We start from the raw sequence: 264,372 nt of genomic DNA, 5'->3' as shown, positions 1-264,372 counted from the left end.
CTTAATTTCAAGTCAGAAATATTTTCCCAAACTTATCCTGGCCTGAAGGAACTGTGACACTGCTGACCACTGATACTTACCAAGCAATCATCTCTTTGAGGTTTGGTCTCCCACTTGAGTCAGAGAGAGAATGTATGGGGCAAGTTTATTTTCACTGCACATATTTTTCAGTGTAGATCTTGTTCATAATTTTAATTGGGGATTGATTGGTGTGAGTCAGTCGCATGAAACTGAAAAACTTGCCGGACACAGTGGCTCATGCCTATAATCCCAGCACTTTGGGAGGCCAAGGCAGGCAGATCACCTGAGGTCCAGAGTTCGAGATCACCCTGGCCAAAATGGTGAAACTCCATCTCTACTAAAAATACAAAAATTAGCCAGGTGTGGTGGCGGGTGCCTGTAATCCCAGCTACTTGAGAGGCTGAGGCAGGGGAAGCTTGAACCCGAGAGGCGGAGTTTGCAGTGAGCTGACATCACGCCACTGTACTCCAACCTGGGCAACAAGAGTGAGACTCTGTCTCAAAAAAAAGAAACTGAAAAACTCAGATAAGATCAAGTTTGTCCCTGTAAATTGAGGATAGGATCTAATGTATCTTGGATAATTGTGCGACCTCCACCTCTCGAAACCCTTTCTGGGTGGCCATCTGGCTTTTTTGGACATGGTCCCCCAAATACATTTGTTAAGTTACAACTATTTCTTAACAAATATTTATAGGGGCCTATGGGGACTGGGAATAATAAAAAGAGTCCAATAGGTTGGGCAACCCCATCTCTACATCTCTACAAAAAATTAAAAAATTAGCTGGGTATGGTGGTGCCCACCTATAGTCCCAGTTACTTGGGAAGGAATTTTTAAAATTTTATTTAAAAAAAGGAAAGAAAAAAGGACCCATGATGATTAAAAGATTAGAAGCTACCAGTTTAGCTGATATGTCTTCTTCAGACTTTAGAGATTTTGTCATTTGGATTGAACGCAGTTCCCACTAAAATTTATTTCGCCACTATCTCAAGTTGAAATATCACATCATGACAATTGTTTGAAAGTTTGGGCTCCCCTTCTCCCGCCTCCTCCTCAGCTCTGAGTATTTCCACTCCCATCTACTCATGGCAGTATCTGACCACTGCCCAGTCTCAGACCCGAAAGGGATCAGGAAAAGGCCAGTGTGTGGAGTGAGGCTGACTTCGAGAACGCGAGCTAGCACAAGGCCACTGAGCACTTCCCTCCCTAGGGCTCACTCTTCCTCAGAACTGCTAGTGTTTTACAGATCCTCTCTCAGAACAAAAAAGGAAGTCAGAGGTGGAGCAGGGAGTGGTTTCAACTACCGGTTTTACTGGAAAAGGATTCCTGTCCCAGACCTCAAGAGCAGGTTCTTCGATCTTGGGCAAGAAAGAATTAAGGACAGGGCACAGAGTACAGTACAGTTAAAACAGTTCATTAGAAACTACTCTATTACAGAGTAGGACATCCTCAGAGAGCAAGAGGAGGAATGCCCCTACCTTAAATGTAATGCTTGCTTATATAGGATATTAAGGTTAAGAATAGTTTACTTTATTATAAAGGCTTACAATCAAGTTGTGACAGGCTACTAGTACTGTTATTCTCTGGTGTAACTATTGATTTCAGCAAGCATTTATGAGTGTAGTATTACCTTTAAAGTGAAACCCATTTTTATTTTTATTTATTTATTTGCTTACACCTTCACCACCGCAAGAAACCCTCCCATCCATCACCCCCTCCCCCCAGCCTTTTTTTTTAAGACGGGATTTCACTCTTGTCACCCAGGCTGGAGTGCTGTGGCGTGATCTAGGCTCACTGCAGCCTCCACCTCCTGGACTCAATCCTCTTCGATCCTCCTGGATTCTCCCACCTCAGTCTCCACACCCAGCTAATTTTTATTTTTATTTTTATATAGAGACAGGGTTTCACCGTGTTGCCTGTCATGCATGTCCGTTTGAAGAGACCACCAACAAGCTTTGCGTGAGCAATAAAGTTTTTTAATCACCTGGGTGTAGGTGGGCTGAGTTTGAAAAGAGTCAGCAAAGGGAGATAGGGGTGGGGCTGTTTCACCGGATTTGGGTGGGTAGTGGAAAATTACAGTCAAAGGGGGTTGTTCTCTAGCGGGCAGGGGCAGGGGTCACAAGGTGCTCAGTGGGGGAGCTTCTGAGCCAGGAGAAGGACTTTCACAAAGTAATGTCATCAGTTAAGGCAGTAATCGGCCATTTTCACTTCTTTTGTGATTCTTCAGTTGCTTCAGGCCATCTGGATACTTGTACGTGCCGACTTGGGCTCAGAGGCCTGACATTGCCCATGGCTGGTCTGGAACTCCTGAGATCAAGCAATCTACCTGCCTTGGCCTCCCGAAGTGCCAGGATTACGGGTGTGAGCCACCATGCCATCCAAGAAACCCATTTTTAAAGTAAGAATGCCTTTTTCCATTGACTCATTTCCTCAACCATAAACATCTTGTGATTAACAGTGCCCAGTTTCCTGGGAAAGTAACCCAGCAGGTTTGGCTTCATCTGGCCTTTATTCAAGATGAGTCACTCTGATTACGACACCTGGAACACTGGTGCAAAAACCCGAAACAAAACAAAACTGCCTGAACTTACTCATGACCCCCTTCCTTACAAAGTCAGCAGACTTCCTTTTTGTAATTTCCTTCCCCTTCAAGTTTCCTTTCCTTTCCCCTTCTTTCTTTTTTTTTTCCATTCCTTTTTCCTTTCCTTTCTCCTTTCCTCTTTCCTATCCTTTCCCTTTCCATTCCTTTTTTCTTTTCTTCTTTTCTTTTCTTTCCTTTCTCCCTTCCCTTCCTTCCTCTCCCCTCCCTTCCCCTCCCCTCCCCCTCCCCACTTCTCCCCTTTACCTCCTTTACCCTCCCTTTCCCTTTCCTCCCCTCCTCTTCCTTCCTCTCCCCTGCTCTCCCCTCCCTTCCCTTCCCTTCCTTTATCTTTTCCCTTCCTTTTCCTTTCCTTTCTCTTCCTTTCCATTACTGAAATTTTTAAACATGCACTTAAGCAGAGAGAAGAGTATGATTAATCCCAAGTACCCATTACATGCAACTTCAACAGTAATCAACATTTTGCCCATCTTGTTTCATCTCTTCTCCTTATTTTGTTATTTTTATGTATTTATTTATTGCTGGAGTATTTTAAAGTTAATTAGCAGTTTATTTTTAATGGAGTCTCTGTCTCCCCATGGTACAACTTGAGGCTGGGCAGAGGAAACCGAGCTTGATGAGTCCAGCACCTCCCCCTGCCTCCCTGGCTTTCCATTGCTGCCTCATGGTTGGAATCAGGTGCAAAAGCTATTCCACAACCTGATATTTATTCTTCTCATAAATGTTGTTGACTACCTTCATTGTTCCAGACACTTTGCTTGTCACTGAGGACAAGAAGAGAGATGGCATAGAAAGCTCCCAGCTCAGTGTGACAGAAGGTAAGTAAAAGGGCAATCCTGATAGTTTGGCCTGATTATTTCTACAGGTGGAAGAGTTTTATTTACCATATAGGCCTTCTTAAGTTTGCTTTGTAAATCTAGAGCCATATACTATTCACAAGGCCACAGAATGAACTTCTTTCTAGAAGTTTTCTTAAGAAATCTCAGACTGACTTTTAAAAGCCTCTATTATTTGCTATTGTGAGTTTAGAAAAACCAAGCTCAAGAATCTCTTTCCACTAGATTTTACTCACAGTACTGATACATTTTGATGAATTTCTTTCTTCTCAAGGTTCTCACATTTTCTGAAAGTTTCTTACCTGCCAAGAAGGTAAGGAACCAAGAACTAGGAATTGAACTTCCTGACCTTCTGCAAGGCTAGGACTCTGTAACCAGATCCCAGGTGGGTTTTCCTGAGAGGATTTTGTAGGCATTGGCTCATCAAAGCTGATTAAATGAGCACCATTCTCAAAAATGACATTCTGACCCACACCCTGGTTGTGTAACTGGTTTTCTGTTATATCCTGGTAAAAAAGAAAAGATTCTTGCTGAACCTATTCAGATAACTATACTGTTATAAAAAGTAAGAAGGGTGGTAAGAGTTTCTGAATTCTTATTTGGAGTAAGTTCAGTAAGAATCAGATATCATTTAAAAATATTTATATTTGATAAATATTTTAATTTACAAAAGCTGCTAACGTATGAATTAGAGAGATTTTTAAGAAGAAAAAAAACCTTCTTTATATATTCTGAATAGAACATTAAAACAACATCAACATGAAGGCAGAACTTTAAAACAATGTTCCAAACAAATAACTACAACGTCTCTTTATCAGTTCATTCAGTTTTATGTAATTAATTCTTATTCTGTTGAAACTTGAGTTAGCTGTCATTAGGCAGTTTTTGTTTTTTGTTTTTTGTTTTTTTTAACTAAAATGAGTTTTGGAAATCTGGAGTCAGTCCACAGGTTTGATCTAAAAAAAATTTTTTTTTTGAGATGGAGACTAGCTTTGTCACCTAGGCTCGAGTGCAGTGGTGCGATCTCTATTCTCTGCAACCTCCACCTCCCCAGTTCAAGTGATTCTCCTGCCTCAGCCTCCCAGGTAGCTGGGATTACAGGCCCCCTGCCACCACGCCCAGCTAATTTTTTTGTATTTTTAGTATAGACGGGGTTTTGCCATGTTGGCCAGACTGGTCTCAAACTCCTGATCTCGGGTGAACCACCCGCCTCTCCCTCCCAGAGTGTTGGGATTACAGTAGGCATGAGTCACTGCACCCAGCCTGATCTAAACATTGTCTAAGTGATGTTACCTCAAAAGCCTATGTCCAAGTGTATGCTTTAAAGTATCAGTAGTTTGAAATAACTGGTACAATTGTTTTTCATGAGGCTTTGAGACTGTCCTTCTTTATTGAAGACACAAATTCTGGCCTGTAATTTATAGCAGAGCCTTTAGGCAAAATTAGAGTAAAGTAAAAACTATCTGTAGGTGACAGAGCATTAAAATGACTGTGGTTAGTTTATTACCAATAATTTTCAAATGTGAAAGGTTATGCAGGCTCAAAATAAGAATAATGCAACTTACAAAGAAATTTGGTTATTTCTTCAACATATGCAACCAGATAATAAAGTCATTTCCAATAATTTTTAGATGAAATATCTCTAAAGATAATGATTAAGCCTATTTCAAAGAAGGCAGTGAATATTACTTACACTGATAAAAATGTTTGAACATTTCTCTTTTTTTTTGAGACATTCTGTTGCCCAGGCCAGAGTGCAGCAGCATGGTATCAGTTCACCGCAGCCTCAACACGCTGGGCTCAGGTGATCTTCCCACCTCAGCCTCCAAAGTAGCTGGGACTACAGGCACGCACCACCGCACCCCGCTAGTTTTTGTATTTTTAGTAGAAACAGGGCCTTTCCATGTTGCCTGGGCTGGTCTCAAACTCCTGTGCTCAAGTGATGCACCTGCCTCAGCCTCCCAAAGTGCTGGGATTACAGGCGTGAGCCACTGCGCCCGGCCTGAGCATGATTTTTATCGAGGATGCCACCCAGAATATCTGAGAGCTGGCATCTTTTCTAGCAGAGGTATAGGCTGTAAAAAAACAAAGAACTTCTTGGCAGGAGTGATTCATAGGTTAGATGTGATTTTGGGAAGCTCCTTTTGTAGACTGTTGGTTCTGGAAGTTTCTGTTGCACCAGAGTGGTTGTGGTCTAACGGTTCATATTTTATTAGCAAAATTCTTCCAAGATTGCAGAAGCTACCCAAATCACTCAGTTAGAAAGAACAAGACATAATGTGGTAACGCCCCCAGAGGGTAATCCATGGACGGAACCCGTGGCTATGCAGGGCCTGAACAGGTAGAAAGCTAGATCAGAGGAACTACAATGATTAGAGAGAGGGAACAAGGATCATAAGAATAAAGTAGCAGGCAGAGTTAAGAAGGGTTGGGTTCTACAGATTGTGAGCAGGTCTGTGTAGTTCATTTTACAAATGTGAATTGTGATTCTTAATAATAACTAAAAATACCTATCTTATATATTCAAGATTGTTTTTGGAATCACTGGTAACCAATTGTTCTCTAGGTCCATGGAAATGATTTCAACTAGAACACATTATCAGAGTCTAGGTAGATGCTGAAAAAGAAAAAACTATGGGTGGAAGTCAGCAGATCAGGGCCTCATTCCTGTTCTGCCACCCGCTACCTATGTGGCCTCAGGCGAGTCACTTAACAGTTTTATTGTAAAACTAAAGAAGTAATTTGAGACTGTCTTACTTGGTGGGGAAGTTGTGAGGATCACACGAGGTTACTTATGTGAAAATGAACTAAAATGTAGAGCCGTCTGTTTAGGTCCCCAGAAAGCCCAAACAGCATTTTTGTATGAATGACAAGAAAGGCTCTTCCTCCTGGTGAAGTCAACTCAGTGCTAGTTTGTACGGTCTGTTTATAGAGTATAGGTTAGGTTTTCATTTGTTTACCCCCTTTGCTGGCTACCCTTAAGCAAAGTATAATCTTCAGAAACGTTTCTGTAAGAAGAATTATACTACATAATATCATAAGAAAGCCTGTACTAGGAAGATGTTAAATAGGCTAGGTCCCTTTGTGTTTGGTGGGTAGACTGACGCTGTGATCTGCACACAATCGAGCACTCTGGGATCCTGATGGAAGACCGTGTTTAGATACTGGGTCATCTCAAATAACATGGCGGTTTCTGAAAAAGTGGCCCTCCCCCACCACAGACTTTGTTTATCTGGTGGGCATGTGAATGAGAAAAATCCGTAGGAAAAAAGATAATGGCTTCTTTGGGACCCACAACAGAGACTAATTCCTTATTAGAAAAGCATTGCTCAGTATTCTTTCCCTTCTGCTGTTCCCATGTCTCACATCCCAAGAGAGACCTCATACCTGCAAAGCCTCCATCCCACAGCTGAGCTGGATTCTTACATCCAGTCAACTGGAGCAGCAGCAATTGAAGAATTAAGGAAAAACTCATGCGTACACAGTGTAGCAAGACCCTAACCATTACTGATTCTTCCAAACCACTGGTTCTCAACCACGTCACCAGATCCAACCTTTCATAGCAAACATGTTGTTTCCCTTTTACTGTCCTGAAGTGTAATTCATAGATAACATAACACATTTACACACATAAACCCAGGCAATCTATTCTGTCTGAGCACTCAAAATATTGCTCTAACAAATATCTTCTTTCACTCCTGCATTATGTTTTTCCTCTCTACTGTGTCTTTACTATCAACAAACAAGCTATTATTTCCCCCATCTTAAAAACAAACAAAACAAAGTTAAAAAAAAAAATCTTCTCTTGACACTGTCATCCAGTCTCATGACTTCAGATACATAACCATATGCTGATATGTCTCAAATTTATATTTCCAGACTAGACTCTTCTGAACTCCGGATTGCTATATCTACTATGTCCAACTACCACTTGACATCTCAACTTGCAGTTTTCTTTTTTCTTTCTTGTTTTTTTTCCTGTTTTTTTTTTTTTTTTTTTTTTTTTTGGAGATGGAATGGAGTTTTGTTTTTCTTGCCCAGGATGGAGTGCAATGGTGCAGTCTCGACTCACTGCAACCTCCATCTCCCAGGTTCAAGTGATTCTCCTGTCTAAGTCTCCAAGTAGCTGGGATTACAGGTGCCCTCCACCAAGCCTGGCTAATTTTTGTATTTTTAATAGAGATGGGGTTTCACCATGTTGGCCAGGCTGTTCTTGAACTCCTGACCTCAGGTGATCTGCCTGCCTCGGCCTCCCAAAGTGTTGGGATTATAAGCCTGAGCCACCGTGCCCGGCCAACTTGTAGTTTCAATAGACATGTTGAACTTAACATCAACATGGGGTTGAGTTGGGTGGAGGAAGATTGCAAAGATACACATCAAAATGTAAATAACAGTAGGATGAGGGTCTTGTGTGTGTATTTGTGTGTTTCTATATACTATTATGTAAAACTTCTATAATGAGCATTAACACTTTGAAAAACTTTATTTTGAAATAATTATAGATTCACAGAAAGTTGCAAAGATAGTATAGAGAGTTCCCATGTACCCATCATCAGTTTTCCCCAGTGGTTTTATCTCACTTAAAGAGTACAATATCAAAACCAGGAAATAAACATCAGTGTGACGTGTGTGTGTCTGTGTGTGTGTGTGTAGTTACAAGTCATTTTATTATCTGTTTATTCCTGTAACCACCACTGCAATCAAGATACAGAACTATTCCATCACCACAAAGATCTCCCTGGTGATACCTCTTTGTAGTCACACATATATCCCTATCCCAATGATCCCTGCCCCAGGAAACTATGAATCTGTTCTCCATGTTATGTAAATGGAATCATACAGTACATGGCTACTTGATGATACATTTTTTTCACTTAGTATAATGCCCTTGAGATGCATCTAATTTATTGTGTGTATCAATAGTTCATTCCTTTTTACTGCTGAGTCGTACTCCATGGTACATGTACCATGGTTTGCTTAACATGTCACCCACTGAAGAACATTTGGATGGTTTTCAGGTTTTGAATATTATGAATAAAACTGCTATTTTATTTCTGTACAGGTTTTTATGTGAAAATATGTTTTCATTTCTCTGGGTTAAATGCCAAGGAGTGCAATTGCTGGGTTGTATGGTAAGCACATACGGTTAGAAGGAGTAAGTTACAGTGTTCACTAGCACAGCAGGATAACCATAGTTATCAAAAATTTATTGTATATTTCAAAATGGTTAGAAGATTTGGAATGTTCTCAACATAAAGACATGATAAATGCTTGAGGTAATGGATATCCCAATTACTCTGATTTAATCATTGAACATTGTATGAATGTATCAAAACCCCACAAATATGTACAACTATTATGTATCAACAAAAAAAGGAATCTGACAAACTATTTTACAGAGTGGCCATAACACTTTATATTTTCACTGTTAATGTATGCATGTATCCAGTTTCTCTGCATCCTTGCCAGCAATTGGTATTTTCGCTGTTTATTCTTTCAGCCATTCTGATAGATACGCAGTGGTATCTTGTCACTCCAGATCTCTGAAGTTCTCTCTGCAATTCTGTCCTCTCTGGTACTGTGCTCTGTGAACTCCAGTTGCCTTGGCTTCTTTGGTCCCCCAATTTTATCTCCTCAGCTCAGGAAGACTGGCGGACTCTGCCTGGGTCTCCCTGTCTGTGCCACAGCCTGAAAACTCTTTCTAGGAAATAAACTGGGAGAATTGTAGGGTTCAGTTTTAACATCAATCTTTTCTACTGCTATCTCTTTACACCTATCTATCTGTCTACCTATCATTTATCCACCATCTACTTATTTATCTGTCATAAATTTTTCTTAACTACAAGTCAGGGGTTTTAGTATCAGAACTGCTATTAGTTATCTGTAGCATTTGGGATATTAACTTACTTGAGCCACTTCTTTATTTGTGAAATGAGGGTCATCCTATATCAGCCTTCTCATAATTCCTTCTATAAGATTCCAGGATACTGGTTGACTCTTCTAGAAGATCCAGTGAGCAGTGTTGGTAGCCACGGTCCTTAGCATGTGCTATTTCTAAACAGAAAATGATATTGATTGGGTGGGTAATGAGCATGTGTTGGTAATCACTATGTAAGAGCAATAACAACAACAACTACTACATTTAGCCTTTTACATGCAGTGTCTTATATAATATTTACAACAGCCCTGTGAAGTAAGTGCTACTATTATCCAAATTTGTTCATTTTTTATTTAAACTGTTTTTAGTATTATAAACCATTTTATGTCCAAGAACGATTCAAATTTAGAAGATGAGAAAACTGTAGCCTAGAAAAAGAAAAAAAAAAAAGAAAATAAAAACCTGTCCGGTCTAAAGGTTATACTTATACAGACTTAGATTCTTTCTTTATATTTAATTAAAGGTTAATTTCAAATGATCTCTAGCAGTAACAAAACACTTTAGTTATAAAGAAGCAGGTGATGCGTGGTTGCTGAATACATTACCCCTGCTGACCTTAAACTGCTACTGGGCTCAGTGAAGAATTCTTAATTTTCTTTTCACATTGCAAATAGACCTCACCAGAATAAATGGGCAAAATAGACACCAAAGAGGGATAGCACAAGCAAATGTGAGGGTGAAATGCAGTAAGTGCCTTGAGAAAGGAAGTGCTCAATACTGGTAGTTGGTGTTAGTGTTCTTATTGTGAATTATAAACACCAGCACTGCAAAAAGTCAGCCCAGGAGACTTTGTAACTCACAGAGGTGGCTCCTAGACCACCATTTGAAAACTTCTGCCTGAAGGACTAAGGAAAACATCTTCTTTTATTTTTATTTTTTATTTTTGTATACCACAGTTTAGGAAAACATCTTAAAAGATCGTGTTTATGTCTACAGAGGTTTTTTAATAGTGCTTTAACAGTCTCCAGGGTGATTTTATTTTTTTTTTATTTATTTGTTGTTTTTTTAAAAGGACAGCCAATAAGTCTTCCAACAGTTTATTAGACAGAATGTAGACATTTAAAAAAATCCCCACTGTCATGAACATAAACTGAGGTTTTCAGCCCTGGTATAAGCTGAATCAAAAAAAGAAATAAAAAATCCAATAGTGTATTAAACATTTTTCACTCATTTGCCATACTTGACAGTGCAAATACAAATCTGGTCTAAATGTACAGACTCTTAAGCAACAATGTACAGCTTTCTTCATCCTCCACGCTAAAAGATGTAAAAGCTTAAGGGTCAAACAATACCAAATGTATAGGCTTCAAAAACCATCTAAGTTAGGGCATTCTCTAGTTTTAGCTAAGATACACACTTACATAGAATGATGTGAAGTAAATTTTTTGAAAAATAAATTTTAGTGGAACAATCCTGAAGGGTAACACCAGAGGAATAGCAGGTTACCAGTAAGGTGTCAGCCAATTTGTTCCAGCCACTTTTGAATCCATGTTCTATAATCTAAAATTTAGTTCTCTTTCCCTAAGCTGAGAGCTTCCTATCATGTCAGTATCTATGTTATGAAGAAAAGGAGACTTAGGTGAGATGTATGTATTTATCACAACAGCTGCATCAATTGCCTAGGACCTCAACAGCTTCATGAAAGTCTGGGAAATGTTCATGCATAAGGTTATTGCCTTAGCTGACTTAAAATTGCCCCATACAATGGTACATATCAACCCTTAGTGAAGCCTTTTAAAAAACAAACAGGTTGAAAAATGGGTTAAAGTAGGCAAATACAACATCTGCCTTTAGAGCTATCAACTCAGGAATTCTCTCAATTATGAAATCTTGCAAAGAAGTTATTTTCTTTCTCAAAATCCAAGTGATGACAATATTCCTTACTCCAGATCTGGCATTTTTTCATCATCACTGTCTTGTGAATCATCATCTGCTCCATCTACTTCTGGTAAATCCACATCCTCTTCACCACCCATGTTGTTCATCATTTCAGAGAAACGATCAAAATTAGACATGTCTTCATCTGAATCATCTTCCCAGTCTTCCCGATTATTGAAGTCGACACTAAGCCAATTAAGCTTTGCCCTTTATTTTGTTAACCTTGGCCATGACTGGCCAGATTCTCCTTTTTGTAAACAACATAAAATTGATCTGTCCGTTCTTTCATGCTTGGAATCATTTGGATCAATACAGTGAAAAAGATCAATTCCATTTAAATGCTTAAAATTATCACTTCCTCCGAGACACCTGAATGTAAGTTTGGATTTTTCAAAATTTACATTAACATCCTTACTGTCTTCAACACAAAATTCAATGAAGACATAGTCCCTTCGATCGTACCACTTTGCAGAAGCAGGCTGCACTGTGAACGGGGCAGGGAGACGGACGCACGGGTGGGCGGGCCTCTCTGGCGGCGGCTGCTGCTAGGGAGTCCACTTCTCTCCAGCGGCGACTCCGCGTTTTCTCCCCGGTCGCGGCCTCTTCTCGCTTCCCTCAGGCAACGGCGGCAGCGGCGGGCTCGACCTCGGTCCCCAGAATGCACTGCGCGGAAAGAGCGGCTCCTCCGGTCGGGGAGAAGAGGAAAGTGTCTCCAGGGTGATTTTAAAAATATTATCTCATAATGTCAATTTTTGCTAAAGAAGTGAACCTTGAGGATCAACATTGTAACCCTCCTGGTTTTATTCACCCAGACTATAGGGATTGATAAGGATAGTGCTGCTTTGGATAGTCTCCTATCTAGGGCTAAATGATCAGATTTGCAAAATCTGGTTATTTTTATGGGAATGTGATTATTGGCTGGGGGAATGGAAAGAGGGAGTAGAGAGTGAACAACTGGAATAAAGGTATAGGTAAAGATATGTGAAAACTCATGATTGACTCAAATACTCTAAATCTTGTCATAATACACTTGTAAAGTGTGAAAAGCAAAATAATTATGTTGGAGAGATGGCCAAATAAAGGCCAAAGATCTTGACACTGCAGAAATTATAGGAGAGAATTAAAGGAAGTACATGTGTACATGTAGCAAATACAAGAAAAGACTAAACTTGAAATTCATGCACAAGGTCAGGCTGCATAAACCACAGGATAGTGGGTGTAACTCAGGAGCAGAACAATTGATCCATGAAACAAAACTGTCTGCAATTTCCCAGGCTGGAGACATTTCCTGTCTTGGATGTCTGGATCTGTCTCAGTGCCCAGATAGCCTCACTTCAAAGTGTTTATGGGAACAGAAACAATTGGCTGAGTGTGTTTGCTCAGTGCTAGGTGGAGGAAGTGAAAGAGGGGGTGGGTTTAGGAAGTAAGTATGTGTTTAAGAGCACATGGACCACCAGAAGATAACTACTTTTCTTCAGACTAGCAGCCAGGGCACTGCTCACCAAGAAGGAAACCCTGGGAGGGAAGAACTTGGGGAACGAGAGGACACAAGAATCTCTGCAGCTTCTTAGGTATGTAGGTAAGTCACAGAGGTGTTGGGTGCCTCAAGAAACAACATGGAGCTGCTCTCTTTTTAAAAATAAATACTTTTTAAAAAATATTTTCAACTTTACAGAAAAATTGCAATAATAATTCAGGGAACTCATGAATATTCTTTATCCAGATACATTATTTTTTTAAACTTCCCTTATTTATTTATTTATTTATTTATTTATTTATTTATTTATAGATAGATTCTCACTCCAGTTGCCCAGGCTGGGGTGTAGCAGTTGGATCGTGGCTCACTGCAGCCTCAACTTCCTGGACTCAAACCATCCTCCCACCTCAGCCTGCCGGGTACCTGGGACGACAGACACACACCACCATGCCAGGCTAATTTTTTTGTATTTTTTGTAGAGACAGGGTTTCACCATGTTGCCCAGGCTGGTCTCAAACTCCAGGACTCCAGTGATCTGCCTGCCTCAGTCTCCCAAAGTACTGGAATTGCAGGCGTGAGCCACTGTGCCCAGGCTCCCCTATTTATTTTTTATCATTTTCTTTCTCTCTCTGTAAACACACACATGTATACACATCCATATATCTATATTCTGAAGCATTTGAGAGTATATTGCATACGTTGTGCTCTTTTCCTCCTTAATATTTCAGTGTGCATCTGCTAAGAAGAAGGATCTTTTCTTAAATAATCAAGGTACAGTTTTACATTCAGTATATCAAACACATATATACAGTGGTTCTCCCTACCCAGCTTCAGTTACCCATGGTCAACTATGGTCTGAAAATATTAAATGGCAAATTCTAGAAATAAACAATTCATAATTTAAAGTTGCATGCTGTTCTGAGTAATGTGATGAAATCTCTCACTGTCTCACTGCATCCTACCTGGGATGTGAATCATCCCTTTGTCCAGTGTATCCATGTTGTAGACACCACCCACCCATTAGCGACTTAGTATCCGTTATCAGATGCACCACCAAGGTATCTCAGTGCTTGTGTTCACGTAACCCTTATCTTACCTAATAATAGCCCCAAAGTGCAAGAATGATGATGCTGGCAATTCAGATATTCAAAAAGAACCCGTAAACTGCTCCCTTTAAGTGAAAAGGTGAAAGTTTCTCAACTTAATAAGGAAAGGGGGGGAAGCATATGCTGCAATTGGTAAAATCTACAGTAAGAAAGAATTTTTATCTGCAAAATTTGAACAGTACATTGTTATAATTGTTCTATTTTATTAGTTGTTGTTAATACACATTGTCTAATTTATAAATTAAACTTATGTAGATATCTATGTATAGGAAGAAAACAGGGCATATAGGGCTTTAGACATTCACTGGGGTCATGGAACATATTCCCTGTGGATGAGGGGGACTGCCATAATACTCTTATCTACTACAGAGATTATAATTTTATCAATTGCCTCAATAATGTTCTTCATAGCAATTTTTTTTTTTTTTTTTTTTTTTCTGGCAGGGAATGTCTCTCTTTGTTAAGGGGATGAGACTGGCCTAGCAGGACAAAGATGCATGCTCAGCTCTCCTTAGGTTTTTTTTTTTTTTTTTTTTTAGACAGAATCTCATTCTGTCACACAGGCTGTAGTGCAGTGGCACCATCTTGGCCTTCTACTGGGTTCAAGCAATTCTCGTGCCTCAGCCTCCCGAGTGGCTGGGACTACAGGTGTGTGGCACCATGCCGGCTAATTTTTGTATTTTTAGTAGAGATGGGGTTTCACCATGTCGGCCAGGCTGGTCTTGAACTCCTAACCTCAGGTGATCCACCTGCCTCGGCCTCCCAAAGTGCTGGGATTACAGGTATGAGCCACCAAGCCTGGCCTCCTTAGGATCTTTATGAGTAAGGGAACCCGCAGCAGGTCAATTGTTTGATTTTCTTTGGTTTCATTCTTATTCCATTTCTTCCCTGAGAGTACAAAGTTAATCAGCAAGACTACCCAGGTGTTAAGAGATCTTTAATAGTAGAAGGAATCTGACTTGACAAGATACAGCTTCAGCAGGGGCCTGAGATGTAAAATTGGACATCTTCCCTCCAGCCTCGGCTTAGGAGTAAGAATGGTCTGTGGTACTTTTTCTATTCCTTTTTATCTTTTGTGGAGAAGGTGGGTAGCAAGAAGAGTAATAGATACTTGAATGAGCAAAAGCAAATTTGGGATAAAAATAAAGAGCTGGTATTCTGTGGTAAATCTAGTCCTAGGTTGAGAACAAGGCTTTCTACAAGAATTTCCCTAAAGGAGAGTGTGACACTGTACATACTTGTCTTCTCAATCATTCTCTGGTTATTTGGAACGAATTTCTGTTTAAGAATCAATTGATGTCAGGAGCATGGTGGCTCACACTTCTAATCCCAGCACTTTGGCCAAAGTGGGATGATTAATTGACCCCAGGAGTTCGAGACCAACCTGGGCAACATAGCAAGACTCGTTCAAAAAAAAAAAAAAAAAAAAAGAGCTGGGCATGGTAGTGTGTGCCTGTGATCCCAGCTACTTGGGAGGCTGAAGCAGGAGGATCACTTGACCCTGGGAGATTGAGGCTTCAGTGAGCTATGATGGTGCCACTGTACTCCAGTCTGGGTGACAGAGCAAGACTCTGTCTCAAAAAGGAAAAAAAAAAAAAAAAAAAGAATTGGTTGATGTCAACTTTCCTCACTGATTTACCATATGTAAATTACCCCAGAACTGCTTCCCCTGGTCATCTTCCTAGTCTTCAAGAGAAGGAACATGAGGAAACTTCCACATTTTATTACACAGCAACAGGGAATGTGGTGGGGAGGAACAAGAGAAATGGGAAAGGAAAGAGAAATCACTGCCTTGAAGAGGGTAATGTGGAGAAGGGAGAGGAGACCCCAAATACAATGCTGTAGGGCTTAGGGAGACTACAGTCTCTACTGGAGCCAATTTTGATCTCAAAGTCACGTTCTTCCATTTCCCGCTTCCTCTCCAGGCAAAATGAAGCTGAATCTGGTGCAGATCTTTTTCATGTTGCTGATGCTGATGCTGGGCCTGGGGATGGGCCTGGGGCTGGGGCTTCAAATGGCTGCAGCAGTCTTGGAGGAGAGTGATCAACCGCTCAATGAATTTTGGTCCAGTGACTCACAGGACGAAACTGAGGCCACTGAGGAGGGAGAGGGCACCCAAACCACAGAAACGCTGGTACTTGGCAACAAAGAAGTGGTGCAACCTGGCTGGCCGGAAGATCCCATCCTCAATGAAGATGAGGTTGGAGGAAACAAGATGCTCAGAGCCTCAGCTCTCTTTCAGAGCAACAAAGACTATCTTAGGCTTGACCAGACAGATAGAGAATGCAATGAAATGATGGCACACAAGATGAAGGAGCCCAATCAGAGTTGCATAGCCCAGTATGCATTCATCCACGAGGATCTAAAGACAGTCAAAGCTGTCTGTAACAGTCCTGTCATTGCCTGTGAGCTCAAGGGGGGAAAATGTCACAAAAGCTCCCGACCTTTTGATTTGACATTGTGCGAGCTGTCCAAACCAGACCAGGTCACTCCTAACTGCAATTACCTAACTTCTGTTATAAAAAAGCACATTATTATAACCTGTAATGACGTGAAACTCCAGTTACCCACTGGATAATGAAGCAACTCATCATCTTTTTACTCTTCACCTTCTCCTGTTCCTCTTCCTTTTTTACTTCTTCTTTCGCATGTAGTTCTCCTGGTCTTAGGTATTATGCAGATGTAATTCTTCCTTGCCTTGTGGGTCACCCAACTTGCATTTTGTTCCTAGGATTACAGATGGTGGAATAAGGTGATGATGCCTCGTTTCTCTCAGCTCTCCGTCTCTCCTTTCCCTTACCCTGGAAAGGAGTAAGTGAAGAGCTGCTGTAGTCCCTACTGTAGTCCTGGCCATCGATTTGTCTCCTTTTCTAAGTTTGTCTCTGGATGTGGACTGGAAGAGTTTAGTGTATCCTTTACCCATGTTCTTCCCTGCTACCCACCCTGAGCCTCTACAACAATCACATAACACTCTTGGGTTTTGCACAATTGCACTTCTGTGTTGTGGATGCAGTTAAAGTGATTCTATCCGTGACGGCTTCTGGAGGACCATGTGGATCAGGCTTCCTTTTCTGAGCTGGCAAAAATTTAGGGACTAGGTTTGGGGGTCTGCTGGGGAGGTGGTGTGCTGCTGTAGACCAAGATAGAACATGGGCTGGAGCAAGGATAGAACTCTTTTTTCTTGACCCTTCACTGCCCTTTTCTCTTTCTTCCCATCTTTTACTACCAGCCTCCTTGCTTTGCTTCTTGTTTTTATCTCTTACCTTTGCTTTTGTCCTTTGCTTCTTTTCTTCGTTTATTTTTCCTGTTTTTCTTTTTTTCTTTCTTTTTTTTTTTTTTTTGAGACAAAGTTTCACTCTTGTTGCCCAGGCTGGAGTGCAATGGCTCGATCTCGGCTCACCACAACCTCAGCCTCCCGGGTTCAAGCGATTCTCCTGCCTCAGCCTCTCGAGTAGCCGGGATTACAGGCATGCGCCACCACGCTCAGCTAATTTTGTATTTTTAGTAGAGACGGGGTTTCTCCATTTTGGCCAGGCTGGTCTCGAACTCCTGACCTCAGGTGATCCACCCACCTCGGCATCCCAAAGTGCTGGGATTACAGGTGTGAGCCACTGCGCCCAGCCTCTCCCTTTCCTCTTCTTTTTCTTTTTGGGCCTTCCCTTCTCTTTATCTGGGTCCTTTTAGAGATTCAGTCAGCTGATACTGATCACTTATGCTATGTTGGTCCTATAGTCAGTCATGTAAGCAGATGTTAGTCCTATAGTCAGAGTCTGGCACAGGGAGTTGGAAGAGGGTGGGTCAAGAGAGTGAGAAAAAAGAGAGAGGAAAAGAGAGAAAGAGAAAGTGAGAGTGAGCAATCTTTTGAATTATGTCCAGAAGCAGAATAGTGCTTATATTAGGTGCCCAGTAGATGTGGAATGAATGGGATAAGAGACAGGCTTTTTCTCATTTAGCATTATTTCCGCTTTCTTGCTCTAAAGAACAAGAAAGTTGGTGAAAGAATAATTTCTGCAGAGAAGGTATCACACTTAATCAAGGAGAAGAGAAGCTGTGTGGCTGGATACGTAGAAGATGCAAGTGGCCTCTCCTCAGCCTATTTCCTCTAAATTCAAATGAGAAATAGTGTAGTTAGTCATGCTTAGGGAGGCGAGGAATCTGAGAACATAGCTGTAAGGATTCACTGTGTGACTGGATTTTGAGATTTCCTTCCCTTAGAGTTTTTCTGTGCTTCACATTCCTAGACTATTATAGACTAAGTCAGGGACATACATAAATGGGAGACTGAAGGGAAGAACAGTTTGCTTTACTCTGACCTGGCTTGCATTTTCCTATTCTTTCTTTCTTTATTCTCCAGTTTACTTTATTCTTCCTGTTTTCACAGACAGGCAACCACTCTAGTAACCTCCTAGACTTCCCTGATTCAATATATCCCTTATACCTGTGACTCACTTCCAGCAATAACCTCTTAGGAACAGTGTTGTCTCCCAAGTAATTCTTTTTTTTTTTTTTTTTTTTTTTTTTTTTGAGACGGAGTCTCACTACTCTGTCACCCAGGCTGGAGTGCAGTGGCCGGATCTCAGCTCACTGCAAGCTCCGCCTCCCGGGTTCACGCCATTCTCCTGCCTCAGCCTCCCGAGTAGCTGGGACTACAGGCGCCTGCCACCTCGCCCGGCTAAGTTTTTGTATTTTTAGTAGAGACGGGGTTTCACTGTGTTACCCAGGATGGTCTCGATCTCCTGACCTCGTGATCCGCCCGTCTCGGCCTCCCAAAGTGCTGGGATTACAGGCTTGAGCCACCGCGCCCGGCCTAGTAATTCTAATAATAGTGGACAGGAAGTATGTGTCCATCTGTGGGCTACCCTGATGTTTTAGAGGTGGTGATGAAGTGGTGAAAGGTGATGACTCAGCCAAGGCAGATTCCTGAGGGCGAATCCCTGTCTGGGGAAAGAGACAAAAGGTTATCTAAGGCAAGGGAGAAGAAAATGAGAAATGGGATGGGAAGAGGGGAAAGAAGAATAGGCGTCAGAGAAAATCGGCCATGTTAGTGATCTGTCTGGTAGGTGAACCAAGGATTTAGGAATGAAATGTGAAAGGTCTCCATTGTATGGAGTGAATTATCAAGAGAATGGAATTAGCCAGGGATTAAAGCCTATATTCTGTAGTATTCTGATGTGGCTCCATCCTCTTCAGGTTCCCTCCAGCTTCTCTCCCTAAGGGTTCCGGCGCTGTTTGATGAGTATGCTCATCTCCTCCAGGTCTTCACTTTGGGCAAATCTCAGTGGTCATGTGTTTTTTTGTTTTGTTTTGTTTTCATTTTTCTGTTTAATCTGACCATGTAGACTATCTCAGGAAAGCATTTACAAAATACAGGCCTCTAGTGGCTCAAGCAGGAAAATATAGCTTCCATGGCTGATAATAGGGTGACAAGGCATTGTGGGACCTCACCTCCCAGGGACAGAAAATCAACTCACTGTAGCTCAAATTCTGCCTCATTCACAAGACTTTTGCCAAGTCTTCTAATTCCAATGTCGCTTCCTCTCTATACTTCCAGGATCTATGTTGAGCCCATATGACAGATCCCCAGTCCCTTATCTACAGTACCCAAATCTCTAAAGCTCTGAAAATGGAAAGTTTTTTTTTCAAAGTGGCCCCAAAACTCATTTAGATATGACACCTGACTAGACTGACAATGTGAGGCTATTTATCTTCTTTATTTATGCTATGTGACCATTACATATTTCACTGTGGTAATATCACTGTGTTTTGTTGTGAGTAGGCCCTTCTAAGAGTGTGTTAGTCATATATGATATAAACATACACACTTTAACATACAATGGTGCTTTTTAAAATCTGAAAATGTTGGCCAAAATGCATTGGCCCCAAAAGTTTCAAGTAAGAAATTGTGGGATCTATATATAACTGTTTAATTAGCCCTTAATTAATTTGAGTATACCATATATGATCCTAGTTAGGCCACTAGCATCTTTGTGGAAGGATCTGTATTATAAGTTTCTTCTATATTCTTCTTTGACACATTTATTAATCAATGACTGTCTACTTATTGGCCAAGGGATATCTCCTCTGCTGTTTGGAAGACACTCAAATATTGTCTTCAGAACACTCTGTACAAGTTTTTGGTCAGGTGTGGTGGCTTATGCCTGTAATCCTAACACTTTGGGAGGCTGAGGTGGGAAGAACACTTGAGCCCAGGAGTTCAGGACCAGCCTGGGCAACACAGGGAGACCTCATCTCTACAAAAAATATAAAAATTAGTCAGGCGTGGTGGCACATGCCTGTGATCCCAGCTATTTGGGAGGCTGAGGTGGGAAGATTGCATGAGCCCCAGAGATAAAGGATGCACTGAGCTATGATTGCACCACCGCACTCCAGCCTGGGTGACAGATTGAGACCCTGTCTCAAAAAAAAATGTGTTTTAAGTTGTTCTGAACTTTGCTGCTTATTAACATTGCTGGCCAGGCGTGGTGGCTCACGCCTGTAATCCCAACACTTCGGGAGGCCGAGGCAGGTGGATCACCTGAGGTCAGGAGTTCAAGACCAGCCAGGCCAACATGGCAAAATCCCATCTCTACTAAAAATACAAAAATTAGCCCGGCATGGTGGCGCAAGCCTGTAGTCCCAGCTACTCGGGAAGCTGAGACAGGAGAATCATTTGAACCTGGGAGGTGGAGGTTGCGGTGAGCCAAGATTGCGCCATTGCACTCCAGCCTGGGCGACAGAGCAAGACTCTGTCTCAAAACAAGCAAACAAACAAACAACAACAAAACATTACCTTGGGGAGTTTAAATTTTTTTTAATTAAAAACAATTCCAGGGCCCTCTTCTAGCAATATTGGTTATTTAATTAGTCTGAGTTGGAGTCTAGACATCAGGTGGGGTCCAGGCATCTTGGAGCCTACCAGTTTTTCTGTGAATTAATGTTTCAAAACTGTTAACAAAGATGTTGAATTGCTCAGGTTATTAACTAATCTGATGTGGTGTGCTGTAGGAGAAAAGAACCAATTCTTGGGATAGATGTGAGAATATCTCAGCTTTGCCCCTCGAAAAAAAAAACCAGTTGTGACTCTGGGAATTGCCCTCAGCTCTCAGAATCTGAGGTTTCTTATCAGTAAAGTTAGATAATGATCATACCTACTTTATAGGGTTGTTGTGAGGATTAGACGAGATTGAACAGCCCACGGTAGGGTTCAGTGAATGGCAGCTGCATTTGGTGGTGATGTTGCAGGGCTCACTGCCCATGGTATTTTGACGGAGTCCTTCTGGAAGCAGCACTATAACACGAAGGGCAAGACCGTCAGCACAGGTTTGAGTTTCAGGTTGTTGGCAGTATGCAGATATGTGGGATCTTATTAAATCTCATTCCTTGGATGGCCACAAAATTTATATTCTAGGGCCAGTAGAGTCCTTAGACTTGAGCAAGCAGGGCCACTGCCCTCAGGGCTCCCCTATACTTTGGAGTGCCTTCCACATAGGAAGTTCCCCCGCTACAGTATCTGGGACTGGCTGAGGTTCCCCTGCTACAGTATCTGGCACTGGCTGAGGCCAGCAGCCATGTGGTTAGGGTGCTCTGAGCTTAGCCTGGATCAGTGTGGGCCCGGGTCCCATTTCTCCCCTTTGGAGCACTGTCTCCCCACTGCCATGTGTGATCAACTGGGTGCCACAAAAGAGTTCTGAGATTTGGTCAGGCATGGTGGCTTATGTCTGTAATCCCAACACTTTGGGAGGCTGAGGTGGGTGGATCACCTGAGGTCAGGAGTTCGAGACTGTGCTGGCTAACGTGGTGAAACCACGTCTGTACTAAAAATACAAAAAAAAAAAAAAAAAAAAATGCTGGACGTGGTGGCAGATGCCTGTAATCCTAGCTACTTGGGAGGCTGAGGCAGGAGAATTGCTTGGACCTGGAAGGCAGAGGTTACAGTGAGCAGAGATCTCACCACTCCTCTCTAGCCTGGGTGATGGAATGAGGAGGCTCTGTCTCAAAAAAAAAAAAAAAAAAAAAAAAAAAAAAAAAAAAAAAAAAAAGGAGTTCTTAGACTTGCACCTAAGAGGGTCCTTCTGGGGCCCTAAGGCCAGGGCCTGGTTCCAGGAGGGGGGCCTGGTAAATGGATTTCTCCTTCTGGCTGGTGTGGTATTTTTTTGTGTGTGAGATCACCAGAGTGGACCATCAGAAAGGTGCTGACACTTGATTTTGGATGATTCAAATATATCCTGGACACAGGATGCATCCAGGACTCTGGGCCACCGGTGACCATTTACGACTGATCTTAAGGCTTGAGCTGCATGTGTGGAGGCTTTTGCTGTTTTGCTGGCTTTTGCTAATTCTGGTCTATAGCACCCAGGGGTAGTAGCAGTACATGTTTCTTACCCTGTGAACTCCCCACTGCTGGCACCCAAACAGTTACTTCATTCCTTTTGTAAGATACATACCATGTGGAGGTGTGGAGTGACTACTCCTGTCTTCTGTAAGGATTTTGAGACTCTTGCTCCTCAGTGCCAATGAGGAATTTCTTCTTCTTCTTTTTTTTTTTTTTTTTTTTTGAGAGGGAGTCTCACTCTGTCGCCCGGGCTGGAGTGCAGTGGCACCATCTCGGCTCATTGCAACCTCTGCCTCCCAGGTTCAAGCAATTCTCTGGCCTTGGCCTCCCAAATAGCTGGGATTACAGGCGCATGCCTGGCATGTACAGCTGGACATGACACCATGCCGGCTAAGTTTTGTATTTTTAGTAGAGACGGGGTTTCACCATGTCTATATGTGGATACATACAGGCCGGTTTTGAACTCCTGGCCTCAAGTGATCCACCCACCTTGGCCTCCCAAAATGCTGGGATTACAGGCATGAGCCACCGCTCCCAGCCCCAGTGGGGCATTTCCTATCAATGTTCTCTCTTGCCTCCAACTGGTAGGTGATAACATGCTCTCTTGGGTTGGTCTTAATCTGTGCAAGATGAAGGATAATCACTCCTTGCATGAACGGGATGCTTTTTTCACTCTGCCAACAGGTCCCTTGCTGGTGGCGATGTGTGGAAGGTAGGAATGTGATTAGTTGTGAAAGAGGTCATGTTCTAGGAATGCAGTAATTATGGCTTAAAGAGTTCAAGAGAAAATATGATTAGAAGATATGTTTTATGTTTATACTACAAAATTCCAAATGGCAAATTCTACATTGCCTGAAAATTAATCATCATTCTCATTTTCTTGCATATTCTGGATAAGACTTGCATTTGTGATCATCATCAACAATGTAAAGTAATAAAGTAACCTTTGAGAGAGTCATTGGGAGTTGGTATTTAGGCCATACAGTGGATAATTCCCTGTCATGGGTAACACTATAACCGGCATTAAATGGCACTAGGAAACTACAGAGGCAAGAAGATACAAATTGTTTCAATTTAAATAGGTTTTGAAGAGCTGTAGCAGTGCTATACACTTTTTTCTTGTGGTTGGAGACATGAAATTATTCAAGAATGGTACTTTTCACAATAAAGAGCATGAAGAAATGATTCCTAGATTTAACAGGAAGAGATGATATCTGGACACCCCAAAGAATCTCCATATACACTGATTGGACAATATAGAAATATATATAGTATCTCTTCTTTTCTCATTATTCTAAAACTTCATTGACAAATCATGATACTTCACTTGGGCTCATAAATTTTGTAATATATTTAAACATGAAACTGTTATATAGATAGGGCCCTCTTCCTCACCCTTCCGCCAAAAAAAATTTAGCCCAGGGCCACACACAGTAGAGGCAACTCTGGTTGTGGCTGTATCCAAGGTAATGTCTCATGTGTTATGTCCTTATTAGGCCCTCGACAAGAACTCACCTCCTTGCCTCCCTCAAGTGCTCAGTCTACCAGGCAGGGTAGACTCAGTTGGTTCTTTTCAAGCCTTCTCCTTCCCATGAAATGAAGTTGCGTTATCCAGCAGAGATTCATTGCTGGTGGGGTCAAAAGGAACTCCAGGGCACAGAGTTGCCGTCATTTTCAGCAATGCTTTGATTTAGCGTGGAATTTGTTGATGTTCCTGCCTGCATTCCCTGTATCCTACCCGTAGACCTGCCTTTCTCTCCTCTTCACATTTTTGCACTGGGCTGCACTTCGTTTTCAGAAAGTGGTTCACATCCCGGAGATGTCACTTCCAGGAGCAGCTGGGCTGATTCTTTATAAGAATTATGATTCAGAAACCAGGTAAAGTTTGGATTTAGGGGAAAGGTAAGGGGAAGAGGAAAATGGTGGTATTAAGGCTAAGCAACAGGGGCAATGAGGGAAATGTGAGTCTCATGTTGAGACGTATAGTCCATTTACCTATGGAAATAGGATTTCAGGAAGTACTAGGATATCCCAGTGTTTCAAAATGTCAGCTCGCCAGCACTAGCATGAGGTTAGTGTTTGGAATTATATCCTTCTAAACTGATTGCATAATCCTATACACAAGGATATAAAATTATTAACTTCAAATAATGGGGTCTTCAGCACATTTATAAGGTGACAAGAAGAAAAGAAAAAAGCAAAATAAGCCTTATTCTATGAATGCTTTTGCATGCGTTTGGCACTGTGCTACCTACTTACTGAGTACACAGTCATTAAAACAAAACAAAACAAAAGAAACAGGCTTTGCAACATATCCACAAATGAGATCCAGAGGGGAAAATTGTGATAGGAAGAAGGAAGGTGATGTGATTAGAGCCAGCCCTGGGAACTGCGCTGGAAAGCTGGTCTAGCTAAGGACCAAACATACAGCAAGCAACCGTATTAGAAGACTGGGGTTAAAATGATATATTTGTAAGGTTGAGAACAGTTGATACATACAGATCTCCCTTACCAGGGAGGTGCAGCCATCCCGCAGCTGCTGACTGTTCCCTGTCAAAAATTCACAGGTGCATTCTTCTCCAGAGCATAGCCTCCAGCCTATGGGGGTCTCCTTGTTGACAATGCCTAAAAGGTTATGTCCTTCCCAGGAGTAGCCCACAGCCAATGACCGGCTGATACGGATGTGTAAGAACTTAGACCTCTTACCTCAATCTTATGGCATCTGCATGTTTTAGAGCTCCCCATGGGGTCAGGCTTGCGACGAACCTTTAGCTAAAATCACTTCTTTGTTTAGCTTTTTACGTACAGGTTTCTCCTAAGAGCACTCCTTCAATAAATCACTAACTCAAGAACATGCTCTAAGGAAGGAATAGGGAATTCATTTTTCTTGAAGCCCTTCAAGAGCTGAAGGTCAAGGGCCCAGGTTGGAGATCAGTTTCAGGCAGGTGGGCAGGGTAGACTCTAGAATGTCAGGGTAGCATAATGGTTAAGCACATGGAATCTGGAACTTCAACTGAAAGTTCCAGAACTTTCATTGAAATTGTACTTCTAACATTTACTAGCTTATCTTAGGTAAGTAACTTCGATTGAAGATTCCAGAACTACATTAAAATTGTAGTTCTAACATTTACTAGCTTATCTCAGGTAACTTCTCTGGTTATACCCAGTAGAACTAACACAATGCCTTGTGCATTGTAGGTGTTCAATGTGTGTATAGCTAGTTGAACTCACAATTTTTTTTTTTTTTTTTTTTACGTAGCCTATTCTCATACATTGACTAATATGCCTTTTTTTTTTTTTTTGATAGAGTCTCGCTGTGTTGCCCAGGCTGGAGTGCAGTGGCACAATCTCAGTTCATTGCAACCTCTGCCTCCCTGGTTCAAGCGATTCTCATGCCTCAGCCTTCCGAGTAGCTGGGATTATAGGCACCTGCCAACACGCCAGGCTAATTTTTGCATTTTCAGTAGAGACGGGCTTTCACCATGTTAGCCAAACTGTTCTCGAACTCCTGACCTCAGGTGATCTGCCTGCCTCGGCCTCCCAAAGTGCTGGGAATTACAGTGCCACTGTGCCCGGCCATGACTTGCTCTTCCCTGGTCCAAATATTCTGGTCCCTGAATCAGTGATGTTTTCATTACACTATGTTTCCAACTTTCCTTTTTCTAAATCTAAATTTAAAAAATGTTTTAGCCTGGGCATGGTAACTCATGCCTATAATCCCAGCATTTTGGAAGGCCAAGGCAGGAGGATCACCTGAAGTCAGGAGTTCAAGACCAGCCTGGCCAACATGGTGAAACCCTGTCTCTACTAAAAATACAAAATAATTAACCATGCGTGGTGGCACATGCCTGTAATCCCAGCTACTTGGGAGGCTGAGGCAGGAGAATCGCTTGAACCCCCGAGGCGCAGGCTGCAGTGAGCCAAGATTGCACCACTGCATTCCAGCCTGGGCGACAAGAGCGAAACTCAGTCTCAAGAAAAAAAAAAAAATCTTTTAGAGATGGGGGGCTTTCTATATTGCCTAGGCTGGCCTTAAACTCCTGGCCTCAAGCGATCCTATTGTCTTGGCCTCCCAAAGTGCTAGGATTACAAGAGTGAGCCACTGCACCTGACCTTTCTTGATCTGTGGTTAGTTGGCCATCTGTCATCAACATCTGAGACTACAGAAGCTCTTGATGAGAGCTTCATGTTTTTTAGCTATTATGGTGGCCTTAAAATGTGTCCACACCGTCACTAATGCTCTTCCCTTCAAAAGGTGAGCTTAATCTCTCTCTCCTTCAGTGTGACTGAACTCAGTGAGAGAATCTGCTAGAAATGAATTCACTTCCAATAAACAGAATGTGATCAAAGTGATGGCATGCCTCTTCTGAAATAGGTCCAAAAAAGGATTTGGCTTTCTCCTTGCTCTTGAGCTCACATCACTTGCTCTGGGGGTAAGCTAGGTGCCACATCATGAGAACACTCAAGCAGCACAATGGAGAGACCCATGTGGGAATTGAGGTCTTCTGCCAACACCAGGAAGGAATTAAGACCTCCTCCCAAAGGTCATGTGGGTGAGCCATCTTGCAAGCAGCTCCTCTAACCCCAGTCAAACCTTCAGATGACTGCAGCCCTAGCTGACATTTTTACTGCAAGCTTATGGGAGACCCTGAACCAGAACCCATCAGTTAACCTTCTTCTAAACTCTTGACCTTTAGAAACTGCAACATGATACATATTTGTTGCTTTAACTGCTAAGTTTTAGAGTAATTTGTTTCACAGCAATAGATAATATAGTTATGAAATGCAAGATTTTCTGGTCTGGAATGGCTAATTGTAGTGTTTTTTCCATCTCTCCACTTACATCATTTTTTCTTTATCTAGTAACTAAAGAATTATTTTACTTCCTCTCCCCTTCCCCATCCCCAGGCTAATAATTGACCTACTAACTTAGTTAAAAACCATAGAATGTTTATCATTTTAGGACATTTATAAGCTTATGAAATATATTTGCTTATCCAGTTATCTCCAGAAATATTAAAGATTACTGCTTATTCTGATTATTTTAAGTTCCTCACATAGAAAAAAGACACTATTTAACGTTGTCATGGGTTAGGGTACTAGGCTGGTAAGAATATATGCTGATACATACGCTTCCTAGAGGGCAATTTGATAATATGCAGCAAAAGTGCTTAATATATATTTTTTAAATCTTTGACCCCAGGATTTTACTTTTCATAATTTATCCTAAGGAATCAATTTGGCAAATGCATAAAGTTGTATGAATAAGAATGTTCATCATAGCATGATTTGTAATGGTAAAAGTAAAAAAAATTCTAAGTGTCCAACATCAGGGATTATTTAAATAAATAGTAGTTTAACAATGAAATAGTATTAAATCCCTAAAGGGATAATAAAGGCCTAAATTTGTTGACATGAAAGAATGTAGATGAATTCAGTGAAAAAAATTTATGGTGTATTTATTACGGCTTCATTTTGTGAAAATACATGCCTACCTTTGTAAATAAAGTTCTATATATATTTTTTCTAATGTATATTTAACTTTCTTATACATGCATATATATATGCATGTAAAAAATCCTGGAAGCATAGATGTCAAAAAAATGTGGTTAACTTTCAGTGATGAGATTTAGAGCAATTTTAATTAATTCATTATTTTCAAATTTATTTGTATTTTCTAATGTTTTTCCTAGTGATTTAATGAATAAAAAGAGCAATACAATTCATTGTAAAAAATTAGGAAAATACAGACGAAAAAGGACAAAGTTATTGTCAAATGTAGTCACACTATTTAAGATTAATCACCCTTAATATTTAGGTGCATACTTTTAGTTTTCTATGTGCAGATATACATACAAACATGTATATGTTAAAAAAATTGGAATCAAATATTATTTACAGGGTTGCCTTATCATTTTGAACTGTAATTTTAAATGTTTGAAATAACATCAATCTCACAGAAAAACTGCAAGTACAACACAAGTAACTCTTGTTTATTCCAGAACCGTTTGAGAATAAGTTACTGAAGGCGCCTCCACTCCTGAATACTTTGGTGTGCCTTTCTTGTAACAAGGATATTCTCATATATAACTATCAAAATCAGGACATTACTGTTAACATTTACATTATGCTACCATCTAACTCAGACTCTACTCAAATTTTACTATTTGTCTCAATAATGTTCTTTAGAGCAAAAAGATCCAATCAGAATCATGTGTTTCATTTAGTAGTCATGTCTCTTTATTTTTGTTGGGTATCATACAGTTCCGTAGGCTTTCTTAGATTCATGACTTTGACTCTTTTGAAGATTCCAGTCCAGTTATTTTGTAGAATGTCTCTCAATGTGGGTTTGTCCTGATTAGATTTAGATTCTCCATCTTTGGCAGAGGTGTCACAAAAATGGTGCATGTTCTTCCCACTGCATCCTCTAAGTTTCAATTCAACTTCAATTTAAGCCATTATTGATTATGTTTACTTTGTTCACCTGATTAAAATGAAATCTGCCAGCCTTCTCTACTGAAGTTATTATTTTTCTCTTTGGGTATTTTGTAGTGGATGCATTTTGAAACTATGTAAGTATTTCAGCTGGGCCCGGTGGTTCAGGTCTGTAATCCCAGCACTTTGGGAGGCTGGGGGGTTGGGAGAGGGTGCAGATCACCTGAGATCAGGAGTTCGAGACCAGCCTGGCCAACATGGCAAAACCTCCTCTCTACTAAAATTATAAATATTAGCTGGGCATGATGGTAGGCACCCGTAGTTGCAGCTACTCAGGATGCTGAGGCAGGAGAATCACTTGAACTTGGGAGGCGGAGGTTACTGTGAGTCGAGATTGCCTCACTGCACTCCAAACTGGGTGACAGAGCAAGACTCCATCTCAAAAAGAAGAAGAAGGAGGAGGAGGCAGTAGGAAGGAGGGAGAAGGAGAAGGAGAAGAAGAGGAAGAAGGAGGAGGAGGAGGAGGAGGAAAAGAAAACTATGTAGGTATTTAAATCCTTATTGTATTTTAAAAGTATTCATTTATTTATATAAGTATGGATTCATGGTTTCTATTTTATTCACTGAGTTATAATTTGTCCCAGATTAGCCAGTGGAAGCTGTTTTATAGGGCTTCTGTGTGTTTTTGATGTATCCCTATCCTCCTCCTCCTCCTCCTCCTCCTCCTCCTCCTCCTCCTCTTCTCCTTCTCCTCCTTCTTCTTCCTCCTTTTCTTCTTCTTCCTTCTCTCTTCTTCTTCTTCTCTTTGCTCTGTTGTCCAGGCTGGAGTACAGGGGTGTGATCATGGCTCACTGCTTTCAAACTCCTGGGCTCAAGCAGTGCTCCCACCTCACCCTCTTGAGTAGCTGAGACTACAGGTGCGCATGACCATGCCCAGCTAATGTTTTCTTTCTTTTCTTTTCTTTCTTTCTTTTTTCTTTCTTTTCTTTTCTTTTTCTGTAGAGACAATGTCTCACTATGTTGCACAGGCTGGTCTCTAAACTCGGCCTCCCAAAGTTCTGAAATTACAGGCATGAGCCACCATGCCCAACCTCCCCATCATTATTTAGGTAGTTCTTTGCTTTTAGAAACTACAAGATGGCCCAAGCTCATTTTATACTTTCCTTCTCCTGGAACCAGTCATTTTTCTAAGGTGAGCTGGTTGTGTTTAGTGACGAACAGTATTTTGAAACCTGGATCTGGGTGCTAGGTAGTGCTCATTGCTGATGGGGTGAGAGAGCTCTAAGGCTGTCTCAGTGGACATAGTTGGGAATATGGCAAATAGCCAATCACACACACACTCACACTCACATGTATTTGCATGTATTTTCTCTTTTTTCTTTTCTTTTCTTTCTTTCTTTCTTTTTTCTTATGAACCTTTTTTATTTCTCTTATTTTTGAGAAAATCTGATCCTTCTGAACCTTGAATAAAGATTTCAAATCTATATGCAGCTACGCATAGGCATTATTGTTTTGCGTATGGAAAAATGAGGGTTCAAGTCATAGAAATATATGATGGCAGAGCAGTGAGGAAATCCTGCGCTATTTTCTAACATGATAGAATAGGGTTTCAGACCTCTTGAATTCAGCAGGGATGTAATTTACAAGTAATTACTCCCTTGAAAATCAGAGTAACCACACTTGTAGTGAAATTCATTCCTGATGGTGCTTGCTGCATTCCATTCTGGTGCTGGAAGCTGGACTGGAGACCGACCATGTTCCTTCAAGGATCCTCAGCAATGTACAAGGGAAGCTCCTTTCTGAGGGAACTGTGCTTGCATGTAGACCTTCACAGTAGTGCAACATAACTTCTCAGAGATCAACATGCCACCATTCAGTGAACCTGGGAATTTCAAGAGGAGGCCAAGTGTCAGCACAGCGGCTACTGAAGGGCAATGCCTGCTTCTTAGGAAAGGCAGTAACTCACTAGAAGCAGGCCCTTCAGATCCACAGGTGGACTGAAATGAGGATTATTACTCAGCCAGAAAGGACTGGTTGAGTGATTGGAAGGTCCGATGGGTCATCATCCTCTTGTTTAATAGCAACATATGGTATTTCCTGTCCCTGGGAGTGTGGCAGAGCAGAGCACCCAAAGTACAAGTGGTGACCTGGCCACTGATGTGCAGTTTCCCATAGATCTCATTAAATCTGGCCACAAGGGCAGGCACATCCTTCACTTTTCCTTCACTTTGGCCAGCACTTCCTCTGAGAATTCATGTCTTTTAACAAATTTTAATAAATTTCCTTCTGCAGCATTTTTTAGTATCTCTATCAGGGTTTCCAACATTATTTGACTGGATATAGATTATAATAGTTAAATTAGTGCAGGCTATGCTTTCTGGATTCATGATTTGAGAAAAAAATGGACATAGCTTTTGCCACCTGGTTCTGATTCAGAGTTCACACCACAAAGAAATGGGATGCTTTCCTGGAGAGAACCTGTCCTTTGAGTAGGGCTTCTTCTCTTAATGTAGAACAGATTTTGAAAGACTCAGGGCTATTCAGTTTGTAGCAAACTGCAAAAGTAAGAACATAGGTATCTTTGGTGAATTTCACACTTTGATTTTTCATCTCTATCAATACTTCCAAAGCACTTTTATATCTGCCTTTGACAACTAACATATCCATCAAAATATTGAATGATGTGGACTCTGAGAAGGAACCTCATAAATGCTGGTCTTTCATGAGCTCCTCAAGATCCAACCCATAACACAGACTCATGACAAATGGTCCAAACTTATACTCCTCCAAAGTGATATTTCCGTTCTCTGCATGGTACCTGTAAATGACATTTTTAGCCAGCTTCACATGGTCCTGGGACCCACACAAATGAAGTAAGGTTATCGACTCCTCCTTCAAGATGAGCTTGTCAATTTTTCTTCCAAATTTCTAAAATAGGTTTCTTTAGTGCCACGAAGATTACACGCAACAGCCACCTTCTTATGCTGAAATTCTTTTAATTTCACAATACTATCTGTAAGTAGGTATCTGTTAGCAGCCACAGGCAGAGCTGGAACCTCCCACCCCAGGATACACTGAAATCTGCGGTACCTGCAGAAGAGCTCGATTCAAGGGCCTAAGTGCAGCAGCCATACTCACATGTATTTTCTTTTTGTAACTATATTGAAAACCATACATTTATATCAATATCTCAATTCAAATCCAACCCCACAACCTCATATTAGGTTTTCTCTTTCCATATTTGTATCTTAATTTTCTCATTTATAACTTTTTGATTTGTACATTTCTTCTCCCATATTCTTTAATATAGTTGCTTATTCCATCCATCTTCAGTATGTAACCAATCTCACCTTGCTGCTGTCGTTCCCCCTCCCATGTGGATGCCCTTTACCCACTCCGGCTCTGACACTCTGTGCCAGGGCTGCCCCTCTACATGGGTGTCCGCCATTTGGGCCTGGATATCTCACACTAGGCAACCCCTCTGAGTGGATGTCTCCTTTACTTGCTCAGGCTGTGACTCTGCCAGCTGGGTTCCTCTCTCAGCCCCCTCAGACATCCCCCACCATGGACACATCTTCATCTTTCTTGGGTTCTGACTTCTTATTCCCATGCCAGACGGCCCCTCCTCATCAATGTCTATGACCTTGCTCTACCCCACCTGGTGGCTTTAGGACTAAATTGTTTAGAAAGGGAAGGGAGGGAAAGAGGACTTATATCTTTTGAAAATTCTGTTATATAATAGAATTTTCCACATTGTTGAGTAGTCATTAAAAAGTTTTACTAGATATATTTTATTCTATTAATGTAATGTGATAATTATTTAAGTATTCCCTCTTTTGAACATTAAGGTGATTTCCAACCAAAAGTAATTTGGGCCACGTGCTATGGCTCATGCCTGTAATCCCAACACTTTGGGAGGCTGAGGCGGGTGGATCACAAGGTCAGGAGTTCGAGACCAGCGCAGCCAACATGGTGACACCCCATCTCTACTAAAAATACAAAAATTAGCCGGGCGTGGTGGTGACTGCCTGTAATCCCAGCTACTTGGAGGCTGAGGCGGGAGAATTGCTTGAACCCAGGAGGCAGAGGTTGCAGTGAGCTGAGATCGCGCCCCTGCACTCCAGCTTGGGGGACAGAGCAAGACTCTGTCTTAAATAAATAAATAAATAAATAAATAAATTGCAGGCTGTTTTCCCTCACACAAATTCCCTCTAGTGGAATTTGTTTCCCCCCACCACTGTTTGACTCCATTCCAAGTCCTAAGGAGGCACTATTACCTCTTGCCTCAGTATCTCTAGGGAAGGTGTCCTCTACTCACTAATTCATCAAAGGTCTGTTGACTTTACAACATATTAAGGTTTAGCTGAACTCCACCTCCCTCCCCTCTTCTACTCCTAATATAGCTATATTTCAGTTCTCTTGTTTACTTTGCTAACTTAATACTATACTAATCATTTTAATATCTTTTTCAGGTAGGCACTGTGTATTTTGAGTTCCTACTTTGTAAAATAAGAATATTAGCATCCTTATCTTTTCCTTCACTCTCTTTTCCTCTACTCTCTTTTCCTCTGTGTCCCACCTTCAGTTAACTATACTTTACTTTTACATTGACTTGACTGTTAATATTAATATTTAATTCTGTAACCAAAATTAAGACTTAAGTTTATTGACTATAAAAGTTGAAAATTGATACAAAATATTTATATTCTTTTATTATTTATTTAATTTTGAGACAGGGTTTCACTCTGTCATCCAGGCTGGAGCATAGTAGTGAGATCTCAACTCACTGCAACCTCCACCTCCCCAGCTCCAGTGATCCTCCCACCTCATCCTCCCAAGTAGCTGGGACTATAGGCATGTGCCACCACTCCAGGCTATTTTTTGTGTTTTTTTGTGGAGACATGGTTTTGCCATGTTGCCCACACTGGTCAAACTCCTGCGCTCAAGCGATCCTCCCCGCTCAGCCTCCCAAAGTGCTGGGATTACAGATGTGAGCCACTGTGCCCAGCCTATGTTATTTTATGTTTAGTTTTTAATTTTTGTGTGTACACATTTAGTTTTATTGTAACAAAGCAACTTGTACACTTTTAACATTTAAAACTGAGCATCATCTTTTCTTTCCAGTGAAACAAAAAGAAAATTTAAAAATAAACAGGAACAAAATTACAATCAAGAATGTCAATTCCAAATAAGATCCTACAGGTTCTGCTGATACTCCCATTGAGGGGTAGGGCTTAGGTCATCATGAGAAGAGAATTTTAAAAGTGTCATCTTAAACTGCAAGGACATCTGTCAAACATCACAAACAGCCCAAAGGAGAAGCCATGCTGTCAAAATGCCCACTTAACCCGGCCAAACATGTCAAAACCACCCTTTGCTGACCTTCTAAAACCCCATTTTTTAAAAGCTTTTTTTTTTTTCTTTTTTTAAACGAAAGAAAGTAGACAGATACGTGTTGGTAAATGCTAACTGTCCACATTCACATAGAGACACAGTGTACTCTCTGAGCCCAATATATTCAGAAAGTAGGAAAGAAGCTAGACTTCTGTGCACTGCCATGCAGGGCCCTCGCACCCTCCAGCTTCCAGCAGAGCAAAAGGAGCAGGTTTTTCTTTTTTCCCACAGAGCTCAGTGGTGTTGATTCTATACAGTTTTTGCTCACACAGGAAGGGATAAAAGTGAATTTAGAATAGAAAGGGGATAGAGGCTCTTCTCCCATTGTATTCTGCTCAAGGTATTTCCCCCCAAAATGTTGAAAACCATGTAGTAGAGAAAAGGGACCACAAGAACAGGGTTACTGAGCACAAGAAGCGGGGTGGGGCAGGGGGAAGACTGCAACTTGCTCCCAGGAACTGGAGAAAATTTCTTTAAAAGGAAGGTTGGAAGCCATCAGTGTTCTATTAGTCATCTTCTCCATCCTCCTCTCCTTCTTCTTCATCACCATCCTCATCTTCTTCACTTTCATCCTCATCTTCTTCTTCAATATCTTCTAATTCTTCCTCCTCCTCCTCCTCGTCGTCGTCTTCTTCTCCTTCTCCATCATCCATATTGGGAACCAAGTAGTACTATAATGGGTTTGGCCAAATATCATCTTTGATGACCTCTCCTAACTCATCAGCACCTTCATCAGAATGGTCAGTAAACCAGGTAGAGAAGCTCTCTGGTGCCTCATGCTGCCTCTTCCTGCTGACTTTATTCTGCATCTGACTTCAATATTTCGTCAAACTTTTTCCAAATTTCCATTTGATTTCAGTGGACTTTGCAGATGGATCACCACTCTCATTCAGATGAAATTCTTTGGAGAGAACTTTGTTTTCAAAGTAAGGATTTTCATCAAAATAAAAATCTGTTCTGTAATCTAATTTAATATTTTCAAATTCTGTCATTTCAACTCTGATCAAATAATGCAGTGCCTCTTTGCCCTCCTCCCCAAGCAGTGCAGACACTTGGAGATGATTGACAAATGTTGTTGCCCCAAAATTTGGGATCTTGACAATCAATTTTGACCTCTTCTGAAAAAATGCTTGGAGGCATTTTTATTATTTCTGTTCTACTTTCAAAATCTCCTCACTGGCTTGTTCATTAAGTCTACTTCTTTTTGTACTTCATCAACATGTTCAATTGCTTCTTGCTGTTCTTTTTCTCCCTTCTCTGGCAAGCCTACAGAGACTGATGTCTCCTCCAGTCTCAGAGCAGGAGGTAGTCTTGATTCCTTCTTTTAAGGTGGGAGTGGAGACTGGCATTTGGGGGCCATGCTGCTAGGGAAGTCTAAGAACCAGACCACAAGTCTCCTCACTTGTCAGGAAGCATGCAGAAAACTGTCTACATCATTCGAAATATCCAAACAATGTTTTCTGGAAGTCCAATAACACCATACAGCTTAAAATAACATTATGTGTTTCCCTTTTTTTTTTTTTTTTTTTTTTGAGACGGAGTCTCGCTTTGTTGCCAGGCTGGAGTGCAGTGGCACAATCTCTGCTTCACCGCAATCTCTGCTTCCCAAGTTCAAGCGATTCTCCTGCCTCAGCCTCCCGAGTAGCTGGGACTACAGGCGCCCACCACCATGCCCGGCTAATTTTTGTGTTTTTAGTAGAGGCAGGGTGTCACCATGTTGGCCAGGATGGGCTTAATCTCTTGACCTCATGATTCCCCCTGCCTCAGCCTCCCAAAGTGCTGGGATTACAGGCAGGAGCCACTGCACTCGGCCTATTGTTACCTTTTTAATTTTCTTACACTGTAAGAAAATTGTGCAAGCTGTATATCCTCAAACTCATCTATCTTCTCAATAAAGTTGTGTTTCCCATTAGGTACTTGCGTTTTTCCTAGAGATTTTTGTCCTTCAGCCTCTGCCTCAATAAGTCTGCTCTGCAGCTATAATCCTGTAATCAGTGTTACCCAGATCCCATGTTTTCCTTTTCTTTGGTCTACTCTTCTCTGTTTATTCCTAATTTTTTTGGAGCATATCCCCAAGTACATTCATAAGAAAGTGTGCTTGGGAGGTACATTTTGTGTGTTCTTCCATATCTGAAAATGTATTTATTCTATTCTCTGATTTGATTGATAATTTGCCTAAGTATGGAATTATAGAGTTACAATTCCTCTGCAGAATTGTGAAACCGCATTGCTTTAGAGTCATCTGTCATCCAGTTCTATTGTTGAGAAGCCTGATGCCATTTTGAATCTTTGTAAATGATGTTTTCATTCTCCTAGAAAGCTTACAGAATCTTTTTATGTCTGTGTTCTCAATTTTCACAGTGACGTGCTTAGGTATGAGTCATTGTATCCTGCACTGGGGATGGGAGTGGGGTTAATTTGGAAACTCAAATTTTCGGGTATGGGAAATTTACTTCTGTTTCCCTCTCTCCTCTTTTCCTGGAACTCTATTAGTCAAATATCGAATCTCTTGGATTGCTCTACTATATTATCTTTTCTTCTGTTTTTCTCATTTGGAAGTCATTTCTTTGACTTTATCTTTTGAACCTAATACTAATTCTTCCAGTCCTGACATTTTATATATTTTCGAGTATTTGTTCTTTTTTGGTTTCCTTTTACAAGTTTTCATTTGTTTGTTTTGAAAACAATAGTTCCCCAAATAACTTAGAATACTAGAGGTTATTAATAACTAGAGGTTATTAATGCTTTTATCCTCTATTCTCTACTTTGTGATGTTTCTTTCACTTTGTGTTTTTAAATTACAATCTTCAAATAATTATGGAGACAGTTGAGTATGTGCGGAGAATGGACCTTGCAAACAAATAAAACCAATTTTGTAGACTTTGACCAATAAATTTCTCTTTAAGGTAAAGATAACTCAATGTTGTTAAAATTATATACACACATACAATTCTAAGCACATGGTAGGGGCTGAATTTATGGTAGGTCCAGTATTTTCTCTTTTATGAATCAATTTCTCAAAAATATTAAAACTGGCCAGTGCAGTGACTCACACCTGTAATCCCAGCACTTTGGGAGGTGAAGGTGGGCGGATCACCTGAGCCCAGGAGTTTGAGACCAACCTGGGTAACAGGAAGATTCTGTCTCTACAAGAAAAAAAGAAAGAGAAGAAAGAAAGGAAGAAAGGAAGGAAGAAAGAAAGGAAGAAAGAAAGAAAGAAAGAAAGGAAGAAAGAAAGAAAGGAAGAAAGAAAGAAAGAGAGAGATAGAAAGAAGAAAGAAAGAAAGAGAAAGAAAGAAAGACAGAAAGAAAGACAGGAAAAGAGAAAGAAAGAAAGAGTAAGAAGAAAGAGAAAGAAAGAGGGAAAGAGAGAGAAAGAGAAAGAAAGAAAGAAGAGAGAGAAAGAAGGAAAGAAAGAACGAAAGAAAGAAAGAAAGAAAGAAAGAAAGAAAGAAAGAAAGAAAGAAAGAAAGAAAGAAAGAAAGAAAGAAAGGAAGGAAGGAAGGAAGGAAGGAAGGAAGGAAGGAAGGAAGGAAAGAAGGAAGGAAGGAAGGAGAAAGAAAGAAATGAGCTGGCGTGGTAGTTCATGCCTGTGGTACCAGCTACTTGGGAGGCTGACGTGGGAGGATCACTTGAGCTCAGGAAGTTGAGACTGCAGTGAACTATGATTGTGCCACTGCACTCCAGCCTGAATGGCAGAGCGAGACCCTTGTCTTAAATGATGATGATGTTAAAACCTCCAGTATCTACAGTGTGTGTGAGATGTGCCACCAGATGGCGCCATAATTGAAATTGTAACATGGAAGAACTCCAACTCCTTTAATATTTCTGCAGATTTCTGGTGAGGCTTTTGTCCTTGTGATCTGCTCTGCTTTTGGGATACTCTTTTTGCATGTGAGGTCCCATGTTGACCCCATTCCTGAAACCCAGCTCCTTTCTTAACTCTCTTATTTATACCTGCCCCATTCTGCTACACACACCCCAACTTAGGTAAAGTCTTCAGTAGATTTGGAAGTTAAAGAGTAAATGAGGGTTTATATTTTTGTGTTGAGAAAACTTTTTATTTTAACCAGATTCATTGCCACAGTTCTGGAGGCTGGGAAGTTCAATATCAAGGTGCCGGCAGATTTGGTGTCTGTTGAATGCTCACTCTCTGCTTCAAAGATGGTGCTATCCAGCTGTATCCTCACATGGCGAAGAGGCAAACAATTTCCTTGAAGATTCTTTTCTAAGGGCACTGATGCACTCATGAGGGAAAGCCCTAATGATCTGCTTATCTCCTAAAGGCCCCACCTCTTAATGTTAAATTGGGTATTAGATTCCGACATATAAATTTTGGGGCAACACCAACATTCAGACCTCAGCACTACTAAACAATGGCTATAAAGTATTCAATAGATGATAATTATTACTATAATGAGATTCTTTGACTCCATTTTAGCCCTAAGATCTTTGAATTCTTGACGAGGAAGAGATATAAAATAAAAGAAGTAGAAAGCCTGGTGACTGACTTCTCAATTTTCATTCTCTGCTTATTGATCTAAACCAATCATGACAATCCCTCACAATAGTCAGTAATTGGTTTAGGGATAAGAATTCGTAAGCCAATTTGGGGCAATGAAATGTAGAAAACGCTTAAAAAGAACTTTTACCAAAAAAAGTTCCCTTCTAACTAAGGGCTAGGACTATGAAAAACCCATTTGTATGTAGCTAGATACAAAGACTCACGTTGTCTTGGTTACAGCTAACAGTCATTTCATGACTATTAAGGAAATTCACTTATTACTTAGTCTTCCTCTTTGGATGGATTTCTGAGGGTTTTCTACGTAAATAATTATGTGTCATCTGTAAAATAATTATTTTCTAAATTATATGGTTTTTTTTTTAAAAAAAATGCTATAATGAACTGGCTAGATCTATAATGCAATGTTGAATAGAGGTGATAAAAGTGAATGTGTTTACCTTGACTTCAATCTTAAAAGAGCATTAGTTGAGGTTTTTTGTAGATGTCCTTTATCAGATTGAGAAAATACCCTGTCATTCCCTGTTTGATAATTGTTTGTAGAATAAACCAGTGTTCATTTTGACAAATGGGGTTTTTTTTTTCAATTTTTAAAAATTGTAGTCAAATACACATAACATTTACCATCTTAACAATTTTTTTTTCTTTTTTCTTTTTTTTTTTTGAGATGGTGTTTCGCTCTTGTTGCCCAGGCTGGAGTGCAATGGCACGATCTTGGCTCACTGCAATCTCCACCTCCAGGGTTCAAGCAATTCTTCTGCCTCAGCCTCCTGCGTAGCTGGGATTACAGGAGCCCTCCACCACGACTGGCTAATTTTTTTGTATTTTTAGTAGAGATGGGGTTTCACCATGTTGGCCAGACTGGTCTCGAACTCCTGATCTCAGGAGATCTGCCTGCCTTGGTCTCCCAAAGTGCTGGGATTACAGGTGTGAGCCACCACACCCAGCCGGTATTAGATACATTTATAGTGTGTAACTATCACCACCATCTATTCCATAACTCTTTTCATCTTAAGAAACTAAAACTGTATACTCATTAAATAGTAACTCCCCATTTCCCCCTTTTCCCAGCTCTTGGCAACCACTATTCTACTTTCTTTAACAAAGGACTTTTTCTGTATCATTTGAAGTGGTCATATGGTTTTTCACTTTTATTCCATTAATAAAGTGGATTATATTGATTCATTTTTATATGTTAAATCAACTTGCATTCTTGAACGAATTCTCTTTTTTCTTTTAAAAGGCAGGGTCTCACTCTATTGCCCAGGCTGGAATGCAGTGGCATGATCATAGCTCACTGTAACCTCAAACTCCTGGGCTCAAGCAATCCTCCTATCTCAGCCTCCCAAGTAGCTAGGACTATAAGTGTGCACAACTAGGCCTGGCTAATTTTTTTAAAAATTTTTTTGTAGAAATGGGGCCTTCCAATGTGGCCTATAGGCTGATCTCAGACTCCCAAGCTCAAGTGATCCTCCCGCATAGGCTCCCCAAAGTTTTGGAATTACAGGCATGAGCCACCTGTCTGGCCCCTTGGGTGAACTATATTTGGTTATGCTGTATTATCCCAATAATATATTGCTAGATTTTATTTGCCAATATTTTATTAAGGAGTTTTGCCTCTGTGTTCATGAGGGTTGCATATAATTTCCTTTTTTAAAAATGTGTTTGTCAGGTTTTGGCATCGGGTTATCCTGGCTTTGTAAAATGAGTTGGGAAGCATTCCCATTTCTATTTTATGAAAGATTTTGTATTGAGTTGGTTTTATTTATCTCCTAAATGTTTGAAAAAATTCACCAGTAGTGCTATCTGGATCTAACTTTTTCTTGTTGGTAAGCTTTAAATTATGAATTTGTGTAGTAGATATATACCTATTCAGATTTTCTGTTTCTGCCTGTGTCTATTTTAGTAATTGATATCTTTTACAACATTTGTGTATTTCTTATTTCTTACAATTATTGAAGAAGTTGTGCAAATGTTGTCCCTTGAAAAATAATATGCCTTCCCCTCCATACTTTTTTCCCTCTGGCTGTTTTAAAGATTTATCTTTTTGGTTTTTATTAGTTTTCCTACGATGTTGTTAAATGTGGTTTTCTTTCTGTGTGGTTTTTAGCCTTTTTTGAAACTATGGCTTCATGTATTTCTACAGTTTAGAAATATTTCAGCCAATTTTTTCAGCCAACTTTTCATAGACTACTTCTTTCCTATTCACTCTCCTCTTTTCTCTGAGACCTCGATTATGTTGGATATGTTATCATAAGTATGTTGGATATCATATGTATGTTGGATATGCCCCATATGTCTCTCACATTTTTTTCTCAGCATTTTTCATGCTTTAAAAAAAAATTACTGGTTGTTTTATTCTAATCAATTTTCCAGATCTCTCTCTCTTTTTTAAAGTTGTGTCTATCTGTTTTTAAACCCATGCACTGGGCTTTTTATTTCAGTTGTACTTTTTAGTTCTGGCATTCCATCTGTTTCTTTGGCATTGTTTCTTATTGCCTGCCAAAATTCTCAATCTTGTTACATTAGCTATTTTGTTACTGCATAACAAATTACCACAAACTTATTGGCTTAAAACAACACATATTTATTATCCCACGGTTCTGTGGGTCTGAATTTTGGGTGCAGCTCAACTGGGTTCTCTGCCCAGTATCTAACAGCTGAGTTGCATTCTTATCTGGAGGCTGTGGGGAAGAATTTGCTTCCACGCTCATGCAGGTTGTTGGCAAAATCCAGTCTTTTTGGTTATAAGGCTGAGGTCCTTGTCTTTTAGTTGGCTGTTGGCCAGGGGTCACTCTCAGTAACCTGAGGCCATCAGCTGTTCCCTGCCATGTTGTCCCCTCCATCTTTAAAGCCAGCAATGGAGAATCTCCTTACATCAAATCCCTCCCACACTTCAAATTATTTTTTTTTTTCCAGCAGCCAGTCCACCTAATTAGGTCAGGCTCACCAAAGATAATATCCCTTTCTTAAATTCAACTGTTCCATAAACCATAACATAATCACAAAATAACTATCCCATCATATTCACAAGTCTTGCTGCACTCAAGGGGAGGAGATGATGTGGGCACATATAACAGGAGTGGGCATTTTGTAGGTCATCGTGTAGGAGCAGGACTAGACTACCACACTGGTCTTTCATGTATTTCAACATAGTCATTTAAAAATTCTTGTCTAATAATTTTTTTCTGGATTATGTGGACATCATTTGCTTTCACTGTCTCTTGTTCTTGGCTTTCATTATGACTTATCTTCTTATATCTTTGATTATTTTTCATTGTATGTTGAGTGTGGCATATATAAAATTATGAAGATATTTGAGGACCTGAAAGATGTTATTTTCTTCCATGAAGTTTCTACCGCTGTCCCTGCCCCACCACCACTACCACCCACTGTTGCCCAGGCTGGAGTGCAGTGGCACGATCTCAGCTCACTACAACCTCCACCTCGTGGGTTCAAGTGATTCTCCCCCTGAGTAGCTGGGATTACAGGCACGTGCTACCATGCCCAGCTAATTTTTGTATTTTTTGTAGAGACAGGGTTTCACCATGTGGCCAGGCTGGTCTCGAACTACTGACCTCAGGCGACCACCCACCTTGGCCTCCCAAAGTACTGGGATTACAGGTGTGTGCCACCGCTCCCGGCCTCTCCGTGATATTTTTCTTTTGAAGCTTGGACCATTAGCAATCCTAATTGAGTTTATTCATCAGAATTTTACATGCCACAGGGCTGGGATTTATTCTCTGTGATGGTAGGTCTTTTTCTGGCTCCTTCTTACTCCTAAGATATAGCTGTCAGCATTCTAATTAAAAGCCTGGGACACTATCAGATGTCTCCTCATTCTTGTCTTAAACTTTAATTTTTGTTTCCTCAGCCCTATGGTTCTTATCAAAGCTCTTGTCAGCTTCTCATTTGCCACTTTTGAAATTGACATTGACTTGAAGTGGGGGAAAGCGACCCCAAATACCAGGCTCAGCCTCCCTGCTCCTGAATGCTGGTTACTCAGTTCATCATTACACTGGTGCCCTCTCATGCCTTCAGAAAGATTCAAAAGTATTTGTGTTCAGCTCTTCATTATTGTAGCAAGAAGTTGGTATGAAACAACCTATTCCACCATGCCAGAAGCTGCAATAGGAGAATTTCAAACTAGCGGTGACCTATTGGGCTATACTTTAAAAATCAATAGTGTTGGATTTTTACCTCACATCACACACTAAAAAATATATCATATGAATTAAATATTCAAAACATAAAGAATTTAGAAAACGTTATAAAAGTACATGCAGAAAAGGTTGGAAAATGTATTTGTAATGTTAAGGGATATTGCAAACCATTGTTCATAATTTATTATATAAACTTTAAGACTTCTAAGGTGACAAAAATATTACAAATTTGTAAAAGAAACACCTGAATAAGATAAATATTTGCAGCATCTACTAGAAGAAGAATTAATTTTTGTTGTATAAGTGCTCCTAAAGTCAATAAATATATAAAGACATGCAAAAGATATGAATAGGAAAATCACAAAAGGAAATAAATTGCTAGTAAACATATGAGATGTTTAATCTCATTAATAACCAGACCAATATAATTTTATATCTACTAGAAAGGAATATGATATATCTGATAATGTTAGAAGGATTTAGAGATTCTGTTAGACTATGTTTTGATACAGGTTTTTGGAAAAAGATTGTCAATATACATCAAGTTTTAAAATGCAGATTTGCTGATTCCAGAACAACTTTTTTTTTTTTTTTTTTGGTGAGATGGAGTCTTGTTCTGTTGCCCAGGCTGGAGCGCAATGGCACGATCTGGGCTCACTGCAGCCTCCGCCTCCCGCGTTCAAGCAATTCTCCTGACTCAGCCTCCTGAGTAGCTGGGATTACAGGCACGCACCACCAAGCCCGGCTAATTTCTGTATTTTTAGTAGAGACGGGGTTTCACCATCTTGGTCAGATTGGTTTCAAACTCCTGACCTCGTGATCTGCCCACCTCGGCCTCCCAAAGTTCTGGGATTACAGGCATGAGCCACTGCGCCCGGCCAATTCCAGAACAATTTTAAACATATTGAAACTGAAGTATAACACAGTTATAGAAAAGTACACAGAACATACATGTACATTTTGGTGACTCTCACTAATCAAATACTCACGTAACCCGTGAAGTTTGTTTCTAGGGCTCTATCCTTAGGAAATATTTCCAAAGGCAAACAAACAGGCTTATAAAAAGCTGTTACCTTCAGCATATTTAAGTACTGTTTGAATGTTTTTAAATTCCAATTTTATTTAAATTTAATTTCAAAGACTTTTTTTTTTTTTTTTTTTTTTTTTTTTTTTTTGAGATGGAGTCTCGTTCTGTGGCCCAGGCTGGAGTGCAGTGGCGCGATCTGGGCTCACTGCAACCTCTGCCCCACTGGTTCATGTGATTCTCCTGCCTCAGCCTCCCGAGTAGCTGGGACCACAGGTGCATGCCAGCACACCCTGCTGATTTTTTGTATTTTTAGTAGAGACGGGATTTCACCATGTTAGCCAGGATGGTCTCCATCTCATGACTTCATGATCCGCCCACGTGATCTGCCCGCCTGGGCCTCCCAAGGTGCTGGGATTACAGGCGTGAGCCACCGCACCCAGACTTCAAAGACTTCCATTTGATCCCAGGTCTGTTCTGAATAATGAAGGGAAAGATATAGTCTATTCTTGTTAGAACTTTATTCATTTATTTATGTATTTTTAACTTATTTTAGGTTCAGGCTACATGCGCAGATTTGTTATATAGGTAAACTTATGTCATGGGGGGCTGTTGTAATAGATTATTTTGTCATCCAAGTACTAAGCCTAGTACCCAGTGGTTATTTTTTTTCTGCTCCTCTCCCTTCTCCTACCCTCCACCCTCAAGTAGGCCCCAGTGTCTGTTGTTCCCTTCTTTGTGTTCATGAGTTCTCGTCACTTAGTTCCCACTTATAAGTGAGAACATGCAATATTTGGCTTTCTGTTCCCGTGTTAATTTGCTAAGGATAATGGCCTCCAGCTCCATCCATGTACCCACAAAAGACATGATCTCATTCTTTTTTTATGACAGCTTAGTATTCCATGGTGTATATGTACCACATTTTCTTTATCCAATCTGTTATTGATGGGCATTTAGGTTGATTCCATGTCTTTGCTATTGTAAATGGTGCTACAATGAACATTTCATGTGCGTGTGTGTGTGTGTGTGTAGATGGAATCTTTGCTCTATCGCCTGGGCTGGAATGCAGTGGTATGACATCTCGGCTTGCTGCAATGTCCGCCTCCCGGGTTCAAGTCATTCTCCCACCTCATCCTCCCAAGTAGCTGGGACTACAGGTGTGTGCCACCATGCCCAGCTAATCTTTGTAATTTTAGTGGAGATGGGGTTTGACCATGTTGGCCCAGCTAGCCTTGAACTCCAGACCTAAAGTGATCTGCCCGCCTTGACCTTCCAAAGTGCTGGGATTACAGGCATGAACCACCGCACCCAGCTGCATGTGTTTTTATGGTAGAATGATTTATTCATCTGGGTAAATACTCAGCGGGATTGCTGGGTTGAATGGTAGTTCTGTTTTTAGCTCTTTGAGGAATTACCACGCTGCTTTTCACAGTGGTTGAACTAATTTACACTTCCATCAACAGTGTGTAAGTGTTCTCCTTTTCTCTGCAATCTACTCAGCATCTGTTATTTTTTGACCTTTTAATAGCTATTTGAAACTGTATAGTGTATTAACTATAGCCATCCTACCATCATATAGAACACTAGAGCTTATTCCTCTTCTCTAGCTGTAATTTTCTTGAGATATAAAAGTCCAAGGGAAGCAGCAGGGACCTCTCACCTGAAACAGAGGCGATGGGTGATGCCGGAAGCAGCAGCTCCTGTGTGAACAGGCTCAAGATATCCTCTGACAGGACAGTTATGGATATGACCGCTGGACAAGGAGCGCAGCAGGAAGAACTCAAAGGGCCTGTAAGGATGCATGAAGGTAGCAACCCCAGGAAATTCATAAGTTACCGAAGGACGTTAAAGGAAAAGTACATTCCTATCTGGGGATATGGACGTTTGAAGTCTTTAAGTGTTTTTTAAATGAAGGTGTAGCCTTATTTTATACTTACAAGCTGTTGAAGCCTGGACATGTTACTTTCATAATTTGTGTTCTTACTGTGAGAATGAGGTCAATGTGTAATGGACTGCACATATTGGAATGTTCCAAATCTCTTACATAATTTTTCTAAACTATGATTTTATTTATTTATTTATTTTTATTATGCTTTAAGTTCTAGGGTACATGTGCACAAAGTGCAAGTTTGTTACATATGTATACATGTGAAATGTTGGTGTGCTGCACCCATTAACTCGTCATTTACATTAGGCATATCTCCTAATGCTATCCCTCCCCTCTCCCCCCACCCCACGACAGGCCCCAGTGTGTGATGTTCCCCTTCCTGTGTCCAAGTGTTCTCATAGTTCAATTCCCACTTATGAGTGAGAAATGTGGTGTTTGGTTTTTTGTCCTTGCAATAGTTTGCTGAGAATGATGGTTTCCAGCTTCATCCACGTCCCTACAAAGGACATGAACTCATCCTTTTTTATGGCTGCATAGTATTCCATGGTGTATATGTGCCACATTTTCTTAATCCAGTCTGTCACTGATGGACATTTGGGTTGGTTCCAAGTCTTTGCTATTGTGAATAGTGCCACAATAAATATACATGTGCATGTGTGTTTATGGCAGCATGATTTGTAGTCCTTTGGGTATATACCCAGTAATGGGATTACTGTGTCAAATAGTATTTCTAGTTCTAGATCCTTCAGGAATCGCCACACTGTCTTCCACAATGGTTGAACTAGTTTACAGTCCCATCAACAGTGTAAAAGTGTTCCTGTTTCTCCACATCCTCTCCAGTACCTGTTGTTGCCTGACTTTTTAATGATTGCCATTCTAACTGGTGTGAGATGGTATCTCATTGTGGTTTTGATTTGCATTTCTCTGATGGCCAGTGATGATGAGCATTTTTTCATGTGTTTGTTGGCTGCATATATGTCTACTTTTGAGAAGTGTCTGTTCGTATCCAGTGAGATGAACCCGGTACCTCAGTTGGAAATGCAGAAATCACCGTCTTCTGCGTTGCTCACGCTGGGAGCTCTCCTCTTACATAATTTTTTTAACTGATCAACTCTATCCTTTGATCATGCCCAAGCTGTGCCCCAGGGGTTCCCTTGAGTCTGTCAGTAAGTTCTACAGCCATCATTGTATCCTTCTTGGCCCTCAGCCAAAAACAGAAGGCCCAGGGCTGGCTCCAGGGCTCGGATCATGGGGATTTTTCTCTAAACTAAGCACTGAGCAGCGATTGAGGACATGCTGATGTTATCAGGCTATTGCAGAACAGAAGATGCAAAAGAGAAGCGCTGGTGTGAGTTTTCTGGAGCACTCAAAACAGTTTGTTCGGAAAGCCTATTCAGAAGTTTATTTTGGTTTTAGCAATTGGAATTCAACTTGGTTACAATTTAAAAACATAAGACACATAGTTTTTCCTTAGGCTTTTAAATTAATTTGCAAATTTTATTGTTCAATTCACAAATTCGGTAGATATTTGACTGCATTTTGTGTATCTCACAAAGCTTTCTTGTGACCTGTGTTGATAAATCATGATGGATACTGAGGACACCAAGCACTAGGAATCTAGGTTTGGGTCTTAGCTTGGGGCTTAGAGAGGCAGAAGGCTGATTAAAGGGCCTCACTTATGCTTGCAAGAGTTTCAGGACTAAGAAGAATCATCTGAGGCTAATGAAGCATAAATTATTTCTGCAGTCCTCCTGGCTCATAAATAAGTCATAAATAAGGAAATCCCAAACTGTAATTCTCAACTTAAGAGTTGTTCCTTTAGGCCAGCCACGGTGGCTCACGCCTGTAATCCAGCACTTTGGGAGATCAAGGCGGGTGGATCACGGGGTCAGGAGATCGAGACCATCCTGGCTAACATGGTGAAACCCCGTCTGTACTAAAAATACAAAAAACTAGCCGGGCGAGGTGGCGGGCGCCTGTAGTCCCAGCTACTAGGGAGGCTGAGGTAGGAGAATGGCATGAACCTGGGAGGCAGAGCTTGCAGTGAGCCAAGATGGCGCCACCACACTCTAGCCTGGGCGACAGAGTGAGGCTCCATCTCAAAAAAAAAAAAAAGTTCTTTCTTTAATGCATAAAATTTAATTTTGTTGTTGTTGTTCTCCTCCCATGCCAGAATATTTGAGGTAAAGAATGCGGATTGGACAATAACTAGAAGAGGTTCACAATTTCTGTAATGTAGCCTCAACTGTTATGCCTCTGTTTTTATGATTATCTCATTACATGTAGTGATAGAAATTCACGTCAGGCCTCAACTTGGATAACCAAATCTTCTCAGGCCTCACCAGTCTGGAGTTACTGATGGGACCACTTTAATAGTAACCTATATCTCACGAGTTTATTACCATCTCTCCAATTCCTGTATGTATTAATTAGAATTGGTTTGGCAATGACAGAAACTTCACGTAGCAGTGGCTTAACAAAAAAGTGTTTATTTCTCTCATTTCTCTTTATTTTATTTTTTAGAGATGGAATCTCAGTCTGTCACCCGGGCTGAAGTGCAGTAGTATGAGATCATAGCTCACTTCAGCCTTGAACTCCTGGGCACAAGGGATCCTCCTGCCTCAACCTCCTGGACAGCTGGGACTACAAGTGTGTGCCACCACACTTGGCTAATTTAAAAAATGTTTTGTAGAGATGAGGTCTCATGCCCAGGCTAGTCTCAAACTCCAGGCCTCAATTCATTCATTACATGAGTGAGCCACCATGGCCAGCCTTTACACTTTGTTTTCTAAAGTCCAGGGATAGTCAATTTAGGTCTGTTATGGTGTTCCATGGTGTCAGACAGTCAGGCTCTATCTTGTTGCTCTGCTAAATTCAGCATGTGGCTTCCCCATCAGGGTCCAAGATAGCTACTCTAGCTTCAGACATGTCCATTCCAAGGAAAAAGAAAAGAAAAAGCAAATATGGCATTCTCCTTCCCTTCAAGGACACTTCTCAGAGCTTTCACTCAACTTTTCCCCTTCAAGGATATGTCCCAGACTCTCTTTTTATTTTGGATGGCTATGTGCTCAGGTGAAATTGGAGGTTTCTGTTACAACCCACAGAGGAAGAAAAGAGTTGCAGACGCTTAGAGACAGTGGGTAATGTCTACTCCATCCCTTACAGGTCTCCGTAAAGTCTCACCTGTCTCATCTCTGCCATATCTAGGATTCTCCAGGGGAGCCCTCAAAATGCTCCCAGACAAGTAGGTCAGGTGTATCAGATGGTGTCTTTGATTCTCTTTTTCTTCTGCTTCAGTCTTGATGGTGCCCTTTAGTAACAAAGATACCTGTGGGAGCCTGATCGACATCATGGCTCCATGAAAACAATAGCATCTGCGCCAAGATGTACTTTCATCCAACAGTGCTGAAACTGTTTAGATGAAGATCTTAGAATTGGGTGGGTTTGGGGGATGGGAGTCAAGTGGATACACTATGCCTTTATCACTCAGTGCTGCCTTTTATCCCCTGAGCACCAAAATAGTATTGTTTGTTTCTCTGTTCTCAGCATCTCTCATAAAAATAACTCCACCACATTCTACTTAAAGCTCCTCTTTCCATAGTATTCAACATTGGTCAAAAAGACAAGGTGCATGTTGTTAGTGTGTATGTGGTGTGTGGGGTGAGGAGGTGGATGGATGTGAAACACCATTCTTGCTTCTCTGCCCCACTATTCATCTTTCTTTTCTTTTCTTTTCTTTTTTTTTTTTTTTTTTTTGAGACGGAGTCTTGCTCTGTTGCCCAAGCTGGAGTACAGTGGCGCGATCTCCACTCACTGCAAGTTCTGCCTCCTGGGTTCATGCCATTCTCCTGCCTCAGCCTCCCGAGTAGCTGGGACTACAGGCGCCCACCACCGCGCCCGGCTAATTTTTGTATTTTTAGTAGAGACGGGGTTTCACCATGTTAACCAGGATGGTCTGGATCTCCTGACCTCGTGATCTGCCCGTCTCAGCCTCCCAAAGTGCTGGGATTACAGGCGTGAGCCACCATGCCCGGCCATCATCTTTCTTTTCTATCATGCAGAATCCTTCCTCTTCATCAATTCTTTTCATGTAACTGGAACCCTTCCAAACACTGCCTTATCAGTTAACTACGCATACCTGAATCTGTTTGAACTCTGGTTTTAGGAACAACTTAACCTTGAGCCAAGTACCCACATTTTACTTTGTGTGCCCAATGCTGGCAAAGCGACTGGCATGCATAGATACAAAATACATACTTGTTGAATAAATGAATGAACATGTGGTTAAGTAGTGCCAGAGATGGTGTCGTTGAGTTTAACTATGTCTTACTGATTTTCTACCTACTAAATATGTTCATTTATGATACAGCAGTGCTGAAGTCTCCGACTGTAATAGTGGATTCATCTATTTCTCCTTGCAGGGCTATCATTTTTTACCTTACACATTTTGATGCTCTGTAATTACAATGATGACTTCTTGGAGAATTCTGATGTCTTTAACATGTAACAACCCTCTTCATACCTGATAACTTTCCTTGCTTTGAAGTCTGCTTATCTAAAATGTATATGGCCATTCTCAAATTCTTTTTTAAAAATTAATTATTTTAAATTGACAAAAATTATACATATTTATCACATACAATATGATGTTTTAGAATATGTATGCATTGTGGAGTGGCTAAACTGAGATAATTAACCTATGGTTTTTGTGATAAGAAATACAAAATCCACTCTTTTAGCGATCTTCAAGAATAAAATACATTGTTGTTATTATGATTATCATTATTATTTTTGAGACAGAGTCTCACTCTGTCACCCAGGCTGGAGTGCAGTGGCATGATCTCGGCTCACTGCAACCTCTGCCTCCTGGATTCAAGCAATTTTCCCTGCCTCAGCCTCCCGAGTAGCTGGGATTACAGGCGCCCGCCACCATGCCTGGCTAATTTTGGTATTATTTAGTAGAGATGGGGTTTCGTCATGTTGGCCAGGCTGGTCTTGAACTCCTGACCTTAGGAGATCTGCCCACCTCGGCCTCCCAAAGTGCTGGGATTACAGGCATGAGCCACCACACGCGACCAATAAATTGTTATAAACTATAGTCACCATGTTACACAATAGATCTCTTAAACTAATTGTTCCTGTCTAACTAAAATTTTGTACCCTGTGACCAACATCTCCTTCATCTCCTTACCTTCCCAGCCTCTGGTGACCATTTTCTACTCTGTACTTTTTTTTTAAGTAGCTTTAGGGGTACAAGTGGTTTTGGTTACAGGAACAAATTGTATAGTGATGAAGTCTAGAATTTTAGTGCACCCATCACGTAAGTAGTGCACATTGTATCCCAAAAGGTAGTTTTGCGTCCCTCATCCTCCCCATTCCTCACCCTCCCCACTCTCCCCTCCTCTGAGTCTGCAGTGTCCATTAAGCCACTCTGTATACCTTTGTGTACCCATAGCGTAGTTCCCATTTTCAAGTGAAAACAGGCGGTATCTGGTTTTTGATTCTTGAGTTACTTCACTTGAAATAATGGCCTCCAGTTCCATCCACGTTGCTGCAGAAGACATTCGTCTGTTCTTTCTTATGGCTGAGTAGTGTCCTATGGTATATGTACTGTACATATCGCATTTTCTTTATCCACGCATCGGGTGATGGGCACTTAGGCTGATTCTATATATTTGCAATTGTGAATTGTGCTGTGATAAACATACATGCGCAGATGCCTTTTTGATATAGTGACTTCTTTTCCTTTGGGTCACCCAGTAGCGAGATTTCTGAATCAAATGGTAGATCTACTATTAGTTATTGAGAAACCTCCATACTATTTTCCGTGGAGGTTGCACTAATTTACATTCCCACCAGCTGTGTATGAGCATTCCTGTGTACGAGCATATCCATGCCAACGTCTGTTGTTTTTTGATTTTTTGATAATGTCCAGTCTAGATGAGGTAAGGTAGTATCTTATTGTTGTGTTAACTTGCATTTGCCTAATGATTAGTGACATCAGGCTTTTTTTAATATGTTTGTTGTCCATTTGTATATCTTCTTTACAGAAATGTCTATTCATGTCCTTTGCCCACTTTTTATTAAGAGTTTTTTTCTTGCTGATTTGTTTGAGTTCCTTGTAGATTCTGGATATAACTCCTTTATTAGATGTATTATTTGCAAATATTTTCTCCCATTCTGTAGGTTTGTTTGTTTACTCTGTTAAATTTGTCTGTTTACTCTGATGATTATTTCTTTTGCTATGCAGAAGGTTTTTAGTTGTAATTAGGTCCCACTTATTTATTTTTATTTTGGTTGCATTTGCTTTTGGGGTCTTAGTCATGAATTCTTTTACTAAGGCAATCTCTAGAAGAGTTTTTCCTAGATTATCTCCTTGAATTTTTGTGATTTCAGGTCTTAGATTTGTCTTCGATCCATCTTGAGTTGATTTTTATATAAGGTAAGAGATAAGGATCCAGTTTCATTCTTTTACACGTAGCTCTCCAGTTTTCCCAGCACCATTTATTGAATAGGGTGTCCTTTCCCTTATTTATGTTTTTGTTTGCTTTGTCAAAGATCAGTTGTTTGTAAGCATTTGGCTTTATTTCTGTGTTCTCTAGTGTGTTTCATTAGTTTGTGTATCTACTTTTATAACAGTACCATGTTGTTTTGTAGTATAATTTGAAGTCAGGTCATGTGATTACTCCAGATTTGTTCTTTTCGTTTAGGATTGCTTTTCGCTTAAGAGCCTGAATAGGAGAGCTCTTTTTTTTTTTTTGTTTTTTGTTCCATGTTAATTTTAAAATTGTTTTTCTAATTCTGTGAAAAATTATGTTGATATTTTGATAGGAATTACATTGAATCTATAGATTGCTTTGGGCAGTATGGTCATTTTACAATATTGATTCGTCCAATCCATGAGCATGGGATGTATTTCCATTTGTTTGTGATATCTACAATTTCTTTCAGCAGTGTTTTGTAGTTCTTGTACATCCTTGGTTAAGTATATCCCTAGGCATTTTATTTTTTGTAGCTATTGTAAAAGGGATTGAATTCTTGATTTGATTCTCATCTTGGTCATTGTTGGTATAACAGTGCAACTAATTTGTGTGTATTGATTTTGTTGCCTGAGAGGTTACTGAATTCATTCATTGGATTGAGAAGTCTTTTGGAGGAGTCTTTAGGGTTTTCTAGGTATAAGATCATATCAAGGTATAAGATCATATTATTGGAAATAGAGATAGTTCAATCTCCTCTTTTCCAAGTTGAATTTCCTTTATCTTTCTCTTGTCTCACTGCTCTAGCTAAGACTTCCAGTACTATGTTGAGTAGAAATGGTGAAAGTGAGCATCCTTGTCTTGTTCCAGTTCTTAGGTGAAATGCTTTCAGCTTTTCCTTGTTCAGTATGATGTTGGCTGTCATTTATGGCTTTTATTATTTTGAGGTGTGTTCCCTCTATGCCTAGTTTGTTGAAGTCTACTCTGTACTTCCATGAGTTCAACCTTTTAGATTTCTAGGCTCCTGGGCTCAAGGATCCTCCTACCTCAGCCTTCTGAGTAGCAGGGACTTTAGGGACACATTGTCATGTCCAGCTTGGATATTTACTTTATTCTGAGTTAAAACTCACAGCAGTGTAGACTTCATGAATGTTTATTCTATTCTGAGTTTACATGCAACACTGTTTTAAAAATGTGTTTATTTACACTTAATCCCCAATGTGATGGTATTTTAAAATTTATTCTGGTGCTAAAATTGTTCCAGCTTTGGTCATTAAGTGCTCCTTCAGGCCCTTATCCTTTTTAGAATATTTCTGTATTTTCTAGAATTACAGGATAGTATAGGCTCATCTCACATTTTCCTTCCCTAGTCCTGAGATTAGTTTCTGTCAGGAAAAAATCTGGCCAGGCACAGAGGTTCATGCCTGTAATCCCAGCATTTTGAGAGGGATTACAAGGAGGGCAGATCACTTGAGCCCAGGAGTTTGAGACTAGCTTGGGCAACATGGTGAGACCCTCACCTCTAAAGAAACAGAAAAAAAATCTGATTTCTCAATTAAGTTGGTAGAAAAACTTAGGATAGCTAGGCCATGCAGTTTACTGTTACTTGCAAGTAAAAGAATTTGACAAGGACAAGCAAAAGAACGCTTTGCCCCATTTCCAGCCAAAACCAGAGGGATGACAATAATGCAATAATGAGAATAGAAGGAGAATATGAGAGCAAAACCATTAGGCATACATCTCTCAATTTCTTCTGGTGAGGCTTAGTCTTGGAGAATGAAAAGTTTCATTATGTAAACTGGAGATGACATTGAGGAAAAAGTCCTTAGGTTACACCCTCATCAGAATAAATAATGAGGCACATCACAGACCATCAGAGGGGATGCTCAGGCTTCTTGAAATGCTTTCAGGCTCCATGTAGCCTAGATGATAAGTGGAGAGGCAGATAACTTCTCCAAGATAACCCTGCACAATGACGGCTGAATTGGACTTCCAGATGCAGTCATGTCACCTATAGGGTGAACCAGACTGCCATAAAGACTCTCATTCCTTGGTATTTTTGTTGTTGTTGTTGTTGTTGTTGTTGTGTTTTGAGATGGAGTCTCACTTTTAATGCCTGAGCTGGAGTGCAGTGGCATGATCTTAGCTCACTGTAACCTCTGCCTCCTGAGTTCAAGTGATTCTCCTGCCTCAGCCTCCTGAGTAGGTGGGAATACAGGCGCCCACTACCATGCCCAGCTCATTTCTATATTTTTAATAGAGACAGGATTTCACCATGTTGACCAGGCTGGTCTCGAACCCCTGACCTCAGAAGATCCACCAGCCACAGCCTCCCAAAGTGCTGGGATTACAGGTGTAGGCCACCGCAGCCAGCCTCCTTGGTTATTTGTAATAGTTTGTTTAATTTCAACCAGAGCAAGGAGAGCTAGCTAGATGTAGAATGTTAATAGCTATTGTCATTCATCTGTGATAGCCTGATGTATACATCTTTAGTATAGGAAAGTTCTTTTTTGGATATAATATGTTTTAGTATTAGACTTCTGGCATGATGCTAACCAATGATCCAAAGCTCTGGCTGAACCTTTAATTGTCTGTGACACATTAAAAAAATACAGACGGCTAGGTCTTACCCACACATAGTGAATTAAATCTCCAGGAGTGGGCCTGAGCTTTGGCATTTTTGTTAAAAGTTTTACAGGAGACTCTGGTTAATGAGGCGAAGTTGAGAACCAGTGAACCAAGCCTTTGCAGTCAGGTTTCAGCAGTCACTCTCGGCAGAAATTGTTGGCAATGGATTCTGTACTTCTGTTGCAGTTGACTGGGATAAGACCTTGCAAAAGTAGCCAAGAAATTATGTCTCACTAGCAGCCTTACATAGAGCTGCACAGACTAGGAGGCAGTAGAGTAGTGAGTGTGTTCCCAGAATTCCTGCAGAGGTCTAGAGTGGGTCTAGGCAGATGCTTAAAGCTGAATAACAAACAATAAGAAAAAAAATTTCAGCCAGGCATGGTGGCTCACGCCTGTAATCCCAACACTTTGGGAGGCCAAGGTGGGTGGGTCACCTGAGGTCAGGAGTTTGAGACCAGCCTGACGAACGTGGTGAAACCCCATCTCCATTAAATTCAAAAAATTAGCCAGGCGTGGTGGCACATGCCCGTAATCCCAACTACTTGGAAGGCTGAGGCAAGAGAATCACTTGAACCCAGGAAGTGGAGGTTGCAGTAAATCAAGATTACGTCACTATAGTCCAGCCTGGGCAACAAGAGTGAAACTTCGTGTAAAAAAACAAAAAAAAAAGAAAATTAATTTTATTAGGTAAGATGAAATGTTTGACAGACTGGTAATTGTTTCCCAGGATACATATTCTTCCTTCTAGAACCAGACTAATTTCCCAAACTCCTTACCTTAAACATGTCCATGTCACTATGCTCTGGCCAGGTTGATGTGAGTTGAAAAAATGTGAGCAAATTCTTAGCTATGTCTTCTTTAGAGAAATCTGGTTTCCCTCTACTTTACTTTTTCTTATTCCCATGCACTGAAAGGCAGATAGATCTGTGGTGAGCTGGCTTCAACCAACCAGACCGAGATACACCTCAGTACTGGGAAATGGTAGAATCACGACCTTGATAAACCCCAGTTCCTCAATGATCACATGGAGAAAAGCCAGCTTCCCACCATGACAGATTGCCTTTCCCTGGATTGTTATGTAAGGGAGAAATAAACTTCATTTTTTTTTTGTTTTTTTTTTAAGACAGAATTGCCCAGGCTGGAGCGCAGTGGCACGATCTTGGCTCACTTACAACCTCTGCCTCCCAGTTTCAAGTGATTCTCCTGCCTCAGCCTTCCAACTAGCTGGGACTACACGCACACACCACCATGCCCAGCTAATTTTTGTATTTTTAGTAGAGACGGGGTTTCACCATGTTGGCCAGGCTGGTCTTGAACTCCTGACCCCAGGTGATCCACCCGCTTTGGCCTCCCAAAGTACTGGGATTACAGGCGTGAGCCACTGGGCTCTGCTGATAAATAAACTTCTATTTGTTTGAACTACTGTGTTTCGGAATGATTGTTGCATTAAATTTTTCTACATTTTAATTACTACAAGCTACAGGACCAGTAGTCTCAGATCTTCACTTACTTGTTGAACTTCTTTCACTAGAAGCTTCTCCAAATGCTGGGCTCAAAATTTCAACAAATGATTCACTAATAAGCTTTCAATGTCCATTTTTCTAAAGTTGCAACCTATATCTTAAGTTGGAATAGATTATGGCAACTATTAAGTTTTCAGTGCCCCACCAAAAATTAACAAGTGAGCATGTGTGCTATTGGAACACAGGCCTGGGACTTTCTTTCTCCCTCTGCCCTCCCCCGTGAACTCCACATTCTCCGTTCAGAAAGGGGCAGGAGGTTTGAAAGCGCAGACATTGGGTAACACTCACTATTGCCTTAGTTCCCAGGTACTAGCAGTGCCCCTTTACTGACCTTACTCTTCTTCCTGTCATAAACATCTCTTTAGAGGTCTTTTCATGTCCAACCCTTGGTCATCTTCCATCCTGTTTCTCAAGCAGGGTAAAATCCCTCATTTTCTTACTCTCATTTTCTCTTGAAATTCTTCCTTTTCATATTCTTAATGTTCCCTCCTCCTTAGAAGCCCACTTTCTATTTTGACGTTTGCTGCACAGGTTGCTAGACCAATATGGAAAATCCAAAAATGTGCTGCTCTTCCCTTTGTTGATCTCTAACCTGAACAATGAACACAGTGCATGCTGTGGAATATGCATAAAAAATTAGTTCATCAAAATGTTTATACAATTGAAAATTCTATATTATATGTAATGTATTCATTCATTTTAAAAGACTTATTGAATATTAAGTGGCAGGCACTAGGCATTGAGGATAGAAAAGAATGAGAGAATGCCAAAATATTATGCATTTCAATATGGAAATACTCGGGCATTATTACACTAGGGTATATATTGAAGTGATAAGTTGCTTATACCCACTTGTAATGAACATATTTTAAAAACAGAAGGAAGAAAATCTTTGACAGTGGAACAACGTCAAATATTTGATTTTTTGAATTAAGTAAGGCAGCACATTTGTATATATACCCATCACTGCAAATGTTCTTGTTCACTTGAAGTTATAATCTAGTGGTTGGAAAACATCTAAGTATCATCATTCTATCTTATGGGACATGCCCCTGAATTTAAAATCTCACTTGTTTAAACACTAATTTACCTTCAGTTTGATAGGACTCGAGGCACGCTCCAGAGGCTCCAGCTTGCTGCAGGTATCTCCTTTGATCTTTTAAGAAGAACTTGATATTGATGACTAGCTCTTGTAACCTTTCAACTATGGAAACTTAGGTGGAATATTTCTTCTTGTACTCAAAGCAAATGATGCAAGAAATGCATCAAATGTGATGAGGAGGGGATGGGCCATTGCTTCCTTGTGTCCAAAAATATGACAGTTCACAGATGTCATGATCTTATGTCAGAGACATGTGAGAAAGATCCATCTTAGAGAGAGAAAGAAAAGAAAGATTTGGATAAAATACGTGATTTCATTTTTTATCTTTACTTGCTGTGAGACCGGAAAAACAGGAAACAATGGACAGAGAATATGACCCCGTTACTTGTGACACAAGAGGTAATGATGAAAACTCAAAGGGTGTATAAAAAACTTCAAACATTTTATATCATAAAGAAGATACAGTGTGAGGTATTGTGACTGCTACATATATATATACACACACATATATATACACATATATATACACACATATATATATGAATAAAAGTTATTGGCTCTGAATTTATCAGGAATATGAATTCAAATTTGTACCAAAATATTACAGGGCAATTGAATAGGATTCAATTTAGTGTCATCGATTTTCAAGGAGCAGCACAGGGATAGTTACTAGCTTTGGTTTTATTCTTTTCCTAATGTCATCTAAGAATATTGTGCTAGAATAGAAAGGTGTGAATGGTTAAATTAGGTGTCAGCTTGATTGTGTTGAAGGATGCCTAGATGGCTGGAGAAGCATTGTTTCTGGGGATGGCTGTGGAGGTGTTTCCAGAGGAGATTGGCAGGTGAGGCAGTTTCCAGAGGAGACTGGCAGATAAGACTGAGAGAGGAAGACCTGCCCTCAATGTGGGCAGGCACCATCCAATTGGCTGCTTGCTCCCCACAACCTCCCCACCCTGTGGCAGCTCTGAGGCCTTCAGCCTCAGACAAGCTTCTCTAACAGCCTGGCTTGCTACCAGCTTCTATGATTCTCTAGCTTGCATATAGCCCGTCAGCCTATTGTGGGACTTCGCTTTTAATCATGTGAGCCCATTCTCCCTAATAAATTCCCTTGCATATATCTATCCTATTGATTCTGTTCCTCTGAAGAATCCTGTCAACTAAAGAAAAAAAAACCCAACTTTTAAATAATTAACGTTAGTTTTATTCAGAAGTCTTACTGAGGTCTGCAGGCTGGGAGGCCTATAGCTCAGCATCAGCTCTTTAGAGGGGTTCTATCAGACGGCTCCAGTGCAGTATTTTAGTTCACAATTTATAGGAGGTAAAGATTCAATATATGCAAAATCACATCAAAGTTGCTCAGAAGTTACATTAAAGCAGAATCACATCAAGATTTGGATGTAAGAGTACAGCTGGTTATAGATTACAGAAGTATAATCACTAACCTGGTCAGACCTTATTTTGTGAGTAAGAAAACACAAGGACTGGTGTCATTTTCATTGAAATGCCTAAGTGAATAAGGTACCATCCAACTTTTAGAAATCTCATGACACCTTCTGAAATCCAACCTTTTGTACATGAGCTGAAGAAATTCTGCACATGGGCTAGCCTGGCTATGTTCTACAGACCATAGGAATATAGTGAGTTAGGTAAACAGATATGGAGCATGGGGACCGTGTGCTCTATTCTGAAGTATCTTCAAACATTCTTCTCAAAGAGCTGCAGGTTGTCATAGAGTGAGGGTCTTTGTGAAATTACGCTGGCATGCGGAAATGAGCAAACACGGCATTTATACTTTCTCTCGCAACTTCCACTAACACAAGGGGATAGGAACGACTGTGCTGTCCGTTCATTGGACTGGACTTTTCTCCTATTTATTTATTCAATAACAGCATGTACATTAGAAATGTTCAAAGAGAATACCAGTTGGGTTTATTTTGGTTAGGAAACAAAATGCTGTGTTGATAGTTTCTCTTACTCTTGGGAATGCTTTGCCTACATTCTTTCACTGAGTAAGTATAATTTAAAATTAATATTGCATCACCACTTCATATCCATTGAAATTGCTATTATATATACATAAAAGAAGTATTGAGGGTTTCGAGAAACTGGAACCGTAGTGCACTGCTGATTGGAATGTAAAATGGTTCAGTCACTGTGGAAAACAGTATAGTAGTTTCTCTAAAAAAAAAAAAAAAAAGAAGAATTACCATATGATCCAGCAATTCCACTTACGCATACATACATCAAAAAAAAAAAAAAAAAAAAAAAAAGAAACCAAGGACTCAAACAGATATTTGTATGTCAATGTTCATAGCAGCAACATTTACAGTAGCCAAATGGTGAAAACAACTTAAGCATTCTCAGTGGATGAATGGATTAAAAAAATGTGTTATATACATACAAGGGAATATTATTGAGCCTTTAAAAAGAAAAAAATTACGACACATGAGTAAAACCTGGAGACATCAGGCCAAGTGAAATAAGCAAGTCATAAAAAGACAAATGCTGTATGAGTCTACTTATATGAGGTATCCAGAGCAGTCAAATTCATAGAGACAGAAAGGAGAATGGTGGTTGCCAGAAACTGGTGGAAAGGTTGAAAGGGGAATTATTATTTAAATGAGCAGAGAGTTTTAGTTTTGCAAGATGAAAAAAGTTCTGGAGATGGATCATGGTGATGGTTGCACAACAATGTGAATATACCTAATGCTATTGAGCTGCACACTTAACATGATTAAAGTGGTCAGTTTATGTCAGTTATATTTTACTACAATTAAAATAATTAATGGGGTATCATCTCAAGGAATGCTAGCATAAGTAATAAATTGTTATGTGAGTCCAAGTCGTGTACGATGTTCATTTTAATAATGAAGTTCGATATTATTGAGGATAGAGTGTTAATATATGTTAGAAAATAACTATTTGAAATATTACAATCAGTGAAGCTGAAATTACGGTTTGGACTTATCATAGGGAATCTGGTGGATACGGGCCAGGGTCTTGGTTTCTTGTGCAATATTAGACTACAGGGGAAATCTGTGCAAATGAGCCTTATTCTATTTCTACGATTCTAATTCTAAAAGGCATTTGGATCAGATTTTCTATTCTGGAGAAAGAAAAGTTCATCGTGATTGTATTCATGTCTTAGTTATTGTACTATACCATACACTTTCTTTTTTTTTTTTTTTTTTTTTGAGACAGAATCTCTCTCTGTCGCCCAGACTGGAGTGCAGTGGCACAATCTTGGCTTACTGCAACCTCTGCCTCCTGGGTTCAAGTGATTCTCTTGTCTCAGCCTCCTGAATAGCTGGGATTACAGGCATGGGCCACCACACCTGGCTAATTTTTGTATTTTTAGTAGAGACAGGGTTTCGCCATTTTGGCCAGGCTGGTCTTGAACTCCTGACCTCAGGTGATCTGCCCGCCTCAGCCTCCCAAAGTGCTGGGATTACAGGCATGAGCCACTGTGCCTGGCTGTATTCTTATAAATATATTTTATGTTGTATAACCTCCAAGATCAATGAGATGAGCATGACCCAGAGAGATGGTCTGTAGAACACAGCCAGGCTAGCCCATGTGCAGAATTTCTTCAGCTCATGTACAAAAGGTTGAGTTTTAGAAGCTGTCATGGAGATTTCTAAAAGTTGGATGGTACTTTATTCACTCAGACATTTCAGTGAAAAGCCATGTGCCTCCAAATGAAGACTGGTGCTGTATCAGTCATGATTCTCCAGAGAAAAAGAACCAATAGAGCATATATCGATACACGGAAAGAGATTTATCATGTGGAATTGGCCCATACAATTATTGAGGCTGAGAAACCCCACAATTTGACATCTGCAAGCTGGGAAGCTGGCGATGGAGTTCCAGTCCAAACCCAAAGGTTCGAGAATCTGGAGAACCAATGTCATAAGTTCTAGTCTGAATATAAAGGCCCAAAAACCAGAAGCACTGATGTCCAAGAGCAGGAGAAAGTGGATGTCTCAGTTCAAGCAGAGAGAGTCCATTTGCCCTTGCTCTGCCTTTTTGTTCCATTTAGGCCCTTAACAGATAGGACGATGCCCACCTGCATGGGTGAGAGAGACCTTTATTCAGTCTATGGATTAAATGCTAACCTTTTCCAGAAACACTCTCACACTTAAACTCAGAAAAAAACGTTTATGTGAGCATCCCCTAACCCAATCAAGTTGACACATAAAATCAACCATCACAAGTGCCTAGAAGCTTGAATTCCTGTGTTCCTCCCATAGACACTAAAATGGGGTCTAGCAGTCCTTAGTTCTAGGCCCTTACTTACATCAACTTATTGATAAATTAGGAGCACAGCTCTGAGTGTAAAGACAGGGGTAAGGAATGGGAGGAGACTAACAGACTGGACTTGGGTAAAGCGTGCAAAGAGCAATGGACGCCTCCCTACCATCCCCCATCACTACTATTTATCCCTGTTTCAGAAAGTTTTAAGCAATAATAGTAACATGATGTTAAGAAGTTTGAAGAAGGCCAGGCGCGGTGGCTCATGCCTATAATCGCAGCACTTTGGGAGGCCGAGGTGGGCGTATCACCTGAACGTCGGAGTCAAGACCAGCCTGACTAACATGGAGAAACCCCATTTCTACTAAAAATACAAAGTTAAGCAGGCGTGGTGGCACATGCCTATAATCCCAGCTACTAGGGAGGCTGAGGCAGGAGAATCGCTTGAACCTGGGAGGCAGAGGTTGCAGTGAGCCAAGATAGCGCCATTGCACTCTAGCCTGGGCAACAAGAGCGAAACTCCATCTCAAAAAAAAACAGAAAAGAAAGAAAGAAAGTTGAAGAAAAGGAGATAATTTTCTCCTTTTCTTTCATCAGACTGATCCTCCAGCCGCTCTCTTGAGGTGATGTATTCTCAGAGGCAGCCACATCTACTAGAAAGTGAGGAAAATAATTGTAGATAATTGTGACTCTTTCTAAAAGTGAGAAACTGTTTGTAATTTTGTAAACACAAACATCTAAGCTAAATTAAAGTAAAGATGTGGGAATTCACACAAATAACACTGGACGACAGAAATGTCCTTTGGGGAGTTTGCCTTCCTAAATATAGAAAGGCTTTATCCTGAGCTGCCCACATCTGAATCTACGTATTGCCCTGTAAGAAAGAAAAAGACAAGTGAAAGCGCCACACACACAGCCCTAGGAAGATGTATTACATAAATGGCTGAAAGGGATTTGAGTTCTGTTGGTGCCAAATTGTGTTACAAGGAAGAAAATTCCAAACTGAGAAACCCCACATCACCATACCAGAGCCACTGCACTAGATTGAAGCACTTTTTATTCTTTCTGCTGAACTAGAGAGTCACATGGATGTGTCTTCGGAGCACATTTCAGGCAACCATTTCCTTTTCCTCTTGGTGCCAGTCATCCTTCCACTGCAGGCATCTGTATCCATAACACATTCAAGGCATGCTAACTTGTGGGACCTGCATGAGACCACATCTCAGAGCACTATCTGTGAACCGAGGCTATGGTGCTTTTGTGAGGTGTTGGGAAAGGAAGAAAGGAAGGTGGGTGATTAAAGTGAATGGAAACAAAATTACCATTCTCAACTTTGATCTATAAGGATCGGTATGGAGAGGATTATTCCTCCCACCCTAAGCTCTCAGAGAACACTCTGCTAGGGCGGTATGACAAAGACACCATCCTCATTGAGGAAACTTCTGTGTTTAGGTGGCTCCACGAGATCATTTATAGTATGAGGAATAAGTTTGTGTATTTCATTTTGCCATGCACAGGTGAGAAGGACATAGCCCCTCCTATAAAATGATTTATATCTACACCACGGTATTTCATATGCTTCTGTTAAATTACAATACACTCCTTCTACAAGACCCTTGCTCCTGTTGCATTTCCTAACTCCATTCTTACATGGCACAAATCTGTTGTAACAGATTTTTTCCAGCTCGTCATATTGCATAAGGAGGAAGTAATGTTCTGTCACACAACGCTGTTTGTGGTAAACATTTTTTCTCATGATTTCTTCATTACAGTAGTCCCTATCATATAATGGCATTCCAGGTTCAATAATGACACGTCTTTCGACGTTTTCTTTGGTAGGTGGTCTGGTGGGCCCTGTCCTATGAAATTCTTCCAAATACTCTTCAAATTCTTCCATATCATCATCTGGGGAATCAAAATCTGTATCCACCTCTTGAAACTGCACTGGCTGCAGCAGCTGCTGCAGCAATAGAAGCAGGAGCAGTGGGTGTGTGGTGATCGGAGTTCTCATCATTTTTCCAGTAGACACTAAAAGAGATAAGGAGATATGTTCTGTTGGGATAATGTGCTTGCTTCACATTTCCTGTGAGGGGCACATTTATGCCACATATTGCTTTTCTGGGCTCTAAGATTTTGGATCATTTTTAAATCGCCAACTCATAATCGATCTGAATACTTCTAAATTATTCACAGAAATGACCTTACTAGGCCTACAGTTCAGCCTAGAGCTGTGGTAAGAGAAGAAAAGGTGAAAGGAAGGAGAATAAGAATGGAAGAGAAATAAAAGTAAGGAGGAAGAAAAGGAAACAAGGAAGAAATGGAGCAAGAGAGAGATTAAAGGCCGGGCACGGTGGCTCACGCCTGTAAACCCAGCACTTTGGGAGGCCGAAACGGGCGGATCACGAGGTCAAGAGATTGAGACCATCCTGGCTAACATGGTGAAACCCCATCTCTACTAAAAATACAAAAAATTAGCCGGGCGAGGTGGTGGGCGCCTGTCGGTCCAGCTACTCTGGAGGCTGAGGCAGGAGAATGGCGTGAACCCGGGAGGTGGAGCTTGCAGTGAGCGGAGATCGTGCCACAGCACTCCAGCCTGGGCGGCAAAGCAAGACTCCGCCTCAAAAAAAAAAGAGAGATTAAGGAGAGAAGTAAGGAGAAAGGAAATCAAGACAGCAGTGATGAGAAAGGGAGGGAGGCAGAGAGGAGGCTCACATGCTTCCTCCGTCTGAAACAAATGCATCTTTTTCCGCTTCCAGGAGTTGAGAACTTGCTCTGAAAAGAGCCACCCTCCCCTTTCAAACATTCCACTTTGATAAGAAAAAAATTCCTTAACCGTGTCTTTCTTTCTCCCCTTGCTCTTTTCTGACCATAGATGCCCTTGGAAAAGGGATCAAGGAAGGTTCAATTTTGAGCAGCTGGGATAAATACATTCTTGAAGTCATCCTAAACTAAAAACAATGATACACAGTAATAGCTAGCATAATGAGGAGTTAAGTGCCAAGCACTAGACTAAGCACTTTAAGTATATTATCACCATCATCCAAACAACCCTATAATAAATATATTATTTTTAGTATTGTTGTTATAACAATGAATGTTGCAAAAAGAAGGTAAAGTTATTAATATCTCTCTGTGAAGGGAAGTTGCTTAAAATCTTACATTAGATCTGGCAGACTCCTGGTTCAAGCCTATTTTTGTCTAATTTCCACATATCTGTTCTTAGCTGGTATTCTATGGCCTCTATCAGTCTGGTTTCCCTTCCTAAGGCTAGACTGTATCTCCTTCTCCAGGCTGTCAAACACAGTGACTACTGAAATGGCCAATCTTAAAACTGAATTTGAGCCCCTAGAGTGCTTTGACAAATTGGTCCACACTCCATGAAGAACCAACTGTTTTATTGCAGAAGCAATCTCCTGAGTTTTCTTACCTTACCAAGCTCTTTGTAAAAGAAGTCCTACTTGGTGGCAACCTGAGTGATTCTCTAACAGTTGTTCCCTGGAGACCTTGATCTATCAGTGATGGAGATGGACAACCTCCTGTTCTAGGCTGGATACTGAGTTTGTTCATATGTGTGTAGAAAGGTTAGAGAATGATGGAATTAAAGAGAGGTGGATGTTGGGGGACACATCAGAAAGTGGAGACAATATGAAAGTTGAGCATAGGAGTGCAAAGAATGGAAAAGAAAAGAAAAACCTGCGTAAAATAGTGATGTGAGAATGGACACTCTGGGGTGGCCATGTGCCACACTGTCCCTCCCCTCCCTGCTTTTCCTCCCATCCCTGCTTTCACACTCTCATCAGTGTCCTCCAGGAAGTCTCTTCAGAAGAGTGATCCCATGGTGACAGGCCAGAGAGCTCAGAACACACTCTCACGAGAACGTGGAGCCTCTGCAACATCTTGATCTGGAGAGAACATGGACAGTACACGTGTGAGAAGCAGAATTCAGGCAGCTGTGGCCCTGCCCTTTCTACTGCCCTAGAACATGCATAGGGCCTGTCCAGAATACTGTCTTGTTTTTTAAATCTGCAACCTTCTTAATTCTTGGTTTATGAATTCAATTGTGGTTTCGTTCTTCTCAAAATCCTTTCTCATCTCAAAGTATGTGTACTTTTTTTTGTACTCCATTCTGTTACTCTTACAGATTTTTAGAAATCTTTCAACCATCTGCAATTTATTTTAATTTATAGTAAGAAGTTAGTGTGGTCTTTTTTCACATGGTTTATACGTAATCTCAGCATCAATTATATGGGAAAAAAGCTATTGTCTCATCTCTAATTTTAAAAGCTACTTTCTATATTTCATAATTCTGTTTCTGAACACCCTTTTTCTTTTGATATGCCATAATATGCTGTTTTACTTATTATAATTTTACTGGGTTTTTTTTTAAGAGTCACGGTCTCACAATGTTGGCTGGCTTGACTCAGAACTCCTGGGTTCAAGGAATCCTCCTACAGCCTACCAAGTAGCTTGGACTACCAGTGCACTCCACTGTACCTGTACTTGTTATCATTTTATGAAACATTTTGATATCTCATAAAGCAATCTACACTCATTCCTCTTCTTATTCAAATGTTCACTACGGAGACAAGCAGAAAGTAGATTATAGGGTGCCTGGGAGGTGGTAGAAATGAGGATTAACAGTAAATGAGAGAAAGAGAGACAGAGGAGAGAGACAGAGAGAGATAGACAGGGTGGCAGTGAGGGAGGGAGGGAGAACACAGAATAAATAGTGTTGAAACAAGATCACTCAGTGTTTCTGAAGTTTTTGCCTGGTAATCTCACACAGCAGAAACTCCTGGCCTACCTGGGGAATATAGGCGTCTTGGTTTTTCCTGGGTTCTCACTAATTGAAATTTCTGTGGATGAATCCAGAAATTTGCATTTTAAACAAATTTAAAGGTGATTCTTAGTTCACTAAAGTTGAAGGAGGAATTTCTTAATATGCATTAAAATGAACTTGTGAAAAAGAAAACATCAGAAAACAGTAGGGAAAATGTTTGGCCTTTTCAGCAAATGTTCTTGGAAGAAGAATGGGATGAGTCGCTTCCTCCTTTGGGCTATTGTGAATCATGTTGCTATGAACATGGGCACACAATTACCTGTTCAAGTCCCTGCTTTTCCTCCCTGTTTTTACACTTGCTTGGAAGGTTTATTGCAACTTAGATTTGCAGACTGAGAAAGGCCTTGGAAAGGTTGTCTATCTAGTTTCTCTTCCTAAAATGCAAGTTCTGAGCCCCAGATCAGAACTCTGTATTTAAACACACACATAAGAAGTTTACAGTAAAAAGAAAAGATTGGAATAAGTAATGGGCTTGTAGGTGGACCAATGTATTTCAGAAGGATTATTAAGTGGTATTTTAAATTTTTAAATTTAAGAGTAAAATGTAAATTTAAAACTGATTTAGATTAAATTAATTAAAAAAATTTTTTTGAACACCTTATATAATGAAGCATCAATAAATCACAATCATATAATAATTATATAGCCTTAATCACAAAAGGAAAAACTAAATTAAATCTTTTAAATTGACAATAATTGTAATAATTTACAAACTCAGTGCTGATGAAAGTGTGATGAGATGTTTCTGTCAGAAAGAAATTGTTATAATTTTTTGGAAAATTTGAGAAATACAATAAAAAGAATAGCTGATACTTTCCTCTAGCATTTCAATAGCTAGAATTCTAAGTTGCAATAATTTATATTGAAAGACAAACAGCAAATTTTACTTAAAAGGGAAAAAAACTGAAATTTTAAAATATAAATATCCAAGAAGGTAGGAAAGGGAAAGGTTAAAATGAGTCCGATGTGTTTATAGAAATCACAATAAACATTGCAACAATAATTATTATTATAAGAGCTAATATTTATTGGGACAGTCAGTATTTTATGTTCATAGAATTCCATATTCTTAGAATGGGCTATTTTTCAGAATTTACAAATTTATTAATCAATAAAATTTTAGATCACCTGAGAAACAAAAAGAATAGAAAAAAAGAAAAGAATTAAAAATTTTAGAGATATTAAATATTTTGTGATATAATATTATAGTAGTAGGACTCCCTGGTTGACAGTGAGAAAAATTCCAAACAAATTACCTTAAATGCAAGGGGCACTGTATTGACTCACAGAAGTTGGAAGTCCAAGAGGTAGGGCAGGAGACAGAAATCAAATTCTTGACTAGACTCTTGTTCCTACTCTCTCCCACTCTACTCTCCTTTGTACATTCACTTTATTCTCGCGTAGGGTCTCTCCATGTAATGAGAGACCCTACGCAGTCATTACATGGAGAGACACTGCCCCTTTGTGGCCTTATATTTAGAGTCACAGTAGGAAGTGCCATTTTCTCCCACCTTCACCCAACATGGAAAATAACTTTTCTGATTGGCCGTGCTTCTGCCACATGAATAAATCCAGGGATGTGGGGCACTCTGATTGGCTACCTGAAACACATGTCCTCTTTCAGAGGTAAAGGCAAAACTACACAATTAAAACCCAACAGAATTCCAATTGTTGACAGAAGGGCGGTTCCCTATTACACAAAAAAGGAATAGAGACCAAATCTGAAAGTAATAAATGTGCTTTGCTGTTTAGCTGGGGGAAAATCAAAACTCTCCATCTATAGCATGTTCCCAATTAACAGAAATATAGATTACATGGGAAAGAAAAGAAAAAAAAATAGAAAATAAGTTGTTATTTCTGAATGATATATTTCTGGTTAATTTTTTATTCTAATCTTTAAAATAGACAATTTTACAAATTCAAGAAAATAACAAAATGTCATTGAAGAAGTGAAGTTTTAAGATCTGGATTGGGCATGTTCTTAAATATGAAGTGCTATTTTTCCAGACTCCCACATGTTTATATCAGTAATCTCAATTTTCTTCAGCATCCAGAAAATCTATGCCTTAGTTTGAGTGGTTGAGAAAAGACAGATTATAAAACTTCAAAACTTAGAATTAGACTAACCTTTGTGAATAAATCCCAGGGTGTCTCTTAGTTAAATCCGGTAGAAAAAATATAAGTTTTAACAGCTTTAAATTTTCACAAACATTTTGAGGCAATATTTATGTCTCAAACCTTTACACCCATGATTGAACTGAGAATGGTACCTGTCATGCGCGTCCGTGTGAAGAGACCACCAAACAGGCTTTGTGTGAGCAATAAAGCTTTTCATCACCTGGGTGCAGGCAGGCTGAGTTGGAAAAGAGAGTCAGCGAAGGGAGATAAGGGTGGGGCCGTTTTATAGGATTTGGGTAGGTAAAGGAAAATTACAGTCAAAGGGAGGTTGTTCTCTGGCGGGCAGAAGTGGGGGTTACAAGGTGCTCAGTGGAGGAGATTTTTGAGCCAGATTGAGCCAGGAAAAGGACTTTCACAAGATAATATCATAGCTTAAGGCAAGGACCGGCCATTTTCACTTCTTTTGTGGTGGAATGTCATCAGTTAAGGCGGGGCAGGGCATTTGCACTTCTTTTGTGATTCTTCAGTTACCTCAGGCCATCTGGGCGTATAAGTGCAAGTCACAGGGGATGCGATGGCTCGGCTCTGGCTCAGAGGCCTGACATTATTCATAGTTTTTGAGTAAATAAAAGATGTTCTTATTTAAAAAAAAAAAAAAAAAAAGAGCACATTCACAAAGAAAATTACTGAAATACTTGATTACACACACATAAACTGAATCGCACACCATATACATGAGTGCATAGAAAATTTCACCATAAACAAAAAACAATATAAGAATCTCTAAAGACACCAAATATAAGATTCAAAGACCACAAATAGTTTAAAAATACTTTTCTAAACATGTGCAGTGTGAATGAGCTTCTCAAACTCAGGTGTAAATAAAATGTTAATTCCTTCTCTAAATCCAACATATCTGTACCGAAACCCCAACGATTGAAGGTGGCAGCAAAATGTAGCTCAGTTATTACTCTAGGTGTCTTCCACCTTTCTTACCGAATCAGAGAAACCCAGGAATCTGCAGTTGTCCTAGTACAAAAAGTTCAGTACCTTATATGTGAGTGCTGATTGGCATTATCAAAGTTTCTCTTTCTGTTATAAATGGCCTAAAGATTGAGCAGAGGTTTTCCTCTGTCTTTCAGGTATCTAAGAATGTAATGCTAATGCTATTAACTTCCACTTGAACCATCAAGGCCCAAAGATATGACAACTTCTTGTGTTGTAGAAACAAAGAAGTTCTCCCTTTCTTTTCCAGTCTTCTACAGCAATAAAAGCTAAATGCCAATCTATAACATATGACAAGGTAGAAAATGTCACTTTAAGAGGGCTGCATAATATAGTTCATATTATGCTCACTGCCAGTCTTTATTCAGATTGTATTCAATGTGAGCCAGTCACTCTAGTCTCTTCCTTCCTTCCTCTGGGTCTGAAAGGACACAAAGATAGATGTGTACCCGCCCCCCACCTGCTACACCCTTTTTCTGCTCTCTAATCTTTGCACATACCAGAGATTTCGTAAGTTCTGTGAGTACCTGGTTTTCTGCACGTACCAGAGATTTTGTTTTGCACATACCAGAGATTTTGTAAGTTCTGAGGCAAGGTCACAAGACGTGTTTAAGTAAGATAAACTCTTGCTGCCATAAACCTGCTCTCCCGCCTCAAAGTTTGAACCAAAATATCAGAAATGGTGGGAACCAATCATAGTTAGCCAAATCGCCTTGTTCAAACACTAGCCAATCATATATCTTACTTGTATAATAACTCTATGCCCACTTTTCTTAGACTATATAACACTGCTCGGAGCTCAGTGGGGGAGCTCTCCTGCCCGTCTCGTTTCGCGAGCGAGGGAGAGTTCCAGGTTCGAACCTGTAATAAAGATCCTTGCTGCTTAGCTTTGACTCTGGACTCTGGTGGTCTTCTTCGGGGAATACACGGTCTGGGCATAACAAATGGGGGCTCGTCCAGGACTTCCCCCAAGCCCACCAGACCCCCAAGTCAATGGATCTTAATCTGTAGGTAAGCCGGCTTTGTCACTGTCTCTGTCTTTATCTCTGTCTGTCCCCCTGAAATTTCGTGAAACCTGTAATCCGTAATCTGTATTCGTCTGTTCTGTAAGTGGCACGGTCTTGGCGGATGCGCTAAAAGACAGCACTCGGGACTGGTGGGAGACGTCCCCCAGTGCCCATCTGGGGGCCTCCATCCTTGGTTGCCCCGTCTGACTCAGGTCGGAAGTCCAACACGCGCTCGCGAAGGCTCATCGTTTCTCACTGTCTGTCCCGTTATTGTTAAGTGTTAAGTGTAAGTCCAAAACGAAACATAAAACCTTTTCTTCCCCTTCCAGGACCGGACCTGTCAGATACTCCCCTCTGCTTCACACTCATTTTCGTCCCTCCTTCTCTTTGTAGGAGCAGTCCAAAGATGGGCAACATCCAGAGCACGCCGCTCTCACTCCTTGTTACCAATTTTAAGGATGTGAAGGCTCGGGGGCGTAACTTAAGCGTAGAACTAAAGAAAGGAAAGCTAGTTACTTTCTGCCGTTCGGAGTGGCCCTCTTTCGGCGTAGGGTGGCCCTCTGAAGGAACTTTCTGTCTCTCTATTATTACTAAGGTAAAAACTAAGATTTTCCTGCCAGGGCAGTCAGGACATCCTGATCAAATTCCTTTATATTCTAGTGTGGCAAAATCTTGTGGAAGACCCACCGCCCTGGATAACTCCATTCATCCCTGAGCCTTGCAAGTTCCTAGTAATGCGACCTACAAGACAAAGGACTCCCTCTGCTCCCTCGGCCCCTGTGCTGCCAGACAGCCAGGACCCCCTAACGTTAGAACCCACACTTCCCCCCCACCATATCCGCACCTTATCCCACAGGATCCAGTCCCCCAGGGTGGTGCTTCCGTAGAGGGAAACCGAGAAGCGGAAGCAGCCGAGAGCGAAAGTAACCGGGGGGGGGCCGGCCGGCCGAATGCGAGGCCGCGTACTGCGGGACCAAGCTTCGTGACTCCCTGACTCCACCGTAGCCCTGCCTCTCAGAGAAATAGGATCGCTCGATGATACCGGGCTCTCCCGTCTCATGTATTGGCCTTTTTCCACTAGTGATTTATACAATTGGAAGTCCCAAAATGCTCGGTTCTCAGATAATCCCAAAGATCTAACCTCGTCGTTAGACAGTGTCATGTTTACTCACCAGCCGACCTGGGATGACTGTCAACAGCTCCTCCGAATCCTGTTCACAACGGAGGAGCGGGAAAGAATCCAAGTTGAGGCCAGAAAGCTGGTTCCAGGAGATGATGGCCAGCCAACTGCAAATCCTGACCTCATTAACGCGGCTTTTCCTTTGACCCCCCCCAGATAGGACTACAACACGGCAGAAGGTAGGGGACGACTGCTCATTTATCGCCAGACTCTAATGGCGGGTCTCCGGGCTGCAGCTCACAAGCCCACCAATTTGGCTAAAGTATATTCTGTGTTACAAGGTAAGACAGAAAGCCCCGCTGTGTATTTAGAGAGATTAATGGAAGCTTTCAAACAGTTTACCCCTATGGACCTGGAAGCACCGGAAAATCAGGCTGCGGTAGTAATGTCCTTTGTAAACCAGGCAGCACCAGATATTAAAAGAAAACTCCAGAAATTAGAAGGTTTAGAAGGAAAGCAGATACAGGACCTCCTTCAGATGGCCCAGCGAGTTTATAATAATAGGGATACTCCAGAAGAAAAACAGTTCAAGGCAACCAAAGAAATGACCAAAGTCTTAGTAGCAGCTTTCCCCCAGGCAGGAAATGGCCAAAACAGAGAGCAAAAAAAGCAAGGCTCTAGGCAAGGATTGAAAAAAGATCAGTGTGCTTATTGCAAGGAACGTGGTCACTGGATTAAAGACTGCCCAAAGAAACGGAGACCAGCTAACCCTACCTCTGTACTCGTTACCCAGGACTCTGACTAGGGAGGATGGGGTTTGGACCCCCTCCCCGAACCCAGGGTAACTTTGCAAGTGGAGGGGTCCCCAGTTCATTTCTTGGTCGATACTAGGGCGGAACGCTCAGTCCTAACCAAACCAATTGGAAAAATGTCTAAGAAAACATCCTGGGTGCACGGGGCCACAGGCATCAAAAAATACCCCTGGACAACCCAGAGGACTGTAGACTTAGGAACGGGAAAAATCTCCCATTCCTTCCTAGTCATCCCAGAGAGCCCCTGCCCTCTACTAGGGAGGGACTTGCTGACAAAAATGGGGGCCCAAATCCACTTTGAGCCAGAAGGGCCCAAGATAACTGATTCCCAAAACAGGCCAATATCTATCCTGACTGTCACCTTAGAAGATGAGTACAGACTCCATTAAGAGCAAAAGCCCCCCGATCAGGAAATTGACTCTTGGCTCCAGCGTTTCCCTGAAGCGTGGGCAGAAACTGGGGGCTTAGGGCTAGCTAAACATCGACCTGCCATATTTGTGGAAGTTAAGCCAGGGACGGACCCGGTTCGGGTTCGACAATATCCTATGCCCCTGGAGGCAAGAGAAGGAATTACGCCCCATATCCGCCGACTCCTAGACCAGGGAGTCCTACGGGCTTGCCACTCATCCTGGAATACTCCACTGCTACCTGTTCGTAAACCCAACAGTACAGACTACAGGCCAGTACAGGATTTAAGAGAAGTTAATAAAAGGGTCATGGACATACATCCCACTGTGCCCAATCCATACACCCTTCTGAGTGCCTTACATCCCAAAAAACAGTGGTATACCGTTCTTGATCTAAAAGATGCTTTCTTCAGCCTTCCTCTGGCACCCAAAAGTCAAGAACTCTTTGCATTTCAATGGACGGATCCTGAGAGGGGCATCAACGGTCACTAACATGGACCAGGATGCCACAAGGGTTCAAGAACTCGCCAACCCTGTTCGATGAAGCCCTTCATGAAGATCTGGGTGAGTACCGGCGGCAACACCCTGAAATAACTCTTTTGCAATATGTTGATGATCTCTTAATAGGGGCCAGGTCCCCGGAAACTTGTGTTCAAGGGACTGAGGACCTCTTGAAGACTCTGGGGGAGCTAGGCTACCGACACTCAGCAACAAAGGCTCAGATCTGCAAGTCGGAGGTAACTTATCTGGGGTACCTATTAAAAGGGGGGCAACGCTGGCTAACCAAAGCCCGAAAGGAAACAGTCCTACGTATCCCTAGACCCCAGTCAACACGGCAAGTGAGAGAATTCCTGGGGTCAGCAGGGTTCTGTAGGTTATGGATACCCAGATTTGCTGAGTTAGCCAAGCCCCTATACCAGGCAACAAAGGAACGGCAGCCCTTTAATTGGACGGAAGAGGCTGAGCTGGCCTTTCAACAGATCAAAACTGCCTTGTTGTCAGCCCCCCTGCATTAGGGCTCCCTGATGTCTCCAAGCCCTTCCACTTATACGTGGATGAAAGTAAAGGTGTTGCAAAAGCCGTGTTAACGCAGTACCTAGGCCCCTGGCAGAGGCCAGTTGCCTATTTGTCAAAGAAATTAGATTCAGTGGCTGCCGGCTGGCCACCCTGCCTCTGGATAATCGCAGCAACTGCCCTAATGGTCCGAGACGCTGATAAGCTTATCATGGGGCAAGAGTTGCGCGTTACCACCCCGCATGCCATTGAAGGTGTCCTCCGGCAGCCGCCGGACCAATGGATAAGTAACGCCCGGCTCACCCACTATCAAGGACTGCTGTTAAACCCCCTCAGAATAACTTTTCTGCCCCCAACCTCTTTAAAACCTGCTTCACTGCTGCCAAATCCAGACTTGGACGCCCCGTCCCATGAGTGCACTGAGATACTGGCTCAAGTGCATGGGGTGCGGGAGGACCTGCAAGATTGTCCGCTCCCCGACACAGAACTCATCTGGTTCACTGATGGCAGCAGCTACATCCACCAAGGCCAGCGGTATGCAGAAGCGGCTGTAACATCAGAGACTGAGGTAATCTGGGCAGAACCCTTGCCTCCAGGGACATCGGCCCAAAGAGCCGAACTGATAGCACTCACACAGGCCCTCACCCTAGGGGCAGAGAAAAAACTAACAGTATACACGGATAGCCGCTATGCTTTCACTACTGCACACATACATGGGGCCATCTACAGAGAGAGGGGACTATTAACAGCTGAAGGCAAAGAAATAAAAAACAAACAAGAGACCCTAGCTCTATTAACTGCTTTGTGGAAACCAAAGAAATTGGCTATCGTACATTGCCCTGGGCATCAGAAACCAACTACGCCAATTGCTTGAGGCAACTCCTTAGCCGACCAAACCGCAAGGAGCATAGCAAGAGCTCCCAGTCAGCTCCTCGCACTCCAGCTCCCTGATCCTGGCCCAAGAAATTTGCCATGTTTTCCCGACTATACCAAACAGGATCGTGAATGGATGGACATGCTTCCCCTAAAACAGGTTCAAAATGGGTGGTGGACTGATATAAATGACCAAACCATCCTACCAGAAAAATTAGGACGGCAGGTGTTGGAACATATCCAGCAGACAACCCACCTAGGTGCCCGGCGAATGATAGACTTAATCAGGCACGCCAAGTTCAGAATCAGGCATATTACTGAATTGGCCAGCGATGTCACAACAAATTGCAAAGCCTGCCAACTGAACAACGCTTGCCCCCAAACCCAGACCGCTGCAGGAAATAGGTATAGAGGAACTAAGCCTGGCGTCTATTGGGAAATAGACTTCACTGAAATAAAGCCTGGAAAATATGGGTATCAGGAAGAAATCCTCCCCAGGTATGGCTTTCCCATCCAGATAGGGTCAGACAATGGACCAGCCTTCGTTGCTAAGGTAAGTCAGGATTTGGCTTCCATTCTTGGGGCAAATTGGAAATTACATTGTGCTTATAGACCCCAAAGCTCAGGACAGGTAGAAAGGATGAATCGGACTCTAAAAGAGACTTTAACTAAATTGACCATGGAGACTGGTGCTAATTGGGTAGTACTTCTCCCCTACGCTCTGTTCCAGGCCCGAAATACCCCTTATAGACTGGGCCTCACACCATATGAAATCATGTATGGCAGACCCCCACCCCTGGTCCCCAGTCTAAAAGATGACTTACTCAAACCTGAAACTGAAAATGTCTCTGAGCTCTTGTTCTCCTTACAAGCCTTACAGAAAATTCACCAGGAAATTTGGCCCAGACTACGAGAACTATATGAAGCAGGACCTCCGCCGACACCCCATCCGTTCCAGCCAGGAGACTGGGTCCTAGTCAAGCGCCACCGGCAAGAAACTCTTCAACCCAGGTGGAAAGGACCACTGCAAGTACTCCTAACTACTCCCACCGCTCTCAAGGTAGAAGGCATCGCTTCGTGGATCCACTACACACACGTCAAGCCGGTGGACCCATCATCCGACCTTCTCGAGCCATCTGGAGCACCGGTTGCATGGACTATAGACAAAGCTAAGAACAATCCCTTAAAGCTAACCCTGCGCCGTCATCCCCATAGCCATAACCATGTTTAGCTCACCTATGCTTTTATGCCTTATGCATCTGACTCTCCTCACTGCTGCGCCGTCTAATCCCTATGTTTGGAGGTTCTGGCTCTATGAAAACAAAACTCATCCTGGGGAAACCCCCCAGGCGGGTAAACTGCTGGCTAGTGCAGATTGCCCCCCCTCAGGGTGTAATACTATAGTTTACCTCAATTTCACTAAGTTCCAGATTGCCCAACCAGCAATACCCATGATCTGTTTTGAATATGATCAGACTAAATCTAATTATAAAAATTATTGGTGGCACCAGAGTGCAGGTTGCCCATATAGCTACTGTAAGACGCACTCTGTCTGATACTGGAGAGAACAACAAGGGTGGTATTTTTACCAAACTGAGTCTCCCGTCACTTACACTTGGATAATTAGAGACCCATGGGACTCTCGGTGGACAACCCCGCAACATGGAGGAGTATATTACTCATCAACTAGTACCTGGCCCAGTAGCCACTTATATCTGTGGAGAAGTTTAGTCCAGATTCAACCCTTAATCCATACACAAATCCACAGGCAAGAAACCAAGCTATCACAAGACTTACAGCCCTTCTCCTGGCTAACCCTACTACAGGAAGGGCTAGCATTCGCCAACCTCACCGGTTGAGGTGACCTGTCCTCTTGCTTTATGTGTGCAACCCTAGGAAGACCACCATTAACCGCTGTTCCCCTATCCTCCCCTCCCACAAACTATACAGATTTTAATTCATCAACAGTCACAATACCCGATGTGGCCCTGTACCGTGACCCATACCAAGAGAAATATCCCTACTGTTATTCGGCATTTAGCAACAGCCTTTGCAACCAATCGGCTGCATACCCTAATAGTCCCATATATGCTCCCCCTGGTGTGTTCTTCTGGTGTAATATGACTCTGTTAAAGACTCTGTCCAAAAGCATCTCTGACGGACAGTTGTGTATCCCTGTTACCCTAGTTCCCCGACTGACACTGCTAACCCCGGCATAGTTCATAGGCTGGGCAGGGACCGCCCCAACTGAAACTGCGCGACATAGATGAGCAGTTTTTCTACCACTAATTGCCGGAATATCCTTAACCACCTCTGTCGTCGCAGCGGGGTTAGCAGGAGGGGCCCTACAACACTCCATGATAGAAAACGACAAGCTGTTACAACAATTCTCTGTTGCTATGGAAGACTCTGCCTATTCCCTAGCCTCCCTTCAGCGGCAGCTCACCTCCCTAGCACAGGTCACCCTTCAAAACCGCAGAGCCTTAGACTTACTCACGGCTAAAAAAGGAGGTACCTATATGTTCCTCAAAGAAGAATGCTGTTTCTATATAAATGAGTCAGGGTTAGTTGAGGAAAGAGTCCAACGCCTACACAAACTAAGCTTAGAGATGAAAAAGCAACAATTCACTACAGCCGCTAACAATTGGTGGAGCTTTTCAATGTTTTCCCTTCTGGCACCCCTTTTAGGCCCACTAATGTCTTTACTGCTTCTATTCACTATAGGCCCCTGTGTAGTAAATAAGGTTTTACAATTTGTCAGAGAAAGGTTTGATACCATCCAACTAATGGTCCTCCATAGCCATCACCAGCCTCTCCTGCACCCAGAAAGTGAGGCTACATTATAAGACTCTGGAAATCCAAGATTGGACATCCAGTTACTTATGAGAGGGGGAAATGAAAGGACACAAAGATAGATGTGTACCCGCCCCCCCCGCTACACCCTTTGTTCTGCTCTCTAATCTTTGCACATACCAGAGATTTTGTAAGTTCTGTGAGTACCTGTTTTTCTGCACGTACCAGAGATTTTGTTTTGCACATACCAGAGATTTTGTAAGTTCTGAGGCAAGGTCACAAGACGTGTTTAAGTAAGATAAACTCTTGCTGCCATAAACCTGCTCTCCCGCCTCAAAGGTTGAACCGAAATATCAGAAATGGCGGGAACCAATCATAGTTAGCCAAATCGCCTTGTTCAAACACTAGCCAATCATATATCTGATTTGTATAATAACTCTATGCCCACTTTTCTTAGACTATATAACACTGCTCGGAGCTCAGTGGGGGAGCTCTCCTGCCCGTCTCGTTTCACGAGCGAGTGAGAGTTCCAGGTTCGAACCTGTAATAAAGATCCTTGCTGCTTAGCTTTGACTCTGGACTCTGGTGGTCTTCTTCGGGGAATAAACGGTCTGGGCATAACAGGACCACCTGGGGTGAATTGAGGTGCTGACTGCAGTGACTGGCACATGAATCATGGTGTCTACTCAGTGCTCCAAACAGTGAGGATACCCCACTGAAGAGATTGGCTGGCATCATAGCACCACAGGGGGCACAATCTGTGGGAAGGCCCAAATTCCTAGCCAGGTTTTTCACAAAGCCCAGGAGCTCACTTGGAGCCTTCCTCTGGTCTGGAAACAACTAAAAGATCAGGATTAAGTTGCAGTGCTTGCTTATGTCTTTCTCAGACTGGGAGAAATGACTGGACAGTGATTTCTTTCTAGAGCAGTGTTTAAGTTCCAGTGTTCTCTGTAAATCTTCCCCTAACTAGAAAACAATGCCAGGGCAACAAGTTAGTTCTAGTGCACTGTTTTAATTCTGGTGCTCACTATAAGTCTCCCCCAGAACCAGAAGCAACAACAAGCCATATTTAAGTTTTGATACAAAGAAGTAAAGCCCTAAGACCACCAAAGAACAACTACATAAAGCTGTAAGACATAGCTATCTCCTCAAATGCACAGACACGAAAGTGAATCAATAATCAAGAACAAAAATCTTATGATCACGTTAATAGATGCAAAAAAACGCATTTGTTAAAATTCAACATCTTTTCATGATGAAAACTTACACAAACAGGGTGTAGAAGGAATATGTCTCAAAACAATAAAGGTTATATATGACAAACCCACAGCTCATATCATACTGATGGGAAAAAAACAGAAAGTCTTTCTTTTAATATCTGAAACAAGCCAGGGATGCCCACTTTTGTCACTTTTATTCAACATAGTACTGGAAGTCCTAGCCAGACAAATTAGGCAAGAAAAAGATACACAAATAAAGGGCATCCAAATTGGAAAGGAAAAAGTCAAGTTATCCTTGTTTGCAGGTGACATAATCTTATACCTAGAAAAACCTAAAGATTCCACCAAAAAGCTGTTAAAACTGATAAATGAATTCAGTAAGTTTGCAGGACACAAAATGAACATACAAAAATCAATAGCACTTTTATACATCAACAACAAACAATCTGAAAAAGGAAGCAATCACATTCACAATAGCTGCAAAATATTATAATATAATTGAAATAAGTTTAACCAAAGAAATCAAAGATCTCTAAAGTGAAAACTATAAATCATGGATTAAAAAAATGGAAAAGGACACCAAAAAATGCGAAGACATCCCTTTCCATGGATTGGAAGAATTAGTATTAATAACATGTCCATATTACCCAAAATGATCTACAGATACAATGCAAGGTCTATCAAAATACCAGTGACATTCTACATAGAAACAGAAAAGATAATATTAAGATAAGTGTGAAGCCACAAAGGATCCAGAATAATCAAAGTATTGCAGAGCAAAAAGAATAAACTCCCCTTTATACATAAACATCTATCCTATTCGTTCTGTCCCTCTAGGGAACTCTGACTAATACAAATTTTGGTACCGGGAGTGGTTCTAGTGGAAGAGAATATTAAGGATCGAATTCTTTTATTGGTTTTGGGGATTCTGGAGTTAGCTGCTTAATATGATTAGACCCCAAAATGCTAAGGACTGTACTTCTAGTAGTATGGAAAACACTGATAGTCCTTGGCATTAACTGTTTAGAGACTTATGCAACATAAATGCACTTGACACTCCTGATTCACCACTCAGGAGAGGCAAGGAGTTTAGTGACTCTATACATAATACCTTTGATTATATATGGAGAGCCAAGGAACTTAATGAAGCTGTTAGTTGTTCCTAAGTTCAGTGAACAAAGTGATGAAAGATAATCATGAACTCAGGGATTCTGTCTCCTAGTTTCAGAAGCAGGTACTGAGCCTCAAATCTGCTAAGATTGCTTTGAGTGAGAGTCTTATCTCCTGTACAAAAAGAGCTGAAATAGTGGAAAAACAGACACAGATTTTTATCATGCAAGTGCTTGACCTGCCACAAAAGGGGCACACACAGCCTTGCCAGGTATCTACTGTTAAAGTGAGGGCATTGACTGGAATGGGACCCTGCAACTTGGAATGGGAATGTGTGGGAGGACCCTGATGAAGCTGGGGACACTGAGTTTGTAAACTCTCATGAAACTTTTTTGCCAGAAGAAACAGCTTTCCCATCCCTAGTAGTGGTAACATCCCCTCCCCAACCCATGCTGCCATCAGCCTTTCCACTTTTGTCTGAGGAGATAAACCCTGTGCTGTCTGAGACAATGGTGATGGCCCCCCATGAGGCAGTTGCCAGACTAAATAATGTTGATTCACCTCAGGAGCCACCTTTAACACTCCTGTCTGCTTCTAGACCTATAACTAGACTAAAGTACCAGAGGGCCCCTAGAGGTGATGTTGAGAGTGTGACCCATGAGGAGGTATGCTATACTTGAAAAGAACTGCTTGAGTTCTCTTATTTGTATAAACAGCAACCTGGAGGGAATGGGAATGGATATTAAGGGTATGGGATAATGGTGGAAAGAAACATAGAGCTGGATCAGGCTGAATTTATTGATTTGAGCCCACTAAGTAGGGACTGTGCATTTAACATTGCAGCTCAGGGTGTTAAAAAGAGTTCTAATAGTTTATTTGCTTGGTTAGCTGAAATACAGATTAAAAGATGGCCCACTGCGAGCAAACTGGAAATGCATGATCTCCCTTGGTTTAACATAGAGGAAGGAATCCAAAGGCTTAGGGAGATTGGGATGGTGGAGTGGATTCATCACTTTAGACCTACTCATCCCAGCTGGGAGGGTCCAGGAGATATACCCTTGATCAATGCCTTGCAAAATAGATTTGTAAGGGCAGCACCTGCGTCTTTGAAGAACCCTGTACTTGCTCTTCTCTGTATGTCAGGTCTAACAGTGGGAACCACAGTCACTCAACTACAAAATGTAAATACAGTGGGAATAATTGGATCCTGAGGTGGCAGAAGCCAAGTGGCATCACTCAACCATCAAAGGCAGGGTGGGTGTAGCTATCATAAAGGACAGCAGAGGCAAAGCAACAATAAGAATAGTCTGACTCATGTAGAGCTCTGGCATTGGCTAATTAATCACAGTGTTCCTAGAAATGAAATTGATAGGAATTTGATTCCTACTTAATTTATATAAGGAGAAAACTTCTAGGTCGAATGGACAAAAGACTAATTTGAATTATAAAAACAGAGAGTCACGGCCCCTAAATCAATTTCCAGACATGAGCTAGTTTACAGACCCAGAACTTCTTGAATGAAAGGGAGGCTGGGTCCTTTTGAGGGAGGATTTCACTACATTACTGACAATTTATGCAGTGAATCTTTCTCCCATCCTTCCCCAAGAAGACCTCCAGCCTTCTACCAGGGTAACTGTACATTGGGAAAGTGCAATGAGCAGGCATTTTGGGGACTACTGGACACGGGGTCTGAACTGATGTTTATTCCAGGAGAACCAAAACATCATTGTGGTCCTCCAGTTAAAGTAGGGGCTTATGGAGGTCAGATAAATAATGGAGTTTCAACTCAGGTCTGACTTACAGTGGGTCCCCAGACTCACCCTATAGTCATTTCCTTAGTGCCAACATGCATAACTGGCATACACATACTTAGCAGCTGGGAGAACCCCCACATTGGCTCCCTGACTGGTAGGGCGAGGACTATTATGGAGGAAAAGGCCAAATGGAAGCCATTAGACATACCTCTACCTAGAAAAACAGTAAATCAGCAATAATATTGTATCCCTGGAAGGAGGGCAGAGATTAGTGCCACCTTCAAGGAATGGAAAGATGCAGGGATGAGGATTCCCACCACATTCGCATTCAGCTCTCTCATTTGGCCTGTGCAGAGGACAGATGGATCTTGAAGAATGACAGTGGATTATTGTAAGCTTCACCAAGTGGTGACTCCAATTGCAGCTGCTGTACCGGATATGGTTTTCTTGCTTGAGCAAATTAACACATCTCCTGATACCTGGTATGCAGCCATTGACTTGGTAAATGCCTTTTTCTCCATTCCGGTCCATGAGGCCCAGCAGAAGCAATTTGCCTTCAGTTGGCAAGGCCAGAAATATACCTTTACTGTCCTACCTCAGGGGTATATCAACTCTCCAGCTCTGTGTCATAATCTTATTCAAAGAGACCTTGATCACTTTTCACTTCTGCAAGATATCACACTGCTGGTCCACTACATTGATGACATTATGCTGAATTGATCCAGTGAGCAAGAAGTAGCAAATGCACTGGACTTATTGGTGAGACATTTGCATGCCAGAGGATGGGAAATACATCTGACTAAAATTCAGGGAACTTCTACCTCAGTAAAATTTCTGGGGGTCCAGTGGTGTGGGGCCTGTCAAGACAGTCCTAAGGTGAAGGATAAGTTGCTGCATTTGGCCCCTCCTACAACTAAGAAAGAGGCACAATGCCTAGTGGGCCTATTTGGATTTTGGAGGCAGCACATTCTTTATTTGGGTGTGTTACTCCAGCCCATTTGTTGAGTGACCCAAAAGGCTGCCAGTTTTGAGTGGGGTCCAGAACAGGAGAAGGCTCTGAAACAGGTCCAGGCTGCTGTGCAAGCTGCTCTGCCACTTGGGCCATATGACCCAGCAGATCTAATGGTGCTTGAAGTGTCAGTGGTAGATAGGGATGCTGTTTGGAACCTTTGGCAGGTCCCCATATGTGAATCACAGTGGAGGACTCTAGGGTTTTTGGAGCAAGGCACTGTCATCTTCTGCAGGTAACTACTCTTCTTTTGAGAGACAGCTCTTGGCCTGTTACTGGGCTTTGGTGGAAACTGAAAGTTTGACTATGGGTCATCAAGTCACCATGAGACCTGAACTGCCTATCATGAACTAGGTGTTTTCTGATCCATCTAGCCATAAAGTAGGTCGTGCACAGCAGCATTCCATCATCAAATGGAAGTGGTATACATACGATCGGACTCAAGAAGGTCCTGAAGGCACAAGTAAGTTACATGAGAAAGTGGTTCGAATGCCCATGATCTCCATTCCTGCCACCCTGCCCTCTCTCTCCCAGCCTGCACCAATGGCTTCATGGGGGGGGTTCCCTGTGATCAGTTGACAGAGGAAGAGAAGACTAGGACCTAGTTCACAGATGGTTCTGCATGATATGCGGGCACCACCCGGAAGTGGACAACTGCAGCACTATAACCCCCTTCTAGGACATCCCTGAACGACAGTGGTGAAGGGCAATCTTCCCAGTGGGCAGAACTTAAAGGAGGGCACCTGGTTGTGCACTTTGCATGGAAGGAGAAATGGCCAGATATGTGATTATATACTGATTCATGAGCTGTAGCCAATGGTTTGGCTGGATGGTCAGGGACTTGGAAGAAGCATGATTGGAAAATTGGTGACAAATTTGGGGAAGAGGTATGTGGATGGACCTCTTTGAGTGATCAAAAGCTATAAGATATTTGCATCCCATGGGAGTGCTCACCAATGAGTGACCTCAGAAGAGGAGGATTTTCATAATCAAGTGAATAAGATGACCCTTCCTGTGGACACCACTCAGCCTCTTTCCCCAGCCACCCCTGTCATCGCCCAATGGCCCATGAACAAAGTGGCCATGGTGGCAGGGACGGAGGTTATGCATAGGCCCAGCAACATGGACTTCCACTCACCAAGGTTTACCTGGCTACAGTCACTGCTGAGTGTCCAATTTGCTAGCAGCAGAGGTCAACACTGAGCCCTCGATATGGCACCATTCCTCGGGGTGATCAGCCAGCTACCTCGTGGCAGGTTGATTATATTGTGTCCCGTCCCGCGGGATCATCAATGTAGACTCTAGAAGAGGGAGTCGGAACTCGGGGGGACAAGAGACACGAGAAATGGAGACAAGACAGTATCCTGATCAAGTCTCCTTTATTGGTGGCAGCGTAATGCCTTATATAGACCAGCAGGGGCGGACGTTGGGTCAGGGCGATGACGGTGGCCCTGCGGTGGGCGTGGCCAGGTAGGTTTCGGTTTCTTCGGTCGGACATCATGTTGCGCCTGCGCCGTCGGTTGGTAATTTTCCTGGGCACGGAATGGCGCCTGCGCTGTAAGTTGATCATCTTCCCGGGCACGGGAAGATGGGTGGTGAAGAACCCAGAAGAGCGCCATTTTGTAGTGGCGTATGAGATATCAGTACAGGGAAAAAGTAAATCTAGGGAGGAGGCATAGAGTAGAAACTTATAGAGCTCAGGCATCAGTTGTCAATTATTATCGCTATGGCCAGGCCACGTGGCTCCAGACAGGTCCCCCTTTTTTATTATTTCATGATGAGAGGTAGCCCCTCGGGAACTGCGTCTGTCTTAGGTTGGGTCAACTCATCCCCACTTTTTAAGCCCATCATGGGATTAGGCAGCAGCAGGGGCGGCCCTCCTGTCTTAGGCTCGATTGAGGGTGGTGTCCTCTTACCCGTCATTGACTGTCCAGTTCAGCTCACAGGGGAGGTGGTCTTATAAGGACAGATAAGACTCACCATGTTCAGACATCTCAAGGCGATGATAATGGACCTGTATAGGCTTGGCCTGGAAGGCCTCGATTTGTTGTCTGATGAATGCCATAAGCTTATTAAAGATTATAGGTCCAAGAGTGAGAAAGAGTAGAAGGGTAAGTAAAGGGCCCAAAAAAGGTAGGAGATAAGGGAGACGTCCGTGGAGTCCAGTCCAAAGTGGATTGGCGGCCAGGTCTTTTCTGCGTTTTTCTAGCTCTTCTTGTAAGGTCTTTATTTTATCTCTGATGATCCCGGATTTGTTGGCGTAGAAACAGCACCTTTCCTGTAAGGCCAAGCAGATGCCTCCCTGTTCTGCAGTTAGTAGGTCTAAGCCCCTTCTATTTTGTAACACTACTTCTGCCAATGAGTCTACTTGATCTTGTAGATTTTGTATGGTACTTGACAGGGTTTGTACATCTGAAATTAATTGGTTGGATAATTTGGTATATTGAGTTAACGAGACTCCTAAACCTGTGGATCCTGTTGCTAATGCAGTAGTAATTCCTAATCCAGCTAACAAGGGAATAAATTGTATGGCCCGTTTTGGCCTGTAAACAATATGATCGATAGCAGGGATAGGGACAGATTGATCTCCAGGGATGATATCTATATTGGGAAGAAGAGAGGCTAAAACACAAAGCCCTGTCCAATTTGTGGGTAGATAAGTATAGGCCATGTTGTTTCCACAGAGGAAAACCAGGCCATTTATAGCACACAAGGGGCTGGTGACATTGATTACAGAGGTACAGTTGTTGAATACAACGTAGCCTAGATCGATTTCTTCAGTGCTATTGTAAGAGGGTGAAAAGAGGCAAGAGGAATTAGAAAACTTCATTGGTTGAACTAAGAGGGGAGAAATAATTGGACAAGAGTTATTGACCAAGGACTCACCAGAGTAATTGACATAGGATAAGGAAAAATTAGGTATAGCGAGATGAGTAGGGGGACTCATTTTTAAACAAAGCCAACAATCTTGGGCAAGGCTTGTATTGGACATTTGGAGTAAGTTGTAAGTGGCATTAAGGATATTAAAAGTTTGAGCAGCGATCATAAGGTTATCTCTAACCTTAGGCAGGGCCAAAGGGTGATATTGAATTTCAGGGTATAGGGCTTTATGAATTTCTTCTAGTTTTTTCTGAACAGTTTTAATTCTTGTGGTGTCTAATGGACCTCCCCCATCAGAGATGTGGATCGGGGCTGTAGTGCTCCAGCAAACAGGCTGTCCTTTTTGGCTGTTACAAGGAGATTGTACAAGTTTATTGGTGGATCCTAATACTTGTACGTCACTGGTACCTCCAGTTTGTGTTTTTAATAATGTAGCCGTATCGTATGTTTTATTGCCTGATTTGCATGGTTAATATGAGGTGTAGCAAGAACTGTGTACAGAGGACTGGAAAGAACTGCAGGGGCATTCTTGGAGCGGCCCGCTAGGGGAGGTATCTCTTGGGGTTGACTTACATTTCCATTGTTGGTTTGGCATTAAATAAGCTGTCTTGCCTGAGCAGGTCACTTGGGAGATCCTGTCTGACGGAGGTTCAGATACTTGTCCCCCGCTGCAGTCACAAGCCTGGCCGTGTTGCTTTTGTATTAGTTCTATTGCTCTACGAGGGTCATCAAAACCTGCATAGACTGTCACTATGTTATATAAAAAGATTATTTTCCAAAGGAATCTCATGTTGGGCTTCATTTTCTGAAAAACAAAAGGGAAGAAACTTCTCAGGGAGTATTGTTTTCCCTGGACTGACAATGGTTATAGTTTATTTGTCTTACCAATCTTTCGGGCAGCCATCTGGCTGCATCATTTTTTTGTGAGAAAATACACACTGAGCCCCTTCCCCAAATTAAAACTGGGTCAGGGCCATGCCATGAATTATCGAGTGGATCTTTCCATTTAACCATTGCGAACTGTTTTTGAGATTTAGGATGCCAGAAACGGTCGGCAGCAGATTTTCCGTGACTGTCCAAATTTAAAAAATTAAGGATAAAGAGGGCATGATTAAGTATGTTTCTGGGGGTACCCTTCATGGGGTACCAGCTCCCCCCTTTCATTTTTTCAATAGTAGTTTTTAATGACAGATGGGCCCTTTCAACTATTCCTTGTCCTTGGGGATTGTAGGGAATGCCTGTGATATGTTTAATTTTTTTTTTTTTTTTTTTTTTTGAGACGGAGTCTCGCTCTGTCGCCCAGGCTGGAGTGCAGTGGCGCGATCTCAGCTCACTGCAAGCTCCGCCTCCCGGGTTCACGCCATTCTCCTGCCTCAGCCTCCCGAGTAGCTAGGACTACAGGCACCCACAACCGCGACCGGCTAATTTTTTGTATTTTTAGTAGAGACGGGGTTTCATCGTGGTCTCGATCTCCTGACCTTGTGATCCGCCCGCCTCGGCCTCCCAAAGTGCTGGGATTACAGGCGTGAGCCACCGCGCCCGGCCGATATGTTTAATTTGTAGGGTGTTGCAGAATTGTAGGAAAGTTTTGGCTATGTAACCAGGGCCGTTGTCTGTCTTAATTTGTTTGGGTATACCTAAGATGGAAAAACAATGTAATAAGTGAGCTATGACATGTTTGGTGGTTTCTCCTGTCTGGAGAGTCACAATAATGAACCCACTATAGGTGTCTATGCATACAGGAATATATTTTAGTTGGCCAAATTCTGAGTGATGTGTAACGTCCATTTGCCAGATTTCGTTGGGGATGAGTCCTCGAGGGTTAACTCCTAGATGAGGAACGGGTAAATAAGTTATGCAGTTGGCACATTGTTTAACTATTTGTCGGGCTTGTTCTCTAGTAATTTTAAACATAGTCTTAAGGTCTGGGCGTTTAAATGATGTAGGGCATGTGCTTTTTGTGCTTGTTGTAAATTGTCTGTAGTGACTGTGGCTATGGTTTTTGTTGCCATGTCAGCTGTTGAATTACCTTGTACTAAAGGTCCCGGTAATCCTGAATGTGCTCTAATATGTCCAAGGAAAAAAGGAGTAGTCCTTTTTTGAATAAGTTGTTGACATTGTAGAAATAGGTTAGCTGTGTCTGAAATATGTTTAATTTGCGGCACGGTCTCTAAGAGGGGTATTGAATGAGCCAGGTAGGCGCTGTCTGTGTAAATATTAAGTGGCTGACAAGGGAAAGCTGATAATGCTGCAATTATAGCTTGTAATTCGACTAACTGAGCTGATGTGTAAGTGGTTTGGAATTTGACAATTGTATTATTGTAGGTGTAAGCAGCGAGTCCTGTGGAAGATCCATCAGTGAAAATTAGTAATGCGTCATTGAGAGGTTCCTTACTGGTAATATGAGGAAATACAAACGCATGAAGTTTGCAAAATTGAATGAGTTTGTTAGGTGGGTAATGGTTGTCAATTGTGCCAGTGTAAGAAGCGCAAGCAATTGGCCAGGCTTCTGTATTTTGTAACAGCCAATGGATGTGTGATTGAGTGTAGGGCTGTATAATGGTAGAGGGTTCTATTCCAAAGTATTTTCTACTGTTTTCTCTTCCCAAGATAATTAGATCAGCTATGGCATCATAATAAGGCAACAAAACCTTTTTGGGGGAGGAGGGCAGGTGTACCCACATAATGGGATTGTTTTGCCAGAATAAACCAGTAGGGGTTATTGCTGTGTTAAAAATGATGAATATTAATGGCTGAGAATAATCAATACTGGTTACAAATTGTGTTGTAATGGCATCTTCTACCCGTTGGAGTGCCATTAATGCTTCTTTTGAAATGGACCTGGGGGATTTCGGATTAGAGTCTCCTTTTAATATATCGAAAAGAGGTTTTAACTCTCCTGTGGTAAGTTTTAAGCATGGTCGAAGCCAATTTATGTCTCCCAGTAATTTTTGGAAATCATTTAAAGTTTTTAGATGGTCACGGCGTATAACGGCCTTTTGATTAATGATTTTGGGTCCATTAATTTGAAAACCAAGATAGGTATATGGATTTTGTAGTTGTATTTTTTCTGGGGCTATTTGCAGTCCAGCTGTTGTCAACTCTTGTTTGAGTTGGGCAAAGCACTGTAAGACTTGTTCACCAATTTGTCCTGCTATTAAAATATCATCCATATAATGTATAATATACATTTGTGTCCATATTTTTCTGACTGGTTCTATAGCAGCGGCTACATATTTTTGACATAAGGTAGGACTGTTGGCCATACCCTGAGGTAAGACTTTCCATTGGTAACGTTTCATTGGCTGCTTAAAATTTGTAGATGGAAGACTAAAGGCAAACCTTTTCTGATCAGCAGGATGAAGGGGGATTGTAAAGAAGCAATCTTTAAGGTCAATAATGATTTTAAAATATTTTTGAGGAATCGCAACTGGTGAGGGCAGTCCCAGTTGTAAGGCACCCATAAGGACCATAGTCATATTTACTGCTCTTAAATCTTGTAAGAGTCTCCATTTGCCAGACTTTTTCTTAATGACAAAGATAGGTGTATTCCAAGGGGAATTACTTTCTGTAATATGTCCTGCTAGCAGTTGTTGCTGCACTACCTGTTGGGCAGCACTTAGCTTATCATTAATTAAAGGCCACTGATCAACCCAAACGGGCTCATCTGACTTCCAAGTAATAGGGTCAGCGCACTTTTGGGGTGCAGGTATGTCAGTGGCCTGAGCTAAAAATTTCCAAACCCCTTTTTATCAAGTTGTCCTGAGACAGGTATAGGCTGTCGAATACCATCTTCTTTTTTCCCAAGACCTTTACCAGGGGTGTATCCCTGAGTTAGCATTTGTGCAGTAACTATATCATTTGGGCTGCACATTATAATTTTCATTTGGGAAAGCAGGTCTTGTCCCCAGAGATTAACAGGTAAGTGAGGGATGATAAATGGCTTAATGAGGCCTGAATTGTTTTCTTTATCTGTCCATGTTAGGTATTTAGAGCTTTGTTTAGGATTACTGCTTTGTCCAATTCCTCTTAAGTGAGTTAAAGTCTCTGTGGTAGGCCAATGAGAGGGCCAATCTTCTTGTTTAATGATGGTTACATCGGCCCCTGTGTCTATTAGCCCTGTAAATGCCTTACCATCTAACCATAAGGTTAGAGAGGGTTTTTGATTTGTAATTGGTTGCACCCAATATATATCTGACGACCCAAAACCTTTTGTATTCCTGTTAGAGTGTGGGCTATTATTATCTGTTTTAACTAAGGGTAACAAAATTAACTGTGCTATTCTAACCCCTTGAGGGACAGTAATAATGTTGTTAATAGCTCTGGCCATAATTTTAATTTCTCCTTTATAATCATTATCGATAACTCCAGGGAGGACTTGTAAACCCTTCATGGTGACACTACTTCTTCCTAAAAGTAGTCCAAAAGTGTCAGGTGGTAAAGGCCCATATATTCCTGTATTTAAGGTTTGTGGTCCCATCTCAGGTGTTAATACTGTGTGGGAGGTGGAACTGAGGTCCAGTCCTGCACTTCCTGGGGTTGCTCTACTAAGTTTTGAAATGGATTGTTGCTGCTGGCTGGAACAAAGCTGACCGCCCCATATGCTTGTTTGGGGGCCTGGGGCTGGCCCCTCATCCCGTTTCCCTGTTGAGGTGATAAAGGGTTTCCCTGACTATCAGTTTTAGACTTACATTCATTAGCCCAATGCTTTCCTCTCTTACACCTTGGGCAAAGGCCTGGAACTTTTGCTTCGGGGTTTTTGTTTTGGTTTTCGTGGCAATCTTTGCAAAGTGTCCTTTCTTACCGCATTTAAAGCACCCCCCTTTATCTTTGCCTTTGTTATTGAGGAAGCCTTTTACTGTTTGACCGCTAAAGGTGGCGGCCATTGCTAGACCCTGTTGGTATGAGGGCCCAATATCTGAACAAAGGCGAATATATCCTGTTAAATCTGTTTTCTTTCGATAAGGTCTGATTGCCGCTTGACAGGCAGGGTTGGCATTCTCATATGCCAACAGTTTAACATAATCTACACCTGTTTCTGCATTTCCAAAAATTCTACCTGCTGTGGTCATGAGTCTATGTACAAAATCTGAGAACGGCTCATCTGGTCCTTGTTTGACTGCCATGAGTGAGGCCCCTGGGTCTCCTTTAACAGGGAGTTTTCTCCAGGCTTTTGTAGCAGCTGCCTGGGTTTGTGAAAACAAGCCAGGATCATATTGCATTTGGGCCTCAGTGTCTGCATAGTTACCTGAACCAGTTAACATATCAAAATCCCAGCTGTTTCCTGCCTGTTGGTTTCTTTTAGCTGTGTCCCTACAATTTTCAAAAAACTCTGACTTCCAAATTAAATGATCTCCCCCGGAGAGAACTGCCCTAACTAAGGTATTCCAATCTGTAGGGGTGAGCCAGTTATCGGCTACAGATTCCACTATTGCGAGAGTATATGGAGCAGTAGCCCCATATTGAGAAGCAGCAGTTTTTAACTCTTTTATGATAGTGAAATCAAACCCAGTATGATGTCTCCAAGCTTGTCCTTGCCCATCTGTGGTTTCAGTAACTGGGAAGATGTCTTTGGGGGAGGAGTCTTCGCTATGTCAGCTAGCAACTAACCCCCCTCTTGGGACATGCTGTCCGGGCCGCTGAGGTGGGCGCAGGGAACCCCCCATAACATCCGGGTTAGGTACCTTTTCATTTCCTGTTTTTAATTTTTGGAGCCTAATTATCAATGATTGATGCAACTCCTCAAGTTTAATTTGTTCTTCTAGTTGAGCAATTTTTTTGTTTTAATTCTTCTTTGGGATCTACTACTGCCATAACAGTGGGCTCAGAAGCCCCATTACGTGTCCCATTATATGGGGGCGGGCGTGAAGTAAAGGGATGCCAGTCGAGGTTATGATATTTAGCCGCCTCTTCCTCTAAGTCATCCCAATTTATGTCTGATTGATTAGGCTTATTAGTTTCTTCCTCTTTTTGAGGTGTTTGTAAAACCGGATATTTTTTCTGTTTGTTTTTGTGTAACATTTCTTTATCTGTTACAGAAGAAGATTTGACTCCCTCATCGTCGCTCTCAAGGGAAATGAGATCCTCCTCCGTATCTTGCGGAGGCTTTGTGAGGTCAGAGCGGGAACCAACCTTTAGAATGTGTTCTGTTTGGGCGACTGCGGCCATGACTTGTGGATCAACCTCCTTTTTATCTATCAAATCTTTAATGAGATTCCAATAAGAGAAGGCGGTCACAGGAATTTTTTCTGGCCCAAAAGTATTATAATAATCTTGAAAACAATCTCCTACTCTACGCCATCTTTTAATATCAATAGTTCCTTCCTGTGGGAACCAAGGGCAGGTGTCTTTTACAAAGTCAAAAAATTTAAACAAATCATTACCTTTAACCTTTACTCCTCGTGTCTTTAAAGCCTCTTTTAATTGTCCTACATAGATTTGATGTTGACTTAATTCTTGTCCCATTTCGGGCGCGTTACTTACCTTCGACCTTGACGCGGCAGGTTCCTGCGGTGATCGGAGGAGTTTAGTTTCACCTTGACGGTCGACCGTTCTTTCGCGTCCTCTTCCTCACGGAATCCCTCGTTTCCGGGCCCCACGTTGAGGTGCCACGTGTCCCATCCCGCGGGATCATCAATGTAGACTCTAGAAGAGGGAGTGGGAACTCGGGGGGACAAGAGACACGAGAAATGGAGACAAGACAGTATCCTGATCAAGTCTTGTTTATTGCTGGCAGCATAATGCCTTATATAGACCAGCAGGGGCGGAGGTTGGGCCAGGGCGATGACGGTGGCCCTACGGTGGGCGTGGCCACGTAGGTTTCGGTTTCTTCGGTCGGAGGTCATGTTGCACCTGCGCCGTCGGTTGGTAATTTTCCCAGGCGCGGAATGGCGCCTGCGCTGTAAGTTGATCATCTTCCCGGGCGCGGGAAGATGGGTGGTGAAGAAGCCAGAAGTATGCCATTTTGTAGTGGCGTATGAGATATCAGTACAGGGAAGAAAGTAAATCTAGGGAGGAGGCATAGAGTAGAAACTTATAGAGCTCAGGCATCAGTTGTCAATTATTATTGCTATGGCCGGGCCACGTGGCTCCAGACAATATTGAACCTCTTTCATCATGGAAAGGGCAAAGGTTTGTCCTCACTGGGATAGACAATTACTCCCTATATGGATTTGCCTATCCTGCATGCAATGCTTCTGCCAAGACTGCCATCTGTGGACTCCAAGAATGCCTTATTCACTGTCATGGCATTCCACACAGCATTGCCTCTGACCAAGGCAATCACTTCATGGCTAAAACAGTGTGGCAGTGGGCTTATTCTCATGGATTTCACTGGTCTTACCATGTTCCCCATATCCTGAAGCATCTTGATTGATAGAATGGTGGAATGGCCTTTTGAAGTCACAATTACAATGCCAACTAGGTGACAATACTTTGGAGGGCTGGGGCAAAGTTCTCCAGAAGGCCATGTATGCTTTGAATCAGCTTCCAAAATACGGTACTGTTTCTCCCATAGCCAGGATTCACGGGTCCAGGAATCAATGGGTGGAAGTGGAAGTGGCACCATTCACCATCAACCGTAGTGATTCACTACCAAAATATTTGCTTCCTATTCCCACAACATTACATTCCGTTGGCCTAGACGTCTTAGTTCCAGAGGGAGGAACACTGTCACCAGGAGACACACAATGATTCCATTAAAGTGGAAGTTAAGATTGACACCTGGGCTTTGGGCACCTCCTACCTTTAAGCCTAAGAAGGCTAAGAAGGGAGTTATAGTGTTGACTGGGGTGATTGACTCTGGCTATCGAGATGAAATCGGTCTACTACTCCACAACAGAGGTAAGGAAAGAGTATACATGGAATACAGGAGATTCATTAGGAAGTCTCTTAGTATTACCATGCCCTGTGATTAAGGTCAATGAAAAATCACAACAGCACAATTCAGGCAGGACTACAAATGGCCCAGACCCCTCAGGAATGAAGGTTTGGGTCACTCCACCAGGAAAAAAAACTGCGACCTGCTGAGGTGCTTGCTGAAGGCAAAGGGAATAGAGAATGGGTAGTAGAAGGTCATCAATACCAGCCAGGACCATGCGACCAGATGCAGAAATGAGGACTATAACTGTCATGAGTATTTCCTCCTTCTTTTGTTAAATGCATGTTTGTGCATGTATACACTATTACTAGGAAAATATCTTCATTTTATTTCCTTTTCCGTTATCATGTGACATAAGATTGATTGACTTCATATCAGCATGTAAGTATTGTTAACTTTATGTAATAGTATTTAGATTGGGGATTGGTGCGTTTCCGGTTGTACGAAGGATAGTTGTATTATGTCAGGCGTAATTATAACCTTATTATTGTCTTTATTTGAAGATTATGTGTGTTCTGAGATGTGTATGGGTTCAAGTTGACAAGGGGTGGACTTGTGACGGTTAATACTGAGTGCCAACTTGATTGGATTGAAGGATGCAAAGTATTGATCCTGGGTGTTGTCAAAGGAAAATGACTTTTGAGTCAGTGGGCTGTAGGGGGGCAGACTCACCCTTAATCTGGTGGTCACAATCTAATCAGCAGACAGAAAAATGTGAAAAGGTGAGACTGGCCTAGGCTCCCAGCCTACATCTTTCTCCCGTGCTGGATGCTTCCTGCCCTCGGGCATCAGACTCCAGGCTCTTCAGTTTTGAGATTCAGACTGGCTTTCCTTGCTGCTCAAGCTTGCAGACAGCCTATTGTGGGATCTTGTGATCATGTTAGTTAATACTTAATAAACCGTTAATTGTCTGTGACACATTAAAAAAATACAGGGCCGGGCGCGGTGGCTCACGCCTGTAATCCCTGCACTTTGAGAGGCCGAGGCGGGCGGATCACGAGGTCAGGAGATCGAGACCATCCTGGCTAACACGGTGAAACCCCGTCTCTACTAAAATACAAAAAATTAGCCGGGCGCGGTGGCGGGCGCCTGTAGTCCCAGCTACTCGGGAGGCTGAGGCAGGAGAATGGCGTAAACCCGGGAGGCGAAGCTTGCAGTGAGCCGAGATGGTGCCACTGCACTCCAGCCTGGGCGACAGAGTGAAGACTCCGCCTCAAAAAAATAAATAAATAAAAATAAAAATAAAAATAAAAAAATACACATGGCTAGGTCTTACCCACACGTAGTGAATTAAATCTCCAGGAGTGGGCCTGAGCTTTGGCATTTTTGTTAAAAGTTTTACAGGAGACTCTGGTTAATGAGGCGAAGTTGAGAACCAGTGAACCTTTGCAGTCAGGTTTCAGCAGTCACTCTCGGCAGAAATTGTTGGCAATGGATTCTGTACTTCTGTTGCAGTTGACTGGGATAAGACCTTGCAAAAGTAGCCAAGACTGTATGTCTCACTAGCAGCCTTACATAGAGCTGCACAGACTAGGAGGCAGTAGAGTAGTGAGTGTGTTCCCAGAATTCCTGCAGAGGTCTAGAGTGGGTCTAGGCAGATGCTTAAAGCTGAATAACAAACAATAAGAAAAAAAATTTCAGCCAGGCATGGTGGCTCATGCCTGTAATCCCAGCACTTTGGGAGACCAAGGTGGGTGGGTCACCTGAGGTCAGGAGTTTCAGACCAGCCTGACGAACGTGGTGAAACCCCATCTCCATTAAATTCAAAAAATTAGCCAGGCGTGGTGGCACATGCCCGTAATCCCAACTACTTGGAAGGCTGAGGCAAGAGAATCACTTGAACCCAGGAAGTGGAGGTTGCAGTGAGCCAAGATTGTGTCACTATAGTCCAGCCTGGGCAACAAGAGTGAAACTTCGTGTAAAAAAAAAAAATACATTTTATTAGGTAAGATGAAATGTTTGACAGACTGGTAATTGTTTCCCAGGATACATATTCTTCCTTCTAGAACCAGACTGAATTTCCCAAACTCCCTACCTTAAACATGTCCATGTCACTATGCTCTGGCCAGGTTGATGTGAGTTGAAAAAATGTGAGCAAATTCTTAGCTATGTCTTCTTTAGAGAAATCTGGTTTTCCTCTACTTTACTTTTTCTTATTCCCATGCACTGAAAGGCAGATAGATCTGTGGTGAGCTGGCTTCAACCAACCAGACCGAGATACACTTCAGAACTGGGAAATGGTAGAATCACGACCTTGATAAACCCCAGTTCCTCAATGATCACATGGAGAAAAGCCAGCTTCCCACCATGACAGATTGCCTTTCCCTGGATTGTTATGTAAGGGAGAAATAAACTTCTTTTTTTTTTTTTTTTTTTTTTTTTTTTTTTTTTGAGACAGAATTTCCCAGGCTGGAGCGCAGTGGCATGATCTTGGCTCACTTACAACCTCTGCCTCCTAGTTTCAAGTGATTCTCCTGCCTCAGCCTTCTGACTAGCTGGAACTACAGGCACACACCACCATGCCCAGCTAATTTTTGTATATTTAGTAGAGACGGGGTTTCACCATGTTGGCCAGGCTGGTCTTGAACTCCTGACCCCAGGTGATCCACGTGCCACGGCCTCCCAAAGTACTGAGATTACAGGCGTGAGCCACTGGGCCTGCTGATAAATAAACTCCTCTTTATTTGAACTACTGTGTTTTGGAATCATTGTTGCATTAATTTTTTCTACATCTTAATTACTACAAGCTACGGGACAAGTAGTCTCAGATCTTCACTTACTTGTTGAACTTCTTTCAATAGAAACTTCTCCAAATGCTGGGCTCAAAATTTCAACAAATGATTCACTAATAAGCTTTCGATGTCCATTTTTCTAAAGATGCAACCTATATCTTAAGTTGGAATAGATTACGGCAACTATTAAGTTTTCCGTGCCCCACCAAAAATTAACAAGTGGGCATGTGTGCTATTGGAACACAGGCCTAGGACTTTCTTTCTCCCTCTGCCCTCCCCTGTGACCTCCACATTCTCCGTTCAGAAAGGGGCAGGAGGTGTGAAAGCGCAGACATTGGGTAACACTCACTATTGCCTTAGTTCCCATGTACTAGCAGTGCCCCTTTACTGACCTTACTCTTCTTCCTGTCATAAACATCTCTTTAGAGGTCTTTTCATGTCCTACCCTTGGTCATCTTCCATCCTGTTTCTCAAGCAGGGTAAAATCCCTCATTTTCTCACTCTCATTTTCTCTTGAAATTCCTCCCTTTCATATTCTTAATGTTCCCTCCTCCTTAGAAGCCCACTTTCTATTTTGACGTTTGCTGCACAGGTTGCTAGACCAATATGGAAAATCCAAAAATGTGCTGCTCTTCCCTTTGTTGATCTCTAACCTGAACAATGAACACAATGCATGCTGTGGAATATGCGTAAAAAATTAGTTCATCAAAATGTTTATACAATTGAAAATTCTATATTATATGTAATGTATTCATTCATTTTAAAATACTTATTGAATATCAAGTGGCAGACACTAGGCATTGAGGATAGAAAAGAATGAGAGAATGCCAAAATATTATGCGTTTCAATATGGAAATACTCCGGCATTATTACACTAGGGTATATATTGAAGTGATGAGTCGCTGGTACCCACTTGTAATGAACATATTTTAAAAACAGAAGGAAGAAAATCTTTGACAGTGGAATAACATCAAATATTTGATTTTCTGAATTAAGTAAGGCAGCATGTTGTATATATACCCATCACTGCGAATATTCTTGTTCACTTGAAGTTATAATCTAGTGGTTGGAAAACATGTAAGTGTCATCATTCTATCTTATGGGAAATGCCCCTGAATTTAAAATCTCACTTGGTTAAAGACTAATTTACCTTCAGTTCGATAGGACTCGAGGCACGCTCCAGAGGCTCCAGCTTGCTGCAGGTATCTCCTTTGATCTTTTAAGAAGAACTTGATATTGATGACTAGCTCTTGTAACCTTTCAACTATGGAAACTTAGGTGGAATATTTCTTCTTGTACTCAATGCAAATGATGCAACGAATGCATCAAATGTGATGAGGAGGGGATGGGCCATTGCTTCCTTGTGTTTCCAAAAATATGACAGTTCACAGATGTCATGATCTTATGTCAGAGACATGTGAGAAAGATCCATCTTAGAGAGAGAAAGAAAAGAAAGATTTGCATAAAATACGTGATTTCATTTTTTATCCTTGTTTGTTGTGAGACCGGAAAAACAGGAAACAGTGGACAGAGAATATGACCCCCTTACTTGTGACACAAGAGGTAATGATGAAAACTCAAAGGGTGTATAAAAAAACTTCAAAAATTTTATATCATAAAGAAGATACAGCGTGAGGTATTGTGACTGCTACATATATATATACACACACATATATATACACATATATATATACACATATATATATATGAATAAAAGTTATTGGCTCTGAATTTATCAGGAATATGAATTCAACCTTGTACCAAAATATTACAGGGCAAATGAATAGGATTCAATTTAGTGTCATCGATTTTCAAGGAGCAGCACAGGGATAGTTCCTAGCTTTGGTTTTATTCTTTTCCTAATGTCATCTAAGAATATTGTGCTAGAATAGAAAGGTGTGAATGGTTAAATTAGGTGTCAGCTTGATTGTGTTGAAGGATGCCTAGATGGCTGGAGAAGCATTGTTTCTGGGGATGGCTGTGGAGGTGTTTCCAGAGGAGATTGGCAGGTGAGGCAGTTTCCAGAGGAGACTGGCAGATAAGACTGAGAGAGGAAGACCTGCCCTCAATGTGGGCAGGCACCATCCAATTGGCTGCTTGCTCCCCACAACCTCCCCACCCTGTGGCAGCTCTGAGACCTTCAGCCTCAGACAAGCTTCTCTAACAGCCTGGCTTGCTACCAGCTTCTATGATTCTCTAGCTTGCATATGGCCCGTCAGCCTATTGTGGGACTTCGCTTTTAATCATGTGAGCCCATTCTCCCTAATAAATGCCCTTGCATATATCTATCCTATTCATTCTCTTCCCCTGGAGAATCCTGTCAACTAAAGAAAAAAAAATCCAACTTTTAAATAATTAACGTTAGTTTTATTCAGAAGTCTTACTGAGGTCTGCAGGCTGGGAGGCCTATAGCTCAGCATCAGCTCTTTAGAGTTGCTCTATCAGAAGGCTCCAATGCAGTATTTTAGTTCACAATTTATAGGAGGTAAAGATTCAATATATGCAAAATCACATCAAAGTTGCTCAGAAGTTACATTAAAGCAGAATCACATCAAGATTTGGATGTAAGAGTACAGCTGGTTATAGATTACAGAAGTATAATCACTAACCTGGTCAGACCTTATTTTATGAGTAAGAAAACACAAGGACTGGTGTCATTTTCATTGAAATGCCTAAGTGAATAAGGTACCATCCAACTTTTAGAAATCTCCATGACACCTTCTGAAATCCAACCTTTTGTACATGAGCTGAAGAAATTCTGCACATGGGCTAGCCTGGCTATGTTCTACAGTCCATAGGAATATAGTGAGTTAGGTAAACAGATATGGAGCATGGGGACCGTGTGCTCTATTCTGAAGTATCTTCAAACATTCTTCTCAAAGAGCTGCAGGTTGTCATAGAGTGAGGGTCTTTGTGAAATTACGCTGGCATGCAGAAATGAGCAAACACGGCATTTATACTTTCTCTCGCAACTTCCACTAACACAAGGGGATAGGAACGACTGTGCTGTCCGTTCATTGGACTAGACTTTTCTCCTATTTATTTATTCAATAACAGCATGTACATTAGAAATGTTCAAAGAGAATACCAGTTGGGTTTATTTTGGTTAGGAAACAAAATGCTGTGTTGATAGTTTCTCTTACTCTTGGGAATGCTTTGCCTACATTCTTTCACTGAGTAAGTATAATTTAAAATTAATATTGCATCACCACTTCATATCCATTGAAATTCCTATTATATATATATAAAAGAAGTATTGAGGGTTTCAAGAAACTGGAACCGTAGGGCACTGCTGATTGGAATGTAAAATGGTTCAGTCACTGTGGAAAACAGTATAGTAGTTTCTTAAAAAAAAAAAATAGAATTACCATATGATCCAGCAATTCCACTTACGCATACATACACCAAAAAAAAAAAGAAAGCAAGGACTCAAACAGATATTTGTATGTTGTCAATGTTCATAGCAGCAACATTTACAGTAGCCAAATGGTGAAAACAACTTAAGCATTCTCAGTGGATGAATGGATAAAAAAATGTGTTATATACATACAAGGGAATATTATTGAGCCTTTAAAAAGAAGAAAATTACGACACATGAGTAAAACCTGGAGACATCAGGCCAAGTGAAATAAGCAAGTCATAAAAAGACAAATGCTGTATGAGTTTACTTATATGAGGTATCCCCGGAGCAGTCAAATTCATAGAGACAGAAAGGAGAATGGTGGTTGCCAGAACCTGGTGGAAAGGTTGAAAGGGGAATTATTATTTAAATGAGCAGAGAGTTTTAGTTTTGCAAGATGAAAAAAGTTCTGGAGATGGATCATGGTGATGGTTGCACAACAATGTGAATATACCTAATGCTATTGAGCTGCACACTTAACATGATTAAAGTGGCCAGTTTATGTCAGGTATATTTTACTACAATTGAAATAATTAATGGGGTATCATCTCAAGGAATGCTAGCATAAATAATAAATTGTCATGTGAGTCAAACTCATGTACGATGTTCAATTTAATAATGAAGTTTGATATTATTGAGGATACAGTGTTAATATATGTTGGACAATAACTATTTGAAATATTACAATCAGTGAAGCTGAAATTACGGTTTGGACTTATCATAGGGAATCTGGTGGATACGGGCCAGGATCTTGGTTTATTGTGCAATATTAGACTACAGGGGAAATCTGTGCAAATGAGCCTTATTCTATTTCTACGATTCTAATTCTAAAATGCATTTGGATCAGATTTTCTATTCTGGAGAAAGAAAAGTTCATCCTGATTGTTTTCATGTCTTAGTTATTGTACTATACCATATTCTTTCTTTCTTTCTTTCTTTTTTTTGGGGGGGGTGGACAGAGTCTCTCTCTGTCACCCAGACTGGAGTGCAGTGGCACAATCATGGCTTACTGCAACCTTTGCCTCCTGGGTTCAAGTGATTCTCCTGTCTCAGCCTCCTGAGTAGCTGGGATTACAGGCATGGGCCACCACGCCTGGCTACTTTTGTATTTTTAGTAGAGACAGGGTTTCGCCATTTTGGCCAGGCTGGTCTTGAACTCCTGACCTCAGGTGATCTGCCCGCCTCAGCCTCCCAAAGTGCTGGAATTACAGGCATGAGCCACTGTGCCTGGCTGTATTCTTATAAATATATTTTATGTTGTATAACCTCCAAGATCAATGAGATGAGCATGACCCAGAGAGACGGTCTGTAGAACACAGCCAGGCTAGCCCATGTGTAGAATTTCTTCAGCTCATGTACAAAAGGTTGAGTTTTAGAAGCTGTCATGGAGATTTCTAAAAGTTGGATGGTACCTTATTCACTCAGACATTTCAGTGAAAAGCCATGTGCCTCCAAATGAAGACTGGTGCTGTATCAGTCATGGTTCTCCAGAGAAAAAGAACCAATAGAGCATATGTCGATACATGGAAAGAGATTTATCATGTGGAATTGGCCCACACAATTATTGAGGCTGAGAAACCCCACAATTTGCCTACTGCAAGTTGGGAAGCTGGCGATGGAGTTCCAGTCCAAACCCAAAGGTTCGAGAATCTGGAGAACCAATGTCATAAGTTCTAGTCTGAATATAAAGGCCCAAAAACCAGAAGCACTGATGTCCAAGAGCAGGAGAAAGTGGATGTCTCAGTTCAAGCAGAGAGAGTCCATTTGCCCTTGCTCTGCCTTTTTGTTCCATTTAGGCCCTTAACAGATAGGACGATGCCCACCTGCATGGGTGAGAGAGACCTTTATTCAGTCTATGGATTAAATGCTAACCTTTTCCAGAAACACTCTCACACTTAAACTCAGAAAAAAACGTTTATGTGAGCATCCCCTAACCCAATCAAGTTGACACATAAAATCAACCATCACAAGTGCCTAGAAGCTTGAATTCCTGTGTTCCTCCCATAGACACTAAAATGGGGTCTAGCAGTCCTTAGTTCTAGGCCCTTACTTACATCAACTTATTGATAAATTAGGAGCTCAGCTCTGAGTGTAAAGACAGGGGTAAGGAATGGGAGGAGACTAACAGACTGGACTTGGGTAAAGCGTGCAAAGAGCAATGGACACCTCCCTACCATCCCCCATCACTACTATTTATCCCTGTTTCAGAAAGTTTTAAGCAATAATAGTAACATGATGTTAAGAAGTTTGAAGAAGGCCAGGCGCGGTGGCTCATGCCTATAATCCCAGCACTTTGGGAGGCCGAGGTGGGTGTATCACCTGAAGTCGGGAGTTCGAGACCAGCCTGACTAACATGGAGAAACCCCATTTCTACTAAAAATACAAAGTTAAGCAGGCGTGGTGGCACATGCCTGTAATCCCAGCTACTAGGGAGGCTGAGGCAGGAGAATCGCTTGAACCTGGGAGGCAGAGGTTGCAGTGAGCCAAGATAGCGCCATTGCACTCTAGCCTGGGCAACAAGAGCGAAACTCCATCTCAAAAAAAAAAAAAAAAAGAAAAGAAAGAAAGAAAGTTGAAGAAAAGGAGATAATTTTCTCCTTTTCTTTCATCAGACTGATCCTCCAGCGGCTCCCTTGAGGTGATGTATTCTCAGAGGCAGCCACATCTACTAGAAAGTGAGGAAAATAATTGTAGATAATTGTGACTCTTTCTAAAAGTGAGAAACTGTTTGTAATTTTGTAAACACAAATATCTAAGCTAAATTAAAGTAAAGATGTGGGAATTCACACAAATAACACTGGACGACAGAAATGTCCTTTGGGGAATTTGCCTTCCTAAATATAGAAAGGCTTTATCCTGAGCTGCCCACATCGGAATCTACGTATTGCCCTGTAAGAAAGAATAAGACAAGTGAAAGCGCCACACACACAGCCCTAGAAAGATGTATTACATAAATGGCTGAAAGGGATTTGAGTTCTGTTGGTGCCAAATTGTGTCACAAGGAAGAAAGTTCCAAACTGAGAAACCCCACATCACCATCCCAGAGCCACTGCACTAGATTGAAGCACTTTTTATTCTTTCTGCTGAACTAGAGAATCACATGGATGTGTCTTCGGAACACATTTCAGGCAACCATTTCCTTTTCCTCTTGGTGCCAGTCATCCTTCCACTGCAGGCATCTGTATCCATAACACATTCAAGGCATGCTAACTTATGGGACCTGCATGAGACCACATCTCAGAGCACTGTCTGTGAACCGAGGCTATGGTGCTTTTGTGAGGTGTTGGGAAAGGAAGAAAGGAAAGTGGGTGATTAAAGTGAATGGAAACAAAATTACCATTCTCAACTTTGATCTATAAGGATCGGTATGGAGAGGATTATTCCTCCCACCCTAAGCTCTCAGAGAACACTCTGCTAGGGCGGTATGACAAAGACACCATCCTCATTGAGGAAACTTCTGTGTTTAGGTGGCTCCACGAGATCATTTATAGTATGAGGAATAAGTTTGTGTATTTCATTTTGCCATGCACAGGTGATAAGGACATAGCCCCTCCTATAAAATGACTTATATTTACACCTTGGTATTTTAAATGCTTCTGTTAAATTACAATACACTCCTTCTACAAGACCCTTGCTCCTGTTGCATTTCCTAACTCCATTCTTACATGGCACAAATCTGTTGTAACAGATTTTTTCCAGCTCGTCATATTGCATAAGGAGAAAGTAATGTTCTGTCACACAACGCTGTTTGTGGTAAACATTTTTTCTCATGATTTCTTCATTACAGTAGTCCCTATGATATAATGGCATTCCAGGTTCAATAATGACACGTCTTTCGACTTTTTCTTTGGTAGGTGGTCTGGTGGGCCCTGTCCTACGAAATTCTTCCAAATACTCTCGAAATTCTTCCATTTTATCTTCTGGGGAATCAAAATCTGTATCCACCTCTTGAAACTGCACTGGCTGCAGCAGCTGCTGCAGCAATAGAAGCAGGAGCAGTGGGTGTGTGGTGATCAGAGTTCTCATCATTTTTCCTGTAGACACTAAAAGAGATAAGGAGATATGTTCTATTGTGATAATGTGCTTGCTTCACATTTCCTGTGAGGGGCACATTTATGCCACATATTGCTGTTCTGGGCTCTAAGATTTTGGATCATTTTTAAATCGCCAACTCATAATCGATCTGAATACTTCTAAATTGTTCACAGAAATGACCTTACTAGGCCTGCAGTTCAGCCTAGAGCTGTGGTAAGAGAAGAAAAGGTGAAGGAAGGAGAATGAGAAAGGGAGAGAGATAAAAGTAAGGAGGATGAAAAGGAAACAAGGAAGAAATGGAGCAAGAGAGAGATTAAAGGCCGGGCGCGGTGGCTCACGCCTGTAAACCCAGCACTTTGGGAGGCCGAAACGGGCGGATCAGGAGGTTAGGAGATTGAGACCATCCTGGCTAACATGATGAAACCCCGCCTCTACTAAAAATACAAAAAATTAGCCGGGCGAGGTGGCGGGCGCCTGTCGTTCCAGCTACTAGGGAGGCTGAGGCAGGAGAATGGTGTGAACCCGGGAGGCGGAGCTTGCAGTGAGCGGAGATCGTGCCACTGCACTCCAGCCTGGGCGACAAAGCAAGACTCCGCCTCAAAAAAAAAAGAGAGATTAAGGAGAGAAGGAAGGAGAAAGGAAATCAAGATAGCAGTGAGGAGAAAGGGAGGGAGGCAGAGAGGAGGCTCACATGCTTCTTCCGTCTGAAACAAATGCATCTTTTCCCTTTCTAGGAGTTGAGAACTTGCTCTGAAAAGAGCCACCCTCCCCTTTCAAACGTTCCACTTTGATAAGAAAAAAACTCCTTAACCGTGTCTTTCTTTCTCCTCTTGCTCTTTTCTGACCATAGATGCCCTTGGGAAAGGGATCAAGGAAGGTTCAATTTTGAGCAGCTGGGATAAAAATACATTCTTGAAGTCACCCTAAACTAAAAACAATGATACACAGTAATAGCTAGCATAATGAGGAGTTAAGTGCCAAGCACTAGACTAAGCACTTTAAGTATATTATCACCATCATCCAAACAACCCTATAATAAATATATTATTTTTAGTATTGTTGTTGTTATAACAATGAATGTTGCAAAAAGAAGGTAAAGTTATTAATATCTCTCTGTGAAGGGAAGTTGCTTAAAATCTTACATTAGATCTGGCAGACTCCTGGTTCAAGCCTATTTTTGTCTAATTTCCACACATCTGTTCTTAGCTGGTATTCTATGGCCTCTATCAGTCTGGTTTCCCTTCCTAAGGCTAGACTGTATCTCCTTCTCCAGGCTGTCAAACACAGTGACTACTGAAATGGCCAATCTTAAAACTGAATTTGAGCCCCTAGAGTGCTTTGACAAATTGGTCCACACTCCATGAAGAACCAACTGTTTTATTGCAGAAGCAATCTCCTGAGTTTTCTTACCTTACCAAGCTCTTTGTAAAAGAAGTCCTACTTGGTGGCAACCTGAGTGATTCTCTAACAGTCGCTCCCTGGAGACCTTGATCTATCAGTGATGGAGATGGACAACCTCCTGTTCTAGGCTCGATACTGAGTTTAGAAATATGTGTGTAGAAAGGTTAGAGAATGATGGAATTAAAGAAAGGTGGATGTTGGGGGACACATCATAAAGTGGAGACAATATGAAAGTTGAGCATAGGAGTGCAAAGAATGGAAAAGAAAAGAAAAAGCTGCGTAAAATAGTGATGTGAGAATGGGCACTCTGGGGTGGCCGTGTGCCACACTGTCCCTCCCCTCCCTGCTTTTCCTCCCATCCCTGCTTTCACACTCTCATCAGTGTCCTCCAGGAAGTCTCTTCAGAAGAGTGATCCCATGGTGACAGGCCAGAGAGCTCAGAACATATTCTCACGAGAACGTAGAGCCTCTGCAACATCTTGATCTGGAGAGAACATGGACAGTACACGTGTGAGAAGCAGAATTCAGGCAGCTGTGGCCCTGCCCTTTCTACTGCCCGAGAACATGCATAGGGCCTGTCCAGAATACTGTCTTGTTCTTTAAATCTGCAACCTTCTTCACTCTTGATTTATGAATTCAATTGTGGTTTCGTTCTTCTCAAAATCCTTTCTCATCTCAAAGTATGTGTATTTTTTTTTGTACTCCATTCTGTTACCCTTACAGATTCTTGGAAATCTTTCAACCACCTGGAATTTATTTTAATGCATAGTAAGAAGTTAGTGTGGTCTTTTTTCACATGATTCATACATAATCTCAGCATCAATTATTTGGGAAAAAAGCTATTGTCGCATCTCTAATTTTATTTATTTATTTATTTATTTGAGACGGACTCTGGCTCTGTCGCCCAGGCTGGAGTGCAGTGGCCGGATGTCAGCTCGCTGCAAGCTCCGCCTCCCAGGTTCACGCCATTCTCCTGCCTCAGCCTCCCGAGTAGCTGGGACTACAGGCGCCCGCCACCTCGCCCGGCTACTTTTTTGTATTTTTTTTGTAGAGACGGGGTTTCACCGTGTTAGCCAGGATGGTCTCGATCTCCTGACCTCGTGATCCGCCCGTCTCGGCCTCCCAAAGTGCTGGGATTACAGGCTTGAGCCACTGCGCCCGGCCTCATCTCTAATTTTAAAAGCTACTTTCTATATTTCGTAATTCTGTTTCTGAACACTTTTTTCTGTTTTGATGTGCCATAATATGCTGTTTTACTTATTATAATTTTGCTGGTTTTTTTTTTTAAGAGTCACAGTCTCACAATGTTGCCTGGGTTGACTCAGAACTCCTGGGTTCAAGGAATCCTCCCACAGCCTACCAAGTAGCTTGGACTACCGGTGCACTCCACTGTACCTGTACTTATTATCATTTTGTGAAACATTTTGATATCTCATAAAGCAATCTACACTCATTCCTCTTCTTATTCAAATGTTCACTATGGAGACAAACAGAAAGTAGATTATAGGGTGCCTGGGAGGTGGTAGAAATGAGGATTAACAGTAAATGAGAGAAAGAGAGACAGAGGAGAGAGACAGAGAGAGATAGACAGGGTGGCAGTGAGGGAGGGAGGGAGAACACAGAATAAATAGTGTTGAAACAAGATCACTCAGTGTTTCTGAAGTTTTTGCCTGGTAATCTCACACAGCAGAAACTCCTGGCCTACCTGGGGAATATAGGCGTCTTGGTTTTTCCTGGGTTCTCACTAATTGAAATTTCTGTGGATGAATCCAGAAATTTGCATTTTAAACAAATTTAAAGGTGATTCTTAGTTCACTAAAGTTGAAGGAAGAATTTCTTAATATGCATTAAAATGAACTTGTGAAAAAGAAAACATCAGAAAACAGTAGGGAAAATGTTTGGCCTTTTCAGCAAATGTTCTTGGAAGAAGAATGGGATGAGTCGCTTCCTCCTTTGGGCTGTTGTGAATCATGTTGCTATGAACATGGGCACACAAATACCTGTTCAAGTCCCTGCTTTTCCTCCCTGTTTTTACACTTGCTTGGAAGGTTTATTGCAACTTAGATTTGCAGACTGAGAAAGGCCTTGGAAAGGTTGTCTATCTAGTTTCTCTTCCTAAAATCTGAGCCCCAGATCAGAACTCTGTATTTAAACACACACATAAGAAGTTTACAGTAAAAAGAAAAGACTGGAATAAGTAATGGGCTTGTAGGTGGACCAATGTATTTCAGAAGGATTATTAAGTGGTATTTTAAATTTTTAAATTTAAAATTAAAATGTAAATTTAAAACTGATTTAAATTAAATTAATTTTTTAAAAAATTTTTGAACACTTTATATAATGAAGCATCAATAAATCATGATCATATAATAATTATATAGCCTTAATCACAAAAGGAAAAACTAAATTAAATCTTTTAAATTGACAATAAATATAATAACTTACAAACTCAGTGCTGATGAAAGTGTGATGAGATGTTTCTGTCAAAAAGAAATTGTTATAATTTTTTGGAAAATTTGAGAAATACAATAAAAAGAATAGCTGATACTTTCCTCTAGCATTTCAATAGCTAGAATTCTAAGTTGCAATAATTTATATTGAAAGACAAACAGCAAATTTTACTTAAAAGGGGAAAAAACTGAAATTTTAAAATACAAATACCCAAAAAGGTGGGAAAGGAAAAGGTTAAAATGAGTCTGATGTATTTATAGAAATGACAATAAACATTGCAACAATAATTATTATTATAAGAGCTAATATTTATTGAGGCACTCAGTATTTTATGTGCATAGAATTGTATATTCTTAGAATGGGCTATTTTCCAGAATTTACAAATTTATTAATCAATAAAATTTTAGATCATCTGAGAAACAAAGAGAATAGAAAAAAGAAAAAAATTAAAAATTTAGAGATATTAAATATTTTGTGATATAATATTATAGTAGTAGGACTCCCTGGTTGACAGTGAGAAAAATTCCAAACAAATTACCTTAAATGCAAGGGGCACTGTATTGACTCACAGAACTTGGAAGTCCAAGAGGTAGGACAGGAGACAGAAATCAAATTCTTGACTAGACTCTTGTTCCTACTCTCTCCCACTCTACTCTCCTTTGTACATTCACTTTATTCTCGCATAGGGTCTCTCCATGTAATGAGAGACCCTACGCAGTCATTACATGGAGAGACACTGCCCCTTTGTGGCCTTATATTTAGGGTCACAGTAGGAAGTGGCATTTTCTCCCACCTTCACCCAACATGGAAAATAACTTTTCTGATTGGCCGTGCTTCTGCCACATGAATAAATCCAGGGATGTGGGGCACTCTGATTGGCTACCTGAAACACATGTCCTCTTTCCGAAGTAAAGGCAAAACTACACAATTAAAACCCAACAGAATTCCAATTGTCGACAGAAGGGCTGTTCCCTATTACACAAAAAAGGAATAGAGACCGAATCTGAAAGTAATAAACGTGCTTTGCTGTTTAGCTGGGGGAAAATCAAAACTCTCCATCTATAGCATGTTCCCAATTAACAGAAATATAGATTACATGGGAAAGAAAAGAAAAAAAAATAGAAAATAAGTTGTTATTTCTGAATGATATATTTCTGGGTAATTTTTTATTCTAATCTTTAAAAGAGACAATTTTACAAATTCAAAAAAATAACAAAATGTCATTGAAGAAGTGAGGTTTTAAGAACTGGATTGGGCATGTTCTTAAATATTAAGTGCTATTTTTCCAGACTCCCACATGTTTATATCAGTAAACTCAATTTTCTTCAGCATCAGGAAAATCTATGCCTTAGTTTGAGTGGTTGAGAAAAGACAGATTATAAAACTTCAAAACTTAGAATTAGACTAACCTTTGTGAATAAATCCCAGGGTGTCTCTTAGTTAAATCCGGTAGAAAAAATATAAGTTTTAACAGCTTTAAATTTTCACAAACATTTTGAGGCAATATTTATGTCTCAAACCTTTACACCCATGATTGAACTGAGAATGGTACCTGTCATGCGCGTCCGTGTGAAGAGACCACCAAACAGGCTTTGTGTGAGCAATAAAGCTTTTCATCACCTGGGTGCAGGAAGGCTGAGTTGGAAAAGAGAGTCAGCGAAGGGAGATAAGGGTGGGGCCATTTTATAGGATTTGGGTAGGTAAAGGAAAATTAGTCAAAGGGGGGTTGTTCTCCGGCGGGCAGAAGTGGGGGTTACAAGGTGCTCAGTGGAGGAGATTTTTGAGCCAGATTGAGCCAGGAAAAGGACTTTCACAAGATAATATCATCGCTTAAGGCAAGGACCGGCCATTTTCACTTCTTTTGTGGTGGAATGTCATCAGTTAAGGCGGGGCAGGGCATTTGCACTTCTTTTGTGATTCCTCAGTTACCTCAGGCCATCTGGGCGTATAAGTGCAAGTCACAGGGGATGCGATGGCTCGGCTCTGGCTCGGAGGCCTGACATTATTCATAGTTTTTGAGTAAATAAAAGATGTTCTTATTTAAAAAAAAAAAAAAAAAAGAGCACATTCACAAAGAAAATTACTGAAATACTTGATTACACACACATAAACTGAATCGCATACCATATACATGAGTGCATAGAAAATTTCACCATAAACAAAAAACAATATAAGAATCTCTAAAGACACCAAATATAAGATTCAAAGACCACAAATAGTTTAAAAATACTTTCTAAACATGTGCAGTGTGAATGAGCTTCTCAAACTCAGGTGTAAATAAAATGTTAATTCCTTCTCTAAATCCAACATATCTGTACCGAAACCCCAACGATTGAAGGTGGCAGCAAAATGTAGCTCAGTTATTACTCTAGGTGTCTTCCACCTTTCTTACCGAATCAGAGAAACCCAGGAATCTGCAGTTGTCCTAGTACAAAAAGTTCAGTACCTTATATGTGAGTGCTGATTGGCATTATCAAAGTTTCTCTTTCTGTTATAAATGGCCTAAAGATTGAGCAGAGGTTTTCCTCTGTCTTTCAGGTATCTAAGAATGTAATGCTAATGCTATTAACTTCCACTTGAACCATCAAGGCCCAAAGATATGACAACTTCTTGTGTTGTAGAAACAAAGAAGTTCTCCCTTTCTTTTCCAGTCTTCTACAGCAATATCCTTCCTCTAGGTCCTTATGTCTGTGAAGAGAAACTAATAGGTTCCAGTCTGGTATAGCCTCAAGCAACACCTGAGGCTCCCTATACTTTTAGAGAACTAAAATACTTTAGACATGGCTTTGAAAAACAAGAGAGAGCAAGAAAGTTAGCAAAGTGGTAGAGTAGAAGATTCTCTGACATGACTCCCTACCAAAAAATATAACTAGAAAATACTCAAAGACAAAAATACCACCCTGAATCCCTGAATGCAACAGAACTTAGGGGAGAAGTGGCAAAATCCCCTTGGTCCACAGAATCAAAACAAGCCACCACCAGTAAGAGAAATAGCCATTTTAAACTGTGCCAACCCTTCCCAAGCGGCCAAGCCTTCCCCAACCCTTCCTCTTCCATGGAGCGTTTCTGTGGCCGGCCACTTCTCCCTGACAATCACACAGACAGGCCTGCATGACAGTCACACAGACAGGCCTGCATAGCACTCCACTTATATAGACAAATTTCCACAGAGCTACCTTAACATTGAGCAAATAGTTAAACCTAGGGAAATCGGTGCCCAGACATCAAGGAAATGAAACATATGGTCAGTAGGAGCCTTGCATGAGCTTCTCCCTAACCTGGAGCAAGTCAAAATAATAGGGACAGCCTTACATTCTTAGTGCCAGGACCCGTCTCGGGTCCTGAGATGAGTCAAGGTAACAGAAGCAGCTGTTTGAATAGTTTTATTGGAGAGTCTAGGGCAGCTCTCCAGACCAAGCTGTAAAGGAGATAAGATAGAAATAATCACTCTGGTACCACAGTAGACAGGACTTGAAGGCACTGGGGTGCTCACAGCTTAATCAGACTTATCAAGCTTTGTTTGTTTGTTTGTTTGTTTGTTTGCCTCTGACCTTCTAGTTGAAACAAAATTAGTTATCAATAGACTTAGACAAATGCTATACTGCATGTAGGCACATAACCCCAATCTATAGAAGAAAATTGCAACACTTTGAGTTGGTCTGATGGAATTATCTCCAGCCTTCTCCCTGTACCCTGTAACAGCAATAAATTCCCTTCTTTTCTAGTTTGTCTGCTTCTTTTTATTGGGCCACAAGAAAAAGCAGCTGAACCTGGCTTATATCCAGGAACGTTTCCTTACACACATGGTTGCTGAGGTGAGAGGAGAGAATTGGAGGTGAACATCCGATCCCACCACTAATCTGGGAGTTTTCATGGGAAGCCCCATTCTGGTCCCTTCCCACAGGAACTATTGGGAGTGCCAGGAGGACCGGACCACCTGGGGTGAATTGAGGTGCTGACTGCAGTGACTGGCGCATGAATCATGGTGTCTACTCAGTGCTCCAAACAGTGAGGATACCCCACTGAAGAGATTGGCTGGCATCATAGCACCACAGGGGGCACAATCTGTGGGAAGGCCCAAATTCCTAGCCAGGTTTTTCACAAAGCCCAAGTGCTCACATGGAACCTTTCTCTGGCCTGGAAACAACTAAAAGATCAGGATTAAGTTGCAGTGCTTGCTTATGTCTTTCTCAGACTGGGAAACAATGACTGGACAGTGATTTCTTTCTAAAGCAGTGTTTAAGTTCCAGTGTTCTCTGTAAATCTTCCCCCAACTAGAAAACAATGCCAGGGCAACAAGTTAGTTCTAGTGGAGTGTTTTAATTCTGGTGCTCTCTATAAGTCTCTCCCAGAACCAGAAGCAACAACAAGCCAGGTCTTTAAAAAGTGCTACATTTTTAGTTAATCTCTTCAGGATTGAAAGAGCCTGGAAGAAAAAGATCTAGTTATGTTAATAGAGATTCTTTACAAATGCAGATTTTCCCCCACGAAGGACACTTTGCAGGGCGATTTCAGAGAAACATGTAGTGATGGTTAATACTGAGGGTCAACATGATTGGATTGAAGGATGCAAAGCATTGATGTTGGGTGTGTCTGTGAGGATGTTGCCGAAGAAGATTAACATTTGAGTCAGTGGGCTGGGGAAGGCAGATTCACCCTTAATCTGGTGGGCACAATCTAATCAGCTGCCAGTGAATATAAAGCAGCCAGAAAAATGTGAAAATGTGAGACTGGCCTAGCCTCCCAGCCTACATCTTTCTCCTGTGCTGGATGCTTCCTGCCATTGAACATCAGACTCCAAGTTCTTTGGTTTTGAAACTCCAACTGGCTCTCCTTGCTGCTCAAGCTTGCAGACAGCCTATTGTGGGACCTTGCGATCATGCAAGTTAATACTTAATAAACTCCCCTTTATATATAAGCATCTATCCTATTCATTCTGTCCCTCTAGGGAACTCTGACTAATACAAATTTTGGTACCGGGAGTGATTCTAGTGGAAGAGAATATTAAGGATCGAATTCTTTTATTGGTTTTGGGGATTCTGGAGTTAGCTGGTTAATATGGTTAGACCCCATAATGCTAAGGACTGTACTTCTAATACTATGGAAAACACTGATAGGCCTTGGCATTAACTGTTTAGAGACTTATGCAAAATAAATGCACTTGACACTCCTGATTCACCACTCAGGAGAGGCAAGGAGTTTAGTGACTCTATACATAATACCTTTGATTATATGTGGAGAGCCAAGGAACTTAATGAAGCTGTTAGTTGTTCCTAAGTTCAGTGAACAAAGTGATGAAAGATAATCATGAACTCAGGGATTCGGTCTCCCAGCTTCAGAAGCAGGTACTGAGCCTCAAATCTGCTAAGATTGCTTTGAGCGAGAGTCTTCTCTCCCATAGAAAAGGAGCTGAAATTGTGGAAAAACAGACACAGATTTTTATCACACAAGTGATTGACCTGCCACAAAAGGGGCACACACAGCCTTGCCAGGTATCTACTGTTAAAGTGAGGGCATTGACTGGAATGGGACCCTGCAACTTGGAATGGGGATGTGTGGGAGGACCCTGATGAAGCTGGGGACATGGAGTTTGTAAACTGTGATGAAACTTTTCTGCCAGAATAAACAGCTTTCCCATCCCTAGTAGTTATAACATCCCCTCCCCAACCCATGCTGCCATCAGCCTTTCCACCTTTGTCTGAGGAGATAAACCCTGTGCTGTCTGAGACAACGGTGATGGCTCCCCATAAGGCAGTTGCCAGACTAAATAATGTTGATTCACCTCAGGAGCCACCCTTAACACTCCTGTCTGCTTCTAGACCTATAACTAGACTAAAGTACCAGAGGGCCCCTAGAGGTGATGTTGAGAGTGTGACCCATGAGGAGGTATGCTATACTTGAAAAGAACTGCTTGAGTTCTCTAATTTCTATAAACAGCAACCTGGAGGGAATGGGAATGGATATTAAGGGTATGGGATAACGGTGGAAAGAAACATAGAGCTGGATCAGGCTGAATTTATTGATTTGGGCCCACTAAGTAGGGACTATGCATTTAACATTGCAGCTCAGGGTGTTAAAAAGAGTTCTAATAGTTTATTTGCTTGGTTAGCTGAAATACAGATTAAAAGATGGCCCACTGCGAGCAAACTGGAAATGCATGATCTCCCTTGGTTTAACATAGAGGAAGGAATCCAAAGGCTTAGGGAGATTGGGATGGTGGAGTGGATTCATCACTTTAGACCTACTCATCCCAGCTGGGAGGGTCCAGGAGATATACCCTTGATCAATGCCTTGCAAAATAGATTTGTAAGGGCAGCACCTGCATCTTTGAAGAACCCTGTACTTGCTCTTCTTTGTATGTCAGGTCTAACAGTGGGAACCACAGTCACTCAACTACAAAATGTAAATACAGTGGGAATAATTGGATCCTGAGGTGGCAGAAGCCAAGTGGCATCACTCAACCATCAAAGGCAGGGTGGGTGTAGCTATCATAAAGGACAGCAGAGACAAAGCAGCAATAAGAATAGTCTGACTCATGTAGAGCTCTGGCATTGGCTAATTAATCACAGTGTTCCTAGAAATGAAATTGATAGGAATTTGATTCCTACTTAATTTATATAAGGAGAAAACTTCTAGGTCGAATGGACAAAAGACTAATTTGAATTATAAAAACAGAGAGTCACGGCCCCTAAATCAATTTCCAGACATGAGCTAGTTTACAGACCCAGAACTTCTTGAATGAAAGGGAGGCTGGGTCCTTTTGAGGGAGGATTTCACTACATTACTGACAATTTATGCAGTGAATCTTTCTCCCATCCTTCCCCAAGAAGACCTCCAGCCTTCTACCAGGGTAACTGTACATTGGGAAAGTGCAATGATCAGGCATTTTGGGGACTACTGGACACGGGGTCTGAGCTGATGTTGATTCCAGGAGACCCAAAACATCATTGTGGTCCTCCAGTTAAAGTAGGGGCTTATGGAGGTCAGATAAATAATGGAGTTTTAACTCAGGTCCCACTTACAGTGGGTCCCCAGACTCATCCTAGGGTCATTTCCTTAGTGCCAACACGCATAACTGTCATAGGCATACTTAGCAGCTGGGAGAACCCCCACATTGGCTCCCTGACTGGTAGGGCGAGGACTATTATGGTGGGAAAGGCCAAACGGAAGCCGTTAGAGATACCTCTACCTAGAAAAACAGTAAATCAACAATAATATTGTATCCCTGGAAGGAGGGCAGAGATTAGTGCCACCTTCAAGGAATGGAAAGATGCAGGGATGAGGATTCCCACCACATTCGCATTCAGCTCTCTCATTTGGCCTGTGCAGAAGACAGATGGATCTTGAAGAATGACAGTGGATTATTGTAAGCTTCACCAAGTGGTGACTCCAATTGCAGCTGCTGTACCAGATATGGTTTTCTTTCTTGAGCGAATTAGCACATCTCCTGATACCTGGTATGCAGTCATTGACTTGGTAAATGCCTTTTTCTCCATTCCTGTCCATGAGGCCACCAGAAGCAATTTGCCTTCAGTTGGCAAGGCCAGCAATATACCTTTACTGTCCTACCTCAGGGGTATATCAACTCTCTGTCTTTATGTCATAATCTTATTCAAAGAGACCTTGCTTGCTTTTCACTTCTGCAAGATATCACACTACTGGTCCACTACATTGATGACATTATGCTGAATGGATCCAGTGAGCAAGAAGTAGCAAATGCACTGGACTTATTGGTGAGACATTTGCATGCCAGAGGATGGGAAATACATCTGACTAAAATTCAGGGAACTTCTACCTCAGTAAAATTTCTAGGGGTCCAGTGGTGTGGGGCCTGTCAAGACAGTCCTAAGGTGAAGGATAAGTTGCTGCATTTGGCCCCTCCTACAACTAAGAAAGAGGCACAATGCCTAGTGGGCCGATTTGGATTTTGGAGGCAGCACATTTCTCATTTGGGTGTGTTACTCCAGCCCATTTATTGAGTGACCCAAAAGGCTGCCAGTTTCGAGTGGGGTCCAGAACAGGAGAAGGCTCTGAAACAGGTCCAGGCTGCTGTGCAAGCTGCTCTGCCATTGGGCCATATGACCCAGCAGATCTAATGGTGCTTGAAGTGTCAGTTGTAGATAGGGATGCTGTTTGGAACCTTTGGCAGGTCCCCATACATTAATCACAGTGGAGGACTCTAGGATTTTTGGAGCAAGGCCCTGTCATCTTCTGCAGGTAACTACTCTTCTTTTGAGAGACAGCTCTTGGCCCGTTACTGGGCTTTGGTGGAAACTGAAAGTTTGACTATGGGTCATCAAGTCACCATGCGACCTGAACTGCCTATCATGAACTAGGTGTTTTCTGACCCATCTAGCCACAAAGTGGGTCGTGCACAGCAGCATTCCATCATCAAATGGAAGTGGTATATATACGATCGGACTCAAGAAGATCCTGAAGGCACAAGTAAGTTACATGAGAAAGTGGTGCGAATGCCCATGATCTCCACTCCTGCCACCCTGCCTTCTCTCTCCCAGCCTGGCTTCATGGGGGGGTTCCCTGTGATCAGTTGACAGAGGAAGAGAAGACTAGGACCTAGTTCACAGATGGTTCTGCATGATATGCGGGCACCACCCGGAAGTGGACAACTGCAGCACTATAACCCCCTTCTAGGACATCCCTGAATGACAGTGGTGAAGGGCAATCTTCCCAGTGGGCAGAACTTAAAGGAGGGCACCTGGTTGTGCACTTGCATGGAAGGAGAAATGGCCAGATGTGTGATTATATACTGATTCATGGGCTGTAGCCAATGGTTTGGCTGGATGGTCAGGGACTTGGAAGAAGCATGATTGGAAAATTGGTGACAAATTTGGGGAAGAGGCATGTGGATGGACCTCTTTGAGTGATCAAAAGCTATAAAGATATTTGCATCCCATGGGAGTGCTCACCAATGAGTGACCTCAGAAGAGGAGGATGTTAATAATCAAGTGAATAAGATGACCCTTTCTGTGGACACCACTCAGCCTCTTTCCCCAGCCACCCCCGTCATCGCCCAATGGCCCATGAACAAAGTGGCCATGGTGGCAGGGATGGAGGTTATGCATAGGCTCAGCAACATAGACCTCCACTCACCAAGGTTTACCTGGCTACAGTCACTGCTGAGTGTCCAATTTGCTAGCAGCGGAGGTCAACACTGAGCCCTCGATATGGCACCATTCTTCAGGGTGATCAGCCAGCTACCTCGTGACAGGTTGATTATATTAAACCTCTTTCATCATGGAAAGGGCAAAGGTTTGTCCTCACTGGGATAGACAATTACTCCCTATATGGATTTGCCTATCCTGCATGCAATGCTGCTGCCAAGGCTGCCATCTGTGGACTCCAAGAATGCCTTATTCACTGTCATGGCATTCCACACAGCATTGCTTCTGACCAAGGCAATCACTTCATGGCTGAAACAGTGTCGCAGTGGGCTTATTCTCATGGATTTCACTGGTCTTACCATGTTCCCCATTATCCTGAAGCATCTTGATTGATAGAATGGTGGAATGGCCTTTTGAAGTCACAATTACAATGCCAACTAGGTGACAATACTTTGGAGGGCTGGGGCAAAGTTCTCCAGAAGGCCATGTATGCTTTGAATCAGCTTCCAAAATATGGTACTGTTTCTCCCATAGCCAGGATTCACGGGTCCAGGAATCAACAGGTGGAAGTGGAAGTGGCACCATTCACCATCAACCGTAGTGATTCACTAGCAAAATATTTGCTTCCTGTTCCCACAACATTACATTCCGTTGGCCTAGAGGTCTTAGTTCCAGAGGGAGGAACACTGTCACCAGGAGACACACAATGATTCCATTAAGCTGGAAGTGAAGATTGACACCTGGACACTTTGGGCTCCTCCTACCTTTAAGCCTAAGAAGGCTAAGAAGAGAGTTATAGTGTTGACTGGGGTGATGGACTCCGGCTATCAAGATGAAATCAGTCTACTATTCCACAACAGAGGTAAGGAAAGAGTATACATAGAATACAAGAGATTCATTAGGAAGTCTCTTAGTATTACCATGCCCTGTGATTAAGGTCAATGAAAAACCACAATAGCCCAATTCAGGCAGGACTACAAATGGCCCAGACCCCTCAGGAATGAAGGTTTGGGTCACTCCACCAGGAAAAAAAACCACGACCTGCTGAGGTGCTTGCTGAAGGCAAAGGGAATAGAGAATGGGTAGTAGAAGGTCATCAATACCAGCTACGACCATGTGACCAGCTGCAGAAACAAGGACTGTAACTGTCATGAGTATTTCCTCCTTCTTTTGTTAAATGTATGTTTGTGCATGTATACACTATTACTAGGAAAATATCTTCATTTTATTTCCTTTTCCGTTATCATGTGACATAAGATTGATTGACTTCATATCAGCATGTAAGTATTGTTAACTTTATGTAATAGTATTTAGATTGGGGATTGGTGCATTTCCGGTTGTACAAAGGATAGTTGTATTATGTCAGGCATAATTATAACATTGTTGTCTTTATTTGAAGATTATGTGTGTTCTGAGATGTGTATGGGTTCAAGTTGACAAGGGGTGGACTTGTGACGGTTAATACTGAGTGTCAACTTGATTGGATTGAAGGATGCAAAGTATTGATCCTGGGTGTGGTCAAAGGAAAATGACTTTTGAGTCAGTGGGCTGTAGGGGGGCAGATTCACCCTTAATCTGGTGGTCACAATCTAATCAGCAGACAGAAAAATGTGAAAAGGTGAGACTGGCCTAGGCTCCCAGCCTACATCTTTCTCCCGTGCTGGATGCTTCCTGCCCTCGGGCATCAGACTCCAAGCTCTTCAGTTTTGAGACTCAGACTGGCTTTCCTTGCTGCTCAAGCTTGCAGACTTGTGGGATCTTGTCTGCAAGATTGTGGGATCTTGTGATCATGTTAGTTAATACTTAATAAACTCCCCTTTATATACATACATCTATCCTATTATGTCCCTCTAGGGAATCTTGACTAATACATGTTTTGGGATAAAATATTTTTGTTTTCTTCCTTGTCTCATAATGTTATGCCAGAGTCAGACTGGAAAGTAAGCCACGATATATACAGTTAAATAAAGCCCATTTAATGAGAAATTATGGTTTGTAGGGCATGACTCCCCAGACCTCTTAAATAGGAATTTGGGTAAGATTAAAAAAAAAATCAGAGCTTAGTCCTCAAATGAGATATTACCTCTCCCTAGTTAACATGGCTATTATCAAAAAGAAAAATGTATAGCAGATTCTGGTGAGGATGTGGAGAAAGGGGGATGTTCATACACTGCTGGTGGGAATATAAATTAGTCTAGCCACTATCCAGAACAGTGTGGATGTGCCTCAAAAAACTAAAAATAAAACTAACATATGATCCAGCAATCCCACTGCTGGGTATATACCCAAAAGAAAGGAAATCAATATATCAAAGTGGTATCTGCACGCTTATGTTTATTGCAACAGTATTCACAATAGCCCAGTTACAGAGTTGACCTAAGTGCCCATCAACTGATTAACAAATAAATATAATGTAATATATATAAATGATGGAATATTATTCAGCCATAAAGAACCAATGAACTTCTGTCATTTGCAGCAACATGGATGGAACTAGAGGTCATTCTGTGATGTGAAATCAGTCAGTCACAGAAAGACAAATATTGCACATTTCATTCATATCCAGGAGCCCAAAAAATTGATCCCATGGAGGCAGAAAGTAGAATGACAGTTACCAGAGATTGGGAAAGGGTGGAAGAGGAAGGTAAGAAAGGCTAGTTAATAGGTAGAAAAATACAGTTAAGTAGAAGGAATAATTTCTAGCATTCAATAGCATAGTAGGGTGACTATAGTTACCAATAATTTATTGTACATTTCAAAATAGCTAGAAGAAAAGACTTGGAATGTTCCCAACACAAAAAAATGATAAATGTTTGAGGTAGTGGATATCCTAGTTACCCTAACTTGATATTACACTTTGTATGCATGTATCAAAGTATCCAGTGTATCTTATAAGTAGATACAATTATTATGTATTAATTAAAAAAGAAAGAAAGGAAAAAACTAGGAACATCTCCAGCCAAGACGGATAATACAGACCTGATTTACTTCCCCACCCAAAAGTATAAAAAACTAACAAAAAGCATTAAAACTTATTTTCAAGACACTGAACCTGAGGCAACAAAACACACTCATCATTGAGAGAGAGAACCAAACAAGGTGAGCCCTACGATCACTCAGCTTACTGTCTATAGAGATTTTAGGCAAAAGTGAAGGAAGAGTAAACTTAGAGTTTTCAGACTACCTCAGTTCAGGACATGCAACTGAGAGGCCAATGAAACTTGAACCTTTAGGATAGAATATGTGAAATGAGAAAGCTGCATCAAGACATAACCTTAGAGATCTGCACAGAGCTCCTGTGACGGTTAATACTGAGTGTCAACTTGACTGGATTGAAAGATGTAAATTATTGATCCTGGGTGTGTCTATGAGGGTGTTGGCAACGGAGATTAACATTTGAGTCAGTGGGCTGGGAAAGGCAGACCCACCCTTAATCTGGGTAGGCACCATCTAATCAGCTGCCAGCGGGGCTAAAATATAAAACAGGCAGAAAAAAAATGTGAAAAGGCTAGACTGGCCGAGCCTCCCAGCCTACATCTTTCTCCCATGCTGGATGCTTCCTGCCCTCAAACATCAGACTCCAGGTTTTCAATTTTGAGACTCAGACTGGCTCTTCTTGCTCCTCAGCTTGCAGATGGCCTATTGTGGAATCTAGTGTGATTGTGTGAGTTAATACTTAATAAACTCCCCTTTATATATCTATCTATACTATTAGTTCAGTCCCTCTAGAGAACCCTGACTAATACAGCTCCCCTCAGGCATTCAGCAGTGGACTATTGATCGCATGTGGAAGATAATCACCAGAGACTGGGGAAAGAACCATCTAAAAGGATCAGAGGGAATAGTGGCTATTCCTACCAGCCATACTAGAAAAAGTAAAATGTAATAGGGCATTAGGCAGAGTACTCAGGAAGGTCTCTCCTTAGTAGTGGTTGATAATTAGCTCCAGACTAAGTGCTTCTTCAGAGCTACCTAACAAATCATAAAATCAAGATCCAAAAAGATCCAAGTGGTTCCAAGTAGCTTAAACGTATCCTTAAACAACACTCAAGAAGATTTATAGGAATATACAAATATTCCTACAAGGTAAGCCAACAATGTAGAATTCAAAACATCTGAAATCCAATCAAAATTACCAAGCATATAAAAAAGCAGGAAAACACAAACCTTTATGAGGAGAACAATCAGTCAATGGAAACTGAACCAGAGCAATTACAAATTTCAGAATTAACAGAGAAACAGTTACCACATAGGCAAAAGAATGGGTTGAGTTCTACATAGGCAAAAGAATGGGTTGAGTTTTAGATGACTGAAAAAAAAAAATCAAACTTTTAGAGACAAAAACTACAATGTGTGGAATTAAAAAAAAAATACACTGGTTGTGATTAGTGGCAGATTAGAAATTGCGTGAGAAAAAATAGTATACAATAAATGCAAGTAGCCCTAGAGTCTCTAAAGGGGAGAACTGGGGAAATTAAAATTTTTTGAAGATATAATGGCCAAAAGCTTTCAAAACTTGATGAAAAGTATACATTCACAGATGCAAAAATCTCAGCAAGTCACAAGAACAAAACATGAAGGAAATACATCAAGGTATATCGTGCTCCAAGTGAGAGGGGGAGAAAACAGTGATAGGGAAAACCTTAGAACCGATCTTACAAATAAAAGACATATTATGGTCAGCGCCAGGCATGATGGTTCACACCTGTAATCCCAGTACTTTGGGAGGCCAAGGCAGGTGGATCACTTGAGGTCAGGAGTTTGAGACCAGCCTGGCCAACATGGTGAAACCTCATCTATACTAAAAATACAAAAATTAGCAGGGCATAGTGGAGCATGCCTGTAGTCCCAGCTACTCTGGAGGCTGAGGTGAACAAATGGCTTGAGCCCAGGAGGTGGAAATTGTAGTGAGCCAAGATAGTACCACTGCACTCCAGCCTGGGCAACAGAGCAAGACTCTGTCTCAAAAAAAAAAAAAAAAAAAGAAGAAGAAGAAGAAGAAGAAGAAGAAGAAAAAAAAGAAGAAAAAAAAAAAAAAGAAGAAGAAGAAGAAGAAGAAGAAGACATGTTATGATCAGAGAAACAAGGATAAACTTGACATTAGATTTTTCATCTGAAATAATATTAGAAAGAATACAATGCAAAAGCATCATTAAAGTTCTGAAAGTATGAAAAATGAAATTCCTGCAAATTCTATACTTTGCAAAAATATCTTTCAAAAACTCAGGCAAAATAAACACAAAACAAAGAATTTATCACCAGCAAATCCACACTGCAAGATGTATTTTAAAAAATTATACAGGCAGGAAGAAAATGGAAATCTGCATCTATACAAGGGAATAAAGAATGTTACAAATGGTAACTATGTGTGATTTTTCTCATTATTTAAATTTATTTAAAATATAATTGACTTAAAAATAGCAGTTATTGGCGAGGTGCAGTGGCTCACACCTGTAATCCCAGCACTTTGGGACACCGAGATGGGTGGATCACCTGAGGTCAAGAGTTTTAGACCAGCCTGGCCAACACAGTGAAATCCCATCTCTACTAAAAATACAAAAATTAGTGGGGCATGGTGGTGGGCGCCTGTAATCCCAGCTACTGGGGAGGCTGAGGCAGGAGAATCACTTGAACCTGAGAGGCAGAGGTTGCAGTGAGCTGAGATTGCACCTCTGCACTACAGTATGAGTGACAGAGCAAGACTCCATCTCAGAGGAAAAAAAAAAAGCAATTATTATATATGGTGTAATGTGGTTTACATCATATATAAAAGTAAAATACATGACAATATCAGCACAAAATTTGACAGGAGAGAAATAGAAATATATTATTGTAAGGTTCTTATGCTGTAGAAGTAGTATATCAGTTGGAGGCCAGGTACAGTGGCTCAGGCCTGTAATCCAGCACTTTGGGAGGCTGAGGCAGGTGGATCACCTGAGGTCAGGAGTTTGAGACCAGCCTGGTCAATAGCGTGAAACCCCATCTCTACTAAAAATACAAAAATTAGCCAGGCATGATGGCTGATGCCTATAATCCCAGCTACTCAGGATGCTGAGACAGGAGAATTGCTTGAACCCAGGAGGTGGAGGTTGCAGTGAGCCAAGATCATGCCATTGCACTCCAGCCTGAGCAACAAGAGCAAAACTCCATCTCTTAAAAAAATAAATAAAATAAATAGTAATATAGGTTGAAAGTAGGCTGTGGTAAGTTACAGATAAGACTCAACTATACACTATCTACAAGAAATGTACATTATATGAAGACACAAAGAAATTAACAGTAAAAGGATATGAAAACATACACCTTGGCCGGGCGCGGTGGCTCAAGCCTGTAATCCCAGCACTTTGGGAGGCCGAGACGGGCGGATCACGAGGTCAGGAGATCAAGACCATCCTGGCTAACACGGTGAAACCCCGTCTCTACTAAAAAATACAAAAAACTAGCTGGGCGAGGTGGCGGGCGCCTGTAGTCCCAGCTACTCGGGAGGCTGAGGCAGGAGAATGGCGTAAACTCGGGCGGCGGAGCTTGCAGTGAGCTGAAATCCGGCCACTGCACTCCAGCTTGGGCGACAGAGCAAGACTCCGTCTCAAAAAAAAAAAAAAAAAAAAAAAGAAAACATACACCTTGCTAATGCTGGTCAAAAGAAAACTGGAGTGGCTATATTAATATTAGACTATATGGATTTCAGAAGGAAGAATATTACCCGGGCTCAAGAGAGTCATTTTCAAATGATAATGGGATCCATTAATCAACAGGACAGAACAATTCTAAATGCTCAAGCCACTGAAAACATGGCTTCAAATTACATGAAGCAAACATGGAAAGAACTGAAAGGGGAAATGGACAAATCCATAATTGCGGCCTGAGGTTTCAATATCTATTGTCAATAACTGGTAAATCAGGAAGGCAGAAAATCAGCAAGAATATTGAAGACTTGAACAACATTATCAATCAACCTCCCCTAACTGACACTTAAAGAACACACAATGATAGCAGAGAACACATTCCTTTAAAGTGCACATGGAACATCCACCAGGATATACCACATTTTCTGCCAAAACATAGATCAAACAAAAAACCAAAAGGGAAGTTAGAACATATTTTGATCTGAATGAAAACAATAATAGCATAGCAAAACTTGTGGGATGCTGTTAAAGCAGCATTGACGAGAAAACTGGTATATTCTACACATCTATCTTAGATGCAAAGCATGTATCTGTGATAAAAGACTATTATCCAGAAAACTCAACAATAAAAATACAAATAATGCGATTTAAAAATAGGCAAAATATTTTAACAGACATTTCAAAAAAGAAGGTGTATGAATGGCAAACACATTTTAAAAGATGCTCAAAAATCATTAGTCTTTAGGGAAATGCAACTTAAAATCACAATGTGATACCAATAGACACCTATCAGAATGTCTAAAATTAAAATGACTAACTTTAATAAGTATTGGTAAGAATGTTGAGGAACTGAATTTCTCCTAGATTGCTGGTAGAATTGTAAATTACAAATCATTTACATGGTTTGCATGTGAATGAAGTCCCTCCCAGCAGGAGACTTTCCAGAGCTGGGCACAGTGGGGACACCACTCAGAAGGGGATCAGGATTAGAGAACTACCAGAGGGAAAGGGGAATCAGAGAGGGCGATTATGGGTCTAGATGATGTCGCTCAGCGAAACGGTTTAGGCCCCCATGTTCCACAAGCCCTGCATTAGTGTGTGGACTGCTCCCACAGGGGCTGAAACCAAGACATATTGAATATCGGCCTTTAAATGAAAGTCTTATAATTGGCCTGCCTCCAGAAATCTGTCCCACTTGTCACTTTATACAAACAGTGAGTGTGAATGCAAGACACACAGAAAAGAACACATAAAATTGAACAGTGCAAAGCCTAAAAGGAAAATAGAATACAAAAGTCATGGCAGTATGCAAAAGGGAGCTGTGTATTGAGGGCACAAGCTAGTCAAGAGAAGAGAGCATGGAAGTTGGATGAGGAAGGGATATAAAAGGGTAAAAGGGGAAAGGTGACATTAGCTATATGTAGTGGTGCATGCCTGTGGTCCCAGCTACTTGAAGGGCTGAGGTGGGAGGATCACCTGAGCATGGGGTGGAGCCTGCAATGAGCTGTGTTCACACCACTGCACTCCAGCCTGGGTGGCAAAGTGAGACCCTGTCTCAAAAAAATAAAAGAAAAGAAAAGAAACAAGAAGGTGAGAGGTATAAAGAAGGGGCAAGTGATCACACTTTGTGTGGGCAGGGTCAAGGCTTTATCTTCGCAACCCTGCCTCCCACCTCATATTCCTCCTCTAACAGGCATCTGTTTCCTGTACCCAGAAGAGATCGCCGAAGGGACATTTAATATGACAGGTCAGACAGCTCAGCCCACATTCTCATAGAGAACATGGGGTTCCTGGAACAGCCTGAGCTGGGGAGGACAAGGGGAACACATGCATAGCAGCAGAGCCTGGAAGCTCGGCCAGCTCTTGTGGCCATGCCCTTTGACCCTATGTGAGACAAACCTCAGGGCCTGTTCAAGCCTCTAATGAGGACGCCACCTCAAAGACCACCTCGGCCAGAGCTGACTGAGGCAAGTCTCTTACCTAAAGAGGTTTAAGAGGAGAGGGGAGTGTCAACAAGGAAGCAAAGTAGCCAAATGTGCAGAGGGCCTGGAAACTGGAATGGTGCTTAGCTCACATTGCTAAGCCCCATTAACTGTCCTGAAAGACAGCAAATGCATCTATTTGCTTTCCTGGGAGGACTGCATGAGAATGTCCCCTTCCTGTACCAGTGCCCCCACTACATTATATTTTTACTCTTATTTGTGTGGATTGGGTAGGTAAACTATCATAGCCCCTTATTTAATTTGTATTACATTTACATCTTTTTCTTATTAAACTGATGACCTCTTTATGTATTAAAGATATCAATCCTTTTGATATATCAAATTTTTTTCAATTATCTACTTAGCACAGTGTCCTTATCTAATCATAATTAAATTAATCATTTAATCCACAAAACAATCCTGTGAAGAGAATTTTTTTCAGGAAACATTCTACCTTTATCTTTCTGTATGGTTATAAGTAAGTTTGCTTTTTTCCATCAAATAAAGATGAGTGGCTAAAAGCGTGGCCTACAGAATCAGACTATCCTCGTTTGCTCCTGGGGGACCACCTATTACACAGGTGACCTTTGTACATTGCCTAAAGTCTTTGTGCTTCTGTTTCTTCATCACTAAAGGGGGAATAATAATAGTATTTGCCTCCTGGGCGTTGTTCTGAGAATAAAAAGTAAATAAACTAGCACCTAGCACATCATAAAAGCTCCATTGTTATTATTATTATTACCATTAAACATCTTTGTAATGATTGTTGTATATGATTTCGAATAAGGTTAGCATATTTTGAAACCTGAAGGATTAAGGATTTAAAACAGCCATCTTATCCCAAACCAGCCAGTCCTCTGGTTGCTGGAGTGAAAAGGAGGCATTTCATGTGTGTGACACCTCTTTTAACTTGTCACTGTTTTGGAAACATGAGGTCCTCTTACAGTGATCTTGCGTTTGCCCACAGATGTATCCTATAGTGAAGGACTTTCAGTATAAAAGGACTGCCTTGCTAGTTCTGGGAGACTGTGTAGGAGGTGGAAGCTCTTTGAGTTAAATTGAATTATTTTGCCTCAGTGTTGTCTTCAAAAGCTCTGAATATATAGCCAGTAACCTTTTTTCCTTCATCAGGACTAGAATGTCCTATGATTAAAAAGAAAACTTTTACTTCATCTAATCCAGTAGTGTTCAAACTTTGCAGCACATCAACAAACCTAATGCATTTAGAAAAGACCACATGCTATAGTCCTATCTTTGAATCCAAATTTCTGGGATTAGGGCCCAGGGAGTTGTATTTATAATAACTCCAGAAGCTATTGAATTTGTTAGAATAAGGCTAAACTCATGGAATGAAATATCAGAGTATAGTGGATAAAATATATATCAATATTTTAATCTCATATAACAGTCCCCAAATGAGCAATCCAGGCTAGCAAAATAACTGTGCTTAACAATTCTTCAGGGATGTGGCCTCCTTGCATGTTACTGTTCAGGCCATTTCTAGGACATTACCATTATCTGCATGATTAAAGTTGGGGCACACTTCTGTCCATTTTGGCCATCTAGCTGTTGAGAAGAAAAAAATCACCGAGGAGGCCAGTCCTGTGTTGTAACACCTGAACTCGGAAGCAGCATGAATTACTTCTGCTCACAGAGACTGGGAAGGTCAGTTTGGCTGGGCATCCTGTGCCTCACTGCATCCTTTTGCCTTGGGAGCAAGGTGGGTTGATTTGGATGGGCAACCTGAAAGCTTTGCCACGGTGATCCCGATGCACATCTAAGCCTAAGAATCCAGACCTAATCCAGTTTCCTCCTTGTGTAGATAAGAAAATTGAATCTCAATGAGTGGAAATGACTTTCTTGGAAGGCATGATGAACCCCGCCCATAGAACATATGAAGACTTACTGGTGATGTGGCAAAGGTCCTCCTTCCCTCAGTACCATCTTGGGTACTTGAGGCCAGGGTCTTGTTTCCTCATAATTGTTGCTTAAGAGATATTTAGTACACTTTATTTTGGGAAAACAGAGGGAATGGTTAGAGACAAGAAGGGTACTCCTTTTAGGCTAAACAACCGCTGTTGGTGTCTTTCACACACCTCTGTATCCTTCCATCCTCTGTCCATCCTCAGCTTCCTTCTCCTACCTGACTCTCCCTTGTATGACCCTTTTAAAATTGGGTCCGTCTCCTTTATCATCCCATCTCATGCTCTCTAATGTTTTCTTTCAGCTAAGGGATGTAACACTTATTCACTTCTCAGTTATTTTTCTTTTCTTTCTTTCTTTGTTTTTTTTTTTTTTTTTTTTTTTTTTTTTTTGAGACAGAGTCTCGCTCTGTCGCCCAGGCTGGAGTGCAGTGGCCGGATCTCAGCTCACTGCAAGCTCCGCCTCCCGGGTTCACACCATTCTCCTGCCTCAGCCTCCCAAGTAGCTGGGACTACAGGTGCCCGCCACCTCGCCCAGCTAGTTTTTTGTATTTTTTTTAGTAGAGACAGGGTTTCACCGTGTTAGCCAGGATGGTCTTGATCTCCTGACCTCGTGATCCGCCCGTCTCGGCCTCCCAAAGTGCTGGGATTACAGGCTTGAGCCACCGCACCCGGCCTTTTTTTTTTTTTTTTTTTTTTTTTTTGAGACAGTCTGGCTCTGTCTCCCAGGGTGGAGTGCAGTGGTGTGATCTTGGCTCACCATAACCTCTGCCTCATAGGTTCAGGTGATTCTCCCACCTCAGCCCCCTGAATAGCTGGGATTACAGGTGTGCACCACCACATCTGGCTAAGTTTTGTGATTTTTGTTTAGTTGAGACTGGGTTTCACCATGTTGGCCAGGCTGGCCTCAAACTCCTGGCCTCAAGTGATCCACCTGCCTTGACCTCCCAACGTGTTGGGATAGGTGTGAGCCACTGCATCCAGCCCACTTCTCAGTTACTTTTCTAAAATGTGCAAGGAACATTTGTTTGACTATATCTAGTCAGGTGGAGTTTGTGCAATTGAGTGGACTGAGATGACAGACTGAGAAAGGGAGAAGGAAGCACGTGGAGATAAGCTGTCATAGGAGTGAAGACAAGGATACACCAGCTCTGTAGACTCAGAACAGCAGAGATAGGACAGGTACTGGAGACAGGCTAGGTCAGATGAGAATGGAGTACTGGGGGCCTGGAAAGTCAGCCTGAGAAACAGGTGTGAAGCTACAAGAAAAAAAGGAGCTCTCTGCGGTTTGGGAGCAGAAAAGGGACATTATAAAAACTGAGTACTTTAAAATCTGAAAACTCATGCCCATCATACTCATGAAGGATCTGAGGATGTACAGGATGTCGAAAGTGTAACACGCTTCAAGGATGAGAGGTGCTGGCCCTCGGGAGCACCGACTCCCCATGCACTCCACATTCGGCCTTGCTCAGGCCTCATTGTATGATGACGGCACAGATCCTGGTACATCAGGGCACCAAAGGACTGGAACCCAGAGCTCCCGCTTCATTCAGAGAAGTGGAAGGGTTTGGTCTTAACTAAGCCTCTTTAAAGGATGCTCCTGGCCCAAAATGAGCCAGCTATTCTGGGTCTTTGTTTTCTCTTCTGGTGAGGGATGCTATGAGTACTCAGTTTGAAGTAGGCAGCATTTACTTTTTCTTACACATTACAGAAAACTCTCCCAGAGTTTAAATAGTTGGGCTCTGAGGCTGACATACCTCTCAGACAGAGTTGGAAATCTACTGTAGGAAAGAAGTTATTCAAATCTGAACTAAATTTGAACAAGAGGAGACTTCTTAGACTGCTCTACTGTGAATGGAGTCCACCCTTTTTTTTGATGAGTAGGTGGTAGTGTCAGACTTGCTATGTGGAGCTACCCCTGGGATGGAACTTAGTAAGCACATCTTCCTTTCTGGGTCCTGAGTCCTCCTCCTACAGAGAAGAGAACTTTGGGACCCAAGCATTTTGCTTTATTACTCTGTCCTTTGGCTGCCGAATGCAAACTGAGTCCTAATTATATACCTCCTTGGCCAAACCCACATTGATTAAACAACGGCTACACTGACAAGGGAAAGCCAGCTAAAAGGTACAAAAATGTTGCTGTAATGCTGCATATTGGGTGATTGTAAATGTTTTACAGTTCCAGTATATTGAGAATTCTGCACCAAATATAATAAAGTTTGGGGAAAATGACATATAGAGAATCATGTACAAGAAAGAAGTTACCAGGCCGGGCGCGGTGGCTCAAGCCTGTAATCCCAGCACTTTGGGAGGCCGAGGCGGGCGGATCACAAGGTCAGGAGATCGAGACCACAGTGAAACCCCGTCTCTACTAAAAAATACAAAAAAATTAGCCGGGCGCCGTGGCGGGCGCCTGTAGTCCCAGCTACTCAGGAGGCTGAGGCAGGAGAATGGCGGGAACCCAGGAGGCGGAGCTTGCAGTGAGCCGAGATCGCGCCACTGCACTCCAGCCTGGGCAACAGCGTGAGACTCCGTCTCAAAAAAAAAAAAAAAAAAAAAAAAAAAAGAAAGAAGTTACCATAACATGACATTCATTTACATACATTTATTTAAAATTAGAACATTAAGAAAGAGGGGTCTCAGGATGGAGGGAGGATTTAAGGAGAGGAATAGAAGCATATGGCCACACATCAGTGAAGAAGATAACTGCCCATACTTTATGCAGAATGAACCACGAACGCTTACAAACAAATAGCTTGTAGTGAACAAAATTAACTACAGTATCATAAGACATCAAGGTTGAAGACCAGTCCTGCCTGGTACTTGGCACAGACTTTCTATTCCCATCTTTCTTTCTGCCTCCTCTATTCTTCCATGGCTTGCCATTCCTCTCCCACAGTCCCAGGGTATCAAGACTTTGCTTGAATAAAGATTACAATCAGAATTTTCTTCTCTTTACTGCAACCTGTGAAATAGAGATGGGGGTGGAAGAGTGGAGATTGCATAGGGCTGGAGCTATTGACACTGAGAGCAACAGCTAAGCCAAAGGATCTTTCTCCTCTGGCATCTCCTAAAGGACAGGCAGACCCTTTGTTGTGTGCATACATCAGTTCACACATGTGTGAGCACATACCCTTTGAAGAGAGTAGTGATAATAATATATGTCACACTCATCACTATTTTTCTGAGTAGTATCATTGGCAGTACAATTAGTTTTTAATTGTCCATATTGGCTTTAGGCCTTCTTTCCTTAATTCTGCCTAGTTAGGTGGACTCTTGTTTCTTGGCTTTATAGCTGAACTAGGATGAAATTCAGTTTGTTTCAGACACCCCCCGACCCCACCACCCCCCTCACACACACATATACACACACACAGAGAAAGAGAGAGAGAGAGAGAGAGAGAAGAATCTGCACGCCAGTATCAGTTATAAATTTTAATTGAATTATCCACAATTCTGAATTTTTCACTCCTCCAGTTAGAATAAATAATCAAGAGTTTACTATAGTGCTAAAGAGTAGATATTAAGCAAAGAAACAAGAATGAACATGAAGAGGTCCTTCTTTAGTAAGACCCTAGTCTTAAAGCTCTGTGGGATTTACAACTTAGAGCCACAAACTAACCAGCTCATCAGAGAATGACCTGTCAATACTGTCAATATCTTCTCTAATGAGGTAACACTATGGTATTGGCACCTGGGCAATTGTTTGTCTGCAGTGAGCTGACACACTGTATTTTCCAGTTCTGGGCTCTCACGGCAGCTTATGCCAGGATTCTGTACAAACTTGCAGCTGGGGGCCTTGTGGACCCCGTGCATCACTTCTGTGGAGTCATGGATGAAGTTATTGCTCCACTTGCACGATCTGTTTGCTTCTGAAACTTTTCTCCAGACTATCATGTCATTGCAACACTCTTTGTCATTACCTGAACTGTTTCCCTTGGGGTCATTATAATGTAACCTTCTGAATGTCAGTAATGAGGAAGACATATCATCCTTGGACATGCTGAGGCTGGTATTTTTAACTAACAGGATCGAGTTCATTAATATCTCAATGGTCTGTATTCCTTGGCCACTTTTTGCCATGTCATATTGCATCTCTTCCTCTGTAAATTCTTCTTTAATTATCTTCATTGTGCTTTCTGATGCTTCTGCAAGAACCAGCCCCAGGCTGAGCAGCAGCAGAGGAAAGGTCTCCATCTCAGATGTAGTGTAATCTCTTCTGCAGTAAAGACAATAAATGAAAGATAAAATAAGAAGAAGATTAAAGAGGTAGTTCTTTCTTCCTCCTGACAGTTATTCCTGGGAGTAACCCCTACATGTAGGTTAAAATTTTTATATCTGTGAATGGAACTATGATATAATAGAAACACGATCAGCTGTGGAGTCTGAAAACTCATGTTCAAATCCCTGCTTTTCTGCTTATAATTTATTCTACCTTATTTAACCCCAGTTTCCCCATCTGAAAAAAAATGGTGAGAATTACGTAAAGTGATATGTTTAAAGATCTACAACGAAGTATTTGTTTCTTATCCATTTCCCTTGGTCTATCGTCTCATTGGTGGGGCGTATAATCTCCATGGTGGGTCACAATTCTCACTCAACTCATCCCTCACCATTACCGTATCTCCTATGGCCTCATATATATAGAACCTGGCACATGGTAGCCACTTGAAAATGAAATAAAACACACATCGCCATTTCCCTATCTCTCATTTCTTTTTCCACCCATTCTCAGTCATAAGAGTTCTGTCTTGACAAGTTCCTTCAGCAAGTGGATCCTGTAGAGGAAGATTCCACTTTGTTGCAGAGCTGGAAGTGAAATTATGTTTGTTTCCTGGGAGTTTCTGCTGTTGTGTCCAACTGAGGGAAGGAGGGGCAACAGAGGGGTAGACAGGATTGTATGAGATTAATGCAGGACACCATGTGGAATCAAGGAAGCTCAGGGAGAACTGAACAAAGTGTCCATTTGGCAGTCGGAATCTCAATGGCCTGGGCAGCACCATTGCTTCTTATTCTGTGAAATCTTTTCTGTCTATTTATACCAAAACCCAGCCATGCCTTTTTTGTTTTCTGAAACCCTACAGCACAGATTAAGTTGCACTTCATTTTATATGATCTTTTTCATTTTTCTAGTTAGTCAATTAATGTTAATCTTTTCTCCCTCTTGTTAGGCTAAAAATTCCTTGAGCCTGAAACACAGTTTCTGATTATTTATACTTTTATTCATACAGAATCAAATAATGAACTATAGATCAATAAAGAATCTGCACTCCAGGATCAGTTATAAATTTTAATGGAATTATCCACAGTTTTGGGTTCTTCACTCCTCCAGTTAGTATAAACAATCAAGAGTTTACCATAGTGCTAAAGAGTAGATGTTAAGGAAACAGGAAGAAGAGCAGAGCAGAAATTCTCAGTCTTTCTGAATCATGTAATTCAAGTGGGCAGCATTCATAGCTGCCTGGGTTTTATTCAGTGTGTGTAATTACTGCACACACACTAATTTCTCAACACTATTTGTTAACAACATAACATGACTTTACTAGTATATGAAATCCTTTACTTGAGGTCAGTCCTGGAAAATCCCGAAAGAATGGTTATTTAAGTTAATAATTCTTTCTCTCTCTTTAGAATGATTCTATTTTCCTCTTTTTTATCTTCCACCTCTATAGCCTCCATCCCTTCTACATTGATCTCCTACATTATTACCCTTACTTCCCTCCTAATCACCCCTTCTTGACCCTCCAATTTCTTCTATACACTACTTTTCTAAAAACATAACTTGCAATGACACTCAGAATTTTTGAAACATTCCTCTTTGCTCACAGTAGGAAGTCTGATCCCCTGAGCCCAGTAGCCAATGCTCTACTTGCTCTAATCTCAATCTGCCTATCAGGATTTATTTTCCATTATTTTGCTACACAAACCTGCCTTAGTCAATCAGTGTGACTCTCTTTTTTTTTTAATATCCCCTATGCCATCTTTCCCACTTAGCTTCTTTCTTGAATGGCTATACTTTTCTGTCTCTTGAAATCCTTCAAAGCCCAGTTCAGATCTCATTCTTTATTTTACACATTTCATCACCGCTTAAGTCTACTAAACCCATTTCCAACTTCTCTGAACTTCTAATCATTCCCTTCTTATACTACTCATTTGATGTTATTATGTATGAACTTTTAAAATATTATATTTGAATTTAAAATGTATGTGTGAGAAACTAGAGCAAAAACCTAGCACCAAGAATACATAAGCCTTAATTGGGTTAATGGATTATTGATAGATTATTAATAATTAAGTATATGCATCCAGGTGTGTGTGCCCAAGGATGACTTGACCAAAGACCTGATGCATTTTGAAGGGAGAAAGGATGAGGGATTTATAGGGAATTTATTTTGTTTCCTAAACTTCTATATCCTATGCCATTGACATCAGTAGTAAGGTGATAACAGGGAAACAGAAAGACCAGGAGGAGAAACAAAAAAACAGGAGGAAGAGCAGGGCAGAAATTTCCAGTCTTTCTGAGACATGTATTTCAAGTGGGCAGCATTCACAGCTGCCTAGGGTTTATCTGAAACTGCTAAGAGGTGCCCATTAAAAAAATATACCTGGCCAGGCACAGTCACCTATGCCTGTGGTCTCATTGCTTTGGGAGGTCAGTGCAAGAGGATCACTTGAGGCCAGAAGTTCAAGACTAGCCTAGGCAACATAGTGAGAATTCATCTCTACAACAACAACAACAACAAAAAGCCAGTTGTGGTGGCACATGCCTATAGTCCCAGCCACTAGGGAGGCTGAGGGGAGAGATTTCTTGAGCCCAAAAGTCTGAGACTGCAGTAAGCATTGATCATACCACTGCACTCCATCCTGGGCAACAGAGTGAGACTCTGATTCTATGTATCTGTATAATATATATATATATATGTATATACATATTTAGATACAGATGGATAAATATAGATACACACACACCCAAACTACAAATGTCTAAAATGTCATAATTCATTTGAATTTGGTGTTGATCCCTGTTGAATGAAATTACTCTGAGGATAGATCCTATTGGTTCATCTCAGTTATACTTTTATCTGCAAGATATTTTTAATTAGAAAAGAGGAAGTTTGGTGAGGAAGGGGAGAAAAAGCACTGAAAAGGAAGGAAAAGACAATGAAACCTAGGGAGAGGGATAGGAAAAGGACTCAGAATTCAGAAAATAGATGTAGGAACCTAAAGGATGCATTTCATCCACTTCAGAGTTTTGCCCAGAAAATGATGCTACCAAGACCCAACAAATCACATGCTAGGGACCACCTACCTGTTCCTGTTAAGTTTCTATTCAGATGCTGAGGACTCTGTTTACCTGGTGACACCCAAAATTATATGGAGACAACAATGACAACAGAATTACCACAGAGAACTAGAAAATAAAACTCAGCTGAAAAACAGCCACCTAAGATGGAAGAAGCCATGAGATGAGTAAGCGTTGCCTGCTCACAAGGTTGCAAACTGTCCTTCACTTACGATTATCCCCCACCTCCCCCTCCTAAATCTAATCAATCACATAGAACTTGATGGTTACAAGAGACAGAGCTAACAACTAGCATAAGTGCACCTTCTTCTTTGATATGACCTTGAACTAAGTCCAAATGAGCAATGAACAGCTGAAGTCTCTCAACTGAAAAGATCAGGACAGAGAGTGCTCTCCAAAGCCTGTGACCCACTCATGCCTGCTCTAGGTCACTGCATGAGTCTCTAGCTCTCACATACAGGATTGAAATGCCATAGCTCAGAATTAGTGGCAACATAATCTGGCCTTTATTTGCCAATCGCCCCTTATTTCTTACTACCTCACAATACAAATTCTCCCCTCCAACAATGGCTATAATATAGCCATTTTCTATACTACCTAAGAAATAGAATTATAGACTAATAGACTTGGAAAGAACTTGAAACGTTATCTAATTCAAGATCCTCGCTTTACAGACAGGGAAACTAATGAATAGAGAAGAAGAGGACTTCATGAAATCCCCAGAATTAGAAGCCTCTCTTTCTCTTCCTTCTCCTTCCAGCTGTAAGGATACTACGCCTATAGCTGAATGTGGGGAAACTAAGCAGTAAGTCCAACTGTAAGAACTGAAAAGAGAAAAGAGTTAGTAGTCTGGCTCAAAGTCCGCTCTGTTCCTTCTGGAGATGCAAAGAGGAGATCACTGAGCTCTGAGAGTCGCAATCCCTTCCTGGGAAATCCTTATCTGTGTCTCTCTAAAGTCTTTAAGGGAAATGGTTTCAGATCAGTCAGGCTCCTTTCTTTATTTGAAGCCAAAAAGGGAGCTGCTGAACAGAAACAGATGCTCCTTGAGTTGTATATGCTATCTTTAAAAAAACCCTAAGAGGTGACCTCTGTTGCTTCTACAGCTAGCAGTAGGGCTAGGATTAGGCTGAGGTTAATGAGACACTCACTCTAAGACCAAAATTTAAGAGGGTGCCAAAAAACTCAATAATCAAGATAAATAATATTTTAATGCACCAATTTTAGAAAATATTTAATTAATTAATTAACTTATTTATTTATTTTTGAGACAGAGTCTTGCTCTGTTGCCCAGGCTGGAGTGCAATGGCATGATTTCGGCTCACTGCAACCCCCACCTCCCAGGTTCAAGCGCTCCTCCTGTGTCAGCTTCCCAAGTAGCTGGGGTTACAGGCATGCACCACCACAACCGACCAACTTTTGTTGGAGACAAGGTTTCGCCATGTTGGCCAGGCTGGTCTCAAACCCTTGACCTCAAGTGATCCACCTGCCTCAGCCTCCCAAAGTGCTGGGATTACAGGTGTGAGCCAACGCACCTGGCCAGAAAATAAATTTAATGCAAAATAATCCCTGATGAACAAATGTTAAAATTGTAAATACCAGGATCTGACCCTGCACTACATGTTACTCATATAACTCATCTGACCCTAATCTTAGCCTTGTCAGATTGGATCTTCAAAATTTTGTGATAGATATTTTGAGCATCCAAGATTTTTGCATTAAGTTTGATTTTTTTTAAATACTGAAATCAAGGCTAGGCGCGGTGGCTCACACCTGTAATCCCAGCACTTTGAGAGGCCGAGGTGGGCGAATCACCTGAGTTCGGGAGCTTGAGACCAGCCTGACCAACATGGAGAAACCTCATCTCTACTAAAAATACAAAATCAGCCGGGCGCAGTGGCACACGCCTGTGATCCCAGCTACTTGGTAGGCTGAGGCAGGAGAATCGCTTGAACCCGGGAGGCGGAGGTTGCGGTGAGCCGAGATCACGCCATCGTACCCCTGCCTGGCAACAAGAAAAAGAAAAAGAAAATACTGAAATCGGCCGGGCGCATGGCTCAAGCCTGTAATCCCAGCACTTTGGGAGGCCGAGACGGGCGGATCACGAGGTCAGGAGATCGAGACCATCCTGGCTAACACGGTGAAACCCCGTCTCTATTAAGAAATACAAAAAACTAGCCGGGCGAGGTGGCGGGCGCCTGTAGTCCCAGCTACTTGGGAGGCTGAGGCCGGAGAATGGCGTGAACCCGGGAGGCGGAGCTTGCAGTGAGCTGAGATCCGGCCACTGCACTTCAGCCTGGGTGACAGAGCGAGACTCCGTCTCAAAAAAAAAAAAGAAAAAAAGAAAATACTGAAATCAAATATATTCATCTAGGTTACTAGGTTTTTGGTCTTTTGGTGCCCTCTTAAATTTTGCATCTAAAGTGAGTGGCTCATTCACTTTATTTTTTTTTTTTTTTTTTTTTTTTTTTTTTTTTTGAGACGGAGTCTCATGCTGTTGCCCAGGCTGGAGTGCAGTGGCGCGATCTCGGCTCACTGCAAGCTCCGCCTCCTGGGTTCACGCCATTCTCCTGCCTCAGCCTCCTGAGTAGCTAGGACTACAGGCGCCCGCCACCGCGCCCGGCTAATTTTTTGTATTTTTAGTAGAGACGGGGTTTCACTGTGGTCTCGATCTCCTGACCTTGTCATTCACTTTATCTTAATCTCAGTCTTGTCTCTCATCAAACGACCCAGAGATAAGGGACAAAAAATTGAAACACATGTAGAATTTATGGTTTAATTCAATAAAGATTCTTTTATTGAAGCAGAATAAAACAATCCCAACTAAGCAATACAGGAAGGATAAATTAATTACCAGTGGCTTCCCCTTCCACTCAAGGCATTGCCCCATGTCCACGGTTCAGGTCTGCCTCAGGTACAGCCAGCTCCAATGCCATTGAGAGAAGAGATCTCAGACTCGGGAGCTGATCTTGAGTTATTTAACATAGCCCAGGAAAGTATCTGGCCTCAAGTCATCACAAGTGACAAGAACAAACCCCTCTGTGGTGAAATAGTGGTACCTGCAGGCAGGGTATCTTGTGCCCTCAGTGAGCTGACAGACTGTCATTTTGAACTTTGTCTCACTCTGAAAGCACAAAATGGCCGAAAGGTTTTGGCAAGCTACCTTCTTGGGAGAAGTGCAAATACCATTGATTTTTCGAGGCCTCTCATGGATGAAGACGTGCTCCTTTTTACAAGTGTGGTCAGGTTCCCTGATGACTCTTTGTATGATCATGTGGTTGCAGTACCTTGCAGGAACGGGAACATCATTCTGAGGGTAGTCCACATGCAAGTGTTCTAAGGTTGACGTCACTACTTCATCGTTCACCTCATTTTCCCAGAACAGAAGCACCAAGAAAATTATCACCATTATTATCATCAGAGGTAAGAGTGACTTCACATCTTTGGCTTTAACTGCTGTTGAGTAAGGGAAGATAGAAAGTAGCAAAGGACAGTCAGATTCCTCCTGCTGCAACCCCTGGCTGCTCCCCCATCCTTGGAATATTTTATTTTCTTCTCTCCACTAATTAAAATCACACTGACCTTGCAAGATCCAGCTGGAGGCATAGTTCCCCAAGAAAGCCTTTTCTGACCATGTCAGCTCTCAGAGTTTGGTATTGAGCAGTTCTCTAAATTATTCCTGTTGTATTTGTTTTGTTTCTACACGTTCTTTGACAGCATCTTTGACCACATCTCCTAGTTCTCAAATCCTTCAAAGTGCTCAGCACAGAGCTGGACATATAGAAGGTGGTCAAGGTTATTCATATTGCTGAATAACCTTCTTTCCTGTAATTTCTCAACCTTAACTCCACCCAATTGCACATGATTTTAGTACCTTCTTCTCATCTATTCTTCCCAGTTCCTTCCAAGTCCCTCCCTCTGTCAGTCCTGCTTGGCTCTGTGCTAGCTCCTCTCACCTGTCACTTTTCTGGTCGTTCTCACAGGTAACATAGCCTTTTGATCGTGGATTTGAGAAAATCGCTTGTGTCTTGCTGTTCCCTGACAATAACTGATAGAGAGCCTGTTGAATGTGGGGAGGGCCAAAGTAGAAAAAGGGAGGGACCTGCGGAGGGTGTGCTTGGGCACCGCTGGGGAGGAAGAGAAGTTACCTTCAGCAAGAGAGTCAGGTAAGGCAGGTCCCGAATGTGTCCTCATTAAACACGTGAGGACTTTTCAGAACATTTCGTGAAGGCCAGTGTGTACCAGCCACAGTACTGCCTCCTTTCTAAATTTTCAATCAGTCCTTATGACAAATATATGAAATTTTTCATTTCATTGACAAATAAATGAGTTGCAGAAAGGTTAAGGTAGAGATAGGAAGTGGGAAGGAAAGCAAGAGTCCCATCCTGTCAGTGCCAAACACTTGAATTTCAGTTTTAGCAAGCTTCATTTCCACGTGGTGTCTAGCACAGGACAAAAACAATTCCCTGGCAATAACATTAATCTTGATAAATACCTGGGCTCTTGAGGAGTATGGAGATAGTTCCCAAACTGCTGAACAGTAGAATCAACGGGAGATTTAAAAAAATATTGGCTTCCACCTTGATACATTCTGCTTTAATTGATATTGTGTGTGATCTGGGTTGGGGACTCCTAAAGGATCCCCAAGTGATTCTAATATATAGCAAAACTTGGGAACCACTGAACCATGGTATACATGGGAAACCTACATGGGAGATTAGTGGATAAGGGTTTAGTAAAAAGATAGTGGTTCAAAGTATTGAGACCAGAGAATTCTTTTTGTTGCTATCATCTCCCAGTGAGCTGATATAGGAATGGGCAAATGGACTTAGTTTTACTACTTCATGCCCTGAAGTCATTTCTCTTTTGGAGAGACAGGTACAAAATCTCCTCCGTGCATATCTGTGTCTTTCTAATTGGCAGGAAGAAAATGATTGCTGAGTAAAAAATTATCTAGGAAAAACAGAATACTGGAGAAGCCTTCAAAAAATGCTTCTCTCTCTATACAAAAACGAAAGCCAAATTTCAAATTGTGACAATGAGCAACCAGGAGAATATATTTACTTTCCAAAAATGTCCATTCTGGGTGTCCTTTCAGAATTCGAACTATCCTGTTTTGGATACGTGTTACCCAATGTCACAAAGATATAAGTGCATGCTTAATTTTTGACACAATTTTCAGTTAACAAAATTTGATTTTGTACATCTTGCAGAAATAATTCCAATGTATACAGAGAAGTATATCTATGTACTGTAACGCGTTCATTATTTCCTGCCAGAACTTCCAAGTAGCTGAAGTACAGATACTTCACTAAGTGTACAGGCAGAGAAGCAATCCCTGTTACAAAGATTTTCCCCAAAGGAGACAACTAAACCTATCCCCAGAGTATTACACTGCAAAAGGAGTTGAGGCTGAGTCCAAATGTTAACTAGTGTGGCAGCCTGGAAGAAAATATTTGTAATGCCTAAAACCCCATAAGGATTAGCATCTACGTATAAGGAACTCCTTCCTGTCAGCCCTAAAAAGACAGAAAACCCCTGGGGGAGAAAAAATTGTCAGAGAAAAGCCAATTTCAGAAGATGAAGTCAAAATGGGTAAGAAGCAATGCTCCACTTCATTAGTAAGCAAAGAAATGAAAGCTAAAATAACAAAAGAAATAGTTTATAACCATCAGATTATCAAAAATGGTTATCAAGAATTAGAAAAACAGATAATATCAAGTGCTGGTAAAAACATTGCTGGGCATAAAAATTGGCGTGGCAATACTAGAAAGTAATCTGAAAATGTTTGGTAAAATTAAGGGTTTTTGACCTCAGACCTTTTAATCCCACTCCTGGGTGTAGACTCTAACAAAATATCACAGTATTGCTTCTATATCAAATTAACACTAATTGAGAATGGGCGCAGTAGCTAATGCCTGTAATCCCAGCACTTTGGGAGGCCGAGGCAGGCAGATCGATTGAGGCCAGGAGTTTGAGACCAGCCTGGGCAACATGGTGTGAACCCGGGAGGCGGAGCTCTATAAAAACACAAAAATTGGTGGTGTGCATGCCTGTAGTCCCAGCTACTTGGGAGGTTGAGGTGGGAGGATCACCTGAACCCAGGAGGTAGAGGCTGCAGTGAGCCAAGATTGTGCCACTGCACTCCAGTCTGGGTGACAGAGTGAGATTCTATCCCCCACCAAAAAAAAAAAAAAAAAAAAAGAAAGAAAGAAAGAAAGAAAAATTAAATCTAATTCTGAGTCTTTTGGCTTAGAATTAATTCTCACTGGGGAGAATTTCAACTCATGCCATTATAAAGTTCCCTCTTCCTCCCCAGATTTCCAAGGGAATCTGGACAGCGTATTGTTCTTATTCCTTCTTTTTTCTGTGGCACCTGTAGTGGCCAACGGCATTAACTAAGGGACAAACATTCTCATTCACTTCTCTGGTAAAAACACCTAGAATACAGAGTTCAGATCCAGAATCTTGACCCTTTGTTGTAGTAAGACGTGACTTTTTTCAAACACCTACTATATAAAGGATTTTTGTCACCTATTGTAAGGGTCTTTTATCATTCACGTATTATTTAACTCAACATATATTTATTAAACAGTATCTGTGCCAGGCACTCTTTGAGGCCCTTGGGACACACCAGTGAAAAGACAAATGTCCCTGTCCCCACTACTGGCTCTAATCAGTACCTCAGTATGAAAATGGGTAATGAAAATAGAAGAACTGCACATTTATTCTGCCGTTCCTTCAGGAACTACATTCCTGGGCAACCAAATCACTTCCATGTGCTGTGGAAAAGCTCTTCTTTAGAGAACAATGACAACGAATAAACATGTAAAGAATAATAAAATGAGAAAATCGCCATTTTATAATCATTAATGAAATTATTAAGCCAGGCAAAAAGCATTTGCTGAGTGGTAAAATTATTAAAAGAGAGCCTATATAAGGCTGGGCACAGTGGCTCACGCCTGTAATCCTAGCACTTTGGGAGGCTGAAGCAGGCGGCTCATGAGGTCAGGAGATCGAGACCATCCTGGCTAACGTGGTGAAACCCTGCCTCTATTAAAAATACAAAAAGTTAGCAGGGCGTGGTGGCGGGCGCCTGTAGTCCCAGCTACTTGGGAGGCTGAGGCAGGAGAATGGTGTGAACCCGGGAGGCGGAGCTTGCAGTGAGCTGAGATCACGCCACTGTACTCCAACCTGGGTGACAGAGCAAGACTCCATCTCAAAAACAAAACAAAAAACAAACAAACAAAACACACACACACACACACACACACACACACACACACAAAGAGAGGCTATGGGGAACTTTGCAATGGAAGATCTGGTTGCCACCACCCAAACAGAAGTAGAAGGTGAGTTATGATGTGCCACCTAATATGGTACCATAGCAAGTGCGCAGCACTGTTTACCCAGTAATATTGCCAAAGAATTGAGCAGATTAGTTTATTAAGCCTTAGATTTAACTTCCAGATTATAGGAAATTTAGGGAAAAGAGGCACAAGCTATATAATACTACAAGAAAGCAATAAGACAGGTCCAGATTATGTGACATTCTACCAGTTTCTTCACAAAGTCTATCACACAAAAACAAAGAGGGATAAACTGTTACAGATTAAAAGAATATTCAGATTTTGAATCTTACTTGAATGTGAATATGGACTGGGCATCAGATTATGTTAAGAACATAATTTTACTTTTATAAGATATAATAATTATAATTATGTAGAAAATGTCTTTATTTTTTGGAGATAATATTCAAAAGTTCTAAGAGTGAAATAACATGATATCAAGTATTTTCTTCCAAGAAATAAAGAGAAAAGAAAGGAAGGAAGAAAAAGGAAGGAGGAAAACAGGAAGAGAGAAAAAAAATCAGTGTGGCAAATTTTTCATAATTGTTGCTTTTAGGAGGAAAAGTGTAATAGGATCTATTATTCCATTCTTTCTACTTTTATGTATATTCGCAAATAAGTATTTTCTAAAAATTAAATTCCTGCTCTCATGGAATTTACATCTGGTGGAAGGAGATAGACAATGAAAAATAAACATGATCAATACTTTAGTGTTTTAGTGGATAATAAGTGTTGTGCACTTTTTTTTTTTTTTTTTTTGAGACAGAGTCTCACTCTGTTGCCCAGGCTGGAGTGTAGTAGCACAATCTCGGCTCACTGCAACCTCAGCCTCCCAGGCTCAAGCGATTCTCATGCCTCAGCCTCCTGAGTAGCCGGAATCACAGGTGTGCACAACTGTGCCTGGCTAATTTTTGTATTTTTGTAGAGATGGGGTTTAGCTATGTTGCCCAGGCTGGTCTGGAACTCTTGGATTCAAGCAAGTCACCCATCTTGGCCTCCAAAAGTGCTGGGATTTCAGGCGTGAGCCACTGCACCCAGCTGGTGTTGTGCAAATTTAAATAGGATGATCAGAGCAGTCCTAGCCGTTATAGGTTTTCCCTTTCTGCCTTTCTGACGAAGCGCTAATATTGTTTGAGAATCTACCAGTTCCCCATATAACCATGAGCTTCAAGGGAACCTGCTGGGGATCTGGGTGTGAATCTGCTGGGCCCTGAATCAATCAAGGTAATACCATTCATGTGGGGCCAGTGAGAAGGAAAGGATGCACAGCTGGAAGCTTTTGGGAAGAGTGCACAGGGTAAGGATAAGCTGCTGTAAGAAAGATATCATCAGGCCGGGCGCAGTGGCTCATGCCTGTAATCCCAGCATTTTGGGAGGCCGAGGCAGGTGGATCACTTGAGGTCAGGAGTTGGAGACCAGCCTGGCCAACAGGGTGAAACCCTGTCTCTACGAAAAATACAAAAAGTAGCCGGGCATGGTGGCGTGTGCCTGTAATCCCAGGTACTCCGGAGGCCAAGGCAGGAGAATAACTTGAACCCAGGAGGCAGAGGTTGCAGTGAGCCGGGATGGTGCCATTGCACTCCAGCCTGGGCAACAGAGTGAGGCTCCATCTCAAAAAAAACAAAAACAAAAACAAAACAAGAAAACAAAGCCATCATCAGTAATCCAGTGACTTAAAGAAGTTAGACAGTGATTTCTTCTTGGCTTAACAGTTCAAGGTGAGCACTTCAAATTCCATTCACACCATCTTTCAGAAACAGAATTATTCATATATACTTTTCTGAAAACATAAAACACTTTAGGAAAATATTAAGGACTAATTCAACTATATTATGGAGTGGAAACCTACCAGGTTATCTACTCAGACTTTTTTTTTTAATTTAGATTTTTATTTTTAATTGACGAATAATAATTATATGTATTTATGAGGTTCAGTGTGAAGTTTTGATATATATAGTACATTGTGGGATGATAATATCAAGCAAATCAACATATCCATTACTTTTTTAATAGTGCAGATCCTTTTTTAATAGTGAGAACATTTAAAACCTACTCTTTGAATACTTTTGAAATCTACAAAATGGCAGCATGGCCCAGGAGTGTGACTGGCAGTGAAGGAGCTGGGAAGACCTTGGATGCAGGAAGGTCATTTAAAGCAAAAGGTGCTCCCCTAACTCCACGATTTTTCTGGCCTTTTCCTACTTCTCTATCACCCAGAAGCTACCTTTGAGCACCTCTCTTAAGACTAAAAGGTTGAAAGTGCCTCTGAATTGGGACCCGATTTCTTTCCTTTTCTGTTTATTTTCACTAAGGAGCCCCCCGAACCGTTTTCATCTCCTACTCTGGTGATGAAAAGAGTCAGATGATATCCTGAGTTTCTAGCAGTGGAAGTAGGCCTTGCTCATGAGGAAATCTAGGCTGGTTCACACACACTCTTAGTCACCCACTGTAAGTTCACATATCGAGAAATATTTCTAAGAGCAATGCAAAGGCCGTGGGACTTTATCAGTCCCTCCAGGAACCCTTTCTTAAGCTAACCACCCACCTCTCTTCCTTGAGTATCTACAAGAAGCTTTTCTGTGTGGTTCCAGCACATAACTTCCTATGTGGTGCTACAGGAGGTTTATCTGGCCTTCTCCTTACATGGTGCGGCCTCTGGAGAGCAAGAGGAATGTGCTTGTTCTCTCTAGCACACTGCCTGGTGTTTCTGAAGAGATCAAAAAATGTTTGTGGAGTGGATGAATGGGTGAAAGATGTCAGATGTTCCCCCTCTTCTGCCAGTGAGTAGCGGTGTGATCATGGGAAAGTCATGTCACTGCTCAGGGTCTGCATTGCTTCAGCTCTAAAATGGGGGTAATAAAAAAGAATAAAGGAAGAATTTGACTATTTATAAGATCTCACTCTGCTTTTACAAACTAAAGTTCTGAGCTAAATTAAAATGAACTCAATGACCGTTCTCCTAAGATAACAATGCTCTGGGCCGGGCGCGGTGGCTCAAGCCTGTAATCCCAGCACTTTGGGAGGCCGAGACGGGCGGATCACGAGGTCAGGAGATCAAGACCATCCTGGCTAACACGGTGAAGCCCCGTCTCTACTAAAAAATACAAAAACCTAGCCGGACGAGGTGGCAGGCGCCTGTAGTCCCAGCTACTTGGGAGGCTGAGGCAGGAGAATGGCGTAAACCCGGGAGGCGGAGCTTGCAGTGAGCTGAGATCCGGCCACTGCACTCCAGCCTGGGCGACAGAGCGAGACTCCGCCTCAAAAAAAAAAACAACAAAAAAAAAAAAAAAACAATGCTCTGGCTACAAGTTTTATTTTCCCCTACCCTGAGGGAATATGAGGTGGTCTCTGCCTCCCAGCCTGGAGTGCAGGGGAGCAGTAGCAACCTGGAAGCTGGAACCTGAGTACCAGACCCTGAAGGGGGAGCTCTGACTCAGGAGTGTGGTGGAGCAGTTCTGTGAACTTGCCTAGGAATTGGCATTCGGTCGAAGGGACACCTTCCTAAATCGGGAACACTTACTACTGGGGAAAAAAGGCACGAGACACCCCTACTCTGGAGGGTTCATTGTCTACTTTTGGCAATTGCAGAGCTGTTTTCTTGACAAGGTGTGAAATGAAGGATTTGTGCGGTACCCTCATAAGCCCCTGGGCACTATTCCAAACCCCGTCCTACTACCTCACCTGTCCCCTTGTCCAGGTGAAGTAGACAGACTGGGGCCTGTACGTGTCCAGAACAAGCCGCTCCTGATCATGGGCAGGACATGTTCTGACGAAGCCATCAATCTCAGCCCTGCAGTGACAGCCCTGTACTATGCACATGGGAGGTCCTGTTCTCCCTTGCGGAAAAACAAGTCATTTTTTGCTTTATAACTTTCCTTGTGTCTCTGAAATGATTGCCACCAGGCAGTAGCCCAAGGAAGACCAGGCTAAGGGAAAGTTGCCTAAGCCTGTCTTTCTAACAGCTTCTGGGTAGGACCCTGCCTTCAGTTTTCCACTTCTGAGAATGCTTTGATCACAGCTTATCTGGCTTCTCCTGTGTGTTCCCAGGCTGAGCCCTCAACAGTTCCCTTTGAATTCTCCTTGAGGAAGGACCATTAGCCAGCCTTCCCGTATGGCACCTCCCGGACATTCATATCTTTCATAGCACTCCCAGGCTTGAAATAACATAATTGTCCCCTGACCCCAAATAATCACGAAGGCCCTAAAGAACCCAGATGTGGTAAAAACAGAAACTCCCACGGTGAAACCCCGCCTCTACTAAAAATATAAAAAAATTAGCGGGTGTGGTGCCGTGCACCTGTAGTCCCAGCTACTCAGGAGGCCGAGGCAGGAGAATCACTTGAACCCGGGAGGTGGAGGTTGTAGTGAGCCAAGATTGTGCTACTGCACTCCAGCCTGGGTGACAGAGTGAGACTCCGTCTCGAAGAAAAACAAAAAAAACCCAGAAACTCCCTTTTCATAACCACCTAACTAGAGCAGAATAAGCAGTGAGCCGAGAGTTGTGAAAGCTGGATTCCTGGCTTGACACGGGCCCTGCCACTAACTAGCTCTGTGACCCTGAGCTTCATTCCATGGGTCTCACTGGCCTCCTTTGAAAGTGACCAGGAGTTGGCAGAATTGGTGAGATGGAGGAGGTGAAAACAACGCAGTTTTAGAGGTGAAAAGCACCTGAGACTACACCGTTCTCTGAAGCAGGGCCCTATGCTTGTGTATTGGAAAGCTGAAACGTAGCTCCCAGGGGCTCAGCCACGTTTCCAGCAGCTTGTTCTGGACACGTACAAGCCCCAGTCTGTCTACTTCACCTGGACAAGGGGACAGCTGAGGTAGTAGCAGGGGGTTTGGAATAGTGCCCAGGGGCTTATGAGGGTGCCATACAAATCCTTCATTTCACACCTTGTCAACGCTACTGCACCACAGTAACCTTTTTTAAACACAAATCCAGTTACGTGATATCCACTTTCTCCATCTAAAATGTGTCAATGGCTTTTCATTAGTCTTAAGATAATGACCACAGTCCTCACCTCTGCCTACCAGGCCTTGAATAGATGGCCTCTCCTCAAACCACTCTCTCTCTATCTTCAGATTCCTGCCATGCACTCCTCTTTTTAGTTCCCTCAACTCTTTGGGCTTTCTTCCAACTCAAGGTTTTTGTTTGTTTGTTGTTGTTCTCGTTGTTTGTTGTTTTGAGATGGTGTCTTGCTTTATTGCCCAGGCTGGAGTGCAGTGGTGCAATCTCAGCTCACTGCAACCTCTGCCTCCTCAGATCAAGCGATCCTCCCGCCTCAGCCTCCCAAGTAGCTGGGATTTCAAGCGTGCACCACCATGCCTGGCTAATTTTTGTATTTTCAGTAGAGACAAGGTTTCACCATGTTGGCCAGGCTAGTCTCAAACTCCTGACCTCAAGTGATCCTCCTGCCTCGGCCTCCCAAAAGTGCTGGGATTACAGGCATGAGCCACCAGGCCCAGCCCAACTCAAGGTTTGTTTTTTTTTATTGTTGTTGTTGGTTCTACTAAAGTAACCGTCAAAAAGATGAATGAGCTTTATAAAGAAAAGCTCTCTGATATTATGAAGAGCAAAATATAGCTCTTTTTGGCTATGAAAATATATTATTTCATTTACTCAATATTTATTGAGCAAATAGTTGTTGAACATTTATTGTATTCCAGGCACTGTGCTTAGAACAGAGATTTCTACAGGAAAGCAGACAGATGTTGTCTCTGCCCTCATGAAACAGTCAGACAATTTTTTAAAGCTAAGAAATATAATAAATGTATTATGTTAATGATAAGGACCACAAGGGAAATTGCAAGGTTTTATGCAAGCAAAACAGACTACTTCACTTATTCTGGGTTTTCTAGGAAGGCTTGTCTAAGGAAATGAAGGATGCATAGGTTCACTAGGCAGAATGGGGAAGGTGAGTGGAGTAAGGAACACTCCATAGTGAGAGAACCAGACTATGTGGCCGCAGCATGAGCTGTGGTACCCGGTGGCAGAGGCGCTGCTTGGATGGGCCCCAGTGGAAACATGGGAGGCAATGAACGGGTCTCCTGCGAGTGTGAAGAAGGCACTGAAGCAATTGGAAGCTCACAGCACCAAGAAGGGATGCACCTTCGCCAGCAGAGTTGGATGGGCATTGCTGACTGTACTACATGAAGTATAGGCTCAGTCCCTGCGGGACACGGCACAGCTAAAGCACCTTCAGGCGTAAGTTGGGTTCCTGGGGGCCCAAATGCACAGCTTGGAGCAAAACCTGGGGGTAAAGGACCTCCAGGTGCAAGCAGGGCACTTAGAGGCTCAGATAAACAGCCTGGAGCAGGAGCGGGAAACAGCTGTTGGCATGACCTTGAGCCCGTCCTCCAGGCGGGACACTCCCCGCTTGGTCTGATCCTGAGGAGGAGGCTCCTCTGCTGCGGGCTTGTCCTGTGATCCATCAGAAGGTAGAACATGAGCAGCTGATGGGACCCGAGGGGAGAGCCCAGAGGCCCCCCCACAGTGGTGGAATACACCTCTTATAGTGCTTATACTCCCACTGAGTTGCAGGAGTTAGGTAAGCAATGCAGGGAGCACCCAGCGGAGCCCCTCCTTGCCTGTCTATCCCATTTTGGGGATGAGGGGGCTGACAGCATTTCTCGCTCTGCCTCCGAGATGGAGAAGCTGGCTTCTATCATAATCACCCCTCGCTTCATCAGTGGCTGCAGCTGTGCCGACAGTTGGCACAAGGGCAAGGTGAACGCATGTTAAACAAGTGGCTGATGGCCGCCATATGGACTGTTAGGAATGATGCCAGAGAGATACCGGAAATTGTGAGTAAATGGCCATCATATGCTGATTTGGTACAAGTATCCCTGGAGATGGGTATGCGGCAGGCAATGTTTGATCTGAATACCTAGAAGCTAGATGATGAACATTTTATCTCCCAGATGAGGGATCTTGTGCTGGGCTGGCAGCCTCCAAGTGCTTTTGGCTGTCTAGCTGCTGTTCTTACTCCATATGCGGGGTGCCACATAGAGGAAGTGACTACTGCTATGGCAGCCCTCGAGGAGGCAGAAGGCCATCAGCGGGACTGGGGAATCCGCGCTATAAAGAAGGGGAAGATGCCCCCTGCACAGGTAACCACCCCGCGAAATAAAAAGGGACCCCAGCGGGTGACCCGTATGCAGATGTGGCTGGATTTACTTGCAGCTGGGCTTGCTGGGAAGAAACTGACAGGAAACCCAATGGAATGCTGTTGGCTCTGTGGAGGCAATTGTCCCCCCAGCAGCAATTACGGATAATAGCCGAGGGGGCAAAATACTGTTGCTCAACCCAGCCCCTCCCGGACACGGCAGCTCAAGGACTATTTGCAGATGGGTGAAGAGACCGGGCCCTTCCTGTTTGATTAGGAACTGGCTGAAGTGCTTGGCTTGGTGGGGGGGCCGGACGACTGGCGGCCTCATGTGGAACTGGCAATCCACTAATCCCCCACCAATGTACAGCAGATCCTAGCACTGGTAGATACTGATGCAGACTGCAGTCTTGTTTATGGGAACACAGGTAAGTTTCGGGGAAAAGCTGCATTCATTGATGGTTATGGGGGCCAGTCAGTGAAAGTGAAACCTGTGTCTCTGCAGCTTGGCTTCCAGCCTGTACACTATATATGTTTCTCCTATACCTGAATATATTCTGGGGATGGACATTTTGCATGGTCTGGACTTACACACCATGGCCAGAGAATTCAGACTCCAGGTTCATGTAGTAAGGCTGGTACTGCGTAGGCTTATACACGTCACCAGCCCCAAGTTCTGCCACAACCCCAACAGGTTATCTCCGTTCATCAATACCATTTGTCAGAGGGGTATACAGAGATAACTGAGATGATTAAGAAGTTAGAGGAGGTGCAAATAGTGTGGGACATCCATACCCCCTACAGTTCCCTGGTATGTCCAGTTGGAAAGCCTGATGGGACTTGGAGGATGAGAGTGGATTACCAGGAGTGAATAAGGTGACACCCCCTCTGCATGCAGCTATTCCATGGATTTGAGGGACTACCTGACAATGGAACTGGGACAGTACCACTTTGTAGTGGACTTAGCTAATGGATTCTTCTCCATCGACATTGCTCCAGAGAGCCAGAAATAGTTGGTCTTCACATGGGAAGGGTGACAATGGACTTTCACTGTGCTGCCACAGGGCTGTGTGCATAGCCCCACCATTTGTCATGGTCTTGTTGCCATGGACTTAGATGCCTGGAAATGTCCAAAAGGGGTCTGTTTCATTACATTGATGATACCATGTTAACCTCTGATTCTCTTGCAGATTAAGAAGCAGCAGTGTCCCTCTTGCGGCAAGAGTTGGCAGCATGCGGTTGGTATGTCAACGAATCCAAGGTCCAAGGGCCTGGATTGTCTGCCAAATTCTTGGGAGTTGTTTGATCAGATAAGACAAACGCCATACCAGAGGCTGTCATTGATAAAATCCAGGCATGCCTCCGACCCACCACGGTGAGGCAACTGCAGACTGTTGTGGGCCTCTTGGGGTATTGGCAGGTATTCGTGCCCCATTTGACTCAAATGATAAAACTGTTGTACCAGTTAACAAAAAAGGGGGCTACCTGGGATTGGGATGATGAGACTGAAACAAGCTTTCCGGCTGCCAAGCAGGCCATTCAGCAAGCACCGGACTTGCAAGGAATTGATCAGGGGTGTCCATTTGAACTTGATGTACATGTAGCCACAGATGGTTTCGGCTGGGCCTACGGCAGTGCATGGAGCTCTTTAGAATGCCAATAGGTTTTTGGTCCCAGCTGTGGAAGGGAGCTGAGCTCCAGTATTCACTGATAGAGAAGCATTTAGCTGCTGTATATGCTGCTGTTCAGGCCTGTGAGAGCTTGACAGGAAGGGTTGCAGTCACTGTGCGGATGACTTACCCAATAGCAGGGTGGGTGCATTCATGGGTAACAACCCCCCAGACTGGGGCAGCACAGACATCCACATTAGCAAAGCGGGGTGCCTTAGAACAGCAGAGTATACTAAGTACAAGTCTATTAGCAGCAGAGTTACAAGAGGTTTTAGGGCCTGTAGTCCTAATGCAAGATAAGGCCATGGGACCTGAGGCACCCCAGACCTTGAGCCATCACCATTTAAAGGGCGCCCTCCCATTCCTGAAGGGGCACGGTATACAAATAGGTCCAGCCGGGGTGCTACTGCTGCCTGGACTGCTGTAGCAGTCCAGCCTAGCAGCGATACCATATGGTCTGATAATGGATGCAGACAAAGCAGCCAAAGGGCTGAACTTAGAGTGGTGTGGACGGTGATTACTAAGAAGGAGTCGCCTATAGTACTTTGCACCAATAGCTGAGCAGTCTGTCGAGGTTTAACTTTGTGGCTGACTACCTAGAAGTTACAGAATTGGCTTGTAGGCCATCGGCCCATTTGGGGCCAAACCACGTGGAACGACCTCTGGCAAACAGGTCATCAGAAAGATGTAACTATCTATCGTGTGTCAGGTCATGTGTCTTTGGCCACCTCCGGTAATGATGAGGCAGATGCCTTGGCCAGGGTCTGATGGTGAGAGTCAGCACCTACACAAGATGTAGCCTTGTGGCTACATAGGAAACTGGGACATGCAGGGAGTAAACGAATGCAACAGGTCAGTAGGCACTGGAGTCTGTCTTTGCCGTTGCAGGACACTTTGGAGTCCTGCTGGAAGTGCCCAGCGTGTGCTCAGGCATACCCCAAACAGAGGCACTGCCCAGTGTAACACAGCAACTAGGCCAGATGCCCTTAACCAGATGGGAAACAGATTCCAGTGGGCCACTGCCAAAATCACAGGGCTACACATATGCCTGTAGATACAGCCACTGGCTTGTTTTTTGCCTACCCTTGCAGGGCGGCTGACCAGCAACACACCATTTGAGCCCTGCAACACTTATGTGCCTTATTTGGCTGTCCCCTGGCTGTTGAAAGTGATAGAACACATTTCACTGGACAGCAGGGACAACAGTGGGCACAGCAGATGGACATACAATGGGGATTTCATGTTTCTTATAACCCACAAGCCGCTGGCATGATTGAGCAATATAACGGATTCCTGAAGAATGGGTTACAGTTGCATGTTGCTCCCCCATCTTTGCAGGGCTGGAGTTCCAGGTTGGACCAGCTACTTAGAAGGAATTGATCATGGGCGCCCATCTGAACCTGATGTACATGTGACTACAGATGGTTTCAGCTGGGGCCTATGGCAGCGCATGGAGCACTTTACGCCAATAGGTTTTTGGTCCCAGCTGCGGAAGGGAGCTGAGCTCCAGTATTCACTGATAGAGAAGCATGTAGCTGCTGTATATGTTGCTCTTCAGGCCTGTGAGAGCTTGACAGAATGGGCTGCGGTCGCTGTGCGAACGACTTACCCAATAGCAGCGTGGGTGCATTCATGGGTAACAACCCCCCAGACTAGGGCAGCACAGACATCCACACCCAGGTTGGACCGATTACTTGCAGGGAATTGATCAGGGGCCAGTGCAACACATTTGCCATCTGGTTAAGGGCATCTGCTCTACCATCACTTAAAATTTTGTGTTAAAATTTTGAACGAGCAACCACGAAAAGGTGGCCCAGCCCTGGTGGAGACACTGTTACCCTGGGCCACCATCCCCATCCAGCTACAGATACACACCAAGGATGCCCTCCTCTGACCAGGTATGGGGACAAATGGTAATAATCTATTGTTGCCTGCCCCAGCGCCCCTGAAGGCAGGGGAACAGAAAAGCTGGTGTTGGCCATGGACCCTCCAAGCACCCCACTGCAGATGGTTAGCTATTGTGGCCCCCTGGGGGGAGCATCTGCAGTATGACTTACATGTGACTCCTTGGGTATTTAATGTGTGACCTCCACGATTGACCATTCATAGGGGAACCGGCCAGGGAAGGGACCCTCCTATATATGTACTGTCTATGTGGCCTATTTTGAGTTCCCTGTGACTTTGGCTTGGGTACAAGCCCCAAAAGAACCATGGGGAGCTGAGAAGGTGTGGTGTCATCACCCAGGGCAGAAGCCCTTGGCAGCTGCATTGCTACCCAGAGAAGAAAAGTTAGCCTGTATTGGCCGGGTGCAGTAGCTCATCCCTGTAATCCCAGCACTTTGGGAGGCTGAGACGTGTGGATCACCTGAGGTTAGGAGTTCGAGACCAGCTTGACCAACATGGTGAAACTCCGTCTCTACTAAAAATACAAAAAATTAGCCAGGGGTGGTGGCGCATGTCTGTAATCCCAGCTACTTGGGAAGCTGAGACAGGAGAATTGCTTGAACCCAGGAGTCAGAGGTTGCAGTGAGCCAAGCTCGTGCCACTGCACTCCGGCCTCAGCAACAGAGTGAAACTCTGTCTCAAAAAAACAACAAAAAAGAAACGTTAGCCTGTATTTTGCCTGAGGGACGTGATTTACCCGTTAATACCTGTGCCTGCTTTGTTGTTCTGGCTATAGGCTGACACGCTCCCACAGCACTGTGGGCTGGGCCCACACCTCCGCTGATGTGACCAGTGTCTCCAACGGTTGGATCTGCTCCACCCCTTCCAGCAGCAGCTGCGGACGGTTTGCCCTGGAACGTGTATCCTGCTTCTCTGAAGAACTGGACATGGCTAGAAGCTTGGGGTCCCACGGACAATGGGTGGGATGCCACAGGGCGGGCTTTGGATAGAGGACATCACAAAACCTATGGCAAACCTGCCCCCTGGCTGACTTCTAGTGTCCATGATGGATGGGGCTGGCCAATGGGAGAACACTTCGTGCCCCCATTGCAGGTATCACAATGTATAGAGCAGCACTGGGGTAAAGTCACTGTGGGATGGTTGCCTACTGAGGTTTGTGCAAATATAACATGTGTCACCTCACCAAGGGTGTGGTGGAACAAGCGGCCTTACCAAGGCCAGGCCCGCATGGACTTTGTGCCCCCTGGGAGTTTATGGGTCTGTGGGGACACAGGATGGCCCTATCTGCCAGCCAATTGGACTGGACATTGTACCTGGGGTTGGCCCTATGTGCCTGCCACTGTGCTTCCCACATTGACTAGTCGCGGCGTAACTGGGAGCCACTGTGTTCCAGCTTTTTGCCAGTGCAGCAGGCCCCCTGGTGGTTCTATCTCTTAGCAATGACGATCCCTGGAGCAGGCGTCATTACTGTAGAAAAGCAGGTTGCAGCCTTTGCAGACCACACAGCTCGGGCCTGAGGTGCCCTCCTTTGGTTAACTGATGAAGTTGATCAGATCAGGAAGGTGGCGCTGCAAAACCGGACGGCCTTAGACATAGTCGCAGCTGCCCAAGGTGGCACCTGTGCCCTTGTAGGGACACAATGTTGTACATTTATCCCTGACAATCACCGGAATACAATGGCAGCTTTACAAGGGGTGTCATAGGAGATTAAGGTGACTGAGCACCTTACTGATGACCGCCTGCAGAGACAGTGGGCGTCTTTGGGCTCTGGCCTACATTGGGCTCTCATAATCATAGGTAGCATAGCAGGAATATTAGTGGTAAGTTGTTCCTCTCTGTGTTGTGGCTGTGGCCTATGGGTCCAGGGTGTGTCATATGTGCACGGGTCCCCACCAAAAGGATTCCTAGTCCTAGGGGGTGGAGTGTGAGGAACATGGCTGTGTGCGGTCAAGCAGGCATAGGGCAGCAGGCATAGGCCAAGATAAACAGCCTAGATGACTCATCGGGATTGGGGCACAAGCGCACAGTCCCATATCTTATATAATCATAGCCATGTAGGCACAACATAAGGAAGCTCCCCACCTGGCTCTCAGTCACTATCGTTTGTGTAGTGTATAAATGTAACACTGACCCTGTGAAGGGGCTGCTGAAGAAAGCCATGTCTCATTTACCTGCTGTCTCTTGAGTGTTCTTCCAGCTCCCGGCCCCACGTCCACCCACTCCCCTCAGCCCTCAGCTAGGGCTAGAACCTAACCCTGAGCATGACAGAGATGCACAGAGGGTTGTAAGCAGAGAAACAACAAGCTCCTAGGATTTGAAAGAGTCATTCTGACTACTTTGTGGAAAATAGATTTGAGGGCACAAGGACAAAACAGAGAGACCTGCTAAAGGGCTGCTGCAATAGGGCAGATGAGAAATGGTGATGGCTTCGACTAGAGCAGTGGTGGTGGAGGAGGTGGTGAGAAATGTTTGAATTCTGGAAATAGTCTGATGACAGAGCCAACATCATTCGTTGAGGGATTGAACATGAGTTGTAAGAGAGAGGAATAAAGGATGATTCCAAGATTATTTGTTTCATAGTTCTTCTAAATATCTGAAGAAGTATCAGAAGTTAAATACTCAACAGTGTAGCTAGGAATTAAGTGAAAAATACCTGTGATTTCTAGTTCTTGTTCATCAGATGAGTCGGGACACATCTGGCTGAACTGTAGGATGTAAACACTGAATACCCCACTGGTAGCAGGGGAATAGAGATGAAAAGGGTGTTCTGAGGGTCTAGCTGTTGCATAGACAGTGAAAGCCTCCCTCCCCCCAACACACGCAGCCACATACCCTTCTCAAATAAGCAGAGTGAACCACTAGGCTGTCTTTTCCCTCTTTGAGTTTCTCGCTCATACCACATTCCATTTCTGTGGCTTGGAAAGTAAGGAGGATTGCAGAGGCAAAATAATTTGGCACATGGTTGTACCCAAAAGAAAACGTAACTAGGGAAGATCAAGGACCAGCTAGAAGGGGGTGATTCTGAGGAACGCAGAGTAGGACACAGGGTTCTTATAGAGTAACCCCGCCCTGCATGGTCTCTGGCTGTGGCCTGTAGAGGAACTTGGTAGTATATGTAGCCCCCAGGGCAATTCCAGTTACATCTTGGGAGCTTTTTTCCTGAAAAATAACCATTCCTATGCTGGGCATGGTGGCTCACAATGGTAATCCAAGCACTTTGGGAGACCAAGGCGGGTGGATCACCTGAGGTTAGGAGTTCGAGACCAGCCTAGCCAGAATGGTGAAACCCTGTCTCTAATAAAAATACAAAATATTAGCCAGGTGTGGTGGTGCAGGCCTGTAATCCCTGCTACTTGGGAGGCTGAGGCAGGAGAATCTCTTGAACATGGGAGGTGGAGGTTGCAGCGAGCCCAGATTACACCACTGCACTCCAGCCTGGGCAATAAGAGCAAAACTCCATCGAGAGAGAGAGACAGAGAGAGAGAGAGAGAGAAAGAAAAAGCTTGACTCAGTAGTGGATGGTTAAAAAAGTTTCACAGGTGACTCTAATATGCAGACACGATTGCAAATCCCTGTGGAGAAATTCATTCCTGAGAGGCTACACCATCCAGTTCCCCACCGCCACGCACACACAGAAGGGTTCAGTGAGCTCAGGCTTGAATGACAGAGCCCAGGCTTTATTATGTGACAAGACCTTCGCCCCATCTGCTGGCCCCTGCGCTTACAAAGTGAGGGTTATGTGAAACTGTTAAAATATGCCTGTCCCGAATGAACAATTCCTGGATAATAACAAAGAACTGCAAAAGTGAAAAGGTGGTTGACTTAAAATAATGCTTATGTAAAAGAAATACTACATGATATGTGGTAGCACCTGGTATGTATCCTCGTAATGTAATACCATGACAAAGAGCATTTTTGCCTAAAGATGAAATACATATATTTGAAATAATGGAGCATTAGATGGTACTCGCATACTAACTTCAGACGGTGCTTACTTTGTGCGATGGTGTTTAACATGAATAAATCCGTGGTTTTATTGGGATGTCCACGGACAGCAAATCTGTGACTTTATGGGGGCCAGCTGACTAGGAGAGAAAAAAACAACAAAGGGCTCGTCCGGGATTTGAACCCGGGACCTCTCGCACCCTAAGCGAGAATCATACCCCTAGACCAACGAGCCACCTGTAAAATTTGTTTGGGTTACTAAACTTCAATAAGGAAAGTTTTAGCCACGTCTACAGTTGGTCACTGTCGTCTTCTATAACCATGGGCATGGGTGACACCTAGTGGATAAAATTAATCACTGCAGGTTTTCTCACCTAAATTCCGGAAGGCGGCGCCTTTTGACTGCAGATCCCTTTTAGGAACAATGTTCAGGCGTCAGCGGGAATAATTTAGCTGCATGTTTTCACTTCCGAGCGAGCCAAAGATGCTGTAGAACAGGGAGCGGGCAAATCAGGGACCGTCCCAAGTTATCCGGTGGCCGGAAGGCATCTCGTCCTTAGCAGGTACCGACCGCCGTGCCCGCGACCGGCGAAAGCTGTCGCCGCAGGGCGCCCTTCGTGGAGAGACCCCGAGGCAGAAGAGGGCCGTGACGCTGCCCGGTGACCCGCCTTACCTGGCACGGGGCTGGCGCTCCAAACCGTTAGACCTGACAAGATTACCCTCCCTCTCTCGGGACACCTTTCGAAACATGTATTATAACTCTTTCCACCAATTTCAAATAGTGCGGCTTAAAAGATGAAGGAGAGCTAAACAAACCAGAAAGAAAAGAAAGGAAAAAATCCGGTAAAACTACAAATACAGGATCATGAAGTTGGCAGGTGGGGAGGGTAAGAGAGAAAAGGGTAGAGCATATGTTCTTAATTGTTCGCCGGCTGGTAGCGTGGCCGAGCGGTCTAAGGCGCTGGATTAAGGCTCCAGTCTCTTCGGGGGCGTGGGTTCGAATCCCACCGCTGCCATGTGGTCTTTTTTTTCCCCTTGGAAAAACATCCGAGTATTCCGATTACTGTACTGGCGCTACCACGTTAACACAGTCTCTTCACCTTTCTTTAGCACCCAATCTCGTATCTCCAGTTGGTAAAGAATGTAGCTGTGCGCTATTTTGGAATGTCTGGTATTTCTGAGTCTTTCATAATGTGAAGTACTTCATAAAGACAGTAAAATCCTCTCAAGATCATAAAGATGCTTTTGAATCCATGGTTTCCCAGAGGAGGGAAAGTGCTAGGACATTAATAACATTCATGTGTAGCCTTTGCTTTGCCTTTAAGTGGACAAGCATATTTTGAGCTCTTTGCCTTTAAGTAGACGAGCGTAATTCGCACTGTTCTAGTTTTTGAGGAGTACAGAAAGATGAATAAAATAATGCCTACCCACAAGGGAAACTCACAGTCTAAACTGGAAAAATAAATCCTACAATTACAAAAAATGCTCTTGAAACACTGTAAAACATCATTGAGTAGAAAACAAATGTGGCATAAGGACAGTAGTGCAGTGACATGGGAAGGATGCTGAAGGGACCGTGGGCTGGGCTGTTAGAATGCAAGCAGTGGCAATTCTCACATTCCTGACTGTGGAATAGTGACTTGGGCAAGCTGCTTACCTTTTGTGTGCCTCTATTTCCTCATTTGTACAATGGAGATAATACATACTTCTATTATGAAAATTAATAAATATATGTAAGGTGCTTAGCGTCTAGTCTGCAGAGACAAGAAAGCTCAATTTAGGTTTCCATTTGTAACATAATTCCATAGCCATGGCTATTATCCGTAGGAAGATTCCAATCTGACGCTACAGAAACTGGAAATAAATTGCCATTTAATTGTGGCCTCTGGAGATCAGCAGGTGTGCCCAGGAGTGTGGTAATATTCGTCCATCCATTCATCTATTCATTATTAATTGCCAACTATGTATAGTACACATTGCTAAGTGCTGAGTGTACAAAATCGAGCACAACAAAAGATTTGCCTTCCTGGAGCTTATATTCTTGTAGGGGAAACAGAAAAAAAGAAGGAAAGAACTGCATGTAATAATATTAAGTAGTGATAAATGCTGTGAACAGCAATAAATTAGTGTAGGGTATAATGGCAATTGGAGGCTATTTTGGAAAGAGTGGTCAAGGAAGTTGTCTCTAAAGAGGTAACATTTGAGCACAGAAGGAGTGACAGAGAGAGAGGGATACAAATATTTGAGGAAGTGATGTTCTAGGCAAAGGAAACAGTAAATGAAAAGTCCGGAACAAGAAATAAGGCCCATGGATTTGAGGAACAGCGGGAGGGCCAGTATAGCTAGAAGAAAGTGAATGAGAAGGAGGAGGAGGGGGTAAGCAGTTGCTATCAGAGGGACAGACACCACCGGAACACACAAGAGCTCGATCACAGATTCTGTTCTAAATGTGAGAAGTTATTGGCTGCTTTTAAGTGGAGGAGAGTATTGTTTGGCTTACATTTTAATAGGATAACTCTGGCCGTTCTCTAGAATAGGGAGTAGAGAAAAAGTAGGAAGATGAATTAGAAGGCTATCATGGGATTTGTAAGAGTTGAAGGAGAGTTTAAACTAGGGTGATAATGAGTGTGTTGGGAAATAGATGAAGATAGAACAGTGGATTGGATGTGATGTTGGAGAAACCGGATAAATGATGGATCTGTTTCCTGAGATAGGGGTGGTGGTTGGAGAGCAATTGGAAGAGGAGCGGCAGGAAATCAAGGGTATCATTTGAGACAAGTTAATTCTGAGATGCCTGTAACTCGTTCACATGCTGGGGCAAGCAGGTGACTATATCTACAAATCTAGGTCCAGGCTTATGAATAGGAGTCATCAGTATACGATGCTATGTTAAACCTCATGACTTGATAAGTATAGAGAGAGAAACAAAAAAATGGGCAAGGGGAGAGCAAGACAACACTCAAATATTGAGAGGTCAGGAGAGGAGGAGCCATCAAAAGAGAGTGAAAAGTAGCCTCCTGAGATGAGAAAGGAAGTAGGACGAAGACTGAAAAGTGACCTTTAAGATCTGGAAACATCAAAGTCGTTGGTAACCTTGACAAGAGCCATTTCAAGTGGAGTGGTGGAGAAAAAAGGCCTGATCATAATTGGTAGAGGACAGCATGAGGGCAGGAAGTTGAGATACATAATGCATAACTTTTAAGAACTTTTATTTTTATCTATGCAGAAGAAAGAGAATTAGGAAGAGTGGTTAAGAAGGCGTTTTTTTTTAAGGATTGGTGATACTGCAGCTGTTTGGGGTTTGTATGCTAATGGGAATGATTGGCACACTGGGGGAAATAGCTGCTGTGTGTGTTCTTAGGGGCTTGGGGGTGGAGGTGCTGAGGTAATGTTGATTTCAGAAACCAAGTCCTTACCTAAAGGACAGGAAATGGAAAATTCATCTGATGTGAAACTGAAGGAGCTGTCCTTAAATATGAAAAGTGAAAGATGGGCCTTGAAACAAGACAGAAGACAGAGACGATGAGTGTTGATGTGGGTAAGTTAGTCCATCTGCTTCCAGAAGGGGCTATAGTTCACTTCTAATGGAATCGTTTTATTCTGTAATAGTTATTCACACAATAAAGAAAGTTGCTAAGGGTTCACAAAACATTATTTTTTAAGTTAACATTTCAAAATTTGCCTATGGAGATACACTTTCCCTCATCACTCTATTGCTCCACTGGAGTTCACAGAATTCATTGCCTGCCTCACAGTACAAAACAAACAAACAAAAAGCAGAAAGGGTGGGGAAAAAGGAAAGAAAGGAAAAGGAGAAGAAAAGGCAATATTATGTAATAACATATAAACCCCTTTTTATTTATTTATATATTTTTTTGAGACGGAGTCTCACTCTGTAGCCCAGGCTGGAGTGCAGTGGCACCATCTCGGCTCACTGCAAGCTCCGCCTCCCGGGTTCACGCCATTCTCTTGCCTCAGCCTCCCCGAGTAGCTGGGACTACAGGCGCCCGCCACCACGCCTGGCTTATTTTTTGTATTTTTAGTAGAGACGGGGTTTCACTGTCTTAGCCAGGATGGTCTCGATCTCCTGACCTCGTGATCCACCCGCCTCGGCCTCCCAAAGTGCTGGGATTACAGGAGTGAGCCACCGCGCCCGGCCATAAACCTTTTTTAAAAGATAACACATCATATAGTTACATATGATGACAATGTTAGTATGTGTCAGCTCCCAATTCATTCCCAGGAAAGAAAGCAGCTCCTTATGTTTAGCAAGGGCTAAAGTTTCCGAGCAACTTTGCATACGCTATTTTATTTGACTTGACAGGATTGCTAGAGGTAGGCAAGGAGAAGAAGATGTGTTATAGTTTGTCAGAGAGAATGAAAAAGACAACCTGGGGCTTTCTCTGCATTGCTGTTTCACATCCCTGGGGAGTCTTTGGCTGCAATTTTTCAAAGCACAGTACACAGAGAGAGCAAAGTGCAGTCGTGACGTTTTCAACACGACATTCCTTGTTGAGTTGAAAAAGCGAGGGCTCGTCCGGGATTTGAACCCGGGACCTCTCGCACCCTAAGCGAGAATCATACCCCTAGACCAACGAGCCACGACATAAAGCTCTTTAAATTATGCCCCAAGGCTTATTCAAATCATTAGGCATTTTTCTGATGAACTAGGTTCTTGGGTGCCTTCTATCGGCAGGAATGCATACTTACTTGCACAGCAGAAGTAAACCACACGCCCCAAGTCATTGAGACTGGCAGCTTCTGTAGCAGGCGTGAACCCGCCTCGCCTAAATGACTGCCGAAGCGGCGCCGACTTGAAGTCATGCAGATGTGCCAAGCGACAGCCACTCTGCTGCCGCATTGTCTGACCCCGCTTACCTTCTGATGTGAAAATTGCTGTGGGCAAGAGGGAAAAAAACACACAGGCCCCAGCGAGAATTGAACTCGCGACCCCTGGTTTACAAGACCAGTGCTCTAACCCCTGAGCTATGGAGCCCTCGCGTGCATTCACTTTTTCTACCTTTTATCTTATAGATTGTTATTGTGCCGCTAGCATTCCAGGTATTCAATAGGATGTTAGCTTGAGTAAAATTCCAGGATATTCTCCTACAAAATGAGAACATTTTCGTGCTCTGTAAATCCCTCGAAAAGATTCTGCTTTGAGCACAGCAACTACCAGGCTGTCTTCCCGTTCCTCACCCTGATACTCTCTTGAGACGTTGCCTACTGTGCCTCTGTGGTGCATGGAAATGGTGTTGATGTAAAAATTTCAGATCTTTGGGTACAAGGGCGACCCCACACACACACCTCCCCGAAATATGAGGCGTCTACGGAGGGCGTCTGATGGACAAGGAAATTGTAGTGCACTCCTTCGGCTTACTATGGTGGTAAAATCCAGGGACGGAGGTGAGAAGAGATTTTCCACGATTTTTTCCTTTCTCAATCCAGATCCCCAAACCTCTAAACTTGCCTTTCTGGAGTTAATCCCTCACTCTCCAAGGTCCAGAGGTAGAAGCAAACAGGGAAAAGGGGTGTTGAGGAAGAAGAGTTTAATCCTTCCCTAAAGACATACACAGATTTATACACAGTTGGTATGAAAATAATACGACTTTTTAGAAAAGATTGTTTTTAATTTTTAGAAACCTTGTTTATATAAGCTGGTGAACAGAAACTAAGCAATTATTTAACTAAGAAAGATCTCGTACCCATTTCTTATAGCAAGTAAGCCGTAGATGAGAACATTGAAAAAAAGCACTGATTCATGAAAACCCAAGAAGTGACGCGACTCTACTTAGTAAGATTTAGACCCTCTGACCACAGGTCTGCTTTTTTACTTACAATTTTTTAGTGCTTTCATGTCCAAGATCGCAAAATTTGTAAGAAATCTGTAAGGTTATTACGATTCATTGTCTCCTTTAATTTTCATTATTTAAACGTAAAACACGATGCTGTTGACCTTACACATTTTCAAGGAAGAAAAGTGCTCTATTTAGATAGGCAAAGTAAGGCATTTGTGGCAGATATTCTTGGATTTGGGATGAGTTAGGAAGAGGCCTCACAATGTTGTCCCAAGGTGAGATGAATACATATCTTCTGTAGCCTGACAAGGGCTGTTCCTTCTAAGACTCCTGGGTGTTTACCCCTCAGTCTTCTGCTCCCAAGAGAACTACAAGGCTTTGTTTTAACTGATTGAATTAAAAATTGAATCGTTATACTCTATTTGCCTACATAAGACACTTCACTGGAGAAAACCTCTAACATGATCTCTTTGGACCTAAAGACACACCACATAGCTTAAGGAAATGGCAAGTTGCCTACCTTTTTTTTTTTTTTTTTAACATCGGGGGACACAAGTAGGCCTACCTTTTTTCTAGAGCAGAAAAGTCAAATTAAAATAAACTTTTGGTCATAGTTGATATGTGATTTTTGGCAGGTATAGACAAAGAGTATGTAGTGCAGTGGTTAGAAAAAACCTAAATCGGTTATTTAACTCTGCCAGGTCTCAGTGTCCCTGTTTTAGAAATAGGTGTTTATTATTATAATCATTGTTAGTATTATCTTCATTAGCATTATTTTCAGAGAGACTGGCCATAGGCAAAATTACTAAGCAGTGTAAACTGTCTCTGAAACGGCCTTCTTCCTCTTTGCTGTTTCTCCTCCTCTCTCTTTTTTTTTTTTTTTTTTTTTTTTGAGACGGAGTCTCGCTCTGCCGCCCAGGCTGGAGTGCAGTGGCCGGATCTCAGCTCACTGCAAGCTCCGCCTCCCGGGTTCCTGCCATTCTCCTGCCTCAGCCTCCCGAGTAGCTGGGACTACAGGCGCCCGCCACCTCGCCCGGCTAGTTTTCTGTATTTTTTAGTAGAGATGGGGTTTCACCGTGTGGGCCAGGATGGTCTCGATCTCCTGACCTCGTGATCCGCCCGTCTCGGCCTCCCAAAGTGCTGGGATTACACCTCCTCTCTTTGCTTGTCTTTCTCTGATGGTATTCATGGCTCCTCACCTTCTCTTAGAATCTGTACCCTCATTCTCACCCTATCACAATTTGGCAAGCTCACTTCTATTCCCTACACGAATTGATTTCTTATCTTCTAACCACAGATTGTTATACATTTAAGAATAATTTAAATATGGGAGGCTGAGGCAGTCAGATCACAAGGTCAGGAGATTGAGACCATCCTGGCGAACACGGTGAAACCCCATCTCTACTGAAAATACCAAAAATTAGTGCATGGTGGCACGCGCCTGTAGTCCCAGCTACCCAGGAGGCTGAGGCAGGAGAATTGCTTGAACCCGGGAGGCAGAGGTTGCAGTGAGCTGAGATCGCGCCACTGTACTCCAGCCTGAGCCAGACTCAGTCTAAATAATAATAATAATAATTTTAAGTATTCAAAGAAGTATTCCAAGGAGAGAAGCCAGGGCAACAACCATGGATGTGATGTTTCTGGTTTCTCCTAGACAGAGGCTGGCTTTGTGGAGAGGGTTCTCACTCCTCTATCAGTACAAATAAACCTTTGACCAATTGACCCTGTCCACATTGAGCCCACCTCCTACTATCAAAGGTTGTCCCAGGACCTTATGTTATATTCTCATTCTTCCAGCCCCTTACTCCACAATTCACTGGAGTTGGCCCGTTGGACTCTAGGAAACTCCAAGAGCCCCTTCTACTAGTTTATCAGACTTAGCAACAGCAAACCTGGTTGTGCTCCAGTGTGTTCTGGCCCATCCTGAGCACTTCCTCTGCTGAGCAACTTGACCCCTAGTTGTAATCTTAGCAATATTTTTAATTGCTTTTTTGTTGTTTGTCTGTATTTCTTCCATTTCCCCTCAACTTTCCATTTGGAAAAAATTTAATCCTAATGTGGAAATAAATGAACACCAGTTAATGAGAACAAGCAAAGGGTATTTAGAGCTTTCTATAGCAAAGGAGTTAGCAGCCTTCACTTGTGATTTTTTAAAAATATAATTTCCCTATTATTTTTCCCTAGAGGATAGTTTTTCTTTAGTCCTTAAGGACTCACCATCTTTTATGGGCTTTGGTAGGGGTCATGTGGCAGCATCCATATGTCTGAATCAGGGTGGGGGTGTTCAGTCCTTGCAAGCTTCACAAGATTAATTCCTGTCTACCTTGCTGTGAATGACACAACTCCCACAGTAACAGAATTTCACGAACAACTTGGGAAGCCTATAGGCGTCAAAGATACTAGCTTCAGAAATGTCCCTGACAGATGCAGTTTCTACTACTTTTTGAATGAAACTTCTTAATAGTCTTACCTTTGGGTAGGCATAGGGCATAGTTCATGCAGCGAATAGGCTGCACGTGGCTGTGGCCCTTTTTGGCATGACCATTGTTATTTCTTCTCTTTGCCATCTTGGAAGTGAGGACCCAAAAGAGTGTCACTTGTGATTTGGCAGAGACTCTAAGGTAGGCAGAAGCGTAGGAAAACTTTATAGTGGACAAAGGGAAGACTTCAAGTGTGCCCTGACTGGAGACTGTGGCATGAGGACGCGGGGGGCAGGCTAACTAGAAGCGGGGCATCCTATGTGATTGGTTAGGGATGCATATTTGGCTTTCTCTGGTTGATCCTAACTTGGAAGCAGAAACAAATAACAGGAAAGGTGTTAGTTATTCATAAATTCCTAGCCATTTGGGTCTGGTTTTTACAGAGGTTATTGTTTGGCTTCCTGGGCTGGTTGCTTAGAGATTGTGGTCTGACCTCCTAAAAGTCTGGCTTAAAGATAATGGACTGGCCAGGCGCTGTAATCCCAGCACTTTGGGAGGCCAAGGTGGGCGGATCACCTGAGGGCGGGGACTTCGAGGGTCGGGAATTCGAGACCAGCGTGACCAAAATGGAGAAACCCCGTTTCTACTAAAAATACAAAATTAGCCTGGCGTGGTGGTTCATACCTGTAATCCCAGCTACTCAGGAGGCTGAGGCAAGAGAATCGCTTGAACCTGGGAGGCGGAGATAGCCGGTGATAGGCAGTGAGCCGAGATAGCGCCATTGCACTCCAGCCTGGGTAACAAGAGTGAAACTCCGTCTCAAAAAAAAAAAAAAAAAAAAAAAGAGAGAGATAATGGACTGGCTTCCTGTGCTGGTCACTGTGGGTTGACTTCCTGCACTGGTTGTTGTAGGTTACTACTGGTCAGAGGTCTATTTTTATATATGTTCTGGCCACTGTCTGTTTGTATAGTAAATACCCTAGGGAAAAGTTAAAAACAAAAAAAACACTACGATAAAACCTGTATATCCTCTAACTAGAACACCCATTATTAGTAACATTTGCATCCTTCTTACCTCCCCATCCCCCTGTTTACATATACTATCCAAGAGCAGAATATTAGTACCATATCACACCCAAGAAAATTTATAATTTCTTATATGCTAATAGACATACAGTCCATATTCAAATTTCCCCACTTACCCCCTCCCTATTAAAATGATTTAAATTCTAAACAGTATTTCTCACTGCATTTAGTTGTAACTTCTCTTTGGTCTCCTTTAATCTAGAAAATTCCCCTCCTGGCCTGGCGCGGTGGCTCACACCTGTAATCCCAGCACTTTGGGAGGCCGAGGCAGGTGGATCACAAGGTCAGGAGATCGAGACCATCCTGACTAACACAGTGAAACCCCGTCTCTACTAAAAATACAAAAAATTAGCCGGGCGTGGTGGCGGGCGCCTGTAGTCCTGTAGCAGGACAAGCCTCAGACAAAACTCCTCAGACACGGAGTTAAAGAAGGAAGGGGTTTGTTTATTCTGCCGAGGGCTTCGGCAAGACTTCTGTCTCAAGAGCCGAGCTCCCCGAGTGGGCAATTCCTGTCCCTTTTAAGGGCTCACAACTCTAAGGGGATGTGTGTGAGAGGGTCCTGATTGATTGAGCAAGCAGGGGGTAGGTGACTGGGGGCTGCATGCACCGGTAATTAGATCGGAACAAAACAAGATAGGGATTTTCACAGTGCTTTTCTATGCAATGTCTGTAATCTATAGATAACAGAACCAATTAGGTCAGGGGTCGATCTTTAACTACCAGGCCCAGGGTGTGGCGCCGGGCTGTCTGCCTGTGGATTTCATTACTGCCTTTTAGTTTTTACTTCTTCTTTCTTTGGAGGCAGAAATTGGGCATAAGACGATATGAGGGGTGGTCTCCTCCGTTAGTCCCAGCTACTCGGGAGACTGAGGCAGGAGAATGGCGTGAACCCGGGAGGCGGAGCTTTCAGTGAGCCGAGATCCAGCCACCGCAGTCCAGCCTGGGTGACAGAGGGAGACTCCGTCTCAAAAAAAAAAAAAAAAAAAAAAAAAAATTACCCTCTTAGACTTTCTTTTCTCATGGCAATTGTCTCTTAGGAAGTCTCACATACTGAATGTGATTATTTCGTCATATAAGATCTCAGTTTAATATTTACTTATTGGCCGGGCGCGGTGGCTCAAGCCTGTAATCCCAGCACTTTGGGAGGCCGAGACGGGCGGATCAGGAGGTCAGGAGATCGAGACCATCCTGGCTAACACGGTGAAACCCCGTCTCTACTAAAAAATACAAAAAACTAGCCGGGCGAGGTGGCGGGCGCCTGTAGTCCCAGCTACTCCGGAGGCTGAGGCAGGAGAATGGCGTAAACCCGGGAGGCGGAGCTTGCAGTGGGCTGAGATCCGGCCACTGCACTCCAGCCTGGGTGACAGAGCGAGACTCCGTCTCAAAAAAAAAAAAAAAAATATTTACTTATTTCCTCATGATTAGAATCAGCTTAAATATTTTTATCAAGAACACTACTACTAATTTTCCAGGATAGATTGTCTAGGGTCTAGGTAGGACTGAATTTCTAGTAAACCAAGCAGGAAGAATGAAGTCTAATGAGTGATAACTTATTTACATGACAGTGCACTATTTCAAGGAGCTTCTGTTCAGAAAATTATGTCATCCTTTGGAGGAGACTTTGTAATTTTCAGCTTCATTGGCTATAGAATATTTTTAAAAGTCAGGAATTTATATCCCAGAAAAGTAGGCACAATTACCAGGAGTCAACCAATTATTCACTGTAACAACATCCAGGAACACCTATGGACAGGCATACTGGTTTCCAAGATACATAAATTGTTTATCGCAGACATCAAGGAACTTGACTTTGCAAAGCTTTAGCCACACACACACACACACACACACACACAAGTACTTGCCTTGATTTGCACTTTCTCAAAAGTTTTCTTCAGATTTCCACAGACATCTTACCTTCTGGAAACTGAGGCTACACTCACTCTGGTGATTATCACTTACCACTGGTATTGCCATCTAAGTGTAGTGTGTGTGTCTCTGTGTGTTTGTTCATTCTTCTAGGTTTGTATTGTACATATTGTAAAAGGTGGAGAAGATACTTTCTTTTATTCAAATTCAAGTTCCCAATGAGCAAGGATAATAATCTTGTTTGTCTTCTGCTCCTTCCTAAACCTGATCAAATAATAAACACAGATTTATTTGGTGGATGTGAAGTGGGCAAGATTCTATTTCCAAGTCCCAAAAGGCTTCCTGGCAGATGCACCCCACTGGCTTGCCTCAAATGTTTAAACCCATTGTAAACACTCCTGTGTGTTCACTGAGAAGCTGACCATGTTTTGAGAACTTGGCATACTATGGAATTAAAGTCAGGGACTAGGAAAAGCAGTAGAGGGAAATCAAAGAAGAAATTAAATTGTACATCAGACATGATCTTTTTAAACCCAAAGCACCAAGACTATTACAGTGTTTGTGGGGACTGAGTAGGTGAAGGAGGACAATGAGACCAGAGGCATGAAAGAAACAAAGAATAAAAAATGTCTCATGTCCTTCCCCTTTCCATTCCCGTTGATCATACCATAGTTCAAAGATTGCATTTCTTTTCACCTGAAGCTTGCAGAGGTAATTGATTTCACTGGATTATTGCATGAAGTCCCTCTTGTCCCATCTCTCTGATGAAGTTCAGTGAAAACTGGAAAGACAAATACAAACTAGAAATAAGGGGCTTAAATCTCTTTGCTGAATATAAGGATATTTCCCTTCCTTCTTTTTACTTTGAGCATTTACTTTAGAAAACTTTTTTTTTTTTTTTTTTTTTTTTTTTTTTGAGATAGAGTCTTTCTCTGTCGCCCAGGCTGGAGTGCAGTGGTGCGATCTCGGCTCACTGCAACCTCCGCCTCCTGGGTTCGAGCGATTCTCCTACCTCAGCCTCCTGAGTAGCTGGGATTACAGGTGTGTGCCACCACGCCCGGCTAATTTTTTTTTGTATTTTTAGTAGAGACGGGTTTCACCATGTTGGTCAGGCTGGTCTCAAACTCCTGACCTTGTGATTTGCCTTCCTCAGCCTCCCAAAGTGCTGGGATTACATGCATGAGCCACTGCACCCAGCCTAGAAAACTTCTAAGTACACCACAGTACTTTGCTTTACTGTGATGGTCAATGTGATAACCATACGAAACCATATCAGAGCTAAGTATGTAAGTGGGGTTCGATAAATCCTGAAAGCATTGACTATCTGATGCAGTCATCAAAAATATTATTTAATTTAAATATAGTATTTAATTTTAAGCAAGATTTTATAGCACATAGAGGGGTCCACAGGCCAACAGGGGGATGGCTTTCTATTGGAGCTAGGAACAGAGCTTTACATTGCAATGTAGTGCATGTCTTCTGCTGCAGACTGATCCAGAAAGATTCTGGTGGGAACTTTCAGATGCTCTAAATGAGCATAGAACATTTGATACACAAGTTAGTACATAGAGTATTTCTCAAAATTGAATGCATACTCTACCTTTTGGGGAGCTTGTTAAGATTCTGATTCAGTAGGCCTGAGATTCTGCATTTCTCATCTGCTACCAGAAGATGCTGATGCTGCTGGCCTCCAATCACACTTTGCATAGTAAGGCCTTAAATAAATCTCTTGCTCATCTATACATTTTCATCAACTGGACTATTAACAAGGTATGGATAGCAGGAAATTCAAGGTTACACTCTCCGACAATATTAAAGAATGCTAGATCCTAGAATACCAGCATTCCGTGCTGAAGACTGAAGGAATAGACATGTGCCAGTCAGACGAATATATTGCATGTATTTGTATCAGGCGTCTTTCCAAAAGGGTGGTTATCCATTTGCCTTAGCTGCTGGGCAATTAAGTATGCAGCAAATTTGGCATTCTACTAGAAAAGCCAAGACACCTGGCTTATGGGTCTCAGGGCACTTACTGTTTGAGCTGTGCAACCCACTTCTCGAAAGGAACAGGCCAAGTTTCCTCCCTCCCTACTGAAGGATCCTGTGAGCACAAGGCAGGAAATAGGTACTCGAGCAACATCGAATAGGAAATTGAATAGGAGAAGCCATCCCCACTTGTTAGTAAAGGAACTTCAGCCAAGAACAGGAGAGTGTGGTACTTTCTCTCTTGATAAGAAAGTGCTCTGATACCTGTCAGTTTGAGGAATTTGAACCTGCAGCATTCCAGGATCAAAGAGGGCTCTGCTGTGATGACTAGGTTCTTTCCTGTTGAATGGTTCCTTTTATTGCCTGATCTGGCACTAAAAAAGATCAAGATGGGCTCAGATCACTTCCATCACATGAGAATCTTAATATTAAAAAAAAAGAAAGTCAATACATAGAGAAACTATGGGTTATTTAAATGAGTATTATGAGGTTTTTGTTGTTGCTGTTGTTGTTTTTGAGCTGGAGTCTCTGTTGCCCAGGCTGGAGTGCAATGGTGCGATCTTGGCTCACTGCAACCTCCAACTCCTGGGTTCAAGCAATTCTCCTGCCTCAGCCTCCTGAGTAGCTGGGATTACAGGCACGTGCCACCATGCCCAGCTAATTTTTGTATTTTTAGTAGAGACAGGGTTTCACCATGTTGTCCAGGCTGGTCTTGAACTCCTGACCTCAAGCAATCTGCCTGTCTCGGTCTCCCAAAATACTGGGATTACAGGTGTGAGCACCACACCTGGCCAAAGGAGTATTGTTTTTTGTTGCTATAATAGAATACCTGAGGCTGAGTAATTTAGAAAGAGGTTTATTTAGCTCACAGTTCTGCAGCCTGGGAAGTAGGAGAAGCATGTTACCAGCATCAGCCAGGCCTCTGGTGAGGGCCACTATACTAGGTCAAAACATGGCAGAGAAGGTCAAAGGGGAAGCAGACACATACAAAGCGGAAAAAAAAAAAAAAAAAAAGGACATCTTGGCTGTATAACGACCCACTCTCCCAGGGAACTAATCCATTCCCAAAGGAAGTAATCCAATCTCACCAGAGCCAGAACTCACACACTACAGAGAGAAGGGCACCAAGACATTCATAAGGAATTTACTACTGTGATCCAAACACCTCCTACTAGGCCCCATCTCCCAACCCTGACACATTGGAAACCAAACTTTGACATGAGTTCTGGCGGGGACAAATTAACCATATCCAAACCATAGCGGGTATGTTTATCAGACTAACACTTAAACCCAAAGAGACATAAATGTGACTGTAAAATCTCATCTGGAGATCTCATCAAAAGTTTCAATATGAGGCCCATTCATGGGCCCTAAGTCTCTTATTGACTCAATACTAGGCATAATAGTGCAACAGATACTTTAAATATTTGTTCTCTCCCCTCCCATTCACCCTCCGGCTCTTTCAAGTCCTAAAGAGCCCCAGGCACTTTTTTTTTTTTTTTTCTTTCAAGCTGATGCTTCCCGGGCCTACACCCTGAGATGGTGGCACAGGATTCCTAGGATTCTCTCTAGTTTAAGAAGAACTTTAGTCTTTCCACTTCTGACCCTGGCAAAGACTTGCGTGTACTGATGGAAGCAGTAAGCTCACACTCCTTTTTCCCTAAGGCTTCCTTCAAAGCTTGAAAACACAATGTGAAATTTCTTAGTAGTCATACGTGTCAGGTCTCTGAGCCCAAGCTAAGCCATTATGTCCCCTGTGACCTGCACGTATACAGCCAGATGGCCTGAAGTAACTGAAGAATCACAAAATAAGTGAAATTTAAATGGCCTGTTCCTGCCTTAACTGATGATGTTCCACCACTAAAGAATTGAAAATGGCTGGTCCTTGCCTTAACTACAAAAGAAGTGAAAATGACCGGTCCTTGCCTTAACTGATGACATTACCTTGTGAAATTCCTTCTCCTGGCTCATCCTGGCTCAAAAAGCTCCACCACTGAGCACCTTGTGATCCCCCACCCCTGCCCACCTGAGGACAACCGGCTTTGACTGTAATTTTCCTTTACCTACCCAAATCCTATAAAAGGGCCCTACCCCATCTCCCTTCACTGACTCTCTTTTCCGACTCAGCCCGCCTGCAACCAGGTGATTAAAAAGCTTTATTGGTCACACAAAGCCTGTTTGGTGGTCTCTTCACACGGACGCGCGTGAAAATCCATTCAGCCAAAGGGGCTGGCGATGGGTATTTTAATCTCTCAGTCTTAAGTGATGCCTAGGAGGCCATATCTTTGACCATCCGGCTGGATTCAAAACCTTGGAGATGCTGCCTGCGGGCCTTGGGTGCTGACCTCCTCCTTCTAGGGAGAAAGAGACCTGGTCAGGGCCTACAGGGTGGGTACCCAGTGAGCTTAGATTGCCCATGAGCTGGAGGTTGGGGAGGAGGGTGCTGGCGCCAGAGGGCGACAAGGCGTGAAGAGGCGGATGTAACACCGGGTGAGTCTGGGAGGCACCGCGGGAGCCCGGACTAGAGTGGGTGGGGGGCGGGAGGAGAGCCTGCCTCCGACCTCCGAACGTCCCATCCCTTTCCTATGCCGACCCTGCTTCCCTGCCTGGGTTCTACGTTTATTCGGTGCTCCCTGAGCCCTATTTTAAAGCTGCTTTTTAAGAACTTCCTTTCTGCTCGCCTCCCCCAACTCCTGGCAGCGGTGACCGTGAACTCGCAGGACCTTCGCCCCCGCCCCCGCCCCCGCCCCCGCGAAGGCCCAGGGAAGAACGCTTTTGTCCTTTCTGTTCTCCCTCAACCTGACCCCTTGGGTCACCAGAGCTTCAGGAGAGACCTCAGAGGCCTAGGGCCAGGAGAGGCGAGAAAGGGTTGTGGTTTTTTGAGTGATTGAGATGGAGGACAGAGGGAGCACTTAAAATTAGTTAACTTTAGTTAGACTCCCAGGAGAATTTCTGGATCCACAGACCAAGAAAACAGCCAAATGGATACAGCAAAAATGAATATAAATAATACATAATCCAGGGCTTTGCGCCCAGTGGGGTTGTTGGCAGGTCAGTGATTCCAGCTTTGGGTGCGGGAGACCCCAAGTATCACCTCCGAAACTGTTTTCTAGCTTTCCCTCTGTTCCTTTAGAAAGAAATGGTACAACGCATGACTATCTCAATAGATGCAGAAAAGGCTTTCTGTAAAATTCAACATCCCTTCATGTTAAAACCCCTCAATAATCTAGGTTTTAAAGGAACATACCTCAAAATAATAAAAGCCATGTATGACAAACCCACAACCAACATCATACTGAATGGGCAAAAGCTGGAAGCATTCCCCTTGAAAACAGGCACAAAACACGGATGCCTTCTCTCACCACACCTATTAACATAGTATTGGAAGTTCTGGCCAGAGCAATAAAGCAAGAGAAAGAAATACAGGGCATTCAAATAGGAAGAGAGGAAGTCAAACTATTCCTGTTTGCAGATGACATGATCCTGTATCTAGAAAACCGCCTCATCTCAGCCCAAAAGCTTAAGAAAGCTCATAAGCTGCCAGGTGGGGTGGCTGACGCCTGTAATCCCAACACTTTGGGGGGCCGAGGTGAGTGGATCACCTGAGGTCAGCACTTCGAGACCAGCCTGGCCAACATGGTAAAACCCATCTCTACTGAAAATACAAAAAATTAGCCGGGCGTGGTGGCGGACGCCTGTATTCCCAGCTATTCGGGAGGCTGAGGCAGGAGAATCGCTTGAACCCGGGAGGTGGAGGTTGCAGTGAGTCCAGATGGGCACCACTGCCATGGGTGTCGCCTATCCAGCCTGGGTGACAGACAGAGATGCCGAGAAAAGAAAGAGAGAAAGAGAGAGAGAGAGAGACAGAGAAGAAAAGAAAGGAAGGGAAAGAAAAGAAAAGAGAATGAGCAGCACCAGGGCTCCAGGGAAGCCCGGGAACCACCCTTTCTGAGCTGGGGATGCCCTTGGAATGTGACCGCCTTCTGGGGGTCGCTTCGGTCCTTATGAAAGGAAGCCGTGATTCTACCGTGGGCATACCTGAGGGTGCAGAGCGGCCTTCTTCCTCAACAAGAAGCCCGGCAATCACACCCAGCCTCGCCATGCTCAAACTGCAGGAGGGAGTTTCCTTTGAACGCAGTGACAGGCTTACAGGTCTGTGAACCAAAGGGCGCCTATTAAGTGACCTGAACTTCGACCCCATGGCACTCTAAGCAATATTTGCACCCACAGAACCACGATCCAACAGCAAAGAGTTCTTATTATTCAGTCTTCGGGAATAACTTGCACATCACCGTAGGATTTTTAAAGTTTCCGTGTTTTATTGCCTAGGTTAAGGAAAAGATAAAGGTCTTCCAGAGACATTGACGCTAATAATCGTCGATTACCTGCTAGCCCACACTTCCCGGGGCGAGTGAAGATTCAGTAATTCCTCCTCTCCTTGCGTTTGCTTAAATTCCTAAGGATGAATTAAAATGCTATCCGGAGCTCTGTTTCCGCGAAATTCAGAATTTTGTACTGGTATGCTGGGGCAAAATGTTGAGAGAATGAAGAAGGTAATTGCAAAGAGTGACAGCTCGTCCGGTAGTGTGGCCGAGCGGTCTAAGGCGCTGGATTTAGGCTCCAGTCTCTTCGGGGGCGTGGGTTCGAATCCCACCACTGCCAGTGGTATGTTTTATACAGCAAGGATTCTGAAGTACTAACAAATTCTAGCTATTAAGGAAATTAAATCTTCCTTCCCCAGGACGCTCCCGGATTACACACCATTAGTTCCTTTGAACTCTGTGTTCAAGATTAAAATCACCTCGGTTTCCAATTGGGAATAGTGTCGCTTAGGAAGGCAGGCCTCCTCGTCCGCCGTCTCTCCTCCCTTACTCGTTGTACTGATTCTCTGGATCCCAGTTTTTGCACTGCACCATTTGGGTTCCCGCAATCAGGAAAGTTCAGTTCTCTTCTAAAATGCACGCTCGCATTGAATTATTGTGATTACCTAATTTAAGCATAAGATGGTCAGGAAGTTTTTCCAGAAACTTTCCCATTAGTCCCATCAGTCCGCGGCCGAGACTGCTTTAGGAGTTGCAGCTCTGTGCTCGCGAAATATCCTGCCCAGACCCTATTTTGGTTCTAACCACGTTACTTTTGTAATTGAACATGATGGATGGATGGAAGGATGGAAGGATGGATGGATGGATGGATGGATGGATGGATGGATGGATGGATGGATGGATAAAGCAAAAACTCAGCGGCCGGGCGCAGTAGCTCACACCTGTAATCCCAGCACTTTGGGAGGCCGAGGCGGGCGGATCAAGAGGTCAGAAGATCGAGACCATCCTGAACAACATGGAGAAACCCCGTCCTAGTAAAAAAAAATACAAAAGCCGGGCGTGGTGGCGCGGACGGACCTGTAGTCCCAGCTACACGGGAGGCTGAGGCGGGGGAATCGCTTGAACCCGGGAGGCGGAGGTTGCAGTGAGCCAAGATCGCGCCACTGCACTCTAGTCCTGGCGACAGAGTAAGACTCCGTCTAAAAAATACACTCAGCAAGGTTCATGCTCTCATTCAGAGATCATTATCTCATGGGGTATGGGGAGAAGACAAGTAAACAGTTATTTTGAGTTTATGATTCAAAAACACTTCAAAACGGATTCTTGACTAACTCCGTTCATTGGGCCCGGAGGTGTCTGTGAATGTTGTGGGTTTAGTCACCCTCCTGCCCCTTCCTAGTGAATCAGGTTACGGTGGTGGCGACAGTTCGGGTGTCTGAACTACCCAGCTACAATACTCGCGTAGAAACTAACCCACTGTGGAAAATTAGAAGGGTTACACTCAGGGCCTATTTAGTGGTGTCGTCTCAGAATGGTTGTCCTACTGCGTTTTTTAGCCACTACAGCCCGTCACCTACAGAAGTACTCATGGATTTGGCCGGGCAGCTTCCTCGGGGAGAGATTTCGCTGCCGTGACATGAGGAATGAATGAAAGAAACTGAGCAGAGAACAGCGACTCTGTGCAAGAACCAAGTGTCATGCCACCCAGGCTGGAGTGCAGTGGTGCGATCACTACTCACTGCAGCCTCGAGCTCCCGGGCTCAAGCGATCCTCCCGTCTGTCTCCCAAGGAGCTAGGTTCACAGATCTGCACTATCACGCCCACGCCCGGCTGTTTGCTTACTTGCTTGTTTGTTTTGATAGAGCCCAGGGATTGGGCGGGAGTTGGGAGGGGCGGGGCAGTGGGGAGGGGCATGGTCTCTCTAGATCGCCCAGGTTGATCTCGAACTCCTGGGCGACTAACCTTATGCCACTTTTTGACTCTGCCCTCCTTTTTATATCTTCCTCCCCCCTCATTCAAAATCCTCTTCCGTGCACTCCCAGAACATCTTCCATTTCACTTTGATGACTCCTCCAGACCAGTTCCCTTCTTTTTCACCCACCTATCACCAAGAAATATCTTGGGCCCCCAAGATGTTCACAAAAGAAAAGCCTTTTGTTTTGCTTCTCTCAGAAATCGAGAGACGAGGCATATTTTACTCCCAGTGCCTAGTCGGGGGAAAATATCTCTATATCTGTGGATAAATTGGACCTTCCTGGCACTTTTATAAAATTCCCTGTTTGCATAATTTCTGTATCATTGTTCTTCCTTTTTCCACAAGGCAATTGTTCTGTCTTCCAATTCTGTTTTATGAAAATAAACCAAATTTAAAAGTTGTTGGAACACCCCCACCCACCGCCACAATGCTCTAAGCCTTCAGAGAGATGTGACTGTAATCTGAGTCACATATGGTTACAACTTCTTTCTCAGATTATAGATTAACTCACTTTCTTATTTTTCTGGTTCTGTGTGTACCAGAGAGAATTAAAGGACATCAAGAAAAAAAACCTACAGTCTTCTTAATTAATGACCCTCGTTATAGATGAATTTCCCTTTGTCTTGTTGTGCTTTGTTTGCTTAGACCAGATAACAGAAAACCCATGATTATTATGCCCTCTACAAAAAATGTTAAATGTACCCTTGCCAAAAAGAAACACTGCCTATAACCAATCAAATGGCTGTAACTATGTGCCAACCTTGTATGAATAGTGTATGAATCATGAATAATGTTGTAATCCTGCTAAAAACTCCTCTGTCTCTGCCTATACAAATGAAACCTCAACTTTCCTTCTTCAGAATGCTGACCCTATTCCTTTGGAGTTGGTATTTCCAGGTGGCCCATCCTCACAGTTTTGGCTTGAGTAAACTCTCTTTAAATTAGAGTCTTACCCTTTTGATTATTTCAGGCTGACAGTTTGTTTTCCCTTCTTCCTGAAAAGTAATTCTGTGCATTATCTTGAGACTGAGTTAATTTTTGTTTTTCTGTTCATCTCCTTCTAGTGACTCCCAGAAACCTGATCTATCAGCTGGATGTTTTCAGCTCCATAGAGGCCATCCTTTCCATTGAAACGAAGTGCACTGAAACTTCCTCCATTCCTTCTCCCACTCCTCCTCCCTGCCAGGCCAGCATTTTCCACATTCCAGCATTCTCTCCCTCCACCAAGGACACTAGCATTCCCCAGACTCTCAAGAGCACCACCTCAGAATGTTTTTGCTTATATTGTTTTACTCTTTTCACTGTCCCTTAGTTTCAGTTAATTCCCTCTCCTGTTGATGGAAGGATGCTGACTTGTTTCTATCTCCCCTCATTCATGCCACTCACCATCCCTGCCTTTTTTCTGCCTGCATCACCTCTGCACCACCAAAATGATTCTGAACCCCTGTGCTTCCTGCTGTCCCCTCCTCTTGTTCCTCTTGATAGTACCAGCCTCTCCTCCAGCTCTACTCTACCACCCCTGCCACGTCCCTTACCCCTACTCCTCTCTGGCACTCTTACTGGCGTTTCCCCCAACACATCTGTCTCCACACACACATATCGGAAAGCTCCCTAACTCATTTAAACTTGCATCAATATTTCTGTCAAATTCTAGCTCGAAATTCAACTTCAGGAAGCTCTCTTCAGTTAGTTCCTCCTCACCATTCTGATCTCTCCTTTTCATTGTCTTAAATGTGGTCCTATATCGTTTCGTAAACCTTCATGGCAGTATCAATAAATCAACACAGCGTTATCTATTTTGTTACTTCAACTAAACTGTGAATTAAACTTAAGTCACCAACTTTTTAAAAAATTAATAGATTTTACATCCAAGAGCAGTTTTAAGTTTACAGCAAAACTGGGTGGAAAGTACGGAGAGTTCTTACATTCTGCCCTCTGTCCCCACAGCCTCCCTTATCAAGGACATCCTGCACCAGTATGGTACATTGGTTACAACTAACATTGATACACCATTATTAAACAAAGTCTGTAGTTTAAATCAAGATTCACTCTTGGTGCTGTACATTCTATGAACTTGAACAAATGCATCATAATCATGACATATATACACTATTATAACACCATACAGAGTAGTTTCACTGCCCTAAAAATCTTCTGTGCTCCACACGTTCATCCCTCTCACCTAACTCCTGGAAACTGCCGATGCTTTTACTGTCTACATTGTTTTGCCTTTTCCAGAATGTCATATAGTTGAAATCATACAGTATACGGGCATTTCAGATTGGCTTCTTTTACTTAGTAATATGCCTTTAAATTTACTTCCATGTCTTTTTATTTCTTGATAACATGTATCTTCTAAGGGCTGATTGATATTCCATTGTGTGGACATAGCACAGTTTATCTATTCACCTGTTAAAGGATATCTTTGTTGCTTCCAAGTTTTGGCAATTATACATAAAGCTGCTAATTATACATAAAGCTGTGAAGGGTACTGTGTGGACATATGTTCAACTCATTTGGGTAAGTACCTAAGAGTGTGATTGCTGATTGTATGAGGAACATGTATTTGGTTTTGTAAGAAACTGCAAAAATTGTCTACCATAATGGCACTGGGTATTTTTAAACTTTATTTTATAAAGTAAAAAACTGTTTTTTTATGTAATGTATACAAGTGGCACATTTTGAAAAATACATAAAATTATAAAGAATATCAGTCACCCACAGATAAACAGATTTTGGCATATATCCTTTTTCATTCTTGAATAATAAATTTCTAAAAGTAGAAATAGAATACTTGATTAAATACAATGTCTTTTTAGAGTTCTTGATTTATAATGCCCAATTGTCCTCCAGAAAGCCATGACATTCTGCAAGAATGTTCTTATCAGTATTAGATATTAATAAATAGTTTCCAATTTGATTTCTTATTAGGGAAGGAAGATTTTCCATATGCATACTTGACCTTTTGCTTATTCTCGGTATCGTTTGTTTAGATCCTTTTGAGGGGCAGGCCTTTCTAAAGTATTTCTCCTTAAACCCTGAATTGTCTAGTATGAATTATTCACCATAATGAAAAAGTGTAGGGTTTGGGGGTGAGGTTTAGGGATGTTACCCATTATCCACTCAATGTTAACTAGTCTTACAGATTAGGAGATTGATTCAAATCTAAAAAGAACATCATTAATTTACACCTCCTGAGTAAACAGAATCACATCTACTGCAGAATCACAGAGGACGCATAAAATTAAGGTTCATGGTCAGCAAAATGTTCTTTAATTGCCTGAAAATAGAAACCCAATTAGTGCTTCACAGTCTTTGGGTTAGGATACATTAATGAAACCTTCTGTTGGCTGAGTAGACTGAAACACGAAAACACGGGCAGAAGGGAACCGGCGACCTTAAGGATGGCTGTAGTTATAAACCTCTACAGTCCTCCGCTCTACCAGCTGAGCTATGGAAAATTGTCCATGAGAGATGTTAGTGTAGATATTTGTGCATTGAGTAGCTGCTGGTGAGACTCCTGACTTCTTTGTATTTGGGCTCAGATTAGAGTTCAAGAAGTTTCCGGAGAGCCAGATCTATAGAACTGAGTCCCGGGAGCAGCCTTGAGGCAGTAGGAAGTGAGATCTGAGTAGGAGGTAGTGAGAATGGAAACAGAGCTGAAGCCACGGGCTTGGGGTGAATCTGCGTAGCTTCTGAACTAGGCTGCCTTCAGAGTAATCTGCGAGCCAGATTTCGCCCCAGGATGGCAGGTACGGACCACCAAGCAATCTGCAAGTTGAGAAGTGCGCAGGACTCCGGGGATCATGGCTATCAGCAGATTAGGTTAGATCTCTTCCTCACAAACACAGAGATATGGACCAAGTCTAGCACTTTTCTCCCAGAGACGTGAGCAATCTAGTTTCTTCCTCGCTTACTGCAGGGTACAAACACCTGTTTTCCCGGTATCCTTCATAGGAACCCGACGCTGTACTTTTTCGTCTCAAATCCAGGATCTGGCTTTCACGGAAAGATCATCAAGTGCTTCCTTTCTTCACTAGTCTGTTTCAGCACTGAAAAGGCTAAAAAGCTCCTGCTCTTTTGCAGGAGTGAAGGGAAAAAAAACAAAAACAAAAACAACCCTATCGCTAAGGCCCCAGCGAGATTTGAACTCACGACCCCTGGTTTACAAGACCAGTGCTCTAACCCCTGAGCTATGGAGCCACAACACACAGCGGTTATTTAACAATCAATCTATTATGCAGATAAAATACTAGGTAACTAGTATTTACGTCCAAATAAGAAATACATTAAAAGGAATTTTTGAAGGACGTGACTCTTACATACAAGGAAAAAACATTTTCTTGACCAGGCCCGGACTGGAATGCAAGTCACTGTAATAGTAAAATGGGGAGTAACAAAATTATTTAATAAAAAGTAATGATTATTCATTCCAACTTTTAAATTCTGGATTATTTGCTTCTTTGGAGATAGCTGAATTATTATCTTTTAAAAGTGGCTCTATTTTTATGACTAAAATTAGAAGTATATGTTTCGCTAGGCAAATGACTTACGTTCTTTAAAAGAGATGAGTTTTCAGTTTGCTTGCTCATCAAAAACGAACAAACAAACCATAAAAGACATGAGCATTAATATATATTGCTATCTTAACGCATGCTCCACATTACATGCTCCCCAGCATCAGGCTTGACAAGTCCCAACTGTCGAACAATATCAGGGTCAGGGTGCGTTTCATTACAGAGGAGAATGCAAGAGTGATCAGAGACATTCTCCCAACCCACTTGGATTCTTAATCCAACTCTCTTAGTCTGAGATTGGGGTTGTTTTGAAATGGGAGGCGGCTGTCTTCAAGCACAGGACGTACCCCTCGGACCTTCAGTTTGGGGGTAGACACAGTGAGGGCGCGAAGGCTTCCAGATCTCCCCCAGACTTTCAGCGGAGTCAGGCTCGGTCACAGATTCCTCTAAGTTACCTGAAGCAGAGGTGGCTAGAAGGGGTCCAGCCCTTTCCTTGGTCCTTTAACGCTCCTCTTCCTAGCATTTCGGAGTCCGGGCGGCAGCTCCTTCTCTTTGGGCCTCCAGGCTTTTCTAAGCGCCAACTTGAAGTCCAGAAAGAATAAAAGGGGCTTCGTCGCATGGGAAGGTTGGGGAGGAAGAGTTTCTCTTCTTTTCTCTCCTTTGGTGTCAGCCTGACCAGGAGGCTCAGTCATTCACTAGACAGCTCCCACTGGCCAGGAGCGAGCTCGGCGCAGGGCAAGCCATGTAATCAAGGCAGACACTGCTGCACCCTGGGGAGGTTAGAGCAAGAGCCTGGGAGCTTCGGTTTCCAAGTAGAAAATGCTGCCGAGTAAAGACAATCCTCCCCCCACCACCCACCCACCACCTTTTGAGTGGTAGAGAAGTGGGCTTCTACAGAAGAGAGTGTGGGCAGAGAGCAACTTTTCCCCGACGGCACCTCTTGGGCGCCCTTGAAAGACACCTTAAATCTAAACCTATAATACAGAGGTAATCAACTAAAGCTGAAAGCGAAAGGCCAAAGCACCCACGTGGAGTGCTGGGTTCTGTAGGCGAGAGGTCTGAGGTAGTGGCTTTTAGAGCTCAACATCTTTGGTAATGTTGGTTCGATATTTTCCCCTGCAAGTCCCGCGGTGACCTTTATCTTTCGGAGTGAAATCGGTCGTTCTTGTTTTTCCTGGGTCCTCCAACCACCGGCCACCTTAAATGGTTCAGTCCCTTTGAGTACTCGGACCCTTCCTGTCCATTGACCGACACAGCTCGGCCCGGATCCTGAAATTAACGTTTCTACCTTCGGAAAGCTGCGGCTCGGATCCTTCCGAACTCGCACGTTGGCTTTCTTGGGGTCTGGAGAAAATCACTGACCTCGAAAGGAATCAAAGCTGTTCAAGTGTTGTGCTACAACAACAACAAAAATAAATGAACACTCTTAGAGAAAAACATCATTCCAATTCTGGCTCGTTGGTCTAGTGGTATGATTCTCGCTTTGGGTGCGAGAGGTCCCGGGTTCAAATCCCGGACGAGCCCCTTTCTGTTTCATCTTTCTCTCTTTAAGGCCAGTAGTTAACAATGCAATCGCCGCCACGGCTAGGTCACCTAGCTTGAAGGCTCGACCTGCGGGGGATGAGATTGTTGAACAAACTGGTGGCTTTTGCTGAAAGAATCAAATACAAGGAAGGTGCTACGAAGCGCCGAGGTCTTCACCACAGATCGAGGCTCCCAGACCGGCTCTGACAGGATCTTTTGTCAGGAGGAGAGCGTTCGGGCAGTTCTTACCCAGTATTTTGTGTGGAACAAACTAGTGCACTTCTCACTAGGTCACTTCGTACGGAGAAGATTGCTACCTGAAGGCGTGTTAGGGTCCCAATGTCCCGATAGCGTCCGCTTTCTGAGTCCCTGACGGCGCGGTGATTCAGCCGCGGGATGGAGTCTAGCCGTTGCCCTGGCCTTGGTGCTGCTCCACAGCGCGCTGTTGCACCCTTGGTTGTTCTAGTGAGACTTCCTATCTCACAGTTGCAAGCGCTGTTGCATCGTTCGAATACAAAGTCGCAGCCCTGGGAACTTGAGGGCTTAGAGGACACAGACATTCATTTTGTTCAAGGAAGCGCAATTGAATTATTTCCAGGTGTTATTTTCGAAAACACAGTATAACATAGGAATAGTCGTTTTTGTCACTTCTGGCAAGAATCCACCAGTCCCTTTAGTGCTCTTTGACAGCTCACCTGAACAATCAACAGGTTCTACTGTTGGGTGTCTACCTATAATCCTTGAGTGTGGTTCGATTCTGGAGTGAAGAAGTTGTCCTCGCAATGAACTGCTGGGATGATGAGAGCCTCAAAGTTGCTTGTCTTTCTAAGTAGCTTGTTTAGAAAGGAATCTTTAGGCCGAGCGCGGTGGCTCATGCCTGTAATCCCAGCACTTTGGGAGGCCGAGGTGGGTGGATCACCTGAGGTCAGGAGACCAGCCTGACCAACATGGTGAAACTCCATCTCTACTAAAAATACAAAATAATCAGACATGGTGGCGCGCGCCTGTAACCCCAGTTACTCGGGACGCTGAGGTAGGAGAATTGCTTGAACCCAGGAGGCAGAGATTGCAGTGAGCCAAGATTGTGCTATTGCGCTCCAGCCTGCGCAACAAGAGCAAAACTCCGTCTCAAAAAAAAAAAAAAAAAAGAGAGAAATTTTTAACAGGATTTCTGTCTAGCCCAATTATATTTGTCCTTTCTGAGGTTTCCCTTGGAAGAGTTATGTGTCCAGAAGAAAATAAGGGGTTTTCTGATGGATGATTACAGGAAGGGAGGAGAAAAGGAAGAATCTGCCAACATGCCCTGACTTCCAGGTTGTTTGGCCGGTGGGAGAGGTGAGATGTCTAGCCTGGGAGTTTGTCTTTGCTGAACAACTGCCAGTGGATATGCCCAACAGGAAATTGGATATAGTGTCTGTGATACGTCACATAAACAGAATTAAAAATAAAAATAATATGATGATCTCAATAGATGCAGAAAAAAGCATTTAACGAAATCCAGCATCCCTTTATGATCAAAACCATCAGTAAAATCAGCATAGAAGGGACATGTCTTAAGGTAACAAAAGCCATCTATGACAAACCAACAGCCAACAGGGAGAAGTTGAAAGCATTCCTCCTGGAACAAGGCAAGGATGCCCACTTTCACCATTTCTATTCAACATAGTACTGGAAGTCCTAGCCAGAGCAATGAGACAAGAGAAAAAAATAAAGGGCATCCAAATTGGAAAAGAGGAAGTCAAACTGTCACTGTTTGCTGATGATATGATCGAATACCTAGAAAACCCTAAGGACCCATCCAAAAAGCTCCTGGATGTGATCAATGAATTCAGTAAAGTTGCAGGATACAACATCAACGTACAGTCAGTAGCACTGCTATATACCAACAACAACCAAGCTGAGAATCAAATCAAGAACTCAATCCCTTTTACAACAGCTTCAAAAATAAAAAATAAAATAGCAATATGCTTAACCAAGGAGGTGAAAGATCTCTACAAGGAAAATTGCAAAATACTGCTGAAAGAAATCATAGATGACAAAAACAAATGAAAACACATCCCATGCTCATGGATGGATAGAATCAATATTGTGAAAATGACAGTACTGCCAAAAGCAATCTACAGATTCAATACAATTCCCATCAAAATACCATCGTCATTCTTCTCAGAACTAGAAAAAACAATCCTAAAATTCACATGAATCCAAAGAAAAAGTCTGCATAGCCCCCAAGCAAAGCTAAGTATAAAGAACAAATCTGGAGGCATCACATTACCTGTCTTCAAACTATACTGCAAGGCTATAGTTACCAAAACAGCATGGTACTGGTAAAACAAAACAAAACATGTAGACCAATGTAACAGAATAGAGAAACCAGAAAAAAAACCAACTACGGCTGGGTGCAGTGGCTCAAGCCTGTAATCCCAGCACTTTGGGAGGCCAAGACGGGTGGATCACGAGGTCAGGAGATCCAGACCATCCTGGCTAACACGGTGAAACCCCCTCCCTACTAAAAAATGCAAAAAACTAGGCGGGCGAGGTGGTGGGCGCCTGTAGTCCCAGCTGCTTGGGAGGCTGAGGCAGGAGAATGGCGTGAACCCGGGAGGCAGAACTTGCAGTGAGCTGAGATCCTGCCACTGCACTCTAGCCTGAGTGACAGAGCAAGACTCCATCTCAATTAAAAAAAAAAAAAAAAAAAAATCCATATTGCCTACAGTATACACTGCTCGGGTGATGGGTGCACCAAAATCTCAGAAATCACCACTAAAGAACTTCACATAACCAAAAACCACCTGATCCCCTAAAACAATTGAAATAAAATAAATAAATAAATAACAAAAATAGTGTGTTCTAATAAATAGAACACACTATTTCAAGCAAGAGGACAAGATCAGTCGTGCCAAACTCTGCTAAGTATAAAGAGTAAAATAAGCTTGCTGAGTTAAGCATCATTGTCATAATCGATGATGTCATTAAGAGTTTTATTTATTTATTTAATTTTTGAGACAAGGTCTCACCCTGTAGCCCAGACTGGAGTACAGTAATGCGATCATGGCTCACTGCAGCCTGGAACTCCCAGGCTCAAGCAATCCCCGTTGTTGGCTTCCCAATGTGCTAGGATTGTAGGCATGAGCCACTGGGCCTGGCCTTATTAAGAGTTTTATATGTGAAATAATGCAAACAGAAGCATTTTCTACTTCTTCTAAACTAAGTATATTCTGTCTTAACTGTATATTTAAAAACAAAATACAAATTTCATGTCAATGAAGGTAAGATCTTAGAAAGGAAAGCTTAGGAAAAAAACATCAATAAACAGATTTTTATTTATTCTTTTATTTAATCACAAACTTTAATGGACACACAAGTTTGTATCACTGTTATATGCAAGCACACACTCATATGCGCACTCAACCCACACATACCATCATACCAAATTTCAGGCAAATTTATTTCATATAATAGTTTGAATAAAGGCGCTTGTCATGGTACTTTTATAGAAAATTGAAGCTGGGTGCGGTGGCTCACGCTTGTAATCCCAGCACTGTGGGAGGGTGAGGCAAGCGGATCACCTGAGGCCGGGAGTTCAAGACCAGCCTGACCAACATGGAGAAACCCCCGTTCTGCTAAAAATACAAAATTAGCCGGGTGTGGTGGCACATGCCTGTAATCCCAGCTACTCGGGAGGTTGAGGCAGGAAAATCGCTTGAACCCGGGAGGTGGAGGTTGCAATGAGCTGAGATCATGCCATTGCCCTCCAGCCTGGGCAACAAGAGGGAAACTCCATCTCTGAAAAAAAAAAAAAAAAGAAATTCGAGAAACTCTGTGATTACCAATCTGATTAGTCAATGTACTATTAAACCAATACATTTTTTATATCTGGGGAATGGCTAATTTCGCCAGATCCATCTTAATCTTGGCAAAGTAAAACACTTTTTTTTTGAGACGGAGTCTTGCTCTGTTGCTCAACTTGAGTGCAGTGGCACAATCTTGGCTCGCTGTAACCTCAGCCTCCCAGGTTCAAGCGATTCTCCTGTATCAGCCCTTTCAGTAGCTGGGACTACAGGCACGCACCACCACGCCCAGCTAATTTTTGTATTTTTGTTTGTTTGTTTGTTTGTTTTGAGACAGAGTCTGGGTCTTTTGCCCAGGCTGGAGTACAGTGGAGGAATCTCAGCTTACCACAACCTCTGCCTCCCGAGTTCAAGAGATTCTCCTGCCTCAGCCTCCTAGGTAGCTGGGACTACAGGCACTCACCATCATGCCCAGCTAATTTTTTTATTTTTAGTAGAGCCGGAGTTTCACTACGTTGGCCAGGCTGGTCTCAAACTCCTGACCTTGTGATCTGCCTGCCTTGGCCTCCCAAAGTGCTGGGATTACAGGTGTGAGCCACCGTCACCAGCTAACATTTACTTTTTTAGTAATCTTTTACCCCCATGTCCACAGTATAATAATTAGTTCATTATATAAATTTATAGTCACATTTATCTTCTCAAAAATGGATCCAAATTTACTTTCTCAGATACACTACAAAGTATTCATACTTTTTAAAATTTTGCTCCCTGGTATAGTTTTATTGTGATATTTCTCTTCATAATCATGTTCAATTATCTTATGCCTTGTTAGTATAATTACATCTTCTTAGAGTTACTTTTAAATTTTAGATGGTCTTGGCCCGGGCGCAGTGGTTCACTCCCGTAATCCTAGCACTTTGGGAGATCGAGGCGGGCCGATCATCTGAGGTCAGGAATTCGAGACCAGTCCGGCCAACATGGCGAAACCCTGCCTCTACTAAAAGTACAAAAATTAGCTGGGCATGGTGGCGGGCGCCTGTAATCCCAGCTACTCCGGAGGCTGAGGCCGGAGAATCGCTTGAACTCAGGAAGCGGAGGTTGCAGTGAGCCAAGATCGCGCCATTGCACTCCAGCCTGGGTGACAAGAGCAAAGAGCAAGGCTCTGTCTCAAAAAAAACAAAAAGAAAGAAAGAAAAAAGAAGTCTTACTATATTTTACATTTTAGCCCACAGTCCCATATGTGTAGATGGATAGATCGATTGATTGATAGACAGATAGATGTGTGTGTATGCATATATTTATGTATTTATGAGCCAGAGGCGGTGGCTCATGCCTGTAATCCCAGCATTTTGGGAGGCCGAGGCGGGTGGATCACCTGAGGTCAGGAGTTTGAGACCAGCCTGACCAACATGGGGAAACCCCATTTCTACTAAAAAATACAAAAATTACCCGGGCTTGGTGGGGGGTGCCTGTAATCCCAGCTACTCAGGAGACTGAGGCAGGAGAGTCACTTGAATCCCGGAGGCAGAGGTTGAAGTGAGCTGAGATCATGCCATTGGTTTCCAGCCTGGGCAACAGAGCAAGACTCCATCTCAAAAACAGAAAAAAAATTACATATTTATATTTTCACATGTGTTATGTCTACCCCAAAAGTCTATGCATTCCTTGATGGCAGAGGCCAATATTTGTACCTCTAACATACCAACTTACTTCCTAGAACACGGTATTTAACAAATTTTATTGAATTAAATTGAGCCCAAAGTTATTTTTCACAATGCAACACATGTTGAAAATGGATGGTTTGGCCGGGCGCGGTGGCTCAAGCCTGTAATCCCAGCACTTTGGGAGGCCGAGACGGGTGGATCACAAGGTCAGGAGATCGAGACCATCCTGGCTAACACGGTGAAACCCCGTCTCTACTAAGAAATACAAAAAACTAGCCGGGCGAGGTGGCGGGCGCCTGTAGTCCCAGCTACTTGGGAGGCTGAGGCCGGAGAATGGCGTGAACCCGGGAGGCGGAGCTTGCAGTGAGCTGAGATCCGGCCACTGCACTCCAGCCTGGGCTACAGAGTGAGACTCCGTCTCAAAAAAAAAAAAAAAAAAAAAAATGGATGGTTTAACGTGCTTTATCGCCATAATATGGGGCAATTACTTCAAGAAATGCTATAAATTGTTACATGAATTCCTTTCCTTGCCCAGTGGCTGGAATGGACTTCAGATTTTTACGTTTCATGAAACTAGGTAATTTTTAAGGCACTGTTTCATCTCCTCTCTGGGTAACGCTTCTAGATCACTCCAGAAGAGTTATTTTCACCCTCTGAATCAATCATTCTTTCCATTTCTTTAATACTCAGAAATATTTTGGAATAAAATTATCTAGTGTGTTTGCATGCGTTACGAATAGAACCAGATAAAAACATTTCTATTTTCTATGCCCACTGACGCTTGTGGCTAACTCTTTTGATGCTAATACTCAGTTTGCCAGTTTTGCAGCTTTTGTAAACCTCCTTATCATCCACATTCCTTAAATTGTTATCTGTCCCTTAGTTCTCCCCTCAAACTGCTTGAGGTTACAAATTATTCTTGTTCATCTTAGCATATATTCGTATATCACAGTGTTCAACAAAGATTCTTCACAGACCTTTGCTGAATGAAGAAATGAATAAATAAATATTTGTTTCTAAGACTTCCAAAGGCACCATGAATAGGCATCCCCATTCCCTTTTCAAATGTCCAATAAAGCAGATAAAATTTACTACAAAGTTTAGTTCTTGGTAGATACAACAATATTTGGTATTCTTCTTCTTCTTTTTTTTTTTTAGATGGAGTTTTGCTCTTTCGCCCAGGCTGGAGTGATGTGGCATGACCTTGGCTCACTGCAACCTCCGTCCCCTGGGTTCAGTGATTCTCCTCCCTCCTTATATAATAAGATTATATAAAATTGCCCTTTTCGGTAGCTGCGATTACAGGTGCCCGCTACCACGTCCAGCTAATTTTTGCATTTTTGTAGAGGCAGGGTTTCGCCACGTTGGCCGGACTGGTCTACAAACTCCTGATCTCAGATGATCCACCCGTCTCCGCCTTCCAAAGTGCTAGGATTACAGGCGTGAGCCACCGCGTCCAGCCTATGTGGCATTCTTAACTCTTTAATATGAAAGCTCCTTTTTCCAATCTTGATTTTACTAAAAACAAAAGAAGATTTAACACAACAGATACAAGAATGTAAAAAGATGAACAAATGAATGAAACATAATCCAATGAGAAAACGAGTGGAGATGTCTTTATCACTGTAATAAAGTGCACACCAGAAGAATACAGTAAATGCTATATTCAAGAAACCCCTCATTGATCTGCTTTTCCAAAGGCACCTGGAATTACCACAGAGAAGTAATTAAGTCCCTTTATTAAATTTGCTTCACCTCTGTTTCCTCTAGTAGTAAATGTAAATTTTTCTAAAAAGTATACACAAAAATATACAGATAATCTATTTTTACTTCATTTTATATCTGTAAGGAAGTTTTTCTTAAAATTCTTGATTTGCATAAACAGTTGGAAGGCTCTACTTAGACTCTCAATCAGTTTCTAGCTTTTGAAGAGAGTGCACACATGGATTTAAATGTTGAATTAAAGCTATGATTCCTCTTCTCAGACAAATGCATATATATTCAAGCACATAAAATTTAGATACCTATCAGGCATATACATTTTCTGAAACCCATCCTTAGATTCCCTACATGATCATGGACTCTTAGGTTAAGACTCACAGGTTGGAAGGTCTTAGGAAGTGTTGATGATATTGATCACGATATATCAATAATAATAATAATAATAACAAGCATTATTATTATTAGGTATGATCTAGGATCAAGAAATTTTGCCTGAAAGAGAAGTGTGAATTGATGACCTGGGAATTCATTAGTAGTTCCCGAATTCAGTCTTTTGGTGATGTTCATAATGATGATGGAAAGGAGCGTGATAATGAGAATGTCTGGATTTCAAAATATGATTTTTAAAAATGCCAACAAGACCAGGCATGGTGGCTCACACGTGTAATCCCAGCACTTTGGGAGGCTGAGGTGGGTGGATCACTTGAGGCCAGGAGTTTCAGACTAGCCTGGCCATCGAGCGAAACCCTGTCTCTACTAAAAATACAAAAATTAGCCAGGTGTGGTGGTGGGCACCTGTAATCCCAGCTACTCAGGAGGCTGAGGCAGGAGAATTGCTTGAACCCAGGAGGTGGAGGCTGCAGTGAGCCAAGATCGTGCCACTGCACTCCAGTCTGGGCGACAGAGTGAGACTTTCTCTCTCTAAAAAAAAAAAAAAAAAAAAAAAAAAAAGACTAGTTACCAGTCTCTTCACTCTCACCTTACTGCTTTCTCATTGAGACAGTTATCAAGTAAAAGATTCATTAAAAAGTCTGCCACTACCTTCCTAAACATGTCCTTCAAAGATTCCTTGACTTGCTCATTACGTAAGGCATAGATGAATGGATTCAGCAGTGGTGTCACAAATGTCGTTATTACTGTCACTGCCCAGTTAGTGTCCACCGAACCACTCTGCGATGGCCTCACATAGAGAAAAATGGCACTTCCGTAGAAGAGGGTCACCACTATCAAGTGGGAGGTACAGGTAGAGAAGGCCTTCTGACGGCCTGAAGCAGAGGGGATACTCAAGACAGCCAGGACAATAAGGCCGTAGGACACAGCAGTAATCAGCAAGGAAGATACAATGACAAGGGAGGCCAGGACAAAGTCAGTCTCCTCCAGCTTCTTGGTGTTGGTGCATGCCAGGCGTAACAGTGGGCCACTGTCACAGAAGAAGTGCTGCACCACAGCACCCTGCTTACAGAAAGGAAGCAAGGCCACAGCCACTGTGGGACCAAGCACAGGGACGAGTCCCCCCACCCAGCAGGCCAAGGCCACACGAATGCACACAGCCCCACTCATGAGCAAGGGGTAGCGCAGAGGATGGCAGATGGCTAGGTAGCGATCCACAGACATGACAGCCAACAGTAAGAACTCAGAGGCCCCGAGAAAGAAGTAGAAATAGAATTGGGGGATACACGCAGCAAAGGAAATAGTGTGTTGCCTTGAGAGGAAATCGCTCAGCATCTTTGGAATGATGACGGAAGTGAGCAGAATCTCTAGGCAGGACAGGTTACCCAGAAAGAAGTACATGGGGGTCTGTAGCCAAGTATCAGCCCTTACCACCCCACAATCAACACATTGCCTGTCAGAATCAGGAGATAGACAAGAAGGAAGACAGAAAATAATTCCACTTTTGCGTTGTTGAGATGTGGGAACCCTGCCAGGACGAACTCTGTTGCATCACTACTCTGGTTCCCATCAGGAGTCATTATCTTTTCCACCTGTGCAACAACAAAAACATGGTCCTGGTAAGAACAGGTCCTCTGCTTACAATCCTGAAACTTACTTTATCATGGTGTGGGACACATATCCCCAGTTTTTCCAATTGCAGGTCCTGTTAAGATCTGAAGCACTTCAGGTCATCATCTGATTGATTTTAGCACTGGAGAAGATTTTCTCTAAAGGGTAACAAAACTTAGGTATGAAAATGCCAGGGGCCTCCATCTCCTCAATCTTCACATCTCCTGTTCTCAGATCTTAAATAAGACACCTCATTATTGTAATAACAATATCACTGAGCATCTGAATTGGACAAAAATATCTGAAAAACGATTTTGTGAAGAATAGGATCACCATTCAACCGGGATCAGAACTGGAGTCAGACTACCTAGTTTTAAATTCCTGCATCTCCACTTACTGGCTGAGTAGCCTTGGCAAGGTTACTTACCCTCTCTGTGCTCCTCAGTTGTGAAATACAGTAAGGAGCAAATGATATAATAATGCAAAGAATTTAAGAGTTTCTAGCACTTAACTTAAAAATTATGTGGCAGAGAAAGCCCCTGGCCATAAGTTAGGACACCAGAAACTAGGCTTGGCTTGCCATTACCCTTGGAAGATTATCGATTTGTGCTTTAACTGTCCAACTATGCAATGAATCATAGGAATCTAGGCTGTCAGTATACCTAATGAAATTATATAAAATTACCCTTTTTGGTAGGACACAGTGGCTCACTCCTGTAATCCCAGCTCTTTGGGAGACCAAGGCAGGTGGATCACTTGAGGCCAAGAGTTCGAGACCAACCTGGCCAACATGGTGAAACCCCGTCAGACATTTATCAGAGCTAAATTATGAATTTCTGACTGTAACTGTTAATAAAATAACAAATTATGTTCTTATTCTTTGATTCTTATTCTTCAAGTCCTCCCAGTTCTGAGGACCACCACCAATTAGAAAAATCAAGTCAATTATATCCAGAAAGCTTGTTTAAAAATGCCTCAGGTATCAGGAGAATCCTTATTCCCTTTTGACAGAGCAGGAGCACCATCATCTTGGACAAACACTGCCACTTTAAGTTCCAGCTCCCTTTCTAGCCTCATGCATTTCAAAGAAATCACTTCTCTTCTAACTACAAGCAGCCAGGGAGAGCAGACAGTAAAACACAGATAAGACAGTTTGGGAACAGAGGGAGGTGAAGGGAAATTCTTTTGGGTAACTGCCAAACTTCACCCTCATATAATGGGCCCCAGTAAAACGGTGGGCCTTAATAAGCACCTTTCTTTCCCTTCAGGTGCACTAAGATAGGGAAGCTAAAAGCACACTCGGGAGTATGCCTGCAGCTACAGAAAGATGTATGGGAACAGACACAAAACTGTCCCTCCCAGATAAGCACAACAGAGACACAGAAGCAGTCCAATCCTCTGATAAACTCTCCCACCCCGAATTCTTAAAAACTCTTAGTCTGTAAGAGAGTGTGCCTCTGACCTAACTTGACCAGAAGCTCCTCTCAGGTTTGTTTTCTGTAAAATAAACCTGTCTTGATTGGCAAGCCACCTTTCATGTTTCTTTCTTCTTTCTTTAATTCTTACACCTTTAGCCATGCAAAACGTAAGAACTGATCTTAAAAACATTGGTTCTCTGTCAGCTCTATTGTTCTCTTTTGTTGTTGTTGTTGAGATGGAGCCTCACTCTGTTGCCCAGGCTGGAATGCAGTGGTATGATCTTGGCTCACTGCAACCCCCACTTCCTGAGTTCAAGCGATTTTCCTACCTCAGCCTCCTGAGCAGTTGGGACTGCAGGCACGTGTCACCACACCTGGATAATTTTTGTATTTTTAGTAGAGACAGGGTTTTGCCATCGTGGCCAGGTTGGTCTTGAACTCCTGGCCTCAAGTGATCTGCCCCTCCTCGGCCTCCCAAAGTGCTAGGATTACAGGTGTGAGCCACCATCCCCGGCCAACCCTATTGTTCTCTAGCACACCCCAACAGTCTTTGTTCTCAGCAAGCATTAGATTCTTTACTTACAATTTTTCTCCTGTGGGTCCTGCAGGTCCAGACAGGAAAATGTCTGGAGCTTTTTTCTAGGATAAAAGAGTTCTGTGATCTTTCTCCCTGAGGATTCATTCAGAGTCTCCGCTCCCTCCAGCTTCTATAGAAATTGCCTATTGTCAGTAAAGTCATTCAACTTTTGCTTCATATTTATTATGTACCAGATGCTGCTGTAATTGGAGATTCAGAGATAGAAGACATTGCCATTACCCTCATGTAGCTCACTGCCCACTAAGAATGACAGAAAAATCAAGATGTGTGACAGGTGGAATGTTGCAGGGAAGTATAGGGTACCACAGGGAAACAGAAAAGGAACCAAACTGAAACTCAGAGAGACAGGCAGTATTCTGGAGAAAGGAAAAGCCTGAAATAAGTACTAGAAAATAAGTATGCATTTGATAGAGAGAAGGAAGCGTCTTCAATGGAAAAGAGCAGTGTGTAAACATAGTACCTTTGGGCTACAGCACAGAACATACGGGGTGGAATATAAACAGATGAGACTGGTCACCCCAAAGGGGACTCCGTCTGGCACTCTGTTGCTCCCTGTGAAAATCCACCATTGAGCTGAACCTAAACTATATCTTAAGTGACAGGGAGATGAGTTCTCAACTCTGAACATGGAAGGAATTCCTCCTACCTCCTCCTGAATGTCCTTGTTGTCTCCATGAGGGTGGAGGTCACCCTGAAAATTTTTTTTTCTCCTTTTTATGATTCAAGTTCCATCTGGGAGTCCTGTTCTGTGTGGGAGTCCTTCCCACACGGTGAACCTTAAGGCTGACAATAGGTTCGCATCCTTGGAGTAGGGGAGGATGGGCAAAGCACTTGAGAAAACAAGGAGAAATTGGATAATCTCCTTCTTCTCCTGAGCTTTCCTCTCTGGTATATTTCCTCACAGGTTGTCGTTCTGCCTTTTGAACAAGCGAGCTTTCTTCTCTTAGGGAGGTTGTGTCATGCTGCCTTTCTTATGGCCATGAATAAGTCAGCCAACAGCCCCACCCTTCCCTCCAGGTAGAAACAATGCCTTCCGCAATGTGACCACTGTCTTAGATTTCCACAGGCATAATTCAAGTGAAAGACAATTATCTCAATTATCTCACAAGTGAAAGACAATTATCTCACAAGAAATGTTATTACAAAAACAACATGGGGCTAGAAGGCAAGAGGTACATATGGAGGGGTTACACCATTTACCTCCTATCTTTGAAAAGACTTAGCACACTTATCTCATTTGTTTCATCTCTAGTTGTGGAAAAATGTTCCACTTAAAGCGGCCTCTTCACTTTTTTTGCTAATGGAACTTTTGTACAAAGTGTCAGTTTTCTTCTTTCAGATCCCTACCTTCCCTGACTCCTGGTATTAGCCTGAGGGCAGGGAGGGAGAAGGCTGAAGTCACTGGTTTCTAACTAATCTCTCTGCTGAAGGGTGGGATCCTTCGTGCATAACTTTAGTTTCCAATGGAGATATCTTCAGATGAGAACTAATCTAGGCATCAGAATTAATCTGAACATCAGGAGCCCAGCCAGCAGCAGTGCTTTTTGGAGAGAGGTTAATCAGGCAGTGAGAAAGTAAGACCATAGAGAAAGAAAAAAAAAAAAAAATTCCTAAATGACCCAGGGGAGATATGCCATTCAATGGAAATTTCCTAGACTCTGTTAAAAAAACAAAAAAAACAAAACAACAACAACAACAAAAAAAACCTGACCCTTTGTTCAAGAAAGGGTGATGGGGAATATTTCTGCATTTGTCTATCAACTACATCAAACCAGGTCACTGCAAAACTTTAGGAGCCATTAACGATCAGAATGAAGAAGAGGATGGAGCTTGTTCAATCATGGAAGGCTATGACCATCATCCACCTTTCTCTTGCATGACACCCAGGAGAGATGTTTATATCCCAAGTAACACAGACATTGTGTTTTCTCCCTGATGACTTAAAACGATATTGGGAATCCCTCCCCTGGCTTGGGGGTTAGGAAATGATGGGAGCCCCATGGGCTTGATAAGATAAGGGAAATTTCCCAATTTCATCTCTAGCTAATTCTACTGCTTCTCCCAGCCTTGCACCTTATCTCCTAGTGGTAATGTATATGTTCCACATACCCAAAGCATTATTCAGAATTCTGGGCCATTGTTCACATCTTTTTCATTGGTGTCCATTCTATGGCCATGACTAAAATCTTGACTCTTCCTACTCTTGTCCTAAGACTCAGTTGAGTCTAGTGCACATCCGGTCTTCTGAGACAGCTTCCCCTACCCTCCATCCTCAGTCCTACCACCCTACCCACTCTCCCACCTGAGGTATGACAATCTTAATATTTAATCCATTGTATCATAACATTGCTTTTCTGTCTGTATCCTCTGCTAGACCCTAAATTCCTATGGCAGGAATACTTTCATCTCTGTATTTCTAGCACCAATCACAGTGCCTGGCACATACTAGGTGCTTGGCAAATGGCATGTGAGCTAGACTACTCTGAACCCCAGACTTGAGGAGCAACCACCCTTGTCAGATGGGCACCAATTAAGTTTTGAACTGAGAGGAGGAGTGCACAGGGCTCCTGGGAACTAGTTTAGCTGAATTACATCCTTTCTAGACATACTCCTTTCTAGAAAAAAGATAATATCTAAAGGGAATGAAGCATGAGAAGTGTTTATCACTAGATTCTAAAGGAGTGAGAGCAAAGACTGGGGGAAACTGGCTGAGCTAAGCCAAACAACAACAAAAATCTAAGCTAGAAACTGCAACTCCTGTTTGTTAAGCTGAGGGAACGAGGGGTCTGAAAAAGAGACCCATGACGTCTAAGAACTAGTAAAGCACATTTAAGCCATAATTTTTTTTTTTTTTTTTTTTTTTTGAGACAGAGTCTTGCTCTGTCCTCCAGGCTGAAGTGCAGTGGTATGCTCTCGGTTCACTGCAACCTCCACCTCCCGGGTTCAAGCAATTCTCCTGCCTCGGCTTCCCAAGTAGCGGAGTTTACAGGCACGCCACCACACCCAGCTAATTTTTGTATTTTTAGTAGAGACGGGGTTTCGGGATTTCACCATGTTGGCCAGGCTGGTCTTGAACTCCTGACCTCAGGTGATCCACCCGCCTCAGCCTCCCAAAGCGCTGGGATTACAGGCATGAGCCACCACTCCCGGCCAAGCCACACATGTTTTTAAACCTTAATCAAATCTTAAGGACTAAGGAAACTGCAGAAATAGATGAGATCAAAGACAGGTAATTTCTTTAAAACAAACAAACACACAGCCTGGGTGCAGTGGCTTGGGCCTGTAATCTCAGCACTTTGGGAGGCCAAGGCAGGTGGATCACCAGAGGCCAGGAGTTCGAGACCAGCCTGGCCAACATGGTGAAACCTCATCTCTACTAAAAATACAAAAATTATCTGGGCCTGGTGGTGCCCACCTGTATTCCCAAGTACTAGGGAGACTCAGGTGGGAGGATGGCTTGAGCCTGGAAGGTGGAGGTTGCAGTGAGCCAAGATAGCGCCACTACACTCCAGAGCAAGACTCCATATCAAAAACAAAACAAAACAAAAAACGCTATTTGCCCATTTGACATCGGCTTTGGTATTTAGCTTATAATACTTTCTTATTCTTTTTTTTTTTTTTTTTTTTTTTTTGATGCAGCGTTTTTCTCTGTTGTTGCCCAGGCTACAGTGCAATGGAACGATTTCGGCTCACTGCTACCTCCACCTTCCGGGTTCAAGTGATTCTGCCTCAACCTCCGGAGTTGCTGGGATTATAGGTGTCTGCCACCACACCAGCTAATTTTTGTAGTTTTAGTAGAAATGGGGTTTCACCGTGTTGACCAGACTGGTCTCAACTCCTGGCCTCAAGTGATCCACCCGCCTTTGAAAGGAATGAGGCACATCCCCCATATATCTCCCAACTTCCTGAGTCCAGCACAAACACATTCCTCCATATTTCTTTCAAACTTCAGAAAAACATCACCTGGGAGATCTCCGATAAGGAATGCTAAATGTATAATGTTAACCAATTGTAATGCTGTAACCGAGAGAATTACCTTGTTCCCTGTAACTTTACATATCCTGTTTACATCGGGCTATAAAAAGCAAGCACTCGCATTGTTCGAGGCCCTCCTGTATGCTGTGGAATGGAGGGACCAAGTTCGAACTTGTAGTAAAGATCCTTGCCGCTTGGCTTTGACTCTGGACTCTGGTGGTCTTCTTTGGGGAACAAACGGTCTGGGCATAACACCTTGGCATCCCAAAGTGCTGGGATTACAAGCATCACCACTGGCCACTTATAACACTTTCAAACTAACTTGATCATAGGAATGTCCTAGTTTTCTTTAATAAAAGTAAACCATGTTAGAAGAAAAAATTGTATTTATTTTTAAAGCATACTCACATGGTTCAAAAATAAAAATGTATTGAATGGGTGGCCTGCCCCTCTACACCTGTGCGTGTTTCTCGTTAGGTGGAACGAGGGACTTGAGAAAAGAAATGAGACACAGAGACAAAGTACAGAGAAAGAAAAAGTGGGCCCAGGGGACCGGTGCTCAGCATACAGAGGACCCGCTCCAGCACCGGTCTCTGAGTTCCCTCAGTATTTATTGATCATTATCTTTACCATCTTGGAAAAGGGGATGGCAGGACAATAGGCTCATAGTAGGGAGAAGGTCAGCAGAAAGACATATGAATAAAGATCTCTGTGACATGAATAAGTTCAAGGAAAAGTGCTGTGCCTTGATATGCATATGCAAATATCTCCATAAACATTTTTAGTGCATAAAGAGCAGCATTGCCGCTAGCAAGTCCCACCTTCAGCCCTAAGGCGGTTTTCTCCTATCTCAGTAAATAGAACATACAATCGGGTTTTACACCCAGACGTTCCATTGCCCAGGGACGGGCAGGAGACAGATGCCTTTCTCTATCTCAACTGCCCAGAGGCCTTCTTTCCTCTTATACTAATCCTCCTCAGCACAGACCCTTCACGGGTGTCAAGCTGGGGGATGATCAGGTCTTTCTCTTCCCAGGAGGCCATATTTCAGACTATCACATGGGGAGAAACCTTGGACAATACCTAGCTTTCCTAGGCAGAGGGCCCTGCGATCTTCCACAGTGTATGTGTCCCTGGGTACTCGAGATTAAGGAATGGTGGTGACTCTTAACAAGCACTCTGCCTTCAGGTACTTGTTTAACAAAGCATATCTTGCACAGCCCAGTCACCACAGCACATATCTCTTGCAAGGACAGGGTCGGGGGTAGGGTTACAGATTAACAGCATCTCAAATACAGAACAAAATGGAGTCTCTTATGTCTACTTCTTTCTATATAGACACAGTAACAGTCTGATCTCTCTTTCTTTTCCCCACAATGTATAAATTTAAAAGTTCTAGTCCCCCACATTCCTATTCACCCCCTCCCCCTCCCCAATTAACCATTTTCATTAGTTCATTGGCCTCCTTCCAGTGTTTTTTGTGTATAAACAAGGAAATGACAAAATATTTATTTACTTGAGACTTTCTTACACAGTTCTGCACCTTGTTTCTTGTTTTCCCTGGAAAACTTTCCCTGTCAGAACATAGAGAACAAAAGAAAACTGTATAAACCAAGAAGACTACTAGAATGACACATCTATTGAATGAATGAGTTGCAACATTCTTGAATTACATGTCTGCTTTAATCATTGTTTGATATCTCTTTTGCTTCAATTTTCCTTACTAGTAAAAATCCTATTGTAATGGAAATTGTATCAAAAAATCTAATTGACACTCCGTAAATAAAAATGAGTTAAAGCGAAATGATATATCTGGAATTTTCTTCAAAATAAAATGAGGGCTATAGATAAAACTTTCTTGGCCATGAACTGGTAATTCATGGAGCTATATGTCAGCTGTAACTGTGATTCATCATACTATTCTCTCTATTTTTAATATGTTTTAAATTTTTCATAATAAAAAGCCTCAGAAATATGTAGTGAAAATCAAGTATCTATTTCAAGAAAACTCTAAATTTTTAGAATACAATTTTCCCAGTTAAAAATTAATAAAGGTGTGAAATACTTCCCTGAATATGGAAACTCTAGTTCCACAAAACTAACCAGCCAGCCACTGGAGAATGTCAAACACCATGTGGGTTACTCAGAGCCAGAACTATAATGAACTACCAACTCCAGGAGGAACTTAACTTTCTCAGCAACAACCTGCCTTCTGGTCCAAAAAGAGTGGAGGCAATATAGAAACACACACATACACACAGAATCACAGTCTAGAATGAGGTTTTTTTTTTTTTTTTTTTTTTTTTTGAGGTTGAGTCTCACTCTGTCACCCAGGCTGGAGTGCAGTGGCGCTATCTCGGCTCACTGCAACCTCCGCCTCCCAGGTTCTAGTGATTCTCCTTCCTCAGCCTCCGGAGTAGCTGGCATTACAGGCATGCGCCACCACAACCGGCTAATTTTTGTATTTTTAGTAGAGAGGGGGTTTCACCATGTTGGCCAGGCTGGTCTCAATCTCCTGACCTTGAGTGATCCACCGCCTCAGCCTCCCAAAATGCTGAAACTACAGACACGAGCCACTGCGCCCACCCGGCCTATGGAGATTTGATTGAGTTAACAGATTTCAGAATCTATCTGTTTCCTTATGACAAATTCTTTAACATAAAACTTAAACTTTTTTCCTTTTCTTCCTTTTTCTTTTTATTCTTTAACACATAGCAAAACAAGACAGAGTGCTATTACCAAGTCTCGTAGTAAGAGGATGTCTTCGTTCAGGCTGCTATAACAAATTACCATAAACAGGTAAACAACAAACATTTATTTCTCACCATTCTAGAGGCTGGAAATCTGATATCCCAGAGCCAACATGGTGGGGTTCTTGGTGGGGCTCTCTTTCTGGTTTACAGAGGGCAGTCTTCTTGCTGTGCCCTCACATGGAGGAAAAAGAGCTAGCTAGCTCTGTGGCCTCTTCTTATAAGGAGACTTATTTCGTTCATGAGGGCTCCAGTCTTACATGCTAATGATTTTCCAAAGGTCCCATTTCCAAATACCATCACACTGGGGTTAGGGCTTCATTATATGAATTTAAGAGGACATGGCCATTCTGTCTATTGCAAAGGAACTATTGGGAGGAAAAAATAGCAGAGGGAATCGAGTTTTTAAAAAGAGAGAAACAAACACAAGTCTAAAATACAAACAGGAGAAATCTGCTCCATAGTCCTTAATTTATCCATTTGAATTGACATGCAAATATTACCAGGTCTTGAGTATAACCATAGTGTTAATGAGAAGGATAAAAATGAACAAATAGAGTGAGTGACCTTAGAGGAAACAGATACTTAAATGATGGAAACAATCTTTACATTTCCAAATTTATATTAATAAAATAATGTAAATATTAACAAACCAGGAATAGACGTTATGAGAAAGGAACTTCTAAGAACCAAAGAGTTCTTTAAATTAATGATGATATCATCAAAATTAACATAATATATACACACATATCAATTATAGTCATGCCCTGCATAGCAATGTTTCCATCAATGACAGACTGCATATACAACAGTGGTCCCATAAGATTGTAATGGAGTTGAAAAATTCCTATTGCCTAGTATTTACTATACTATATTTTTTGTTTATTTTAGAGTGTACTTTTTCTACTTATATATTTTTAAAATGTTAACTGTAAAATAGTCTCAGGCAGGTCCTTCAGGAGGTATTTCAGAAAGCATTGTTCTCATAGGAGATAACATTTCCATGCATGTTATAGCCCCCAAGGACCTACTAGTGGTGGCCAGGCGTAGTGGCTCATGCCTGTAATGCAAGAACTTTGGATGGCCAAGGTGGGCAGATCACCTGAGGTCAGGAATTCGAGACCAGCCTGACCAAAATGCAGAAACCCCGTCTCTATTAAAAATACAAAATTAGCCTGGTGTGATGGTGCATGCCTGTAATCCCAGTTACTCGGGAGACTGAGGCAGGAGAATCGCTTGAACTTGGGAGGCTGAGGCTGCAGTGAGCTGAGATCATGCCATTGCCCTCCAGCCTAGGCAACAAGAGTGAAACTCGGTCTCAAAAAAAAAAAAGAAAGAAAAGCAACCTACCAGTGGGACAAGATGTGGAGGCAAAAGACAGTGATATAGTGATATTGACAATCTTGACCCTGTGAGGGTCTAGGCTAATGTGTGTGTCTTAGTTTTTTAACAAAAAAGCTTAGGCCGGGCACGGTGGCTCAAGCCTGTAATCCCAGCACTTTGGGAGGCCGAGACGGGTGGATCACGAGGTCAGGAGATCGAGACCATCCTGGCTAACACGGTGAAACCCCGTCTCTACTAAAAAATACAAAAAAACTAGCCGGGCGAGGTGGCGGGCGTCTGTAGTCCCAGCTACTCGGGAGGCTGAGGCAGGAGAATGGCGTGAACCCGGGAGGCGGAGCTTGAGGTGAGCTGAGATCTCGCCACTGCACTCCAGCCTGGGTGACAGAGCAAGACTCCGTCTCAAAAAAAAAAAAAAAAAAAAAAAGCTTAAAAAGTAAAATAAAATAAAAAAATTTTAAATAAAAAAGCTTACAGAATAAGGACATAAAGAAAATATTCTTGTACAAATACACAGTGTGTGTTTTAAGCTAAGTGCTATTACAAAAGAGTAAAAAAGTTTAAAAAATTAAAAAGTTTATAAAGAAAAAGTTATAATAAACTAAGGTTAATTTATTATTGAAGAAAAAAATTAAATAAACTTAGAGTAGCCTAAGTATACAGTTTCTATAAAGCCTACAGTAGTAGATAGTAATGTCCTAGGCCTTCACAGTCACTCTTACGACTCACACAGAGCAACTTTCAGTTATGAAAGTTCCATTCACGGTTAGTGCCTTAGATAGGTGTACCTTTTCTTTTTCTTTTTTTTTTTTTTTTTTTTTTTGAGACGGAGTTTTGCTCTTGTTGCCCAGGCTGGGCAGGCTGGAGTGCAACGGCACGATCTTGGCTTGCCACAACCTCTGCCTCCTGGGTTCAAGCAATTCTCCTGCCTCAGTCTCCCGAGTAGCTGGGATTGCAGGCATGCACCACCACACCTGGCTAATTTTTGTATTTTTAGTAGAGACAGGGTTTCTCCACGTTGGTCAGGCTTGTCTCCAACTCCTGACCTCAGCTGATCCGTCCACCTTGGCCTCCCAAAGTGCTAGGATTACAGGCGTAAGCCACTGCGCCCAGCCCCATTTTTTATCTGTAGCTTTTCAATGTTTAGATACACACAGATACTTAGCATTGTGTTACAATTGCCTATAATACTCAGTACAGTAACATGCTGTATGGATTTATAGCCTAGGAGCAATAGGCTACACCATATAGACTAGCTGTGTGGTAGACTATACCACCTCAGTTTGTGTAAGTATACTCCACAATGTTTGCACAATAATGAAATCGCCTAATGATGCATGTCTTAAATCACATCCTTGTTGTTAAGTGACACGTGACCGTACATGAGAGGCTTGGCTGAAGACAATCTTCTAGAATATAGAACTAAGAGATGAAATATATGAGAGAAATATTAAGAGACATGGAAGTTAAATCCAGGATGCTCAACATATATCCAATAGGAACTTCAGAAAATAACAAACATGGAGGAGATAAAGAATAGCTGGGCGTGGTGGCTCACGCCTGTAATCCCAGCACTTTGGGAGGCCGAGGCGGGCGGATCACGAGGTCAGGAGATCGAGACCATCCTGGCTAACACTGTGAAACCCCCTCTCCACTAAAAAATACAAAAAGTTAGTCGGGCGTGGTGGCGGGCGACTGTAGTCCCAGCTACTCGGGAGGCTGAGGCAGGAGAATGGCATAAACCCAGGAGGCGGAGCTTGCAGTGAGCCGAGATCCCGCCACTGCACTCCAGCCTGGGTGACAGAGCAAGATTCCGTCTCAAAAAAAAAAAAAAAAAAAAAAGAAAAGAAAAAATAAATAAGTTGTCTGAACTAAAGAAAGACACTTCTGAAATTTGGGAGACCATGCAGTGAAGAGTATTGAACATGAAAATACCCACAACTATATACACTTTGGTGATGTCTCCAAAGTCCAAGAATAAAAACAAAAGCTTAAATGCTTCCTGAAATGTAAAAGAAAAAAATTATCTATAAAATAAGGAAAATCAGCCGGGCGCGGTGGCTCAAGCCTGTAATCCCAGCACTTTGGGAGGCCGAGACGGGCGGATCACGAGGTCGGGAGATCGAGACCATCCTGGCTAACACGGTGAAACCCCGTCTCTACTAAAAAAATACAAAACACTAGCCGGGCGAGGTGGCGGGCGCCTGTAGTCCCAGCTACTCGGGAGGCTGAGGCAGGAGAATGGCGTGAACCCGGGAGGCGGAGCTTGCAGTGAGCTGAGATCCGGCCACTGCACTCCAGCCTGGGCGACAGAGCGAGACTCTGTCTCAAAAAAAAAATAAATAAATAAAATAAAATAAAATAAAATAAAATAAAATAAGGAAAATCAGTTTCATCATCAATGAAAACTCTATGTAACAAGAACAATGTCAGTTATCTTCAGGAGTAAGAGGGAAAATGATTTTGAGTCTAGTATATTAGTTTGCTAGGGCTACCATCATAAAATACCACAGACAGGGTAGCTTTAACAACAGGAATTCATTTTCTCACAATTCTAGAGTTTGGAAGTCCAAGATCAAGCTATTGGTGTCTTTTGGCTTGCAGATGGCTACCTTCTCTCTCTGTCCTTACACGGTTCATCCTTCATGTGTATGCATCTCTGGTGTCTGTGTCCAGATTTTTTCTTCTTATAAGGATATTAGTCAGGCTGGATTATGGCAGGCACACCCTAACAGCCTCTAACTCAATCACCACATTAAAGGTGCTATCCTATAGTCATGTTCTGGTGTATGGGGATTAGGGGGTTCAACATATTACATTTTGTAGAGACACAGTTCCGCCCATAACGCCTACAATTCTATTTTCAGCATAAATAGCAGTCAAAAGAGAGTCTACACTGAGGGCACTTGGTGGGGGGGGGGGTGTTCTAGAACTTATATCTTCATTAAGATCCATGGATGCATTCTAAAGGAATTACTCAAGGTTGAACTCCTGAAAATAAAAAATAAAATCATAAAACAGTGAGATGCAAAAAAGTTATTAGCAAGGAAAGAAGTAGAACTTATATGTAAACGTAAATAAATGTTAACACATTGTTTTAATATACTATGAATTCAATTTTCTAACATTTTATTCAAATATTTCATCTAGTTTCCTAAGAATGTCAGTTATAGTGTCACCTAATGGCCGTAAAAATCAATGACTTGGAGATAAAAATCTCAGATTATATAAAAAATGTGAAGATAGTAAAGAAAGTAATGACTTGAAAGCTGAGATTCTTTCTCATCTTATTCTGAGTTAAATTAACCATAGCCATTGATAGAAACTATTATTTTATATGCATGTTAAAAATGTAAGGAGAAATTCCACTTTTGGCCATGATGGAGTAACAGGAACTGGATTTATCTTAACCCTAGTTAACTGTAAAATGAACAAAATATGTGAAACAATGACTTCTAGAAATTAGACAACAGGCAGTGAAGGACTGTGATCCCTAAGAGAAGAAAAATAAGAGTGAATCCTATGAAGCATTTCCCCAGCTTTCAGTTGAAAGGCAGTTTCCAACCTGAACTACATAGAGGCAGCCCAAACAGACACCTCATTATTGTTAAGTTGAGAAGACAAAGATTAGAGCTTGAGGAGGTCAAGAAGCAGAATACTGGAGAAAAGGGAGCTTCACAAATAGAAAGCTTCTGACATCTGCAGATGAGAGACACATGAGACTTTCACTGAGTAATGACCTATGTGTGAAAGGAAACTACCAAGGCCAGGGAAAGAATCACTGGAAAACAGGAGACTCAACAATTCCCAATCCCACATAGGGGTAAGACTGGTTTATGCTCCCACCAACCAGAGTATAAAGACCTTGCAATATCCACAACTTTGGGTAAACACCAAAGAAAATGGTGAGAATGCACCGGTGCTGGAATAAAAGCTGCTCTGTACCTACCCGTAACATGATTTTTCCTCTGACTGTTATGTAAGATTTTTCTCTTATTACTGGTCTTAAGCAAATTGATTATGATGTACCTTTGATTAATTTTCTTCTAGGGGTGTGTGTATGCATATGCACATACTTTTTTTTTTTTTTTTTTTGAGACGGAGTCTCGCTCTGTTGCCCAGGCTGGAGTGCTGTGGCGCGATCTCGGCTCACTGCAAGCTCCGCCTCCCGGGTTCACGCCATTCTCCTGCCTCAGCCTCCCGGGTAGCTGGGACTACAGGCGCCCGCCACCACGCCCGGCTAATGTTTTTGTATTTTTAGTAGAGACGGGGTTTCACCGTGTTAGCCAGGATGGTCTCGATCTCCTGACCTCGTGATCCGCCCGTCTTGGCCTCCCAAAGTGCTGGGATTACAAGCGTGAGCCACCACGCCCGGAAACGTATGCACATACTTGAGATTCATGAAGCTACTTGGATCTGTGAGTTTATAATTTTCATCATATTTTGAAATTTTTCAGTAACTAGTTTTTAAGTTTTTTGTCCCCCTTTCCATTTTCTCCATTCTCTTGGGAACCCTAATTTAATACACGTGTGTGTGTGTGTGTGTGTGTGTGTGTGTGTGTGTGTGTGTGTCTGTGTGCTAATATTAGAGAATGTAGTTTCAGGCTAAATACTTTTACCGGACACAAAGAATGGCATTTCAACATTGTAAAGTGATCAGTTAATCAAGAAGATATGGCCAGGTGTGGTGGCTCATGCCTGTAATTCCAGCTTGGGAGTCCGAGGAGGGAGGATTGCTTGAGCCCAGGAGTTTGTAACCAGTCTGGGCAACATAGACCTATCTCTACTAAAAATTAAAAAATTAATCAAACATGGTGGTGTGTGCCGATGGTCCCAGCTACTTGGGTGGCTGAGATAGGAGGATCACTTGAGCCCAGGAATTCAAGGGTGCAGTGAGCTATGATCACAGCACTGCAATGGAATAATATTAAATGCTCAATTAAAGCCACAAAAGGCAGAAAAATAGTAGAATACAGGAAAAAATGAACAAGGACAATAAATACAAAGCAGTTAAAATACAAAATATGGTAGATATTAATCCAACTATATAAATCATTATTTTTACTGTGAATGGTCAAAATACACCAATACAAAGACTTTCAGGGTGGATTAAAAAGAAGACCCGACTATATGTTATCTACAAGAAACCTACTTTAAATAGAAAGACAGAAAGATACTCCATGCTAGTACTAATCTAAAGAAAGATACATTAGCTATGTTAATTTCAGACAAAGAAGTCTTCAGAGCAAGAAAATTATCGGGATTAAGAGGAAATTACATAATGATAATGGGGTCAATTATCCAAGAAGACATAACAATCCTTAATGTGTTTACGCTGAATAGAGCCTGAAAATACACGAGGCACAAATTGATAGAACTGCTAGGAGAAATCAACAAATCTACCATTATAGTTGGAGATTTCAGCATCCCTTTATCAGTAGTTAACAAATCTATCAAATCTAGCAGGCATAAAATTAGTAAGGGCATACTTGAACTCAATAGCACCATCAATCAACTGGATTTATATGCACATTTATAGATAACTTTATATAACCACAGCAGACTATACATTACTCTCAAGCTCACATGGGACATTCACCAAAATAGACATTCTGGGTCATCAAACACACATGAAATATTTTAAGTGAATAGAAATCATAACAGGATGTGTTCTCAGACCACAATGAAATTAAACTAGAAATCAATAACAGAAGAAATCAGTAACAGAAAATCCAACTATTCTTACATTAAACAACACACTTCTAAGTAACACATGGGTCAAAAAAGAAGTCTCAATATTTGGACTAAATATAAATAAAAATACAACTTATCAAATTTGTGGAATGCAGTAAAAGCAGTGCTTAGAGAGAAATTTATAGCACTGAGTGTATATATCAGGAAATAAGAAAGATCTAGAATCAATGATTTAATGATTTAAGCTTCCACCTTAGAAAACTAGAGAAAAGGCCAAGCATGGTGGCTCACACATATAATCCCAGCACTTTGGGAGGTCAAGGAGGGAGGATTTCCTGAGCCCAAGAGTTTGAGACCAGCTTGGGTAACATAGTGAGCCCCATCTCTACAATAAATAAATAATAAATTACCCAGGTATGGTGGTGCACACCTGTAGTCCCACCTACTTGGGAGACTGAGGCAGGAAGATCACTTGAGCCTAGGAGGTTGTGGTTGCAATGAGCTGTGATTACACCACTGCACTCCAACCTGGGCAACAGGGTGAGACCATGTCTTGGAAAAAAAAAAAAAAGAAAGCAAGCTAGAGAAAGAAGAACAAAAATTAAATTCAAACAAGAAGAAAACTAATAATAAAAATTAGAGAGGAAGTCAATGAAACGGAAAACAGGAAAATAATAGAAAAAAATTAATGAAAACAAAGGATGGTTTTTTGAAATGGTCAATAAAATTTATAAATCTCTAGACAGGTTAACTGAAAATAAAAGAGAGAAAAGGCACAAATTACTAATATCAGAAATAAAAGTGGGGAATCACTACTTGCCCTACGGACTTTAAAAGAATAAATAAATATTATAAACAACTTTATGCCCATAAATTTGATAACTTAGGTGAAATGGGCCACCTCCTTGAAAGACACACTACAAAAACTCACATAAGGAGAAATAGATCATGTGAATAGGCCTGTATGTATGAATGAAAGTGAATCAGCAATTTATAATCTTCTAAAGCAGAAAGCAACAGACCCATATGAGTCCACTGATAAGCTCCATCAAACATATAAGAAATGATGCAAATTCTTTACAATCTCTTACAGAAATTAGAAGCAGGAGGAACACTTTCTAACTTACTCTATGAGGCCAGCTTTACTCTAATATCAAAACTAAAGACATAACAAGAAAAGAAAATTACAGATCCATATATCTCACAAATATAGATACAAAAATCCTCAACAACATATTGACAAATCAAATTTAACAATGTATAAAACAAAAATACACATTACATCCAAGAACGATTTATTGCAGCTATGAAAGTCTGGCTCAATATTCAAAAATCAACATAATCCATCACTTCAGCAGGTTAAAGAAGAAAAACTATGTAATCATATCAATTGATAGTGAAAAAGCACTTGACAAAAGCTAACACGTATTCTTAAAGAAAACTTTTAGAAAACCAGAATAGAGAGGAATTTCCTCAACTTGGTAAAGAACACCTACAAAAACCCTTCAGCTAACATCATACTTATTGGTGAGAAATTAAATGCTTTCCTGCTAAGATAGGCACAAGACAAGGATGTCCCCAGTTTACCACTTCTATTCAACATCTTACTGGAATCCTGATTAGTATAATCAGTCAAGAAAATAAAATAAAAGGCATGCTGATTGGGAAGGAAGAAATAAAACTGTCTTTGTTTGCCAATGGCATGACTGTCTATAGAAAATCTGAAAGAATTGACCAAAAAAAACCCTCTTGTAACTAGTGAGTGATTATAGCAGGGTTTCAGGATAAAAGGTTAATAAACAGATGTCAACTGCTTTCCCATATACCAGCAATGAACAATCGGAACTTGAAATTTAAATCATAATGCAATTTACATCAGCACCAAAAAATAAAATACTTGGGTGTAATTCTAATGGAATATGTACAAGATTTATATGAGAAAAACTATAAAATGCTGATGAAAGAAGTATAAAGATATAAATAAATGAAGAGATATTTTGTTCATGAATAGAAAGATTATTGTTCCGATGTCAGTTCTTCCCAACTTGATCTACAGATTTCACATAATCCCAGGATGCAATGATTTATTCAGAGCTCTCATCTTTCTTGAGCTGATGTTGAAACACCTCATGGCCGGTAAATAATCATATTCCAGGTGCCTACTCTGTGCAAGGTACTGTGCAAGGTACTTATGATACCAAAATGAATATGACATTGTCCCAGATTTCAAGGAGCTCACTCCTGATAGAGATATTAACACATAATATCAGTATAGAGTGATAGGTGGGAAGATATAGCAATCAGGGAGTATCAGAGACAAAGAGGAAGAGAACCAGATTAAGACTTGGGAGTTATGAAAAGGTTCTGGTAAAAGATGATCCTGCCTTGAGTAACAGAGAATGAGAAGACTGACAAAAGAGGAGGCAGAGAGATCAAAGCAGAGTAAGCACCCTGTTATCATCTTGCGTTCGTAAGCCCAGGAAACATGGTACATTTTGGCTAAGTAAAAGAGTCTGAGTGGGAGTGGGGAAAATGAAATTGATTAAGCTGGTTACTTCAGAGGTGCCATTTCTGGCTCTCCAACATTTTCAGTAAAATATGAAAGCCTGTAAAAAGAATACATCTTCTGGGACAGTGTGGACCTCCCATGATGGGGTCATGCTATAAGACAGAGGCAGGAACTCACTTGCCCTTTTCTTTTGTGACCAAATTCATGCCTTATTATCTGAAAGACCATTAGCTGCAACATGAGAAAACAAGGAGCTATGCCTAGTAAGAAACTGCTTGCTTTTAAGGCTTTTCTCCTAGGCATGGCTTCTCAGACGCTGTTCTTCTGCCTTATTTAAAAAAAAAAGAAAAAAAAAGGAGTGCCTTCAGATCCTGAGGCGGCTGAGACACCATGTTATTTTGGCTACCAGCCTCTATGACCCCACTGTCTCCTCTTTTAGAGAATGTTTATCTTTAAAGTGCTCAATAATTTTGACTTGAGGAGACTCTGATATTTAAACAAGGAGACTGCCTCAGAATGTCTCAAGGTATTTCAGTTTGTATATACTGTGGGATCGGAAGGCAAAGGGTAGACCTGAAAGGATTACACCTCTTGGCTTCCACCTGAAAAATAATCTGACACTTATCCACTGTCCTTTTACCCAACATAGTTCAGAATATGTTGCAATTTGAGGTCAGGTCTTATGTTTCTTGCTCATGTATTTCACATATAAACAGTCATTTTACCAGTGTTGGACCACATCCTTCTTGATTGCTGATATTAGTCTGAGTGGAGAGGTAGGGGAGAGTGACAAAAGCCTTGGTTTCTAATTAATCCCACTATTTAAAGGTAGAAAATAATACATACAGTCTGTTCATACCATTTAATTATCACTGAGGCTGTTCCACATAGGAACTGATATTGATCTAAGCATCAGGACCCCAGCTAAGAGTAGTACTTGCTGGAAAAGGACACCCAGTTAGTAAAGAGACAATATGATAAAGTTTGAAAAAGAGAGAAGACAATTTTTAGAGATCTTGAACGAAGATTTCCCAATTCCCCATTCCTGCCAAATCTGAAAAGCAGGAAAAGCAGACATTCAACACAAGATTTTTCTCCCTTGGCATCTGTCATGCCTTCATTTGTCAGCTGACCCAAGCCAGGCAGCTGCACAAAGCATGTGCAGAGGCAATGGCAATGGGACTGGAAATGAAGTGAGTGGAGGTGAATGCGGAAGAACATGAACATTATATACTTTTTCTCCTGCTTGTCGCTCTGGGGAATAATATATATATTATAATATATACATATACACACACATATATGTATACGTATACATATATACGTATACGTATGTGTATATATACACATATATATACACAGACATATGTGTGCATAAATGTATACATATACATATATATAAAGTTTCATAGCTACAGTGCCCTGTCTATGAGAACTCAAATAGATGTAGGGCAATCTTCTCTGTTTCTGGAGTGAGTAGCAATTGAAACTCCAGGGATGTAATGACAGAAAAAAATTCCATGCACAACTTTTAAAATCCTCATTTCCTGATACTCTTGGACTTGTGTGTATGTTCTAATGATACTATATATAGTTAGTTACACGCACAATCAACACTCTTCAGGTTTCTGTTTATTTGCTCAGACTTTTCTGTATCCACCCTACTTCTCTGACCACAGATCTACTCCTACTCCTGATCTAAAACTCAATTGACTCAACTTTGATAAGCATAGGCTTTCCCAGAAAACCTCCCCTATTTACTAAGCTGCCTTCCATCACAGCTTAGAGTGAACTAAGACTTTTCACTCTAGTTGAGCAGTGCTCAAACCCTAAAGCAGTCCATGACAAAAGTGAAAGAGTGAGGTGCGGTGGGGTGCTGATTAAGAGAACTGGCTGGGTCACAAGACAGAAGCAACGGGCACTATGGTGCTGACGGGTACATGTCTCTGGACTGCAGGAAAAATGAGCAGACTCCCAAGGCCACAAAATAGGCTGTTGGAAGCTGGATGATCCGGAAAGGCCTTGCTGGGTTTCAGCTGGGAGAGTGTCGATGCTGGTTGGCAGAGCCTTTGACCTGGCAGAGATGCAGCCTGGTAGTTTTGGTGCGTGCGTGCGCAAAAGCATAAAGTACTTCCTTCGAGCCGGAATCGAACCAGCGACCTAAGGATGTCCACAGATGTTTCTACAGGCTACAGTCCTCCGCTCTACCAGCTGAGCTATCGAAGGGCGCACACCTCTGCGGTTAGGTCATTGATCTTTCAGCAAATGCAAGAAGCCAAATCCTTGCAACTGTAGTCGTCCAATAAGCTTTAAGTTGGTTGGAACTCGCCTTGCAGAGATAACCCTGCGCCGATCGCCACCGCGCCCCTTTTGCGGCGGAACAAAATCCTCTGGGTGTGGTTGACTGGCTGACTGGCTTCCCCCGGCATCAATAACAACTATCCATGAGGGGCGGGCCGGATAGGGGGCGGGCGGGAAGGGGGAGAGGGGGTGGTGGTGGGAGTGTGCTCTCACTTGTTATCGTCTTACTCCTGTGCATCCCCCTTTCTACAGGTGAAGATGACAGACTTCAGTAGCAAAAAAAAAAAAAAAAAGTGAGAGGGTGAGAGGCAGAGGGCCAACCCGCCGAGGTGGCTGCAGGGTGCGGGGGTCCGGTGAGGGAAGGGTTGCTGGAGGAGAAAGCAGGAGAACTGGAATGGACACTGGTAGAAGGCTTCCAACCCTAGGCAAGCCGCAGAGTCTGGTGGCGGCCGGTTATGAGGCCGTTCCCTAACGCTCTGACCTCCCTTCACCTTCCACTGCTCTCCCACCCCCTTAACCCCCAACCCCCGTTCCTCCTTCACCTGATGCATTTTCTCCCTTCTACCCACAGTATCCTATGTTCACTTTTTGGCCCGTTGAGGTGTACTGGGAAGTGAGGGAAAGAACAAATAGAATTAGGTGAGGAGACCCCTCCCAGGGATTGCAGAGGCACAGGTGATACCCCTCCTCCCTCCGGGCCAATCTGGGGGTTGGCTTGCCTCCTCTGCAAACCGACCAGAAATATTTTGCCAGTTGCAACTTTTAAAAGTAGGACAAGGCTCTGTGGGGTCTGAAAAAGCAAAGGGACAAGGACCAGCCTGCACAACATGGCAAAATCTTATCTTTACAAAAATTACAAAAATTAGCCAGGTGTGGTAGCACGAGCCTGTAGTCCCAGATACTTGGGAGGCTGAGGTGGGAGGATTGCTTGAGGCCAGGAGTTCAAGGCTACAGTGAGCTATGATTATGCCCCTGAACTCTAGCCTGGGTGACAGAAGAGACCCTGTCTCAAAAAAAAAAAAAAAAAAAAATTGGAGGGTGGGTGAAGTAGAAGACAGGAGTGTCAGTTTTGGACTGCTTACCCTGATGCCATGTCTTTGACAAAGGTTTCAGATCTGATCTGGTGTGTGCCACTACCCCAAGACCACTGGGACACCCACTCCCCAGCTGAACACCTAGTGGAGGTGCAGCAAGCCACATCCAAGGGACCTAGCCACCATTGATTTTAAGTCCACTCCCCGTCTTATGGCAAGTGGGTCTGGATCTCTGAGGGCAAGGGTCAGATGCTCACAGAACCCAGCTACTCTCTGTCATGGCTCAAACAGGAAGAGGTGGTACCCAGGTTTCAACCTTGCTTGTGTTGGCCACCAAAGCTGGCTCACCTCTGATTTTCCCACCAAAGCACTAAACAGAGGTTCCAAAGAGCCTGGGGTCTCTATATCCCATCATGAACTTATCCAGTAAGGGACAAAGGTACTACATTTGGTCTGTGTTCGTTGGTCTCTGCCTTTGGTGTCATTGGAGGCAGGGATCTCTCTGTGGCTCCAAAGCCATAGAATCATCCTGGGCCCTGGCGATGCCATAGCTCAGCCTCCTTCTGTTAGCAATGACAAGCGGGAAAGGCTGACAAAGCCAGCGGAATGTTGGGGGAAATAGGGAGGTGGGGGGAGAGGAGGAGCTGCTTCCCAGGAGAGGAAGACATGTGTAGTCTTCAGTTTGAGACCCGCAATGAAACAGCTCTTGTGGCCATAGCAGGTAGTGGAAATCGGTGTCTCAGTCCCCAGAGGGCTTCAGAGGGGCACGTTCCCATGGGCTGTTTGGCTTGGGGTGCTCTCTGTGATAGGTTGCATGCGTGCATCAAATCTCTGGAGTTTTTTTCCGAGATGGTGAGGTGAGACCAAGTATCGTTTGTTGGCCTTCTTCTCCGCCTCATGCCCATAGAACCCACTCCATCTCCCTGGAGGTGAAGCCCCTCTTCGTTGGAGAAAACCTAAGTCCATTTCCTGCTTCATTCTCTCTGATTGGGCCTCAGCATGTTTTTCTTCGGGGTGAGGGTAGAGTCCATCTGTGCCTCTAGGCCCAAAGCTCCAAACTGCTCAGACCCACCAGGCGGTGGCCTAAGGCAGCGAATTCGTGTGCCTCTGTATAATGACAGCTGTCACTCAAGCTTTACTTCTGCACCCTGCCATGGACCCAACAGCCCCTAACTCTCCAGGATCACTGAAGCTCTTTTCGAGCTTGCACTTTTGTACTCCCCTTCTGTCTCCCTTACCATCTCAAGTAGGAGGGCACTCGACACAGGTGTTTTTGATGGCTTTGAACTGAATATTAGGTCCTTGCTTTTCCAGCAGGGGCCAAACTCGGCTGTAGCAGCATGAAAAGTTGTGAAGCTCAGAAAAAGTGAGGCTTGAGGGATTTGGGAAAAGCTGTGGGGATAGGGGATAGACTCACCTTGTCCTCAACCTAAAGGGCAACCTGACCTTGCTAATGGAAGTTCTTACGATCAGGAAATTCTCAGGGTGACAGCTGTCTCCCCAAAGTAGGACACAGCAAAGTGGGAATGAATATTTTCTTTATGCCTGTCTAAGTCTATACATTTCCAGCAAAGGAGAATGAGAGGGGCTGGCTGAGGGGTCGGGGGAGAGAGAGAGGGAGGCAGAGACACAGGGACAAAGAGAAATATACAGGGACAGAGAAACTGTGAAAGAGAGAAAGAGAATGAGACAGAGACAGACATGAGACTGTCGGATCTCAACGCAGTGATAAAGAGCCTGAGACGGATGAGAGTGAGAGGGTGAGTTTTCACGGAAGATATCATGGTTATCCCCACTTTACACCCTTGTCAAGTAAGCTTGATGTTCTCCAGGGAACTTGACCTTCCAGGTTTTGCCCACCTGGTCAGGAGAGCTCTGTCAAAACTGAGCACAGCGGTGTTGTCACAGCCAGCAGCCTGCAGCGATGCTCAAGCCCGAGAGCAGTCTGTGAATAAAAGCGAAAGAGCACAGGATGGGGAAGTGAGGGATGGCACGAATAGAAGGATTGGTGGGGTCACAAAGCAGAAGCAAGGCGTGGGAAGCTAGGTGATCAGGAAAGGCTTTGTGGGTGTTTTGCCCGGGAGAGTGTGGTTACTACTTGGAGGCTGCAGGGCTTTTAACCATGCAGAAGTGCGGCCAGGCAGCATTGCGTGCAAAAGTGTCAGGCACTTCCTTCGAGCCGGAATCGAACCAGCGACCTAAGGATGTCCACAATGTCTGTACAATCTACAGTCCTCCGCTCTACCAGCTGAGCTATCGAAGGGTGCATGCTGTCAAACCTGAGTCATTAGACTTTCTGCAAACAGAGGAAGCCACCTCCCTGGAATGCTCGAGGTCCAATATGAGTTGGATTGGTTGGGACCCACCTTGGAAGAGAACCCTGCGCGGGTCGCCACCGTGCCCCTTTCGGGGCAGAGCAAATCCTCTGGGCGAGGATGCCTGGCGTCTCTCGGGCTCTGATAGCCACCATCCACGAGGAGGAGCTCTCATCTGTGACAGCCTTCCTGTCCCTGAGTATCCCCCTTTCTACAGGTGAGGATGACAGTCCCCCGTGACCTGAGAGAAAATGAGGTGAGTCAGTGAGGGCACAGGGATTGGCGAAGTGGTTGGGTGGGTCTAGTCGGGGAGAGAACGCTGGAGGAGGAAAGGAGGAAAACCCTAATGGGCGCTGGATAGGCAGCTGACAACTCCAGCCCAACCTCAGGGTCTGGTGCAGGTCTCTAATGGGCGCTGCCCGTAACAGTCTGATCTCTCTACTCCCTCCCCCACCACACACACAGGGCCCTCCTCCCCAGGCGCCCCGCCCTTCTCCTCACAGGAGTCTATGCTCACATTTTGGCGCATTGAAGTGCACTGGGAAGTGAGGTGAGGAAATCTCTCCCAGGCTTGCAGATGCACATGTGAGATACCCTCTTCTGCAAACAGGCCAAGAATTCCAGTCAGAAGCTGCCGATTTCTAAAATAAGGCAAAGTTCTGTGGGTTTCCTTGAAAAACAAGAAGCCAGGTAAAGGACAGAAGTGTGAGCTTTGGACTCCTTATCCTGACCCCACATCTTTGACAAAAGTTTCAGATCCCATCTGGCGTGTGCCCACCACTCCAAGGCTACTGAGACACTCACCCTGCAGCAGAACACCTAGAGGAGCACAGGAAGCCACACCCAAGGAACCTAGCCTCCACTGAGTTTATGTCCACTTCCTGTCTTACGGCTAGTGGGTGTGGATCTCCAAGGGTGAGGGTCAGATCCTCACAGACCTCCTGCTACTCTCTGCCATGGCACAACTGGGAAGAGTGGGCACCAGGGTTCACTCTCACTTGTGCTGGCTACCAAACCCATTTGTTGGTTCGCCTCTGGTTTTCCCCCAAAGTACTGAGCAAAGGTTCCAAGGGATCTGGTGACTCCATGCCCCATCAGGAATATATCCAATGAAGGCCTGAGGTGCTACTTTTGGTCCCTCCTTGTTAGCTGGTCTTTGCCTTTGGTGTCATTGGAGGCTGGGATCTCTGTGTGGCTCCAGAGCCATAGAATCATCCCAGAGCACTGGTGACACCAAAAAAGAAGGAAAGGTTGACACAGTCGGGGTGACGTGGGAGAGAATATGCGGAGAGAATATGGGGATACCAGGAGCTGCTTTCCATGTGAAAAAGATATGTGCAGTAATATGTGCAGTATCTAGTTTGAGAGGCACAATTAAACAGTTCCTGTGGACCCAGCAGGTAGTGGATGGGGCAAGCCAGTCCCAAGCAGGCTTCAGAAGGCCATGCTTTCCTGGGCCATTCAGTTTGGGGTGCTCTCTGATAGGCTGCATCTTTACATCAAACGTCTGGAAGCTTTTTCCAAGATTATGCAGTGAGACCAAAGGATGCTCATGGGCTTTCTTCTCTGCCACATACGCCACCAAACCCACTCCAACTCCCCAGAGGTGAAGCTTCACTTGGTTGATAAAGTTCAGTTCATTTCTGACTCCATTCTCTCTGACTGGACCTCAGCACATTTTTCTTGGGAGTAGGAGAACCCAACTGTGCCTCTAGGTCCCAGAGCAAATGCTCCAAACTGCTCAGACCCACAAGACAGTGGCCTGTCTAAGCAGGCAAATTCATGTGTCTCTGTATAATGACAGCTGTCACTCAAGCTTTACGTCTGCTCCGTGCCATGGACCCAATAGCCCGTAACTCTCCAGGATCACTGAAGCTGTTTTGAAGTCTGCACTTTTTTGGTACTCCCCTTCCCTTTCCCTTACCCTCGGAAGTAGGCAGGGCACTTGGTGCAGGTGTTTTTCCAGACTCTGAACTGACTATTAGATATCCTTACTTTTCCAGCAGTAGCCAAACTTGGCTGTAGCAACATAAAAAGTTGTGAAGGCTCAGGAAAGGTGAAGCTTGAGGGATTTGGGACAGGGGGATGGGTGGGCAGTTCGTAAATACAAGTGGAAAGGCATAGGATGGTGGGGGCACGAATTGGGGTTTGGCTGGGTCACAAGGCAAGGGGTACTGTTTTGCGCTGAAGAGAAGATTCGGGAAGAATGAGGAGGTTCCCAGGAGTATGATCAGGAAAGGCAGGATTTTGCTGGGTTTTCCGTGGGAAAGTGTTATGACTGGAAGGCTGCAAAGGCTGCAAGGTCTTTGACCGGGAACAGATGCAGCCAGGCAGCATTGTGCACAAAAGAGTCAAGCACTTCCTTCGAGCCGGAATCGAACCAGCGACCTAAGGATGTCCACAAATTTTTCTACAGTCTACAGTCCTCCGCTCTACCAGCTGAGCTATCGAAGGGTGCACGCCGTTCACGCTGACTCACTGGACTTTCTGCAAATGGAGGAAGCCAAGTCCCTGGACCGCCGGAGATCCAATACTCGCTAAGTTAATTGGAACCCGCCTTGGAAGAGAACTGTGCCGGTCTCCACCGCGCCCCTTTCCGGATGGAGCAAATCCTCTGGGCGGGGGTGGTGCCTGGCGTCTCTTGGGCGCTGATAGCCACGATCCACGAGGAGGAGCTCTCACTTGTGGCCTTCTTCTCCCTCTGCATCGCTCTACTTGTGAAGATGACAGCGCTTAGTGGCCAGAGGTAAGACTGCGAGGGCAGAGGAGTTGGTGAGATTGATGGGTGGGTCCAGTGAAGGAGGGGACACTGGTGGAGGAAAGTGGAGAACCCGCATGGGCGTGGTGTAAGCAGCTTCCAACCCCTAACCTAGCGTTAGGGTCTGATGGAAGACCCTAAGGGGGCACTGCCCTAACAGCCTGGCCTCTACTTCCCACCACCTCAAACACACTCCTCTCGATGTACTCAGCCCTTCTACCCAGTGTTCTATGCTCACTTTTTGGCGTATTGAGGCACAATGGGAAGACAGGGAGGAAATGCAGGAGGATAGGTGGAGGCCGGCGTGGTGGCTGGCGCCGTAATCCCAACAATTTAGCGGGCCAAGGCGGGAGGGGCGCCTGAGCCCAGGACTTCAAGATCAGCCTGGGCAACATAGGGAGAAGCCGTCTTTACAGAAAAACTTTTAAAACATATCCGGGTGCGGTGGCCTGCACCTTCGGTCCTAGCCACTCAGCAGGCTGATGTGGGAGGATCATTCGAGCCCAGGGGTTTGAGGCTACAGTGAGCTGTGATCTTGCCACTGCACTCCAGCCTGGGCGACAGAGACCATGAAAAAAAAAAATAAATAAATAAATAAAAGAAAGGGATATGTGGGGAGAGACCAGGGCCAGGGACTCACAGATCACCATGTGATACCCACTACCTCTAACCCCAAGGGCCAGCATAAAAGCTTCGATCCACTCCTCTGCAAACTGACCAAGAATCCTTTCCCGGAGGCTGCTGCTTTCTAAAGTAGAAAGAAAAAGGGGCTGATAGAAACACAGGCGAGCTTTGGACCCCTTACCTAGGCCCCAAATTGTTACAAAGGTTTCGTATCCCGTATGGTGTGTGTCCACTATCTCAAGACCACTCATCACCCACACAAACAGTGAAACAGGCACTGGTGGCACAGCAAGCCGAACCTAAAAGACCCACCCTTTATTGAGTTTATAGGGGAAAAGTCAGGGTCAGGGATCACCCACACTTTTGCTGTTGCTGATGACCAAACACCACTCAATGGCCCACCTCTGTTTTTTCCCTCAAAGCACCAAGCCTAGGTTCCAAAAAACCTGGTACCGCCACATCTTATCAAGGACACATCCGGTATAGACCAAAGATCCTGTTTGGTTTCTGTTTGCTGATTTCTGCAGTAATGTCATTCCAGAATCTGGGATCTCTCTGTAGCTGCAGAGCTACAGAATGTTGCTGGGGCACTGGTGAGTCCACAGCTCCGCCCCTTTCCATTAGTAGTGGGAGGCAGGAAAGGCTGATATAGCAGAGAAGAGGTAGGGAATAGGCCCTAGGGCGAGAACAGGAGCTGCTTTCTAGGAGAGGAAGACATGTGGAGTCTCTAGTTTGAGACGCAGAGTGAAAAAGCAGTTATGCCCATCAGCTAGGGGAGAGTGGCCCCTGGGTTCCCAGAAGGCCTCTGAAAACCAAATTTCCATCACTGTTTTGCTTGCAGTGCTCTTTGTAATAACTTCCATCTGTGCATCAAGTGTCTGAAGATTTTTTTTTCCCCAGAGCATAGGATGAGACCAGGGGACACTCATTGTGGTTCCTCTCTGGCCCATACTTTGATGAACCCATTTCATCTTCCCAGAGGTGAAGCCCCACTTGGTTGGTGAAAGTCAAGCCCATTTCCTGCTTCATGCTCTTAGATTGTGCCAGCCATCTTCCTCTTGTAAAGGTGCAACCTTCCAGCTGTGCCTCTAGAGCCCCCACATAAAAGTGTTAGCATGCTGCTCAGATGCAACAAGCCAGTGGCCTAAGGAGGTGAACTTGTGTGCCTCTGCAGGGTGGCAGCTGCCACCCAAGCTTCAATTCTGCTCCCTGCCATGGACCCAACAGCCCCCAACTCTCCTGGGTCACTGAAGTTCTTTCCAAGTCTGCCCTTTTATACTCTCTTTCCCTCTTTCACAACCTTCACAACTAGCAAGACACTTGGTGTAGGTGTTTTTGCAAACTTTGAACTGAGTGAAAGGTATCTTTCTTCTTCCAGCAGGAACCCAAAGGTTACTGTAGCAACATTAAAGGGTGTGAGGGCTCAGGAAATGTGAGGCTTGGCATATGTGGGGAGGGGGCACAGTTTTTTTCTCAACCTGAAGGAAAACATTATGGAGCCAGTGGAAGCTCTATTCATTAAGAAAATCTCAGGGTGGCAGCTCTCTCCTACAAAGAGACTAAACAAAACAGAAATGAACATTTTCTGTCTGTAAACATCTATACATTACAAGCAAAATATAATGAGAGAAATAGAGTCAGAAAAACAGAGAGAGAGAGAGAGAGAGAATGCTCAGATGGAAAAGCGTTGCTAGAGACTTGGAGAAGGAGATGAGAGAGCATAGAAAGCAAGTTATTTATTTATTTTTCTGAGGATGTCACAGTTGTCTCTGACCCTTTTCTCTTCCAGCAGGCTTGACCTTCTGGGACTTGATGGTGGACCCACTAGTTTAATAGATCGAGACATCTATCAACGGTGAGCACACAGTGTTGCTAGAGTTGTTGGCCCTCAGCACCCAGAGCAGTCTGTGGATAAAAGTGAAAGAGCTCTGGATGGTGGGGGTGCAAAGGGGCTTGGGGAGAGGGGCCAACTGGGTCACAAAGCAGAAGCAAGGGGCGCTTTGCGTTGAAGAGTACCTGTCCCTAGACTGTGGGAAGAATGAGTGGGCTTGCGGGAATGTTTCCTGGCCACAGCACAGGTGTGGAAACCGGGTGATCAGGAAAGGTTTCTCTGGGTTTTGACTGGGAGAGTGTGGGTGGATACTAGTTGGAGGCTGCAGAGTGTTTGACCAGGCACCAGGTGGCATTGTGTGCAAAAGTATCAGGCACCTCCTTCGAGCCGGAATCGAACCAGCGACCTAAGGATGTCCACAAACTTCTCTGCTACAGTCCTCCGCTCTACCAGCTGAGCTATCGAAGGGTGCACGCTCCAAGACCTGGATCACTGGACTTTCTGCAGATGGAGGAAGCCAAGTCCTTGGAATGCTGGAGGTTCAACACACTTTGAGTTGATTGGAACCCACCTTAGAAGAGAACCTTGCGCAGGTCGCCACCGCGCCCCTCTCAGGGTGGGGCAAATCCTCTGAGTGTAGTTTCCTTGCGTCTCGGGGCGCTGATAGCCACGATCCAAGACGGGAGGCTCTCACCTGTGGCCTTCCTCCACCTGTGCCAAGTGAGGATGACAGTCCTCAGTGAAAGAAAGTAAGAGGGTGAGAGGGCTCGGTCAGGGGGATGGGCGAGGTGGATGGGTGAATCCTGTGGGACAGGGGTTGCTGGAGGAGGAAAGAAGAACTCAGAAAGCTTCTGAGTGGGCGGCCGCTATCCACAGACCAGCTTCAGGGTCTGCTGGAAGTCCTTAAGGAGCCCTTTCCTAAAATTCTGGTCTTCCTACTCCCTTACTCCCTTCCCGGCCAACACACACGCCCCTCCTCCCGATGTGCCGCCGCCCTTTTCCCCCAGTGTCCTATGCTCACTTTTTGGCGCATTCAAGTGTGCTGGAAGTGAGAGAGAGAACAAATGGGACTAGGGGAGAAGAACTCGCCCAGGGCTTGCAGATGCACTGTGATACCCTTCCTCCCCAGCGCCCACCTGGGGCTTGGCTTCCCTCCTCTGCAAACCGACCAAGAACTCTTTCCCCCCGCCCCGTCCCACCCACCCCCCTCCCCCAGAGGCTGCCTCTTTCTGAAGTAGGGCAAGTGTATTAGTCCGTTTTCATTGCTGCTGATAAAGACATACCCGAGACTGGGATGAAAAAGAGGTTTAATTGGACTCACAGTTTCACATGGCTGGGGAGGCCTCAGAATGATGGCTGGGGGTGAAAAGTTCTTCTCCTTCTCCTTTTTTTTTTTTTTGAGACGGAGTTTCACTCTTGTTGCTCAGGCCAGAGTGCAATGGCGCGATCTCAGCTCACGGCAACCTCCGCCTCCCAGGTTCAAGCGATTTTGCTGCCTCAGCCTCCAGAGTAACTGGGATTACAGGCATGCGCTGCCACGCCCAGCTAATTTTGTATTTTAAATAAAGACTTGGGGTTTCTCCATGTTGGTCAGGCTGGTCTCGAACTCCCGACCTCAGGTGATCCGCCCTCCTCGGCCTCCTAAAGTGCTGGGATTACAGGCGTGAGCCACTGCTCCTGGCCAAGGCACTTCTTACATGGCAGAGGCAGGAGAAAATGAGAGATAAGCAAAAGCGGAACACCCTGGTAAACCCATCAGATCTTGTGAGACTTATTCACTATCAGGAGAATAGCACTGGAAAAACCGGCCCCCATGATTCAATTATCTCCCCCATCCCTCCCACAATATGTGGGAATTTGGGGAGGTACAATTCAAGTTGAGATTTGGGTAGGGGCAAAGCCAAACCATATCATTCCACCTCTGGCCCCTCCAAATCTCATGTCCTCACATTTCAAAACTAATCATGCTTTCCCAACAGTCCTCCAAAGCCTTAACTCATTTCAGCATTAACCCAAAAGTCCACAGTCCAAAGTCTCATCTGAGACAAGGCAAGTCCCTTCTGCCTATGAGCCTGTAAAATCAAAAGCAAGCTTGTTACTTCCTAGATACAATGGGGGTACAGGTATTAGATAAATATAGCCATTCCAAATGGGAGAAATTTGCCAAAACAAAGGGGTTATAGAGGCCATGCAAGTCCGAAATCCAGCGGGGCAGTCAAATCTTAAATCTTAAATCTCCTTTGACTTCAGGTCTCACATCCAGGTCACAGTGATGCAAGAGGTAGGTTCCCATGGTCTTGGGCAGCTCCACCCGTGTGTCTTTGCAGGGTACAGCCTCTCTCTGAGCTGCTTTCCTGGGCTGGTGTTGAGTGTCTGCAGCTTTTCCAGGTGCATGGTGCAAGCTGTCAGTGGATCTACCATTCTGGGGTCTGGAGGACGGTGGCCCTCTTCTCACAGCTCCACTAGGCAATGCCCCAGTAGGGACTCTGCATGGGGACTCTGACTGCACATTTCCCTTTCATATTGTCCTAGCAGAGGTTCTCCATGAGGGCCCCACCCCTGCAGCAAGCTTTCGCCTGGGCATCCAACCATTTCCATACATCTTCTGAAATCTAGGAGGAGGTTCCCAAACCTCAATTCTTGACATCTGTGCACCTACAGGCTCAACACCATGTGGAAGCTGCCAAGGCTTGGGGCTTCCACCCTCTGAAGCCACAGCCCAAGCTGTATGTTAGCCTCTTTCAGCCACAGGTGGAGCAGCTGGGACACAGGGCACCAAGTTCCTAGGCTGCACAAAGTACTAGGACCCTGGGCCCAGCCGACGAAACCACTTTTTCCTCCTGTGCTTCTGGGCCTGTGATGGATGGGAGAGGCTGCCGTGATGGTCTCTGACATGGCCTGGAGACATTTTCCCCATGGTCTTGGGGATTAACATTAGGCTCCTTGCTACTTAGGCAAAATTCTGCAGCCAGTTTGAATTTCTCCCCAGAAAATGGGGTTGGGTTTTTCTTTTATATCACATAGTCAGGCTGCAAATTTTCCAAACTTTTATGCTCTGCTTCCCATATAAAACTGAATGCCACCGGGTGTGTTGGCTCACGCCTGTAATCCCAGCACTTTGGGAGGCTGAGGTGGGTGGATCATGAGGTCAGGAGATTGAGACCATCCTGGCTAACACGGTGAAACCCCATCTCTACTAAAAATACAAAAAAAAAAAAAAAAAAAAATTGGCCGGCCATGGTGGCGGGCACCTGTAGTTCCAGCTACTCGGGAGGCTGAGAGGCAGGAGAACTCAGGAGGCGCAGCTTGCAGTGAGCCGATATCGCACCACTGTACTCCAGTCTAGGCCACAGATCAAGACTCTGTCTCAACAACAACAACAACAACAACAAAACAACAAAAAACTGAATGCCCTTAACAGTACCCAAGTCACCTCTTGAATGCTTTGCTGCTTAGAAATTTCTTCTGCCAGATACCCTAAATCATCTTACTCAAGTTCAAAGTTCCACAAATCTTTAGGGCAGAGACAAAATGCTGTTAGTCTCTTTGCTAAAACACAAGAATAATCTTTGCTCTAGTTCCCAACAAGTTCCTTATCTCCATCGGAGACCACCTCAGCCTGGATTTTATTGTCCATATCACTATCAGCATTTTGGGTAAAGTCATTCAACAAGTCTCTAAGAAGTTCTAAACTTTCCCACATTTTCGTGTCTTATTCTGAACGCTCCAAACTGTTCCAAACTATGCCTGTTACCCAGTTCCAAAGTCACTTCCGCATTTTTGGGTATCTTTTCAGCAATGCCCATCTCTACTGGTACCAATTTACTGTATTAGTCCATTTTCATGCTGCTGATAAAGACACACCCCAGACTGGGATGAAAAAGAGGTTTAATTGGACTTACAATTACACCGGGCTAGGGAGGCCTCAGAATCATGGTGGGAGGCAAAAGGCACTTCTTACATGACAGTGGCAGGAGAAAATGAGAGAGAAGCAAGAGCAGAAACCGCTGATAAACCCATCAGATATTGTGAGACTTATTCATGAGAATAGCACAGGAAAGACTGACCCCCATGATTCAATTACCCCCCCCCGGGTCCCTCCCACAACACGTTGGAATTTTGGGAGATACAATTCAAGTTGAGATTTGGGTGGGGACACAGCCAAACCACATCAGCAAGGTTCTGCGGGTTTCTTGGAAAAGCAAAAAAAAAATAAACAAACAAAAAAATGGCGGTAGAGGACAGAGGTGTGACTTTCTCCTGGCCCCACGTCTTTGGCAAAGGTTTCACATCCCATCTGGTGTATGCCCACCACCCCAAGACCACTGAGATACCCATCCCCCAGCTGAACACCTAGTGGGGGTGCAGCAACCTACCCCCAAGGGACCTAGCCTCCACTGAGTTTAAGTCCTCTCCCTGTCTTATGCTAAGTGGGTATGGATGGCCAAGGGTGAGAGTCAGATGCATGAACACCCCTTGCTACTCTCTGTTATGTCCCAGACTGGAAAAGTGGGCATCTGGGGTTCACCCTTGCTTGTGCTGGTCACCAAAGCCCACTACCTGGCCCCCTTCTGCTTTTGCCCTCAAAACACCAAACTGAGGTTTCAGAGGACCCGTGCCTCCATGTCCCATCAGGAACATATCTAATGAAGACCTAAGGTGCTACCTTTGGTCCCTGTTCACTGGTCTCTGTTTTTGGTGTCATTGGAGACTGGGATTTCTCTGTGGCTCCACAGCCATAGAATCGTCTCAGAGCACTGGTGAATCCACAGCTTAGCTCTTTTTCATTAGCAGTGAGAAGTGGGAAAGATTAACACAGCCAGGGGAACGTGAGGGGAATAGGCAGTGTTCGGGGAGACCATCTGCTGCTTTCCAGGAGAAGAAGACACATAGAGTCTCTAGTTTGAGACCCACAATGAAACAGTTCTTGTGGCCATAGAGGGTAGGGGAGGGCAGGGATCCAGTCCTCAAAGGGCTTCAGAGGGCCATGCTCCCATGGACCATTGGGCTTAGAGTGCTCTCTGTGATAGGTTGCATCTGTACATCAAGTGTCTGATGCACATTTTTCTGAGCTCTTGGGATGAGACCAAGGGACACTCATTGGCTTTCTTCTCTGCCCCATACCCACCAAACCCACTACATCTCCACAGATGTGAAGCTCCATTGGTTGGTGAAAGCCTGGTCCATTTCTGATCCATTCTCTCTGACTTGGCTTTAGCATATTTTTCTCAAAGGTAGGGGAGCCCAACTGTGCTGCTAGATCCCAGTGTAAAAGGTCCAAACTGCTCAGACCCACCAGGCAGTGGCCTTTCTAAGGAGGTGAATTTGTGTGCCACTGTATGATGACAGATGTCACTCAAGTTTCACTTCTGTTTCCTGTCATAGACCAACAATCCCCAACTCTCCCAGCTCACCGACGCTCTTTTCAAGCCTGCCATTTTGTACTTCCTTCTGGCTTTCGCAGCCTCCTAGGCTGCAGGTGTTTTTGATATCTGTGAACTAAGCGGTGAGCAGTAGGTATCCTTAGTCTTCCAGCAGGAGCCAAGCCCAGCTGTAGCAAAATAAAAAAGTGCGAAGACTCAGGAAAGGTGAGGCTTGAGGGACTTGGGACAAGGGTGAGTGGGTAGGCACACCATGTCCTCATCCCATGGGGCAACCTGACCTTGCCAATGGAGGTTCTTTGCCTTAGAAAATTTTCAGGGTGGCTGCTGTCTCCCCAAGTAGACACAACATAGCAAGGATGAGCATTTTCTGTCTGCATGAGTCTATACATTCCTGACAAAGGAGAATGAGAGAGACACAGAGTGACAGGGAGAAAGGGGAGAGACAGACAGAGAGGAATATACAGAGATAGAGAAATTGTGAAAGAGAGAGAGAGAATGAGACAGAGACAGAGGTGAGGTAGTAATAGCTCAAGAAGGAAATGAGAGGGAGAGGGTGAGTTCACGGATGATATCATGGTTGTCCTTGGCCCTACAGCATTGTCCTGAGTGCTTGATGGCCTTCTGGGAGCTTGGCCTTCCAGGGTTTGCCAGCCTGGTCAGGAGAGCTTGGTCACAGATGAATCCAGCTGTGTTGCCAGATTCCCCAGCAGTGCTTAGGTTTAAAAGCAGCCTGTGAATAAAAATGAAACAGCCCTGAGATGGTAAGCATTTGGATGGGGATTGGCTGGGTCACAAAGCAGAAGTAAGGGGCGCTTTGTGCTGAAGCGTACTGGCAACAGCACAGGCATGGCAAGCTAGGTGATCTGGATAAGGCTTTGCTGGGTTTTGCCTGGGAGAGTGTGGCGACAGCAGGGCCTTTGACCAGGCAGAGGTGTAGCCAGAGAGCATTGGTGTGTGCACAAAAGACTCAGACACTTCCCTCGAGCTGGAATTGAACCAGCAACCTAAGGATGTCCACAGATGTGTATAGTCCTCCACTCTACCAGCTGATCTCTCAAAGGGGACACAAAGTTAAAGCTGAGTCACTGGACTTTCTGCAAATAGAGGACACCAAGTCACTGGAATGCCAGAGGTCCAATATGTGTTGGGTTGGTTAGAACCTGCCTTGGAAGAGAACCCTACACTCTTGTTGCCCAGCCTGGAGTGCAATGGTACTATCTTGGCTCATTGCAACCTCCACCTCCTGGGTTGAAGCAATTCGCCTACCTCAGTCTCCTGAGTAGCTGGGATTACAGGCATGTGCTGCCACACCCAGCTAATTTTGTATTTTTAGTAGAGACTTGGGATTTCTCCATGTTGGTCAGGCTGGTCTCAAACTCCTGACCTCAGGTTATCTGCCCGCCTCGGCCTCCCAAAGTGCTGGGATTATAGGCGTGAGCTACTGCGCCTGGCCCGGAATAGAACAGTTTTACTTCTTCATTTAAACATGGATGGCTTCCATTTTAATTTTTTTTGCATTACTGTTCAAGAATCTCCATACGTTGCTGATGATAGTGATGAAAGCAGATGTCCTTGCTTGTCCTAATCTTACAGGGAAATCAGTCAGTCTTTCATCATTAAGTATATTGTTAGCTGAAAGTTTTTCATAGGTGCCCTTTATCAGATTGAGAAAGGCCCTTCTATTTCTAATTTGCTGAGAGTTTATATGAGAAGTGTATGTGTAGCAGGCACTGGTGGCTCATGTCTGTAATCTCAGCGCTTTGGAAAGCCAAGATGAGAGGATCACTTGAGCCCAGGAGTGCAAGACCAACCTGGGAAACAAAGTGAGAACCTGTCTGTATGAAAAATTTTAAAAAATTATCAGGGTACCAGGCGCGGTGGCTCATGCCTGTAATCCCAGCACTTTGGGAGGCCAAGGCGGGTGGATCACCTGAGGTCAGGAGTTCCAGACCAGCCTGGCCAACATGGTGAAACCCCGTCTCTACTAAAAATACAAAAAAAATTAACTGGGTGTGATGGTGGGCGCCTGTAATCCCAGCTACTCAGGAGGCTGAGGCAGGAGAATCGCTTGAATTTGGGAGGCGGAGTTTGCAGTGAGATTGCTCCACTGCACTCCAGCCTGGGCAACAAAAAGCGAAACTCCATCTCAAAAAAAAAAAAAAAAAAAAAAAAAGCAAAGAAAGAAAGAAAGAAAAAATTATTATCAGGGCACGATGGCACACACTGGTAGTCCCAGCTACTCAGGAGGCTGAGGCAGGAAGATCACTTGAGCCTAAGAAGTTAAGGCTGTAGTGACCTATGGTTGTACTACTGCCCTCCAGCTTGGGGGACAGAGGGAAACCCCCATCTCTAAAAATATAAGTAAGTAATAAATAAACGAATGTGAAATTTTGACAAATGTTTTGTCTACATCTTTTGATATAATCATGTTTTTCTTTTTAATATAATATACTTTGTACATTGATTAATTTTGAATATCAAACCAAATTTGCTTTTCTGGGATAAATCCCCCTTGATTCTGATGTATCATTATTTTATATACTGTTGAATTCAACTCGCTAAAGTTATGTTAAACTTTTTGGCTTCTATGTTCTTAAGAGACTCTGATCTGTAGTTTTCTTTCTTTTGAAGTATCTTTGCTTTTAATATCAGAATACACTGTCCTCATGTAAAGAGTTGAGAATTATTATCTCATCTCCAATTTTTCTGCAAGAGGTTGTGTAGAATTGTCATTATTCCTGAAACATTTATTGAAATTCGCCAGTGAAGTTATCTGAGCTTGGTAAATACATCCCGGAGCATAAAAACTGAAGCAACTGGAGCCCCAGGGAGGCTAGAATTCACACCTTTGTTACAGCCTGGTGCATTAACCCTTGAGTTGCTGACCTTACTATTTTATTCTTCTAGGAGACATCTTCATTTTGTTGATCCACAACCAAGAAAACTGACAGAAGGAAAAAGGAACAGATATTTGTCTCTAGGCTCAAGCAATTGCAACCTTCCTCCCAAAGTCATCATACAAGAAGACAAGGCCCCAGACCAGACTAGGAATACAATCTGCATAAATGTCGCCTGGACAAAGCCCTTGTCCCCATCCCCCTCCTGATTTTTCCTGAATGGCACTTGTCAGAAAAAAGAAAATCTGAAAGAACAATGTTTAAAAGTGGCCCAAGATGGCTGCAGGTTGGGCATATAGGTAACAGAAACTAGACCTATGAGCTAAAGCTGAACTCTAGCCTGAAAGGCTAAAGTTTGTTGTTTTTTGTCTTGTCTGTCTTTCTTTCTTTTTTTTTTTTTTTTTTTTTTTTTTTGAGACGGAGTCTCGCTCTGCCGCCCAGGCTGGAGTGCAGTGGCCGGATCTCAGCTCACTGCAAGCTCCGCCTCCCGGGTTCACGCCATTCTCCTGCCTCAGCCTCCCGAGTAGCTGGGACTACAGGCGCCTGCCACCGCGCCCGGCTAGTTTTTTGTATTTTTTAGTAGAGACGGGGTTTCACCGTGTTAGCCAGGATGGTCTCGATCTCCTGACCTCGTGATCCGCCCGTCTCAGCCTCCCAAAGTGCTGGGATTACAGGCTTGAGCCACCGCGCCCGGCCGTCTGTCTTTCTTTCTTTCTTTCTCTCTCTCTCTCTTTCTTTCTTTCTTTCTTTCTTTCTTTCTTTTTTTTTTTTTTTTTTGAGACAGAGTCTTGCTGTGTTGCCCAAGCTGGAGTGCAGTGGCACAATTTCGGCTCACTGCAACCTGACGCCTTCTGGGTTCAAGTGATCCTCCTGCCTCAGCCTCCCAAGTAGCTGGGACTATAGGCATGCACCACCATGTCTGGCTACCTTTTTTTTTTTTTTAAGCAGACTCAAGGTTTTGCTATGTTGGGCAAGCTGGTCTCAAACTCCTGATCTCAGGTGAACCACCTATGTCTGCCTCCCAAAGTTCTGGGATTACAGACGTGAGCCACCATGCCCAGCCATGTCAAATGTTTTCACTGACGTGTACTGATTGTAACCTTGCCTAGCAGGTGAAGCACAGAGGCAGTGTCAACTGAAAAGTGACGTAACAGGCACTTGAACTTAAAGAAGTCATGGTTAGATTTATTCTCAGCCAAGTTTGAGGAGTTATGCCTGAGAACACAGACTTAGAATAGACCTAGAATAGGTCCCAAACTAGTTTACATGAGGCGCAGTATATTTAAATTTTCTAAGGGGGACATGTGTGGCACAGAAGGCGGGAGAAGTGGTTACTGAAACAACATTACATTCTTGTGATTCTGATGAGTGCTCAGTGACGCCATACATAAGATAAATATACAGTTGAGTGAGTAGGGAGAAAGGTTAAGCATCTTAGGGTCTGGTGGAAAGAGGGTGACTAACTCCATCCTGTCTTTGTTCTACATCTGATAAGCAGGTTTATGACCAGTCCCTGTCAGTGAAATATTTAACAAACTCCAGTTACACAGGCAAGAGGTCAGCTTTATTTTATAGGCCTGGGTTTTATTACCCATATGCCCAACTGCAGCCATGTTAACATTTTCTTTGAATTTTCCTTTTTCTAACAGCAGGATAACGTCAGTCATTCCCCTCCAAACCCTAAGATGTGTACACACTCCTTTACTTGTTACTCTGTCCCTATATATGTTAACCGCACATTTGGTTTGTCTGTGTATAACATCACTAAACATCAGTCAAAATTGTAAAAATGTCACCTTTGCTTCACTGCCCCCTTCTTTGTTTTTTTTTTGTTTTTTTTTTTTTGAGAAGGAGTTTTGCTCTGTCACCCAAGCTGGAGTGTAGTGGCCCCATTTCGGCTTACTGTAAGCTCTGCCTCCCGGGTTCACACCATTCTCCTGCCTCAGCCTCCCGAGTAGCTGGGACTACAGGCGCCCGCCACCACACCAGGCTAATTTTTTGTATTTTTTTTTAGTAGAGACAGGGTTTCACCGTTTTACCCAGGATGGTCTCGATCTCCTGACCTCGTGATCCGCCCGCCTCAGCCTTCCAAAGTGCTGGGATTATAGGCGTGAGCCACTGCGTCCGGCCCTTTGATTTTTTATTTAGAAAAAACATGTAAATACCATGCCTCATGTAACCCATTCCGGGACACATTCTCAGTTTGCGCTGTTTGTGTTCCAGGCTACGGTTCTCAAATTTGGTTTGGGACAAAATTAATTTTGATTTCTTTAAGTCCATAGTCCCTATTATTTTAACCTTTTGGGTTGACACGCTGGGGAAACATGGGCCCACTGTGACTACTTTGCCTCTCCTGACCTGGAAAATCAGTGTTAGTGCAGACTGCCTGAGACCTTCGCTAGACCCAGATTGCCCACCTCCAACAGTCTCCCCAGTTTCTCAGTAGAAGCTATGGGAAGAGTGCAGCTGGTGAAACCACCTTTACAAAAATCATAACAGTGAAAGAAGTCTGATGTAACCAACTCCATCTTCCCCCCCCTGCCCCGATGGAGTCTTGCTCTGTTGCCCAGGCTACAGTGCAGTGTCACAATCTTGGCTCACTGCAATCTCTGCCTCCCAGGTTCAAGCGATTCTCCTGCCTCAGCCCCCCGAGCATCTAGGATTACAGGCGTGCACCACTACGCCTGGCTAATTTTTGTATATTTTAGTAGAGATGGGTTTTCACCATGTTGGCCAGGCTGGTCTGGAACTCCTGACCTCAAGTGATCCGCCCACCTTGGCCTCCCAAAGTGCTGGGATTACAGGCGTGAGCCACCGTACCCGGCTACCAAATCGATCTTGCTTCTAACCTCCTAGCTTGCTTTGCTTATTTCTGGGCGTATGCCGAACAAACCATGGGAGGAATTTAGTTTGTAGTTTAAGACAAACATGAAAACAGCCACTTCATGAAGCAAACCGCCTCCTTGCTTGGGGGTCAGACCTGCTTTGTAAAAGTAACAGCTTAGCCACAGTATTAGAAATTATGGCTCAGGAGTCCTATAGCCAGAGACCACAAGATCCTAACCTCCTCAGTTGCTCCTGTAGATAACATTATTATTGTAAAATCTAAGATTGCTGTTCTAGGTATTTTTCAGACTCTGCATTCTGAATGGATCAGCTGGCGTCACCGAGATTGGTAAACTGGCCCCCTCTCAGGAACTGCTTCATTGAAAGAAGACAAGCTCCGACTCACTATGATTTTATCTCAGACCCAACTAATCAGCATTTCCCTGCTGCCCAAATGTTGCAGGACTTTTCTTTAGTTCAGCGAAAGACAGCGTTCTTTGTCCCACGGCCATGAAAATTCAGGCTCGGAGACAATTGGAATGGTGAGTAAGACGGGGTTTTATTGGGTGAAAAAGGAAGAAAAGGGGAATTCTTGCTAGGCCAGAGTCCCTGCTAGAGCACTTGCCGCGCAGGCCTTCAAATCCCAGGGTCCTCCCAGGAAGAGATGGGGCCATGCTTCTCCTCCCTGCGAATGGCACTAACTTCCCGAGGTTCCACCACAGTGAGCATTTGTCCCCGTGAGCAGGCTGGTTGGAGAATCTGCGGGGACCATCTTTCACCTGGCTGTCTCACAACTATCCTTGAAAAGCCCTAGCCTCTGAATTTTTGGGGAGGCTGATTAGAGTAATAACAAAGTTCCAGTCTTCCATTTAGTTGGCTCTGCATTTACTAAACTCTTTACTGCAATAACACTGTCTCAGTAAATCAGCTTTTCTGGGCAGGGTCAAGATGAACCTAGTAGGCAATTATGCTGGTGCTGGGAGCAGCATCTCTGTCCCATCTTTTCTATAAGCTCTGTCACAAAGAAGCTAATACTTTTAGAATATGTGCCTCAAGTTAGCCTCTGAGGGTTGAAAATGAATGATTTTTAAGCCAAACAAATTATAAGCACCCACAACCGACCGAGTGGACTCCTGGGATTAAAGGTGTAAGCCACAGCGCCCAGTCTCACTTGGATAATTTTTTAAAACATTTTTTGCAGAAATGGAGCTTTACTATGTTGGCCAGGCTTGGCATATATTATTTTATAAATTGTATATACATATGTATAAGTGTACGTTCTAGTAATGAACTATCAGAAATTGACATTTTAAAAAGCAATACAATTTACAACAGAGTAATTAAATATAAAATACTTAGGAATAAAATATGTCCAAGACTCGTACACTGAAAAAAAATGCTAAGAGCAATGAAAGGAAACCTAAATACATCAAGAGACATTTCATATTTGTGCGTGAACAGACTCAATGTTGTTAAGATATTATTTATCCCTAAATTGATTTATAGATTCAATCTAATTACAATAAAAATCCCAACAAGGTTGGTTATTTTTTAAAGAAGTTGACATGCTAATTCCAAAATTCATATGCAAATCCAAAGACAGCATGCCCAAAACATATTTGGAAAAAACAAAGTTGGAAGACTCACTCTGCCTGACTTATTTATATTTTATTGTATTTATTATAAAACTGCTATAATTAAGACAGTGTCATATTGGCATTAAGAAATTTTAAAAAATAGATCTATAGAGCAGGAGTACAGAGATAGAACCACATACATATTGTCAATTGACTGTTGCCAAAGCTTCAAGGGCAATTCAGTGGAGAAAGGTAGTTTTCTCAACAAACTTTAGAAAAATCACAACAATTTTTTTTTTTTTTTTTTTTGATATGGAGTCTCTTGCCCAGGCTAGAGTGCCGTGGTGCGATCTTGGCTCACTGCAACTTCCCCCTCCTTGGTTCAAGCGATACTTCTGCCTCAGCCTCCCAAATAGCTGGGACTACAGGTGTGCACCACCATGCCCGGCTAATTAAAAAAAGATTTTTGATCCCTACATTGCTCTACATATAAAAATGAACCTCAAGTAGATCATAGACCTATCAATAAAACCCAGAACTTTAAAATTTTTATAATAAAATCTTTGTCAACTTGTGTTGGGGAAAGATTTCTTAGATACAACACTGAAAGTATGACTCACAAAAGAAAAACACAATTAAAAGAACTTCATCAAATTTAAGAAACCTCTGCCTTGGTAAAGACACTGTAAGAGACAAGCTACACACTGGGAGATAATAATCTTCAGAGATGGCTTTGCCTCCTAGGGGACATTTGGCAGTGTCTAGAGATATTTTTGATGTCACAGTTGGGTAGAGAGGGCATATTACTACTGACATCTAGTGAGTAAAGGCCAGGGGTGCCACTAAGTATTCTACAATACACAGGACAGCCCTCTATAGCAGGGATGACTACAGTAAAGAGCCACATGGATAAACTTATCACTTGCCTACTTAAGGCACTGGCCAATCAGTTTCCATCACCACCTGCTAAAATGAGCCATCTCCTTCTTCCCAAAGCCTTGAGGTAGGGACAATGCCTGGAGTCAAACTTGGATGTGATAGATGCCAAATCCTGCCCAGTGCCAAAGGTATCACATGGGGCAGGAAGGGCACTGCTCTCAAAGGCCAGAAAGTAAGGTTGCTCCTTAAAGAGCTCAAATTCTGACTTCAACTCATATTTGGACTCTTTGTGGTCTAGGTGGCGGCCAGGGTGGTCTTCTATGGTTGGCTCAAGCCTGAGCATTGAATCTTCTGAAATATCACCTCCCTGAACTGGTGAGCAGTTGCCTCCCTTGGTGATTTGTGTCCTGCTTAACCCATCTCTTTTACTGTCCTAGTGACGGACCTAGAGGGACAGACACTGAAGGAGAAATGGTGGGTGAGGGAAGGGGTTGTAGCAGGAGATCACGGGTAGGTGAAGAAACCAGAGACAACATCCTGTAGGAAACGCAGGGGGTTCCCAGAGGCAGTCAGCAGCAGGGACATAGGGACACTTTACATTCTGTGTGCAACTGCTCAGATTTCTCCAGGTTAACACTTAGGAGCAAATGAAACAAAGACTCACTTCACTCCCTGCTCCCCTCTACTCCCTCCCCTACCTTATCCTTCCTTTTCACGGAACACATACTGCACGTTCAAAGTTATTTCAAGGTTCCAGCTCAAATGTCATTTCTTTGGCAAGGTCTTATCAGCTCCCTTTCAAACAGAAGTTGGGAGTACATCTCTTAGTGGTCTGAGTGTTCGATTGAATTAAGAGCTCCCTGCGGGTAGGCTGTGAGTCATTCATTCAGTGGTTCCATTCCCCCAGCCCAGCCAGGCAGTGAGAAAAATCACATGTTGGGTTTGACATTAGGTCAACCCCCCAGTGAAGACAAACTGATTACTTATTACTGATGTAGAAACAAAAGACCCTTGCAGCAGTGGGATTTAAACCCATGCCCCCAAAGAGACTGGAGCCTAAATATAGTGCCTCAGACCATTCAACCACACTACCAAACTGCTGGGACCAATTGGCCACACTGCTAAACCATCTTGTCCTTTTCCAGCGATGTCTTCTGGAAAGGATGATATAACCAGAAAGAGCAGGCTTCTATTCCAGCTGTCACCGCTCTTTCATTTTGTGCTTTGGCACTCTCCCTCTTAAACTTTCTCTGGAGTACTGTTTTCTCTGCTTCTCAGTCCGTGTGGTGGACTATGATTGATGTTATAGCTCCCACAACGGCCATTTCCTTTCTAGCATTGGTAGGCTAATTAATTTAGACCACTCCTTCTTGAAATAAAAATTATTAAAAATATTGCATAAGATTTTTACCAAATCTCAGCTGGGTGTAGTGGCTCACGCCTGGAATCCCAGCACGCTTGGGAAGCCTAGACAGGAGGACTGCTTGAGTCCAGTTCAAGACTTCCAGGGCGACATGGTGAAATCCCATCTCTAAACAAAAATAAATAAAATAAATAAATCCTTTTTTTTTTTTTTTTGAGACGGAGTCTCGCTCTGTTGCCCAGGCTGGAGTGCAGTAGCATGATCTCGGCTCACTGCACGCTCTGCCTCCCGGGTTCACGCCCTTCTCCTGCCTCAGCCTGCCGAGTAGCTGGGACTACAGGCACCCGCCACCAAGCCCGGCTAATTTTTTGTATTTTTTAGTACAGACGGGGTTTCACCGTGTTAGCCAGGATGATCCCTATACCCTGACCTCGTGATCCGCCCGCGTTGGCCTCCCAAAATGATACTTTTACCAAATCTCCTTAGAAGCATTAAAGTGCTGATATGGGAGTAAGCAACTAATAGGCCAGAAACCAAGGGAAGGGTGGAATTCAGAGCGTTAAGGGAAATTATCTGGGCATTGACCTTTGTAGCCCTAAAGGCATTTGTAATAGGCCAGGAGCAGTGGTTCATGCCTGTAATCCCAGAATTTTGGGAGGCCCAGGTGGGTTGGATCACCTGAGGTCAGGAATTTGAGACCAGCCTGGCCAACATGGTGAAAACGCGTCTCTACTAAAAATACAAAAATCAGCCGGGTGTGGTGGCACGCACTTGTAATCCTAGCTACTCAGGAGGTTACGGCAGGAGAATTGCTTGAACCTGGGAGGTGGAGGTTGCAGTGAGCCGCAATTGCACCACTACACTTCAACCTCGGCAAAAGAGTGAGACTGTATCACGCAAGGAAAAAAAAAAAAAAAAAAAAAGCCGGCGCGGTGGCTCACCCCTGTAATCCCAGCACTTTGGGAGGCCGAGACGGGTGGATCACGAGGTCAGGCGATCGAGACCATCCTGGCTAACACGGTGAAACCCCGTCTGTACTAAAAATACAAAAAAATTAGCAGGGCGTGGTGGCGGGCGCCTGTAGTCCCGGGAGGCTGAGGCAGGAGAATGGCGTGAACCCAGGAGGTGGAGCTTGCAGTGAGCCAAGATCGTGCCACTGCACTCCAGCCTGGGCGACAGAGGGAGACTGTCTCAAAAAAAAAAAAAAAAAAAAAACAAACAAAAATATATGTATATACACACATATATATATAAGAAAGACAAGGTATGAAGCTCTAATGGATGTTTAATTTCAGTTCCAAAAAGAGAGAAAAAAATAGAGTAAAAACAATATAGGAGGCTGGCTGGTCTGAGTGCAGTGGTGTTTACAACTAATTGATCACAGTCAGTTACAGGTCTTTCTGTTCCTTCTCCACTCCCACTACTTCACTTGACTAGCCTAAAATATATATATATACACACACACACACACACACACATATATGTATATATAATATAGGAGAAGATAATGGCTACTATTAGTTAAAATGTATCCCCCCTAAATTTATATGTTGAAGCCCTAATCTCTAGTATCCCAGAATGTAACTGTATTTGGAGATAAGGCATTTAAAGAGGAGATTAAGTTAAAATGAGGCCATTAGGGTGGGCCTGACTGGTGTCCCTATAAGGGGAGTAAATTTAGACACAAAGAGAGGCACTAAGGGTGTAGACCTACAGAGGGACTGCCATGTGAGGCGGCAGCAAGAGGCCAGCCATCTCTAAGTGAAGGAGAGTGGCCTCAGAAGGAACAAAACCTGCCAACACCTTGGTCTTGGATTTTTGACCTCCAGGACTGTGAGGAAATGCATTTCAGTTGTTTAAGTCGCCCAGTCTGTGGTATTTCATTATGGAAGCCCTAGCAAACTAATACAATGACTGAGAATTATCCAGAGCTAAAGAAAAACAGTAGTATATGGATTTAAGAAAACCCATATCCAAAAACTTGACACTGATACCGTATTTGGAAAAACGTGGGTTTTCCCTATGGTATCCTGTACTCCTGTTTTAAGTTTCCAAACGGAAAGCTTCCTGGGCCATGCATCTGATTGGTGGAGCCCACGTCACAAGCTCATTCTCAGTTGCAAGCTGGGAAAGCAAGTGTGCTAGGACAGACTTACTTATAATATGTGAAATATCCACATGTAAGGAGAATTTTTAAGGGATGTTGGACACACACTAATGTAACATACGCCTGTAACAGGGCTCTTCAAAGCTTACATTCTAGTCTCGGCTGTTTCCTCTGTATTCTTTTCCTTCAAGAGTGCATGACTCGTAGAGTCTCTAACTCAATGGATGACTTATGTAATTTGATTAATTCATCTATCAATTCATGAAACTCTACACACAAGAGTATTCTGGCTATCATACAATTCCCGTGAACTGCTCCATCTTCACTTGATATTCAGCTTACCTAAATCCTAGCATCACCCCTCCGCCCTCTCCAGATACCCTGAAGAGGTAGGCTTCCTTTTTTCTGTAAGTATTATCTTGCCTCTTAAAGACATCTTTGAGAGTCCCCTCTCTTTCCTCCTGATTGCACTTCATATCTAGGTTCAGCAGAATCGCCCTTCCCTGTATCTCTCTCACTCATCCCTTCCTTTCTAGTCCCATAAGGATTACCTTTTTGCAGCTTTATGTTTGAGCATCTGCACCATGGCCAGTCACTGGTGTTTCTGACTCTGGTTGCTCGTCCCTTCAATTCATTCCGTAAACTCATCAATGTTTGGTGAATTTCTATTTTCTTCTACAAATCTTCTCACCTGCTGCCCCAGCCAGTGTTTCCTTGAATGTCTCAGTCTTTTTCTCGGACTTTGCTCGTAATTTTATTCTACCAGGGACCACCCTGCTCCAATTTTTGTCTAAGTCTTAACCTCCCTTCGTAGTGCAGCTCAGGCCAATGCTCTCTTGGAGACCCCTCCGGATGGTTCACTTTGTAAATGTGTGGACCTTGACATGGCTACCGCTCCTTCACACCTGGCACAGCTACTTTTCATTGTTTTTCTTCATGAAAATTCAAGTTCTTTTGTTCCACAAGACTGTGACAGTGACTTCAGGATAAAGATCGTATCTGGATCCCTAGTTCTTAGTGCAGAGCCTAGCACAGACTGGAATGCAGTGTTTGTTGAATGAAGGAATGAATTAAACTGCGAATTAACAAATGCCTGCTCTGGCACTGAGACTCGCAACTGTGAGTCTCAGCGGGAGACTCACAAGCAGGAAACAAAATGCGGCTGTCAGCAGTTTCAAGTGAGACCTGTGGTGAGCTCCTTCCTCTGCCGGTTTTCCTTTCTTGATTTTCAGTCTGAAGTGGGCAAGTGAAGAGTCTTTCTGTGTTAGACTGTGTCGCGTTGGGCAGATTTCTCCAGTTTTAGCATAGTAGTGGTCCCTGTCACTGGCCTTCACTTTGCACCATCCCCAGCAAGAACAAAGTCTGTGAACTGAAGTCTAATGGTTGGGAAGTGGATTGAGACGACATCCGGGTTTTACTTAGTTTCTATGCTCAGATGTTAGCAGAAGCCCTGAAAATCTTTTCCTTTTCTATGAAATGAAGACGTTCTTCCTCTGTGAGGCCCTATAGCTCAGGGGTTAGAGCACTGGTCTTGTAAACCAGGGGTCGCGAGTTCAAATCTCGCTGGGGCCTTTCGAGTTTACTTTCTTGATTCAGGTTTTACTTAAATTCCTCTCCTAGTCTTTCTGAACTGACCCTGAGAATACGTGGCAGATTATAACTTCTTGCCGCCGTTCAGAGCTTCCAAATAAACACCAGCTGAGCAGAACGTTTCCTTTAGGTTCCGGTAGTAATGCTGCTTTACCTCCTGGAATGCGGCGGAATCCATTACACAAGCGGTGGAAATCGTCGTCAGCCTCTGCCAACGCCCTGGCTTGCGGACTGGCGGCGAGAGCCCTGCTCGCTGCCGGGAGGGAAATGGGGACAGCTAGGCGAGACAATGGCCCCTTAAGCTATTCTCAAGCCCCGGGTCTGGGCATATTTGGAGTAGAGATCAAGGTTCCCCTTCTGAAACAGGAAGAGCCAGCGATGACCGCTCTTGCCAGGTGTCCAGAAGATAGATGCACACTGTGTGTCAAGGTTTCATGTGCCAGTGGGGTTTTGGGAAATTAAGGGCCCGACTTTAGCGGCGAGACTTGGGTCACTAAATTTGATTTTGAAGCAGAGAAATGTGGCTTTCCTTTTGAATGAGCTGAAAATATTTTCTCCAAAAACGAATTCACACGGAAACACTGGGTTTGCCCAGATGTCCTCTATTTCAGGGGTTCCCAACCCTTGGGCTGCGCACCGGTCCATGGCCTGTTAGGAACCCGGCCGCACAGCAGGAGGTGAACTGCGGGCTAGCTACCAGTACCGCCTGAGCTCCGCCTCCTGTGAGATCAGCGGTGGCATTAGAATCTCCTAGGAGCGCGAACCCTATTGGGAACTGCGCATGCCAGGGATCTAAACTGCTCTCTTTTTATGAGAATCTAAGTGATGCCTGATGATCTGAGGTGGAAGAGTTTCATCCCGAAACCATCCCCCAACTCCTCCTCCCCGCCCCCAAGGTCCGTGGAAAAAGTGTCTTCCACGAAACCGGTCCCTGGTGCCAAAAAAGTTGGGGACCACTGCTCCATTCTACACCCTCTCCCTCCCAAGTCTGTGGACGTGTAAGCGGAAGAGCCGAGATTGGGAGGGGAGCGCAGGAAGTGAGGACAACAGAGAGCTCGGGCCTAAGCCTGGAGGCCCGCCCTCTCCGGCGTTCACAGTTGCGCAGTCAGAATTGTGTGCGTCCCACCGCGTCAGCCTCCAGTTCTCCGACGCCCAGGTGCCGGTCCCCACCCTACACACAAACACACGCATCCATGCTCGCGAGGCCCCTGGGTCCGCGCCCAGTGAGGCCAATAGGCCTCGGGCGCCCAGAGGATGCGCAGTCTCGGTATGTCCAGGTTCCAGGGGCATCTGCTCTGCTTGGGAGCCCCTCAGTGAAGCAGGGGAATCCAGCTTTAGAAAGATTGCCCTCAGAACCTTGGACGCAGGTGTTGGAACCTTGGACAAGCTGGCTTTGCGACTCTGCAATAATCACTTTCCAGATATAAAGAGATTTGTTTCCCGTCTCTGGTTAAGGATGTCTTGAATAGGGATTTTTAGGAGCTGGTTTGTCGCACTCCCTTCGATAGCTCAGCTGGTAGAGCGGAGGACTGTAGTACTTAGCGTGTCGTCATCCTTAGGTCGCTGGTTCGATTCCGGCTCGAAGGAGAGGTTGCTGTTTTGGGGTTTACAGTAGTTCTTCGTTTGCGCAATACATCTCTATGTTAACGTGATGAAATCTCTATCTCTTACCCTTGTCCGAAGGAAACAGCTTAGCCACGAGTTGAGCTGCGTTGATCACGCCTTGAAAAGTTGGTTACCTAGCTCTGAAAGACAGTAGACCCGAATCATCCAACCGTTGGGGGAAGGCACCGTTATCTTACCGAAGTGTGTTATATTTTGGCTTCTACGTTAAGTCCAAAGGCCGGCAGGTATATACATGGAGCGCGTCTGTCCTGGGGCTCAGTAACCTACAGCCTTGCAACCGAGCTCAGCTCTGGCCCTCGATCTCTATCTCAGACCCCTCCAGGTTCCCACCAGGCTCTAGTGAGCTTAAATCGCTTCCCGGGCTCAGTGAGACGCAAGGATGTCTAAAGTCTAAAAAGTTGCCTTCGTTCACCCCATCCTGCGTCTGGATCGAGGAGAATAAGCCAGACAATAAGCCATACTTGAAACTTGGTAAAGATGGAAGGAATAACTAAATAAGGCCAAAGGGAAATGTCACAACAAAGAAAAAAAACAAAAACAGAAAAACCTTCAGAACGGCAGGCGGAAAACAGAAATTCAGAGTAATATGAAGCCACCTCTAACACGGTGGCTCGTTGGTCTAGGGGTATGATTCTCGCTTTGGGTGCGAGAGGTCCCGGGTTCAAATCCCGGACGAGCCCTCAGGTTTACTGTTTTTTCCACCCCCTTTTGGCAACTACTGAAAAAAGTTTCCGTTAAATTTGAAATACAGACTGTCTCGTTTTGGGCTGTCCTGCTAAAGAAAGCAGCACCAAATAAGTACGTGGCAGATGGGGCTGCCGACCAGTGTCAAGACCGAGCTTCATGGGTTCCTGGACACTCAGCCAGGAGTAGTCTCCTAAGGGCCGCCTGGCTCTTGGGAGCAGAAGCCAGTTTCCCGCCATCTGCTCTCCGTGGAGGCAGTGCGCTCGCGGCTGCTGCCCGTTGGGTTCCAGCTGAGGAAGGAGCGTGGATCCTAGACTCGTTCTTTGCCTGGGGTGCCCCTGCGGCCCCTGGGGAGGGGCTGCTGCAGCGCCAGCTCCAAGGGCGGATGCAGGCGGGAGAGGCCTCCTGGGAGAAGCAGGGCGCGGTCCCAGCTACGCAGAGGCTCGTAAGCCTACCCTCCACTCCTCACCACGCCCCCATCTCCGTCCGTGTACACACACTCACGCAAGCACGCCACTCCACCCAGATGCAAGGCAGGATTCAAAAGAACATCTTTGCGTTTTCTACGGCCTCCCCATCGTCGTACTAGGGAGGAAGAAGCTGGTGAGAAACAAAACTTCTTTCTACCGTCCTGCCCATTTCTGCCAACTTGTTCAGAGGCCGAGGTACGTTCACACTCCTGCTCCTCTTGCTCTTTGGTAGCTACATCAGGGGCGTTGTGGCCGGGGAGTTCTTTCCTAGTAGAAGCAGCTTGGGACTCCTCGGGGAGGCTTTTGCGGGACTGGGCTGGAGAGGGAGGAATGGGGAGGGAGGTGAAAGTCCAGTATTTGTATGAGTTAAGGACTTTACATTCCCACTCAGGTTTTTACTTTGCGCAGCTGGGCAGAGATGCCAGCTTCTATTGATTAGTAGGCTTGGAGGGGGACCACAGAATCGCCGAACCTAAGGGAAGCCCTAGGAGGTCTGCACTTGCCCACAACTAAGAAAGCTTTGCTTGTTATTCAGGTTAATCACCAGATTTTTGAAGCAGGCCTTAGTTTTTGCAAGCGTAACTAACATTTGGGGATCGGTATTTTCTGTTTACTCTCCTCTGCCTCCCCACCCTTAACCCACCCTCAACAAATGTTGTGCAATTCTTGGAGACACTTGCCAACAGCCTCTTTAAGCCTTCCTACTGGAAGGCTGGGATCCTCCGTTTTTTCGCTCTGAGACAGCACGTCAAATGCTAACAGCAGCACATGAGTAAAGCGCAACATCTTTATTAAAACAATTTCAGCACCACTCAGGGGGCTAAGGAAATCTCAGATGAGCCAAGATCCTCCCTCGTGACAGTGAGAATCTTATAATCAAGTAATAATGTAATCAACAGAAACCCAAGTGACATATGTATCTGCAGCACAGGACCACCTTCCCAGAAGCAGCCGCAGGTATTCCAAGACTTACTTAACCACAGAGCCACTAATTAGTTTTCCAAGAGGATAGGTTTGTTACATACGCTTCAATTCAAGCAATTCTTTTACGGATGACAAGCAGAGTAAAATATTTTTTGAATTTATGGTAATAGTCACTGTTGGTTTCCTTTGAACAGCAACTTTCAGTGGCCCCTTTAAAGTTAGCTTTGATTGTCTAGACAGTACTAGTATGGAAAATAAAAGTTGTGTGGACCTGGCACGGTGGCTTATGCTTGTAATCCCAGCACTTTGGGAGGCCGAGGTGGGTGGATCACGAGATCAGGAGTTCGAGACCACCCTGGCCAAGACGGTGACACCTCGTCTCTACTAAAAATACAAAAATTAGCTGGGCACGGTGGTGAGCTCCTGTAATCCCAGCTACTGGGGAGGCTGAAACACGAGAATCCCTTGAACCTGGGAGGCAGAGGTTGCAGTGAGCCAATAGCCTGGGTGACAGAGCAAGACTCCATCAAAAAAAAAAAAAAAAAAAAAAAAAAAAAAAAACAGTTGTGTGGTGCATTGGAAAGCTTCTAGTCCCGCGAATGCCATGAATTAGTTCCTTGGGCAATACATGTCTCTTTCTCTGTTCCTCAGTTGCCTTTTCTTTAGTATGAGGGGTGGACAGACGGTCTCAGAGGCCCCTCCCACTATTGTTCTGTGACTGCATGGAGTGGTGCGATGTTAGAAACAGGATATGAGGCACTCTAGTAATGTGGAGACGAACTATAGTTTGGCAGAGAGGATGGAAAAAAATCATTCCAGGAAAAGAGGAATGGCTTTAGCTATTGCTGACAGCAGATAATCAGGTTATAAGCAGGCAAGTATAAGAGGTTTGCCAAGTTATTGTTGGAAGCATTTGTCACTGTGACTCAAATTAAAGTAGATGGATAAAAAAGTGGACCAGTGAAGGCCAGTGAAACCTTTCTTTAGGAGTTTTTATTTAATCTGTATTTAAGCAGATTCTCTGTAATTCTCTGTAAACAGTTATTCCCAGAAGAATGCCATGAAATACCTGGGAAAGAGGGAGTGGGCACAAAGCCCAGAGTTGGTTGAAAAGCAAATGTTTAATTTTTGTCTTTGTTTGGAAATACAGGCGTGTCAGCAGGACTTTGTCCCCACTGTCCTTCAGTCAGTAGTGTTGCCACTTCCTGGAGACGTGGTTCTTCTTTTCACGGGGGCTTTTCCTTCTTTACCTGTTACTTCCGTTACTGATTAAGTTTCATGCTTATAGACCTAAACTGTTAGAATAATAAAGAAATTTAGAAACTATTTAGTCCATTGTTCCCATCATCTAATTTTAGTCCTGAGACAGAATGAAACATAGATACTCTGTATGAAGGAGGAAAGTGCTCCAACACTAGAGTCCTTGGAAACAGGACCCATGCATCCCGTGTGTGTGTGCAGGGACATTATTGGCTTGAGGGAGAGAGAAAAAAATCTCCAGGAAAGGGGAATGACTTTCAAGTTAAAACTGTCTGAACATTTAAAAAATATATGAAGTTTTTTTGCAATTGGCAATTCCTTCATTTGTACTAAAATTACTGACAAAGATGTGATGTTCCTTAATCATAGAATATAATTCCTTGTTGTATTTTAAAACACAAATGACTAAGTACCTAGATGCGTTCTAATGAAATAGTAATTTTTCCCCCAAACCCTACTTTTTGTTTCAACAAAACTTCCTTGTGCCAAGTTTAAAAGAAAAACAAAAAACTGTCTTTTGGCGTTGTGGGCAGATTGTGAGTCCTCCAAATGTTGTCCAGTAAAGGCCCAGAGGCAGAGAAGGGACCTGACTATATTCAGAGGCTGCTGGTTGCCCCAGCCCAGCACTACTGCAGAACTCTAAAATCAGAGGCTGCTCTGTTTGTGTGAGTTGGTGCTTGAATTGGAGCTTCAGGCCATGGCACTGTGTGTATGCAGGCACATGTGGGTTGTATGTTGTGGCGGAGTTCCGCTTTTCGGGACTCAAAAAGAGGTGGTGTTGCTTGAGCTAAGTCTGGAAAGACGGGTCAGTTTTCTCCTTGTTTACAAAGGGTTCAAAGTCTGACTCCACCATTCCTCTGCTGTTTGTTCTTAGAGTTTCCTCATGAGCAGAGCATATTTACATAATGCCTACCTCACACAGTTCTGATGCTGGTTGAATGTAGTCATGTATGTGAGAGCTTCACAAAATGAAAGACTGCACTGAATATTATAATGATTGTGATTTCAAGTGCATTTGTTTCACTAGCAGGCAGCCTGTCTTTCTTGACAGCTTCTCAAGTGCAGCCAGACTGAATACTTGCAGGTAGGTGGATGACAACCGAGGATTGAGGATTTTTAAAAAGATAACACTGTCCTAGATCCAACACCACTGTGGGCAAATGCTGGGGGTCTGTGAAACAGTTGGTACCCTGCTGCTGTCTGATATTGGTAACTATGAGATCTATAAAGTGATCCTGGTGACCTTTGGCCCACTGTTTTTACGCAAGCAATGGATCTACAGCCCTGCTTTGATGGTGGAGATAAGCAATTTTGCAACTACATTATAAGGACCAGACGATTGAATGTTCAGGGTTAGTCTCTTGTGGACAGGTAAAGATGGAAGAAGGAGAAACCCAGGAAACATGGCAAGCCTACTTTTGGTGGTTAGAAGCTGAGAGGTTGAGTGTAGGGGGAGGGGCAGTGTACTAATAGCTGTCACACAACCTTCTCTAGAAGTGCTTTCCTGGCTGTGTGAAATCGATGGAATAATGTGCTTAGCATCCATTCGTGAAACCAAATGATGTGATATGATACATAGAATGTGATATGATAAATGATAAATAGAAAGTACAGTGGAAAAGCCTCTTACTGGAAGACCATATCTTACTCTGTGACATCTTCCAAGGCAGTTCTTGGAGTTGGCCCAGGGAGATCAGAGATGCTATCTTATGGATCCAGACTATTATGTGTGAATAGTGAAACCTCAGTCCTGCCATGGACAAGAGTAAACACCACAGACAGCAGAAAAAGGTAACTTTTGGACAGAAGGCCATGTTTCTCAAACTTTGTCTTCCAGAACAAATCTCTAATCCATTCAGGTAGGTTAATATCTAACCCAATCATGCCCAGCGAAAAGGTGAATGACCCTCCTCGTTCGTTCAAGAGCAGTGTCCTTGGTTTTCATGTCCCTGCCAGGATTGGGGGTCCTTAGCTCTATTCTCTCCACCCCCTTATTAGAACACTATATAATCAGAACCTGGAGAGGCCTCCAGGTTCACACAGCTAGAACCCGTCTCCAGGAACAAACAGCTGGAACCATCTCCCATTGAAGGGAAACTGCCAGGTTTTTGTAAGATTCTTCCTTCTGGGTAATCTATTGTTCTATTTGTTTTATATATAATTTCTAGTCATCTATCCATTTTAATGAAGCCATTTTCCTACCTTTAAAGCCTCTGGGCTCAAGCTCATGAATTAAAAAGGAAATTGATCAGATTCTAAAGTTTAAAATGAAAACAGGTTTCCTTTGGGATGGCCTATATGTGGATAAAGAGAAATTAATGAGACTGGGAGCAAGTGGAAGTTTAGGAGGCATTTCTAAATTGTGATAAAATCCCCAAAGGCTTGGGGGAGCCATTTGCCGAAGGGCATCGGGAGTCCTCCCACGTCGTCCACCTCTGTTACAGGCATTACACGTGGCTTAACAAGGAAAGAAACAGAAAGTATGTTTTTAGCATTCTTTCCTTCTAACCTTCTCTGCTAATTTCTTTTCTTAGAAAAGTTTTGGATGCTCTTTGAAAACAAAGTGGAACACATCCCAAGATCAAAAGAAGGCTCACTGGCAGGCTGAAGGGAAGAAGGAAGGAAAAGCAATAAAGGGATGAATATGCCTTGGGTGTTAGGCTCTCACTTTGGGGGATTTTGCCCTAGGATATATAAAAGCGTGAAGCCACATTGATGAAAATGATAACTATAGTTACTCATCATAGACTGTCAAGTTAACTCACTGGTGTGTAAAATTTGATGAATCTCTTGAATATTGAACATTGCCTGTGGGGAGAGGGAGACAATATTAATCCTTGTGAAAACTAAGAGATTCATTTGATACAGAAGATAAAGTTACTCTAAAGAACAGATGGGGCCAGGTGTGGTGGCTCACACCTGTAATCCCCGCACTTTGGGAAGCCAAGATAGGCAGATCACCTGAGGTCAGGAGTTCGAGACCAGCCTGGCCGACATGGTGAAACCCCCTCTACACTAAATATACAAAATTAGCCGAGCATGGTGGCAGCCGCCTGTAATCCCAGCTACTCGGGAGACTGAGGCAGGAGAATTGCCTGAACCAGGGAGGAGGAGGTTGCAGTGAGCCGAGATAGCACCACTGCACTCTAGTCTGGCCGATAGAACAAGACTCCATCTCAAAAAAAAAAAAAAAAAGAGAAAAGAAAAGAAAAGAAAAAAGAACAGAGAACAGCTGGGGCTAATTCCACTGACAAAAAGCTGACAGACAGTTACGTGTTTGGGTATAGAAGGATATGTCTATAGGACTTTCGCCACCAGATGTGAGGCTCTGCACCCTTGGCTTAGGCAGATTCACTTTTACACCACAAATAATATATCTCTTACTGGTTTTCTCCCAATTCCATTTTACCTTCCTTTTTGAGAAATTTAGAGTTGAATATATTGAGAAAGTTTTGAGTGAGGGAGCAGATGTTAGATATTGGTGGTTTTGGTGTACGCTTGCTGAGATTTGGCTCCTGGATGTCTTAGGGAATCAAGATTACAGTAAGCCCGGGCAAACCTTAGCTGACTTGTTACAAAATGAATGTGCATATTCTGCAAATCAGAAGCAAAGATACCCTTTTACCTCTGCAGACTGGGATGTGAGGGCCTTCATACTTAAAAAACAAGTGGCTTTTTAGGAGGCAAAGCCCCCGTGTAGTCCAGTGCTTTACCTAGAGGTGTTATGTGAGCGTGGCTTACACATTGAGCCTTATGGGATGATGCATCTTAATGAGATTGGGCCACAGGTCACCCTGTCATCTCCTTGTTTCAGTTGGTGCCTTGTGCCCCCAACTAAACTTACACAAAATTTGTCTTTGTAACTGAAGGTCACTGGACCTTTGCTATTGAAACTAGCAAAGCCTCTATTATGCTTAATGAGAACCATGAAACTTCAGATTTTTAGAGCTAACAACTCTCTTATTTTCTTGATGGACAGGCCTGGAGAGAAAAATGAAGTCAATTATTTAAAAACTATTAAGGGGTATAATAAGGCAAGCATGTTGATTCAAGGTGAATAATATGAATTCTGTAGAATATACACCAGTAAGAAACACTCACAAGTAAATAGTCCATTGTTCATCCAGGATCACATGGGTAATGGCATGCTTGGAAATGGCACCTGTGAAACCTGACAACAGGTCGATCTTCATTTTGTGATATCATTATGGGTAGATCCTGAGCTTTGTGGCTTTTACTTTGGCACTTATACCTGGTAAGGTGTCCTTGGTCTTAATATCTAATGCAGAGAGGGTTTGGACAGAGATTCTAAACAGGCTCACCAGCTCATACTCGCTTCTGTGAACAGCAATATCCCCACCAGTTACACAGCATTGGCACCTCTTCCAAGTCCGGTCTCTTTCCTAGAGGAGACATTAGTAACATTCCTATCCACCACTGCCACCTAATGACTCTTTTAGGTACTAGCAGCTCTGGTTCCGCTCCCTGATTTTTTGAATTCTGGGATTCTGGCACCAGGCAGAGGGATGTTGACTATGTAAGAGACTTTTGACATTAGAAGTCAGTATTTGTTCATTACAGAGCAAGAGACTTAATTGATTACAAATCAATAAAACTTTGATAAGATCTTCCAAAAAACTAGAAACAGGAAACACACGCAGGAGACTGAAAAGCATGATGTAAATGTAAAGAACTTGGGAAGTGGGTGGCTTGGCAGCCCAGCAGCTATATTGGAGCAACTGCATGAGTGAATACTTGTTACTCCTTTAGGGCTGGCTCTCCATTCTGCAATCATGTACCTCTTTCTTGATAAACTCCCAAGAACACACTTTCAGCATGGAATTGCAGACTTTTAGAGATAGCAACTCGTCTCAAGTATAGACAAATGTCAGTGCAGACAAATTTGATACACTGCTGAAGAATACCAAATTATATGCTAAGGAATTTTTCATTCCACAATAATGAAGTAAATAGCAGCTGGAAATGTTTGCATTAAGTTCATAGGTTATAATTTGTAATGGAATCAACATCAAATGCAAATTAGAAAGAGAGCTCACTTTGCTCACCCCACATGTCTTCCCATGTAACCATAGAACACTGGAGTCCTGTGTCTTTCTAGATCCACAGTCTTGCTCTCAGAACAGGCTAGCCACAGCACAGGCCTAGTGCTAGGACCCATGGCCTTTTTAAGCTCAGACTCCCTTCTGTGGACAGCAACATCCCCACAACTTGTACAACATTGGTGCTTCCGGCAAAGGCTACAGAACTATTTGATATGAAGATGTTCATTGATTTACACACAAGAGAAGCACCAAATAAAAAATTAATAATTTAGTGTCTATGAAAGTGTACCATTTATTTTTACGTTTAGGGGTCATAAGAATTGTATTACATAAGAATGTAATACAATTTGAAGATCAGATTTTTCTCCCTTTGTGAGAATTTCTCAGTATGTGTGATGACTACCAAGAAATCATAGCCAGTCATAAATTCAATGAGTTACTCATAAATGAACAATTTGAAAAGCAAAATTCCAAAAATCAGGTAAAATTTTACAGTGAAAAGTTATTTTTGTTGTCAAATATAGGGGCATTCACATATATTAGATATAATGTGGGTTAGATCTGTAATGATTTTTAAAGGCTCTGAATGGTCTTTAAAATTTTCTCCAAAGAACTAAAGGTATAGTCAGAAACTACTTGTTGCACATACCAAATACTTTTCAATTCTCTAATCTTCAACTTTCATAAGAAATAGAATCTTAAAAGTTCATAAGAAATTTACTTTCTATTTTGTTATAATTCATATTTGTTTAGTTCTATTGTCAATGATCAGTCATTGAGTTAAAATTAAGCTCCAGGAAGAAGCACCGTATTTACCTAAAGCATCTACCTAAAGGTGAGTGTCTGTGATGCACCATTCCTGGGATGTGTGCGTTCTAGAGTTTGAGAGGGACAGCTCTTGAGAGGTGATGGCAGGAATCCTCTTTTTCTCTTCTTTTGAGGAAGATGTTAAGAAATCATTAGAGCAAACTGTAAGGCCTTTGATTTGATTAAAAAAAAGTCTAAGGCATTTTTTTACCACATGGTAGCACCTTTTGCCTGTTGTGTAACAGCATATGTACATGTGCAGGAGAAACTAGAAAATATTATCTAGAATAATCTCAATTGCTTCCAATGTGAGAAGCTCCTAAGAATAAGCTCATATTCCTCTTTCTTCTCTGTAAGGGTTGATTCCAGACCCATCTTCCAAACATCGCGTGTCTTCTTCCATGCTGCTCCCTCTTCTTTCTAAATGGTACAGAACAAATTCACCTTTGGCCACGAACCACCTACTTCTTGGGGAAGTAGGTCTGCTTCCCCTCAACTCAGGATGCAACTGCTTTCAACTGCTTTCTTCACATTAGCTGAGTAATTAGCTAGAATTCTGTCATAAACAATTTTATGGTTGATCCTTCTCTGGGCTCAGGATTCCCTAAAACAGAGGTCCCCAAATCCCGGTCTGTGGCCTGTCCGCCTGAGCTCTGCCTCCTGTCAGATCAGCAGGCAGCATTAGATTCTCACAGGAGCCGGACCCCTCTATTGTGAACTGCGCGTGTGCGGGATCCAGATTGTGTCCTCTTTATGAGACCCTAAATTAAACTAATGCTTGATGATCTGAGCCGGAACAATTTCATCCTGAAACCATCCCCCACCCATCCATGGAAATACTGTCTTCCACAAAAATGGTCCCTGGTGCCAAAAGTGTTAGAGACCACTCCCCTAAAACTCTCTCTTCTTATCTCTCACCTCCTGTATTACTATCTCATCTCAGTACACTGAAGCCCCCATCCTTTCCCCATGGATGCCTCATTTCCTATTAGGGAGGCATTTGGTATGTCTTTTTTTTTTGACAGAGTCTGCCTCTGTCGCCGCCCAGGCTGGAGTGCAGTGGCGCGATCTTGCTCACTGCAAGCTCCACCTCCCTGGTTCACGCCAGTCTCCTGCCTCAGCCTCCCAGGTAGCTGGGACCACAGGCGCCCGCCACCACGCCCGGCTAATTTTTTGTATTTTTAGTAGAGATGGGGTTTCACTGTGTTAGCCAGGATGGTCTCGATTTCCTGACCACGTGATCCGCCCGTCTCGGCCTCCCAAAGTGCTGGGATTACAGGCGTGAGGCACCGCGCCCGGCCGTCATTTGGTATGTCTGAATGTGCGTCAGGACCTAGTACAGTCCCTGGTACCCAGTAGGGACCTATGTAATGTTCGTTATTCAATTAATTAATAAGTGAATTAGTGAGAGTGGATTTTGTAATGTAACGACTGATAGAGAAATACTCAGTGATTCTAAGGGATAGGAAAGAATGGTTGGAGCTAGAGGTTGTGCTCAGGAAACTATTAAATAGACCTTCCAGAGGAATGGATTCAGAACAGGTGTAAGGTTAATGAGAAAGGGAGAATAGAATATATAATTTGGTGGCGGAAAAGATCTGATTCATGATGCCGTGTCAGAGAGAAAAGCTCCTGTCCTTTTTGCCTGATTTGGTGATGCTGTTCTTGCATCTACCATTCCTCCTTTTGCCCTTGGCAGGAGCCTGTGTTGGAAGAGATGGTGATGCGCCTGGGCCTTTTCTTGTTGGTCTTCATGCTGGGTCTGGGTCTGACCCTACCCACCCTGGCTCAGGATAACCCAAGGTACAGAGACTTCCTGGCCAAGCACTATGATGCCACACCACAGGGCCGGAATGACAGATACTGTGAAAGCACGATGAGGAGACGGCATCTGACCTCACCCTGCAAAGACATCAACACCTTTGTTCATGGCAACAGGCACCACATCACGGCCATCTGTGGAGATGAGAATGGAAGCCCTTATGGAGGAAACCTAAGAATAAGCACGTCTCCTTTCCAGGTCACCACTTGCAAACTACGTGGAGGATCCCCCCGGCCTCCATGCCAGTACCGAGCCACACGGGGGTCCAGAAACATTGTTGTTGGTTGTGAAAATGGCCTACCTGTCCACTTGGATGAGTCCATTTTCCGTCCGTAACCAGCGGGCCACTGGTCAAGTGTCAAGTGCTGGCTCTGCTGCCCTTGCCTTACATTTCCCCTCTGCACCCTAGAACAGTGTGGCAACATGCATTGCCAAGGGCCCAAAGAAAGAGCTACCTGGACCTTTTGTTTTCTGTCTGACAACATGTTTAATAAATAAAAATGTCACTGATATCAGTAAGAATCAGAGTCTTCTCACTGATTCTGGGCATATTGATCTTTCCCCCATTTTCTCTACTTGGTTGCTCCCTGAGAGGACTGCATAGGATATAAATGCCTTTTTCTTTTCTTTTCTTTTCTTTCCTTTCCTTTTTTTTTTTTGAGACGGAGTCTCACTCTATTGCCAGGCTTGAGTGCAATGGCACAATCTTGGCTCACCACAACCTCTGCCTCCTGGGTTCAAGTGATTCTCCTGCCTCAGCCTCCCAAATAGCTGGGATTACAGGCATGTACCACCATACCTGGCTAATTTTTGTGTTCTTAATAGAGACAGGGTTTCACCATTTTGGCCAGGTTGATCTTGAACTCCTGACCTCAGGCAATCCACCCACCTTGGCCTCCCAAAGTGCTGGGATTACAGGCATGAGCCTCCGAGCCTGGCCACTTTTACCTTATCAGTCAGTTTTTTACAAGTCATCAGGGAGGTAGATTTTACCTCTCTGTGAGGGAAAGAATGGTAAGTTGATCTACAGAGATGGAAAAATTCCAGGGCTCATAGCCACTAAGCAGAATTTTTAAGAGAGGCAAATTGTTTTTTTCTGTCAAATAATAAGCTAATATTACTTCTCCAAATATGAGACCTTCAGGAGGAGTTTCCAAGGACCAAGTACCAACATACCAACAGATTATTAGTTTCTCTCTCTCTGTTACACACACACACACACACACACACACACACACACACACATACACATACAGATATGTAATCCAGCACGAATACCAAAATTCATTCAGGGTAGCCACCTTTTTGTCTTAAGCGAGAGATAGTTTTGATGTTTGAATGGATTGCTCCCAGGATATTCTCTTGTCATGTTTATTTTATGTAAAATTCAAAAACCAATTACATTATTTACTCTGTAATCTTTTACTTAATCAGCTAATGTCTGGCAAGTGTGATGTTTTGGGGAAGTTACAGAAAGATTCCGGCCAGGTGCTGTGGCTCACACCTGTAATCCCAGCACTTTGGGAAGCTGAGGCAGGCAGATCCTGAGGTCAAGAGATCAAGACCATCCTGGACAACATGGTGAAACCTTGTCTCCACTAAAAATGCAAAAATTAGCTGGGCGTAGTGGCATGTACCTATAGTCCCAGCTATTCGGGAGGCTGAGGCAGGAGAATCGCTTGAACCCAGGAGGCAGAGGTTGCAGTGAGCCGAGATCACGCCACTGCACTCCAGCCTGGGCGACAGAGCGAGACTCCATCTCAAAAAAAAGGAAAGATTCCCAGTTTATCCCTTATTCTTCCTCAAGATTTGTTGTAAAGATAACTTAGGTTAACACTCTGTTTGTAAAATACACTGTTCAATCTACAGACTCAGTAGTCAGCTTCTTGTTACCTAATTTCTGTTAACAGGTACCTGGATATGTTATTTAGAAAGTAGTTGCCAATAAATTAGTTATAAATCACCAGTTTCACTGCCTTCTGAACACATAATTATTGTGGTCTCAGTATTCCCTATGGTGGCTTCTCCTACTCCTGGTATTGCCCTGAAATGGGCCAAAAGCCCTGGCTCCCCAATGCTCAGGTTATAGAACGCTGTCCAGGTGCCACCTAGGAGAGCCCAGCCTCACTGAAAGTATTCAAATTTAGGAATGGGTTTGAGAAGTAGGTTGCTGGTGTGTGCTCAGCACAGGAATCTCTCCTCCTTCGGTTAGTCTATTTCAAAACTGAAAACACTGTCATTCCTTAAGAAAACAGGAAAAAGTATTCCAAACCTCTCTTACTAGAAAATTTGCCATATTACCAAATCTCAAAAACTCTCAGGAAATGAGAAAGTCCCAGTTTCTGGTAAACTATTTGGGCCCTTTTCTTAAGTTCTCTAACCAGTGCTATTTTCTTGAGGTGAGGCAAAGTTACTCAAGATCATTGCTCCCACTCAAGGCCTTGATAGGGCAAGTCAAAGGCATGGACCGTTATTAAATTGATCACATCATAAGCTGTGAAAACTCACATCTTCTCCAAACATCTGCTTGGAGCATTATCATTGCATAGTTTGCTCTGGTGTTAAGGGAAATGGCTATTTCACAGGAAATCACATGGCAGTGGGATGGGGGTGTTTCCTGAGCTGCTGATGGTACTGGCATCTGGGCAAGCATTCCTAGTCCTTTTTGGTCTGGGCCTCTTGTTCTATCACAACCACAAGCTGTTTAAAATAAAATGTCAAATCACAGGCAGGTCATTTTGTCCTGAGTGAATCATTTGAAGAATTGAAGTCTTGGTCAGCTGTGATTGTTGGCTTCGCAAAGAAAAAGAAGGAACACTCCAAAATGCTAAGTCCTTTGAAGAATAGTGACATACAAGGAAGAAAATTCCATGCAATTTGGAGAGGAAAAATTTTTCTAGGGATCTAGTAGCTGAGATATTTTATAGTTTAAAAACAGACTTCCAATATCTTGAGACTACAGTTAGCTCTACGAAATAAAGAGGAGTCAATAATATATGCAACTCTATAGTCATTCATTATTTTATCCAGATTGACAGAAGCAGAGGAAACCAAGAAAAATGGAAGTGGTAAAAAAAAAAATGCAGTAATTGCCAACATTTACTGAGCATTTACTATGTGCTAGGCCTTGTTATAGGCACTTAGATTTATTTTGTTTTCATAACATCCCTAAGAGGTAGGTATTGTATGCGTATTTTGCTTATGAGGGAATCTGCTGAGAGAGGTTAAGTAATTTTCTCATGGTCACAGCCTCAGTCTTTTAGACCATAGTGTCAAAAGAAGTTCTTACTGTTAGTCAGGGTAGTGCAATGAAGAAAGTGTTTGGGGAAAATCCTGGCCCAAAAGTATGTGTTGAGATGATGTGGAGATCATTCAACTTTCTCTTGTAGCTACAGCTTTGAGATGCACCCATTGGTGTCCACACTGGCCTGCTGTCTTCAAATATTTCTCTATGTCTTGTTTACTTGGTTAGTGTAGAAAAGCTGACATCCTGGGTCTGCTCTCACAGGAATAGGTGAGATTTTCTCTGTAGCCAGTTATCTTGCTAAACCATATTTTTGGTCACAAAGAATCAGGATAAGAGAAAGTAGATGAAACTATGGAAACTCCAGGTGCCACCAGAAAAGCAAGCCAAAGTATATTCATCTGCTGAAGCTGTAATCCAAGTACTAAGTATACCTTCAGAAGTTGTATGCATTGTTCTTGAGGCAAAAAAGAAATCAAACATCTGCCCTTCCTCCCACAACCTCTTTACTTCTTTCTCTTCCTAACATCGTATCTCACATCTACAGCTGCGGGCACACAAATATGACATACAGCTTTATATCTTTATGCGCAAAGGCAAAAGGTAGCTATGGATAAAGGAGGTGGCATTTAAAAGAACAATATCCGTGTTTGATACTGCTTTCATTATCAGTAATCAAAAGGTAGGCTTTCAGCAGAACAAAGTAAGGTACAGGTCCCTTGGAAGCCATTTCAGTCATTCACACAGTGTGATCCACCATTATGAAGCAGAATTTGAAATCAAAAGACAATAGTACCCGTATACATCAAACTAGGAGTTCCACTGGGGTCAGTCCTTGGACTGCCCATGTAGAGTTGGGCTGCCTGACTCTCAAAACATTGCCCTTGCTAATTTGGGTTGCTCACTTCCTGTTGAATCAGGGATGATTTTTCTTTGCTGTAGTAAGTCGACCCTGCTTCACCTGCTTCACTGCAAGAGTCAAGCCGATTCACAATTCATGTCAATTCCAGGAGTGACGGCCAGATGGCAGCATCTGGCTAGTCAGTTGGTGAGTGATTCCACCTCCAATCTTGATTAAACTCTGCTGCTGGGAAGTAGCAATTCTGAGCATATATAGAGTCTTTGATATCCTGAATATTTGGGGCATGGGATGAGAGAGGCAGTAGAGGATAGTGGAAAGAGCACAGGGAATAGACTAAGATCGGCCTGGATTCCTTTCTTTAATCTGTCAATGAAAGCAACGAATGTTCAGAAACTACATGGCAATGCTTTTTTTGTTGCTGCTCTGGATTTTTTTTAATGCTATAAAATACATGCTTATTTTTCACTGCAACAGGTGACAACACAATGATGCTGCAACTAGAGAAGACAGACAGCTACCAACAACTATTGACAAGACAGGAGGAACATCAAGAATAGATGCAAGACAAAGCAATGTATCTCCAGGGCCTAGATTTTTTAGGTTATGTATGCATAGAAACAGCAAGGAGAAGAAGACACAATCTAAGTTTTCTTTTGAGGATATTGTGCTGTTTAAATTTATTTTTTAGACATTTCTTAGCTTTTCTTATTAGTCAATTTCATAAGCCTGGGAAACACCTTTACTCTATCCATTTAATTGCATTTGTTCATTAGTTCACTGATTTCACTTATTAGTTTATTCAAACAGTAGCTATTATCAACTGTCTTCTAAGTACTCTATCTGGGTACTCTGGTTTTTTTTTTTTTTTAATAGAATTAAAAGGATTTCCAAAAGGACCTGATTTTACATTAGAATTAGAATAATACCTTTTAGATTAATGTATAACATATATTATTCTGGAATTAGAATAATATATTTTAAGTCACATTAGAATAATAGCCACATGATAAAAAGAAAAGAAAAATAATAAAATTAATGACAATAAGAATAGTCATGAGAGGAAAGGCAAAGCCTAAATATTCCTCTGTCCTCTTCCTCCACCTAGATTCCCAGATGTAAGGTATTAAAAGTAGTTTACAAACTTGCTTTGACGTATCCTGAGTCTACCCAAACTGTCGGGAATTGGAGCTTCCTGGGAACCAAACACTCCCCAAAGATCATACACATACGGAATTCCCCCAAGAGACACACAACTGCAGTTGCATGTAGGTTCACCCTTTCTCTCTTTTTATACTCTGACCACACAAGCCTGGCAGCCACGCAGTCACAGCCACGCAGTCAGTCCCTGACCTGTGTCATTGTACTGGCTGCAGCAACTTCTCTCTGTAAATGAGAAAGGTCTTGCTTTCAGAAAAGATCATGTTTGCAAACTACTCACTCTTGGGGAAGCGAGGGTGGGAAAAGTAGCAGAGATGAGTGGGGAGATGGAGCATATAAGAAGGAGGAAAGAGGAGACTATGGAGTCAGGATGCCAGCTTGCTATTCTCAACACCTTTTTCCAGTGCCCAGTTCTTACCTTATTTCTCCTGCCCCTTGCTTTCTTTTCTAGGCACCTCTAAGGTACTGATGGCTCTGCAGAGGACCCATTCATTGCTTCTGCTTTTGCTGCTGACCCTGCTGGGGCTGGGGCTGGTCCAGCCCTCCTATGGCCAGAATGGCATGTACCAGCGATTCCTGAGGCAACATGTGCACCCTGAGGAGACAGGTGGCAATGATCGCTACTGCAACATGATGATGCAAAGACGGAAGATGACTTTGTATCATTGCAAGCGCTTCAACACCTTCATCCATGAAGATATCTGGAACATTCGTAGTATCTGCAGCACCACCAATATCCAATGCAAGAACGGCAAGATGAACTGCCATGAGGGTGTAGTGAAGGTCACAGACTGCAGGGATACAGGAAGTTCCAAGGCACCCAACTGCAGATATCGGGCCATGGCGAGCACTAGACGTGTTGTCATTGCCTGCGAGGGTAACCCACAGGTGCCTGTGCACTTTGACGGTTAGATGCCACCCTGTAGGGATTATTGCGAATGGTTGACCTTACACTTACTCCTTAAATAGCAGAGAGTAATGCGTTTGAGCTGTCCCAGGCTCTGTCTCCTCAGCTCATTTCTTATTCTTTTTCTCTATATAACTCGTTCTATTAAATACATTGCACCAAAGAGAAATGGAGACATAAACCTATAATGAATGAGGCTGGGCTTTTCTGTAATAAGCTTCCTTTTATAATACTGCTCAGCTTAGCTCTCTCAGATCCTATCTTGTGGAATTTAGTTATTATGTGTATTTATGTAGTATTTCAAACATTTCAAAAATGCTTTCATCTATGTTTATCACATTTTAATACCACAGCACTTATAATGATGTCATTACATATAGAAGCTCAAAGTTAAGGGATTTGCTGAAGACTATAAAATTAGTGGAAGAATTGAGACAAAAATCCAGTGTAGCTGGCCACTTATTCAGGGCTTTTTCTACTTCATCACAAGGAATGTTTTTAAAGTCTCTGCTTTTTTTTAATCCTTAAAATTCACCTGTCCGGGGAGGCATTAAAAATTTGGCAATGTATGCCAGCAAAATGTGAGCTCTGTATTTTTTGGCATTGTTATGTTTGGGTTGAATAAGATTAAGAAAATGATATTGGGAATTTTCTTTTTCCTGAACCTTTGAATCACCCTAGTAAGTCAAAGTATTAAAAAAAGTACTAGATCATTAAGACTCATGTGCTCTTGCTGACTGAAAGATTTTTTGTTTTTCTTGTAATAAAGGACTTAAACTGAAGGTATCTGAGAAGACTGTGCTATGGTATTATATCTTTTTCTCCAATTTTAAAATTCTTCTCTAGTTTATAAACATGCATGCACCTTAATAACCTCATAAACTCTGGTCAAAGACTAATGCCTATCAGATCCATGACCATAACACTGAAGATTTATCTCATTTACTCCAGAGAGAATGATTCTTCTCAAAGACAATTCTCACAGCCCTTCCTTCTCCCTTAGAATATTTAGAAACAAATTAGGGAACTGTCAGGCCTCTGAGCCCAAGCCTGCACTATACATCCAGATGGCCTGAAGCAACTGAAGAACCACAAAAGAAGTGAAAATAGCCAATTCCTGCCTTAACTGATGACATTCCACCATTGTGATTTGTTCCTGCCCCACCTCAACTGATCAATTAAACTTGTGACATTCCTTCTCCTGGACAATGAGTCTCAGGAGCTCCCCACTGAGCACCTTGTGACCCCCCACCCCTGCCCACAAGAGAATAACCTATTTTGACTGTAATTTTCCACTACCTACCCAAATCCTATAAAGGCCCCACCCCATCTCCCTTCGCTGACTCCTTTTTTGGACTCAGTCCACCTGCATCCAGGTGACTAAAAAGCTTTATTGCTCACACAAAGCCTGTTTGGTGGTCTCTTCATATGGAAGCATGTGATATTTAGTGCCAAAGACCCAGGACAGGGGGACTCCTTCAGGAGACTGGTCCCCTGTCCTCGCCCTCACTCCATGAGGAGATCCACCTATGACCTCAGGTCCTCAGACCAAACAGTCCAAGGAACATCTCACCAATTTCAAATTAGGTAAGCGGTCTTTTCACTCTCTTCTCCAGCCTGTCTTGCTAACCTTCAATTTCCCTGTCCTTCCAATTCTAGTTCGTTTTCCTCTTCAGTAGAGACAAAGGAGACACATTTTATCCACGGACCCAAAACTCTGATGCTGGTCATGGACTCGGGAAGACAGTCTTCCCTTGGTGTCTGATCACCGTGGGGACGCCTGCCCTGATCATTCACCCCACATTCCACTGGTGTCTTGATCACCGTGGGGATGCCTGCCCTGATCATTCACCCCACATTCCACTGGTGTCTGATCACCGTGGGGACGCCTGCCCTGATCATTCACCCCACATTCCACTGGTGTCTGATCACCGTGGGGACGCCTGCCCTGATCATTCACCCCACATTCCACTGGTGTCTGATCACCGTGGGGACGCCTGCCCTGATCATTCACCCCACATTCCACTGGTGTCTGATCACCGTGGGGACGCCTGCCCTGATCATTCACCCCACATTCCACTGGTGTCTGATCACTGTGGGGACGCCTGCCTTGGTCATTCACCCACATTCCCTTGGTGGCAAGTCAATTGCAGGGATGCCTGCTTTGGCTGCTCACCCACATTACAGCCCAGGGCTGCTCATCGCACCACCCCCTTCTCTGTCTCTAACTTTCTCTTTAAACTTACCTCTTCACTATGGGCAACCTTCCACCTTCCATTCCTCCTTCTTCTCCCTTAGCCTGTGTTCTCGATAACTTAAAAACCTCTTCAACTCACCTCTGACCTAAAACCTAAATGCCTTATTTTCTCCTGCAATACTGCTTGGCCCCAATACAAACCCAACTGGTTCCAAATGGCCAGAAAACGGCACTTTTGATTTCTTCATCTTACAAGACCTAGATGATTTTTGTCGAAAAATGGGCAAACAATCTGAGGTGCCTGACATCCAGGCACTCTTTCACACATTGGTCCTTCCCTAGTCTCTGCTCCTAATGCGACTCATCCCAAATCTTTCTTCTTTCTCTCCTGTTTCTTTAGTCTCCACCCCAAACTCTGAGTCCTTTGAATTCTCCTTTTCTACAGATCCATCTGACCTTTTCCCCCTTCCCCAGGCTGCTGCTGACCAGCCAGGCCAAGCCAGGTCCCAATTCTTCCTCAGCCTGCACTCCCCCACCCTATAATCCTTCTATCACCTCCCCTCCTCACACCTGGTCCAGCTTGCAGTTTCATTCTGTGACTAGCCCTCCCCGACCTGCCCAACAATTTCCTCTTAAAAAGGTGGCTGGAGCTGAAGGCATAGTCAAGGTTAATTCTCCTTTTTCTTTATCTGACCTCTCCCAAATCAGGTAGCATTTAGGCTTTTTTTTCTTTTTAATCAAATATAAAAACCCAGCCCAGTTCATGGCCCATTTAGCAACAACCCTTAGACACTTTACTGTGCTAGGCCCAGAGAGGCCAGAAAGCCATCTTATTCTCAATATGCATTTTATTAGCCAATCCACTCCAGACATTAAAAAAGCTCCAAAAATTAGATTCTCGCCCTCAAACCCCACAACAGGACTTAATTAACCTCGCCTTCAAGGCGTACAATAATAGAGAAGAGGCAGCCAAGTGGCAACGTATTTCTGAGTTGCAATTACTTGCCTGCATTGTTAGAGAAACCCCAGCCACATCTCCAGCACACAAGAACTTCAAAACGCCTAAACTGCAGTGGTCAGGTGTTCCTCCAGGACCTCCTCCCCAAGGATCTTGCTTCAAGTGCTAGAAATCTGGCCACTGGGCCAAGGAATGCCTGCAGCCCGGGATTCCTCCTAAGCTGTGTCCCATGTGTGTGGGACCCCACTGGAAACTGGACTGTTCAATTCGCCCAGCAGCCACTCCCAGAGCCCCTGGAACTCTGGCCCAAGGCTCTCTGACTGACTCCTTCCCAGATCTTCTTGGCTTAGCAGCTGAAGACTGATGCTGCTTGATCACCTCAGAAGCCTCCTGGACCATCACAGATGCTTTGGGTAACTCTTACAGTGGAGCGTAAGTCCATCCCCTTCTTAATCAATATGGAGGCCACCCACTCCACATTACTTTCATTTCAAGGGCCTGTTTCCCTTGCCTCTATAACTGTTGTGGGTATTGATGGCCAAGCTTCTAAACTTCTTAACATTCCCCAACTCTGGTGCTGACTTGGATAACAATCTTTTATGCACTCCTTTTTAGTTATCCCCACCTGCCCACCTCCCTTATAAAAGGTCGAGACATTTTAAGTAAATTATCTGCTTCCCTGACTATTCCTGGGCTATAGCCACACCTCATTGCCACCCTTTTCCCCAGTTCAAAGCCTCCTTCACATCCTCCCCTTTCATCTCCCTACCTTAATCCACAAGTATAGGATACCTCTACTCCCTCCTTGGCGACTGATCATGCACCCCTTACCATCCCTTTAAAACGTAATCACCCTTATCCCACTCAATGCCAGTATGCCATCCCACAGCAGACTTTGAGGGGACTAAAGCCTGTTATCAGTCGCCTGTTACAGCATGGCCTTTTAAAGCCTATAAACTCTCCTTACAATTCCCACATTTTACCTGTCCAAAAACTGGACAAGTCTTACAGGTTAGTTCAGGATCTGTGCCTTATCAACCAAATTGTTTTGCTTATTCACTCTGTGGTGCCAAATCCATACACCCTTTTGTCCTCAATAACTTCTTCTGCAACTCACTATTGTGTTCTTGATCTTAAAGATGCTTTTTTCACTATTCCCCTGCACCTCTCATCCCAGCCTCTCTTTGTTTTTACCTGGACTGACCCTGACACCCATCAGCCTTGGCGACTTACCTGGGCTGTGCTGCCACAAGGTTTCAGGGACAGCCCCCATTACTTCAATCAAGCCCTTTCTCATGGTTTACTTTCTGTCTGTCCATCTGCTTCTCACCTTATTCAATATTTTGATGACCTTCTACTTTATAGCCCCTCCTATGAATCTTCTCAACAGGACATCCTCCTGTTCCTCCAACATCTATTCTCAAAAGGATATCGTGTATCCCCCTCCAAAGCCCAAATTTCTTCCTCATCTGTTACCTATCTCGGCATAATTCTTCATGAAAACACACATGCTCTCCCTGCTGATTGTGTCCAGCTGATCTCTCAAACCCCTGTCCCCACCACCAATCAACAATTCCTTTCCTTCTTAGGCATTGTTGGATATTTCCAACTCTGGAGACCAGGCTTTGCTATCTTCTTTTCACTCTCTCAAAAAGGCCCTGGAGACAGCTTCCACACTAGCACTCCCCGACTCGTCCCAGTCTTTTTCCTTACACACAGCTGAAATACAAGGCTGTGCTGCTAGAGTCCTCACACAGGAACCAGGCCCACAACCTGTTACCTTTCTATCAAAACAACTTGACCTCACAATTCTGGGGTGACCCTCATGTGTGCATGCAGTGGCAACTGCCACTTTAATACTTCTGGAAGCCCTCAAAATCATAGACTATGCTCCCCTTACTCTCTACAGTTCCCATAACTTTCAAAATCTATTCTCCTCCTCACACTTGACATATATACTTTCTGCGCCCTGGCTCCTTCAACTGTACTCACTATTTGTTGAATCTCCCACAATTACCATTATTCCTGGTCCAGACTTCAATCCAACCTCTCATCTTATTCCCGATACTACATCTGAACCCCATGACTGTATCCCTCTAATCCACATGGCATTCTCCCCTTTTCACCATATTTCCCTCTTTCCTGTTCCTCACCCAGACCACACTTGGTTTACTGATGGTAGTTCTTCCAGGCCCAATTGCCAATCACCGGCAAAGGCAGGCTATGCTACAGTGTCTTCCACATCTATCACTGAGGCTATGGGCCTGCCCCCTTCTGCTACCTCTCAACAAGCTGAACTCATTGCCTTAACTCGAGCCCTCATTCTTGCAATGGAACTATGTGTCAATATCTATAACGATTCCAAGTATGCCTTCCACATCCTTCAACACCATGCTGTTATATGGGCAGAAAGAGGTTTCCTCACTACATAAGGGTTCTCCATCATTAATACCTCCCTAATAAAAACTCTTCTTAAAGCTGCTCTACTTCCAAGAAAACTGAGGCCATTCACTGCAAAGGCTATCAAAGGGCATCAGATCCCATTGCTCAGGGCAATGCTTATGCTAATAAGGTATCTAAACAAGCATCTAGCGTTTCAACTTCTGTCCATCATGGCCAGTTTTTCTCCTTCTCATCTTTACACTTTACATTTCCAGTTTTGCCTTACTCAAGGTCTCTTCTTCCCTGTGGCTCCTCCACCTACATGTGTCTACCTGTTAATTAGACAGGCACATGTACACTAGTTTTCCTTACCCCCAAAAATCAATTTGCAAATGGGACCCAACAGCTTCCTGTTCCCCTCATGACACCAACACTTCACTACTATTTTGTTTTGTTTTTCTTATTATTAATACAAGAAGACAGGAATATGCCTCGACTTACTCACTGTTGAAAAAGGAGGAATCTGCATATTTTTAAATGCAGAGTGTTGTTTTTACCTAAATCAATCTGGCCTAGTATATGACCACATAAAAAAACTCAAGGATAGAGTCCCAAAACTCGCCAACCAAGCAAATAATTATGCCAAACCCCCTTAGGCACTCTCTAATTGGATGTCCTAAGTCCTCTCAATTCTTAGTCCTTTAATACCTGTTTTTCTCCTTCTCTTAGTCGGACCTTGTGTCTTCCATTTAGTTTCTCAATTCATACAAAACTGCATTCAGGCCATCACCAATCATTCTATATGACAAATGCTCCTTCTAACAACCCCACAATATCACCCTTTACCCCCAAATATTTCTTAAGTTTAATCTCTCCCACTCTAGGTTCCCACGCCACTCCTAATCCCTCTTGAAGTAGCCCTGAGAAACGTTGCCCATTATCTCTCCATACCACCCCCAAAAATTTTCACTGCTCCAACACTTCACCACTGTTTTGTTTTTCTTATTAATATAAGAAGACAGGAAATGTCAGACCTCTGAGCCCAACCCTGCATGTATACATCCAGATGGCCTGAAGCAACTGAAGAACCACAAAAGAAGTGAAAATAGTCAGTTTCTGCCTTAACTGATGACATTCCACCATTGTGATTTGTTCCTGCCCCACCTTAACAGATCAGTTAATCTTGT

At 43.0% G+C, this 264,372-nt stretch overlaps 8 protein-coding genes, 14 non-coding genes and 3 pseudogenes across 32 annotated transcripts; 9 read left to right on the top strand and 16 right to left on the bottom strand.

The window, feature by feature from the left end:
• Window positions 1–10,414: 10,414 nt before the first annotated feature.
• Window positions 10,415–11,815, bottom strand: LOC126959207 (prostaglandin E synthase 3-like; annotated as a pseudogene). The gene has a single exon (XR_007727490.1). The product of XR_007727490.1 is annotated as a prostaglandin E synthase 3-like (transcript).
• Window positions 11,806–17,162, top strand: RNASE10 (ribonuclease A family member 10 (inactive)). Of its 2 annotated transcripts, XM_050796583.1 has the most exons (3): window positions 11,806–11,987; window positions 12,749–12,849; window positions 15,779–17,162. In XM_050796583.1, the coding sequence occupies exons 1-3, from the start codon at window positions 11,929–11,931 to the stop codon at window positions 16,429–16,431; spliced, it is 813 nt and encodes a 270-aa protein (XP_050652540.1). In that variant the 5' UTR covers window positions 11,806–11,928; the 3' UTR covers window positions 16,432–17,162. The 2 variants fall into 2 exon arrangements, with proteins under 2 accessions (XP_050652540.1, XP_050652541.1); XM_050796584.1 differs by lacking the exon at window positions 11,806–11,987 and having other exon boundaries at window positions 11,995–12,841.
• A 13,470-nt stretch (window positions 17,163–30,632) lies between these two features.
• Window positions 30,633–31,752, bottom strand: LOC126958282 (pentatricopeptide repeat-containing protein 2, mitochondrial-like; annotated as a pseudogene).
• A 2,768-nt stretch (window positions 31,753–34,520) lies between these two features.
• LOC126958303 (protein SET-like) lies at window positions 34,521–35,374 on the bottom strand (annotated as a pseudogene).
• A 27,260-nt stretch (window positions 35,375–62,634) lies between these two features.
• Window positions 62,635–67,748, bottom strand: LOC126958311 (inactive ribonuclease-like protein 9). Of its 2 annotated transcripts, XM_050796590.1 has the most exons (5): window positions 67,691–67,748; window positions 67,145–67,179; window positions 66,399–66,450; window positions 65,461–65,496; window positions 62,635–63,622 (listed from the first exon to the last, which is right to left on the bottom strand). In XM_050796590.1, coding segments are annotated over exons 4-5 (630 nt in total). In that variant the 5' UTR covers window positions 65,462–65,496; window positions 66,399–66,450; window positions 67,145–67,179; window positions 67,691–67,748; the 3' UTR covers window positions 62,635–62,993. The 2 variants fall into 2 exon arrangements, with proteins under 2 accessions (XP_050652547.1, XP_050652546.1); XM_050796589.1 differs by lacking the exon at window positions 67,145–67,179.
• Window positions 67,749–102,622: 34,874 nt separating this feature from the next.
• Window positions 102,623–108,047, bottom strand: RNASE9 (ribonuclease A family member 9 (inactive)). 2 transcript variants are annotated; one of them, XM_050796591.1, is made up of 5 exons: window positions 107,993–108,047; window positions 107,449–107,483; window positions 106,709–106,760; window positions 105,377–105,487; window positions 102,623–103,610 (listed from the first exon to the last, which is right to left on the bottom strand). In XM_050796591.1, coding segments are annotated over exons 4-5 (630 nt in total). In that variant the 5' UTR covers window positions 105,378–105,487; window positions 106,709–106,760; window positions 107,449–107,483; window positions 107,993–108,047; the 3' UTR covers window positions 102,623–102,981. The 2 variants fall into 2 exon arrangements, with proteins under 2 accessions (XP_050652548.1, XP_050652549.1); XM_050796592.1 differs by lacking the exon at window positions 107,449–107,483.
• A 21,651-nt stretch (window positions 108,048–129,698) lies between these two features.
• On the bottom strand, window positions 129,699–156,852 carry RNASE11 (ribonuclease A family member 11 (inactive)). 2 transcript variants are annotated; one of them, XM_050796595.1, is made up of 2 exons: window positions 156,756–156,852; window positions 129,699–131,325 (listed from the first exon to the last, which is right to left on the bottom strand). In XM_050796595.1, the coding sequence occupies exon 2, from the start codon at window positions 131,301–131,303 to the stop codon at window positions 130,704–130,706; it is 600 nt and encodes a 199-aa protein (XP_050652552.1). In that variant the 5' UTR covers window positions 131,304–131,325; window positions 156,756–156,852; the 3' UTR covers window positions 129,699–130,703. The 2 variants fall into 2 exon arrangements, with proteins under 2 accessions (XP_050652552.1, XP_050652553.1); XM_050796596.1 differs by lacking the exon at window positions 156,756–156,852 and adding an exon at window positions 137,261–137,348.
• On the bottom strand, window positions 137,372–156,844 carry RNASE12 (ribonuclease A family member 12 (inactive)). The gene is made up of 2 exons (XM_050796625.1): window positions 156,756–156,844; window positions 137,372–137,862 (listed from the first exon to the last, which is right to left on the bottom strand). The coding sequence occupies exon 2, from the start codon at window positions 137,822–137,824 to the stop codon at window positions 137,381–137,383; it is 444 nt and encodes a 147-aa protein (XP_050652582.1). The 5' UTR covers window positions 137,825–137,862; window positions 156,756–156,844; the 3' UTR covers window positions 137,372–137,380.
• Window positions 156,545–156,616, bottom strand: TRNAP-AGG (transfer RNA proline (anticodon AGG)). The gene has a single exon. It is a non-coding gene; the product is annotated as a tRNA-Pro (tRNA).
• A 463-nt stretch (window positions 156,853–157,315) lies between the features above and the next one.
• Window positions 157,316–157,397, top strand: TRNAL-AAG (transfer RNA leucine (anticodon AAG)). Its single transcript has one exon. It is a non-coding gene; the product is annotated as a tRNA-Leu (tRNA).
• Window positions 157,398–160,910: 3,513 nt separating this feature from the next.
• Window positions 160,911–160,982, bottom strand: TRNAP-AGG (transfer RNA proline (anticodon AGG)). Its single transcript has one exon. It is a non-coding gene; the product is annotated as a tRNA-Pro (tRNA).
• Window positions 160,983–161,304: 322 nt separating this feature from the next.
• Window positions 161,305–161,377, bottom strand: TRNAT-UGU (transfer RNA threonine (anticodon UGU)). The gene has a single exon. It is a non-coding gene; the product is annotated as a tRNA-Thr (tRNA).
• A 12,740-nt stretch (window positions 161,378–174,117) lies between these two features.
• On the top strand, window positions 174,118–174,199 carry TRNAL-UAG (transfer RNA leucine (anticodon UAG)). The gene has a single exon. It is a non-coding gene; the product is annotated as a tRNA-Leu (tRNA).
• Window positions 174,200–179,964: 5,765 nt separating this feature from the next.
• Window positions 179,965–180,037, bottom strand: TRNAT-UGU (transfer RNA threonine (anticodon UGU)). Its single transcript has one exon. It is a non-coding gene; the product is annotated as a tRNA-Thr (tRNA).
• Window positions 180,038–181,803: 1,766 nt separating this feature from the next.
• Window positions 181,804–181,875, top strand: TRNAP-UGG (transfer RNA proline (anticodon UGG)). Its single transcript has one exon. It is a non-coding gene; the product is annotated as a tRNA-Pro (tRNA).
• An 8,141-nt stretch (window positions 181,876–190,016) lies between these two features.
• Window positions 190,017–191,019, bottom strand: LOC126958290 (olfactory receptor 6S1). The gene is given in 2 exon segments (XM_050796556.1): window positions 190,017–190,878; window positions 190,881–191,019. Coding segments are annotated over 2 exon segments (993 nt in total). The 3' UTR covers window positions 190,017–190,024.
• A 20,448-nt stretch (window positions 191,020–211,467) lies between these two features.
• Window positions 211,468–211,561, bottom strand: TRNAY-GUA (transfer RNA tyrosine (anticodon GUA)). The gene is made up of 2 exons: window positions 211,525–211,561; window positions 211,468–211,503 (listed from the first exon to the last, which is right to left on the bottom strand). It is a non-coding gene; the product is annotated as a tRNA-Tyr (tRNA).
• Window positions 211,562–214,840: 3,279 nt separating this feature from the next.
• TRNAY-GUA (transfer RNA tyrosine (anticodon GUA)) lies at window positions 214,841–214,933 on the bottom strand. Its single transcript has 2 exons — window positions 214,897–214,933; window positions 214,841–214,876 (listed from the first exon to the last, which is right to left on the bottom strand). It is a non-coding gene; the product is annotated as a tRNA-Tyr (tRNA).
• Window positions 214,934–217,345: 2,412 nt separating this feature from the next.
• Window positions 217,346–217,439, bottom strand: TRNAY-GUA (transfer RNA tyrosine (anticodon GUA)). Its single transcript has 2 exons — window positions 217,403–217,439; window positions 217,346–217,381 (listed from the first exon to the last, which is right to left on the bottom strand). It is a non-coding gene; the product is annotated as a tRNA-Tyr (tRNA).
• Window positions 217,440–220,576: 3,137 nt separating this feature from the next.
• TRNAY-GUA (transfer RNA tyrosine (anticodon GUA)) lies at window positions 220,577–220,666 on the bottom strand. The gene is given in 2 exon segments: window positions 220,577–220,612; window positions 220,630–220,666. It is a non-coding gene; the product is annotated as a tRNA-Tyr (tRNA).
• An 18,064-nt stretch (window positions 220,667–238,730) lies between these two features.
• TRNAT-UGU (transfer RNA threonine (anticodon UGU)) lies at window positions 238,731–238,803 on the top strand. Its single transcript has one exon. It is a non-coding gene; the product is annotated as a tRNA-Thr (tRNA).
• A 1,516-nt stretch (window positions 238,804–240,319) lies between these two features.
• TRNAY-GUA (transfer RNA tyrosine (anticodon GUA)) lies at window positions 240,320–240,408 on the top strand. The gene is given in 2 exon segments: window positions 240,320–240,356; window positions 240,373–240,408. It is a non-coding gene; the product is annotated as a tRNA-Tyr (tRNA).
• A 647-nt stretch (window positions 240,409–241,055) lies between these two features.
• TRNAP-UGG (transfer RNA proline (anticodon UGG)) lies at window positions 241,056–241,127 on the top strand. Its single transcript has one exon. It is a non-coding gene; the product is annotated as a tRNA-Pro (tRNA).
• A 555-nt stretch (window positions 241,128–241,682) lies between these two features.
• Window positions 241,683–258,439, top strand: RNASE4 (ribonuclease A family member 4). 4 transcript variants are annotated; one of them, XM_050796621.1, is made up of 2 exons: window positions 241,683–241,796; window positions 257,193–258,439. In XM_050796621.1, exon 2 carries the CDS (start codon window positions 257,210–257,212, stop codon window positions 257,651–257,653), a length of 444 nt encoding a protein of 147 aa, XP_050652578.1. In that variant the 5' UTR covers window positions 241,683–241,796; window positions 257,193–257,209; the 3' UTR covers window positions 257,654–258,439. The 4 variants fall into 4 exon arrangements, with proteins under 4 accessions (XP_050652578.1, XP_050652579.1, XP_050652580.1 ...); XM_050796622.1 differs by lacking the exon at window positions 241,683–241,796 and adding an exon at window positions 245,824–245,914; XM_050796623.1 differs by lacking the exon at window positions 241,683–241,796 and adding an exon at window positions 245,832–245,895.
• ANG (angiogenin) lies at window positions 241,705–251,999 on the top strand. Of its 3 annotated transcripts, none has more exons than XM_050796611.1 (2): window positions 241,705–241,796; window positions 251,355–251,999. In XM_050796611.1, exon 2 carries the CDS (start codon window positions 251,373–251,375, stop codon window positions 251,811–251,813), a length of 441 nt encoding a protein of 146 aa, XP_050652568.1. In that variant the 5' UTR covers window positions 241,705–241,796; window positions 251,355–251,372; the 3' UTR covers window positions 251,814–251,999. The 3 variants fall into 3 exon arrangements, with proteins under 3 accessions (XP_050652568.1, XP_050652569.1, XP_050652567.1); XM_050796612.1 differs by lacking the exon at window positions 241,705–241,796 and adding an exon at window positions 245,850–245,895; XM_050796610.1 differs by lacking the exon at window positions 241,705–241,796 and adding an exon at window positions 246,315–246,384.
• Window positions 258,440–264,372: the final 5,933 nt, after the last annotated feature.

Source organism: Macaca thibetana, chromosome 7, assembly GCF_024542745.1.
Source record: "Macaca thibetana thibetana isolate TM-01 chromosome 7, ASM2454274v1, whole genome shotgun sequence".
Classification (NCBI taxonomy): Eukaryota; Metazoa; Chordata; class Mammalia; order Primates; family Cercopithecidae; genus Macaca; species Macaca thibetana.
This window is presented reverse-complemented; position numbering and strand designations above follow the sequence as displayed.

What these genes read in the sequence shown, in the direction of transcription:
- RNASE10 (XM_050796583.1), top strand. Translation starts at nt 11,929, where the DNA reads ATGCACTGCGCGGAAAGAGCGGCTCCTCCGGTCGGGGAGAAGAGGAAA. An exon ending in AAGAGGAAAGTGTCTCCAGG is followed by an intron (nt 11,988 to 12,748) that starts GTGATTTTAAAA and finishes ACTTTTCTTCAG; the next exon opens with ACTAGCAGCCAGGGCACTGC. An exon ending in GCAGCTTCTTAGGTATGTAG is followed by an intron (nt 12,850 to 15,778) that starts GTAAGTCACAGA and finishes CTTCCTCTCCAG; the next exon opens with GCAAAATGAAGCTGAATCTG.
- RNASE11 (XM_050796595.1), bottom strand. Translation starts at nt 131,303, where the DNA reads ATGGAGACCTTTCCTCTGCTGCTGCTCAGCCTGGGGCTGGTTCTTGCA.
- RNASE12 (XM_050796625.1), bottom strand. Translation starts at nt 137,824, where the DNA reads ATGATAATAATGGTGATAATTTTCTTGGTGCTTCTGTTCTGGGAAAAT.
- ANG (XM_050796610.1), top strand. Translation starts at nt 246,331, where the DNA reads ATGCTCTTTGAAAACAAAGTGGAACACATCCCAAGATCAAAAGAAGGC. An exon ending in GATCAAAAGAAGGCTCACTG is followed by an intron (nt 246,385 to 251,354) that starts GCAGGCTGAAGG and finishes TGCCCTTGGCAG; the next exon opens with GAGCCTGTGTTGGAAGAGAT.
- RNASE4 (XM_050796621.1), top strand. Translation starts at nt 257,210, where the DNA reads ATGGCTCTGCAGAGGACCCATTCATTGCTTCTGCTTTTGCTGCTGACC.